At 42.3% G+C, this 288,358-nt stretch overlaps 2 protein-coding genes, 1 long non-coding RNA gene and 1 pseudogene across 12 annotated transcripts; 2 read left to right on the top strand and 2 right to left on the bottom strand.

The window, feature by feature from the left end:
* Positions 1-53,999: 53,999 nt before the first annotated feature.
* On the bottom strand, positions 54,000-163,325 carry MALT1 (MALT1 paracaspase). Of its 8 annotated transcripts, none has more exons than XM_079108674.1 (17): positions 163,149-163,325; positions 110,382-110,548; positions 100,435-100,556; positions 95,715-95,874; positions 94,960-95,138; positions 92,246-92,342; positions 91,652-91,684; positions 89,185-89,211; positions 85,974-86,006; positions 80,347-80,550; positions 72,021-72,198; positions 71,110-71,184; positions 70,212-70,339; positions 60,588-60,737; positions 58,772-58,929; positions 56,600-56,725; positions 54,000-55,536 (listed from the first exon to the last, which is right to left on the bottom strand). In XM_079108674.1, the coding sequence occupies exons 2-17, from the start codon at positions 110,470-110,472 to the stop codon at positions 55,096-55,098; spliced, it is 2,202 nt and encodes a 733-aa protein (XP_078964800.1). In that variant the 5' UTR covers positions 110,473-110,548; positions 163,149-163,325; the 3' UTR covers positions 54,000-55,095. The 8 variants fall into 8 exon arrangements, 7 of the variants coding, with proteins under 7 accessions (XP_078964800.1, XP_078964799.1, XP_078964797.1 ...); XM_079108673.1 differs by lacking the exon at positions 163,149-163,325 and adding an exon at positions 161,624-162,194; XM_079108671.1 differs by lacking the exon at positions 163,149-163,325 and adding an exon at positions 117,993-118,362.
* Positions 60,766-68,081, top strand: LOC306642867. The gene is made up of 2 exons (XR_013758710.1): positions 60,766-61,325; positions 67,648-68,081. It is a non-coding gene; the product is annotated as an uncharacterized lncRNA (long non-coding RNA).
* On the bottom strand, positions 110,568-112,179 carry LOC306642864 (small integral membrane protein 30-like; annotated as a pseudogene). Its single transcript has one exon. The product of its transcript is annotated as a small integral membrane protein 30-like (transcript).
* A 200-nt stretch (positions 163,326-163,525) lies between the features above and the next one.
* On the top strand, positions 163,526-281,959 carry ALPK2 (alpha kinase 2). 2 transcript variants are annotated; one of them, XM_079108658.1, is made up of 13 exons: positions 163,526-164,463; positions 177,227-177,354; positions 180,312-180,429; positions 199,712-201,407; positions 235,163-238,529; positions 241,535-241,682; positions 246,559-246,686; positions 246,782-246,817; positions 253,758-254,032; positions 255,634-255,722; positions 258,577-258,794; positions 263,908-263,956; positions 281,078-281,959. In XM_079108658.1, the coding sequence occupies exons 2-13, from the start codon at positions 177,246-177,248 to the stop codon at positions 281,283-281,285; spliced, it is 6,441 nt and encodes a 2,146-aa protein (XP_078964784.1). In that variant the 5' UTR covers positions 163,526-164,463; positions 177,227-177,245; the 3' UTR covers positions 281,286-281,959. The 2 variants fall into 2 exon arrangements, with proteins under 2 accessions (XP_078964784.1, XP_078964785.1); XM_079108659.1 differs by lacking the exon at positions 177,227-177,354.
* The last annotated feature ends 6,399 nt before the right edge of the window (positions 281,960-288,358 follow it).

Raw genomic sequence — 288,358 nt, 5'->3', positions numbered from 1 at the left:
CCCTGGGTTCATCCCTAGTATGTGCTCCTTCCCCCCCATGCAAAAGAACACATTCTTATATATTGACCGTGAGGAATCTCTGGTATGTATTGTTAACTCCCTCCCAAAAGCAAAAACACCCAAACAAGGTACACAACAATGTGTACACAGTGGTTCTCGACACTAGAAGCATATTAGAATCACCTGTGAATTGTGTGTGTGTGTGTGTATGTGTGTGTGTGTGTGTGTGTGTGGTTTGTGGGGGATACTGGAGATTGAACCCAGGGTCTTACAACTACTAGGCAAAAACTCTACCACTGAGTTACATCCCCAAACCTTTTATTTTGAGAGTGTCTTGTTATGTTGCCCAGGCTGACCTCAAACTTGTGATCCTCCTGTCTCAGCCTCCTGAGTCTCTGGGATTATAGGTGTGTGCCACCATGCCTGGTCATCTGGGAAATAATTTTAAAAACTGACAGCTGGGATCCTTCCCCAGAGATTATGATTTATGTTTTCTGAAAAACTCCCCCAAGTGATTTTAATGAATAGCCAAAGTTGAGAAAAACTGTTAAAAGATATACTTCTGTTATCATAAAAAAAGAAAAAATGCATTTGCTTTTATAAGCTAAGACTATCTCTAGAAGGATTCCCAAGGAAGTACTATCAATGGCTATGTTAGGCTAGGCGTTGGGCAAAACTTCATTTGTATGCTGTTTCAACCTTTGAACTTTATATCTTGGGAACATTTTTTTTTTTTTTTTTCAGGGATCAAATCCAGGACCTCCCACATACCAGGCAAGCTCTCTGCCACTGAGCTACATCTCAGCCTTTAAAAAAATTGAAACAATGTCTTGCTAAGTTGCTAAAGTTGGCCTCAAGCAGCAGCCTTATGATCCTCTTGCCTCAGCTCCTGGGTGGCTGAGATTACAGGTGTGTACCACCACACGTGGCTCTGAACATATTACCCATTCAAAAGTATGTAAGCGAAATAGAATTTTAGAACTGATCTTCCCCAATGCTACTTTGGAAAGAACAGGTGAAAAACTAGTAAGCATTATGTGATCTCCTTTCTCTTTTCTTCCATCCTCACAGTTCAAGAGAAAGAAGCAAGAGGCAGATAACTGTGAAATGGATCAAAATATTGGTTTTCAGGCAGCCCATCCTTTCTGGTTGGCCTAGAAATGGAGTTGTCATTTTGATCACAGGGAGGAAAGAAAGACAGTAATTTGTATCAACCGTTTCCTGTCCATCCATGCATCCATGCAAAACATCAATAAAACGTGTTGACTGCTTGACAGGCACAGATTCCCTGATCTTATGGAGATCAAACTGGGGAGAAAGAAATTTTAAGAAATACTACTATTAATAATAATGAGTAATTCACAATGGTGAAGGCTAAAATAGAAATGCGTATAGAAGATTTTATGGTCTTAAATACTTGGGATTCTCTGTGCCATGTAAAGGTGAAAAATTCTTGGACAGGACATTTTAACCTTACTGACATCTTGTATTCCCTTTCCTGGGATCAGTACCTAGAACTGGGTGTTGGTAGGAGGGGACATGCCAACAAGAGGCAAGAAGAACAGGCTGCAAAATCTTTCCTAACATGTTCATTAAACTTTTGCATACTGACAAGACTTCTACATTCATAAATATGAATTAAATTATGCTGGGCACAGTGGCACATGCCTGTGATCCCAGCGACTCGGGAGGCTAAAGTAGGAGGATCACAGGTTGGAGGCCAGCCTGGAAAATTTAGTGAGACCCCCAACTCAAAATAAAAAATAAAGGGACTGGGGAGATAGCTCAGTTGGTAGAGTGCTCGTCTCACAAGCATGAGACCCTGGGTTCCATTGCAAATAAAGAAAAAAGAAAAAAAGGGCCGGGGATGTGTCTTAGTAATAGAGTACCCCTGGGTTCAATCCCCAGTACCCAAATAAATCAATATAAGAAAGAATTTAAAAATATGAATTAGATTAAATTTATTACTGATTTCAACACAATGTTGTCCTCTCTCTTACTTCTTGGCAGTCCCAAATGCAGGTGCTTAATCTGCAATGCATTCTCAATGACTCCTTTTAATTCAGCAAACACTGAGAATCTTCTCAGTCAAGGCACTGTGACAGGTGCTAGGATACCAAACTAAGCAGGATGTGCTTAGGTAGCAGGCCAGAGCCAGCCATTAACCAGAACTCGGTGTGTTGATGATGACCCTCTGTGTCACCGTGCTGCCACAGCCTCCTTCTAAGAAAGCAGCAAGTTCCCTTGGCAAAGGTTGTCCAAGGTAGGAACATCGCGTTGGATGTCCTGAGGAAGAAGTGATTAACTTGGGGTAGAGGCTGGGCTGAGATCGACCAAGGTGATATAAGAATTTGAATTTGAGGAATGTGCTGTGCAGGTCATAAGGCAGAGGAAACCTGCTACAAAGAATGAGAAATATGCGTGAGAACGTGGTCATCTGCCATTCCCAGCCTCTGCCGTCCCTAGCGGTGGGGATGGCTGTGAAGAGCGTGGACGGGGTTGGCATAGGAAGATGGCAGGAGATGAAGGGGGCTGGAAGGGGTGGTTGGGGTCAGGTCCTAAGGTGCGTCTGGATTTTTTCTGCGGTACCAGGAGTCGTCGTGCTTTGTAGGCACGGGACAGGCATTGCAGACACGTCCGGGAAGGAAAAGTCAGTCAGGAGGAGGAGCTGCAGTTTCACCTCCGGGAGGTGCAAAGAGGCAAGACTGAGGCTGCACAGGCAGGCTGGGAGCTATTGCAGCAGCGGGAGAAGCAGCGGTGGGCCTGAGCCAGAGTGGGCAACGAGGGAAGAACCCAGAGAGCACGGACGGATGATTCAGAACTGGGAGGGAGAGGAGGCTACTCCAGGATGTGGAGATCTGGTGACTACAGAGATGTCGCACTAGGAACGTTGGAGAAGAGCAAGTCTGATAGAAAAAGTAACTCTTCTGGTTTTGATTGCATTGTCTGAGGTGTTGGTGAAATGACGAGAGAGTAGTACAAAGTCACATGTGTAGGGCGGTGGGAGCAGCTCAGGGGTAGAACCTGTGCTGAGCATGCATGAGGCATGAGGCCCTGGGCTCCATCACTGGTGCTTAAAAAAAAAAAAAAAAAAAAAAATTACATGTATGTATATGGACCTTGGAAGAGAACTAGAAAAATTGACTTACACATTATTTTTATTATTATACATTGGTTGATTTTTAGAGTTATGTGCTGCATCATAATGCTTTTCGTTGACAATCAACTGCATAGTTGGCGGCGGGCCATAGGATTTCATTGCTGAATTAGGTGCAGCCATTCCGGTTTGTGTAAGTACTCTATGATGTTCCCACGATGACAAAGTGGCCTAACCCAGCACTTCTCAAATATAGCCCCTCATTTAAGCAACATAGGACCACATGGTGTCATACTGATGTACCCAGGAGGTGGATGGGAATCACCCTGGAGGAGAAAGAGGAAGGGTGGCTTAAAAAAATTTCTTCCTCGGCCTCAGTGCACTGAGGGAAACCTCCCATTTCTATAGGCAGTGGTGACCCACCTTGAGTCATGAGGGAGAACAGAGTCATAGGGAGGAAGAGAAGCCAAATGCCTCCCAAATAGGCAGGCGCTAGACACCTGCCTCTCCCCAACCAGGAGAGGCTGCTTGGAAAAAGAACAAAATCAAGGAAGGGACCCTGGAAACGACCATATTTATAGGGCGGCAGAAGAGAAACCAGTGAGCAAAATCAAGCAGGTGCATGAGAGAGCAGAGGGTTTGGAATGGGAGCCAGCACGGAAGCCAGGAGAAGACAGGACTGGGTCTCGTGTAGGGAAACACCAGAGAGGATGACAGCTAAAGAGCAGTGGGGACCAGGGCTTGGGGTCTTGGGAGTCTTCGAGAAGCTTAGTCGACAGGCCTGGTAAGGTGGATCACTGAGTGGAAAGCAGGGAAATCTAGGCAGGATGCCTGGGAATTGAACTCGGGTCTCTTATGTGCCTGGCAAGTGCTCTACCACTCAGCTACAGTCTTACTAAGTTGCCCAGGCTGGTCTGGAATGTGCCACAGATTCCCAAGTAGCTGGGATTGAAAGTGGGCACCATCGCGTCTGACTGGATGCAGATATTTTAAAGAAAACATGCTTGGCCTAAAGAAAGCAAGGCGTGAGGGTAGTTTTCAGGGAAGGTAAGATTGCAGGAAGCATGCACACGTTGCAGGCAAGAGTAGGTACCAGTGGCGAGCGTGTGGTTGGAAGAGAGCTAATAAGTGAAACAACCTCAGAAGAGACAGACACGGTGTGATTGTAGGAACGATGGTATTCCCAATCTTCCCGGGTCATAGGAATTACCTAGGGTACTAGGTAACAAGGGATTCTCTGTACCTTCCCAGGAAAGTCTGATTCACAAGGTCTGGGTTTGGGGTCCTGGAATTTGTTATTTTAGCAAGTTCTCCCTGATGACTAGTAAATGACTCTCATCATTAGAAACTTGGGGACACACTGACTGGAAACCCATCGGTGACAGCCTGGTGAGAGCAGAACCCACTCCAGGCATTTCATCCACCACAGCCTTCTGCTCCACTAGCTGAGCTGTCGAAGCCCCCCGCCACTCTCTCGGTATTTCAGAGGAATCTAATACCAGGAAGCAGATTTGTAGTGGAGGCAGCCAATCCTCTGCCCGTGCCACCAGAGTCTAGGAATCACAGAAGCATTGTCATAGCCGGCAACACCTGGCACGACCTGAATGTCCATGAGCACAAGAATAATGATGAGGTTACCATTGGTTCATAAAATGGACTGCCTGGCATGAGACAGAGGGACTCCTGCCCCTGTCAGGAGGACGCCAGAAAGGGCGCTGAGCAGAAGCAGCTTGGCACTGCATGACTCTGTCACACAAAGTTCTCAGACAGCAACATTAAACTGCATTATTTAGCATGCAGACCAAGGAGGAAAGGAAGTGGTAACTCCAAAGCTCAAGATAGTGGTGAGCTGTGTTGAGGAAGAAAGTAGATTATAACATACTGTATTTAATATATTGTACATACATGGCGTGTGTGTGTGTGTGTGTGTGTGTGTGTGCATGTATGTAAGGGGCTGGGCCCTGATGCGCAGGTGACACTATATTTCCTGGCACTCACATGAGTGTTTGTTTTATAATTAGTCATAGAATGGTCCACTTGGCTTAGCCCCTTTTCTCTATGTGTGTTATGTCATTTCACTATAACATTTTTTTCTCCTGTGGTCCTGGGGATTGAACTTAGAACCTCACATGTGCACTGTACCACTGAGCCACCTCCCTGTCCTAAAATGTCATCTTTTCTCTTTTCTTTCCTTGTTTTTTTTTTTTTTTTTTGAGTGGGGGGTGCTGGGGATCAAATCCAGGCCCTCACACCAAAGTACATCCCCAGCCACAGAAACATACTTTAAAAAGCAATATTAAAAGTAACAGTTTGGGTTGCAGCCTTAGCTCAGTGGTAGAGCACTTGCCTCCCACCTGTGAGGCACTGGGTTCCATCCTCAGCACCACATACGAATGCATTAAAAAAATAAAAAAGAAAGAAAAAGTATCAATGAGGAAACTCCTCTGAAATATGGCAGGAAGGCAGGGAGGTGTGCAGAGGGCTTTGTGTTTGTGACTGTCACCCTCCGCGCAGTTACAATGGCTGTTCACACCCTGCAGAGAGGACCCCCAGCCTAGGCTGTTCCTAGGAGGCTGTTCATTCTCCCATGCACCCCATCTGAACATGCTTGTTTCTCTGCCTTCTCAGCTCGTGGCAGATTTAAAAATAAAATAGCAAGTTTGCAAGGAAATGCTCAGCTGCAGAATACCGGGCACCAGGGAGGTGACAGCAGACAACCTCAAAGCGACAATTCACAGAAAGCCAGGCATGAGGCCCTGTGGGGACAGGGCTGGCCAGCAACCTAAGAGGCCTCTCTGCATTCAGCCTTGCTGCTGGTATTGGTCCTGAACCCTGGAAATGTTTAGGTGACAATTGGTCTGCTCTAAGAAGTCAGGGATACATGTTACTTTTTGGAGAAAATTTCTCTTAAAACATTTTCAAGTTTTGGCACTTAAAGGGATAGGCTGAAAAAAAATTAATTTTTAAAAATTGTGGCATAATATATATAGCGTAAAAGTGACCATTTTAACTACTTTTAAGAGTAGAGTTCTCTGGCACGGAATATATCCCCATGCTTGTGCAACCATTACCAGTATCTGCACAGAACTTTTTCATCTTGACAAACAGAAACTGTACCTACTAAGCCACAGCTGCCCACTCTCCCTACCACCCATCCCTGGCACCCACCATCCTACTTGCTCTCTCTATGAATTTGTCTACTCGGGGTGCCTCACTGAAATATTTGTCTTTTGGTGACTGACTCATTTCACTTAGCATAATGTCCTCAAGTTTAGGTTTATCCATGTTGTAGCATGTGTCAGAATTTCCTTCCTTTTTGAGGCTGAATGATAATCCATTTTAAATATATGCCCCAGTTTGTTCATCTGTTAATGGGCACTTGAGCTGGCTCCACCTCTTGTCTGTTGTGACTAGCGCTGCTGTCTATGAACACGAACATAAGTATCTATTTGAATCCCTGGTTTAATTTCTATTGTGTATAGACCCAGAAGTAGAATTGCTGGGTCATATGGCAATTCTGTGGTTAATCTTTTTGTTTGTTTGTTTGTTTTGGTACTGGGAATTGAACCCAGGGTTACTTAACCATCCCTAGCCCTTTTTCATATTTTTTTTAGAGACGGTCTCACTGATTTGCTGACGCTGGCTTTGAACTTGCGATCCTCCTGCCTCAGCCTCTCAGGCTGCTGAGATCACAGGCCTGTGTCACTGCGTCCAGCTCTGTTTAATCTTTTGACGAACCACCCTACTGTTTCTTATAGTGGAATGTGCCATTTCACATTCCTAGCAGCAATTTCCTCACATCCTCAACAATACTTACTATTATTTTTTTGTTTTGTTTTGTTTGTTTTGAAAATAGCTGCCCTAGTGGGAAAAGCTGAAATTTTATTTACCTGAAGAAACTCATTTTCCAATTATACCCAACAAAAGAAACAAGACCTTTCCACACATGACCAAAGTGGGCATTTTCTTATCTCTGGAATTTTCTAGGAGTTCTCCTTGGAGGTGGGCACCTGCCCCCCTTCTATTCAAGGAAACTTCTGGAATCTCTTATGCTGTTCTTGGAAATGTGATGCATTTAGGTAGATGGGAAGGTGTATATAGAAAAAGTTGAGACTCCAGAAAGATGTTCAATATAGTTTGTTGATTTTACATTTTCTAACCTGTACAATGTGGTGAATCAGAGGTAATATTTCCACCTGATTTAGGTGGACTTTTCCACCACTCTTTTTTGCCCTATTATTTTCCACCTAATCTTTAAATACCAATCTTGCCTTTGCTTTCAATATGCATTCAGTCCTTGTGCACTAATTAGATATGGTTTTCTGCTCTTTACTCTAAATGGCCTATTCCTATTTCAAATGACACCATTCATAATTTCCAGTTTACTGCTTTTCTCCACTTTTGCTTTCATTACAAGTTCATAAATTAAAAGTCAACTGCCCTTGTTCCCAAGGATTAAAAAAAGTCTCCAATATGTGGGAGACCCCCTTCCAAATATGTATGTTTCATGAAAGAACAGACTTTGAACTATTGTAATCTACTTCAGGAAGAAGGGCTAGTGAGGGAAGGAAGAACTCATGGCCATAGGATCCTGAGCGCAATAGCTCAATAGCACCAGTGCAACCAGGAATTCAAGACAAAACATGAACACCCAAAGAGGGAGGTAGGAATTCAAGACAAAACATGAACACCCAAAGAGGGAGGTAGAATTTGAGCCACACAGTATGGCCAAATGATTCCCAAGTCACAGATATCAACCATTTTTAGATAACAACCAAAATGAAACACACACACACACACGTGTGTGTGTGTGTGTGTGTTGGGGAGAAACACAAAAACTTTAAAACTCTCAAAGGACATTCATGGCCTTTAATGGAAAAAGTGCTGTATGGGACAGCTAGTTGTGAATTCTGTCATCCTTTGGGACCACAGTTCAGTTTTCTGCTGATGTCTGGGTTAAGTTAATGCAACAGTCTTGCATTGCCATAAGACACAGCTGAGTATCTACTGCTGCTCTAGACAAGAAGCTGACCTGACCAAAGGTGACAAACATGTAAATCAGTAAAGGACAAAGTTGAAATGGGAGGTGTAAAAGCAAATGTTTACAAATATGAATGATATTCCAAAGCAACCAGGATGGAGTGACGTTTGCTCAAAAAGAAACCTGGGCACCAGAGGTAGAGATTACAAACACAACTAATACATAAATGTGTCTATTAGTTCAAGATGTTTTGGCAGGAGTAATTGAAAGCGAAAAGCTTTAATAAGGCTACCGATGGTTAGGCGCTATGGCACATACCAGTAATCCAGCCACTCTGGAGGTTGAGGCAGGGGGATCTTAAGTTAGAGGCCAGCCCTGGCAACTTAGTGAGACCCTGTCTCAAAAAATAAAAAGGCAATCAGAGAAACAAGTTGTATCTTATTTGTTTACAATGAATCAAAATAAATAAATTAAAAACAAAAAACAAAAAACAAAAAAACACACATGCACACAAAATAAATAAATAAAAAGGACTGGGGATGTGGCTCAGTAGTTAAGTGCCCCTGGGTTCAATTCCCAGTATAAATTAAATAAATAAATAAATGAATAAATAAAGGCTACCAATGTCTTGTTAGTATAATAAGGCTTTTGTCAAAGGGCATGCTCATCATCTAGCAAGACACCAGAAGAATATCAGAATGAAAATTGATGTAATTAACTCTCAGCTAATTCAAAAAATTTTTACCCCACCTGTGTTCTTCTTGCATCCTGTCTTTTTTGTCATTTTGCTACTGTCCTACTGTGTGAAGTGGTGGAAAAAAAAGGAATACCAGTGAGTCCATTTGAGCTTTTTACTAGTGGTTTTTGAGAAAAAAATTAATGGAAGAACTTTGAAAAGTGGTATGTGGATGATCTGTGGGTCTTCATTAGCCAGGCAATGGTGTTGAGACAAGGTATAGCAATAATAAAGTAAGAATTAAGCCATCTAGCTCAATAAATAGCTCAATAAGCAGCACACTGGGAATTTTTTTTAAAATTCCAATTTCAAAACCGTTTTTCTGCCTGGAGGTACTTGCCGCATTAGAACAGTTGCTCTGGGCAGGCCTGAAACATTTCTTGACCTTCCAGGGAACTCTAGAACTGGGCACCATGATGCTCACCTGTGATCCCAGCAACTGGGGAGGCTGGGGCAGGAGGACTGCGAATTCAAAGCCAGCCTCAGCAACTTAGTGAGGCCCTAAGCAACTTAGCAAGACCCTGTCTCCAAACAAAACATCGAAAGGTCTGAGGTGAAGCTCAGTGGCAGAGCTCTTACCTAGCATGCACAGGGCCCTGGGTTTGATTCTCAGAACTGCAGCGGGGCAGGGAATCCCTTCATTTATTATCTCTTTAATATGTCCGTAAGCTTTGCAAGAATGAGTCCACACAGATTTTCTTTTTCCTCCTTCCTTTAGACTAAAATGGGTCTGTGTATGATTACCAAAAAGACTCTAGGAGCGAGTTGAAATCTTTTGTGGGGGCTGGGTAGCTTTACCATGGAGAAATCCATGCTCGGACTGAGAAGGCCACCAAAATTGGGAACAGTTCTCCACCGGTAGTCAGCCACAGGCAGTATCAACTTCTCCCTCCTGTGTGTAAGTGCCTCCCAGCTCCCCATGCCCTCCTCCTCCCTCGCTCCTCCTGTGACAGTTGTAGACCCTAGAATAGATCGTAAACTCTTTATTTGCAGACAACACATCATGCCCAGGATAAAACCCATTCTCCACTGCTTATAGCTCAGAGCAGACTGTGAGTCAGGATATCAGATGTAAGGAAAAACCACTCAGGATTTGAAGCAATGTTACACAGAAGTACAATACCACGATTCTCTTAAATCTGGGGGAGATTTGGTGGACAGCAGAGCTATTTTGGAACAGAACTCAGCAAAAGCTCCCATGCGAAGTGAGAAGTGCAAAATGGTAGGAGTTGAGACCAAAAGATTGGAGTTGAGTTGGCACTGAGTGTTAATGGAACAAAACTGAGTTTTAATCTTGGCTCCACTGCCCACTAGTGCAGGTTTGTGCTTGTACAAACTACTTAACTTCTCTAAGTCCCAGTTACCCATTTGCAACTGAGGATGACAAAACTACCCCTTTAAAAGCCCTCGATATCAATTTGGATAATGCCCAGAGTCAGAGAATATTGGCTGTCTACCCTTTTTCCCAGCTTCTTTGTGTTAATTAGCTGTCCATCACTATACTGAAATACCTGAGATAATCAACTTTTTAAAGAGACAAAGGTTTTTGGCTCACAGTTTGGATCATAATCCACGAGCTGTAGGCCCTGTTGCTTTGGGCCTGTGGTGAGGCAGAACATCATGGTGGGAACACCAAGCAGAGAAAAACTAATCACTTGTGGCCAGAAATCTAATTTAATGAGGAAGAAGCCAGGATCCACAATTACCTTTCAGGCATGCCCAAGAGACCTAAAGACCTCCCACTAGACTGTACCTCTTAGAGGTCTCACCTCTTCCTAGTAGTAGCATCTAGGTACGAAGCCTTTTGCATAAGGGGGACATTCAAGATCCAAACTGGAGCATCCTCTGTGTTCTAGGTGGAACTGGTAGTCACAGGGCTAGTCTTTTTTCCTCTTTCTTACTTTCTGGAAGTATGTCTGAGAGCAGAGTTGGTATTTTAAAATGTAGGCTTTATAATCATTCAAATATGGGGACACCAATAGATCAGGAGGCAATTGTCATTGAAAAGATGGCAGCACAGCACACCATGAAGGAGCATAGGGGACAGCCCCAGGGCTGGTCGAAGGCAGAGAGAGGGTGGTGGCATGGGGGAACATGGGTGAGAGCCTTTAGCATGGTTTTCACAGGATGAGTGAAGCTGGGTAAGCAGGGTGGACAGGCTCAGGATGGGCTAGTTTAACAGCTGAATGGCTGAATAGTTCTGTGGGCACTGGACACAGGTCTCTGGTTGTCATGTGACCCTGTGCTGACAGGGACGGGGGGACATTGCCTGCTGCAGTAAGAGAGCCAGGCAGAGAAGTGATGGAGTGTGGGTTCTGCTTTGATTAGTTTGTCTCTGGAAGGTGGTAGTTTGCTATTTCCTAGAACTGAGTAATCCTGGGGCAGTCTGTCCAGTCAGGGAGGCCCAGATGCCAGAGCATCAGGAACACAGAAGATAAGAAGAGATACTTAATACAATAGGTGAGTGGGGAACACAGGCTCGAGATTCCTGCACTCCTGCGTTTCTTGGCCCGAACCTGTCCCCAGGGCTCAGGAGCCACTAGATCTACCAGCTGAGAAGAAGAGTCTTTAGGAAACGCCTCTCCGCCCCAGGTCCCCCTGGATTCTGCTGTCCCTCAGCCTTCCCATTCGCTGGCTCCTCTCAACTCTTCACACAGAAAGGTTTTAAACTCTTTATGATAAATATCTCAGAGAGGTGTCAGAAATGACCGGGAAGGGAGGAAAGTGAAATGCTCTCTGGGAAATGCCAATGTAGGATGGATCTTATAAAGGGAAATCTTAAGGGGAGGGGGAAGATGTGCAAGAACACTAGTGAACAGCATGACAAGACCTATTTTCAAAGGAGGGTCCTGACTCAGCTATAAAATGTCCCCAAAGTCTAATTGTGAAAAAAGACTTTGAAATAATAAACCTAGCTCCAAATTAGGAGTGCCGGCAAATGTAGTAATTTCTACCTAAGAGGCTTTGTGTCCAAACATGTCATTTGAGATCCCAGGCAGACAAAGGAGAATGCCCTTGGAAACAAGGCAGCCATTCAGTCCGCAGCCCTGGGGCATTGGATTTCCTCTCTGGGCTCAATACATTTTCAGCCACATTAGGCACCAGCTTCAAACCTGGTGGGAAGCAAATTTAAGTGTCTCTTTTAGTGGGAAACAATGAGAATGCTGTATTTCACAAAAGAAAGGAATTCTATCACTCTGGATTGGCAGACCCAGAGTCTGTATGATTAAATTTGGCTAAATGATTAAATTTGGCTATAGCTTATATTTCTTGTTTTTTTTTTTTTTTTTTTTTGTACTGGGGATTGAACCTGGGGGTGCTTTACCATTGAGCCATATCCCCAGACCTTTTTAATTTTTAATTTTTCAATTTTTGAGACAAGATCTCCCTTGATTTGCTGAGGCTGGCCTCAAATGTGTGATCCTCCCACCTCAGCCTTGTGATTGCTAGGATTAGAGGCGTGTGCCACCAGACTTGGTTTACATGTTGAGTTTTAAATATGTCTTTGGATTAGCAAAACTTATCCCAAAGGAAAGAAATGCCCCAGTCCTTCTGTTGAGCACAAACTCTTTAACAGTCTAGGAAAAATGTTTATCCTATTCATATTTATCTTTGAATTCCCAAGGATGGATAAAAGGATGAATGAATGATCCATCCCTATGTTAGAGAGGTGGCCCCAGGGTACTGACATCAGAGGAATAATAGAAGATTTAAAAAGCACGGATGACTCAAATTCACCAACCCATTCATTCATTCTTTTTTCAGTTGACAGATGTATACTGATGGCTGCCACATGCCAGGCACTTGAGACACAGAGTTAGGAAAAGAGACTTGTGGTGAGGAGTAGAAACAGGCATCTGTGCTAGGGAGTGGGACACTCTTGCCTACAGGTGGAAGAGAAAGACTTAGGAGCTACAGAAGAAAAGAGAACAGAAGGCATGGAGACAGGGCTGGGAATGGACAGGGAGCAGGGCCAAAAACTAAAAAGGAATCCAAACAGAAGACGAAGAAGCCAAGAAGGACTGAGGGGTGGATAGAAAGTCAGGCAGGAACCCAAGGCCTGTTCAGAGTCTAGACTCCAGGGGATGAGGTTAGGAAGGAGAAATGGTGTGTTTTTTTGGAGGGAGCTGGGAATGAGGATTGAATTCAGAGCCTTGTGCATGCTAGGCAAGTGGTCTACAGCTGAGCCACATCCCCCACCTGGGACATGGTACATGGTGTCTTTTTAAAAATTTTATTCTTTTTATTTTTTATTTTTTAGTATCAAGGATTGAACTCTGGGGTACTTATCCACCAAGACACATACCCAGCTCTTTTTATATTTTGTTTTGAGACAGGGTTTTATTAAGTTGCTTAGGGCCTTGCTAAGTTGCGAGACTGGCTTTGAACTTGTGATCCTCCTGCCTCAGCCTCCTGAACTGCTAGTGTTACAGAAGTGTGCTACTGCGCCCAGTGAGAAATAGTGTCTTCTAAAGCCATGGGACAATGAAGCATCTCAGTCCCACCTCTGTCTCATGGGCATGAGTGTTAGACAAGCCCAGGGCTTGCCAGAGGAGATCAGCTGGAGGGACCCAGCTCCCTCTCCTGTGAATTGGAGGTATCCAGTGGGGATCATGGTACAGTTGCCAGCAGGCCAGGAGCCTTATCAGGGTTTGCCTTGTCAAGAAGAGTGGAGAGAAACTGCATGAAGGTCCCCCTAACCAGCATATTCTTACACTAACATATATACTGAGACCCTTGTGGTAGGAAAAATCCTCCAATGTCCTGTCCCCAACTTCCCATCCTAATTCCCAGGGCCTGGAAATACCCTGATTATGTTCCATTAAGTGTCAAAAAGGGGTTTTGAAGATATCATTAAGGTCACCAATCAGTTGATTCAGAGTTAATCAAAGGGAAATTATCTGGATGGACCTAATTTAATCATAAATCCATTAAGAACAGAGAGTTTTACAGCCAGCCAATGGCAAAAGGGGAAGTCAGAGTGATTGAAATCAGGAGAAGGATGGATGCACCCTTCCTGGCCTGAACGCAGCAGGGATGGCATGTCAGACCTGAGAGCAGCCCCAAGAGTGACCCTGGGGTCGGTGGGAGGAAGTCCACCAGGGAACAGACCTCAGTCTAAATTTTGCCATTAATCTTAAAGAGCTTGGAAGTGATCTCTCTGGAGTCCAGCCAACAGCTTGGTTTCAGCCCTGTGATACCCAGAGCGGGGACGCAGCCGAGCCTACCTGGACTTCTGACCTTATCAGCAGGGACTGCTTTCAACAGCCAAGTTTGTGGCCGTTTGTTTTGCAGCAATGGAAGGCTAAGAACGTTCCATTGGGTTGGATAATACAGAGACCTAGCTGCTGCCTTCAAGAATCTTTATTGTGTGGTGACAACAGATGCAAGCTGTGGCAGAGAAAGGTCAAAGGAGTGGGGCATAGAAAATCCCTGAAAAATCACTCCCAGGGCCGGGCGGGTGGTACATGCCAGTAATCTGGAATCCTGGTGGGTTGGGAGGCTGAGGCAGGAGGATAGTGAGTTCAAAGGCAGACTCAGCAACTTAGGGAGGCCCCAAGCAACTCAGCAAGACTGTGTCTCTAAATAAAATAAAAAAAGGACTGGGGATGTGGCTCAGTGGTTAAGCGCCCCTGTGTCCAATCTCCAGTACCAGTCAACCAACAAAAAGCACTCCTGAGACGTCCTGAGGGAGGGGCAGTGGTAATGGGGATGGTGTCAGAGGTTGCTTCCGTTATAACTGCCAACATCTATGAAGTCTTGGGGCCCCAACAGTGCTCTATGGAGAGATGGGTGTGCATGTGGGAACCATTTTCCCCTCTCTGTCTTTTTTTTTTTTTTTGGTGCTGGGGATTGAACCCAGGGCCTTGTGCTTACAAGGCAAGCACTCTATCGACTGAGCTATCTCCCCAGCCCCTCTCCCTCTCTTTTAAACATCCAAATTAGTGAAAAATAAAATCAGGAAGTGACAATTTAAGGAAAAGACACAGGGCTAAAGGTCCCTTGTTTCTAAAAATGAATACGCTTTCCTCTATGATGTTTATCACAAATACCATTCACAGACTGTATCTGCTTTGCTATAAGAGGCTGCTACTGCCCAGTTATCCAAAATTCTGTTTCTGTTCAACAGTACTTTATTAATAAGTCAGCACATTCAAATAAAAGGAATATTTAGAAACCCCAGGGAGAAGCAACTGTCAGCCAGCTGAGGCAGGCCCGCTCTTGGGAGCAGATGAATTCCTCCTCTTTTTATCTCTGCAGGCTCTTCCCCAGGACCACCACCCACCACCCATGGTTGCGGATGTCAGCAAAGAAAACACACCTGCAGACTTGTCCCTTCTCTGAAGTGTGAGAGGTGGGCAGGAGGGACTGATGGAGGTTGGGCAATGGCAGATGTGAAAGGAAAGGGAACCCGTGCTCACAGAGCTGTAGCCAAGTCCCTGGAACATGCTCAGAAGGGGACTATTGCATCCTGTCAACTACCATCCTCAAAGACTCTGAGAAATGGTTGGCAAAAAAATCCATTAGCTCTGTGCTAGAGATAGAACCCAAGGGCACTTCACCACTGAGCTACATCCCCAGTTCTTTTTTATTTTGAGACAGGCTAGCCTTGAACTTGTGATCCTCCTGCCTCAGCCTCCTGAGTCTCAGGATTACAGGTGTTTTCTGCTTTGTCATATTTCTCCATGACCATTCCCTTGTCATTAAACCTACCATAAAACTACTCAGATGAAGTCTCCCCTGCCATGTAAAACTTTTAATTAAGTGTGCATGCTTTTCTCTTGTTAATCTGTCTTTTGTTACAGGGACGCTAGCCTTGAACCTAAGAGGGGTACAGGGAAAGGTATTTTTCCTCCCTTTCCCCTTCCTCAACAAGGACCCTTCTTCCAGAACTGTCTTCTTTAACTAGCATCTCTCTCCTTTTTGTTTTCAATCCTTCCCTCCTCCTCCATTAGCTCCTACTTTAAGGCTTAGAAGCATCTTTAAATTCTCCTTCAGTTGAAAAAGGAAGAAACAAACAAACAAAAACACGAAAGTACCACAGCAGTCATGCTGTGTACAAAATTACCCCTTACAGTGGAGGGCGGACAGCAGGGACACGCACACTGGTCTTCCAGGGCCAGACAGTAAATCTTTTGTGAGCCACGTATGATCTCTGCTGCATATCACTTTGTTTTTCTTTACAACCTGTAAAAAATATAAAAGCCATTTCATAGCTTGTGGACAGTATAAAAGCAGGCTGCAGACCAGATTTGTCCTCCAGGCAATAGTTTGCCGATCTCTTGTTTACGGAAACAAGCATTTGCTTCTGAGACAGTCGAACATCAGCCCTGTCCCCACACGGATGCTGCTGGGCATGGTCATGTGCTTGCTTGGCTGGTAGAATGTTAGCAACTGTGACATGAGGATAAGGCTTGGGTACTTGCTGGTCCAAGAACGATGACAGACATATGGAACAGACGTGCATACGAGCTCTGGCTTGGAACCGAGCCTGGCTGGGCCCATCTTGGAGCAGCCAAACCTCAGCCTGCCTTGATGTTGTGCAATATTAATTGTTGACTACTTAAAAGTAAACTGTAAAGTGAGCCTGTAATACCAGTGACTCGGAAGGATAAGGCAGGAGGTTTGCAGGTTTGAAGCCAGCCTGCGTAACTTAGTGAGATCCTGTCCCAAAATAAAAAATAGAAAGAACTGGAGATGTAGCTCAGCAGTAGCATCTTGACTAGCATGTATGAGTCCCTGGGCTTGATCTCCAGGATCTCAAAATATAAATAACTAAACTACCTAAGGAGAAGAATTCAGTAATTGCAGTTGTTTTGCTCAGAAAAATCTTACACAAGTGTTTCCAAAGTGTGGTCAGGGACCACCTGCAAGATGCGATCGGAATCATCTGGGGTGGTTGCTAGGTATCAGTTTTTTGGCCCTCATCTTGCAGGGAATAATTTAGACTATCCTGGAAGAAAACTTAATAATGTGCATTGTTACTAAATTCCCTGGGAAGATTGGACATTACTGGCTTTTTCCCCTTTATTCCCTGCGTGGTGCTGGATATTGATCCCAGGGTCTCTCACATGCTAGGCCAGCACTTTACCACCAGGCTGCATTCCCAGCCCCTTGTATCACTTTTCCTGAGGGTTTCTTTGGTTCAGGTGGGCAGTATATGCGTTTGCTGGGCACTTACAGGACACCAGTTGCTTTGCATATAGATACATGATCTTAATTTTAAACCTGTTAGGACTTTTTGGGTGTGTGGCACATGCCTGTAATCACAGCGTCTCAGGAGGCAGAGACAGGGGGATCTTATGTTCCAGGTCCATCTCAGCAACTTAGCCAGAACCTGTTTCAAAATAGAAAATAAAAAGGGGCTGGAGATAAAACTTGGTGTTGAAGTGTCCTGGGGTTCAATCCCTGGTACTGTAAAAAACGAACAAAAAACCTTGTTTCATCTCCACAAGGGAGGTGTGACTCTCCCCATCTTATAGCTGAGGACATTGAAGCTTAGGGGAGGTGACATCACTCACCCTGGGTCACATGAGAAGCAAGGAGCCAGCCAGATTCACCCTGTGATTCTTCTGTGCTTGCTTCCTGCTGGCATCCTTAATTTGGTTGACAGCTTTAGACTTACTCGGATTCTGTAATTATGCAAATCCACCTATGCAGTGGGTCCTTCTAGTCAGAAGCGTCTGGGGCAGCAAAAGGGAAGGCTAGAGCAGGAGAGGGGAAGCACAACTGTGCTGAAGCTGTGCCTGTGTGCAGGGCAGGGGCAGCACTGGTCAGCTCCTCAGGCCTGATGGGCTATTTTGCATTCCAGGGACCCTATAGAGAGCAGGTAGGGAGGAGGAAGGGTCCGTAGGAAAGGAGACCCTGCACAGTGGGGTCAAGTGGTCACACCTGAAATGACTCTCTCACAACAGACACGGAACCTTTGACGTTCATTTCAGGATTCTCGAGTTGTGTGCACTTCCCAGCATCCTGACCTGTCTGGAAACGAGGCGTTCTTGGCTGGTCCTGGGCCAGCTCCACCTCTACTGGCTCTGGCACTCTGGACAAAAGCTCATGGGCCTCTGAAAGCAGTTGGGCCTTTTCAGCCTCTGACACTAACCCTGAGGGTCTTAGGACTCGAAAACCCCAGTGAACCTGCAGGGCTTGAAACTTTAGGTTACACAGTGCTTGCCCCAAGCCCCAACCTCCCTTCTTCCACACACGAGTCCAACCAGGATATATAGGACAGAAACCTCAAGCCCAGTGAAACCAGAGTGGCGGCCTTTGAACTGCAGAGCTAGCTCCCCCAGCTCTGCCTCTTGTGCAGGCCCCAGGCCTGTAGCAACAACGCAAAGTTCAAATCTATGGCTACTTATAAGCGCATTTGGCAACCATTAGGTGGCCCCTGACCCCCCTGCCCTCTGACATGTGACCCCAGGCTGCCCTCCCTGCCAGAGACTGGGTGTACTTTCTGAACCAAAAGAAAAATGGATGAGGCCTTTTTGGGGGGAGAAATGAACTTAAAATACAATCTCTAGTAAATTTTTTTCTTTTAAGTAATTGGGATAATTGGCTTCGGTTTGAGATAAACAAACAACAAAGCAAATCCTTTAACCTCCTGTGCAGGGCTGTAAAAGGGCCTGCATTTGTATTTCCCCGGTGCTTTTTATGACCTAAGGGCTGGCCTCTCTTTGCCACTGGACTGGGGCCAGCACAAAGCCAGGCTAATCACAGAGCAGTTTCGGAAATGAGGGTCTTGAATGGAATTTCCTCAACACGCCCTCCACAGTCTGCAGCCTCCTCACTGAGCTTCCCCTTCTGGAAGGCTCCGGGCCCAGCTTTGGACAGGGCAGGAGAACAAAGGACTGTTTCTCTGAGTGTCCCTGGAGCCCACTGAGCCTGGCCTTGTACAAAATTCAATAAAAGCAACTCTTATGCTCCGTTCCCTGTCCTAGGGTTGTCAGAAGAAAATAAATCAAGTGCTGTATATTTATGGGGAGTTTACAATGTGTAAATCTCTGTGGGGGGAATAAAAAATTGTATGTTGTGGATAGAAGCCTTGCCCTCAAAGAGCGTAATGTTAGGTTGGAATGTTATGAGGAGTCACAGCGAGAGGGGAAAGTCAATCATGGAAATCATTACTCGTGGCAGTGAAGCAATCTCCTTTTTTTTTTTTTTTCAGTATGGGTATGGGGGAGGGAACCCAGGGTGTTTTATCACTGAGCTACATTCCCAGACTCCACCCCTACCCCTACCTCTGCCCCTGCTCCTTTGTTAAAGTTTGATGTTGCTAAGTTGTTGATGCTGGCCTTGAACTTGTGATTCTCCTGCCTCAGTCTCCTGAGTTGCTGGGGTTCCAGGCGTGTTCTATCCCTGGCTCTAGCAGTCTTTTGACAAATGAAAGCTACAGACTCTGAGTTCAGTTGATGTGAAATATGTGTACTATCAGCCAAGATTGGGGATGACAAAAGCCCTTGGTGGCAGCTTGTCTTCAAAGGGTCTGCCATCAATTCTCGCGTCCTGTGTACTCATGCTCCTCCCTCTTGGAGGTGGGGAGACGGTTTCTCCTCTCCTCTAAGTCTGGGCTGGCCTCTGACTGTCTTGACAGCTTATGATGGGAGAGATGCTTGCCTTTTTTTTTTGGTATCGCAGATTGAACTCAGGGGCACCAGACCACTGAGTCGCATCCCCAGCCCTGTTTTGTATTTTATTTAGAGACAGGGTCTCACTGAGTTGCTTAGTGCCTTGCTATTGCTGAGGCTGGCTTTGAACTCTCGATCCTCCTGTCTCAGCCTCCCCAGCTGCTGGGACTACAAGGCATGTGCCACTAGGCCCAGATCAGGCTTCACCTTTAAGAGGGTGGCAATTCTGCTTTTTAGAACCCAACTGTGAGAAATTCCGTAAAGCCACCTGGAAAGTCCCAAAGGAGGATAACGTAGGCTTCGGGACCACTGCCCCAGCTGGGCAACTGGCTGGGGCACTAACTTTCCAGCTCTGTGAGCAAACCATTTTGAGGGGATCCTCTGTTCCTCTTGATTCACCTCTGACGGTTGGAAGTAGGGATGAGTTGTCCCTGCCAAGCTGGCCCCAGTTGCAAAATGGCAAGCAAATAAGGGACAGTTGCTTCATTCCTGAGTCTGCCTTGTTCCCACAACAATTCTATGAAGAAGGTTTTCTCAGCACCACCCCCATTTTGTAGATGAGGAGGTGAGGGTGAAGAGGTTAAGTAACTGATCCAAGATCACACAGGGATAATGGAGAAGCTGCAAGGATACAGGATGTATCCTGGGGTTGGTGCATGTGCCAGATTGGCAGGAGGGGGCACATTAAGAAGTTGCGTGATATAAAACAGGAAGACGGATGGGTTGGGATAAGATTAAGGAGGGACTCACATGCTAGGATAAGAAGGTGGCACTCCATTCAGTAATGGCCATTTGAAAGCGGTGAGTGATGGGATAAAAAGATCTATAAGAGAGGTCGAATAGAGGATGGTCTGAAGGGACAAGAGGCTGTAAGCAGATGGTCCAGCAGAGACACAGAATCGGAAGGCGGGAAGTGATGGGGCCTGGGGTGGCAGCAATGGGAACAGAAAGAGATAGATGGCAAGATTAGAAACAACGAGCAAACGAACAAGGAGAACAAGGAGAACCCACTGGGAGGCGTTGGCCAGCAACTTAGAAGTTCTTGGACCTGGTTGTCCCGAGGAGGATGGGTGAAGAATTGGAAAGGCAGGAGGGAGACCCGTTTGGAGAGCTTTGTTCACTCAGAAACTTTCCCCTTTTTCTCTTTGTGGAACTGGAATAGAATCAAGGACAACAAATTTTGACTGAAGAGCTGATAAGGAGTGGCGACCTGGAAATCACGGCCTGGCCCCAGGCAGCTTGCCATCCTGAGTCCTCACCTTCCTGTACGGCAGCCACACACGCACACAGGAATGGGTGCCATGCTCTTGTGTCCAAACCAGAAAGCAAGTGAAAGGAGTGTGTGATAAATAATATCAAGATGAGTGAACCGCCCAACGTTTGGTGCTGAAATGCTGTGGTGACTGGGGAGAGACCAGTTGGCTCTGCAGCATCCGAAGGGTTAGAGTAGAATCAAAGAATGGACGTTCCACTGGAGGAAAGAAAGATCATCACAGGCACCTCACACTCTGTGAAGCGTGATTTTCAATGACCACAGAGTATTCTACCTCGTGAGTAACTATAGTTTACTGAACTGTTCCTCTAGTGTTTCTTACATTTAAGATGACAATTTTGACTCTTTTAAGTAATGCCAAAATGAAGGTCTCTGTAATAATTTTTTTTTGCATACATGTGGTCATTCTTGAAGATAGGTTCCTAGAAATGGAATTAGTGAACTGGAAGGTAAGATTTTAAAAATATTCTTGATACCCATTGCCAAATGGTATTCTAAAAAATAAAAATCACCAATTCACACTTTCTCCAGCTGTGTATAAGGGGCCCACCACACATTCAGGTTACAAAGGAGAGTCAACAGAGGCCTTATAGCTGCGTTTGCTGAATTATCTGTTTTTTATATTAAATACGTGAAGCTAGGTGAAAAGACAACCCAAAATGTTAGTGTTGCTGATCTGAGGGGCCTAATTTCCTTCCATGCACCTTTTTTTATCACTTTATTAAATGGTATGTGTATTATTCACAATTTCTTTCTTTTTTATTGGGTATTGGGAATTGAGCCCAGGGCCTGTAACCACTGAGCTACATGCCCAGTTCTTTTTAAAACTTTAAGTTTTAAACAAAACTTAAAGTTTTGAACAAAAGGAAGGCCTGAGGCTGGGGAGATAGCTCAGTCAGTAGAGTGCTTGCCTTATAAGCACAAGGCCCTGGGTTCGATCCCCAGCACCCAAAAAAAAAAAAAGAGGAAGGCCCGAGTGCCCGGATGAAGACTTCCCCAGGGAGCTGGGGAGCATGGAGGATGGGAGCTGGGATGACCTCTCTGCGGACCTGGACAGTGCCTCAGCCGCAGGTCGAAGGTGGTCTGATTCACATCCATCGCTGTTCATAGACAGTCACAAACAGAAAACCACAGCTCTCGGGAGGGAGGGAAGCCAGTTCCTCCTTGATTCCAAGCCCTGGGAGAGATCAGAATGGCAAAGGGGACAGTGTCCAGCTTTGCTGTCCTTTCCTGTGCTGGGGGAGTAGAGCTGCTGTTCTCCCTTTGGGGTGTTTGTGGTTGAAGAGAGGGAAGCAGAGATGGAGCAGGAGGGATGGTGGAATTAGGCTGTGGCCCCTGCCTCCTCAGGGCCAATGGGGAGCTGCCAGCTCTCACTGGCCAGTGCCCAGCCTCCTCTGAAGCTGGGAGATTAGGGCAATTTAATCCTTTGCTCTCTCCCTTGGCTATTTCTGTAGAGAAGGGGGCTGGGCAGGGCTCTGTGCTCGTTCCCTCAGCAACAGGCCCTGGCCTGGCTCCATTGTGAGGAGGCGCCCGCTGGGAAAAGCTGTGGGGAAGGAAGGGAGGAGATGGCTTTTCCAGGGCCTTCCCTTCTCAGAGGTGGTGGCTGTCAACACCCAGGAGCCCTGGGTTCCAGAAGGGGAGGGGGAGGCTTTGGGGGCCTGCGCCCCTCCCTGGGAGGAGAAGGCCAGAGAGGGGCCTGTGGGCATAAGTGAGCTCATTGTTTACACATGGAAAATGGCTGCGTTCTGGGGGAGGAGGCGTTAGAAAGAGGACAGGGCAGCCTTTCCATCTGATGGCGCTCAGAGAAGGCGGCCAGGCCCGACAGCCCTGATCCCAGAGCTATGGCCCTGCCCTCCCTCGCCAACATGGCTATACAGTTCTCTAAGCATTTCTGTTTGCAAAGCGTCTTAAAGGCTGGCGCCCCTAAAGTCCCCTCTCCAGTGCTGACTCTCAGGCCTTCAGCTCCAAGGGCTCTGTCTTCCACCTGGCCGTGGTCCTTTCCCCTCGCCCATCTCCCCTCCCACCTTCCTCCATCTGTGGAAAGAACAGAGATCTCCGTCCTCTTCCCTAATGAACGTTCTTGTGGCTATGAAAGGGTCAATAGGTTCGCTAAGAGGCTAGCAAACTTTGTGCTTTTGTCAACAGTCTTTTTTGATGCCTTGGTCTTTGAAGATCTGAGCTTCCAAGTCTAAAACAGTCTCTCTGTAAAGGCTGCTTTCTGACCACACCCAGTGAGAAAGATGTTAGCCTCTTCTACAAACGTGATTTAATTAAGTCCCTTAAAAAGAAAACCAATGTCTTCTGGAGGGATATAGTGCTGTTTTCAGTAATTCCCACAATGTCACTTCCTTAGGGAGTATTGGTTTAGCCTGGAAAATGTCCTGACATTCCATGTCACGTGGAGGAGACTCAGCCACCAGTTTCATGAGGTCCCCTTTTGTTGCTGAAAGCATCACCAGCATGGAGGACCAGGGCCTAGGGCCCTGCAGAACAAAGCAAGTCCATTCAGACCCACCTCCTCTGAAGCCTCCTCAGCTTCTTTCTCACACAAAGAAAGGGGATCCCGGGGCCAGCACCTCTTTGGTGGTGGTCGGCACAATTCCCTGGGACTATTCAGAGTCCACACAGCACCTGTCTTCTTGGGCTTCACTTTCTAACTGCAGAATAGGATCAGTTGTGAGGATTAAGGTAAATTATATAGGCTGGGCTGGGGGTGTAGTTCAGGGACAGAGCATGCGCTTAGCATGTGTGAGACTCTGAGTTCAGTCACTAGCAATAACAACCACGACAGCAACAACAACGACATATATGTTGAGCACTGAGCACAGTAAGCAATACGACTAGTCTTTGACCTTTTCTTTTGGGAATATGCCCATATTATCTTATGTTACCAAGACAATAAAATAGATATAAAAATATAAAAATAAAGAATCACAGTCAGTACAGAAGGATTGTCAAGCAGGCAGCATCAGTAACCTGCCCAGGGTCATTCAGCCAGGTAGAGAGTGGGGTCTGGATTTGAACTCAAGCGCTCATCAGAGCCAACCACAGCCCTTTCCAGAGCATCACCCGCTCTCCTGCATCATGACAGTGTTATAGATGCTTTGCCTACCCTGAGCCCCTGGGGGTTTGTACGATGGAGACAAGTCCATTATGTCAATGCGTCTGAAAACTGCTGGAGGCAGCCCTGGGAGTGTGGCTTTTAATGCCTATTAAGCAGGTGGAGAGAGAACAGATCAATGAGTGGTGATGTTCTCACAGCTCCCACCAGGGCTTGCAGTCCTGTCCACACTGCCTGCTTCTCAGGCACGGCTGGAGTCCTGAGGCCCTGGAGGAGAGGTGGGTTTTCCCACTGAGTGGTCTTAGGGGCAGAGGAAGCTCCCTACAACCAGTATCCTCCAGGTCGCCGTGTCTAACAGGAACGTCTGAAGCACCCCGATTCCAGGACTCCTCTTCCCGTCTTTGCCCTGTCTAGAGTCCTCTTCTCAAATGCATGTATGTACAAGAAACCAACGACAGAAAGCAACAGGGCACCCTGAAGCTGGGGCTGCGGGAGGAGGATGGGGAGGCGGGCTCCTGGGACACACGGGTGACGGGGAACCTGGGTACAGGAGGGCCATGCTCCTTCCCTCGGCATTCGGAAAATACCCCTGACTTGTTTCACAGTTTCTGTTGGGTTTTCTTGCTCCTTTCTGCTGCCTTCTGAGCAGGGATGGAGAAGAGGAAGATAGTGAAGGAGAGGTATAGTAAGGATGAGGGCCGGGGGCCAGGAGGGAAGCTGCGTCAGTCCCAGTACATGTGTGAGCAGAGGCCACATGCCACACACGGTATACCTGACACACTTCACACACACCAGGCATACCACACACGGCATCCGTACACACTGAACCCCACACCACATGCACACATATCACCACACACACATACATCACACAAAGCTACACGCCACACGGTATCTGCCCCAGCACCCGCCACGTTCCCACCCTTGGCTAGTTTAAGAGAATAACAGCGCCACCTGGTGGCAATTCACTCGCTGACCCCCTGCCCCGCCCGCTCCCCCCTGCAATAACTCAAGAACACAAACTGTTACTCTGTACTTATTTACTCTTGTTCCCCACAGTTCTAAGTCCCTCTCCTGTCTCCTGACCTTTTCTCAGAAATTGAACCAAACTGCAAATGCCCTTCTGAGAAGAGGTTTACAGTTCCCAGTGGCTCCCACCCGGGTGAAAGGGACGATCCTCAGAACGTCTTCTAAACAGAACTTCCTGTGCTCAGTCCCTCTCTGCCCATGGCACTGAGCCCATTTGGAAAGGAAGCACTGACTCCAGGAGGCACAGAACGGTGAGGAAGTCTTGATTTTAGGGATTGTCCCAGCCCCTGTTCCAACTGTACATTTTTTTTTAAGCTATAAATTACCCAGAAACCTTGCATTATATCAATACCAATTTCTGCTTTTCTGACCCAAGCTTGGTATCTCCAGTGATACCTTATCACCTTGTGATAATTAAGGGATGCCATCATTTGTATTATTGAGTTCCTCCCTGGGCCAGGTTCAGGATGTGGGAGCCGTGCCCCTCGGTGACTTCATCCTCCAGGACATGCACACACACTGCCGATTTGCTTCGCAACCAGCAACTCAGCCCAGGTCACAGGTGACCTTTGTCTCCCTACATCAGCTCAGTCACAGGGCTCCACGGGACCAGTATGTGTGTCACAAGTGGACCTCACAGCCTGGCACATTGTGAAGGCCCTTGACAGCCCCTAGTTATGCATGGAATTAATAACCATGACTGGAGAGAAACACTAAGTCTTAAGTGCTTTGAGATTTTACAAGGACTCACGACAAGGCATCGGCGTTTCCAGCTGGGAGACTTATTTATGAAGGAGTTCAAAGAGTTCTTTCCAAATGTTCATTCTTGAGTCCCCCGGAAATGCCTGGCCAGGAAAGGGAGCGCTGGCCGGCCATTAATCTGAGAACCATGGCAGTGGAGGTAGGGCAGGGCCCAAGCAGTGCCACTGAGCCTCCCCCAAATCTGAAGCCATAAAATGATGTAAACTGCCTGGCATTGCACTGTATGTCCTAGGTACAGGGAGACTTCTCATTTGTCCCAAGGCAAGGGAGGCTGAAAGCTCTGACAAATGACTCAGGACTAATCCACCAGCAGCACGCAGGCAGGAGCTGGAGGGCATACACCCTCCCTCTCCCTCCTCGCCAACACTTGAACACAGGTGAAATCAGGTTAAAATGGTGTGAAGAGGGCCTCAATTAGTGGGACTTAGGCTAGGCATGCAGAGGGGACAGTGGCAGGTTTGTGGGACTGTGGAGGAGGTGTGGTCTCTGGAGCCTGGCATTGAGGTTTTAAGGGTCAAGTCAGATCTGTGAGGCTCAGATCTTTCCAGGCTCTGCTGCCTACTGCTTCCCCTGGGTTGCTTATAAACTGAGGGCTAGGTTAGTTACTTCTTTTTCCTACTGGGTCAAAGTTCTCAGCACTGTTTGTGGGAGACCTTTCTAAGTCTCCAGAAGAAAGCAAAAAAAAAAAAAAAAAAAAAAAAGATTAAGAGAAAATTTAGCTGACTAGGTGGTAATGCCTGTAATCCCAGCTATTGGGATATTGGGAAGGCTGAGGCAGGAGGATCACAATTGCAAGGCCAACCTTTACAATCTATCAAGACTCTGTCTTGAAATTTAAAAAATAGAAGGGGATGGGGGTATAGCTCAGTGGTAAAGTGCTCCTGGGTTCAATCCCCAGTACTGGGGGCGGAGGCAGGGGAAGGAAAAACATTAAAATCTCTCACCTACACATGTGTTAGAAGCAGAGCTTGAGATGATGTTCCTTCCTACACAGTCTAGTCCCAGCCTGTTTGTTTTCTTCTTACCTGTCTTTAATACTTCTTTCAAAAAAAGTTTTATTATGAAATATTTTTAAACTTACAGAAAGATAGTACAGAAGGTTCCCACAAGCCCTTCACCCAGCTTGCGCTAGTGTTAACGTCTTACATAACCGCAGTGCAACAATCCAAACTGTGCAGTTATCACGGTACACGACTGTTTACTAAACTGCAGACTACGTGGGCTTTATTGGCTTTCCCATGAATGTCACTCTTGTGTTCCCAGGTCCTAGCAGAATCCCATGTCACATCTAGATGTCCTACTTCCATTCTCCTCTGATCTCTGACGGTTCCTCTCTTTCCTTGCCTTTCATGACCTTGAAGCTTGACGTAGTTCATTTTGAGTTGGTTTAATGTTTTCTCATGATTAGGTGGAGGTTATGTCTTTTGCAAGAGTACCAATGAAGTGATGTGGCCTTGTCAGCAGGCTGTGTCAGGGGACATGATGTTGAGTCTCCCCACTGGTGACGTTACTTTGATCACCAGACTAAGGTGGTGGCTGGCATTCTCCTCCAGCCTGACCTTGATGGTGGGTGGCAATGCCCCTTACAGTTCCAGGGTAGCTCCATCCCCAGCCAGAAGGAAGCTCATCCTTTCCTGCGGATCTCAGAACGGGAAGCAGGCTACTCAGGGCCAAGCCAGGGCCCGCATGGGTGCCTGAGTCTACTCTTATTTCCAACTTAAGAGAACTGATTATTTAAATACAGGCCCAAGTGGATGACCAGGAAATGGGAACGTTTATGACCAAAGAACCTGCTCTCTAGCCCCAGTTGGAAACAATAGTGGCAAAGTAGCTCACTGGTGGAAAGCATGGGCTTCGGAATCACCAACGTCCACAGCCCGCCTCCGACCTTAGTTCCACCTGCTGACCGTGAGCAAACTGACTGACTTCTGGAGTCTCCATTCCTGTATCTTCCTAGGGAGGTAAAAAGGGTTCAAGGAAGAGATGTGCCGATGCCCAGGATGTGCTTGTGCCTTTTTTTTTTTGCAACTATTTCTCATCACAGTGTAACTTGGAAGTCATAAAAGTCACTTAAAATGCAAGCTATTATGCTGTCTTCTAGAATAGGTCCATTTAGTTATCCTCACTTATAAACTACATGAAAATTAACCATAAAGATCCATAATCTTGGTTGGATCAATAATCAATGCTTTTTCAAAAGTGGAGCCTGCAGTAGTTTGTTACAGTACTGCAGTTACCCAGTTTGGGCTCTGCCTGACTCAGTGGCTACAACCCACTGTGGCTGGAGGCTGCCAGGCAGGGGCTACACTGATCACAGGGGTGAATCTGTATCAGAAGTGTAGTTAAAAAAAAAAAAAGATGCTAAGCTGCTAATTCATCTTTAAAGCCTGGAGCTATAACAACTGCCCTTCCCCATGAGCACCCCCACACTCTTAGAGCGAGTAATACCGTGACCTGGAACACAGGCTTTGCCTCAGACACACTGCATTTGATCCAGCTCTGTTGCTGTCTGGCCCTCTGCTCTGAACATTTCCCAGTCTGAGTTATTATGAAAACTGAACGACAGAATGCATGGTTCTTGCCTGGCATGTAAGAGAACTGCTTCTTTTATCATTGCCCACAGTGTGAAGCTGACCACATGTAGAGTTCTAGAAGGACTTAGAATCAGTCCTGGGCAGCTCTCAAACTAACGTGTCATGCACACTCTCAGGCCCTTCTGACTGGCACCTTTTCTTTGTAAATCATGAAGGCCAGGAGGACACTTTCTGTCCCAGCGCCAGTTTAGGACAAATCATGGTGTGTATGGGGGTAGCATCTTGGTTTGTGTTTCTTCAAAAGCAGAGCCTGAGGCAAGGGCTCTGCTGCAGGTGGTTTATTCAGGAGGTGGACTCTGGAAGCAGAAAGGAGGAGCAGGGGAAAGAGGCAGAGAAGGAGGAACAGTTAACAAAGGGCGTGTGCATGCTGCTGGGAAAAGCAAACCCCAGAGTGACCACCTACGGGGCATGGGAGCTGAGGGACTTCTGCACTAGGGCCCTGAGTCACTGGTCGATGGGGTGGGGGTTGGTATGACTCCCCTGGCACTATACTGTTAGAGACAGAAGAGAGAGAGCTGGTGGGACGATTGTGTGAGTGTATTTAAACTCTAACAGGAGACGTTTCCCCGCACAGCTTCTGGAAGCTCCTTCATCTAAGGGTCCTTGCGGGCCAGCACTGTGCCTGGCATTTAGTGTGCATTCAGTACATGTGCTCAATTGTTGAGGAAAAAGAGCTTCCATGCCAGGGAAGGGCAGAAAGTGCAGGGCAGTGTGCAGGCAATAGATGGTCAGCTATACCCATACTGGGCCACGTTTGCATCTTCTTCGTGAGCTGCAAGAAGGCCATGTTCTGGGAAAGCTGTGGCCTGGACCTGTGGTTCCAATCACCTGTGGGACCTAGAACAGGCTATTGGAGGCCATTTGAGCATCAGTTTATCTGCAGAATGGAGTCTGTATTACTTAACTTTCAGTGTTGTCTGTGATTAAATGAAATCATATAGGTAACATCTCTGAGCACAGTGCCCATCACAACAAATGGTGCTGGCTCAGACAGTGGTAGTTGCTTTCCTTACCTTTCCTAATTATGCCTGGAGAAGTGTGTGCACATAGTAGCTGCTCAGCAGATATGCATAAATTGTTCAATAAGTGTTGAATGATGAATATGCATGCTGTGTGTATTAGTGGCCTGTGGCTGCTGTAACAAATCATTACAAACTTCCTGGCTCAACACAACACATGTCTATTTGCATACAGTTGTAGAGAACAGAATGCTGATTTCCATTTCCCTGTACTAAAGTCAAGTTGTTGGCAGGCCCAACAACTTCAGGTTCTCTCTGAAGGCTTCCTTGCCCAGTTCATCTTCTCTAGGCATCTGTGTTCCTTGGCTTGTGGTCCCTTCCTCCGTCTTCAACGAGCATCTCTCCAGTCTCTGCTCTGCATCACATCTCGTCCCCCTTTCTGTCTGGCACTTCTCACATTCCTGTTATAAAGATCCTTGCGATGCCATTGGTCCAGCAAATAATCCAGGATAATCGCCCCATCTGGAGACTGACTTTAATCGCATTGGCAAAATGCCTTTTTTCTCCCCCAGATAACGCAACATTCACAGGTTCTGAGGATTAGCATGTGGACACATTTGGGGGCCATGATTCAACTGGGAAATCAGGACAGAGAGACTGAACGGTATCAAGGGGAGGAAATTCTCTGGAATATGAAAATCTTCCTGTGACATCAGTTACCCTAAGCCCAAGGATGGGGAATATTTCTCCCAAGGGGTTCTGAAATGTGTGCATGGGAGCTGTGTGTCTTGATGTGTTTCTTACCGTGGGGAAAGGGAGGGTCCCCCTGGGACTCTCCCCACTCCAGACTTGAGAGCCTGAAGTAGCACAAGTTTCTTTCTCCAGAAAGCAGAGGAAGCCCCTGCAAGCCCAGCTACCACCCAGCAGGCTGTGCAGGTCACTGGGGAGGTACTGTTGGCCACAGTAGCTGCGGAGAATGGAAAGTGGCCAAAGCACACTGGGTTGTTTTTGACTGTCTCTGATGAGTCTTTTCTGGCTTTGGTTTGGCAACAGGAGTCCTTTCCTCCTACCTCCCAAGAGAACCAGATTCCAGGTAAGGGTTCTCCACACAAAGAAACGTGGCTTCTGAGGGCCTTCAAACTGATGGAATCCCAGAATCACACCGATCAAAGTCGGTGGAGGGGTGTGGCGCTTGCCTAGCAGGCAGGAGGCCCCGCATTCCATCCCTGGCACTGCAAACAACAGAGGACCCTCACCCCTCAGATTTGAGAGGAGGTGGCATCCTTGTGTCCCAGGACCCCCAACGTGGTCCTAGGTACCAATCTTCTACCCTGTTGTTAGGGCTGTGGGTCTGGTCCCCGAGGAGAGGGGAGTCCTGGACCCTCCCTCACCAGAGCACAAACCACCCACCTGGAAGGTCTGGGCACCCCATATTTATTGCTGTGTGCTCCCCTACGAGCATGGCATTGAAGTCCCCAAAAGGAGACTCTTCACAGAAGCCTTCAAAGGGGGAAGTCAGCCCCTGAGTCAGCACGGAGTTTGTTAAAGTGCTGTTACCTCCTGAGCACCTTATGGGTCAATCCCCCTGGGCCTCGATGTTTTGCTGAATTTCTCTTTAAAGGGGCTTTCTGCATCTCTGCAAAGCTCTGAATAGTCACCCGTTTAGGACGAGAAGATCTTCCCTCTTTATCACCTTTATACTTTTTTTTTTTTCTTTTTGAATAAGAGGCAGTTTCTCACTAGGGTGCCCAAGCTGTGATCCTCTGCCTCTGCCTCCAGGTAGCTAGGATTACAAGGCACATGCCATTCCACCTGGCTTTAAGACTTTTCTACTTTTTTTTTTTTTAATTTGTTAGTTGTAGATGAACACAACATCTTTATTTATTTTTATGCGGTGCTGAGGGATCAAACCCAGTGCACATGCGAGGCAAGTGCTCTACCACTAAGCCACAACCCCAGTCCCAGCACAAGACTTTTCTACTTTTTACAGAGTTCTTTTGAGCCCTTGGATCATATCAGGGAGAAACTCTTTTTTTTTTTTTTTTTCGTACTGGGGATCGAACCCAGGGCTTCTTAACTACTGAGCCACATCCCCAGCCCTTTTAAAAAATATTTTATTTAAGAGACAGAGTCTCACTGGGTTGCTTTGGGCCTCACTAAGTTGCTGAGACTGACAGAACTTTCGATTCTCCTGCCTCAGCCTTCTGAGCCACTGGGATTATAGGTGTGCCACGGTGCCCAGCAGGAAGAAGCTCTTAATGAGGAGTGTACCAGTAAGGAATTTCTTCAGCTGAAAACCCCAACACACTTGATTAATGCCTGGCTAAACAGGGAGAGATTTCTTAGCCCTAGCACTCCTGACATTTGGGTCACAAAAGTCTCTGTCACAGGTTGTCCTGTATATCCTAGGATGTCTCGGGCACCCTTGCCTTCTACCTACCATCATAGTAAAACTCAACCGGGGCAATCTGACCTTTCAAGGGACAAATGAAAATGTCTAGAAATATTTTTGATTGTCACAACAGGGGATACTACAGGTACCTAGGGGCCAGAGACCAGGGAGACTGCTAAATGTTTCATTTATTTAAATTGGAACAAGGGTTTTAAAATTTTTGCTTAGTGCTAAAGTATGAATCTCATTAAAATTTTGGACATAATCCAGTGTGCTAAGAACTAGTAGTGATGCCAAAAAACGTTAACTTACCAGAAGAAGGTTTTTGTTGATGATTTACTCTAGTTAATGCATTACATCTGGTTAAAATGAGTCTGGTAAGTTGACAGAAAGCCTTAGATTACTGGAATATGGAGAAGGATTATGGGAGTAGTACTCAGAATTTTCAGTCCTTTCAATCAAGCCAGCCCACTGTTCTGAACAAGCATTAAGTTATCACTGTAAGTACTTTACCTTGGGTCTTTTGGGCCACAGCGATCCCTTCCACTTATGAGTATTGTTATCATCAACTCTAGAGAAATAACAGAGAAGTAAAGTTAAAAATTGCATTTATATGACATTTTACTAAGTCTACAAGGAAAATTAGATGATAATAAAAGATTAAACTCACTATTTCTTACTAATGTTCACTCTCAAGATTTTAAAGTGTTAAATGTTATGTTCTGATTTGTTATTTGACCCTTAAGACAACCCAAGAAAAGAAGATATAACTGATTTTGTACTAATTTATACAAGCACTAATAGATGGCATGTATTTTTCAACTTGGTATTAAAAAAAAAACACCAAAAAAACTCTACCCCCCCAAAAAAAATCCCATAATTCACAGGACAGCCCCCAACAGCAAAGAATTATCTGACCCCAACGGTCAGTCGTGCCAGATTGGAAAACCGTGGTCTAAAGAAATTGATCCAATGGGATGTGTGGTGAAAATCCCAGGCAATGACACCCCAAACCTGTAATTCATATCCTGTTCTTGCAAAACCTGGCCCTTTGTGATAAATAAAGAATTTTAATGGATGATTCCTGGGATGAGATTCCTCACTGGGCACTTCCTGGTCAGAGGCTTACAGTGCTCCTGTGGAAGAAGTGGGAGCCTTCTTGCAGGAGGGTGGGCAAAAGTTTCATCCTAAAGTGGCCAGGGAAGCACAGGAGAGGGTTAGCAGGTGCATGCCTCGCTCGCCAATAAGAGGCTGCAGAAATCCCCAAGCCACCTAATGCAGCTGTGCTCATTAATATGAACATCGACAATACGCTGAAAAACAAACAAATCCCCAAAGTCCAGATGCAAATGTAGGCACTGGAGACAGCGGGCAGGGTGGCCCCCACCTGTCCCCCAGTCCCCAGTATCTGGGACCACTTCTATCCCAAAGTGCACTCAGACATTGCCCACTCGTGCAGACAAATGAAAGCAGGCCTAGTTCCAAAAAATAAAGAGCAGATGACAAAAGGAAACAGGAACGCCTGTGAACATAAATGCCTCGGCTGCAGATCCATTGAGCCCTGGGTGTGAGAGGCTGTTCTGTGGTAAGTGCAGGTAGGTGATGCTAAATAATGGATGTGGGTTGTCACCAACTAGAACAGCTGCTCCCAGTGCTTCCCCGGGGACAATGCAGTGGGCACAGATTGAGAGAGGAGGTCAGATGGAGAGTGAAAGAACGGGGAGGTTAATTAAAGCCACACTGGGCTGAGCTGCCTGGGGCACCCGGAATACTGTTTTCAGAACAACTTCTTTTCCACCTACCACTAGATTGAAGTGTAAGAGCTCGGATGTGCTTTAAAAAACAAAACAAAACAAAAAAAAAAAACAGAAACAAAAAACAAAACAAAACAAGTAAAGGAAGATAGAAGAGCATACCATATTTCCTGTTCTACTTTTTTCTCTCTGCCCTTTGGGATTAAGAAGTAACACCACCCCCAAGGACCGTCTCTCCAGCCAGGGCTCTTGGTCAGAGTCCCTTAAAGAGCAGGACAACGCAGTGGAGGATGAAGGCGGGCCAGGCAAGGCAGGTCCGCCACAGGTCACACATCCCCAAACGCGCTAGGTACTAAAGCATTTCAAATTTAAGGTCCTTTTCAGATATTAAAACAGCTTTTTGCAGTAGGGCTAAAATAGAGGGCGCGTGGGGGAAGAGGAGGGATGGTTGGTGAATGCGCGCACGTCTGCCTCATGGGAGAATGTGCCCGTCTAAATGGATAGTGGGGCCATCTGGCTCTCCCAGAGTGACTCTAACATTCTTCAAAGTTGGTAAACTTCTCCTTCCAGCAGCTCCTGAGCCTCCCCAGGATGGGAGCTGTTCAGGTCTAGCTCATGGCTGCACTCAGCACCCAGCACAGGGTCAGTAGGAGTGTGGTCATTAGCAGTGTCACTGGAGCTGGGTCTGAATCCAGGCTCCACCTGGACCCCCTACGACGGTGAGTGAGTCTGAGAGCCCTGGGGACTTGGACTTCCTCCATTATGAAATGGGGAACATCAGCATCCCCACAGTCAAGACCTGAGTGAGCTGCCCACTTTTCTCTGTGGCAGATTCCTAGGAGACTTGCTCTACCAGAGTTGGGTGGGGATAGGAAGGAGTGGGGAGCGGCCCCTGTGCAGCTGCGTTCATGGCCTGCCAAGTCCAACACTGCGTGCAAGTTGCCTTGGTCCTTGGGGTCCCTTAGGCCTTTCTTGCACCCCTTGGCCACATCACCATATTCACTCAAGTGTGTGCTGCTGCTCCTGGGTCAGGAAAATGCAAAAATGCCTGGTGTTCTGAGTAGGCTCAGGACCTTGGGAAGATGCAGAGGGCCTGGTGCCGGAGATTGAGCCCAAACACAAGCCTGTACTGCCCTCTGCTGGGAGTCCTGGCTCACAGTCCTGGGGAGGGCGAGCAGGTGCAGGACTGGAGAGCCAGCGGTCCTGAAAGGTGCGCCTCAAATCCCTGAAGACCCCTCATACAGGTTCTTGGCCAGCTTATCCCTGCTGAGGCCTCAGTGTGTCACCCCTGGCCCGTCCGCACTCTTTATGGGTACAGACTGCCAAACAGAAAATCATTGTTCTAGGTCACCAGTTTTGTGCTCTCTCCCCCTTGGGCTGTCCCTCTGAGGCAGTTCTGGCTCTTGCTTATTCCTCCAGGGTGTGCCATGTCTCTGGTTGGCCCTGCCATTGCCACATACCTCCACTTCCTTTCCGAAATATAGTTCTTAGTACCTGCCTGTATCAGTCCCAATCATCGAAAGACCTCTGAAGAGCCCTCCCACCTCTAGGTCATTCTGGTCTGACTGATCTGCTCAGAACATCAATCTGTTTCTGCCATGCTGCAGCCTGCCATCCTTCATGGTGTCAACCGAAAGCCCATGACAAAGTTTGGCATGAAATACAAAGCACTGGAGGTCTAGTTCCTGCCTCTTCTCCACATTTAATCCCAACATTGTCATTAAACAAAAGGTGGTGGAACAACTTGGAATCCTAGAGCAAAATATATGTTTGTGCTGGGCATGGTGTCACATACCTGTAATCCCAGTGACTTGTGGGGCTGAGACAGGAGGATCGAGAGTTCAAAGCTAGCCTCAGCAATGGCAAGGTGCTAAGCAACTCAGTGAGACCCTGTCTCTAAATGAAATACAAAATAGGGCTGGGGATGTGGCTCAGTGGTTGAATGCCCCTGAGTTCAATCCCCATTACCACCACCCTAAAACAAACAAAAAACCTGTATATTTGCTAGCTGTTTGACCTTGGATGAGTGACCTCTCTTGCCTCAATACCTTTACCTATAAAATGGGAATCAATGAATTCCCAGAATTGTTAACATATGAATAATACCTGTAAAGCACTTCCAACAGTACCTGGCACATGGCAGGCACTTTATAAGTAAGTGTTGGTCATTATTATTCATTGAAAATATTGGTGATGTTTTCCTTTTGATTCCAACTTCTGTCAATCTGATTGCTGGAATATTCACAGGAGCAACTTATCCAGCAACCTCAGAGCAGCAACTTGATCTCAACTCCAGTGCCCTTCACTTCCCGTTCAACTCAGTCACCCACACTCATGACCACCTCAGCACTAGTCAGCACTATTTTACGGCTGCTCATTGCTTTTCCAGACCATCCAGCTTTTTGGACTCTCCTTTTTTTCTTGGTCTATTAGATCTTTCTAACATTTAAAAATTTCCCTACCGAGTTTATACATTGCTGATCACTTGAATTCTTACCAAGATCTTTAATTCTCCTGCACATTCACTCATTCATTATCCCAATAAACAGCACTGAGCGTCTTCTATGTGCCTGGTCCTACCTCAGGTGCAAGCACACAGAGCTTAGAGTCTAGTGCAAGAAGACAAAGAACATACATTAAAGATTGTACAATTACTGATTGAGAACATTCTAGAAAAGACATCAGCAGGGTGCTAGGAGGTTGAATAAGAGGAGGGCTTCAGGGATGATAATGGAAAAGCATTCATTGCACTTCAGCAAATTGAGGCCATTGGAAACTTTGGAAAGGATGGTTTCAGGAGAAAAGTGTTGGGATCAGAATACTTTAGAGTTAATGAGAATGAAATGAGTTAATGAAGTGAGATATAAGTAGAAGTACAAATGATTCACATTGGCTACTCTTGGCAAACCAGAGAGAAAGCAGAGGAAAATGGAAGATTCTGTAGCTTGCAGGACTGGCCTCTTGTTAAAAAATGAGTGACCAGCAACAGTGTCATATTAAACCAACCACAGGGCCCTTTGTGATGCAGAAGTGACGTGCCCATAAAGCTGGCTCTGACAGATTTGTGTGTCAGTGAAAACAATTTGTCAAAAAGAGAGACACTGATAATGTAGGAAAGAGGATGGGGGAATAACAGGAAAAATGAAGTTTGGGAAAGACAAAAGGGAGATGGGATCCAAAATATACATGAAGGGGTTAGAAGGAGAGGAGACCTGTCCTCCATTATAGCAGAAAGAAAGAATGATATGGTGGTAGGTGCAAGATGGTCAGTAATATGGCTTAGATGGTGTGTTAGTCAACTTTTTTTTTTTTTTTTGTCACTGTGACCGAAATACCTGACAAAGATAACTCAGTAAAGTTTATTTTGGTGCACAGTTTCAGAGGTTCAGTCCATGGGGGGCCAACTCCATGCTCTGGGCCCATGGTGAAACAGAACCCCATGGCAGAAAGATGTAGTGGAGGAGAGCTGCTTACCTCCTGGGGGACAGGAAGCAGAGAGAGGGGAAGGGTCCCAGGGAAGATGCAGCCTTCCAGGGCACTGCCTCAGTGACCCACCTCCTCCAGCCATGCTTAACCTGCCTACAGTTATCATCGGGTTAATCCATTCAGAATAGGGAGGACTAATTAGGCTACAGCTCTCCTAATGCGATCACATCACCTCCAAACATTTCTTCATGCACATAGGAGTTTTGGGAAGACACCTCATATCTAATCCATAACAGATGGCTTCTAGTTGTCAATGATGACTTCATATCCCCAAGGTCAGGTGAGAGGGCAGGAAGATGGGGAAGAATGAGCCATCTGAGTAAAGAGAAATGCATGTGGAAGATGGTTGGGGTTGAATTTCTGCCAGTTAAAAGGAAACCAAAAACCATCACTGGATGAGTCAGAGATGGGAGATAGGAGAGTGCATCAGGGGAGTTGTTGGTGTTTGTGATAGTAATATGAACCCAAGTAAGACAAATTTAGGTTTGACAAGAAAATAAGTCAAGAGAGATGGGCTGAATTAGAGGGATCAATGGGCTAGCAATATAGGTTTACGCAAAGGGTACTTGAGAAACTGAGTTGAAGGATAGGGTTTGTGATCAGAAAGGACACTATGGTCAATGATTCCAGAAGCATGCAATCTCCAGGGTACCTGCAGTATGTGTATGGTTGAGTTATAAGAAGAGGTCTCTGTTAATGAGGAATTCAAGGATATGAGAGAGAAGTTGGGTGGGCTGTCACCATGGAGTTGAATTTTCTGAGAATGATGAGAAGGCACAGGTTAGAGCATAAGACTTCAGGACAAGTGCTAAAGAATTCCCTATTTTTTAAAGACAGGGTGAAAGTATGCACTGTTATTTTCTCTCTATAATATTTTTCTCTACAACCATATTTTTTCTTTCTCCTTTTCCCTTCCTCCCTCTCTCTTCTTTCCTGATTTCTTTTTAGTATTGGTATTGAACCCAGAGGTGCTCTACCACTGAGCTACATCCCCAGTTCTTGCTAACTAGCCCAGGATTATAGGCGTGCACCACTATGCCCCATCTATCGACCAGATTTCTAGGTTTTGTGATTCCCTTGGTTCTCCCATTTCATCTGCGATGTCAAATACCTGCAGGACACAAGGGGGCACAGTTTTCTCTTTGGACCAGGAGGGGGCACCAGAGACCCAAACACAAGGCTCTGAATCTACAGGAAGTCTGAGAAACCAGAGGTGGATTTTATAGAGAAGCTCAGGATCCTCTCCCTTGGGGTGTTGGCAACAGTTACTACTAGCTTGGTGACTTGAACCAGCAGAAATATATTCTCTCATAGTTCTAGAGCCCATAAACCCAAAATTACTGTTAGTGGGTTGGAGTCAAGGTGATGGCAGAGTCATGCTCCTTTCAAAGACTGGGGAGGCAGTTTTCTGGATCTTTCCAGCTCTGGTGGCTGCCAGTATTCCCTGGCTGTGGGTGCATAGCCAGTTCCTGCCTCCATCTCCATGTGGCCTTCTCTGTGTCTATATCTCCTTCCTTCTATAAGGATACTTGCCATTGGATTTGGGGCTCACACTAATCCAAGATGATTTCATGCCAGATCCTTAATTACGTCTGCAAAGACTCTATTTCCAAATAAGGTCACTAGTGGGTGGCTCAATTTTTTTTTTTGATGATAGTAAGAGTTACTGGGTTCCTACTATATTCTGATGCTAAGCTTTATGTCCATTCTAAGCTCTTTAGGAAGCTGTTTAGTATTACCTTGTTTAATGTTAAATATGAACCCTATAGCAGAAAGGATGTTGATATATGAGAAACCTGAGGCCCATGGAGGTGAGGGGCTGTAGTCAGGCTTTGAACCCTCCTATTCCCAGGTGGGGCTCCCTGTCTCTTCTTGGTTGGTGGGAATGTATAGGTTTCTGAAGCCTCTGTTTGTTATAAGGGGTTGTTCCCATTGATTGAATTTTCTTTTAAAAAGGTGAAGTTTGGAAATAGTCATTTCACATGTGATAAAAAAAGGAAATATCAACCATAAACTTACCTGTAAATAGTTCAAATTCAGAAGCAAGTCTGACTGGACTAAACCAATGAAAGAATTTGGAATTGAAGTTCAGGTCCTCTGTAGGTGCATTTCTGGAACCTAGAGGAAGTGTAGAGGCCTGAATAGTCCTTTTCTGACCTTCATTTAAAGAAATGGAGAACACCACTGTGAGGAGGCAGAACCTTGGCAACTGGGGGCTTCCTGGTTCTTCCAGAGCTTGTCTGTATCCTCTGTCCCTGGATCTGGAACATATGCCTGAGTCATCCTAATGAGAACTCATTTTTGTTAAGCCCATTTGAGTGGGGTTCTCTTAACTAGCACCCCAAAGATGACTTCTTGGGCCCATTCCTATCCTCCTGGGCCTTTCACAGATTCTGGCAACCAGATTTTAAATGTAGGGGAGCTTAACCACTAAGCCACATCCACATCCATTTTTATATTTTATTTTGAGACAGAGTCTTGCTAAATTGCTGAGGCTGGCTTTGAACTTGGAATCCTCCTGCTTCTACCTGCTGAGTAGCTAGGATGACAGGTGTGTGCCACCATGCCTAACCTTCCTCTCTTTTATTTCACTGTCCCTGTTATGGTTTGGGTCCGGAATGTCCCTCAAAGGCTCATGTGTTGAAGACTTGTTCCCCAAATGCAACAATGTTCAGAGGTGGGGCTTTTAGAAAATGGTTGGATCATAAGATCTATCCTTATAATTGATTAACCCATTTGATGGATTAATCACTTGAATGGACTATTGAAAGGTGATGGAAACTGTAGGAGGTGGGCCCTAACTGGAGTAAGCAGGTCACTAGGGGCATGTTCTGGAAGGATATTTCTCGTGCCCAACCCATTCCTCTCTCTCTCTTGCTTCCTAACTACCATGTGCTGAGCAGCTTTTCTTCATCATGCCCTTCCACCATGATGTTCTGCCTCACCGAAGGCGCAAAGCAATGGAGCCAGCTGAGCACAGACTGAAACCTCTGAAACCATGAACTAAAAATAAAATTTTCATCCTCTAGGTTGTTTTTCTCAGGTATTTGTCACAGGGGTGAAAAGCTGACTAACACCCCCTACCCCTTAACACTCAGCTAATGAAGGAGAGAGCTCCTCTATAAAGCAATGGTAGCCATGAGTCATAGAGTTCCTCCAGTGCCTTTTCCTCCACCCACTCTTTGCTCTGTGTTTTCACATAGTTTTTTCCTATGCTGTATGCTGTTCTTGAAATGAGGAGGGAGGATTCATTTGGGAAATGAATTGATTCTTTAAAAACTCTAAAGCAAAACAACCTCAGTATTTTGAACTACATTCTCTTTTTAAAGGTTTACTGAGAGAGAATTCATATGCCATACACTCATGCACTTGAAGTGCACCCTTGCAAGATCTATAGATCACACAGCCATTCCTGCAACCAATTTTAGGACATTTTCAGCATCCCCAAAAGAAACCCATTAGCAGGCCTCCCTAGGCCCCACTAACCTACCTTCTATCTCCAAATTTACCTTTTCTATACCTTTCTCTGTTTCTCAGAAATAGAGCTGTAAAATAGAACTATAGTCCTTCATTATTTGTGGTAAGCAGGTTGTGTTCTGCTTATAACTTGTGTCCTAAGGTTGGGTACCATCCTTAGGACTTTAGAGTTAGATTCAAATATAAGGCTTATTATTTCCACAATTAGCCATCACAGCAGCAAAGATGTAACTATTTGAAGACTTTTTAATGAGAGTAGTTTGGCGGGATGCGGAACAGGAGGATAACCATCTAGATGATCCTTCCTTTTCCTCTTCCTTCGCTCTTAGCCCTGTCCTTCCCTCCCAACAGCCAAGGGAACAAGATACTGGGGGAAAAGAAAACTTGAAACCTCAGGGCTGTGAAGGGAAGAGAGGAGGAAAGGAGAGCAAGAGGCACGCATGGGTGTGTTTTAGGGTGGCACCACTTCTCCTTTTTCTGACTGCAGGCCTGGAGTCTCCCTGCAGCCTCGCTGACAGAAGTGTAGCCACGTGCCTCTGCAGGGAACAGGACTCAGTGAAGCACATGCATTTGAGGACATATACTATATTCTACACCTCCCCTGTACTTTAAATCACTTCTAATACCTAGTACAGTGTAAATGGTATATAAATAATTGTTACACTGTATCATTGAGGGAATAATGACAAGAAATGCCTGCATATATTCAGTACAGATGGGATGGCCCGAGACCAATGACATCCTACCCCAGAGAGCACCAGAGGGTCTGCACTGGGTGCTGGAGGCCCTGGGGCTGTGCAGCGGGGAGGCCTGCATGTCTCCTGAGTCTCATGGAGTCAGTGGCATAGTATGTGGTGTGGCAGTTTCATGGTTTGCTTTTTGTAACACTTGCTCTGGGTGTTTTTGATCTGCAGTTGGTTGAGCCCACCTGTGCTGAACGTGCCTATACAGAACTGCTGTCTATTTGGTGAGGTTCTTTTCAGCCCATGGACAGGACAGACTCAGGGCTCTCTGATCATCTGTGTGGTCTCTCAGCCTGCATCAATCCACACTGCCTGCTACGGCTCTGGCCTTCATGGCAGTGGCGCTCACATGCTGTGGACAAGGGTCCAGGACACAAAAACATAGGAAAGGGCTGTCCTGAGACTCACACCACAATATGGACCATGTCACAGGTCAGGCCTGAAACGTGGTAAGCAGCTTTCAAGCCAGGTCCGTGAGCTGATGAACAGATAACTACTGTTCATCGGTACTGTTAACTACTTCCAGTCAGAAAGGGTGTTGGTGGAGGACACTGGCAGGGTCCTGCAGGTGCCGTTCAGGGCAGGGACTCTCAGTTTGGAAGTGTTCTAGGTTCATGGACAAAGTTGGCCAATGACATGGTTGTTTTGGTCACCTTAGCCTGCTGTCATTAACTGTCCCATTCATGTAATTACCCCCCTTGCTTCTCTCTTGCTCACAGAAATGCCTGTGACTGATTTGGTGTTCTGCGCAGGTGTGCTTTCTGGAAGAGAATATCCCAGCACACTGATCCCCTGTGCTGGGACAGGCGAATTCCTACCTGACCCTCCCCAACAAATTCCCTCTGTTTTATAGGTGGGCATGCCTCTGTGCACCTTGAAATTATATTCTTCCCAAAGCCATAACTCACTCAGGTGACACCACAGTGTAAAACCAGACTTTAAGAAACTTAACAACTAGTTAGCAGCAACAATTGACTCAAATGGGAAGGTACCACCTGCCACCTTGCCTTGATAGCAGTACCTACCTGCAAGCCACATCTCGAATGACAAAGTTGATTTGAGGGTCAAGTTTGGTGCTATTTGCTACAATAGTCAAAACAGTAGCTAAAACTGCTGGTCAGTACTTACTCACATTTTTTTTTTTTTTTTTTTTTTTTTGGTGATTCTGGGGATTGAACCCAGGGGTGTTCTGCCACTGAACTAAACCTCCAAAACTGAATTTTGAGACAAAGTCTCCCTAAGTTTCCAAGGCTGGCTTCTAACTATCTTCCTGCCTCAGCCTCTCAAGTTGCTGGGATCACACCTAAGTTCCACCGTGCCTGGCTCACATGGCCTTTACTGTTGGGAGCAGTTCAAACTGAATGGATCACAGAGATCTTTCCGTAACAGGAGGCTGGAAGACTAGCCCCTCAGCTTTGTTTTGACATTTCCCATCGCCTTCCTCCTCCTCTGTAGTCTTCAGAGTCACCCAGCTGGTCATCTATGACTGTGTGAGAGGAGAATCATCAAACAAAGGTGGGGTTTGCCAAGGAGACCACCCACCAACGAGGATCTACTCAACGTCTGAAAACCACTGGAGTCCAAGGTAAGGTCAGCTGAGTAGAAAGTGGGAGGAGAAGCAAACCATTTCCTGAAGGCAGGGGAGAGAACAAAGGGTGCTGAGTTCAGGTAACATCGCAGGAATCCAAGTCTGGCAGCAAGATAAAGATAAACACATATTATCTTCTCTCCTTTATTCCTCTTCTCTTCACTCCTCCTCCTCCATGTCCTGCTCTTCCTTATTCTCCTGGGCTGCCTCTTCTCTTTCCTTCTCAGCCTTCTCATTCTCTTCCTCTTCTTTGTTTCTTCTTCTTCTCCCTCCTCCGTCACTTTCCTCTCCTCTCCACATCCATCTCCTCCTCCTCCTCCTCCTCTTCCCCTGCTTCTGTTCATCTTTCTCTACTTCTCCTTTTTCTCCTCCTCCTCCTCTTATCTCTTCTTCTCCCCACCTCCTCCTCCTCCTCCTTTTCTTCTCCACCACCTTCTTCCTCCTCCTTTGCCCACTTTCCCTCTCTGCGCCTCCTCTTCTTTCTTCTCCTTTATTTTTTCTTTTTCTTCTTCTTCCCCTCCTTCTCCACCTCCTTTTCCTCATCCTCTTCCTCTTCTCTACCTCTTCCTTCTCCTCCTCCTCCTTCTCCTTTTCCTTCTCCTCCTCCTTCCTTTTCTTCTTCATCTCCTCCTCCTCCTTTCCCCTTTCTTTTTTCTCTTCCTCCTTCATCTTCCTTTCCTCTTCCTCCATCACCTCCTCCTCCTCCATTCTATTCCTCTACCTCTTCCTTCCTCTTCCTCTCCTCTTTTTTCTTATGTTTTATCTCCTCCTTCTTCTTCCCCTTCCCCTTCTTCTCCTTTTTCCTCTTGCCTTTCACCCTCTTCTTTCTCCTCCTTCCTTCCCCCTGCTCATCTTCCTCCTCTTTCTTCTACATCTTCTCCACCTTCACCACCACCACCACCTCATTCTCGTCCCCTCCTCCCCTCCCCCTTCTTACCTCCTCCTCCTTCTCCTGTTCCATTCCACCACCTCTGCTTCCTCCTTCCCTCTGCTCCTTTTCTTCCTCCTCCTCCTTCATTTTTTCTTTTTCTTCTTCTTCCCCCCTCTTCCACCTCCTCCTCCTCCTTTTTCTTCTTTCTTCTACTTCCCTTCCTCCTCCTCCCCCTCCTCCTCCCACCTCCTCCTCTTCCTTCTTCTTCACCTTTTCTCCTCCACCTTCATCTTCCTCTCTTCCTCTTCCTCCACCACCTCCTCCATTTTCTTCTATTCATCTTCCTCTTCCCCTCCTCCTCCTTTGACTTTTTCTTCTTATGTTTGACCTCCTCCTCCTTGTTCTCCTTCCTCTCCTCTTCCTACATTCCTGCTCCTCCTCCTTCATCTCCTTCTTCTCCATTCCTTCTCCTTCTTTTTCTCCTCCTACTCCTTTTCTTCCTACTTCTCCTTCTCCCATTTTACCCTTGCCTTCTACCCTCCTCCTTTTCCTCCTTCCTCTTCCCCTCCTCCTCATTTTCCTCTTTTCTTCTACATCTTCTTCACCTTCTTCCTCTTCATCTTCACTTCTTTCTGTCCTGCTTGTCCCCCTCCTCCTCCTTCTCTTCTTCCTTCTCACTCCTCTTCCTTTTCCTTTCCTTTTCCATCGCCTCCTTCTTCTCCTTCACTTCTTCCACATCCTTCTTCTCCTTCTTTTCCTCTTCCTCCTCTTCCTCCACCTCCTTCTTCTTTTCCTCCTCCTCCTTCCCTTTCTACTCTTTCTCCTCCTTCCAGTTCTGTTTCTTCTCTCTCCTTCTCCTCCTCCCCTTCCTCTTTCTCCTTCTCCTTCACCTCCTTTTCCTCCTTCTTCTCTTCTTTCTTCTTCTCCACCTCCTCCTTCTCCTCTTCCTTCTTCCTCTTCTTCCCCTCCTCCTTTTTTATCTTCTTCTCCTTCTTTTCCTCCACCTTACACTTGCTCTTCCCCTCTTCCTACTTCCTCCTCGTTCTTCTCCTCCTCCTCCCTCTCCTCCCTCTACCTTCTTTACCTCCTCATTTTTCTTCTATTCCTCTTCCTTTCCCCCTTCTTCTCTCCTTTTGACTTTTTACTTCTTATGCTTGACCTCTCACTTTTTATCCTATTCTCCTTTCCCTCTTCCTGCATTCCTGTTCCTACTGATCCATCTCCTCCTCCTTCTTCCTCACTTCTGCCACTTCCACCTCCACCTATTCCTCCTCCCATTCCTTCTCCTTCTTCTTCCCCTTCTTCTCTTTCTCCTCCTCCTCCTCCTTTGAGTTCTTCTGTTTCTTCTCCTTCTCTTCTTTCTTATACTCCTTTGACTTCTTCTCCTCCTCTCCTCCACCTTCTCTTCCTCCTTCCCTTCTCCTCTTTCTCCTACATATCTGGCTTCTTCTTCTCCTCCTCCACCCTATTCCTCTCTTCCTCCTTCTCCTCCTCCCTTTTCCTCTTCTCCTCCTCCTTTTCCTTCTCCTCCTCCATCATCCTCCTTCTTGTTCTACTCCTCATCCTTCTTGTTTTCTTCTCCTTCCCCTTCCTCTTCCCCTCCTCCATTCCTGCTCCTCCTCCTTCTCCTTTTCTTCCTTTTCCTCTTCCTCCTTCTTCTTCTTGTTAATCTTCATCTTCTTACCTTCCTCCTCCTCATCTTTCTTCTCCATCTCATCCACTTTCCTCTTCCTCTTCCCCTCCTCCTTTCCACCTCCAACTCTTCCTCCTCCTCCTTCTTGTTATTCTCCTCTTCCCCCTCCTTCTCCTTTTCTTCTTCTTCTTCATTGTTTTATTCTTCTACATCTTCTTACCTCCTCCTACTTCCAACTCATCCTCCTCCTTCATGCTCTTTTTCTCACCTCCTCCATCTTTGACTTTCTTCTCCTCCTCCTCCTCCTCCTCCTTCTTCTTCCTCCTCCTCTTCCTTCTTTTTCTTGATCTTCTTCCTCTCCATGTCCTCCACTTTCTTTCTCTTGTTCCCCTCCTTCTCCTTTATGTCCTATTCCTCCGTCCTCTCCTTCCTTTCCTCATCTTCATCCTCCTCATCCTTTTCTTCCTCCTTGTCCTCCTTTTCCTCCCCTTTATTCTTCTTCTCCTTCACTTTCCTCTTCTTTATTTCCTCCTCCTTTCCACCTCCAACTTCTCCTCTTCCTCCTTTTATTCCTGCTCCTCTCTTTTTCCTCCTCCTCCTCTTCATCTTCCTCTACTTCCTTTTCTTCTCATCCTCTTCCGCTTGTCTTCCACTACCACCTCCTCCTTCTCCTCCTGTTCCACTCCACCACCTCCTCTTCCTCCTCCTTTGCCTACTTTCCCCTCCTGCTCCTCCTCTTCTCCCTCCTCCTTCTCTTCCTCCTTCTTTCTTCTTCTCCTCCACCTCCCCTCCTCTTCCTCCTGCTCTTCCTCTTCCTTACCTCCTCCTTCTCCTCCTTTCTTTTCTTTTCCTTCTCATTCTCCTATTCCTCCTCCTTTCTTTCCTTTCCCCCTCCACTTCCTCATCTACCTCCTCCTCTCTTTGCTCCTCCTTGTTTTCTTCATTTTCTTCTCCATCTCCTCCTTTCCTCCACATCCTCCTTCACTTCTTTCCTCTTTTCCACCTCCCTTCCTTCTCCTCCTTCTCTTTTCTGCTTCTTTTCCTTTTTCCTCTTCTTCATCTTTTGTTGTTGTTCTTCTGTTCCTTCTGTTCCTTCCTTGTCTTCTTCTCCTCCCACTTTGTCTTGCTTTCTGCCTCCTCCTCCTCTTTTCCTCCTTCTTCTGCTCCTCCTCTTTCCTCTTACTTTCCCCCTCCTCCTCCTGTTTCTCCTCCTCCTCCTTTTCCTCCCTAGTCTTCCCCTCCTCCTCTTCTCCTGTTTCTTCTTCTCCTCTTCTTCCTATTTTTTCCCTCTCCTCCTCCTTCTCCTCATTATTCTTCTTTATCTTCTTTTCCTTTCTTCTCCTTCATCTTCTTCTTCCCCTCCTCCTCCAACTTCTCCTCCACCACATCTCTTCTCCTTCCTCTTCTTTCTCCTCCTTCTTTTTATCTCCTTATCCTCCTCCATTTCCTCTTTCTCCTCCTCCTCTACCTTCTTATTCTTCCATTCCTTTCTTCCTGTTCCTCTTCTTCCTTCTTCTTCTCCTCCTTCTTTTCCTCTTCCCCTCCTTTCTTTCTGTTCCTCTTTCCCCTTTCTCTTTCCACCCCTTCTCCTCTTTTTCTTCTCTTCCTCTTCTTTCTTCTCCTCCTCTTTCTCCTTCTTTTCCTCCTCCACCTTCTACTTCTTCTTTTCTCCTCCTCCTTCTTTTTCTTTTCCATCTCCTTTTTTCCTTTGCTTCTTCTCCTTTTTTCCTTCCTCCTTCTCCTTTCCCTACTTCTTCCCCTTCTCTTCCACCTTTTTCTTCTTCTCCTACCTCTTCTTCCTCTTCTCCTTCTCCTCTTCTTTCATCTCTTTCTGTGGTGCTGGGGATGAAACCAGGATCCTACATGCTAGGCAAGTGTTCTTTTCAGCTACATCCCCAGTACAGATGTCTTTCTTGTAATACTAAAATTACCATTGTATACATGTTTGGAAGTGGTAAATTAAAGCTCATGAAAATATATAAAATTGTTTTAAAAACACATTTCCCTATTATAATAGTCTTCTCCATTGAGCAAAATATAGTAACACCAATTTTAGGACAGATCTTTTCAAAGTTCTTTGAATATGACCTGTGTTTTTACACTTACACATGGTAAATTACTATCTTCTACAATTGATGTTCCAATATTTAAAACATATTTCTCATGGAAGAATGAAATATTGACACTGTTAAAATATTATTAGGAACCCCATTGGCTCTCTTCCTGATGTGACTAGGAAACACCAAAATCAAGCACCTGACCTCATCTAATTCAAGTTACCACTTCTGTTGTCAAAGTACAATTTCTTGCAAACATCAGTTATATATCTCAGGCACAACATTTATTACTCCATCAAATAAGAGCACTTAATTCCACACCACTTTTGCACCAATTCAAGAATAATTGAACATCTTCATTATTGTACAAGCAACATTGTGGAAAAAATAATGGGCTGTGGTCTAGGTTTGAGTCATCCTGCCTCTGTACTTACCACTTAAGTTATCCTGAGTAAATTATCATCTCAGATCAGCTCAGCAATCAGTTTCTTCATCCATAATTGCAAGGCTGTTGGAGACTGCGTATAAAACGTTTGTAGGTAGCATAAAGTTATACTATCCACTCTCCTGGTGCTGAGCAGCTTACTAATGAAGGAATATTTACCCACCATTTTTACAACTGAAAATGCTATCAACTAAACATGACATCCATCATTAAAAAATGTAATGACTTCAGATTTATGAGTAGGATCAGATTTACTCATTTTGTAACAGGTATAATTATTAATAAACACCTCTATAATTATTCATGACATTAAAAAACATACAAGTTATTGTGCATTTTTAAATTTGACTGTCATAATGAAAAGGTAAAAATGTGTCCTAAAAATAAATTTATTGAACCTGAGCACACTTACATTATACATTTGTGTAATATAATACATCTATATTTTAAAATTATGCAATTGCTATGCAATGCATAAAACCTGGAAAACACAGGTAAGAAAACAAGGAAAAATAAGCCCACTAGAGACAAATACTGTTAATCTTTTAGTAAGTCACCTTTCATAGTTGTGGAGTAGATATAATAAAGTACTTTTACAACTGGTGATGTTAAATCTGCATGTTTTTTGAAAAGTGATTTTGGAGTGAATAAAATTAAAATGTAATGTATCTTAAAGATATACCATGCCAAAACTATGAATGTACTTTATAGGAAATACTTTAATGGCAAATATACTCTGTATTGGTATAGGTATGGTTTTGAGAATGTCAGATTTGAAGAATAATGTTGATCCTTCTAAAAAGTTGCCACTTTATAGAAATGATCTTTTTTAGTACTGCCAGCTCTGTAAAGTACTGTCAGCCCTCTGATATTATACCATCACTCCAATTTGATAGATAAGGAAATAGGAGCAAAGACAAGTGACAACTTCAAATCATAACATGACCAAGTGGTGGAAACTGGAGTTGCCTCAGATGACTACTTAGTAAAGCCAAACTTGTGTTTGATGCTTTAGTGTTTTTAAAGCTATCAAATAGGATGAAAGATAATATGCACATCTATAAACATTCTCATGTTCTGGGTATTTTGTTCTTTACTTACACTTTATTAATATGGGAAATATGTTGTATAACTGAAGGGGCCAAAAAAGAAAAATAGAGCTGTTGATGTAGCTTGAGTTTAGTTATGCTTGAGGCCCTGGATTCCATCCCCAGCACTGATATAAAAAAAAAAAAATGTGTTTTAATCAGTCCTGGAAAAAATTCACAATATCAAACTGGTTTTGGTCTGGGGTTGTGGCTCAGTGTTAGAGTGTGTGCCTAGCATGTGTGAGGTATGGGGTTCGATCCTTAGCACCACATAAAAATAAATAATATAAAGGTACTGTGTCCATCTGCAATTAAAAAATTTTTAAAAACCCTGTGATTACTTTTTTTATACTGGGATTGAACCCAGGGTCTTGAGCATGTTAAATATATGCTCTACCATTGAGCTGCACCCTACCCCCTCAAACTATGAATCTGAATGTTGGTGTCCATCTGAGAAACAGGATGGAGTACACAAAGGAATGTATAAATTGTATTTGGTATCAGTTGACAGATAAAAGGAATGATAGTATATAAATATCAGAGACATGTGCAAACAATAGGAAACACACGTCATCCTCATTAAACTTGTCCTTACATATGTGTCAGTTACCTAAGTTACCTAAGTTACATAAGTTCTGGCCACCCAATTGAATTCCTTGAAGTTGACAAGACTAAAAACTGTGACTGCTCATTGCTTCATATGCAAGTCACAAAGCAACTGGCTTAAGAGTTAAGTAAAACAAAAACATGACTGGCAGAGGACAAAAACTGTGCCATTTAAAGTTATAAAGCTATAAATAGATTTTAAAAATGCAAATAGGAGGGTGTAACATGAAAGGTAAAATGTCCTTTAATCTATGTAACATCTAGTTCTCTACAGCTGCAGTCTAATATGGCAGATACTAGCTACATACATAGCTAAAACAAAAATAAAAAAATGTGGTTTCTCACACTAGGTATCGTGCAGTTGTACAACTACCACAGGGTGTTGGAGGCTATCACGCTGGAGGTACAGATATGAAGCATTTCCACCATCACAGGAAGTTCACTGATGGCACGCTGTAATCACATCCAAGCACTTGCACATATGTATTTTTATTATTATGAGTTCTTTCCAAGTCCCTTACATTTTTCAAAACTTTCCTCCTGTTCTGAGGCTGTCTTCTTACTTTCTTAATGGTGATCTTAAAGTACAAAAGTTAATTTTGATGAAGTTCTAGTCAATCTAAAGCTTGAATACAAAAGCTTTACTGAAAAAGCAAACCTTTACTGAATGGTATGGATACTCTTGAGCACCAACCAGCAACATCTAGGGCTTCTGTAGCCGGCTTTGGGTAGCGTTGCCATCTTCATGTCATCTTCCAATCCATGAACGTGGATGTCTTCCCATTTTTTAATCTTTGGTTTCTTTCCACTTTTTTTTTTTTTTGGTGGTGCTGGGGATCGAACCCAGGGCCTTAGTACATGCGAGGCAAGCACTCTACCAACTGAGCTATATCCCCAGCTCCTCTTTCCACTTTTTAAATGCTTTTATCCTTCTTGGTGTTATTATAAATAGGATTTTCTTAACCTCATGTTTGGAATGCTCATTGTTGGTATAGAAACAAAATGGATTTTAGTATATTAATCGTTTCCTGCAACATGTTGAACTCAGTTTTAAAGTAAATTTCCTATGATTTTCTATATACAAGAATATGTCAACTGTCAATATATATACTGGTTATCACTTATCCAAAATACTTAGGATGAAAAGTGCTTCAGATCTCGGGTTATTTACATATACATGAGACAACTTCGGGGATGGAACTTAGGTCTAAATATGAAATTTGTTTTCATATAGCCCTTATACACAAAACCTGAGGGTGATTTTATGCAATACTTTTAGTGTGTCTGCATTTTGATTGTCATTTGTCAGTCAGGTGTGGAATTTTCTACTTGTGACATCATTCCAGTGCTCTAAGTTTTAGATTTTGGAGAATTAGGAATGCTTAACCTATAGTTTTTAACTTGAAAAACATCATGAACATGAAGAAAGAATGTTGAATTTTATCTAATGTTTTCTGCATTTATTAAGATAATCTATATGGGTTTGTCCTTTATTAATAGGGTATAGTTGGATCTTCATTATTCATTATTATGTATTTGTGAATTTACCAACTTGCTAAAATTTATAATCCCTTTTTTAGTCAAAAAAAATTTTTTTCTGCTGTGACTAAAAGAATCTGACCAGCACAATTACAGAGGAGGAAAAGTTTATTTGAGGGTTCATGGTTTCAGAAGTCTTAGTCTGTAGAAGCCTGGCTCTATTCCTAAGGCCTGAGGTGAGGCTGAACATCATGGTGGAGGGAAGCAGCTCACATCATGATCAGAAAGCAGAGAGCGAGCACTCACCAGGTACAAATATATACCCAAAGCCACACCCCAATTCTCACCTCCTCCAGTCACACCCCACCACTTCAGTTACCACTCAGTTAATCCCTATCAGGAGATTAAATCATTGATTGGGTTAAGACTCTTACAACCCAATCATTTCTCCTCTGAACCTTCTTGCAGTGTCTCACACGTGAGCTTTTGGGGGACACCTCACATCCAAACCATAGCAGTCCTCCCTGGCCTCCAAAAGCTCACAACCATCTCACAATGCAGAACACATTTTTTTTTCCATTTCCAAGAGTTCTCATAACTAACAGTTGCAAGATTGCTCAAAGTTCAAGTCCAATGTCTTCTCTGAGGCTCAAGGCAACCTCACATTGTGAGTTCCTGTACAATTAAAAGCAATTTATAGGTATCAAATATATAATGGTACAGAGTAAACATTTCCATTCATAAATTTAGGGATATAGAAAGAAGGGATAGGACCAAAGCAAGACCAAAATCCAGCTGCACAAACAAGTCCTGTAGCTCCATGTCTAGCATCTGGGGCACATGGTATCTTGAAGTTCTCTCCAAAGGGCATGTGTACCTCCACCCACGGCCTTTCTGTTGGCTTGTCTCTGCTCGATTCCTGCAGCTTTCCTAGGATGATGTTCCATGTTACTGGAATTAATCTTGGGGGTCTCCACTGCAGCTCTGGCTTCCTCCTTACATCTCCATACTTTTGACTTATCAGGGAATGCCTTCAGGGACTCCAACCCTGCTGTACTTTGCTTGGTCTTCCAGGCCTTCCTTTGAAATATTGGCAGAAGCCTCCGTGAACCCTGCGACTCCAACATCCTGCATTCCTGCAGAATCAGCATCACATGGTTGATACCAAGTTCTGCCACCATCTCGAGCAATAGCCAAGCCTCCAGGAACACTTGCTGCAGCAGCCCGAGTGTCTGAGTACATTGAAAAAACCCTCCTAGGTGCCCCTGGTGCAAGAAGGGTGTCCCATTGGTCTCAAGAGAATTTTCACCTTTACTCCGTTGAGCTTGAGATGGGTATAGTCTTGTCAGCTCCTGAGATGCCCTCAAGCCATCTTTTTTGTTGTCTCTAGGCAAAGTCTTTAGCAATTTTGTAGTGGCAGTAATGTGCTTAACAACTGCCACTTCCTTAGCCCTAGTTTTACTCAGGCCTTCGAGTGCACTTTTTCCAAATCTTTCTGCTTTGCTATTTGCAATTATCACAATAAATATCACAATAAACTTGGCTAAAAGCTGCCAGCAATATCTATGCCACCTCTTGAATGCTATTCTGCTTAGACATTTCTTCTGCCAGATTGAGAAGTGCATCACTTCCAACATTAGCCTCACAGAAAGTCTATGGACACCGGCAAAACGAAGATAGCTTCTCAGCCATAACATATCATGAATGACCTCTACTCCAAATTCCCATAGTCATCCTCTGAACCCTCTTGAGTCATGTCTTCATTGTTCCCAGTCCTACTGGCACTCTGGTCTTCTGAGCTCCCACCAGAATCGGCCATTAAACTCCACTTAAAACAACCTAAAGCATTTCCAGTTTATATTGTTAAATAACTAAAAATTCCTCCCACCAATTCCAAAAAGCTCAAAAAGCTTCTGAACCACATGGTCAGGTTAGTCACAGCAATTATCCCACTTCTTGGTACCAATTTCTGTTTTGGTTAGCTTTTTTGCTGCTGTGACTAAAAGGATCTGACCAGCACAATTGTAAAGCAGGAAAATTTTATTGGAGGGCTCATGGTTTCAAGTTCTAGTCCATAGAAGGCTGGCGCCATTCCTTGGGGAGGTGAGGCTGAACATCATGGTGGAAGGATGTGGCTCACATCATGATCAGAAAGCAGATATGAATATACATACCCAAAGCCACACCCTACGACTTCAGTTACCACTCAATCTCTATTATGGGATTAAATCCCCTGATTGGGTTAAGACTCTTACAATCATTTCTCCTCTGAACCTTCTTGCATTGTCTCACATGTGAGCTTTTCAGGAACAGCTTATATAACCCCCAAATCAACACCTGTACAACTTTCGTGGTCACTTGTAGACATGTAAAGACTAGTGAAAAATTCATCACCCAGTACATGTTCCCAGATGAAACCTAATAAGGCAATGCTCTGACTTCTTGCTTCAGTTCTCATTGAGATGACAAAAGGATGGAGAAGGTGGGAAGAAGTTCAGTGTAGTGCAAGAAGCTCTGGCTCAAGCATGACAGGATTTGAATTTCAACTCTGGCACATGTTAAGGGAACAGACTCAGGCATATCACTGAACATATCTGCATCACATTTTTACTTTTGAAAAATAAAGAAAACAGAATCTGCCTGGATGGGTTGTTTTTAATATTCAAGCTTATTATCTATATGAGGTATGTATGTCACATGTACACACACACACCTATTCTCCCAGGAGCAGGGGTTCCATCGTCACTAATTCAATGTTGTGGTAACTTATAGAGCAAAACTACTGTGAATAATGAGAACTGACTATACATTAGCTTAAGTGTTTTTTAGATGTTAAACCAACCTTGAATTTCTGGTATAAATTCCACTTGATCATGGTATATAATTTTTTTATTATGCTGTTGGATTCAGTTTGCTAGTAATTTATTAAAGATTTTTGCATCTGTTTTCATAAGGGATATTGGTCTGCAGTTTTCTTGTCTGGTTTTAGTGTCAGGGTAACACTGGCCTCACAGGATGAGTTTGGGAAATGTTCTCTCCTCTCTTTGGGAAGAGTGTGCAAACAGTGGGTGTTGATTTTAATGTTTGGGCTTGGAGTTTTCTTTGTGTGACTTTTAAAATTACTAAGTTAATCTTTTTCCTTTCATTTTAAACCTGCTTTTAAATTTCCTTTTAAACCTGCTTTTATATAGGACACAAAATGATAAACATACTATCTCTTAGGCCCATTTTAAATTACTAATTCTATATTTTCCCTTGTTATCGCTAGTTGCATCTTAATTGGGTTTTTAGGTAGAATCACAAGTGATAAGAATATTATCTCTTAAGTCTTGTTAAATTCAAGAAGAAAGCTGGGCACAGTGACACATGCCTGTAATCCCAGCAGCTCTGGAGGCTGAGGCAAGATGATCATGAGTTCAAAGCCAGCCTCAGCAACTCAGGGAGACTCTAAGAAACTTAGTGAGATCCTGTCTCAAACTAAAATATAAAAAGGGTGGGGGAGTGGCTCAGTGGTTAAGCAGCCCTGGGTTCAATCCCCAGTACCATCCCCCCAAAAAAAATTCAAGAGGAAAGTATACGTCATCAATGTTTGGAAGATCAGATAAACAAACAGCTACCAAAATTATATCTCTATTCTTAACTCTGACAACTAGCTTCAACACAGATAAATATTTTATCATTTCTCATGTGGTTTCATAAAATTATAAACAAGAAATATCAGCCTGTTCTACAGAAGGTTTATATACAAACTCTTGACACTTGCAGCAACATCCTATAATTACAAACTAAAGTTTATACATTCCTCAAAATAATATACAGATATGCATATCTACCTACCTGTCTTTCAACCTATCTACAAAAGTAACAGCTGTTTCAGAACCTGTCAGGAAGGCAGAAGTAGAGAAAACATGGGAACAGAATTCTGAAGGTCTCAGTTCTGATGTCAGCTCTATCTTACACAAGAAAGTTCAATCTGTTTCTCCCACTGATAAAACTAGGTTAAACTTAATGATCAACAGGATTCTTTTTCGTGTAAAATAAACCACTTACTCCATAATAATGCCATTTCCGTTGCTACTACTTCAGAATGATCAGAATGAAAATGTTTTTGTTATATACATGTATACATACCCACACCCATAGGTCATTCTTAACAGAACAAGTCAACCACTTTCCAGTCTTAAAAGAGAAAAAAGAGCAAGAGGAAGTCTGTGGTTAAATAATATAATTCCAACAACTCAAAGTCCTGAGCTTGCTTTGAAACAGTTGTTGGTAATTTTCTTTATATATATATATATATTTGCCTTTTCACAATGCCTCAGTTTAAAAGCACTATTTCATGTGAGGCACCCCATAAGGTCACTTTTCAGAAATTATGAGCCTGTCAGGGAAACTGAATGGCACTTCATCAGTTGTTTCTACTGGCACATTACTTCTACCAAAGTGACAGGAGTAATGGTGGGTGTGATAATTTGAAATAAATGCATTAGGAGTCCGGCTGCAATGACACCTGTCTGATGGCATAACACTGTTTGAATTACTAAGATGTGAATGGTAGACACCATGGAATGAGTCCTGAGATGAATGATAGTGCCCTGTTCCCCCCAAGGTGGGTGTGGAGCTATGGTAAGGCCCCTCAGACATAAGACACGTCTGAAAGCAAGTCTTTCTGCCCAGACTCCGGTGCATGTCTAATTTAGCGATGAGAGGCTTTCCGACATTCACTTCCTGCTTCTCCTCCACGGTGTCTTCCAATCCTGAGTACTGATATGACAAACATACTGTGAAGATTAGATGTTCCTGAAAAGGAAAAGGAATAGCATTTTATCAATGTGAAAAAACTTCAATCTTAAGATATTCCCATACACACAACAAAAAGCCATTCAGCCCTCTTTCCCAGGTTCCAATTCACAAGGCATCCTCTCCCTCTCCCTTAAATAATAAAAAAAAAACTGGTCATTAGTCAACTTACTTTTCCTTCATTTAATACTTGGGAGTTTAGCAGAATTCTAGATCTTTCTACTCTAAGTAATCAAAATCGCAGAGATCTTATATTCCTAATAAAGAGTGAAAAAGTATTTTCCAAGCAGTGAGGCTTTGCAACCTTACCCACTCCTACAATTGAAGGTGGGGAATTATCTTTTAAAAATAATCTGGCTTTACACCTACATCAAAAGCTTAAGATGTTTTTAAAATACTGTGAAATAATAATCTATGATCATGGGGGAACAACATAACTGAGTAAGACAATGGTCTAAACCTCTAAGAGAAGAGATGACTTTAAGTAGATTGGCTATGACACAGGTATATGTCTGATGTCCTCATGTAACTGTCAAGTGTTAATTCCATTCCCTGAACTTAGCCTAATACAACATCATGCAGCTATGAATAAATTCAAAACTCAACTTTTCTAAGGATATGCTTTTATTAGAACCCTGTAGAGTTAGCTTTTTTTTTTTATTAACCATGAAGAGTTAGCTTTTCATTAGCAAGTCAACTAGAAATTTAAAAAGAGAGTAAATAGAAATTCCATACTAATTTGCCATATGTTTTGTAGAAAGTCACAGAACAAGGACATGATGCTTTGAAAATGCTAAAATATTTTAAAGTAGAATATGCTCTATTTTCCTAACTTCTTAGCAGTATGGATGATAAGCACATACATTTTCACACAAAAGTCCCTCAAGTCACTACTGGGGACAGAATATAATATGAGAAAGGACACTGAGAGGACCCACTGTAGTTCAGTTATTTCTACTTCAATTTAATACCCAATAAAGCAGCATATCTATGGATTATGCCAAGAGATTTTTCAGTTTCAAACAACTTTTCATTAGTAGCTATAAGCAGGAAAAGTAGTAACCTTTAATTTTTGCAGTGAACTGAGTCTTGTATAAAGGCAATGCTTGGGAAGATCCTTTGATACTAAATAGCTGCCAGTTTCTTCAGGAGTTCCTTTATTTGCATCTTTTGGATCAATATCCAGGTCCTGTGTGTGTGGGGGGATCAGTGAATGTTAGTTATTAATGAAATCAATCAAAGTCACTACACTGTCTATTCATAGAACTTTTTTTTTTTTTTTTTTTCAGGGCTGGGGATTTGAACGCAGGGCCTTGTGCTTGTGAGGCAAGCACTCTACCAACTGAGCTATATCCCCAGCCTTGATAGAACATTTTTTAAAAAAAATATATTTTTAATTGTTGATGAACCTTTATTTATTTATATGTGGTGCTGAGAATCAAACCCAGTGCATCTCACACAGGCTAGGCAAGCGCTCTACTACTGAGCTACAACCCCAGCCTTTGAAAGAACATCTTTTTTTTTTTTTTTTTTTTTTTTTGCAGTGCTGGGGATTTGAACTCTGGGCCTTGTGCTTGCAAGGCAAGCACTCTACCAACTGAGCTATCTCCCCAGCCCTGAAAGAACATCTTGACAGATATTGCTCTCATGAATTTGGCCTGAGGAGGTAATCCCTTATCCAGGTCTAAAGAAGCAATGAAAACCACATTCTGTGATTATAACAGAATTGTAAATTCTGTACTAATATAACTAAAAAGTAAAGTTAGCTCAGAAGGGTACTTTGCTTTCAAATTACTCCTTGAAACACTTATTACACTACTCAAGTTTCTTTTTCAGTGGAGATAACCCCATTAGTAATTGGCTCCTGGATTCTTTATCTTTACTTGGGAAGGTGCAGGAGGAGTCACATGTCTAGAATATTTAAGAAGAATAAATGAATAAGCTAAAGTCAGTCCTTCCCATTTTTTTCTTTTAGAGTCAACCACTGGGGAAGGATATTTAGTGCCTTTCTGCTTTCCTAAAAGGAAGCCCAGGGCTCCATCCCGGCACACTGTGGCAAGCAGTGCTGGCTATCATTGGAGGCTGGCTGGACCTAACTGTGGGATTCTATGTTAAATCATTTGCTTTCATATGAAGCAAGGGGTTCCATGAAGTCTTTATAAATAATAAAAATGACATTTTGGATTTTGTTTCTCTTAGTCCTTGCTTACTTTTCCAATTTATCATACCTATGCAGAAAGAAGGGTATAATTTATTGGATTCTTTTGATCAAGTCAAAATAAATATCATAATAAATGTTTGGAAAGAACAGAACTAGATTTCTATTCTTCCAATACATGACTATAATTTGACAAGTAAGTTTCGTTATAATAACATATTTGAAATAATAGTTTTTAAAAGAACCCCCCCGTGTGTGTGTGTGTGTATGTATGTATAAATAAAATATTTTATTCTTCTACATTTTACATTCTATTTAGGGTATAAAAAAGAAATCCTTTCTGAGTGAACTTTAGACATTTTTAAATTAGACAAACTTAAGGTATTTTGGCAAAATAATAAATATTATGACCAATGTTACTAAACTACAAATAAGTAACACATATGTTTCCCTTATATTTACCGTCAACTTTTAAGTTTTTAAGAGTTTAGGAGGTTTTTTTTTTTTTTTGTGCTGAGTTTTGAACCCAAGTTCTCACATGTGCTAGGCAAGTGCTCTATCACTGAGCTACATCCTCAGCTCAAACATTCAGTCTTTAACATCACTGATATTTCCCCCTCCCCTCCCAGAACTGGGGTTTGAACTCAGGGGTGCTTTATCATCAAGACACATCCCAAACCCTTTTTATTTTTTGAGACAGTGTCTTGTCTCACTAAGCTGCCAAGGATGTTCTTGAACTTGTGATCATCCTAGCCTCCTGCCTAAGCCTTCTGAGTTGCTGGGATTAGAGGTAAGCACCACCATGCCCAGCTAATATCACTAATTTTATTTATTTATTTGGGGACCAGGGATTTAACTAAGGGGCACTCAACCACTGAGCCACATCCCCAGCCATTTTGTATTTTATTTAGAGACAGGGTCTCACTGAGTTTCTTAGTACTTTGCTTTTGCTGAGGCTGGCTTTGAACTTGCAATCCTCCTGTCTCAGACTCCTGCGCTGCTGGGATTACAGGTGTGTGCCTCCATGCCCAGCTTAATATCACTGATTTTAAATAAAATAAAAGAGGAGAGACTTACAAGTGGGAAATCGGTAACATATGCATCACACATTATTATCTCAGATGGTTTGTGAACTATACTTGTATAGATTATCATGACATTGGAGAACTCAGCTGCAAATCCTAATTGAATCTGAACACCGCATTGAAATTTAAGACACATGCTTTCTGGAAGTTCTGAAAAAAAAAAAAAAAAAATAGGGACAACTTATAAAGAGTGCTTGGTAAGTTTTCTGATAAAATAGTTAATATCCTATATGGGATAGACTATGAGTAGTTTTCTTTTGCTTAAAAATTTATATAACCAGTATTGTTTAAACACATAAAAAAATTTTTTTTAAAAAGCTCATTCTGCTGGCTAAATATATCAAATCTTTTACTATAGTTCTTGTTCACCTACATATATAGTTTTCTTAGTAGTACTCAAAAGTGTACACACAATTGTAGATATATTTTCACTGATGTCTTAATCTTCATTATAAAAATTTTTTTTCTGGTGCTGGGATGAAATCCAGGGTCTCATGAATGCTAGGCAATGCTCTACCAGTGATCCCTTTTCATTTTTTATTTGGAGACAGGGTCTCACTAAATTGCCTAGGCTGGCCTTGAGTTTGGGATCCTCCTCCAGTAGCTTCTGAGATTACAGGCGTGGGCCAGTGAATTGCCTTCATCCCAGTGGCCTGGGAGGCTGAGGCAGGAGGAGTGCAAGTTCAAAGCCAGCCTCAGCAATGGCAAGGTGCCAAGCAACTCAATGAGAGCCTATCTCTAAATAAAAGTACAAAATAGGGCTGGGGATGTGGCTCAGTGGTGGAGTGCCCCTGAGTTCAATCCCTGGTACCCAGGAAAAAAACAAAACAGAACAAAACAAAACAAACTACTTGTTAAATTTGTTACAAATACCTTCTACCTGACATTTTGGTCTTATTTTATAAATGGTTTTGTTTCCTGTTGATCTTTACCACTGTCATTTTGTTGTTCAGACCATTTTGCAGAAAATTTTAATTACAATGTAATTATCTTGGATGTCAAGATAATATATTTACAGTACTTTATCTTTTAATGTGCTCTAATATGTTAATTTACCAAAAATATATCTCAGAGAACAAAAATTATTGTGAAAAGAAATATGCTTTATAGGAATTCAATAACTATAATTACTTCTAAATTATTTCTAGTAAGAGTTTCACAGAACGGATATTTAGAACTCAAGATAAAAATCTAAATTCTTTATTTCAGCCAATAATTCAAACTTATTTTTTCACTAAATCACAAAAGAATTACCAAAAGTTAATTAAGCTATAGATAGGATTTTTATTTCATCTTTTCCCTTTTATAACCCTGACCACTGATCAAGTGTCATAGAGAGAATGGCAATAATATTTATGAGGCATTCATGTCTCTCGATCTCAGCAATCCTATATAGCAGAGGTTATTTTTTAACCCTCATGTTATAAATAACATGTTTACCATGTGGTAGAAGCCAGGTCAGAACCCAGATTTGACTAGATAGCTACACACTTCAATAGTTGTAACAGTATAAGAGAAGCTAAAGACTACATACTACACAAATAAAAAATTAACTCATTTAAAAAAGGAAGAATAAAACATGATCAGTTAAATTTTACCAATGGTAAAAGTAATGGGCTAAAATTTTTGATATCTTTAACATCAAATAAATCGGTACAATATCTATAAATGAAACATCTGAATTTGCCCACTAGGCCAAAGATTTTCAGTATAAAATTGGGAGGAAATACATTTAGTCAGAATAAAAAAAAACTTAATAATTTAAACTAAGTTTGTGATAGAAAGATTCCACAAGAAATCTACTATACCATGAGCCTTGGCCCACTGTAGATTGCGCACTAGAGATTCTGCAGAATGAGCTGTGCCCTGAATTGGATCTGTGAGTGCTCTCTTTTCAGACAAACTGCTTCGAATCTCTAGCGCCTGTTTGCCTTTGGTAAGGTGACATTTACCCATATCTAAAAAGTAAGAAAGAAAATATTATTTTTAAAACCAACAATTCTTTTGTTATGTTTAAGACATTTAGGCCAAGAACTTTCTCTCTTATAAAACAGGTTATATTTTCAATATAATCCACTGACTCTACAAATGTTTACTGAGCACTTATTATGTGCCAGACATAGATTAAGGTGCCAGGGATGTAGCAGTAAGCAAATACACAAAAATTCTGGACCAGTTTCAAAGAGCTGAGAGTATTTTTCTAAAAAAGAAGCCATGATAATTTTATGTCTATGTTGGCCTATACTATGACCCAGCAATTCTAAATCCTGAATTTATACTCCAAAGAAACTCTTGCAGGCACATTCTAGGAGACATGTACAAGAATGTTACAGCAGCACTATTCGTAGTAGCAAAATGTAGAAGTAACTCAAATGCCCATCAACAGGAGAGTAGATGAAAAAAAAAAACAAAAAACCTAGTATGTTTGCATAGTGGAATTTTTACATATCAGTCACAGTGAATGAACTACAGTGATATAATAATAGCAATCAATCTTAGCAATATAATATTAATTCAAAAAAATTCTAGTCAAGTCCTGAGAGAGGGTTTTTCAAGATGGCGGCCTAGAGGGTGGCTGCATTTCATGTTGCTCCAGGACTCAGGATTCAAAAGAGGAGATATTGAGAGACTTGGGACCAACTCAAAGCAGCCGGGTGAGTCTCTCCCGTTGGGGAGGCGTCCCGGATGGGACGGTGGTCCCGGAACGCAGGGAACTTTGTGAAGTAGAGCTGCCGGTGAGATGCCCCTCCCCCCACTGGAGCAGTGAACTCGGACAACTGGGAGCATCATAGAGGAGGCCGCTCAGCATAGCGCTGGGATTCGGAGCAACCACTGGGGCTCCAGTGGCTGCCCGGGGGAGGGGCAGCAGGGAGAGCTGTGTGGACTCAGAGCACCGGGGCCTGCCCTGAGGAGGAGGAGGAGGAGCGTGGCCGCTTAGATTCGGAGTGACTGTACCGGAGCTGCAGGCGGTTGCCGGAGGGGGAGCTGCACGGGGAGCTGTTTGGACTCAGACCACTTCTGAACACCGGGACCTGCCCGGAGGAGTAGGAGGAGGAGGAGGAGGAGAAGGAGCGTGGCGGGTCGTTTGGACTCGCAGTGACTGCATTAGAGCTCCAGGCGGCTGCTCAGAGGAGGAGGCGACTGGTGAGTTGTTTGGACTTAGAGCGACCGCTCCTGAACACAGGGGTGCTGCCTGGAGGAGAAGCGCGGTGGGTCACTTGGTCTCGAGTGGCCGCACCAGAGGTCCGGGCGGCTGCCCAGAGGAGGCGTGCAGCGGGTCATGTGGATTCAGAGCCACTCAGAGCGACCGCTCCTGAACACCCGGGGGGTTACTTGGAGGAGGAGGAGGAACGGGGAGGGTCACTTCGACTTGGAGTGATTGATTGCCCAGGGCTACGGGTGGTTGCTGGGAGGAGGAGGCACACAGTGAGTTGCTTGGACTCCTAGTGACCGCACCGAAATACTGGGTGGTTGTCTGGAGGAAAAGGCGTGTGGCGGGTCTCTGGGACTCAGAGCGATTGTACGGGGCCGCATAGCCAGGCGATTAGGTGCAGAGCAGGGTCCCAGGATCTAGGAGGCTTCCTGGTGGAAGAGCCCCACAGAGACATGATTAGGGGCGGAGCGAAGGTTCCAGGACTGCGGGCAGATTCTCTGAGGAGGGGCAGCCTAAGGAGATTCATCTGCAAAGGGTGAGGCTCCCAGGCACAGGAGGTGGGGCCGGGCCCCTGGGAACTTTGCAGAGGAAGGCAGCCCAGCCCAGGCAGTAGCTGTAAATTGAGGGGAACCTCTAGGAGGGAAGTGACCAGCGAGACCTCCCCACCGGGTGAGTCTTCCCTGCCGGGTGAGGTTTCCCCACAAGGATGACCATTGGTCAACAAGTGGAGGCACCTCTGCCCACTAGCAGGGAATATACCCCACCTGAAGGCCACCACTCCTAGAGAGGCAGCTTCCTTGTGGAGCACCGCACTATCAACTTCCTCCAAGACTTCAGCCTACTGAGGGCTAAGAGGGGATATATATAGAAATCTTCAGAGACATTGTAAGTCAATAGAGGAAATCTGCAATGTCTCAGTGGTCCACTGATACCTGAACAATATGAGAAAAAAAGGAAAGAAAATGCTGCAAACAAATCTAGATGTTACATCAATAAAACCCAATGACAGCATGGCAGAAGAAATGACAGAAAAGGAGTTCAGAATGTACATAATTAAAATGATCAGAGAAGCAAACGATGAGATGAAAGAGCAAATGCACACACTGAATGATGAGATGAAAGAGCAAATGCAGGCATTGAATGATCGCACCAATCGACAATTAAAAGAGCAAATACAGGAAGCAAAAGATCATTTCAATAAAGAGTTAGAGATATTGAAAAAAAACCAAACAGAAATCCTTGACATGAAGGAAACAATAAACCAAATTAAGAACTCCATAGAAAGCATATCCAATAGGATAGAACACCTGGAAGACAGAACCTCAGACATTGAAGACAAAATATTTAACCTTGAAAACAAAGTTGAACAAACAGAGAAGATGGTAAGAAATCATGAACAGAATCTACAAGAACTATGGGATATCATGAAAAGGCCAAATTTAAGAATTATTGGGATTGAGGAAGGCCTAGAGAAACAAACCAAAGGAATGAACAATCTATTCAATGAAATAATATCAGAAAATTTCCCAAATCTGAAGAACGAAATGGAAAATCAAGTTCAAGAGGCTTATAGGACTCCAAACACACAAAATTACAACAGACCCACACCAAGGCACATTATAATGAAAATACCTAACATACAAAATAAAGACAGAATTTTAAAGGCTGTGAGAGAAAAGAACCAAATTACATTCAGGGGGAAACCAATACGGATATCAGCAGATTTTTCAATCCAGACCCTAAAAGCTAGAAGGGCCTGGAACAACATTTTTCAAGCTCTGAAAGAAAATGGATGCCAACCAAGAATCTTATACCCAGCAAAACTTACCTTCAAATTTGACGATGAAATAAAATCCTTCCATGATAAACAAAAGCTAAAAGAATTTACAAAAAGAAAGCCAGCATTACAGAACATTCTCCGCAAAATATTCCATGAGGAAGAGATGAAAAACAAAGAAGCAAATCAGCAAAGGGAGAAATTATCCTAAAGGAATTGTCAAATAAAGGAGGAACCAAGTTGTGTCAAACAAATAAATAAATAAAATTTAAAATATGAACCAAATGACTGGGAAATCAAATCATATCTCAATAATAACCCTGAATGTTAATGGCCTGAATTCATCAATCAAAAGACATAGACTGGCAGATTGGATTAAAAAGAAAGATCCAACAATATGTTGCCTGCAAGAGACTCACCTCATAGAAAAAGATACCCATAGACTAAAGGTGAAAGGATGGGGAAAAACATACCATGCACATGGACTCAGCAAAAAAGCTGGAGTATCCATCCTCATTTCCGATAACGTGGACTTCAAGCCAAAGTTAGTCAGAAGGGATAAAGAAGGTCATTTCATACTGCTTAAGGGAAGCATAAATCAGCAAGATATAACAATCATAAACATCTATGCCCCAAACAGTGGCTCATCTATGTATGTCAAACAAATCCTTCTCAATTTCAGAAACCAAATAGACCATAACACAATAATACTAGGTGATTTTAACACGCCTCTCTCACCACTGGACAGATCTTCCAGACAAAAATTGAACAAAGAAACCATAAATCTCAATAACACAATCAATAATTTAGACTTAACGGACATTTAGAGAATATACCATCCAACCAAAAGCGAATACACTTTCTTCTCAGCAGCACATGGATCCTTCTCTAAAATAGACCATATATTATGCCACAAAGCTAATGTTAGCAAATACAAGAAGATAGAGACACTACCATGTATTCTATCAGATCATAATGGATTGAAGTTAGAAGTAAATGAAAGAATAAAACACAGAAACTATCCCAACATCTGGAGATTAAACAATATGCTATTATATGATAAATGGATAATAGAAGATATTAGGAAGGAAATTAAAAAATTCTTAGAGGTAAATGAGAACAAAGAAACATCATATCAAAATCTCTGGGACACTATGAAAGCAGTACTTAGAGGGAAATTTATTTCATGGAGCGCATTTAATAAAAGAAGTAAAACTCAACAAATAAATGATCTAACACTACAGCTCAAAGCCGTAGAAAAAGAAGAGCAGACCAGCACCAAAAGTAGTAGAAGACAGGAAATAGTTAAACTCAGAGCTGAAATCAATGAAATTGAAGCAAAAGAAACAATACAAAAAATTGACAAAATAAATAGTTGGTTCTTCGAAAAAATAAACAAAATTGATAAACCTTTAGCCACACTAACAAAGAGAAGATGAGAGAAAACCCAAATCACTAAAATTCGGAATGAACAAGGAAATATCACAACAGACACGATTGAAATACAAAACATAATTAGAAGCTATTTTGAAAATCTATACTCTAACAAAACAGAAAATTTCGAACACATCAACAGGTTTCTAGAGACATATGAATTGCCTAAACTGAAAGAGGAGGACATTCACAATTTAAATAGAACAATATCAAGTACTGAAATAGAAGAAGTCATCAAAAGCCTACCAACAAAGAAAAGTCCGGGACCAGATGGGTTCTCAGCCGAGTTCTACAAAACCTTTAAAGAAGAGCTCATTCCAATACTTCTCAAAGTATTCCATAAAATAGAAGAGGAGGGAACCCTCCCAAACTCATTCTATGAAGCCAATATCACACTGATACCTAAACCAGACAGAGAATCATCAAGGAAAGAAAATTTCCGACCAATATCCTTAATGAACATCGATGCAAATATTCTCAACAAAATTTTAGCAAATCTCATACAAAAACATATTAAAAAGATAGTGCACCATGATCAGGTGGGTTTCATCCCAGGGATGCAAGGTTGGTTCAACATCCGGAAATCAATAAATGTAATTCACCATATCAATAGACTTAAAGTCAAGAATCACATGATTATTTCAATAGATGCAGAAAAAGCATTTGATAAAATACAGCACCCCTTCATGCTCAAAACACTAGAAAAAATAGGGATAGTGGGAACATTCCTTAACATTGTAAAGGCCATTTATGCTAAGCCCATGACTAATATCATTCTAAATGGTGAAAAACTGAAAGCATTCCCCCTAAAAACTGGAACAAGGCAGGGATGCCCTCTTTCACCACTTCTATTCAACATCGTTCTTGAGACTCTGGCCAGAGCAATTAGACAAACCAAAGAAATTAAAGGGATACGAATTGGAAAAGAAGAACTCAAAATATCCCTGTTCGCTGATGACATGATTATATATTTAGAGAAACCTGGAAATTCCACCAGAAAACTCTTAGAACTCATAAGTGAATTCAGTAAAGTAGCAGGTTACAAGATCAATGCTCATAAATCCAATGTATTTTTATACATAAGTGATGAATCTTCAGAAAGAGAAATTAGGAAAACTACCCTATTCACAATAGCCTCGAAAAAAATAAAATACTTGGGAATCGATCTCACAAAAGAAGTGAAAGACCTCTACAATGAGAACTTTAGAACACTAAAGAAAGAAATTAAAGAACACCTTAGAAGATGGAAAGATCTTCCATGTTCTTGGATAGGAAGAATTAATATTGTCAAAAATGGCCATACTACCTAAAGTGCTATACAAATTCAATGCAATTCCAATTAAAATCCCAATGACGTACCTTACAGAAATAGAGCAAGCAATTATGAAATCCATCTGGAAGAATAAGAAACCCAGAATAGCTAAAGCAATCCTTAGCAGGAAGAGTGAAACAGGGGGTATTGCAATACCAGATCTTCAACTCTACTACAAAGCAAAGGTAACAAAAACGGCATGGTATTGGTACCAAAATAGAAAGGTAGATCAATGGTACAGAATAGAGGACATGGACACAAACCCAAATAAATACAATTTTCTCATACTAGACAAAGGGGCCAAAAATATGCAATGGAGAAAAGATAGCCTCTTCAACAAATGGTGCTGGGAGAATTGGAAATCCATATGCAACAGAATGAAACTAAACCCGTATCTCTCACCATGCACGAAACTAAACTCAAAATGGATTAAGGACCTCGGAATCAGACCAGAGACCCTGCAGATTATAGAAGAAAATGTAGGTCCAAATCTTCACCTTGTTGGTCTAGGATCAGACTTCCTTAACAGGACTCCCATAGCACAAGAAATAAAAGCTAGAATCAACTACTGGGATAGATTCAAACTAAAAAGCTTTCTCTCAGCAAAGGAAACTATCAGCAATGCGAAGAAAGAGCCTACTTAAAATCAGCATACTTCAGAGATACAGCCACATCAATGTTCATAGCTGCTCAATTCACAATAGCCAGACTGTGGAACCAACCTAGATGCCCTTCAATTGATGAGTGGATAAAGAAACTGTGGTATATATATACAATGGAATATTACTCAGCCATAAAGAATGATAAAATTATGGCATTTGCAGGCAAATGGATGAAATTGGAGAATATCATGCTAAGTGAGATAAGCCAATCTCAAAAAGCCAAAGGACGAATGATATCGCTAATAAGTGGATGATGACACATAATGGGGGGAGGGAAGGGTTAGTGTTAGAGTTAGAGTTAGGGTTGGGGAGGGGGGCAAGTATGGAGGAAGGAAGGAAGGACTGTATAGAGGGAAAAGAGGGGTGGGAGGGGCGGGGGGAAGGGAAAAAATAACAGAATGAATCAAACAACATTACTCTATGTAAATTTATGATTACACAAATGGTATGCCTTTACGCCATGTACAAACAGAGAAACAACATGTATCCCGTTTGTTTACCATAAAAAAAAAAAAAAGTCCTGAGAGAGTACATGTTGTATAATATCTTTTTATAAAGTTAAATATAACCTAAAATAAAAATGTCATGCTTTGGGGGAACATATGGAAAATCTTTTTTTTTCTTTCTTTCTTGGTAGTGGGGACTAAACCCAGGGGCACTTAACCACTGAGTCACATCCTCAGTCCTTTTTATTTTTTGAGATAGGGTCTCACTAAATTGCTGAGACTGGCCTCAAACTTGCAATCCTCCTGGCCTTATGCTCCTGAGCTGCTGGGATTACTGGCATGCACCACTATACCTAGCAGAACATATAGAAACTCAGGAAAACTGCAAGAAAGAAACTGAGATGTGGCTCGCTCAGTGGTAGAGATGTTTGCCTGATATGCATGAGGCCCTGGGTTCCATCCCCAGCACCACATAAAACAAAACCAAAAAATTCACAAAAAAAGGAAAGAAAGAAAGAAGCTAAAGGAATGATAAATGGTATTTAGAAATGGTATTTATTATTATCAAGGAAGGTGGCAGGGAAGAGAGAGGAAACACAATTAGATGTAGATTTCTGTAAAGGTCCTAGATTTGTATTGTGCATCTGTTCACAATAGATATTCTCAGAAGTATGTTTGTGGGTACTACTAATTAAATAAGCTTTTCTGTTTTGTTTTATTTCTGCAGTGTTGATCAAACCCACATGCTAGACAAATCCTCTAGCACTAAGCTACATCCCCAGCCTGTTTTATCTTGAGTTAGGGTCTTGCAAAGTTGCCCAGGCTGGCCTTGAATTTGGGATTATCCTGCCTCAGTCTCCAGAGTCAGTGGGATTATAGGCCTGTGTCACTGTGCCTGACTAAATAAGTATTTCTAGCAGGTTTTGGAGTTTAAATAGCAAGATCATTTTCAAATAACTGAAAGCTCAACTGACGAACTAGATTAGTGAGCTTTCATCTTGCCATTTCAATCAACTGAATAAGACTGCACTGAATAGTATAAAAAATTAAATTCTAGAGCTATAGCTATAGCAAACAATTTATTTCACATTTTGTTTTACTTGTACACAGCTGAAATTTGCAATTTTAATTAAGGAGACATAGTAGGTCTGAAAAAGATCAGCAAAACTTTCCTAAGTTTATAAGAAATTAAAATATACTCACAGCACATACTAAGATGCCATTTGTTGCCATGGCAGCTTGGTAAATATTCTATATGGGTGAGCATGGTCTTTTTCTTAAAAATAATTTTTAAAATAACTTTCATTTATTTTTTGCGGTGCTAAGGATTGAACCCAGTGCCTCAACTGTGCTAGGAGAGCACACTACCACTGAGTCACAACCCCAGCCTGGTGTTTTTTATTAAGTTTTAAAATAGATGAAATATTCATTCATTCATTCATGATACTAGGGAATGAACCCAAGAATATTCTGCCTTTGAGCTATATACCTAGCCTGTTTTTAAGAATTTTAAGTTTTCCAGGCTGGTCTTGAACTTGTGATCCCCCTGCTTCAGGCTTCCAAAGAGTACCACCACACCTGACTTACAAAAATAACTTAAAAATGAAATTAGACTAAAATACTTTAGGGGCTCTGAAGCATCTTAATGGACCTCAGTATAAAAATAACTGATATAATCTGAAGGTTTAATTAATTAATTAATTAATTAATTAAAGCAGAACCTTTTCTTCAATTGAGCATTTATACAGGGAAGTCTAACATGTAAAAGAGATAAAAGCAGAACTTCTCTGGAAAAAAGCAGGAGGGTGGGGAGAAAATCTAAAGCCCTGGCAGGCTACATTAAGTGACAGAGTGGTTAAGTCATGGGCTATAACTAAATCATCTACAATGATAAAAACATGAAAATAAATGTGATTGACAATTGCTAATGAAATAACTTACACTCAAACTGTCATCTCTGGAACATCCATGAAACCCATTTTCTAGGGAGTTCTAGTTTGCAGAATTGCCTTCTTTTTGGTCTGGCTCATAAAAGGGTATTTCCAAAATGCTAAAATCTATTGATGTAACAGATACTTATTCAGACCTGACATGAGCATAGACAGCATCGAACTAGAAGGTAGGGTAGGGACAAGAGGATATAGAAGATGCAGTGTTAGACCTCTAGAATCAAGCCCTTAAAGCAGGTTTCAAAAATACTAAGTTTACCAATTAAAGAATGAACTTGGCTTTTTCTATCAAGGCATCACAATTTCTGTAAGTTTCGCTCTCTAATCCCAGAAGAGACTGCTCAGTGGCCCCCTTTCCCCCTTTTCTTCCAGGCAAGTACAGTGGGCAGCATCAAGGTATGAGACATAGAAACAAAAGGTAGAGTGCAGAGGATCATTTTACCGCCCTGCCTGACGTCAGCCCCGTCAGCTAAGTGGCATTGCATAGATGGCATGCAGCTAAGATTGCATGGAAAGAAGAAAGGAATTATATAGCAGAAGCACTGATGAACATTACACTAAAAACTATTTTATAAAATAGATATCAATTCCAAACCCATATGGTACTAATAAGAATAAAATAATCACCAAACAGGGAGCCCTGAATAGGTTTATCTCCCCCTCCTTTTTCTGAGTTGTTTTCTTCCATGAAATTTTACCTTCTGCAACTTCATCCAGTAACACAGTAATTTTTTTATCTTCTAATAATCTATCTTTTAAAAATTTCATGAAGATTCCATTTGCCAATCCAGAATGCTGGATTTCAAAAGCTTCTGCTCCTTGACACCTTAAAAACACCAAGAGAAAGAAGTGAAATAAACAGGCACAGAAAGTCAAACACCACATTCTTTTTTTTTGGTTGTAGATGGACACAACACCTTTATTTTATTTATATGTGGTGCTGAGGATTGAACCCAGTGCCTCACACATGCGAGGCAAGCAAAGCACTCCACCACTGAGCTACAACCCCAGCCCCAACACCACAGTCTTAATTACACATGGAGGCTAAACAAATCAAACACACAAAAGCAGAAGGCAGAACAGTGGTTCCTGGAGACTGGCAAATGGGGGAAGTGAGAGTTGCTGGTCAAAGGGGAAAATGCTTCTGTTAGCAGAATAAATACGTATCTGAGGTGATGAATATGTTAATTTGTCTGATCAATCACTTCACTTTGTACTCCACAAATATATCAACTATAATTTGTCAATGTCCATTGAATAAGAAATTAAAGCAAGAAGTTTTTAAAGAAGCATAACGCTTGCTACCTAGGGTGTCGTACAATAATGAGCCTCATTCTCTCTCTTGCTCCCCTACAATGACATCCCTAATTAAAGAGTTATCTTTAAGCAGGAACTAAATGTACTGGGGCTTAGTAATAAAATACCAATATATTTGGTGCTGACATCAAGTTTTTAAAGCATTGCACCAAGAACATGAAGGAGGCAAATTTATGCCTAGTTATCTATGCTGCATTATCTAGGCCTCTAATTGTCAATCTAAAGAAAACATCAAAGAAAAAATGAAGGAATCTCAACATAAGCATAAAATTTTCTTACGTGGCATATCCAAACACAATATTGGCAGTGACTTTTAGTGCATCCAAGATTGGAATGGTATCATCATAATCATTTCTATTTAAAAGGAGGAAAGGAGAGGTTAGATACAAATGTGAAAAGTTAAACAGTATTTTTTAAGGAATATAAATATTATAATTAAAAATACAATACAATTTTAGTATACATTATTTAAAATTACAGGTTCCAAATTCCTTCATCTAGTCAGCAACTTATTTACCAAAAATAATTTAGGGCTTCTACACTATTAAGATCAGATAGTAACATCTTCTGTTAGCTTTAAAACTGGAGGTGCATTTGAACTCAGGCATTGGGTTTTGATTGGTAATTGCTGAGTAAGTGAAAAGCAGTAAATCTGTGAGGAACAATCAGTGGTTCTGTTCCTTAGTGATGCAGTGGCAGGTAAATGGGACCCAAACCTTTAAACATTTGCTTTAGCTTCAGTATCCCTTCAATACTTGCAGATCCAGGGCTGACTAGTGACATGCCCTAACTTTACACTCTACAGGTGTTTCTTCTTCTTCTTCTTCTTCTTTTTTTTAATTCCTGAAGGAATAACTGCAGTGATTGTCAGAGACAATCAGAGACAGGTATTCTGTCAGAGATAGATTGTCAGAGACAGGTATTCTGGAGAGTTGACTTTTCGTAGTATGATAACCATGACTTTTAGTTCTTCACTTTTGTTCTCTGGCAAACAGGAATACAGTAAAAATAATTTGATATACATAGCAAAAAAGGAATTTTCTTCTAGTTTTCTTCTTTTAGTTTCAATTTATAATCAGAAATTCACAAACTCAAATGGTTCTTGGCTTCTCACAAGTTTGCCTTAGGTTGAATTTGTCAACGTTGATATTTAACTACAAGAGTAGTTTAATAAAAATTAGAAATTTTACCTTTTCCTACACATATCCAATAAGAATACATTGAGTCCAGTTTCTTTTTCTTGCATCAATTTTAGTATATTTTGTACACACAGGCAATTTTCGGACCTATATGGATTTGGAGCATCTACAGGGACCATAAAGCTGTTCCCAAAGTTTTCATAACCATGTCCTGCATAATATAATAACCCTGGAGAGAGGGGTGGAGAGAAAAGAGATAGATGTTAACTCTAAATGTACTCTGAACATACAGGTAAGCATATTAAAAAACATGACTTTTAAGTTGATGCAACCATGTTTAAGAAATACCCAATAATAAAATTCAATTTGAACTTCTGCATTTAACACATCAAGATGTGGTGTGAACATGATTATTTCAATAGATGCAGAAAAAGCATTTGATAAAATACAGCACCCCTTCATGCTCAAAACACTAGAAAAAATAGGGATAGTGGGAACATTCCTTAATATTGCAAAGGCCATTTATGCTAAGCCCATGGCTAATATCATTCTAAATGGTGAAAAACTGAAAGCATTCCCCCTAAAAACTGGAACAAGGCAGGGATGCCCTCTTTCACCACTTCTATTCAACATCGTTCTTGAGACTCTGGCCAGAGCAATTAGACAAACCAAAGAAATTAAAGGGATACGAATTGGAAAAGAAGAACTCAAACTATCCCTGTTCGCTGATGACATGATTATATATTTAGAGGAACCTGGAAATTCCACCAGAAAACTCTTAGAACTCATAAGTGATTTCAGTAAAGTAGCAGGTTACAAGATCAATGCCCATAAATCCAACGCATTTTTATACATAAGTGATGAATCTTCAGAAAGAGAAATTAGGAAAACTACCCCATTCACAATAGCCTCGAAAAAAATAAAATACTTGGGAATCAATCTCACAAAAGAGGTGAAAGACCTCTACAATGAGAACTATACAACACTAAAGAAAGAAATTAAAGAACACCTTAGAAGATGGAAAGATCTTCCATGTTCTTGGATAGGAAGAATTAATATTGTCAAAATGGCCATACTACCTAAAGTGCTATACAAATTCAATGCAATTCCAATTAAAATCCCAATGACGTACCTTACAGAAATAGAGCAAGCAATTATGAAATCCATCTGGAAGAATAAGAAACCCAGAATAGCTAAAGCAATCCTTAGCAGGAAGAGTGAAACAGGGGGTATTGCAATACCAGATCTTCAACTCTACTACAAAGCAAAGGTAACAAAAACGGCATGGTATTGGTACCAAAATAGAAAGGTAGATCAATGGTACAGAATAGAGGACACGGACACAAACCCAAATAAATACAATTTTCTCATACTGGATAAAGGGGCCAAAAATATGCAATGGAGAAAAGATAGCCTCTTCAACAAATGGTGCTGGGAGAATTGGAAATCCATATGCAACAGAATGAAACTAAACCCATATCTCTCACCATGCACAAAACTAAACTCAAAATGGATTAAGGACCTCGGAATCAGACCAGAGACCCTGCAGATTATAGAAGAAAAAGTAGGTCCAAATCTTCACCTTGTTGGTCTAGGACCAGACTTCCTTAACAGGACTCCCATAGCACAAGAAATAAAAGCTAGAATCAACCACTGGGATAGATTCAAACTAAAAAGCTTTCTCTCAGCAAAGGAAACTATCAGCAATGCGAAGAAAGAGCCTACAGAGTGGGAGAATATCTTTGCCAATCATACTTCAGATAGAGCACTAATCTCCAGAATCTATAAAGAACTCAAAAAACTCTACTCCAAGAATTCAAACAGTCCAGTCAACAAATGGGCTAAGGAAATGAATAGACACTTCACAGAAGAAGATCTACAAGCAATCAACAAACATATGGAAAAATGTTCAACATCTCTAGTAATAAGAGAAATGCAAATCAAAACCACCCTAAGATTCCATCTCACCCCAATTAGAATGGCGATTATCAAGAATACGAGCAACAACAGGTGTTGGCGAGGATGTGGGGAGAAAGGTACACTCATACACTGCTGGTGGGGCTGCAAATTAGTGCAGCCACTATGGAAAGCAGTGTGGAGATTCCTTAGAAAACTTGGAATGGAACCACCATTTGACCCAGCTATCCCACTCCTTGGCCTATACCCAAAGGACTTAAAATCTGCATACTACAGAAATACAGCCACATCAATGTTCATAGCTGCTCAATTCACAATAGCCAGACTGTGGAACCAACCTAGATGCCCTTCAATTGATGAGTGGATAAAGAAACTGTGGTATATATATACTATGGAATATTACTCAGCCATAAAGAATGATAAAATTATGACATTTGCAGGCAAATGGATGAAATTGGAGAATATCATGCTAAGTGAGATAAGCCAATCTCAAAAAGCCAAAGGACGAATGATATCGCTAATAAGTGGAGGTTGACACATAATGGGGGGGAGGGAAGGGTTAGAGTTAGGGTTAGGGAGGGGGGCAAGTATGGAGGAAGGAACTACTGTATAGAGGGTAAAGAGGGGTGGGAGGGGTGGGGGGAAGGGAAAAAATAACAGAATGAATCAAACAACATTGCTCTATGTAAATTTATGATTATACAAATGGTATGCCTTTACGCCATGTACAAACAGAGAAACAACATGTATCCCATTTGTTTACAATAAAAAAAAAAAAAAAAAAGATGTGGTGTGAAATGCATTCTAATTCATTCAAGTAACATATTTATAATATGGAATGCAGTTTTATCTCAGGTTATATAAAGAAAGGCAGCTAGGACTATTTTCCTGGCTCATTTATCTCTTCCAAGAGGTAAGGATCTCCTTTAGTGCATGAAAGTCTTAAATTAATCTGTGTATTCCTGGCACAGGGAAGGAGCTTGGAAGTATATAAAGGATGAACAGGCAAGCAATTTCAACATCATTAGCTACTAAACAAAAGAAAATCAAAACCACAATAAGATATATCACTTCACACTTACTATGTTGGCTACAGTAAAAAGACAATAAAAAGTGTGATTAAAGATATAGAGAAATAGAGATCCATTCACTTCTGGAGGGAATATAACATGGTGTAAGAACTCTGAAAAGTTTAGCGATTCTTCCAAAAGGTAAACAAAAAATTACCATGTGACCCAGCAATTCCACTCCTAGAAAGTGAAAACAAACACCAAACCACTTGTTGATGAACAGATAGGAAAAAAGTGGTATATTCATATAATGAAATATTATTCAGCCCTAAGATAATAAAGTACTAATATAGGCTACAGTATGGATGAAACTTGAAAACATTACAAAAGATTATGATTCCATTTATATGAAATGTTCAGAACAGGCAACCCCATAAAGATAGAAAAGAGTAGGGTAAGGAGGAATTGGAGTGAATAGTAATGGGTTTCTATTTGGGTTAAATAAAGTAGAGAATTGGTGATCACCAGTGTACAACTTTTGGGATATTCTGACCCACTAAATTATACATATTTTGACCATGTATTCAAAATGTGACACTAGTTCCCATCAGTCTCTTTACTGCTTATTTTGAATCTTCATGGCTTTTATTCTTTGATTGCCCTATATTTTAACCCATCCTCAGGGAGCATCTCAAGTTCAGACTCCTGGGCAAGTTAATACTTGCTTATAGCTTTCTAACATACTGCAATCTCCCCCTGCCTTGTGAAAAGTGGTGGCAGTACTTTTTAACAATCACTGGCTTTGACTAACATTGTACAGTTGTACGCACACTTCATTTTTCTGATAGAAAATGATCACAGTGACATGTACCTTCTTACAATCTAATTAATACATAATACAATCTATAAATCATTCCTACCTATACAAATGAGAAAATTAAAAATATTAAATGATTTGCTGAAAGTCATACAACTGATAAGTGTATGGACTCCACAGACAGTGCTTTTTCCCCATTATATTAAGGAACTATAATTTTCTTGGGAGAATAGATCATGTTCTTTATTCTTTATATTACTCTCAGCAGTAGCACATTCCTTATCTGGATTGTGGATATGATAGGAATCCTGTAAGTACTTACTGAGTGCATTATATCATACTATACAAACTGATCAAGACAGAATCAGATCTGGAGCCCTTTTGTAAAGGTTCTGATTTAAGAAGTGGCGCTATTCTAACTACGGGTATTCAAAATAGCCAGCCAGAAAGGCTGGGTGCTGCCCACATCATGTCATTGAACGTGCATGGCTCTAGTAAGACTTGATTTGGGAGAAGCAGCAACTTTGAGGGAAGGTTTTGTTTCCACTCATCCAGGAGAAAGCTAAGCATGGTTCTACTGTGTCAATGCCATATGCTCAGCCCTGTAACTGCTGAAATTAGGTACTTAAACCAAAATATGTCTTCTCCTCCCCAAGATGACTCATGAAAAGTGTAAATATTTTCTATTAAAGTCTGCAACCAAATTATATTGAGGGACATTAAGTATTTTTATGTAAATTAGTTGAGATGTATTTTTAAAATCTCATCTCCAGTACTGCTTGTTAAATAAACTAACCCATTAGTCAAGGACAGAAGACAATATAGCTATCTATAAATGTCAAAGAACCTAATGTAGTCAGAAATATAATTCTTCACATTAGATGTTTAGGGTATTTTATTTCTCTGGAATATGATTTTCAGGAATAAAGTTTGCCAGAGATATTTAGTTCTGACCACAGAGAAGATACATACTTCACTAGGAAACTCTCCCACCCAAGTACATCTGCACTCCACCTAGCACAGTGCTCTGATGAGTCAACTGCCACCTCTGGGAGACTTCAAGAGCACTTGCTTTGCCAGGCCCAGTCCTAGGAGAGCACTTCAATTATGTGACCTCATACAATCCTCAGGACAAGGTAGTAATATTATCAGTCCCCCTTTACAGATGTGAAAACAGACAATAGGTTTATAAGGTAACCTGAATTCAAACCACTAGTAAGTGATAGAATCAGAACTTGAATGTAGGCCTCTTTACCACTGTGCTGTATTATACTGTCTCTATTATTTACTACTGACTTTTTAGTTAACATTATTCTCAGAAAATATAAAATATAACATGTCAGTATACCAGTTTTTCACCATTTTACTACATTATAGCTTTATAAACAAACTCCTTTTTTCCCCCCAAAGAAACCTAATGGAGGGCCCAAAGAAGAATGCTGCCTAGTCCAAATCCTCAATCTAAAAATAAAGGGTGAATTAATTTCTTTAATAATTTTCAGGAAATCATCATCATCATCGCTATAATAGTTTGAGTACTTTGAGTGTGCCAGGTATGGGAATAATTCTTGCTCTTGATTCTCCTTTAACAACCTCATTAATTCATTACTAATCATTTTCTGAGATCACTTTTGGTTTAGAAAAAGTAAACAACCTTAGTCACACTGCTAGTGAGGAGAAAAGTCAGAGCCTCAGCCTTGGTTAGCTTACTCTGAGGCTTCCTGCTTAGCCACTGACCTACCATGAACTGAATGACTGACTCCTCCTGGGTGAACACAGTTATTGCCATCTTCTGACCAGATACTTTTATTACTTCTATTACTCTTCTCCACAAAAGCACAGCTAAGCTGTAGTAAGTGATGAACATACTAAAGCATTTGGTGGATTAATAGCAGGCCAAACAGCTACTTTTTACCTTAGCTATCTATATAACTATAAATCTTTATCCTTACTTATCTTCAAGGACTTGTAATATAATTCAATTATTAGTTTTTAAAGCATTTGTAAACATAAATTTCATATGTTTTGAAGTGAATTACTTATCTTCTGTTCCTTATAACTTATATTTTATAAGCCCACAGACAACATCATAATATAACGGCATAAACATGAGTCCCTACGTTTTTCTTACCTAAAGTTGTTCATGCTGAAATTCTCATGACTCTACCTTCACCTCCTTCCCACTCCTTCTAGTACTACTAGTCATCTGGGGATATCAACCAGAGTTAAAGGCACAGTCTGAACAAAAATGAAAGGTTTGTTTATGACATGCCCTAAACCCTCAGGCCTTTAACACACTTACATTTAATGTAGATGTGTCTGATGTTTTGGATAGTCACAATACTTCAAAATAAAATGCAGCCACCCTGTTAAGACACGAATCAGTGGGATTTTAAAAAATTTTCTAGCTTCCTTAAGCTACCATTTTGCTCTAACATGTCTCTTTATTCTGTACCCCAAGATGACATTTTTATAGTGGGGTAAAATTTTGGCCTAAACTGAAATCTTTTCCCAGCTTTTTATATTTCTGATTCTCTATTTAGTAGGGACAATTAAAGGTTTTGATTAGCCAGATAAAGGGCTTAAAAAGCCATGGTGACAATATCAATAATAATGAGAATAAACACTCAAGTACATACTTATTCATAGAATTCCTTCACTTTTCAATATTTTACCAATCCAGAAATCTAAATTTACCAAAGTTTTGGAAGTCTTTTCCTGTTTAAGTCATTTAGGTACCTTAAAAACTGAGATGAATACACTCAAACAATCCACCTTGAGTCTAGGATGAAAAGTATAAGTCAATTACAAGAGGGCATCTTCGTATAATACATTCTTTGCTATTTTCATAAGAAAAATGGATGGGTGCACCCATCAGTCATCACTCCACAATGTTCATCAGCAAAGTTATATTATTAACCATAATAGCTGAAGTTGCAAATAGTAGTTACCTTGTTAACTTCAGTTGGGTCACAATGGTAATCCTCATTATTCAGAAAAGGAAACTCATTTAAATAAGATTTTTTTTCCTTTGATACTGGGGATTAAACCCAGTGTCGCTTAACCACTGAGCCACACCCCTAGCCCTTTTTCATATTTTATTTGGAAACAGGGTCTCGATGAATTGCTTAGGGCCTCGCTAAATTCTGAGGGTGGCTTTGAACTTGCAATCCTCCTGCCTCAGCCTTCTGAGCCACTGGGATTACTGGTGTATGCCACTGTGCTGGGTTAAGTAAGATTTTAAGACATTTCCCCATCTCATACAACAGTGTGCTAAATCTTGAAAGAAATGATTTTTGTTCCATTAAGAATTCTACTTTGGGGCTGGGAATATAACTCAGTTGGTAGAGGGCCTGCCTTGCAAGCACAAGGCCCTGGGTTCAATCGCCAGCACCGCAAAAAAAAAAAAAAAAAAAAAAAATTCTACTTTGAGAACCAGGAGCAATTCTGCCAACTTGCTTCATCAAATCAATCTAATTATAAATAAAAAGCAAAATCCATAAATTATTAAAGTAAAATTACTTGAAACATATAAAAGTGAAATCAATACTTTTTGTTTACTGCTTTTATGCCTAAGGACAAAACTAGAAATGTTACCTTCCTGACAGTCAAATGTTATTGTACAATGTCATGGTAAACACAATCTTCTGAAATACAGTTTGAATGAGCTCAATAGCTGACCTCCAGATGTTTGAGGTTATGTGTATTTAAAAAAATAAATTGACAAAGAAATTAATTACTACTGACAACATATTCTGTCTCTTTAAAAATTCCTTACCAGACATGCAGTGTCTTAATATTTTTAAGAATGGGAAAAACCATTAACATTTGAATCGTTTCTATATAGTTTCCCCCCACCTCTGGCCTTAGTACTGAGGACTGACCAAGGGCTCTTTACTACTGAACTGAACTATATCCCTATCCTTATTATCTGTATTTTTAAAAATTTGACACAGGGTCTTGCTATGTTGCCCATGCTGGTCTTGAAATTGTGAACCTCCTGCCTCACCCTGAGTTGCTGAGATTATAGGTGGGTACCACTGTGCTTGGATATATAGACTTTTAATTTCAAAACTGACTGGGCTGGGGGCATAGCATAATGGCAGAGCACTTGACTAGCATGTGCAAAGCCTTGGGTTCAATCCCCAGCATCACAAAAAAAGAAACAAATATATATCTTGCTCATCAACATTTCCATGTTAAATTCTAGTTCCCACTAAAAAAACATAAAATACCATGCAATAACTAGAAAAAAGAAGAAGAGAAACCTACAAGGTACATTCTGGTACAACCTTTAAAGTTTATTATTTTACACATATGAAAGTACATTTTCCTACGTGGTCACCAAGCTTTACTATACCTCCCATAATCAATAAAAATAAAATCACAAAAGACAGCTAATAAGTCTACTAAGCTAAGAACAATATTGTTTTGATGAAATAAGCAACATAAAAGTAAAGGCATTAGGCTAAGAAGTTATCAGTTATACATGGAATGAAGATCAAATTTATCTTTTTTATAAGAAAAATAAAACTCTTCAATAATGTATTTATCTTACCTTTACCTAGTTTCCAATTCTTAACTTGTACAATAAGAACAGTAGATAATCATAAAAAGAATATAAATATCTTACCATATACGCCTTTGTCTAAAAGCAGTAAAAATTCATCCACAGCATTACGCATTTCATATTCAGTAAGATCCAATAATGAAACAACTTTGAAATCTAGCTGTCTTAGTAAGTTGGTCAATTCATACACATCCACCAAAGGAGCTTTAAGCTTGGGGTGTTCCCAGTAATTCATATTTCCTATCAAAAGAGCGACTTTGTCCTTTGCTGTAAAAAAAATAAAAAGGGGGTGGGGTGGGGTGGGTTTAAAGGAGGATACACAAATTAAACCTATGGAAATGATATAATTATAATATAAATTTGCTTTAAGATTGTATTATTTCATTTCAAATAAGATTGCATCATGATCTAATTTCATTTTAGGACCATTACTTTATATAGGAAATCAACACATGGAGGAACTTAAGAGGCTACATGAACAAGCAACTGAAATCAAGCTTACAAATACTTTTGAGATCCAGGTAAAGAATATTTACTAGTTGTAAAAAAGTATAATGGTAACTAACATTAAAATATACTTTTATGGCTGGGTGTGGTGGTGTAAGCCTGTAATCCCAGTGGCTTGGGAAGCTGAGGCAGGAAAATTCCAAGTTCAAAGACAGCACAAGCAAAAACGAGGCACTAAGCAACTCAGTGAGACCCTGTCTCTAAATAAAATACAAACTAGGGCTGGGGATGTGGCTCAGTGGTCGAGAGCCCCTGAGTTCAATCCCCAGTAACCTGTCCACCCCAGCCCCCACCCCCAAAAAAAAAGAAAAAAAAAAAACTTTTATGGAATCACAACAAAAGAAAAGAATATAATATTCAACTAGACTTTCAGAGCAAATTTAAACAAGGAATATTTAGGATTGAGTTCCCATCAAATTAGGTCCTGTTTTGCTGAGAACAGAAGAAGTAAAAACAAAAGAAGTATCTAAAAAAGGGACATGAAAAATTTTCATCAGAGCAAGTAAGGGGAAATATCAAAAAGGAGAAAAGAAGGACCTTCAGCAGGACTGTCTTAGTTACTTTTTCAGTAGCTCTGTGAAGTTACTACTGTCTTCTAACTTCTTTTAAAAATACTTCCTGTCATGAGGCTACTTGAAGGATATGTAAGACTTTCTGAGCTTAGTGTACTGAGACTTTGCTAAAGAGTGGGTTCTGATGAAAACAGGCTTTTCTTTGTGAGTATGTGCACATGTGTGTGTGAGAGATACCCATACCTATGCCTTAAAAGTACCAGGTAGCTTAATCAGGTGTGTGGCTTGCCCTACGCAGTTATTAAGGCTGGTTTAAGGGACTTTACCATTACTTTTCTTTGAAGGTCTAGGGAGGGGTCAAAAGGTATGAACAAACTTATTATGTAGCCTGTCCTATGAAAATATAGCACATTCAATGACCTATAGGACATGATTGAAAAGGATAAGTGACTATGCAACTAGTTCATATATTTACTATCCTATACTTTTCACTGCTATTTGCTTAAATTTTAAATTAATATTAGAGAGTATATAATTTCTATTTACATTAAAAAAAAGCTTACTGTACAACAATTGCCTTGTTACGCTGGCAGCAGCCTTGTACAGCTTGTGTTTACTACACTGTGTTTGCACTGGGGCCACACTGAGTAACTGACCTACATGGCCTAACAAAAGCATTTCTCAGAACATATTCCTGTCATTAAATAACAGACTACATTTGGGAAAGAAGAGTAGTTTACAGAAGCCAGAGTTCAACAATTTGAGAAGTACATGTCTTAAATGTATCAACAATAATTGCCAATAACTCTTCCAAAATTTTCCCCAACAATAGTTTTGGTTTTTTTTTGGTGGTGCTGGGGATTGGAACCAGGGCCTTGTGCATGCTAAGCAAGCACGCTACCAACTGAGCTATATCCCCAGCCCCACCAGATAGTTTTTAATAAGCAGTTCCTAAGATCCCTTAGAGTATTTTCTTCAATTTAATGGTAAGGGAGTTTACGTAAGTAAATCCTACCTTGCCCCATCTACTTGTGAGGCAGTTCCTTGATGGCAGGAGAACTAGGGTGGATTTAGAACAGAGAAGCAGATGGTATGGTTGAGGTTAAGAGTTGACAAAGACCTTTTCCAGGAAACTGGTTATAGAAAGGGAAAGGAAGAGTCAAACTTTAGAGAAACAAGAAAGGAATAGTAAAATTTGAATTTGAGGAGTTAAGGGAGAAGAATAAAGAAAATCTCAAAATAGTAACTATATAATTTATGATGGGTTTTCAGATGAAAAATAAATGCAAGAAATTTTCTATGAAAACATTCACTGTAAGAGTCATCCACAACTTCTTGAACACAAACCATTTAGTAGAAAAAGAAACATGTTAGCATGTATGAGGTCCTGGGTTTCATCCCCAGAGTTGCTACTGGAAAAAACAGGATTATGAAAAAAGGAAACAAAAATGCCAGTTGATTATACAAAAGAACAATGAAACCATTTCAGAAAGACATTTTAACTACATGATCTAGACCTCTTTCGGAGTTTAATGCAGTGTTCTTCAAAAATTGGTAGAATATTATATAATTAATTTTGTATCTCGTAATTCTAATTATTATGTTACTTATTCAAAATGAGTTAATATTCCTAAGTACCTAAAAAAAGGATTGGTATATATTAAATGCTATTAATTATTTGTTAAATATAAAAATCTTTGGATATTCATAAAAAATTGAGTAATAGCATCCAGTCTGACTGGCTGAATATATAGTCCTTATTATTCTGATGCATTAAATTTTTTAATGACTCTCCTCCCATGTTCTACAAAATAAGGTCCAAGTTCCTCAGTCCAACAAACAAGGCCATTCCCATTTTAGACCATGCCTACTATCTTTCCAGCTGCAGTAACAAATGAACCTCCAAGGAACCATGTATTTTTGCCCTTGTGTGGTACACTCAGACTCACTTCTGAATCTGAGATGCTCTGTGACTTTTGCTGAGCAACATAATGCAGTGTGATACACTACCAGTTCTGAGTTCAAGCCTTAAGAATTCCTGACAGTGTCCACTTTTGGGATTTGGCCACCAAGTAAAGAAAGCAACAGATCAGTCAGCGAGGGAGAAGGGACGGAAGGAGGGAAGTCTTCTATTATTCCTCACTAAAGGATGTGAGCTGCAGTCCTGATCACTAACTGTACATAAATGAGTGGTATTAAAGGAAAACAGCCAAGAACCATCTACTGAACCCAGCTGATCTGCAAAATCATGAGAGAGAATAAAACCTGTTTTTAAGATAGTACATTTTGGAATACTGTTATTCAGCAATAGACTGCACTACCACTTTAATCTGAAAGTCCTTTCCTAGGACTCTGCCTTTCCATGGTACTGACCTGCTTGTTCCTCAATCACGTCTCATATCTCCATCTTTGCCATGCTTCTTTCTTTCTGCCCTCAGACACTGTTCTCACTTTGTCTACTTGGGATTCTCCCCCAGTTATCTGAAAATTCTCACCTGGGTTTTGCCTCTTAGGAAAGCCTTCCATGGGCTCTTCTTAGACAAATCTGATCACCATCTTCTATGAACAATTTCTAAATCTTTTAGCTATTTCTAGTTTGGCATGTATTACATATCTACTTCTATTATAGCATGCATTATGTATTGTATTATTCACTTAATATCTGCCTCCCTTATTAAGATTGCAATGCCCTCAGTTCAGGAACCAGTGCTTATTCTCCTACTTCATAAAGGGTAGCACAGATGAGACATTTGAAATTTGGTAAACTTAATGATAAAAGTTGAGCTGATCTTGCTATTCTTTCCGTTAGGACAGCTTGAGAAAGGACACCTGACATAATGGAGCTAATAGGAGCTATGGATCAGAGACTTGGGTATTGATCCTGGTTCGGCTTTTTTTCTTGGTAGTACTGGGGGTTGAACCCAAACCCCACACATGCTAAGCAAGTGCTCTTTCAATGAACTCCATCCCCAGTTCATCTACTAAACTTTTTAAGGCTGTCTTTCCCTGTGAAGTCTTTATCCCTTATTTAATTCCTCTAAATACTAACCCTCGTGTTCCCTCTGGATGTGCCCTATAAACTTTACCTCAGTGCCTGGCTTGCAGAAAGAAGATGGAGGACTAGTTCATCAGTTTTCCTTCTCTAAAAAGCTAGATTGTTTCAGAAAAGTCACAAAACTGATTTGTATCATTATAAATCTTAATTTTTTAAAGTCTTAGTTTGACTCCCTCGATCTTCTTACTTGGACATGGTAGCTTTCATTTTCTTCAGCCCCTAAATCTCTGTTATTGCCCAAGTTCTATATTTAACTTACTTTACTCTTTTCCTTAATCCTTTAAGCAGAATTACCCAGAAAGGAAAACCGTCAATTGAAAATGTCAACTTCCTGACAAATTTTTCTACATCTTTACCAATCTCTCCTTCCTTCTAAAACACTCCTCTCTCTCCCACAAAAAAAGGTTTCAACATTCTACTTAGAGCCAATTTCTCCATTTTCCACCTTGGCCCAAGTCCCTAATATCTCTAGGAATTCACTCCATAAACTGTCTTCTCTTTGATGGAAATCTGCAACCTCTCACCAGCAGTTTCAGGAGATCCCACTTCTCGAATATAAAGTCTCATATTTCTCCCACTTTTCAAGAACATTAAATATACACCTATCCAATGAATCTTGCACTGCCATTTTTTCCCAACAAACTGTGTATCTGTTTCACATGTACACTTCTGAATCCTTCTTTATCCATTAGACCACACACATTTTACTTGCATCTGAGCCACCAGTATAGCTCAGTAACTGACTCACATTATGTGGGCACTGTTGACATTTCACTGAAATTGCTTCTTCAGGAGCTAAATCCAGTGGATGAATTTTAGACCTTACCTTATCTAACTTCCATTGGAATCAAGACATTGACTGTTTTTAACCTTTTTAAGTGTTAATCTACCAACCTTCATATGGTATGAATCTCCTGAATCTTCTCCAATTTTCTTGGTTTTCTCCCTTATATTTTCTTCTCTAAGCATTCTTTAAATGCAACTGTTCATTTACATCTTGTCCTACATCTTCTTCTATACTCACTGGAGAAGATGGGAAATCAAATGCCAAAACTTACTGCAACTCCTATGGCTTTCCTAATTTCTACCCCACCAAGAAGTCATGTTAATCACTTCCTTATCTACGATCTATGTAACAGACACATGTTTCTCTTTGTTTACATATAGCCAGAAACATAGAAATCACTCCACAGAAATTGACTTGACCCCAGAAATGGAATTTGTCATCTTTTTAAAGCCTCTTCCTTTTCTAATTTCTTCTACAAATATTAAAAATAAAAACTTGGTCCCAAATGGATTACACCTGTAATCTTAGCAATAACTCTGGAGGTTGAGGCAGGAAGATTGCAAGTTCAAGGCCAGTTCTGGAAAGTTAGCGGATCCTGCCTCAAAATAAAAGTAAAAATAAAAAGGGTTGGGAATGTAGCTCAGTGGTGAGCACCCTGGGTACAATTCCCAGTACCAGGAAAAAAAAAAAAAAAAAAAAAGATTCGGTCTCAATTTTATTCAAATGTTTATAAAACCAAGTTAAAATATCTAAAATTCCTTCATGATCATCATAAAATAGAATTAAATACTGTAATTATATTTGATCATACACTTTAAACTCTACTCACCCAAAGGCTGGTCAATTGTTTGTTCTTTATTATCTATACAAAGACAAAGAAAGCAAAATAGATGTTATTATTCATGATATAAATATTCTCAGAGCTTAAGATGTGAGAAAAGTAATGAATGAAAATATCAGCAAAGTCATTAAAATGTAGAATATGGTAGAACAGAATTTAGTAGAGACTGAAAAGGGGAGGGGAGAGAGCTGAAGGGTAGATAATGGGTACCAAAATGCAGAGGAGGGGAAGCAGTTCTGTTACAGTACAAAACAGCAACTATGGTCTACAACATACATTTCAAAATAATTAGAGAAGCATGTGAAGGTTCCCTATACACTTGAGATGGACAAGCCAATTACCTCAATATGATCATTACACCTTGTATGCATGTATCAGATTACATTGTGCTCCATAAATAAGTACAAATATTACACTTCAAATAAAATATAAAGAATTTAACCCTGGGATCAAGTGCAAGCAAAACAAAACAACAGAAATAGACTTTAAAAGGAAAAAAAAAATACATCTATTTGTTAATAACTAACTGATGTTTTAAAAGTTTCAGATTTTTTAAAAATTAGCACTTTAGAGTTATGTATAATAGCTGGGTTGATCCCAAGAAATCATACATGCATGGAATTCAATTTCATATCATGATCCCCCACTTTTCCCTCCTATCCTCCCACCCCTGCCTTGTTCTCCTTCCTCTATTCCTTTCACTAAACTATTTATATTTGGTTATTTTTTACTTATACATAAAGGTGAAATTCCCTGATATATTTATATATACACATGATTTTTTAAGAATTCATTCTGCATTACCCTCCCCTTTCCCATTCCTCTATTCTGCCTCTCAAATCTTCTATACTATTGATCTTCCCTTCAAGATTTTCAGACTTTTTTTTTTTTTTTTTTTTTTTTTTTTTTTTGCAGTGCCGGGGATTGAACCCAGGGCCTTGTACTTGCAAAGCAAGCACTCTACTGACTGAGCTATCTCCCCAGCTCACGGTTTTCAGACTTTTAATAAAACTATAAGACTGGGTAAAATTGGAATCAAGGTAGGGGAATTCCTTTGATAACTGAATGACACAATTGGGGTAATAATCCTTAATATTATACTAGCAATTACAATCTGAAGATGGGAGTGGTATAAGATTAAGTAGCAGCAGTAACACTGATGCTTTGGTTAGCACTGTTATAACTGCTCTCTATATAACACATTTACTTAGACCTCACTTTACCCTATGAGGTATGTCTTATCATCGATTCCATCAAACAGATAAAAAAAAAGGTTCACTCAGTCACTTGCCCAAAGCTGTTAAGCTGGTAGTAGCAAATCCAGATTCTAACTGAGGGAGTCTCATTCTAGATCCTATACTCTCATTATTATTCTACATAGAATGAAATCCCTCTCACCCGTGAAAGTCACCAGGAAGAGAGGCAGGGAAAGATGCAATTCAATCTGTTGTATGTCCACTTAGGGTAACTATTCACACATTTAGTAACATAAATGCTACGGGAGCCTATTCCAAACACAAACTTTGCCCACATATCACACTCTCTCTCTCTCTCGTTTTGTTACAGGAATTGAACCCAGGGGTGCTGAGCCACTAAGCCACATCCCTAGCCTTTTCAATATTTTATCTAGAGATAAGAGTCTTGCTGAGTTGCTTAGGGCCTCACTAAGTTGCTGAGGTTGAGTCTGAACTCACAATCCTTCTGCCTCAGCTTCCCGAGTTGCTGGGATTACAGTCATCTGCCACCATGACCAGCCATACGTCACTCTTTTTAAACTCAAATATTTTTGTCTCTATGAATCTTGGGGAGTAAGGAAAAAGGGGGTCAGGAAAATTTTAGAAGTTTAGTAGTGGGTGTAAACAAAAGGTTTTATGAAATAAATTCACGATGTTCATGAAAGGGCAAGAAGTAACAGACAAATTTATGAAGAGGGATTCCATGAAGACCAAGTGAAAATATCTGGATAGACCTTAACTGTATTCAGTTTTGAATGTTTGAAGCAAGTCTGAGGCTTCACGTAAATTTGAGGATACCACAGCAAGGACACTGATAAATTGGTAATGGTGGCTTTCTGCTTTATCTAGTTTGCTAATATGCAATTAGCACAGTTCAAACAGCATTTACAATGATAGATCTTTATTAATGAAATAGAAAACTTCGTTAATTAAATACTTTTTTAAGGAAATAGCAAGTGGGAGCTGGGGTATAGCTCAGCAGTAGAGTGCTTGCCTAGCATGCATGAAGCCCTGGGTTTGGGCCCTCACACTGCCAAAAATAAAAAATGAAACAAAACAAAAATAAACAAATATCCCAAATGAAAAACAAACTAGTTATGTATGTTAAAATAGTGAGAAATAATGGCTTTCTGCAGACATTAGATGATGTAATTGCCTTCTTAATGTATTCCTGCATGTTTTACTTTCAAATCTATTTGTAAACTCACAAATCTATTAGCACCTTTCAGAATGCTCATAAGCTATACTAACATCCTGTCTTTCCACACTGATATGCCTTTTATCCCAGTTAAAGCCTTCCTTTAGCTTGTTCAGAAATCTGTTCTGATTAAACTCAGCACAGATTCTTAGTACAGCCTACATATTACTGCCATCTTTCAGTCTCTTAATGGTCACTGACCAGCCTACTTGCATATGTCAGCTTTCCCCATTCACACACATCTCATGTTAGGTGAAGGTGACCTTCCCAGCTACTTCAGATGTGTTCTATGTCTCTGTAATAGAGAACAAGGGCTCAAGTATGATCTGTTCAGAAATGTAGCCTGTCACTCTTTTTGCAGTGCTGTGGATCAAACCTACAGCTTTTAAACATGTGAGCTAGACCCTCTACCACTGAGCTACACTTTAGCTCCTATCATTTCTTCAAACATACTTTCCTTTTTCCAAATTAAAGATCATACATATTCTCCATTAACTCATGTTTATGATATAAGGAGTAATGAACAATGATAAAAATACATTGGTGTTTTATGCTGCCTCAAATTCTTAAGTTTTCCTAATCAAGAATATTTTTATGTTTCAATTGCATGAAACTGAACTTCATGTAAGTAATTTCAACTACATATTATTTCAACAAAGAAAAAAGTTTCTAGTATTGTTGTAACAAGAGTTATCTATGGTGTCTTCACTGTATTCAATAACTTAAAAATTTAAAATGAAAATATTTTTATGTTTGTACTACTCACCAGAATGCCCCAAATCATTTAATTCATCTGAAACAGAATAAGAAAAAATATATTATTTTAAATAATCTGCCAATTAAGCACAAACAGACTAGAGAAGTAGTTTTTGAGTTCTTAAATTATGTTATAATGTTTTATCAGTTTAGAACTTTTCAAATTAAATGAAGAAGTCATGCAAATATTGAATAGGAAACAATACTGTCATGGACATCATTTAGGACTGACTATTAAGCTATTGTAGCTTTCACTAAATGATGAAAAACTAAATAAATTCATTCACAATTTGTTCCAAGTTTTAGATATTCTGGCCAATTATGAAAAAAAAAAAAGGTCTATTTGGGACAACTATAAACTTCTTGAAATAACAATCTCAAATGATTTTTAAAAATCTTTTAATTTTAGAACATTATAAAACTTAACAGAACTACTGCAAGATAGTGTAGAAGGTTCCTGTACACACTAACCTAGTTTCCCTATTATTTATCATCTTAGGTTAGTAAGGTATATCTGTCATGACTAATGAACCATTTTATGTGCTTTTTTGTTTTAGGACTGCATTTAAGAAACAGTTGCTCAGATATTCCTTATTTCTGATGAATATTCCTTATTTCTGAACAGTTATTTATTTATTTATTTATTTTGCACTGCTGGGGATTGAACCCAGGGCCTTGTGCTTTCAAGGCAAGCACTCTACCAACTGAGCTACATCCCCCGTCTGAACTTGACAGAATGTTCCTTAACTGGGATTTATCTGATGTTTTCCTCCTGATTACTCATGATTTCTCAAAGAGTGATTATGTTTCAGGGAAGTTGAGTGGTTTCAGAATTAACCTATACCTACTGTGGGTCATTTTACCTTGGTTCAAGAACAGTTAAAATGTTCCAAGCAAATGTCCATGTCACTATTGCCACTATTTCTTACTTCAAAAATTTTATGAAGATAAAAATTAATATTAACAATAAATTGCAAATGTTATACTATTCATAAAGTGTTATGCAGGAACTTTATTATTATTTGTGGCATAGTATGAAGCAGTGCATGGAATGTGGACAATTTCCTCTGCTTTCAGTCTTACACTACACTCATTGTTGTTAGGTTAGCATGTTCTCAGCGAGGCTGTTTCACACATTTGTCATACAGTTATGTGCTTTTGGCATATTCTGCATTCCATCGTGGGGGCCTCTTCCTCTGGCCTAAGTGATTGTTTAAAATCTGTACATATGCGTTCACTGCTGCAGTTATCACACAGGAGTTTCAATGTCCCCAAAACCCCTGAGCTTCACCTATTCAACTCCACCCCTTGTCCTAATCAAAAGTTTTAACACGATGCACAAAATGAAATAGAGAACATCATGTTCTATAGGTTAAAAAAAGATAAAACACAGGATACTGTTCACAATATGTGTCAATCCACCAACTACAAAATATCTCATCTTTATAGGCTCTTTAGAAAAATTTGGATCTAACTTTTCCATCTGAAAATTTTGGAACAACTTCACCACTGGACTTTCTATGTGTTCTGAATAGAATTGTCTGAAGGAACCTAGCTTGTATTTTTTTGCCACTGAAAAAATTACATGGCAAATTGCGCAGGTATAGAAGTAGCATGGCAGGGTGATAATCACATGTACCACCCTGAAGCCAAAGGATGGTGCTCACTTTCTATTTATTTTCAGAGGTCTCCAATATTAAGATATTAAAAACAACAACAACAACATGCGATTAGTCAAAAAGTTAGAGAGATGTTTGATCAGTAAATTTTCACATGGCTCCCTCACATTGGGTTAACAGATCATGGATTAGAACCCCCTTATGTGAGAGAATTCTTATTCATTACCATGTATAAGGATAAAAACAATAGTTAAAGTATTACAAAGTGATACCATAGAGATATGAAGGACAGGAAAACCAGAAACATAAGATTTAACATTATTTTCTTTCTTTATCCAAGTAGAACCTAAGATTATATAATAGTTTGAAGAGGCAGCAAGTGAAAAAATACTTTGCTATCCACAGACCTAATTTTACAAACCAATGTGATATCACACTAAGGGAAGGGATCTAACTTTTAAACTCTTTACTCATTACAATTTAAGTACATTTGGTTAATTAAAATATATTAGAAGTTTGTGTTGAAATAGATTTTCCATTTTCTACATGTTATGGTAGCGGTGGCCATAATTAAGGATTAATCACAAATATTCACTATTCAAAACATGTTATACAGGACTTTGTTCTTATATGCAACAGAAAATCAACTTCAGATGAATAATTTTAGAATTTCAGTTTAATAGCATCTGTGGCAATTCATAAAACTTCAAAGACTGAGATACATTATTTTTCAATCAAAATCATTTCTTAGCGCTAGTATTTTTTCCATCACTGCACTTAGTAAGCCAGAACACTTCACCAGTCCCCAGAGCAACCAGCATGCAGGAGCCTTGGTCTTGAACCAAAGAATTACACTACCTTCAGTGCACTCCACTGCCTCATCTGTTCTTCCTTGTTTCAGAGAAAACAAATTTGAATATATTATAATTCATGATCTTAGGAAGGGCAGCCATCAAGCAGAGGGATAAACAGCACAGAAATATGTGGGCACACCAATACCTGCATCAACAACCTCTACCACTAACAACATAACCACAAACAGCAAGCTTCAATAGCACAAACTCTCCAATTATGCTGTTCATACTGGGGATTAATCATGTTTTCCTTTATAAGTCTGTGATGTTTACTTTTTAAAATGTTTTATTAAAAATCTTTTTCTACCAAATCAAGTGTTTTGTACCTAAAGCTTTAAAGAATATGTTTTTGCCATAATGTTTTACCGTAACATTCCAAGATAATTATGATCTAAAGGGCTTTCTTTTGGGTTCTTTTTGCTCATTGTATGTGAATCTATATTATGAATTTAGTGTGCATTCTCTCAAATTCTATATAAATATTATAACTCCTGATACTGAACACACTGTCAAACAGTATGGGGTGAAAATGTGGAATTCCTTTTGCATAAATGTTTCAGTTTATAAAGCTCATATCTTATTGAGTAATACAGCTTACCTATGATGACATCTACCTTCTTGCTATCCTGACTGTCTCGATCATTATAAACATGACACCAATAGGTTCCTTGATGTTCCAAATCCACATAAGGCACCTGTATCAATATTAGAACACATACATATTTCATCTTCAAATTGTAAATTAAAGTGGCTTGGAGAAAAGTAATTTTGTATTAAAATAATCTCTAAAACATTTCAGAAGGCTTTAGACAGTCTTAGATTATTTTCATTCACTAGTCTAAATATTAGCAAGCAAATAAAATGATTTTAATAGCAGTGAGTTTGGTGTAATACTATTTGGAATTTTACACAGAAGCTTGGGTTGATCTAACACTTCTGCAAATTTAAGAACCAATTAATTTTAAATCAAAAGGGACTTGAAATAAAAATACCAAAAACATTAAAGCACCTGAAGGCTTGGAGTAGTTTTCCTAATTTCTCTTTCAGAGCATTCATTACTTATGAATAGAAATGCATTTACACGTGTTGATTTTATATCCTGCTACTTTGCTGAATTCATTTATTAGTTCTAGAAGTTTTCTGGTGGAGTTTTTTGGATCCTCTTAGTTTAGAATCATGTTGTGGGCAAATAGTGATAGTTTGAGTTCTTCTTTTCCTATTAGTATTTCTTTAATTTCTTTGGTTTGTCTAATTGCTCTCACTAGTGTTTCAAGGACAATGTTGAATAGAAGTGGTAAAAGAGGGCATCCCTGTCTTGTTCCAATTTTTAGAGGGAATGTTTTTAGTTTTTCTCCATTTAGAATGAAGATGGCCATGGGCTTAGCATAGATAGCTTTTACAATGTTGAGGTATGTTCCTACCATCCCTCAAAGAAAATAAAATACTTAGGAATCAACTTAACAAAAGAGGTGAAAGACCTCTACAATGAGAACTACAGAACACTAAAGAAAGAAATTAAAGAAAACCTTAGAAGATGGAAAGATCTCCTATGTTCTTGGATAGGCAGAATTAATATTGTCAAAATGGCCATTATACCAAAAGTGCTATACAGATTCAATGCAATTTCAATTAAAATCCCAATGATGTACCTTGCAGAAATAGAAAAAGCAATCATGAAATTCATTTAGAATAATAAGAGACCCAGATTAGCCAAAGCAATCCTTAGTAGGAAGAGTGATGCAGGAGGTATCACAATACCAGACTTTATACTACAGAGCAACAGTAACAAAAACCAAATGGTACTGGCATCAAAACAGACAGGCAGACCAATGATACAGAATAGAAGACACAGAGACAAACCCACCTAAATACAGTTACCTCATACTAGACAAAGGTGCCAAAAATATACAATGGAGAAAAGATAGCCTCTTAACTAATGGTGCTGGGAAAACTGGAAATCCATATGCAGTAAATTGAAATTAAACCCCTATCTCTTACCTGTACAAAACTTTAAATGGATCAAGGATCTAGGAATTAGACCTGAGACCCTTCACCAAATAGAAGAAAAAGTAGGCCTGAATCTTCATCATGTTGGCTTAGAACTAGACTTCCTTAACAAGATCTCCATAGTGCAAGAAATAAAAGTAAGGATCAATAAATGGGATGGATTCAAACTAAAAAGTTTTTTCTCAGTAAACAATCAATAATATGGAAAGAGAGCCTACAGAGTGGGAGAAAATCTTTTCTACATGCACTTCAGATAGCACTAATCTCCAAAATTTGTAAAGAACTTAAAAAATTTTATACCAAAAATACAAAGAACCCAATCAATAAGGGCACAGAAACTGGGCAGACACTTCACGGAAGATATACAAGCAATCAACAAATATATGAAAAAGCATTCAAAATCTCTAGTAATTAGAGAAATGCAAATAAAAACCACTTTAAGATTTCATCTCACTCCAATTAGAATGGCTATTATCAAGAATATAAGCAATAATAGGTGTTGGCAAGGATGTGAGGAAAAAGACACACTCATACATTGCTGGTGGAGCTGCAAATTGGTGCAGCCACTATGGAAAGCAGGATGGAGATTCCTCAGAAAACTTGGAATGGACCCACCATTTGACCCAGTTATGCCACTCCTTGGTTTATACCCAAAGAATTTAAAATCAGCATACTACAGTGATGCAGCCACACCAATGTTTATAGAAGCTCAATTCATAATAGCTACATTGTGGAACCAACCCAGATGCCTTCAATAGATGAATGGATAAAGAAACTATGGTATATATACACAATGGAATATTATTCAGTCAAAAAGAAGAAAAAAATTATGGCATTTGAAGGTAAATGGATGGAGTTGGAGAATATCATGCTAAGTGAAATAAGCCAATCCCAAAAAACCAAAAGCTGAATGATTTCTTTGATAAGTGGATGATGATACATGTGCGGGGGCAGGAGGAAGTGAGGGAAGAATGGAGAAATGGTGGACTGTGTAGAGGGAAGTGAGGGATGGGGAGGGAGTGGGGGAAAGGAAAGATAATGGAATGAGACACACATCATTACATGTATGATTATACAAATGGTGTGACTCTACTTCGTGTACAATTAGAGAAATGAAAAGTTGTACCCCATTTGTGTACAATGAATCAAAATGCATTCTGCTCTCATGTATAACTAAATAGAAAAATAAAACAATAAAATTAAATTTAAAAAAAAGCACCCTGAAGAATGAGTTTTAGTGTTCACTTTTCATTTTAATTCTACCATTTATTTCACATATTAACTTTCCCCAAATCAACAACCTACCATGTATAGCTTTTTTGTCTCATGTGGTAATGGTGATTCATTTTTGAACCACTGGTAGTGAGGAATAGGGCTTCCAATAGCAACACACTGTAATACCAATGTGCTGCCTAGCATCAGTTTTTGGGACTTTGGTTCAACACAGATTTGCAACCTGGATTCAGGCAAGCTATCCGGACTTCCTTAAATTAAAGAAAAAAAATATCTAGGTTAAAAATAAAAACACATTTTTTCTGTAATTAAAAAAAAATGTCCACGTTCACTCTTCAGTTTTTTACAATCTTTAAAAACATCTACCAAACTAAGTTTCACAAAACTATAGTAATGCCAGAAATATTAAGAGATTTTCTAAGGATAAGCAAGTGCTATGGACAAATAAGTTTAGAAAATTCTGAGTTAAGCAAAGTTAACATGTAGGTAATGGGGAGAAACTAAGCTTGAGTTAGAGATGCTGTGCATGAAGGCAGAGTAATGGGTCATTAAAACTAGAGGGTGGAGGAGCTCAGCAGCAGGGATCAGACAGAGAAGATTCTGTGTTATCCTAAAAGATCTATGTGAGCACGTAAGTGTGTGCATGCATGTGTGTGCATACACACACAAGAAAGGTGATTAAACCACAAAATCTTAATGACTAGTGACAATGTATTGGACAAAGTACATCTGTGAGCTTCTGGTACTATTCTGACACTACGACGTTCTTTTAAAGTAAAGAATTATGGCAATTCATCAATCAACATTAAACTTCTTTTATCACTTACTCCGGAAGTTTTCTGTTACTTCTGTCACATCACAAACATCCAGCTGTGACCATTGGCTGAATTCAAAGGTGAGATTATTATTAACACGACAGACATAAAAGCCTGCATCTTTTACATGCACTGTGTTAAAAATAAGTTCTGATGCATTTCCATATGGAATCTGTGAAGGTATAAGAGACTATAAGTGAATGCTTCATCAAAACTGCATCTTAGAATACATAATATAATCTGTGATATAAATTTGGAACTTTGAAAATCTTTTTTCCTGCTCCAAGTTCTAAAATATTTGTTAGCTGAAAAACAAACAAAGGCATTTGGAGTTATTTAGAAATCAATAGTCTTTTACAAATTCGTTAAAAGAAGTGAGCTGTCACCCAAATATCTTCCCAAAACTCACTAACAGAAAAGTTGTTCTGTTATAAAAAGTTTGAACGTTCAGTAAGAAAGGATTTGCAACTGCAACCTATATAACATATAAACACCACCATATCATATAACATGATAAACACCACTGTGGTGTGGAGAGAACACAGAGTTAGACTTGGTTCTTACTTTCAGTTCTGATCAAATGAGCTGTGAATACAGGGACAATTATTTCACCTCAAGACCCTACTTTCTCATCTAAAAAATTCTGTAAGAGGATAATCTCCTTAAACGAACCACAACCAGCTTCTTTCGAGGGCTGGGCAGAAAAGGGTTGTGGAAGCATGTAAGTGACGGGAGGGAATGGCCATCCAAGATCTCCTGAGTTCTTCTGCCTGGGCTTCTGTCAGTGTAGAAAGGTTTCTTTCACCTTTGCTGCTCCCCAGCAATTCATCAGCTCCACCCAACTTGGGCGCATTGCCAAGGGGCTTCCTCGAGTGCCACCTCATTGTGTTATAACAGCCCCTTGCAAAGTTATTTCAACAAGACTGCAGCTCTTCCTCTCCACACCCCAACCAACTTGACTCTCAGTACACACACAAGAGCAAAAAGCATTTCACTGAAAATGGAACTACAGGGATGAGAGGCTGCACTTAGCATGGCCTGATAATCCTTCTGTCACCTTGCTAAGCATGCTTTCCTATTAGATGATTCATGTATTCTTTCAAACCTCTTGAAATCCTACTTCTTTCAGGCACTGAATGCAGAGAGAAATTCTTTCCTCCTCCTGTCACTGAATCACAAACCCACCTGTCAGTGCCCATGCCTATTTATAATTGCTCTCTTCCTTCCTATTCAGATGGAAGATGCATCTTCCTAATAAAGACAGCTTGTGCTTAAGACATGTGAAGACCCACTCAACACCTCAAGAGTTGGTGTGAAGACTATTAAACTGAAGACATCTGGGACTCAACAGAAGCAGAAAGAAGTCTTCTCAGTCATCCTTTTTCTGACCAAAAGAAAAAATTTCTAGAAAACGAGGTTGCTATAAATTCCCTCTTGGGTAACTTCTGCTCCGTAGAAGGAGACCAGAGTAAACCTACCATAAATACCCTCTTCAATTTTATGACCATGAAGAAGAGGAAGACTCAGCACCTCTCAAAGATTACCACACACTTTTCTACTCCCCTTATTCTTCTAGAAATTCTTTGTCTTTTCTGAAGAAACCTATCTGATTTTCCACAGAAGTTTCTCTGCAAGTTAAGTACAAAAGCCTCTAACTTTAACCAGTTAGCAAGTTACTTCTTTTGTAGATTCCTGCATACATATGAATAACCCCTTTCTCTTGCTATCTGCAGGTTCCCAGCACTGGAAGCAGAGGAAAGACACTCCTTTCCCAATAATCCCATCCTCTCTGACTTTGCTCCTGCAATTACCTGTTTTAGCATCTATTTCTCGCATTTACTCTATCACTCTCCAAAACACAATAAGCCAAAACCAAACCTCCCTTCACTCCACAAGCCTCCTCCAGAAGCAACTGAAAAAGCTGACCACCCTTTCTTCTTGAAATACTTTCCTTTTTATTCTTCTGAGTTTCTTTACTGGTTCATCCTTCATTACTGAACTCTCAATGTTATCTCACCAGATATCCCAATTGCCTAGGTGATTCTTTTGGATGTGCAGTATTTCAAACTTAACATGTCTAAAGTCAAATCTTTGATTTTTCTCCCTAAATCTACTTGTCTTCTCAACACCTCAGTATAAATATGTCCCAGATGCTCAAGTGGAAAACCTAGTCACCATCCTTGACCTTTCTTCCTTCTTCCTCATGTTACACATCTACCAATCAGTTGAATTTTATCCAAAATTCAAGCTGAAATACACCTGTGATCCATCTCCACTGCTTTACCCAACTCCACACAAGGGCTACTTCTTTTTGAGCACGGGCATTAGATACCTGGTCTTCTTGCTGTTCTCTGCTTCCTTCAAGTGTTTGTGTTAAAAACATAAATCCTCCCATGTTACTTACCCTGACTAAAGCCTTTTGTGGCATCTCACTTTATGCTTATTTTATTACCACATGCTTATTTTTCTCCTAGCTCTGAACTCAAAGAAATGATCACATTTGCTTACTGCCCCCCCCCCACACACACACACCTGCACAGGGACCTTAAGTGTCAAGTGTCACTGCTCTCTTGTCATGCTTAAAATGTGACCTGGCACAAAGCAGGTGCTCCACCAATACTTAAGTGGATATCTCCTAATGTGCACCCAGGAACATAAGAGTGGTCTGACTCATTAGAATTTTAAAATCCATTAGAGTTGGGCGCAGTGATGCATGCCTAGAAACCCAGTGCCTTGGAAGGCTGAGGCAGGAAGATTGCGAGTTCAGAGCCAGCCTCAGCAAAAGTGAGGTGCTAAGTAACTCAGTGAGACCCTGTCTCTAAATAAAATACAAAATAGGGCTGGGGATGCGGCTCAGTGGTTGAGTGCCCCTGAGTTTAATTCCCGGTACCAAAAAAAAAAAGTCCATTACAGGGATGGCGATGTAGCTCAGTGACAGAGTGCTTGGAGTGCTTGCTTAGTACATGCGAGGTCCTGGGTTTTATCCCAACAGATCACACAAAAAAGTCCTTTCTAAAATCCATTTCAGCTCTTCATATCTAAGATGTACTCCATAATCACTACATTTATAATTTTCTCCAATCAGGAAAAATCTTACAAATGTATGCTTAATGCAGTAGGGTTTTTCTAATACTTTTCCTGCAAAAGGTGTTTATTCAAATAAAAGCAACTTTGCAATAGGAAAAAAAATGGTAAAAATACCTTTCACTACTGTTATAGTTTGAATGTGAGGTGTCTCCCAAAAGCTCACATGTGAGACAATGCAGGAAAGTTCAGAGGAGAAATGATTGGGCTGTTAAGAGTCTTAACCCAATCGTGAATTAATCCCTGACATGGTAGGTTGTGGCTGGAGGAGGTGGGAATTGGGGCATGGCTGTGTGGTATTTATTTTTTATCTGGAGAGTGGAGATTCTCTCTTTTTCCTCTCCCTGCTTCCTGATGATGCAAGCTGCTTCCCTCTGCCACACTCTTCTACCTCAAGCCCTGAGGAATGGAGCTGGTCTTCTATGGACTAAGACCTCTGAAACTGTGAGCCCTCAGATAAACCTTTCCTCCTCCATAATTATGCTGGTCAGATCATTTAGTCACAGCAGCGAAATAGCTGACTAAGACAACTACTATCTCCCAACAGCCTAGGCTCATATTTAGTTCTTATAACTCCTGATGGTAGGAGTTCATGTGATGAATAACAGTAGTGTTCCAACATAGACCTGTCTAACTCCAAAACCTACATGCAATCTTTTTTCTACATTCCATAGTTGCTCTACTTTACCTATGTAGATGAACATTAAAAAAATGCTATAAAACCACAAATTTCTTCTGTGGTATAAGGTGATTCCAAGTAAGCAAAGATCATAATCTCATGGCTCTTTTACTTGGTTTCAGATTTGCAAATGGAGCCTAGGCATCAAGTGTGGAAGGATGTTGGATTTACTGTGACTAATAGGTTGAAAAAAACATGTACGGAGCTTTGAGGTGTAATGCAGGAGGAAAGTAGGTGAAGGAGAGGGAATGAAACAGAAAAGCCCACAAAAGTGGGTACACATGGGACGACTGGACAGAAATTCCTAGTGGCAGGGTGGCTCAAAAAACTTTCAAGAAAAGAGAATCCTAATATGTGATTTTAAATTACTTGTTGGGAGGTGCACGCATCCAATCCTTCCACAAGTGGAATAAATGACCCACTCTATGAACCTTAATTTTACTTAAGAATGGATAGGGCGAGAGGTGTAGCTCAGTGATACAGTACTTGCCCAGCATGTGCAATGCCCTGAGTTCAATTCCTAGCAAAAAAGAAACATTTATATCTTTTCATGTAACCTAGTTCTGTGGAATTCTTCAAATAATAACATTACATTAGCTTTCCACATAACCTTCAAAGTCTTTTAGCTAAGAATCATGGTTGAAATATAATCTGTTGTAAAGAATCTGGAAGATATGTTAGAAAATACCAGTGATGGTTCCTATTTACTTACATCGTTGCCCTAAGTAATCCCTATTTACCACAATTTTTACAGTGGAAAACTGACTTCATTATTTCTTACATTGTTTTGGCAAGATAATTTTGGAATTATTACCATAATAAAGATTATTGAATACTTCATTAATAATATTAACATATCTATCAGACTCTTTAGTCAAATTCCTAAAATTGCAGTTAGCACAGTAATGTTAACTAATTTTCTTTTTCTCTTCTTAAAACAAAGAAATTAAAACACTTTAAAAAAGTTACCTCTTTGTTCATTTTGAACCATTGGTATTGTACAAAAGGATGTCCAGTTGCACGGCAACAGAGTTTCACAAACTGTCCAGCCAAGACTGCCTTTGATTCTGGGTTTACAGTGATCTTTAAACCTTTAAAAAAAAGAAGGTAAATAAAGTCACAAAAGATGGGTTTTCCTTGTATATTTCTGAAACCAAAAAAAGAAATATTTTGAAAATAACCTGTATATTCATCTTTTTCACAAATGTGTTTATATTCAAATAAAAGTAACTTCCTTCTACATCAGTTTGTGTTTGTGAGTTGTAGGCTTTGTAGAATCTTGAGGAAAGAGACTTACCTGCAAAAGACTTTAATTTAATATACTTCCACATGACTGGGGGAGAATTACTTGCCACCTTTCTTCAATTCTTAGACACTCTGTTTTCCCCACATTCTAATACTTCTGAAATAAGGATGCACTTACAGCAGATAGCTGCCAGGCAGCAGTACACCGTAGTTCTCAGGGCCTGTTCACGCAAATACTGGTTCAAAATGCTCATATGGCTGGGACTTCAACTGAGTTAGGTGCACTATTAGTAAAACAAGGATTAAATTTAAATGCCTGCTGTGGTCTCAACGTGTCACCCAAAATTCATGTGTTGAAAATAGACAACAGTGTTGGGAGGTGGGCCAGTGGGAGGGGTTTAGGTCATGTGGGCCCCATCCTCATGTGCAATGCCCTGAATGGACTACTACACTATAAAAAGGGCTGAGGAATGGGTTCACTCTCTTTTGCTTTTCTGCTATGTAAAGACACAATAGCCATGCTTGCTACTCTACCTTGTGTCATGTGAGGCTGCAGCAAGAAGGCCCTCATCACATACTGGTGCCTTGATCTTAAACTTTCCAGCCTCTAGAAATGGAAAAGTAAACTTTGTTCTTTAGAAATTACCCAGTCTGGCCTGGGGAGATAGCTCAGCTGGTAGAGTGCTCGCCTTGCAAGCACAAGGCCCTGAGATCCCCAGTACTGCAAAAAAAAAAAAAAAAAAAAAAAAAAAAAAAAAAAAAAAAAAAAAAAAAAAGAAAGAAAGAAAAAAGAAATTACCCAGTCTGGCTAGTTACAGTGACACATGCCTGTAATCCCAGCAGCTCAGGAGGCTAAGGTAGGAGGATCACAAGTTTGAGGCCAGCCTAAGCAACTTACAAGGCCCTAAGCAACTTATCGAGAACTTCTCTCAAAATCAAAAAATAAAAAAAGCTGGGAATGTGGCTCAGTGATTACGCACCCCAGGGTTCAATCACTGGTTAAAAAAAAGGGAAAAGAAAGGAAATCACCCAGTCTGTGGCATTCTATTTAGTAGAACAAAACAGATTAAATAAGATATTGTAAAAGTGTCAAGAAGTGATCATTATGATTTATCACTGAAATGAAACTTATTTTAGAAGCAGAAACTCACAAAACAGTATGATATAAATTTGATACTTGTGATGTAAAAATTTCTCATCCCAGGAATGACTACTAGTATCAAAACTCAGAAAACATTTGTGAGGAGTTTTGAAGGAAATCCTGGCATCAATAACAGAACATTCCACCTCCCTTATTTTTCTCTCACTCACTCATCCTGGGTAAGGAAAGAAATAGGCCTCCTACCAAAGCATTAGGAAATGGGGTCTCCTGACAACAGTGGTGTGAGTGAGCCATCTGAGCAGAGGATTTTTCAATCCCAGACAAACATTCATATGACTGTGGCCTTGGCAGACAGTATGCACCTCATGAGAGGCCCTAATCCAGACTTCTATCCTCAAAACTTAAGTTATAAATGGTTGTTGTTTTAAGCACTGGGGTAATCTATTATGCAGCAATAGATACCTGGCATTAAAAAACAAAAAACAAAATAAACACTAAAGTTAGGAAGTTTTACATTTGCCAAGATTATAATCCATAAAACTGGGTTAACTGGTTTTCAAGAAGAAAAGATCATTAAAACTTCCTGATCCTACTTGTTTCCTTAACTATCCTGAATATGATCTCAAAACTGTTTTTTCTCTCTACAATTAATCCAAAGTAACAAAACAAGATTACGAGTAATCTGAATGTATCAAAGGTATTAAGCTTCCTATAAAAAATTATATAATAGTAAAATATATATGTGAAATCCATAACAGAAAGATATCAAATAGGAACAAAACTTGAGTAAATATTTATTGCATACCTAGCACATCTGATGGTCTGGAGAAATCCTAGACAATCTTAAGCAAAAACAGTACAACTTCTTAAAAAAAAAAAAAAATTTAAAGCTCTTGACAGGGGAGAGTCTTCAGTTTCACTAATCCTTTACATGAAGGACAAGTTAGCCTAGGATGAATGAAGTTCAGAATTTTTCTGAAATTGTGACATTGGTGGGAAAGTCATAACACTATATTTTAATGTCTCCACCTTTATCTTTATCTACCTGGGAAGTCTTACAGCACAACTTTAAAATATGATTATTCTGATTTTCCAAGTTTAGGTATGGTAAGAAGGGTAAATAGTTGTAACAATGATAAAAAGGAAAAAAAATCTGAAAAATATAGTTTTGGTTAAATTGGCTTTAACTTTGGATGGGCCCAGGTGGTCTGACACAAAACGGACTCCTCTGCCAGCTCCTGCAGGTTTTTCCTGGGGAAGGTTGCAGCCTACCGTCATCTGTCCAGTGACTCAGGATTAAACTTAGCAGTCATCCTTGAATGAGTCCTCCTACTTCCTTATTCTGCACTTGCAATCTGTTCGCAAGCCCCATCCTTTAAGCTCTGCCATGTCTCACCATCTTTTAGTGCCACAATCTTTTTTTTTTTTTTTTTTTTGAGTACCAAGGATTGAACCCAGGCTCTTAACCTCTGAGCCACATCCTCAGCCCTTTTTTCCTTTTTTATATTTTATTTAGAGACAGGGTCTCAACGAGTTGCTTATTTAGGGCCTCGCTAAATTGCTAAGGCTGACTTTGAACTTACAATCCTCCTGCCTCAGCCTCCTAAGCCACTGGGATTACAGGTATGTGCCACCATGCCTGCCTCAAGTGACTCAATCTTAATCCAAGCTACTGTCAGTCCTGGAGTGATAACAAGCCTGTTCACTTATTTCCTTGCTTCTAACCAACAGTTCAAATATCTTTTAAAACAAATTAATTCATAATCACTCCTGTAATTAAAACCCTTGAGTGCCCTCCCACTATACTTGGAATAAAATTCCACCTCCTTACCATGGCTCATAAAGCCCCACTGAACTTTTCTCATCATTCAGGTGTCTCACTAATATGTTAACAGCTTCTCTGGGAGGCAACTCTTAATTAGCTATCTTTCCACCCCAAGTTCTTACTGCCTATCTAACCTACTAAAATAAAAGCTTGATGAGAGCAAGGACCATGTTTGTCTTAGTTACTAGTTTACTCCACACCTAGAGTAGCACCTGTCATACATAGTAATACAGTGGGGTTCAACATGCAGTTGTTAAGTAAATGTGTATAATAATAAAAATTATTGTAGCAGCAATTTACTGGCTGAAATGCACCAGGCATTTTTATCATAATCCTCCAAAACAACTATAAAATGTAGAAATGAATTATATTTCTGTTGTAATAAAAAGAGGTAATTTGCAGGTTACTCAAATTATCTCTTTTTTTCCCTGTAAAAGGGCAGAACCAGGAAGTAAATCTGTACTTTTCCTATCCCAGTGATTGTCAATGTATTCTCCACAGCAATCCCATCTACTGCCCCAATAATCCTTTCTTACTGAAGAAAGTGTCAGGCAGAACAACTCTGCACTAGACACTGCTTACAAATTTACCATGGCACATATTCTCTGTCATTATATAAGAGATAAGAGACAATAACTACAGAAATTAAAAGGCTTTCTTCCTAGAGAGTCTTACAAAGCAGTGAATGACTTTACTGGAAGAGAACCACATGGCATAGATATTCTAAAGCATCTTTCCTTTGTGTGGGATACAAAACTAAATGATTTCTAAAGAACATTCCAATTCAGTTTGTAAATTGGTTCTATACCAATAATTTTAGTATAGTCTAGTCTTCGACAATAATTATAAATATATATAAAATTATCACTTATTGCTTCAAAGACTGAGAATATAAAGGCAAAATGAGATTTGGAAACTGCACCCGGTGAGCAGTAAAGCAAAGAAGTTGCAATACCTCCCATTTTAACCACACACACTTCCTTCCTCCCACGAAGCCTTGTACGACAGGGAACCATGGTCAACCCTTAACCAACACTGTGTGCAGCACCAACTAGTCAGAAGGTGCTGAACAAAGGTAAGGAAAGAATCTGGCACCGCGCTATGTAGGATGTAGCAAGGTACACAAATGAAAGTTCTATTTTAAATGGTAAATGCACAGTTTCCTGGCAAACAAGCATATTTTCAGATAATATCTGCAAAGAAGTCAAGAGAAGTTACTTGATTTCCTGTAAGCCTGGGAGAATGTGACAAGGTATGGAACTAGGGATTGTGCTTTACACACACACACATACACACACACACACACACAGATACATGATATTAAGCAATAAAACAAGGTTTAAAACATTGCTAGAATTACAAAAAAGGTAAATTAGGACAATTCTTAGTATGACAAAAGGATTCATCATAGGTTCACTTTATTTTTACAATTCACATAAATAGTAATGTAATTTACAAACACTCCTTCCAGAAACAGATCTATTGAATATATTTAAATATACTCTCAGAGGTCATGAACCAAAAAAAAAAAAAAAATTCTTTTTTCATCAGCTTCCATCTAAAAATGTTTTCTCTCAAAGTTACTCTAAAAATTTTTAAGCTATCACAGCAAACTACCTATGTGCCCTACAGCGTTCCAGAATAAACACCCCTTCTCTTCCGGTAACACATCTCTTCTTTTACACAATCAGTGCATGACCATAAGTGTCCCTCTTACATGTCAATTTGCATTTGCACCTAAGTGGCTAAATCTAGTCTCCCACATTCATCCCTTGCTCTGCTAGAGTGCCGAGGACTGAACATTCACACCCAGAAACACATTCTTTCAGACCTCACTTAACATTCCCTTTCCATCTCTACTTCTTTAATCTTATTCCCATCCATACTATCTTTGCCTTTTTTCACTTCTTGATATTTTCTTTTTCAGGAATAATTATCAATTTCCTGGATCTGTGAAACAAGCAAAGTTCCCTATAATTAAGAAATAGTATTTAGGCCCTTTTAAACTTTGTAATATGAAAAAAATTGAAATCCATGGGTCAAAGGGGCACCCAAGGTAATAATCCATTACTAAGTTTCTCAAGTAACCTACAATTTTCTAGTATTTTGAAATGGCACCAGTGCAGACCTTGTTTTAATCTTACCTTTGTCAATAACTCACTGTGACTTTGGCCAAATAATAACTTCCCTAAGTCTCATTTTCCACACAAGTATTTGCTGGTTAAGATTAAATGTTCACACTTTACTGAGGTATGAAGATAAAATGTGAAGTTAAGGTATTTTGGAAACTAAAAAATCATGCTCAGTAGTCTCTGCACTTATCCTGGAGCTCATTTGCCAATAAAAACTGATATAAAAACATAATGAGTATGCTACAAAGAATTCAAGGAAAAAAGTGATATGAAATAAAAGAAAGGGGTGGGGGCAAATGGAAAAGATGCTACGGAAATCAGGTGCTGTGTCATAGTCATCTGATAGGTATCCTCAGTGAAGCATCTTTATATGAAGAATGAAATAAACAGCAATATCACAAAATCAGTGTTGGTAAGAAACTTAGGATTCATTCCAATGAAATGCACATATAGAATGTAAATTATCTTTAAATGTCCTCACATTTCCAGTCTCTGCTCTACCAATTGCAATTAAGGAACTTACTTCCTTAGGCAATCATTTTATGATCTATATAAATATAATTGATCAAGCTTATAAATCTGTGCTCAAAATGTTTTCACTTAGAACAAAAGAAGCAAAAATATCTTGAATTGTATATAAATTTATCTACATTTTCTACAACCATACGTGCTACTATGAGATCAGAGCCTTTGAACCTTAAATACAAGAATAAAGATCTGAAATAAAAATCTCTGGTTCAAAACAATTTTAGCACATTCGATTATCTCCTTGTCCAATTCTCACAAGATGAGCAAAGAAATAAAAATAGAGAAACACTGTCAGTGCTGGAAGCCAGGGATGGATACCAGTCACACAAAATACTAAAACAATTTCTTCAAAATACAGTTCAAGCAAGACCACCCTGAGAGGAAGCTGGCCAACCATATGCTGTGGAAAAGTCCAATGAGAGAGAAAGTAGAAGAGGGGAAACTTAAGTTCTCAAGACTTCAGAAAACGTATTAGGTGCCAGAGCCTAGTGACAGCAAGAATTTTAGGATGAGTTCACACTCATCTAAGATTTCATATAAACAACCATTGAAGCTAGTTCCAAATCACAGGAATTATTCAGTTAGAGATGGAGGAACACTCACTGCTTTAGTTACTTCTGGGCTACCAAATATATAAAAGAAACTTGGGGCTGGGGAGATAGCTCAGTTGGTAGAGTGCTTGCCTCGTAAGCACAAGGCCCTGGGTTCAATCCCCAGCACCGCAAAAAAAAAACAAAAAACAAAAAACAAAACTTGGTCAGTTTCTTAAAAGACAGATCAAATACTACAGTAATCTCTTAAGGTTATCTCAGACTACTGTTTCATAACAACTGGAATGGAATATAGCAAACTAAAGTTCCTTCTGTCAGAATTAATCTATAGTTTCTCCTCCTTGCAGCTGAACTTTCAAAGGCCTGTTCTGAGGCTCATAGCATCTTTGACAGAATTCATCTTACTAACCCTAACCAGACCCCTATCAGAGACCCTGATATCAGAGGAAAATCATCTGACCTCTATCAGAGAAAAATCAGACTTTCTATGGAATAATATCCTGTGAAATGATAAAATACACAGAAAACATTAGACTATTTCTACTTTTTTTGTTTTCACTAAGATTCAAGAATATAGTACACTGAAAAGGAAAAACTAGAGATTAGATAAACTTACTTACTTTACATGTACTTATTTTTACAATTGTCCTGGCTGTGATGTTTAATTCCCCTACTACATTATGACCTTAAACAGGTAGAAATCATTATTTTACTCAGCTCTGAATTCACAATACTTGATGCTTGAGATAGCAAAGTACTGGAATACAGTAAAGGTTTACTGAATGAATGAGCAAAGTCACAAATTAAGGTGATTCTATCAGAGCTAGGATTCTTAATATAATTACAATAGTTTTTATTCTCAATAGCCTTGATATTAAAATTCTTCTAATTCTTACATTTCTTTATTCTAATATCTATAGCATAAGTTTTAGATTATCAGTGAGCTATAGATAATAAGCAAACAATAAATTACTGCTTCCTAACATTGCTGAGCTTTATTAAATCCTCAAAATATTTCCTTTTAAATAAATAAATTTCAATTAACAACCAATTCTATTGATACCATGTGGCTAATACAACAAAAATCTTCACAGAAATAGCATATAAGTAGTAATGTAAAAACTGTTTTCCTATTTCCTACAAAAGAGCCCTTTGGAATGATCTTGAAACATCTGTTTTCCAAATATCAGACCAACCTGAACAGGGCACACAAACAGGAAAATGCTAATCTTATTATTTGGAGAAAAGCAGAAAGAGCAAAAATGGATTTTTCAAAGGAAGATTACTGGTGTTTACTAGAGTAGCACTTTACTAGTTGCTGGCTTGTTAAAAATCAAAATATAAAATATTGTTTATAAAATTCAGGCAGATATTACATGTCAATAAATATATGACTCACTTACAGTGAAGCCTACTTTCTACAAGAAACTTTAATTGGGGACCATAGATTTCAAGGTCAGTGACCGCACCACAAATTTGAGATGTGTTTGGCCCTTGTCATTGTCTAGAAACAATTCAACACATCATTATTTTATACCACTCCTACTACTCTGCAAGACAGAGCACTCCACTCATAAAACTGGCAACCAATGATCAGAATGATTGCAAAAGAGAAAGAGATTCAAAAGTTTCACTGAATTCCAAGAGAAGTTTCTTAAGTTTTCAGAGGCCTTGGTGTTTTATAAAGTATGAGAACTAGTGCCCTAGCCTGGTGGATTTTGATCCTTACAACTTCTGGATACTCACTATTTGAGGCACTGGGCATATAAAAATTAATAAATACTATATTAAGAAGTTTACTGACTGGTGATGGATAAGAGTTGCACATTGGGTCATCTGCATTAGTAGCTAGTTACTCCTGGCCTGCAACACTTCATACAAAGAGGCACTGGGAAACAAAAGTCAAGCATTCAATACTGTGTATATCACAAAGGAAGCATTTACTGGTGGCCTATTTTATCATCTACTTAAGGCCTGGTAAATTGGGATGACTTGGGAGTCCATATTTCTTCTCATTTGTTCATAACTTTTTGGTTACATTCCCAGCATCTGTTGCCTCTGTTTTTCATCCAACAGGTCTAATTTTGTTTGGTGATACATGTGGTTCCTGGAAAGCTGACTCAACCCAATTCTACTACTGGCTTTAATCCAGGCAAATCAGCACATTCCATGTTTCTGGCTACAATGACAGGTTTAGGGACAGGGAAGTGTACAAAACTAATTAATGACAGTGAATCTTCCGATCTTTCTGGGAATGTGGGGACAAAGATCAATGAGATCAGGAATGGTTAGCAGACATCTTGAGCTATTGGAGCATGAGTCTTAGAAGGAAACTTATGTCAAGAGAGGAAGAACAAAGACAAAAACCAACCAGTCCCTTAGAAACAGGCTTTTCAGTCAGGACAAGCAATGTATTCCCTTTATTATATCACTTTGAGTTCAGGTTTCTGGTACATGTAAATCCATAGTTCGCTGCTATGCCTTCTGTACCTAATTCCTTATGTTAACATAACAATATATTATAACCAGGTTTGTTACATAATGAAATGGCATACATGAAAATCATGTAAAATAGAGAGCATTAATTCCTTAGTCTATGGACCTACCAAGCTTGGTTGGCCTTTTAGCTTCCAGTGGGACATGAGTGGACGCTTGGGAAGGGAGCCTGCAGTACTGTTGCCATCAGGCAACTCTGATACATGTCCCTCCTACCTGACACCATTAAAATTGACTAACTATCTATAGCTACAGAGAGGAGGAACTATTTTCTATTCCTTACGTGACTTTGGAAAAAGATGCCTCACTCAATATTGGCATACTGAGGAAAAACGATTATGGTTGATTTAATTACACTTCAAAACTATCATGTTGGCAAAAAAACTCAAAACAATAAACATGTGGCGCATGCCTGTAATCCCAGTGGCTCTGGAGGCTGTGTCAGGAGGATTGCGAGTTTAAAGCCAGCCTCAGCAACCTCAGCAACTTAGCGAGGCCCTAAGCAAATTGGCGAGACCCTGCCTCCAAATAAAATACAACAAAAGGGCTGGGGCTGTGACTCAGTGGTTAAGTGCCCCTGTACCAAAACAAAAACAAACAAAACAATAAACATCTATCCTACTTCCTTTACCATTCATATACAAAAATAATTATGTATATTCACTTTTTTTTGGCTCACTCTTACATAATCTTACCTACAAATATTTTAGAATGCATCTCCCTGGAATATAGGACACTTTTCTACAGAACTACAATATTATTGCATGAACTCCCTAATGTCACATATGTAGGCTATATTAAAAATTTTCCAATTATTTCAAAAACATCTCCTATAGCTGGCTCTTTGAACTACAGTCAACGTTCATGAATTCTTATTTGCTTTCTATGTCTTTTTGGTTTTGACACGAGAAATGAAACTCTATATATTTATATTTTCCAAAAATATTTAATGAAATTTACCTGGTCAAATGAGAGATGTTTTTCTCTAAATTTTACTCCACAAACTTCTACAGAATATTCCTAAGGGGAAAACCCACCTGGGGGGCTGAGAAGCTGAAGAACTTCAGTATGTTCCATAGCCTGTAGGAAGTCGCTCAATTCCATTACCGTACAACCTTTTTCACCCATTAGTTTTAGTAAACAGAGGCTTGGGCTTCCTTCAGGCTCCAATACCTTAAGAGAACACTGCTCCAGGTCCAGACAACTGAAAATGACAAATTTATTCAAGTCAATAACCTTTTTCCAGAATGATACATCTAAATATCTGAACCATTCCAGGTAAGGAATTAACCACAAGTTGGTGTGTGTGAGCAGCTATTTACTTTATCAATGTTAGTGTTCTTTCCTCCTCCTTTAGCATTTCCTCCTCCTCCTTCTCTTTACTCCCTTCTCCCACTCAGTTCCCATAGTTATTAAGGCAGGAGAGTGCAAGAGAAATCTTGAAGCAGGAATGTGAGAGAAATTCAGCCTGGATAGTCATCAAAATTTTTGTCTTTCATATGAAAATAAGGACTAGGAAGACCAGAAAAAAAATTGTTTTTAACTCCTTCTTTGAAGATAATGAAGCACAAGATGACCCAAAATGAAGGTGCTAAAAGGTTAAATTCTGCTGCCTTTTGAAAGGAGTATGCCTTCATTCCATTAGGCAGTTACAATATCCTAAATCATGGCACATGAACAAATATCACTAGTGCTAGTGGTGCTCTGGAGAGAAAGAGAAGCCAATGTCTCAAAAATGTCACTAGATAGAACCAGCAATGTTACAAAGTTGGCAAATGGAAAACATTTAAAATTCCCAAGTCAAAGAACATACATGGAAATAATATAAGGATTACTAAGCTTTTTTTAAATTTACAACATAATGAGTTTATATTTAATATGTACTTCTCACCATGGGGCTGTTACTTGATTAATACAAAGGTTGTTTTGCTTACATTGAATCTCTTCCAATGTCAATGTAAAGGTTTCTTTTTTTACATTAAATCTTTTCTCCATTTCAGTATTAGATACATTAAATACATTTTTTCCAAACTTTTTTTTCCCCTAGAGATAAACATTTCAATTTTGGCCATTTGATATCTATACACAATATTAACTTGGGAAGTAAGACAAATATATAATAAAAACATGGAGAAAAAGACTCCTTAAGGATTCAGGAGGCAGTGATGGTAACAGTGGAGATTTGCTTGATTCTTGGCAAGAGACTCCTCCTTCCTATTTCATGTGCTTTGAGAATTCTGAAACTATCAACTACTACTTCTGCATATTTATACCATCCCATGTCTTTGACCTTTTTCTAAGCAGCAAATACAATTTACAGGTTGCAGTTTTCAGTACATTATTTGTTATAAAGAAAACATTTTTTTTTTTTTTCTCATTTAACAAATGTCTATTTGGTCTCATGGGAAACAACCAAGAATATGAAACCATTACTGTTCATTGGGAAGTTTTCAGACTAAAGTTCAGGTTTATCCTCAATAACACAAAAGTTTTCAGGGTGAAGTTTGACCCGGGAGACCTTTGAAAGTTACATCTGTCCATTCTGTTTTTGTGCATACACACCAAGGCAAACACAAATGCCTGTTATGCTGAGAACCACACCTAACGAGAGCATTTGTATTCCATGCTTCTGCTGCTTCAACAACTGGCAGAACCAAAAGCAATGAAATGAGCACTAAAAACACTTGTGTTGGAATTGAGGTCATGATGTTGTATCTTGAAGGCTTAGAAATGGTATATATAGAAATCTATCTCGGGCTGGGGTTATGGCTTAGTGGTAGCATGCTTTCCTAGCACACGCCAGGCCCTTGGTTTGATCCTCAGCATCACATAAAAATAAAATAAAAGTACTATGTCCACCTACAACCAAATATATATATATATATATATATATATATATATATATATATATATATATATAAATAAAATCTATCTGACTTGAAATATTCCCCTTTTCGGAGCTCCGGATGCTGAGGTTAAGAGAGTACACGACACCACCGTCTGGGAAGCCATCATTATGGGAATCAGGATTACTAAGTTTTTAAATAATCAGAATGAGCTTTTTTAAAAATAAGATACTATATGCTAAATATACTTGCTTTAGGATTCAGAAGTTTGCCAGGATCTGATATATGAAATTAAGAAGTCATCTCATCAAATCTGATGCTTTAACTTCTTAACTTTGACTTTTCTTCTCCTTGAAGAATGAAGACCAAATTGAGATAGTCTATTTCTCTTCCAATACAAGAGGCAAAGAGAAAAGCAAGATTCTGGGTCTCCCTTCATTGTACTGATTTTCTGCAAGGGCACTGGCTTTCAGCTAAGGTGATGCATGCAAATACCCAACTTTTATCTTTCTTTCCTTAGTTATATTCCTTTAAGTGTGCTTCCTGAGTCCTAATTTGGAATTTTTGAATTACACTTAAAAAACTGCTTTATTACAGAAATGAATGGGCTTTGCTTTTAGAAAATCAAATGGAACATACTATAATGGCCTTTTGGGTATAAACCACAGAAATGCTTTCAGGTCCTTCTGTTTCTCCTCTTGGTACATTTACTCTCTGGAATCTTCATTTATTAATTCAATTTATTTATTAATCACCCAAAATAGATCATTTTTTTTTCTGGGTATTGAGGACAGAATAGCAAACAAAATTTCTACCCTCCTGGATTTTTCACTTTAGAGAAGGACAGATCTCTCTCTCACAGACACACCTCTCTCTCTCTCTCTCTTTTAAGTACTGAGGATTGAACCTAGGGACACTGAACCACTGAGTCACATCTCCTGTCCACCCTCCCATTTTTTTTTTTTTTTTTTTTGAGTCAGGGTCTTGTTAAGTTGCTTAGGGCCTTGCTAGCTTGCTGAGGCTCGCTTGGAACTCTCAATCCACACATGCCTCAGTCTCCTGAGCTGCTGGGATTGCAGGTGTGCACTGCCATGCCCAGCACATCTCGACATGTATCCATCTATCCAATGGTGGTAAGTGTGTGGGAGAAAACTAAGGCAAAGCAAGAGGAGAAGAAATACTGGAGCAGATGTATGGGGTAATTTCAAATATAATCAGTAAAGTCCTCATCCAGAGGATGATTTTAAGCAAACACTTGAAAGGTAGACAACAAATCATATAGTTACTTGTGGAGACCATCTCATTCTGAGCAAGCAGCAAGTACAAAGACCCTACTGTGTTCAGGGGAGAGCAAGAAAGCATGACTACAGGAGGGAGGGAGAGGGAGGGAGGTAGGGAGGGAGGGAGAGGGGGAGAGGGAGGGAGGGAGGGAGGGAGGGAGGGAGGGAGGGAGGGAGGGAGGGAGGGAGAGAGGGAGAGAGGGAGAGAGAGGGAGGGAGGGAGGGAGGGAGGGAAGGAGAGAGAGATTAACTGTAGGATATTAGGTCTAAGAGCTAACTAGTATCTAAATGGCATTTTTACGCCATTTAGATGGAAAAGCAACTGGAGGGTTTTGAGGAGAGGATGGACAAAATATGATTTAATGTTTTTTAAAGAATCTTCTATGCTGAGAACAGACCGGGAGTAGGGGCAAAGCAAAAGGAGGAAGAAGTTGAGTGGTTATTGGAATAATTCAGGTGAGAGACAGTGGTAGCTTGGCCCAGTGTGGTAGATATGGAAGTTGGATACTAGATATATACTGAGGATTTGAAGACAAAAATAACATATCTAGGAGCAGAATCAGGAATGACTGATTTTTTTGCAACTGGAAGGATGTAGCTGCCATTTATAGAGATGCAGAAAACTGGGGTGGGGAGATAGCTCAGTCGGTAAAGTGCTTGCCTTATAAGCACAAGGCCCTGGGTTTGATCCCCAGCACCAAAAAAAAAAAAAAAAAAAAAAAAAGAGAGAGATGCAGAAAACTGAGAGAAAGAGGTTTGTGGGAGGAGACATGTTAAGTTGCAGATGTTACATTTAAGATATCTAAGAGACACTCAAGAGGAGATGCCAAACAGACATCGACATACACCTGGGGATTCAAAGCAGAGATATTGGGAGCAATCAACTTAATTATATATAAAGCCATATGACTGAAGAATAACACCAGGAGACTAGGTTAAAAAACAAAACATAAAGAGATACAAAGTCTGAGCCCTAAGGTTATTATAAATTAAAAAACAAGAGATGGAGAGGAGGGAACCTTTAGCTAGAACTTTTATATATATTCTCATTCCTGTTATAAGCTGAGCGAGGGCAGGATTTCTGTTGCTAAAGAAGCACCTTCTACATAAATGCATGCAATGACTGATGGTTTTTCCTTGGGGCATGTTACGCAGTCCCATTTCTTAGCTTCTGACTGGGCATAATTCAGGAATTTTAGAGGCCCCCACCCCCCAATCTCTGCCTATCCCTGAAGCTTACAATTTACACTATGTGCAAGACACTCAGACTCAGAATCTGTGCCCATCTACACTCACAGCAGTGTCCAATATTAGATCAGTTTGGAACAGAATCATGGCTGGTTTTCATGTAGGGCTTTCCATATACATGGTCTAAGTAAGTAAACCGTAAGTAAGCAATCATTCTGAGTCATCAATAACCACCTGAAAATATTTACAATTATTCCTAATTCCTGGTGGATGGCTCTGAAAGGACTTTTCCTGTGGTTTATTTATTCATATTCTTAAGTAAATTCTCATCTAATTTGAGGAAAGGTATAGAGGCAGGAAAAAAGTAAAGAGAGAAGAAACAAAAGAGGCAACTTTCAAGATATTTGGGCTGTGACTCTAGTGACTCCAAACTCTTCACATCCTTTTGTGACTTGTTCACTCGGATCAGACTCTCTCACTACAAGTCTTGTCTAACACTAGAGAAAAATACTCTTAGAGAAAAATACTCTATGATCACAGATGCTCTTCTCCCATCAGTATGAAACCACTTTAACATAAGCTTTTATGGTCTTAAATAGACTTAAGAATCACCAGCTATTCCAGACCCTTGGTTGTCACTCTCCAGTCCCTAAGTTTCCAGTGCTAACTTCTATAATGGCAGCTTAACTCTTATGATGTCAACAGATACAACCTTAAATATTTGCCAATTCTCCAACCGTTCCCACCCCAACTAACCTTTATCATCCTGGAAAACTGGTGTAACTCACCTGTCCCATCAGACTTCCCACCCAGAACACTCAGATTCACAAATGCATGCCCTTCTGTGCTTGTTACCTCTTGCTAGGCAATTACCCTCCTCTCTATACTACTCCACAGAAAAGTGGCCTCAAAGCTTTCACCAAACTCCCAAAGCTAACAGCATTTTGCAGCCTCTAGTGACTGAAGGCTTGGGAGGAAAATGTAACACCCAGCATCAGGTATTCACTCCTTTGAGATTCCAGCAGCCACACTTTTTACTGGCAAAGCCTTACTGACTTTCTTCCTTCACCACCAAGTGGTAGTCCTCTCTAAGAAGCCCAGATTCTTTCCTAACTAGATTCCTGATTAACACCATATTAAAATGGAGATCTGCCTCCAAAGACAGTTGGTGTGTGTGTATGTAGTGGGGCGAGTACTGGGGATTGAACTCTTAGCTCTACCACTTAGCTACATCCCCAGTCCTTTTTTTTCTGAAATTTTTTTTTTTTTTTTAACTTTGAGACAGGGTCTTCACCAAGTTGCTGAGGCTGGCCTGGATTTGTGATCTTACTGTCTCAGCCTCCTAAGTCACTGGGATTACAGGCAGATGTCACCACTCCCAAGATGACAATTTTTTACATTATGATAAGTCAAGAAATTCAGAAATTTGTGTACCTAAACTAACAGTATTCTTAATTTTCTCTGTACAGCTAAAAGCCTAGTGTTTTTTTTCTTAGAATAGAAAGAACTTACACCCTATGTCTGCTTGACTTTCCCAGCTTACCCTCCTTACCTCATTTCTGCATGGGAAATAATCCCAACTCATCATTACCTTCTGCCACAATCTCAACTTTGTAACTCAGGGGTGTTGGGAGGGTTAAAATAGATAATACGTGAAAACACTTCTTTGGTTATACTCTGTGCTCAAATAAAAAAAAAAAAACATTTTTATTATTATATTCAACATAGCAATTAATGTTACTGTGAATGTCACAAAATTCTAGCCCATTACTAGATAAACCCTTATGAAGAGGAATAAAATATTTAACTTTTTATCTTCTGGAATTTTTAGGTACTAGCAGGCACTCAATAGTTTCAATGATTGCCTCTTCTTAATTTAACAAGCACTTATTGTCTAAGACAAGTTCTATGCATAACAGTATTAGGCATTGACTTTTGTTCTTAAGGAGTTTTAAAGATGTGAACAAATAATGATAGTACAATATGAAGTGTGGTCACTTGAGAAGTTTAAAAAACTGCTAAGGGATTCAAAAGCAGGCCAAAGTAATAACAATGACATAGAGTGGTGGTTGTCTTAAGTATAGTTTTAGAAGCCCTGTTGCAGTTCCTGGACCCTTTCAGGAGGTTCACAGGTTAAAATGTTTTTTCATAATACTACGATTTTATTTAACTTTTTCATTCATTCTCTCAGAAGTTTCCAGGGTTGTTACCTGTCAATTTCAACAGACTGAATGCAGAGAAATATATAAAAGAATCCAATTTTTTTTTACTAAATCAAGACATTAGAGATTTTCAAAATGTGAATCAATGCTATTTTGCTAATTACTTTTTAAAATTTGTTTTGGACAAGTTTGCTTTTCTACAAAAGTGTTAACAATGTGCTGGGTTCTTTTTAAATAAATTAACGTCTTGGAAATTTCAAATGTGGTAAATCCCAGTATATATATGTATGTAATACATATAACCTGCATAAAGGCTCTCTGGGTCATATACATACATATAGATATACTTTGGGGGGGGGGGGGTTGCTGGGGTCCCAACCCAGGGTTTCACTCATTCTAGGATAACTGTACTAGAATAATTGTAAAGAGTCTTGAGACTCAAAACTTCAAGAATCGCTAACAGCGTGGACCCTTTCCTTATCAGGATTTTATTTTATTTTTTTAAATTTCTCTTTAGATGTTGATGGATGTTTCTTTTATTCATGTATTTATATGTGGTGCTGAGAATCGAACCCAGGGCCTCACACATGCTATAGGCAAGTGCTCTACCACTGAGCCACAACCCCAGCCCGTATCAGGATTTTCTTAATCGAGTTATGTTCATGGCGAAGTCAAGAAAAAAACCTGGTAACTCGGTTTGACGGAGGAAGATAGTGAGTTTAGATTCAATCTTTCCTTTTCTGTGCATAAAAACCTTCAGGAATCCCTGCACCCCAGTCCTTGGCTTCACTCCCTCTTCACCTGCACACCTGCCTCCCGACCTTCCTTAGCCTCTCAGGGGCAGGTCCACATCCCTTTCCTCTGCATTTAAGTTCTCTGGAATCAAGCCCAGACAGAATTTCATTCTCTCAATATCCTCCGGGGTCACTATCTTCCACTTATCGCTTTTAGCTCCAGGAACAGAGGGCAGGAAAAGGGTGCAGCGATCGCGGGGCCACTTCGGCCTCTCGCCCTCCACGTCCGGGACCCCACCTCGCACTCCTCGCATTCCCAGGACTTAGCCGGCTTCGGGCTCTCGGAGGGCGGCGGTAGCCCTCGCCACCTGCGCCCTCTCCTCACCCGGCGACGCGCTCCGGCCCTCCGCCCCAGCCCACCCGCCCGCCCGGGCTCACCTGAGCCGGAGGCGCCCCCGACTGCCGGCCAGCTCGGCCAGCCGCCTCCAGCCCCGGCCCTCGGGCGCGCGGTCCAGGGTCTGGCCGAGCCTCCGCAGCAGCGGCTCCCCCAGGCGGAGGAGGGTCGCGCCGGCCAGGGAGGCTAGCGACTGCCCCGAGGGCGCGGCCGGAGGCGGCGGCAGGGCCGGGGGCGGCGAGGCCTGCGGTGGCTCCCCCCTCAGCGACATGGCCGGCGCGAGCCGCGTCGGGCCTCGGCTCCGGCGCCCTTCCGCTCGCCCCTCGCTCGCCTCGGAGCCCGGAGACAGCGGCGGAAGAACTCGGGCCGCGCTGCGCAGCCCTCGCAGGAGGAAGCTCGGCTCCCCGCCCCGCGAGACAGGTTCTCCCCGGCTCCCGCCGGGCGGGCCGAGGGGCGGGGCCTCCGCTGCGCGCGTGCGTGCGGCCGCGCCTCCCCCGCCCTCCCCCGCCGCCTCCCGGCCCGCGCGGCGCGCGCTGCGAACCCGCGGAGCAGGAGGGCACGGGTGGCTGCCGTTGCAGGAGGAAGCGGTGCAGGAACTGCGCCCCGGCAGCTCCTCCTGGGCGAGGAAGCCTGCGACGCTGGGGCTTCCCGATGCCGTGGGAGGAGGCTTGCCTCATGCTGGGGATGGGAGCGCGCGGCTCAGGGTCTCCGGCCCCCACGCGCCTGTTCCCGAGCCGCGCTCGCCAGACTTGGGGATTTGGGTGTGCCGGGCTACGCCACCAGCTCCCACGTTGGGCAGCCTCAGCGGACGCTTCCTCCTTTTTAGGGTTCCATGTGTATGGCGTTGCCAAAGGGTAGCAGTAGTGCTGGAGCTTCATATTCTTGACAGGAATTGACCGAAATCTCTGTCTAGACGTTAAAAGATTTTTTTTTATTTTAAATACCAAAGAGTCGGGCCGAGGGTATAGTTGTAGAGATTAGTGATAGAGCACCTGCCTAACGTGCACAGGGCCCGGTTCCGTCCCTAGCACTGCAAACAAAACAGACTGAGCTGTGGTGTATTTTGGCTAATCAGATCTGGGAAATTGTTTTCTCCTGGTCTGACTGCCATCCACATTCTTTGTAATCAGAGCAGGTAACCTTATAGAGGATGCATTTTCTGGAATGATCCACAGTAGATAAACTGATAGAGGAACTACACCAGAGCTTTCTCCCAATCTTAACTATATTCAAGGCCACTATCGCACTGGAAAGTAGAGGTTAGTTTGGGACAAAAGCAAGCAATTTTATGAAGTCCGACCAGCTAGGTAGCCCTCAGAAACAAGGCTGAAATTCAGGCCCAGCTTCTGGGGCCATTAACTTTTTTCATCAGTCCAGACAGCAGGATTTTCTGCAGCAATAATTTGGATGCCCAGATTTTCATACCTGTTGGTATGAAACATACAGGCTCCACCACATTCTAGCAGTCACTAAACTTTTTCACTCCTGTATAAGTTCAGAATTCAGAATGCACTATAATGGTTAAGAGCATGACTTTTGGATCCGGAAATATTTGCTGGGTCCAGGATTTATGATATTGAATAAGTTAATTTCTGTGCTTCCTCTGTTAAATGGGACTGAAATATAGTTTATATAAGGTTTCTGCCAGAGTGAAAGGATTCGATGTGCATAAAGCACTTAACTTAGTGATTGACACAGAGTACTCAGTAAATGTAAACTCTTACCCTTACCAATACAAATGCTGTTTCACATTCTGCTTGACTTGGCAAATCTTTTCCACTTAGTGTTTTCCTGTTTTGTTTTCCATCACTGGACAAATATTTTCTCAGAGTCATTACCTGCATGTTCCTATTAGGGAAGTTAAGTCTTCTAGTCTTTATTGGAAGTCTTCTAGTCTTTATTATTTATTTATTTATTTGCGGGGAGGGGGCCACTATTGGGGATTAGAACTCAGGAGCACTTAATCACTGAGTCACATCCCAAGCCCTATTTTGTATTTTATTTAGAGACAGGGTCTCACCGAGTTGCTTAGCTGAGGCTGGCTTTAAATTCGTGATCCTCCTGTCTTAGCCTTCTGAGCCATTGGGATTACAGGTGTGTGCCACTGCACCAGTAGGAATCCTACCTTCTAATTTAAATTCTGTAGACTTTTTTTCTAAACCTACCTTGTGCAGAGTGTTACTTAAACAGCATATGTGAATATGGACTAAAATGGGTAGCTGTGTTATATTTATTTACCCTCAATCTGATCTATCCTTCTCAATCTGATCCAGTACAGCTCAGCTGGGCACTACATTGACCCTCATTCCCACTTCCCTACTTCCTGAGTATTACTTTGGGGGGGGGGGTTGCTGGGGAATTGAACCCAGGGCCTTGTGCGTGCTAGGCAAGAACTCTACCAACTGAGCCCCCTCCCCTACTTCCTAAGTGAGGGAATCCCTCATTTAACCCTATTCCCAACCCTGTTTTGTACCCAGCCACTTTACTACCTATCCAGTTACCCTACCCACCTACCCTCCATCCTATACTCTGGATTGACATTACATTTTATGACTGGTCTTTTCTGCTCTCAATCACATATTTCTGCTGTATAATTTTCTTTCTTTTTTTGGGGGGGTGAAACTCAACCATGAGCCACATCCCCAACCCTATTTTGTATTTTATTTAGAAACAGGGTCTCACTGAGTTGCTTAGCACCTTGCTTTTGCTGAGGCTAGATTTGAACTCATGATCCTCCTGCCTCAGCATCCTCAGTGACTGGGAGTATAGGCATGCACCACCCTGCTTGCCATATTTTCATTTATGTTCTGGGGCATAATGGCAGAATAGAAAGAACATGATCTTTAATTTGAATCTTGATGCTGCTACTTATTAGTGATATGATCTTAGACAAGTTACTTAAACTCTAAGCTTCAATTTTTATGTCTGTAAAAAGCAGAAGATAGTAGTACCTGAGAGTAGGTGTCGGGAGTAGTGCAGTATATATAGTCATATTTGCTTGTAGTTGGGGATGTGTTCTGAAAAATGCATTGTTAGGTGATTTCATCGTATTTTGAACATCAGAATGTACTTAAACTGAGCTGGATGTGACATGACTAGGCAACATGATCTTGAGGGACAATATTTGTACATGGGCCCCCTCATTGACCAACATTTTGTTATGTGGCATATGCCTATATTAGTACTCTCAAAATTGCACATTAATTCTGAGAACAATATAATCAGTAATTCAACTTCCTTTTCCTGTCAATTATATTATATAAAGACAGGAGAAAAGTTGAAAGCACAGATCTGATTTTTAAGTGTCCCTTAAACGTTCATGCATCCTTACGGAATATATCCTTGGTAGTTCTTTCTCATTAGTTTAAACTGATATAGATCTTTATGAATCCAGACATATGCAGGAAGCTCATGGTTTCATTCTGTGGAACTTTACTGATGTAATCTTCAAAACACTCAACAGATGTGGAAGTTGACTCATAGATTTTTTTTTTCCCCTTTACACAATGTAACTATAGATGGTCTCTAATTAAAAATGGCAGAATGATACACATTATTTCATAACTGGACAGGTTTTTAAAAGACCCAGTACAGAATACCTGTAGGTCCTTGAATTTGTTACAATGGAGAAAAGAAAATAGGCGTTACGTGATGAAATGGTATTCATTGTCTCCCACCTCTTATTCCATGCCTGAAACCCTTGGTGACCCCTCTGACTCAGCTCCTGTATTGGGGCCACTTGGGCGGCCCTCAGACAAGACTTGCCTTGTCACATCCCCTGTAGCCTGTTCTTGTTGACATTTCTGACAGGATTAGGGGAATTTTCTCAATTCAATTTCAACTTTGGAATTGCCAAGAGTCACGCTAGTATTCCACACCCTACTTTCAGGATGAATCACCCAGACCTAAATACTTGATGTTGGACATGGTGAAGACTACACTTACTTGTCTAAATGTATTCTTTCATTAAATTATTAACAGATATGTGCTGAGTGTGCCTACTTTGTGTCAGGCTACATACCAAATAATGTTAAAGGATGGTGTTTAAAAAGAAAGTTAAAGTTATGATTCCCAACAAGTCCACTATGTACATGTTAGAAGTTTTGTTTAATTCATCAATTAATTGAGTTACAACCACTTTGGAGGAGAATCCAAAGACTTGCTATATGTGTAATCTTGTCAAAAATGCCAAAGTGTATTTGATTTGTAGAAACAAAACTGGCTTCTTTCTCATTGTAGAAGAGAGATTAATTGGACTGCCACCTTGCAATTATTTATAAACAAGAATTATGTGTACTACTCACAGTTTTTTACAAGTTGGCTTCTATTTCTCCAAGTTGTAAAACAGCCTAGTCAAAGACAATGCAAGGAAAAGATAAGCAGGGAGATGTGCTGGGCAAGATGTCCAGTTCATTTCAGTCTCCAGCAGTGTTTCTTTTGAGTTCTTTGAGTATAGTGTTGACAAAATCCAAGCACAAGAATGGTGAATACTCTGCTGAGCAAAGGAAGTGTAAAAATACTGAGAAGGGCTTTTCCATCCATGTGAAAAATGAAAAGAGATGCTTGGAGAAAAGGGCAGAAAGAAGAGCAACGTAATGGCCATAAAACATCATGGCAGGTTGGTGACCTGCAGTTGGTTCAGGAAAGCTGGAGACACACATGAGAAAGGAACAAAGACTAAGACCCAGAAGGCAGTGAAGATCAGATTGGGTCAGGCCAAAGGACCAGGTTTTTACCTTATAGGTCTGTGCCTTTCAGAGGATCATTTGAGCCTCTGGTGATACAAGATACTTTTGAATAGCACATGGATGTTTTTACTTCATAGTTATATACTTATTTAACACAGAAAAGAAAAAACAATCTGCCAAAGTTGCCATTTCTCTAATAGTATCGATTAGGACAATGCCAACTTTAAAATGTGATTTCACTGAAAGGAAAAAGAATCTATTAAATTTCCAAGAGTGCAGTGATATGTGACTATGTTAAGACTTCTAAAACAGGTAAATATTTAAAGTTTGAGAGATTCTGCTTTAAATAAGTGATGTGGAGTAATGGAAAAATTTTAAAACTCACTTGGGCAGTACTGTAGGGAGGGGCAAGACTGGAGATTCAAGAAGTACTACAATTTAGTACAAATGAGAAATAATGGCCTCTTCCAAGGTCTTGATTCTGTACGTGAAGAACGGAGACAGAGTGAAGAAATGTTTGGGGTTACTTTTTGCCAGTCTAGGGTATTGGTAGGCTGCATGAATCACTATGCTTTAAAGAATGTTGTTTAAACTTTCATAGCTTATTTTAATCATCAGGAAATGAAACAAGAATCTCTAGTATGTGGAATATTGTAAAAGTACAATAGAGAGGACAAAGGTAGTACAAGGTCCTGTCCTGTTGTTTTCCATTTTATTTATTAACTTCCTTCTTCTCATGCTGGAGATTGAACCCAGGGCCTCACACATGCTAGACAAGTTCTCTACCACGGTGCTACACTCCAGCCCCAGCCCTGTTATTAAATAAAGAAACTGGAAAGGTGGAGATGATGAATTATTCCCAAGAGGAGAACTGTGAATATACGTATACAATGTGATAATAAGATTGAATACAGTAAGATTTAAATAACTGATTATCCAATGACCAGCAAAGCCTTCTTATAGGCAGAGTTTAGAGCTGGATCTTGAAGGCAGGGATGGAAAGTTCCAAGTAGGGGAATCAAGGCCAGAGGGACTAGAGATGGACTTCAGCATTCAAGGGTTGGAATACACATTGTCTTAGAGAGAGAAGTGGCTAGTGAAGGGAAGTGAAAGTTGTAAGGACTGTGGCTGACAGCAGGCTTTGGACTCCAAAAGGACTAAGTAGGGTTTGCAGGACCAGGCCTACAACAGAACAGTGGAGTCAGGAGCAGCTACTTCTCTGACTCTAGGGCACATTCCCCAGGATTCTTCAGGTTTCACTGCCTTTAGTACATGAAATTAGCTGTTACTTTACTGGTAGTCCTTCAGTATGCTCAGGGAATTGGTTCCAGGCCACTCTTCCCCACAGCTACTAAAATCCTCAGGTGCTCAAGTCCCTTATATAAAATGGGGTGGTATTGGCATAAATCCTATGAACATCCTCCGGTGTACTTTAAATAATCTCTAGATTAATTTATAATACCATATGTAAATGCTGTGTAAATATTTGTTACACTGTATCCTTTAGGGACACATGACAAGAAAAAAGTTGTACATGTCCAGTACAGGTGTATTTTTTTCCCTGAATATTTTTAATCCTTGATTGGTGGAATCAGTGAATGTGGAACCATGCATAAGGAGAGCTGACTGTCCAAAATTTCTCCAAACTTATCTGTTTACTGGGCCTAGTTTTACAAGGCGCATCCCAGAACTAGTGTTCTAGGGTTATCCCCAAGAGAGTGCTGCCTAGAACCAGCCAGATCTGAAGACCTGTAGCTGCTACGTCTCCTCTCGATCCAGTGTCCAGAGCACTGAAGTGCCACTGCTCCTTCTGTCCCACTTGTTGGCCACAGTGGATGACCTGGAACACTGTCCTTTTCCTCATATCTAGTAATGATTGTCCAAATTCAAATGCTTTTTTTCAAAAATGATAAAACAACAAGACAAAGAAAAAAAAGAGAGATTAACTTATTTGAGAATGGCAAGTCTTGAGGCCTTTACTTACTATTCCTTAGACCTGTTGTCAATATTTTCTTTCTCAAAGTTTACTGTGGGATTTCTGTATTTACCCATGTTGTGCATGTATGGACTTGTAACTTGTATACTTTGAAGTCTGGGATTAAAGAACCACAGGGAGCCTGCATATATTTCCATCTGTCATCATCCTTCCCTGTCTCCACATACAGAATCCCAGTTGACTTTCGCATGGAGATGGAAACCTATAAATTCAGAGAAACAGTCCAATCTGCAGACAGGGTGACAAAACATTCCAAAATTGACATTTCAGAATAGACACCTTTTTGGGGAGGAAGGGCATATTATTTTACAGTAAAGTATCCTTGCAGTTAATTTTCAGTTAACACATTTTTGTACCAGGAAAAGAATAATTTAGCAATGCTTTAAAAAATGGAAGACATTCTCAGGCGTGACACTCCTCGCCCAGGATATTACCATCTTATCTTTTCTGTTTAAAAAAACTTATCTGAGCATGAATATGTTATGAATAATATTAGGCATTATGATAGAAGTGACATTATAGTAGGAAAAATACTGAATCAGATTGAATTTATTGTCTACAATGAAAATGTCAGTCACTTGGATACTTAAATTACTGTGAGAGATACATTTCAACTGCAGGTTGGAATTATAATTGAGGTGTTATTTCTAATGAAAGTTTGACACTGTTGGGATTTTAAACAGGGTAATAACCACAATAATCCATAGAACAGGTGTTTGAATTTGTGACAGTAACAAATGCAGCAGGTTACAATGCAAATGGAATCTCTGAAGAAATTCATTCAGCCATGAATTCGTTCTTTAGTACCAACTACCAATCAATATACTCTCTTGAGTTTTAAGAGGGATGCTGCCCATACCAATGTTCCTCAGACTTGGCTACACTTTAGAATCAGATGAAGGAGCAGGGCAGGGTGGCACACACCTATAATTCTAGTGGCATGGGAAGCGGAGGGTCACAAGTTCAAAACCAGCCTCAGAAACTTAGTGAGGCCCTAAGCAATTTAGTAAGACCCTATTGCAAAATAAAAAATAAAGGAAAAAAAGTGGGCTGGGGATGTGGCTTAGTGGTTAAGCACCTCTGGGTTTAATCCCTGGTACCACCCCCTCCAAAAAAAAAAAAAAAAAAAAATCACATGATCACATGATGAGAGTATGTTAGTTCCTCAAAAAATTTAAAGTAGAATTGGCATACAATCCAACAATTCCATTGCTGAGTTTATGCCCAAAAGAATAGAAAGTAGGGACTTGGATCCTGCTTAGGATAAACAAATCCCTCAGGTTTACATTCAGAGTAGCACATTCGTAAAAGCCAAAAGAAGAAAAGAATTCAAATGTCCATCTACAGATGAATGGATAAACAAAAGGTGGTGCATACACGCTACTGGAATATTATTTAGCCTTAATGAAGAATGACATCCTGATACATGCTACATCATGAATGAACCTAGGAGAATTTGGGCTAAGTGAAATAAGCCAGATACAAAAAGGCAAATATTGTATGATTTCACTTATATGAAGTATGTGGAATAGTTACATTCATAGAGATAGGAAAATAGAATGGTGCTTTCTAGGGAATGGGGGAGGAGGAATGGAGACTTATTGTTTATTGGTTTCAGAATTTCTGTTTGGGATGATGAAGAAGTTCTGGGAATGGGTAGTAGGGACTGTTGCACAAAATCACGAATGTGCTTAATGCTACTGACTTGTACACAAAAATCATTAAAATGGTAAGTTTTATGTTATACTGTTTAACACACACACACACACAGAATCATCTGAAGAACCCTGGAACAATACTCCATACCTAGGCCTCAATTCCTAGGGATTCCAACTTTTCTTGGTCTGGGATGAGGTGTTTGTAAAAGCTTTTTAGGTGTCTAAGGTGCAGGCTGGTCTAATAAGGGATGCATAATCTCCAGAGCAGTGGTACTCAGTCTTCACTTGGGAAGTTTAAAGTATACCAGTGTCTGGATTTTATACCCCAGATCCTTAATTGGCTTAAGGGTGCTGCTTGAGCATTGAAATCTTTTTTTCTTAATTCCTCAGCCGACTCTAATTTTGTCAAGGTCAAGAACCATTGCTCTTGAGAGCCCCCAGGATCTCTGCCTTTGAATCCACCTTTGGAGAGTAAGTATTAAATATGTCAGTGATGAATTCCAGATCAGGAATGAGCTTCTGGTGAGAGTCAAGGGGACAAATTCTCTACATCCTCTTGATTTTTCCTCTTTCCCTTCATGGACTCAGAATGTTAAAAATTGAGAGGCAAAGGAGAGCAGTAGAGGGTACAGGAGAAAGAGTGATCAAGCTGTCAGACTATCAAGGGAGAAAGACTGTTCTAGACATCTAGACATCTGACTTTCACCAGCTTCCAGTGTGGGCAGTGCACTCATGCTCCCAACCCAGTCCTTAATCCTCATTTGAATTTCCCTTCCTACCCAGGAAGTGTGTTCAGCCAGGGCTCAAAACCTCTGGGAAGTTGATCTATCCCAGACAGGAGACTGCTGCGGTTTGTAGCCCAAAGTTCCTATGTTGGAAACAATCCTCAACACAAGAGTGTTAAGAGACAAGACTTTTAAGAGGGATTAGATCATGAGGGTTCCACCCTCTTGAATTGATTAATGCTGCTTATTATGGGACCAGGTTAGTTGTATTGGGATTGGGTTCCTGAAGAAGATGGGTTCGGACCACTTGCCTTCTCTCTTATGTACACTCTCACTTGTGATGCCTTCTGCCACATCATGATGCATCAAGAAGGCCCTCACCAGATGCAACCCTTCTATCTTAGACTTTCCAGCCTCTAGATTTCTACTGCAAAGCAAATAAATTGCAATTGTTTATACATTGTCCAGACTCTGGTATTCTTCTATAGCAGTACAAAACAGGCTAAAACAGACCATAGAGCTGGTGTGTGAAAAATGAGCCAGTTTGCGTTGAAAGAATCATTGAGGTAGGTGGTAGACACATGGCATCTTCTCTTCCTTAGTAGTTGTATTTCTATTCTCCTGCATGGATGCCAGCTCAGGGTGCTTATTGGGTGCATTTCATTCCTGCTATTTTTTGAGGAAAGCTCTCCTCTAGCCCCAGATCCTTGGAACCAATGCCAACTAGGCAAAGGGTAGGGTATAGACTTAAATCCACAACTGAAAGGCAAAGTGGGATCAAGGTAACCCTAAAAGAGAGAAAGTATGACAAATGAAAATGAGGCCAGCCCTGATCTGGGCTACAAGGTAAAGTAGTGGTTTCTCATTATCCTATTCCATCAAGGTAGAAGCCCAAGGTAGCAGTCTGTTTTCTTTTACTATAACAGAATACCCAAGACTGGATAATTTATAAAGGAAGGAAGTTTATTTTCCCTCATGATTCTGAAGGCTGGAACATTCAAAGCATGGCAGCAGTACTTCTGGTGAGGATCTCATGCTGCTTACACTCAGAGCAGAAAGAAAAAGGGCAAGTGGGTATGTGCCACATGGGGAAAACATGAGGGGCAGGCTCACTTTCTTAACCCACTCTCAGGAGAATGAACCAACTTCCTTGAGAAAGCATCAGTCCTTTTTAATCACTCAGTCACTTCTCAAAGGCCTTACCTCCTAAAAACCACTATAATGGCAATCAAATTTCAAGTTTTGGAGGGGATAGGCCATATGCAAACCATAACATCCATTATAAGGATTTTTGCTAATGATTCACCCATTGGTAAAGAGAGCATATTTTCATGCAATGTTCCCGCAGAATATGACCTTCTTCTATGGAACCCATGTTCTCTAGGAACCTAGGATAGAGCTGAACAGATAAATTATACAAGATGAGATGCTTGACACAAGTACTGTCCACCATCTGCATCTGTGAGTTCTGCTCCCACAGATTCAAACCACTGTGGGTTGAAAATATTTTTTTCAATGGTTTTTCTAAACATATACAGGTTTTTTCTTTGTCATCGTTCCCTAAACAATACACCATAACAGCTATTTATATAGCATTTACATTTTATTAGGTATTATAAGCAATCAAGACATGATTTAAAGCATATGAGAGGGTGTGCTTAATTGTGCCATTGTTTAAAAATTTTTTTAAATGAGTTTTTATTGAAGGAATAGTAGACACTCTCAGGGTCTCTCAAGGAAGAGAGGGACCCATGTGCCTCTCTTGCACTCCAGTTTTATTGGGGATCCCAGAGAAGTTTTCAGAGAATCTGGTCCAGGTACACCTTTTTGTTTTTTTGTGGTGTTGGGGATTGAACCCAAGACCTTGTGCTTGTGAGGCAAGCACTCTACCAACTGAACTATATTCCTAGCCCACTGTGCCATTTTTATATAAGGAAATTGAACACCCATGGATTTTGTTATCCACAGGGGACACTGGAGCTAGTCCCCCACAGATAACAAAGGATGACTGTGCATATTTAGTCACCTGTTTAACTGTAATCAGGGAATGTTGGCTCTAAGGGACATCTTAGCCACGAACATGTGCTCTGGCACCTAGAGAGGGTTTTCTCTGTCTCTTCTTTAACCTCTACCATAGCAGTTCTCAAACTACGATCTTGGGTCAACAGCATCAGCATTTTTGGGGAAATTTTAGAAGTGCAAGATTCTCAGGCTCCGACTCAGACTGTTTGAATCAGAATGTTCGAGGACAGATCCAACAGCCCTGCAGTCATTCTAAGCTTACTAATGTTTGAGAACTGCTCCCCCAACACTTCAGCTTCAAAAATACCTTGGGGCAATAACTTCTCTTAGATCACTTTCAGTCACAGAGAGGATTACTTCCTGTTTTATGTCTAAATTTATCTCCCTAAAGCTTTGATGAGTAGAGCACACAGTCTTCAAAAGTGTAGACACTTTTTTCTCACATTGCTTTGTAGGTATCAGCAGAAAAGGAACCACACCTAAGGAGGAGATGAAGGCAGAGCTGGAACTGGGGAAACAGGGCTGATTGTTGCACTTCCCTCCAACCATTGTTTGACAACAGGATACTCCAAGATCCACTTCAAAGAGCAGCATGGCATAGCATGGCATGGGGCTTGGGTACTTAAGATTGATAACACGAGTCAATGGACTTGGGAAGAACTAGAGGTGATGAGAGTCTCATATAATGACCAACATTACTTAAGAAATTGTTTGAATAAAGCAAGACAGAATAGAGAGGGGCATAGCCCATTGGGTACTGAGCACAGAGGAGGAAATATGGCCCCAGATGACTGACTAGGATTTAGAATGTGATGTTTATTTCAGAGAACTCAGGGGAAAATTTCATTTAGCATCCTATTACTTGTATCTTCTGTTATGGTTTAAACCTTAAATATCTCCCCAAACTCATGTGTTAAAAGCTTGGTCCCCAGTGTAGCAGTGTGCAGAGGTGGGGCCTTTGGGGAGGTGATTTGATCAAGATGGCTCTGACCTCATGAATGGATTAATCTATTGCTGGATTCACATCCTGATGGACTATTTAGGAGCTGGGACCTGGTTGGAGGAGGGGTCATTGGGGGTATGCTCTTGAAGGGTTTATTTTGTCTCCAGCCCTTTCTGCGCTCGCGCTCTCTCTCTCTCTCTCTCTCTCTCTCTCTCTCTGTGCTTCCTGGCCATCATGCAATGAACATCTTTGCTCTGCCACATGTTCCTTGCCATGATGTTCTGTCTTGCACAGGCCCAGAAGCAAAGCCAAGTGATCAAGGACCGAAACCTCTGAAGCTGTGAGCCAAAACCTTTCCTCCTTACCAGTTGATTATCTCAGATATTTTGCCATAGGGACAGAAAGCTGACTAACAAGGCCTCCTTAACTTGGCATATCCCCAAGGTCATGGATGCACTAGCCTATTTTAAAGCTCACACATCTTTACCACCTATAACAGTACTCTTGGAAGGACTGCTACCTTCTTCCCATGAGAAGCATTTCCCTGTGAGCTCACTTCACTTCCTGTCATCAAGCCAATGTGTAGCTGGGTGTGGTGGTGCATGCCTGGAGTCCCATCTGCTCTAGAGACTGAAGCAGGAGGGTCCTTTGAGGTCAGGAATTGGAGGCCAGCCTGGGTAACACAGCAAGACCCCATCTCAAAGCAAACAAACATCACCAAGACAATGCCTGAAACTCTTTGCACATGGTTTAATCCCATGTTTTTGGAGGGGGGCATTGTTTGTTTGTTGTTTTGGTGGTGCTTGGGGATCAAACCAGGACTGAGTGCATGCTAGGCAAGTGCTCTACCAATGAGCTATATTCCCCAGTCCAAAATTTGCATTTCATGTGGAACTTTTGCTAAAGAGTTTTGTCATTATAAGTAATTACCTCCCTAACTTGCATAATATAATCAATATACCTTCCTTTTTCTGGGTACCACGTTATTACTCACTTTGTGGATTACTTGTGCATTTAGATTTCCTTATCTTTATGACAGATCCCATGAAGTATTATTGCAGTTTGACAGCTTCTAGCTCATTGGTCCTCTCCAACACCAGTTTGACTGATGGTCACTCAGTTTCATCTTCAATGAATACAATCCAGTTCTGGTGACTTAAAACTTGAGTTTTCAATGTCTCTTATTTAACTGAATGCTTCAAAGCTATTTGCTTCAAAAGACACTTGAGAGAAAACTATTTCTTAGAATAGGGAGCAAAGACTAAAGTAAAGAAAGTGTGCCTGGGTTGAGCCCCTCATTCCTGAATGCACATTTGCTCTGTTAATCTACACCAAAGGCAGCAACATGGACTATATGCTTGGGTTGTAAACTTTTGGTTTCACCCTGTTATGTTTCCTCCCTTTGTGGTTAGCCACTTGGGAGGGGATTTCCAGAGATGCAGGTTCTACAGATAGTTTCCCAAAATATTTTGCATTGTTTTGGGTAAGAGAGTGGGTTGCCTACCGTGTGACACCTAGGTCTTGGAAAGCTGTTATGATTTATAAAGTGTAGTCACATGATCATAATTTATCCCACTGGTGAGGGAGGACACCTCTGTCAAGACTTGTTCTTTCAAAGACTTGTTTCTTTTTTTAAGAAAACTTAAAAATTGTTCTTTTTTTAAAAAATTGTGGTCAAATATATACAACATAAAATTGGCCACTTAAGCATTTCTAAGTGTATGATTCAGTGATATTAAGTTCACAATGTTGTATAACATACCACCTGTCCATTCCTAAAACTTTTGCATCATCCCACACAGAAACTCTGATCACGTTAAACAATAACTCCCTACTGTCCCTCTACCCAGTCCCTGGTAACTTCGATTGTACTTTGTGTCTCTATGAATCTGACTACTCAGAAGGCCTTATAAGTGAAATCACCCATTTGTCTTTTGTATCTGGCTTATTCTTTCAGCACAAAGATTTCTAGATTCATCCATGTTGTAGCATGTATCAGAATGTCATTCTTTTTAAAGACTGAATAGTATTCCATCGTGTGTGTGTGTGTGTGTGTGTGTATAATCACACCAAAACAAAAATTCCAAGTATATAAAATAATTTTTAATCCATTCATCTATTGATGGGCATTTGAGCCATTTCCATCTTTTGGCTTTTGTGAGTATGCTGTATTGCATACAAGGATCTTTTGGGTATGTATGTAGCACTGGAATTATTGGATTGTATGGTAATTCTGTTTAACTCTTAGAGGAACTGCAGAAAGACAATTTTTGAAGTACATATGTTTTCTTCACTGACTGCAAGTTGACTTTCCAGGCCCCAAATGTGATATGAAAGAATGTTTCAGAATATGTTGTTACCATTTAGAATCAAGGAGTTTGGGCCTGTCAACTGCTCTAGAAGCTGGTTTGGTGGTCCTGACAAAGGGCATGGTGGAGGCAGTTCAGTCTAGGGTATCTTATCTGGACCCCATGGTATTTCTATACAGAAAAGATCTAGGTCTTTTCCCAGGAGGACCCTGATTTTTAGGACAAATCCAAAAGTAAGCCTGCATCCTGAATGAAACAAACTGGAGCTTCTCCAGAACTGGACTAAATCCTAGCATTGATCTATGTAAGACTAACACTTTATCTTCCTAAACTGCCTAATTACATTCGTCCAAGTTCTGACAAGTTTCATTGCTACATTATACTTTACGCCATTGCTACTGCTGCAAACTGGTCTGAATTACCTTCATTTCCCTTGTGAACTCCTTTAGTAGTGTATCTTGCTGGTCTTTGGCATGTACTTTTGTGCTTCAAAGTGTAGCAAAGATAATTCTTTTGAAATCCTGATCTGATCATATCATCAACAGAATTTTGTGGGGGGAACCAAACAAGATAACTGTAAAATTCACATGGAAAAGTAAACAGGAAGTTTTTGAAAAACAAAAGTAAGGAGAAGGGACTAACCCCTCAACAATCAAAATAGATGATAAAAGCCATAAGTACTAAAATGTTTTCTATCAGTACGTTCACAGATTGATGGAACAGAATACAGAGCAAAAATGAGACCCAAAACAGATTTAATGAATTTAAATTATAATAAAGATGCCATTTTGAATAAGTGGGGATTTTCTTGGGGATGGTACTGGAGATTTAATGCAGGGGCAATTTACCACTGAAGGACATCCCCAGCACTTTTAACTTTTTATTTTGAGACAGGGTCTCACTAAGTTGCTTGGGGCTTGCTAAATTGCTGAGGCTAGCTTTGAACTTAGGATCCTCCTGTCTCAGTCTCCTGAGTTGCTGGGATTACAGGCATGCATCACTGTGCCCAGTTAGTAGGGAAACTTTGATTTTGCACAATTAGGTGTTGAGATGATTAGAAAAAAAACTGTTTCCTTAATTCATGTATCACACCAAAACAAAAAGTATATGAAGTGTGTGTGTGCGTGCATATGTGTTGCTGGGAATCCAACTCATGATCTTGCACATGCTAGGCAAGTATGCTACCACTCAGGTAGCCCCCAGTCCCTCTAAATACATGAAATACATGCAAGATTTTATAAAGATAGAAAGAGCCCGCACCTGTGTAAATACAAATACAAGGCTCTTCCCAAACTGCCCTCAACCCCTCATAAAAGCTGCAAAGAATTTTAGTCTCTTATCTTATCTGTAAAGGCTAGGTGACTGACCCCAAAGTAAACCTTGCTGGCACAAAAGCAAACTTAAAGATAATGACGACCCTTCTCTCGGAGGTCAGGGTGACCCACAACTTAAAATGACATGCTTTGTATACAATTTTATATGTTAGCCAATCAAAAAGAGCACTGTAAAACTGCTTGCCTTTCATTATAAAAACCCTGCTAAACAAGGGCTCGGGGCCTCTTAGCATCACCGGTTACTGAGTGCGCGGAGGACCAGGCTCGAGCTTGCTAATAAATGACTCTTTGTTGCTTGCATTGATCGTGGTCTCTGGTGGTCTTTGTGGGGTCTCAAGCCACTGGGCACAAAATATGGGGGCTCGCCCGGGATACCCCAAGCCCACCCAGGCACCTGATCATAGAGTCATAAGTGACATAATTGGCCGGTGAGTAAGGCATTGCCGCATTTCTGTCTGGATTGCATGCGGGTTCTGGTTCTGGGCTGGTAAAGTCCTGGCAGATGCGCTATAAGACCCCAGCAGGGTCTCGAGAGATGTCCCCTCAACCCATCTGGGCAACTCTTTGTCGCGTCTGGGCAACTTTTGTGTTGCATCTGGGCAACCTTTGTTTTGTATCTGGGCGACTATTTGTCACATCTGGGCAGCCTTTGTGCTGCATCTGGGCAACTTTTGTGTTGCATCTGGGCGATTCTGTGTCGCAATCGGAAATTTTTGTTTTTGTCGACAAAATACCAACTGGCCAACTTTGATTTAGAGCGCTATATGTCTGTCTGTTTGTGTATTGTACCTTACAGTCTTTACTCTTGTCTCATATTAAATTCTTTATTGTGTTAGTCCGATCTTAGGCTTAGGGATACTATTGCAGGGTACTTTACAGTCCTTTTCCTTGTTCCTAAGAGATTTGTTTACTCCAATCCCCCTAGGCAGAGAGCTCAGCAGCTCCATTCCTCAAAAGTAGTGGGAAATAATGTTTTGTGATTTTCTGCATTCAAACCTAACCTGATTTCTCAACCAGAAAAAAAAAAAGGGTTAAAAAGTTCTGGGCAAGACTTAAAGTCAAGAATCACATGATTATTTCAATAGATGCAGAAAAAGCATTTGATAAAATACAGCACCCCTTCATGCTCAAAACACTAGAAAAAATAGGGATAGTGGGAACATTCCTTAACATTGTAAAGGCCATTTATGCTAAGCCCATGGCTAGTATCATTCTAAATGGTGAAAAACTGAAAGCATTCCCCCTAAAAACTGGAACAAGGCAGGGATGCCCTCTTTCACCACTTCTATTCAACATCGTTCTTGAGACTCTGGCCAGAGCAATTAGACAAACCAAAGAAATTAAAGGGATACGAATTGGGAAAGAAGAACTCAAACTATCCCTGTTCGCTGATGACATGATTATATATTTAGAGGAACCTGGAAATTCCACCAGAAAACTCTTAGAACGCATAAGTGAATTCAGTAAAGTAGCAGGTTACAAGATCAATGCCCATAAATCCAACGCATTTTTATACATAAGTGATGAATCTTCAGAAAGAGAAATTAGGAAAACTACCCTATTCACAATAGCCTCGAAAAAAATAAAATACTTGGGAATCAATCTCACAAAAGAGGTGAAAGACCTCTACAATGAGAACTATAGAACACTAAAGAAAGAAATTAAAGAACACCTTAGAAGATGGAAAGATCTTCCATGTTCTTGGATAGGAAGAATTAATATTGTCAAAATGGCCATACTACCTAAAGTGCTATACAAATTCAATGCAATTCCAATTAAAATCCCAATGACATACCTTACAGAAATAGAGGAAGCAATTATGAAATTCATCTGGAAGAATAAGAAACCCAGAATAGCTAAAGCAATCCTTAGCAGGAAGAGTGAAACAGGGGGTATTGCAATACCAGATCTTCAACTCTACTACAAAGCAATAGTAACAAAAACGGCATGGTATTGGTACCAAAATAGAAAGGTAGATCAATGGTACAGAATAGAGGACACGGACACAAACCCAAATAAATACAATTTTCTCATACTAGACAAAGGGGCCAAAAATATGCAATGGAGAAAAGATAGCCTCTTCAACAAATGGTGCTGGGAGAATTGGAAATCCATATGCAACAGAATGAAACTAAACCCGTATCTCTCACCATGCACGAAACTAAACTCAAAATGGATTAAGGACCTCGGAATCAGACCAGAGACCCTGCAGATTATAGAAGAAAAAGTAGGTCCAAATCTTCACCTTGTTGGTCTAGGATCAGACTTCCTTAACAGGACTCCCATAGCACAAGAAATAAAAGCTAGAATCAACTACTGGGATAGATTCAAACTAAAAAGCTTTCTCTCAGCAAAGGAAACTATCAACAATGCGAAGAAAGAGCCTACAGAGTGGGAGAATATCTTTGCCAATCATACTTCAGATAGAGCACTAATCTCCAGAATCTATAAAGAACTCAAAAAACTCTACTCCAAGAATTCAAATAATCCAGTCGACAAATGGGCTAAGGAAATGAATAGACACTTCACAGAAGAAGATCTACAAGCAATCAACAAACATATGGAAAAATGCTCAACATCTCTAGTAATAAGAGAAATGCAAATCAAAACCACCCTAAGATTCCATCTCGCCCCAATTAGAATGGTGATTATCAAGAATACGAGCAACAACAGGTGTTGGCGAGGATGTGGGGAGAAAGGTACACTCATACATTGCTGGTGGGGCTGCAAATTAGTGCAGCCACTCTGGAAAGCAGTGTGGAGATTCCTTAGAAAACTTGGAATGGACCCTCCATTTGACCCAGCTATCCCACTCCTTGGCCTATACCCAAAGGACTTAAAATCAGCATACTACAGAGATACAGCCACATCAATGTTCATAGCTGCTCAATTCACAATAGCCAGACTGTGGAACCAACCTAGATGTCCTTCAATTGATGAGTGGATAAAGAAACTGTGGTATATATATACAATGGAATATTACTCAGCCATAAAGAATGATAAAATTATGGCATTTGCAGGCAAATGGATGAAATTGGAGAATATCATGCTAAGTGAGATAAGCCAATCTCAAAAAGCCAAAGGACGAATGATATCGCTAATAAGTGGAGGATGACACATAATGGGGGGGAGGGAAGGGTTAGTGTTAGGGTTAGAGTTAGAGTTAGGGAGGGGGGCAAGTATGGAGGAAGGAAGTACTGTATTAGAGGGTAAAGAGGGGTGGGGGGAAGGGAAAAAATAACAGAATGAATCAAACAACATTACTCTATGTAAATTTATGATTACACAAATGGTATGCCTTTACGCCATGTACAAACAGAGAAACAACATGTATCCCATTTGTTTACAATAAAAAAAAAAAAAAAAGTTCTGGGCAATTCCTCCCTCCCCGCTGCCTGGCCTTGCTGAAGCCTGCATTGGAATGTAAACTGTAGCAGTCTCAGCAGGAGAGGGGGGAGTAACCTGAGAGGGAAAAAAAAAAAAAAAAAAAAAAAGCTGTCCATTTTAAACTCCTGGGCTGCTACACAGAACTAACTCATTTTCTAGGATTCTTGTTTTGTTTGTTTTTCTTTAATGCTGTATTTTTGAGCTCATAATTTTGATCCTACATACCTAGGTTAATGATTTTTTTGATCAGTTCTATTTTTATCCAACTCTAGAGTTATTTTTAAACATCTGTTACATTGCAATGGGGATGAACATTACAAGGCCTTTGCTTTTGTGTTATGTGTATCTGTTATTGTTTAAGGTTGTATTGTCTATGAATGTACCTGACAAAATTGACATAAATAATGAGCATGCATAAAATTAAAATTTTAAAAATGGATCCAAATACTTTTATTCACGTGATTTAAAAGGGTTCAATTTAAATTGGGTAAGCTAATAAAAGTGAAATGTCTTTAGAAATAATTCGCAAGTCTCTAGGTGGTCAAACTAATGAAGTGTTGATGTTAAACAATGTCTAATATCAATTGTTTCTAGGACTTTTCTTCAACAGGAAAGAGATAGCAAATACTGTTCAGGACACTTGTCTGATATCTTGGTTTTTGCAGAATAAGTGAATTAAATTTAACATGTACTACTCAAATGTGTTTGTAGAGACATCTGATTAATTTGCAAAGTTAAAATGCTAATTGTTAAATAACATTAAGTACTGTTAAGTCCTTAAATTCCATGGAGTAACATACTTAAACATTATTGGTGTTTTCATAGGTTGGTAAATTAAAAAGTGTTTAAAATTGCTTTGTGTTATTACTAAAAACAAGGTTATTAAGAGTTATGTCCTAACAGGTAAAACCCCAACCCGGAGGGTAAGCGTTCCATCTGCTCCCTTACCACTTCCCCCTGCTCCCCCTCCAGTTCTGCAAAGCTCCAAGGAGCTCTTAGATTTGGATTTAGAGTTACCATCTTCCCTCTCACTGTGTTTCAGTTAGAGTACTATAAACAACAAAGTATTTTATCTTATTAAAATGGAGTAATTTATCTAAATTCAGAAATTTCATGAGAGTTGTTTCAGAATGTGAACAAAAAGGTGTCGACAGAAAGGAAAGAGAAAATAAAAGGTTCTGGGTATGGAAATATATTTAGTAAAAGGGAAAAGGAAATGTTTCTGGGTAAAAAAGTGTTTATGTGATGAAATACATGAAGGTCTAAGTAAGTGCTAAGAAAGTCTGTGTGTAAGTAAAAGGCAGGTTTCAACAAGTTTGCATGTAACTAAGTTGGTTGTATGTATGTGAGACAGCTAAAGCTATTTAAAGTTTTTCCTAAGGTGAAATACTAATGTTCTGATATAAACCAATGTTTAATCTATATGGTAAAATGACATGGTAAAATGACAAGGATTTCTTAGAAACACTAATATACTCTTAACTTTGTGTCTATTAAGTTTTATTCTTTAGAACAATTAGTCTTAAAAATTGGGATGTATACAATTATGGTTAAACAACTGTTAGAGTATTGTACTATGTTACAGAGTCTACATTTTTCTTTAAAAACTAAATTTGATAAGATAAAAGTGTCAAGGTAATTGTGAAATGGTCACCAGTTGTATATTAAATGTGTTCATATTTTCCAGGTATACAAGTTTTTAAAGCAGGGAGTTTATCAAGTGCTGCTATTCTCCAGAATAAACTTGTCTGTAATGGTAATCTTAAACTTAAGGAGTACATTTTATTGGGGATTTATTTTTATCATTTAATATTCTATTATGGGATCTATTATCAATAAGATATAAGTAAAATTGGCTACTTATTACGCTGAGATAAAAATTTAAATGTAAATGTATTTCTAAGAGGTAGTGACAGCCTGATTTGTTTAAAGGTTCATATAGTAGAAGGTGAAAGCATTTCGCTACACAAAAGAAAACTTAAAAGCTCTCAGCCTTTCTTTGATTGATTCCTGTTTTGGATATAATGTTAGACTGTGTTAACTAATGTTCATATAGACTCAGAAATCAATATATGTAAACTTCTTAAAATGACATTTAATAAAAAGTGTAATGCGCAATAGCAAAAATGGGACAACAATGACTGAGATTGGGGTCTCTGACCACATGACTGTAGCATGCCTGGTGCCTGGAAGTGTTCCTGTGTAGGAGCACAAGATGCCTAACTGCTGTAGCGGTACCCTCCCTGGGGAGGCTCTGTACAGGAGTCCTATTAGCTCTTACGTTGACCTCAGGCACACAGCTCTTGGGCAGAAAAAAAATTGTTTTGCTAGATAATCAGTGTTTCATCAGCTCCCTTCTCTGGTTCCTGCCCACCTGACAGTAACTTTGGACAGTGGACTTCTTTGATAGCTACACAGAGTTCCTAACATTGCACTTTGCAGTTGTGGAAAAAGTTACGTAGATGTTTTAGTCTCTGTAATTCTCCTGAAAACAAAGAATAATGCTTACATAGTCTTTAACCTAATAACAAGACATGTATAAAGATTGCTAACATAACTCTTTAGATCTGCATCTCCATCAGAGAACAGAGCTCCATCTGATCTCAGCTTAATCTTCAAAATATGTGTTTATAAACCTTTATTTTCCAATACTCCTTTGTCCCTCACTGAACTTGAAAATTTGGTCATGCTGGTCATGGCAAAAGGGGCAAAAATTAGCTTCAGGATTAGAACATTTTACTTAAGATTTGTGAAGAGCCCTGCCTTACCTGAGATAAGGCTCTGCCTCACCCTGCTGCATTTTAGAATGGCTCCAAAGTAAGCCAGACATTAACTCATTTAAAGTTGTGCTCAAAAGTTTGAAGTTTGTTGTAAAAATTACTGTGCTCTCAAACAGGGTATATAATGTAGAACTCAGCCAAAATTCAAGATAGCTATTATACAAGCTGAATATATAGTTTTACTCTTGCTAATTTCATTTTGTAAAACTGTTACCTGTTAATGTTTTGCAGAAGTAGCTGCTTCAAGAACACACAACCTAGGTAACTTGTGATAATAAGCCATCACCTACAGAACAGATAGTGGTAACTTCCAGTACTAATGCAGACTCCAGTTAGATAAAAGGGTAAATAACTGTAAAGTTATGGACATTAAAGTTAAAGCGCAGTACTCTTACTTTATGACTGGTGAGATTGGCTTGCTGGATGATTAAGATCACACTTTGAAATTGGAATTAAATACAGAGGCCAAGAGAAAAAACAAAACAAAACAAAACAAAAAAAACCAGTATCTTGCCCTCAAAGTCAGCCTGAACCCAGGGAATAAGAGGACTTCTCTAAGGAGTGCTGCAACTCTGGGTCACACAACCTCCTGATCAAGGAGATTGTTGAGACTAGAGAATAAAAAATCACTCAGTGCATCTGCTGCAGAGGAGGATCATGGAAAAAGGGAGACATCCCTTGATGCTTCCAAAGGAAGCCACCTCATCAAGAGACCCTGCCTAACCAATGGCACTGGTGGAGCTAAGAAGCTGCTCTTAAGTTCTCTACGAGTGACCCCTGTGGGAACTCAGCTGACTCTTTAACAAGACAGGAAGCAGGTCAATTTGACCAGATTGATCTTAGACACCCAGCAAAACAGTTAAAACCAAAATACAGCCATTCTTGGGCATTTAAAAGAAATAATAGTTAAATGTAACTTAAGATGTACACTTGTATTAGCCCACTAGAATAAAGAATGGAAGCTACAAATGAAAGAAAGATTCTTCAGCAAATGTGCCTGATAACTATCAAGAGAAACTGCCAGAGTCAGAAGTTTTTGCTCAGTTTAAGACCTTCCTAAGCTACACAGGTAGACTTAATCTATGTTTGCTAGTATGATTACCTAGCCCTAAGTAACAGAAATATAGAGATTTCTACTAAACACAGGTTATACCAATAAAGGGATATTTTACAAAAATCAGATGACATTAAGTAGCTTAACTAATATTTTCTGGGGACATCTATGACATTAAGAGTTAAATGTTGTGTTTACATTCCTGATAACCTGGACAATGTTAAAGTCCCCAAATAAAGGCCTTGTCCTCTCCAGCCTTTGCTAGGCCTAGTTATGGGAACAATTTCTCAGTTCTTCCACCTCCTGGTGAGAGATTGACTTCTGTCATTTTCATGATACTCAGTGGCATGTTTCAGATGCTGCAACATTTACTTTGTACTAATCTCCTTTCAGTACTCATGTCTTTTTGTTCTTCTCTCATAGAAGCACCCACCCCCAGATGACTTTACAACCTGCTCTTCCCCAGCCAGACTTCTACCTTGGACTCCTCGATTGACCTGATTTTTAAAAAAGGAAACTCCAAACTGCTTGCCCACGCTGCCCTCTTTCAGCTTTGAAGCAGCCAGAACAATCGGCACCCCTTTCCCTACAGCAGCAAGGAGTTCCTATAGTAAAAGGGGGAGATGAAGCCAGAATTAAGAACAGGTAGTTAGTGTAGAAATAGGGGATCAGGTCAAATCGAGGAAATGAAGGCCATGAAACCCATCTGCCTCTGGAAGTTGGAGACTGCCCCTGGGAGAATAAAATGTTAAGGATCTCGTAAGCTCATTGGTTACCAAATTTACATGCCTTTAAAGACTGTAAGCAAGGAGGTCTATGTGCAGCCCTGGGAGAAGAATGTTGTTTTTATATAGATCACTCTGGGATAATCAAGGATAATATGGCAAAAGTCAGAGAAGGACTAACAAACAGAAAGAAAGAACAGGAAGCTAGTCAGAGCTGGTTTGAATCCTGGTTCAATTTTTCCCCTTGGTGAACTACTCTGGTGTCCACTATAGTGGGACCCCTAATATTGTTGCTACTAGCTTTAACTATAGGACCTTGTATAATCAATAAGTTAATTGCTTTTGTTAAAGATAGAATAAATACAATACAGCTAATGGTGCTAAGGGCCCAATATCAGCCTGTGAAGCAGCAAGGGTTAAAACTATAGAGATCCAAGATTGGCTCTCTAAATGTTCTTGGAAAGGGGGGAATGTAAAGATAGAAAGAGCCCGCACCTGTGTAAATACAAATACGAGGCTCTTCCCAAACTGCCCTCAACCCCTCATAAAAGCTGCAAAGAATTTTAGTCTCTTATCTTATCTGTAAAGGCCAGGTGACTGACCCCAAAGCAAACCTTGCTGGCACAAAAGCAAACTTAAAGATAATGACGACCCTTCTCTCGGAGGTCAGGGTGACCCACAACTTAAAATGACATGCTTTGTATACAATTTTATATGTTAGCCAATCAAAAAGAGCACTGTAAAACTGCTTGCCTTTCATTATAAAAACCCTGCTAAACAAGGGCTCGGGGCCTCTTAGCGTCACCGGTTACTGAGTGCATGGAGGACCAGGCTCAAGCTTGCTAATAAATGACTCTTTGTTGCTTGCATTGATCGTGGTCTCTGGTGGTCTTTGTGGGGTCTCGAGCCACTGCGCACAACAATTTAAGTAATATTTTTAAAAAAATGAAACTAAGAAAAACAAGAAAAGATATTCTGAGTACAAAGGGTTTTTGAAAATGGGAAGTCTCAAAAGCCTTCAAAGAAATGATTGACAAATTATTCTACTTAAAAATTAAGTTTTAAAAATGTTAGAATTGGGGAATGGGAAGAATTCCACAACATTGCATGGTCAGAGTGATACTACCATTTACTGGTGACGAATTCTGCTCCCTCTAATGTTGAAGTTTGAACACTAGAGAAACACGCCAAGGCAAGCATAGTAAGCAGGTTTTATTTAAAGGTACTAGTATAGACTTCTCCCTCCCGAGAGGGAGAAGGGGGCCATGGCTGATGTACTAAAGTCCCAAGAAGTGAGCACACCCCACATCTTTTATAGGTTAAGGTCTCTTTTGTTCTCCAGTTCTCTCCCCCCTTATCTCTCCTTCCTGCCTACGTGACTAGGCCTGGTTTTGCAGGTGAGATGCATGAAATGAGAAGCGGATGGGGCAGGGGGAGGGCCAAGGTGATTCAGGCAGGTAAGGGCCCAGGGGGCATTAATTAGCAGCTCCTTGCCTACAGTCCTTGATAAGGGCAGGTAAATTTGGTAATCAATGGGCTCCAGAGATCTTTGACATTCCATTCTCCCAGGGGCAGTCTCCAACTTCCAGAGGCAGATGGCTTTCATGGCCTTCGTTTCCTCTATTTGACCCGATCCCCTATTTCTACACTAACTGCCTGTCCCCAGTTCTGGCTTCAAGAGCTGAGGGACTGATGATGAAACTGGGGCAAAGGACAGATAGTTGATCACCAAGGAAAGGAAATGAGTAGATGGCACCTCAGGTTGCTAACAGCTTCTAGGGGAAGAGGGGGATCGCACTTTCCAACACAAGCAATCACCCCCTGGATGACTCTCTTCCTGCCTTTTGGTCACTTTTAGGCTTGTGAAGAAACCTAAAATTTAGTAAGGGGCAAGATACCCCAACTCTCTCAGGCACCAGCTCCGGGCTCCCTCTTCTCTGGAGGAATCTCTTTCTCTCTCTCTGATCTATCCCTTAAAAGCTTGTTTTCTTACCTTGGTGTTTCTTGGGCGTTTAGTCCTTCAACACCGGGGAAAGAGGACCCGATCCTGATTTTCAAGGTCAGTATCAATGAGATGGGGAGAAAATTTATTGTAAAGAAGAGGCCTAGGAGATGATGTTTCCAAAATTCAGTCTTTCCTGCTGGGGCTGGGCCTGGCCTGCTGAGGCTCCTCAGAATAACTACAATTGATTTTGCCTTCCCCTTTAACGAGTGCCATTTCAGGAATTCGTTTTTTTGAGAGTGAATGAGGAATGCACTGCTATGAGGAGAATATATGTTTAAGATCCTGCCATTCATTCACTTAAGGGCCATGATTTGAGCCAGCGCCAGTCGGACACTATTAATTGCTGAAGAAAGAAAAAGTAAACAAGCACATCTCATAAGGCTTACAGACTGGGGAGAGAGGTAAAAAGAAAATGAAATCAATACTGTTAATTGTTTCAAAACTTTATGGAGAAAAAAAAAAAACTTTATGGAAGAAAGGGTTAGGTTTCTATGCTAATGGTAAAAAGGGCAAGCTATCTTTGTTATTTTGTTTTACTATGTGGGGAAAAGCTAAAATGGGGAAATCCATAGTGCTTATTGTAAGGTTCCATATGCAGTCCGATCCACACCAAAGATGGCCCCTGAGCGGCTTCTTCTTCCCATAAGTCTCGGCTTCCTGCCACCTATTTTCCCGCCAGCAGCAAGCCGGACCAATCAGAAACCCACACGTCACTTTCTCCCTTAACCCGGAAGCCCCAAGAGTATATATGTAAGCCTCATCTTGTAATAAAGCGGACTTCTCCGGTGACTTGCCAACCGTCTCCATCTTTCATTGGTGCCGAAACCCGGGACGGAGTTAGCCTTCAACGGCACTCCGTTCCTCTGTTGGCAGGCCACCCTCGTCCTCTTGCTCCGGTGCTGGCTCTCGACACTCAACACCGGCTTTGAAAATTCGTAAGTTTCCCCTTGGAAGAGCACACCTTACCTCAGCTATACGCGGGAGTACTAGCCGTGACCGTCCGGTAGCCTCCCGACGCTGAGTTAAGGGGGGACAACCTCCCACCACGACCTTCATGGTCACAGTGGACCCCTGTGCCCTTCCGTCAGAACACAAAAGAGGCCAATAGAAGACACTTTATGAGGAGTGAGGAGCTTAATCTACCCCCGGGGAACCCCAGTCACCTTTCCTTTCCAACTGCCTAAATCCAGTACTGGTAACCTCGTGGCCATCCGGGTTCCTTACCCCTTTGGGAATAGCGATCGAGGTGACGATCTCCATCGCGCTTTCCCTTCCGTTCCGTCTCCGGAACCTCCGGATCCTTCTCAAGGCATTGGGGACGCCCTTTACCTTGTAGATTGATCCCCCTCCGGGTCTCTCTCGAGGCATTGGGGACGCCCTTTACCTCGCAGACTGCTCCCTCCTCACCCGAGGTCTTCCGCTCCCTACACCTTTTTTCCCTCTAACCATGGGGACCTCCCCATCTTCCCCGGTGGCAGACACGCCCCTCCAGTGTCTCCTCAAAAATTTAGGACCTCTTTCCCTTAAGCCTGACATCAAACCCAAATTATTGACAAAATTCTGCACTCAGGATTGGCCCCATAACCCTCTAGATAACCAGAACAAATGGCCTCCTGAAGGCTCTTTAGATCCAAATCTTTTAAGGGACCTTTTCAACTATTGCCAGCGCCTGAACAAGTGGAAGGAGATCCCTTACTATCCCAAAACCCCTCACTTTGCGCTACTTGCTCTCCCTCCCAGGCTCTTCTGGCATGTAAGATTGCTTCCCCATTGTCCTCCCCTCCCCCATCCTCCTCTCTTGATTCTTTTGACCCCGCCGATAGGGCCCCTCCTCTCAACCCTATACTCCCGGAGCCACCTTCCTCCCCTCTCCCCCCCCCCCCCCCCCCGCCGCCTTGGCTCCCGCGCCCATAGCTCCTACACCCACCGCTCCACCTATTTCCTTCAGCCCGCCGCTCACGTGCTCCCATGGACCCCCTCCGGCCCCTCCCACTTTTATGGCTCCATTAAGGGAGGTAGCTGGAGCTGAAGGTATTGTCCGTGTCCACGTCCCCTTCTCCCTGGCTGATTTATCTCAGATGGAGCGCAAACTGGGCTCCTATTCCTCCGATCCTACCACTTACATAAAGGAACCTGACTTATCCTGACCAATCTAGTTAAAACCCTTTCAGCTGCAGGAAAAAGAAAAACCCACCAGGAAGTCAACAATAAGAATTCCAATGGATTTTACAAGCCTACAGATTAACTTTTAAAGATTTATGCTCCTCGCCAACACCCTCCTGACCGAGGAACAGCGACGAGTTTGGGATGCAGCTCAAACTCATGCGAATGAAACACATCGCACAGACCCTACTTTCCCACTAGGGCCTGAAGCGGTCCCAGAAATCGATCCACAATGGGACTACAATACAAATCAAGGCATACAAGCCCGAGATCGGTTTGCCTCGTGTCTCGTTGTGGGCCTAAAGAAGGCAGCCCGCAAAGTAGTCAATTTTCAGAAGGTCCAGGAAATTATCCAAAAAAAGGATGAAACCCCCACTGAGTTTCTAGAGAGGCTTACTCAGGCCCTCAGGCAATATACCACACTGGACCCGGACACAGATGAGGGCCGTCATATCCTTATGACCAGTTTCCTAGCTCAGTCCTACCCCGACATTAAGGCCAAATTAAAAAAAATTGGAACATGGACCAGTAACTCCTCAAAGTGAGATTCTGTCGCTGGCCTTTAAGGTTTTCCATGGAAAAAGAATGCCTAAGGCATAAGGCCAGGCAAACTGATTTACGAATGGTTGCTCAAATGATCAGGGGGACTCCTCATCCTGTTCCCCATTCACAGAAATTCCCGATCCCTACAAGGGCCCCTCCTGGAGCTTGCTTTAAATGTGGAAAAGAGGGTCATTGGTCACGCTCCTGTCCTCAACCACGGCCCCCCAATAAACCCTGTCCCAAATGTAAACAAACAGGACATTGGGGCTCCGATTGCCCCTTCTCCCGAAGGGGTGAAGGGCCAATCGCTAGAATGCCCCCCTCTTGTCCTCCGATAGTGGGATTGGCTGAAGAGGACTGACGGAGCCCTGGGCCACACCCGACCCTCAATATCACCACTCGCGAGCCTAGGGTAACCCTTGTAGTGGATGGCCGGTCTGTCACCTTTTTATTAGATACAGGAGCAACCTTCTCACTTTTGACAGAGTTCCATGGTGCCACCACTCCTGGTTCCACTCCTATTGTCGGGGTAGGAGGGAAACGCATATATCCACTCAGAACTCCCCCACTTCTGTGTCGCCTTAAGAATTCCTCTTCACATTTTATCCACTCCTTTTTAGTCATGCTTCAATGCCCAATTCCCTTGTTGGGACGGGACATTCTTTCCCAATTCAAGGCGTCTATTTCCTTCCCACTTTTCGATGCCTCTACTTCCTTTTTTATGGCCCTACTGCAGGATCCTACCTCCTCACATCCACGTATCTCCCACCCTGTTAACCCCTCAGTTTGGGACACGGACAATCCCTCCATAGCTCAGTGCCCCCCAGTCTCCATCCAATTACGGGACCCTACCAAATTTATTCATCAGCCTCAGTATCCCTTAACCACCTCTACCCTTCTCGGACTTTCTCCCATTATTTCTGACCTTCTTCACAAAGGATATCTACGTCCCACTCAGTCCCCCTATAACACCCCCATTCTGGGTACCGTTTGGTACAGGACCTCCGCTCCATAAATGCTGCTGTCATACCCATCCACCCTCTTGTTCCCAATCCCTACACTCTACTCTCTCTCATCCCAGCTTCTTCCACTCATTCAGTTCTGGACTTGAAGGATGCCTTCTTTTCCGTACCTCTAGACCTTTCCTCACAGGACCTTTTTGCCTTCACATGGACTGACCCCCACACACGACACTCCGAACAGCTCACTTGGACGGTTCTTCCTCAGGGTTTTAGGGACAGCCCACATCTATTTGGACAGACCCTCTCCCATGACCTCAAAAATTTCTACCCCACTTGTCCTCTTTCCACACTTTTGCAGTATGTTGATGATCTCCTTCTCTGTAGCCCCTCTTGGGATATCTCTCAACGGGACACGGCTGCCTTGCTTAACTTTTTGGCCCAACATGGATACAAAGTGACACCTTCTAAAGCTCAAATCTCAGCCTCCCAAGTCACTTACCTAGGGTTCTTACTCACACCACAACATAAATCCATTACAACTGACAGGAAACAAGCCCTTTCGTCCTGGCCCGTACCTAAAACCAAGGCTGAAATTCTCTCTTTTTTGGGCTTAGCAGGGTATTTCCGTGCTTGGATCCCTAACTTTTCTCTTTTAGCCAAACCCCTTTACGATCTCTCTAAAGGAGACCCAAATGAACCACTCCCCTCCTCCCCTAAAACGCCTTTTAATAACCTACGTCTCAAACTCCTATCCGCCCCTGCATTACACTTACCAGATTTAACAAGGTCCTTTCTTCTCTATGTTCATGAAAATCAGGGACAGGCCCTAGGGGTACTGGGACAAATGCAGGGCCCCACATTTGCCCCAGTAGCCTATTTATCAAAACAACTTGACCCCACAGTAAGGGGATGGGCCCCTTGTCTCAGGGTCCTTGCAGCTGCCCAAAAACTACAGCAGGAAACTTTTAAACTTACTTTTGGAGCCCCCTTAACTATATGCTCTCCACACCATCTAAAGGATCTCCTAGCTTACAAGTCCCTGCATACTTTACCCCCCTCACGAGTTTTAGCCCTAATTACTTCCTTTTTAGAAAACCCTTCTATATCCTTCCATCCTGTTCTCCTCTCAACCCAGCCACTCTTCTTCCTGTTCACCCTACCCCAGAGCCTCCACTTCACAACTGTCTAGAAACATTACAATCCTTAACTCATTCTCCCTCTACCATTGTCGAGGGCCCCTTACCCCATGCGGATCACAATTGGTTCACGGATGGATCCTCATATAGAAGTCCAACAGCCCCCAAAGCTGGTTATGCCATAGTCTCCCTAACAGCCACTATAGAAGCCCAACCTCTCCCTCCGGGTACCACCAATCAGCAAGCTGAACTTATCGCAGCAACCCGAGCATGCATTCTGGCCGAAGGGAAAACCCTAAACTTATACACCGACTCTAAATATGTGTTCCACACACTCCTCTCCCATTCGGCAATATGGAAAGAGAGAGGATTTATGACAACTCGTGGGAACACCATTACCAATTCTGACCTAATTCACAAGCTATTACAAGCGTCCCAACTACCCACACGGCTCGGAATTATCCACTGTAAAGCCCATAAGAAGGACAACTCTCCTTCTACACAAGGAAACCGATTAGCTGATGCTGCTGCCAAGAACGCAGCATTTAGCAAGTCATCTGAGACCCCACCCCCCATTCTTCACTTGTCCTCTCCCAGTCCAATCCCGGACAAGAAACTTCTCTTTCAAATGCTGCATGACCTGTTTCACTCCAGTCCTCAAAGCCTGTCTCGTTTCTTACAATCCTTCTTTCCTCTCACATCCCAAGATAGAGAAATGCTAAAACAACTTTCTCAAACTTGTGTTATATGCCAAAGAACCAACCCTAACACCACTACAGTTCCTTACCCATATCCCTCACATCAAGCCCGCGGTTCCATTCCGGCGGCAGACTGGCAAGTTGATTTTACACACATGCCTCCTGTTCGCCGACACCGGTACCTCCTAGTTTTCCTAGATACCTTTAGTGGCTGGATTGAGGCATTTCCTACTACCAACAAAAGGGCCTCCACTGTCGCCAATCACCTCCTTACCTCCATCATCCCACGCTTTGGGATGCCTACCTCCCTTCAATTGGACAACGGACCGGAATTCACAGCTCAAGTAATCCAATCTCTCTCTCAATCTCTAGCCTTACCCTGGCATCTACACTGCCCATATCGTCCCCAGGCCTCAGGTAAGGTTGAGAGAGCAAATCGATCCATAAAGGAGACTCTCACCAAACTTTCCCTAGAACTCCACTTAGACTGGATTCGCCTCCTCCCTCTGGCACTCTTTAAACTACGCTTACTTCCAAAGAAACCTACCAATTTGTCCCCTTTTGAGGTGATGTATGGAAGATCTCCTGTACCCCCCGGAATCGTTCCTACCTCCCTAAACATCCCAAATACCCTCAGCCTTCCTCTCCTTTCTCACCTTAGAGCTGAACTTTGGAAACATCAAGACTGGTTACTTCCCCGTCCTCTTGGAACCTCCCCTTCTCCCTCCTTGAACCCAGGGGATCTTGCCTATTATACTCCACCAACCACACCTGAACCCTTATCTCCTAAATGGCTGGGACCATACCCAGTAATCCTTAGTACCCCCACCGCAGCTAAACTCATCCTACCTAATAACGAGACCACTCCTTGGATCCATATTTCCAGGTTAAAACCCTGCCCGGCTGACCAAGGAGACTCACCCCCTACTCCTCTGGATCCTGACCCTATAAATACGGGCAAGCCGAACATCTACACCAGTTCCGTGGATCCCTCTAATCCTTTGAAACTCCGTCTCTCGCGCCTCTCACCCATTCAGGAGGAATGATAACTTCCTACCTTTCTGCTTTTTTCCCCTTCTTTTCCCTGACCCTAGCTGGATTTGGTCCACCTGTCAACAAACTGGAACTCATTAAAACCCTATATGGACAACCCTGTGCAACTTGCAAAGGGGCCTCAACCCCGGGAGCAGTGACCACCACAGGGAAAAATTATGTAGTTGCCTCCCTCTATTAGGTCCACTTATTGGAGTTCTTTGCATCATTTTCTTCCTCCCCTGTCTCATAAGGTTCGTTAGAGACCAAGTACAAAAAATTTCTAACCAAGCCTTTAACCAGCTTCTCCTCAGGAACTATCAACTGCTACCCAATGGGAACAACGCCTGGTGACGTCCTGCTATGATGGACTTCCCCCAACTTCTTCCAAGGCTAATATCCTTTCTACGGACCTTGGACACTGATGCATGGCTCCTCCACCCGACTAATGACTACAATGAATTCCTAGACCAAATTGAGGACTTATGGCTCCAAGGGAGTTTTATGGGCTTTACAGGGGACGAAGTACTCTGATCTGACATGGCTTATTATGCAATATAATAGCCAATGCTTTGTTCTCCCCTCACAACCAACCCCCCCCTGCCCCGGGCCCCTTGACGATGCCCCTGATCAGCAGGAAGCAGCTAGATTGAAAATCAACGTCCCGAATTCCCATAAACCAAAGAGGGGGGAATGTAAGTTTCCATATGCAGTCCGATCCACACCAAAGATGGCCCCTGAGCGGCTTCTTCTTCCCATAAGTCTCGGCTTCCTGCCACCTATTTTCCCGCCAGCGGCAAGCCGGACCAATCAGAAACCCACACGTCACTTTCTCCCTTAACCCGGAAGCCCCAAGAGTATATATGTAAGCCTCATCTTGTAATAAAGCGGACTTCTCCGGTGACTTGCCAACCGTCTCCATCTTTTACTTATAGGCTTAATTTTTTTTTTTTTAATTTGTAATGAAAGGGCTATCCAAATAAGGGATAATAAAGCATCTGGTACTGTAAGGCCCCCAAAAAGGAAACCCCAACTCTGTCCCATGGATGGACGGCAACCCCAATCAACCGCAGGAAGCGTCACTTGATGCAAACCGCAAGAGGTGTTTCTTCCAACGCGCTGGGACCCAACTCGAGGAGTCGAGTCCCTAGCAGAAAATCTTGTAGGTTTATAAAGGTAGAATCCACACATCGGGAGGGGTTGCACATGAAAGGGAAAAGGGGGACAAAGCTGCCGGGAAATTTCAAAGGGGGTCTGGGTTTGCTGATAACATACAACATGTTTCACAATGTTTTACAACAGGGCGTAGATTCTGGTCAATAGTTTCTGGTAATCCTACTGTTTGAGCACTATCTAGCTATCTGGCTCAATTTACTCTTTTACTCTCTATTTGGGGCTGTTTCTTGGAACAGCTTTAGGGGCTTTGTTCCCATTACTGGGAGGGTGACCTTAGGGAGTTGAGACAATGGGAGGGAGACCTTAGGGAGTTGAGATAACTGGGAGGGTGACCGCAGACAGCTTAAAAAAATGTCCATTCTTTCAGTACAAGCAGTGATTTCAATAGCAATATAAATGCATCTCTCACCATCCAGAAATAATTTCTTCTAATGGTGTGATTTTCAGAATTACTCTCTGCTCTCCACTACCACCAGATTTTTGGGTTTGTCTGAATCTGTCAGCTGGTCCAAATGAAGAAGTTGAATTAGTTAATTGTGACAGGACCTAGAAATTGTTCTCGTTCTTCCAGAAAAGAAATTTCCTCTACTCCCTTAGATTGGAAATGGAGATGATGTGGGAGCCGCAGGGAGGGAATTGTAAGGAATCCCACGGAAACCACACCCGACACGGGAAATCACATAAGGAGTTTATTAAGCAAACAGAGTGTCTCCCTGCAGGGTAAGAGAGAAAATGAGAGGAAAATAAAGGAAAAGAGAAAGGGCGTGCGCAAGAAAGAGTGGAAAAGCGAGGAGGAGGAGAGAAAGCAAATGGGGGGCGGGGAGAGAAAAGCAAGAGAAAAGATGGCAGGGTAGCTACCGTGAAGCAGTTGAATTCTGCCAGGCTAACAGGGGACCAATAACAGAAGCATACTTGCAAGCTGACTGATGAACCAATAGCTAGCTAGCTAGGATGTTCACAGACTGACAGTAGTTGGGAGGCTGGGAAATGGCTGCAACGGAAAGGGTGGGGAGCAGCTTTGTACATTACAGGAATGAAGATCCAAGCTGCATCTTGGCTAAGGCTGGGTAGATGTAGCTAGATGAGGAATATCCACATAAATGCCCATCATAGGCATGATACTGAAGTCAGAACCGGGGAAGTAGAAATAGGGGATCAGGTCAGCTCGAGGAATCGAAGGCTGTGAAAGCCATCTGCCTCTGGAAGTTGGAGACTGCCCTGGGAGAATGGAATGTCTAGGACCTGCAGAGCCCATTGATTACCAAATTTACTTGCCCTTGTCAGGGACCACAGGCAAGGAGATGCTAATTGATGGACCCTGGGCCCTTGCCTGTCTGAATCACCTTGGCCCTCCCCCTGCCCATTGCTTCTCACTTTATGCAAAACCAGGCCTAATCACTTAGGCAGGAAGGAAAGAGATAAGGGGGAAAGAACGGGAGAATAAAACCTACAAAAAGGACAAGATTTGCTCAATTCGATGGATTCCACCTTTGGGACCCCTTCTTCCACCCGGGAGAAATCTGCTTTTACTTTCGTTTAATAAAGCTTCTTACTTTCTACTCTAGCTTGCCTCAGCGTGCTTCTCTGGCGTTATCCTTCAACACCTGAGGAAGCAGGACTCGTCACCAGTAAACGGCGGAATCAATACTGTGCTAATCTGGGCTGGAAACCCAAAGAAATGAAGACAGGCCTATCGTAGACTTAACAAATAGAGCTGAGAAAATTATACGTACTAAGTGATGTCCCTAAGTAGTCAGAGGAAACTCTAAGTAGTTGGTTGAGGCTGCCTTGTCTCCTCCTCTTAGCCAAGGGAGGAGGTGAGCTCTGCCTTGCACTGTCTTCCCACTTAATAGTCTGAAAAGCTCCCACCACCAAGAATCCAGGGAACTCAGTGGGAGATAGATGAGTTCAGAGAAGTGGGATACAGGAGTGCTGGACTCGGAGCTGGAAGGGCACCCCTTACGCTGAGCAGTGGAAGGAGTGTGGTGCAGAGATTAATGTGGGAGCTTGGGCGCAGGGAAGGGTGGGCCTGGCTGGAATACACAGTGCTAGAAGGGAGGAGCAGAGTTCAGTGGAAGCAGAGTTCAGGAGTATCGAGGGCTACTCCTTGTAACATGGCTCGTCACACGTTTCCTGTCGATTCTGTTTCTCTGGAGAACGCTGGCTACTACATTGTTTTCAAATGGTTTCTGGGTCAACTTCATCATAGGACAATGGAAGACTCAAGAATTTAAGCCTGAAATGTCTTGGCTTTATGTCAAAAGTCAGGGAAGATTTAAAAGCAAGGGAGAGATGTGAAAAATAACAGAGTTCTAGACCGCTGGCCTGATGGCTGTCTGCAGAGCAGCTGGTAGTGGCTGCAGCCCTGGCAAGTGGTGTTGATGGTGCTGGACCTGGAGGGAGGAGGATGGGAGGCTACTGCTGTGGCCCCCTCACTGTCAGGTGCAGGGTGTTAGACGGGGAAAAAGTGGACTCATAACTGAATGCTCCATAAAGCAAATGAACACGGAGAAGTGCCGGTGTAGCACGCATGGATGTTAACTGCTTACATAATCGGTCACATGCAGCCACCTTGGCAGGTTGGGATGATAGCTTTCACTGTGGAATGAAGTTCTATTTGTTTATCAGGAAGACTGGTCTGTACAGCATAAGAGAAAGGGCTGTGGAACAGAGAAGGGCCATGTTCTCACTGTGCAGTCCTGGCCTTGTCTCCCAAAGACGGGAGTTCACTGTGCTGGCGAAGCAGCCCAGAACTCAGCCACCTGAGGACTTTATACCAAAAAGAAAATTTGACCAACCTGGACACAGCCTGGACAATACTTTGGAGTTCCCAAAAGGCAGCGAGGGCAACTGGGGTGAACTGTGCCTCAGAAAGCTACGACTTGGAGCGATTGTCCTGTGTGAAATTTTGTTCCAGGCAAGGAACTTAGACTTAGACTTTTCCTGCTGATTTATCAATCAGGTAGAATTGATGGATCTCAACTGAACATATGACTATAACAATAAATTGTAGGAACAAGGAATATAAAATTTTTTCAGAAACTCTGATTTAAGATCAGGTAAGCTTCACCATGTCTGTTGAGATGACTGTTCTGAATGTAGAATCTTGGTGCTAGGTTCTCCAAGGCCGCTGAACCTGCAGTAAAAGAGTCCAGGAGTACCATTCCCTGCCCCGTGCAGCAATCCTGGAGCATGCTGCTTTCCTGCCACCTTTGCCTTGGTTGGGGGGACAGTTGCACACACTCTTGTTACATAAGGGAGCAGCAAAAACGACTGTTGAACCAGCAAGAGTGACAGGAGGTGGCTAGTGATAATTCCCATCTTAGACTTTTGGCCCTGGGGCATCTGTCATGAGGAATATCATGTTCAGGAGGATTTATTCATGTGGTGCCTGCTTCTCAGGCTCATGGGACTAAACACTAATGAAGTCTGATTAATGATTAATGAGGTAACCATTTGGAGACACAGTTTTACCATGCAGGTCTGAAGCCTTTTTTTTTAACAAGATTCAATAAAATGTCCATGCTGCCCTAAACCGTCTATAGATTTAATGAAATCCCTATCAAAATACCAGTGGCATTCTTCACAGAACTAGAAAAAACAGTCCTAAAATTTGTATGGAACCATAACATGACTCAAGAAAATGCCCTATTTTGGGGCAAGATAAGCAAGGAATCCATTAATTGTTTTATTCTATATTTTAAATGCTTTATTGAGGTGTAAATTCCATAAAATAAAATTCTTCTATGGTTAGCATATGATTCATCAGTCCTTAGCATGTGTATGAAGTTGTATAATCATTGCTACAATCTAGTTTGAGGACATTTCCATCTCACCCAAATTGTCCTTCATGCCCATTTGCACTAATTCCCAATCCCACTTCCAGTCCAAGTACTACTAATCTGTTTCCTGTTTCTATAAATTTGCTTTTTTGGGGACTTTCATTTAAATGGAATAATTCAATATGCTGGATGTCTGGTTTCTTTGAGTTAGCAAAGTATATTTGAGGTTTATCCAATTTGTGGCAAGTTCCGACATCCTTTGCTTTTTATTGTTGAATGATTCCATTGTACTAAGGTCCTGGGGTTGGTTTTATCCAGTCTCAAGTTGACAGATATTTGGGTAGTGTTTCATTTTTGGCATAGAAGTCTTTGTTTAGACACTTGCTTTCGTTTCTCATCGGCAGACTCTTAGGAGCAGAATTGCTGGTTTGAATGCTAAGGTTATGCTTTATCTTTTAAGGAATGATCAAACTGTTTTCCAAAGTAGCTGTGCCATTTTACATTCTCACTGGCAATGGATGAGGGTCCCAGTTTCTTCACATCCTCATTATCTTTGGTATTGTCTTTTTACTTCAACACTCACAGTGGGAATATAGTATAATCTCACTGTGTTTTAATTTGCATTTCCCTAATGGTTAATGATTGAGCATGCTTTTATGTGCTTTATTAGCCTCTCCTATATTTTCTTCAGCAAAACATCTACTCAAATCTTTTGCCCATTTAAAAAATTGGTTTATTGTCTTTATTTTGTTGAGTTTTAGGAGTTTATAAAACATACATTCTAGATAGAAATTCCTTTTGAGATATATGATTTGCAAATATCTTCTTCCAGTCTGTGGCATGAAATAATCATATTCAAAGCACATAAGTTCTTAATTTTGAGAAAATGCAATTTCTCAGTTTTTACTTTTTTGAATCATGCTTTTAGCATCATATATGAGAGTTTGTTTGCCTAACCTAAGGTCACTATTTTCTCTTGTATTTTCTTATTGAAGATTACCATAGTTGTAGCACTTATGTTTAGGTCCACGATCCATTCTGAGTGAATTTTTGTGTATGGTCTGTTTCCATTTTCTTTTTGTATCTGGATATCCCCTTTTCCCAGTGTCACTTATTAAAAAGACAATCCTTTCTCTTGTTGAATTGTCTTGGTGTATATGTGTCTATATAGATAATTCTTCAATATGATAGTGTGCCAATATCACACTATCTTAATTACTTTGGCTTTGTAGTAAGTTTTAAAATAAGGTAGTGTAAGTTTTGGTTATTCTAATTCTATATCATTTCTATGTATTTTGGGATAACTCATTAATAGTTAAAAAACCCTGCTATGTTTTGCTAGAGATTGCACTGAATATACAGATCAATTTGGGGAGAATTTTCACCTTGACAATATTTCAATACATAAACAAAGAATGCTTCTCCATTTCTTTAATCTTTAGTTTTTCTTTTCAATTATTTTATACTTTTCAGTATACAAGTTTCCTTTTGTTAAGTTTATCACTAAGTGTATTATTCTTGTTGAAGCTATTATGAATGGAATTATTTTCTTAATTTCCTTTTTGGATAGCTGTTAGTATATAGAAGTACAATTGATTTTTGTTTTGGTTTATATCAAAATGTGACTTTGCTAACCTTATTAGAGGTTTGTATGTCTATTTCTTGGGATTTACTACATATAGGGACACGTCATCTGTGAATAAAGACATCTTACCCCTTCCGTTCCAATCTGGATGCTTCAATGTTTTTTCCTTATTAGACTGAAAAGAACCTCCTGTACAATGTTGAACAGATGTAGAAATAATGGACATCCTTGCTTTGTTCTTGATTATTAGGGGAAAGGATAATTTGTTCTTTCACCATTAAGTAGACTAATAATAACTGTCTTTTGTTGTTATTTTTGGTAGATGCCTCAATCAGGTTGAGAAAATTCCCTTTTATTCCTACTTTGTTGAAATTAAAAAAAAAAAATTAAGATGGCATCTAAGTTGTCCAGGCTGACCTCAAACTTGTGATCCTCCTGCCTCAGTCTCCTGAATAGCTAGGATAACAGGTGTATGTCAGTATCTGGTTATTGAGTTTTTAATCATGATTGGCTCTTGTGTTTTGTCATGCATTTTCTGCCTCTGTTGAGTTGATGATGTGGTTTTGTATTCTATTCCATTAACAGAGCATTATATTAATTGAATTTTAGATGTTAAACCACCCCTGCATTCTTAGGATCAATCCTAGTTAGTCATGGTGTATAATCTTTATGATATATTTCTGGATTTAATTTGGTAAATTTCATTAGGGATATTTGCATTTATGTTTCTGAAAGCTATTGTGTTTCTGTTTTTTGGGGGGGTACTGGGGATTGAACTCATGGGCACTCAATCACTGAGCCACATCCCCAGTCGTTTTTAAAATTCTATTTAGAGACAGGGTCTCACTGAGTTGCTTAGCACCTTGCTTTTGTTGAGGCTGGCTTTGAACTCTCAATCCTCCTGCCTCAGCCTCCCAAGCTGCTGGGATTACAGGCATGCACCACCATGTCCAGCCAAGCTATTGTTTTATTTTAGTTTTATTTTCTTGCAAAATTTTTGTCTTGCTTTGGTGGCAAGGTAATACTGAGAAACAGTTTCTATTGACTGCTTCCCCCATGCCCCCTCTGTAAGAATATACTTTTCTGTTTCTTTGCATGTATCATAATTTTTTTGTTGCAAACTTGTCATTTTAGATTGTGGTAACTCTGAATTACTTTCTCCCTGCCAAAGGTTGTTGTTACTGTTTGGTTTATTTGTTTGCTGGTTTAGTAATTTGCCTGGGCTAAATTGATAAGATTTCTTCCAAAGCGTGTGAAAATGGATTGCTCCGCTCAGTTTTTATATATATTTAAATCTCTTTTATTGTTTGTTTGTTTTTGTTCTTTAAGATTGTATCTCATTGTACTCCCAGGTTGGACTCAAATTCCTGGACTCAACTGATCCTCCTGTCTCAGCCTCCCATGTGCTGGGACACATCATGCCTGGCACAATCCTTACTTTTTAAAAAAGCTTGACTTCCTGGGAGTGGCCCCCTTATATGAATAACTCAGTGGTCAGCTAAGGATTGGACAGAGGTGGTGCACAAAAACCTTGAGCCATTAAAGCTTCTATCTTCTGCCAGTGAGTTAGTGTGTGGATAGGGGAGTACATTCAAATATCTACCCTGATGTTTACTTTCTGCTGAGTCTTATCATATCTCCTCTGGGCGTGCTAAGAATGTGTAGATTGCTGTGATCTCTAAGGTGCATGTACGCAGCCTCAATCTGTCAGATGTTTCTCTCAACCTCAATCTCATCTTTGGCTAGTTCTGCTGTTGGTCTTATCCATTTATGGCTGCCAAGATCACATCCATGAATAACACTGCTGGGTGTAAGCGGTGTTTAATGCCCCATGTACAGTGAGCCTTCTTCAGTTATGTTGATTAAAATGCCCATGCTCAGAGCCTGACTGTAGAACATCTCTGACATCAGAGCAAGGAAGGGGAATGAGAGCAGTTCCAGGCAAGAGTATCATAGAGATTCATTGTTATTACCCAATGTCAAAAACCTTTTCAACTGCAAGTGCTTCTGTTGAATTCCAGAGCACTAAAACAGTGGTTTGTCTATATTGTCCATTTTTTTTATTGGCTTTTGGGAAGAATGTTTTCCGAAATTCTATTTTTTAATGGGGGAAAAATCCAGAGTTATCAATCCAAAGTCCTTACTATTATGCCTGTATTAATCTCGTAGTTGCAAAAAATCGAAGACCCCATAAAAGCAGGGAAAATTGAGAATCTTAGATATCCAGGTTGAGAAAAAAGGCACAAACTGATCCAATAGGTTAGCACAAACCAAATAACATAAAAAAGTGGGGAAAAGACTTGACTTGAAGCCAACTTTACTCTTTATATCTTATAGCAGTATGAAATCATGGTAAGTATATAGAGAGACATGTACTTTAGAAGAAAAGGAAAAAAAAAAAACCACAAGAAAAAAAGAGCTACATTTTAAAACACTCTTTTTGTAGAAAAACAACCACAAAATTTACTATCTTAATCATTTAAAAATGTACAGATGAGCAGTGTTCAGTATTGTTCACATTGTTGTGAAAGAGACAACTTTCTCCAAAAGTTTTGGAGAAAACTTTTTCATCTTATAAATCATCTGAAAGTCTATACCCACGAACAACAATTCTTTTTCCCCTTCCTCTGAAATGATTTTTATTAAATAAAATTTCATAACTTCATATATGAAAACTCTACAAACAAAAGGGAGAACCTCCAGTTGGAAGATAAAACCTATTTGCAATAAATTTTATATGAAATACTCTTATATGGGTGTGTTTGTCAGTTTTCATCACTACAATGAAATACCTGACACAAGCTACTTATGAAGAAAAGAGGGTCATTAAACTTGCAGTTTTGAAGGTTTAAGTCTAGACGGCTAGTGCAGGCTTTGTGTTGAGGGCTTCTCCTTGGTTGCTCACCTCATATTGAATAGCAGTGGCTGGAATGTGTGCGGAGCAAAATTATATCTTGAGTCACAAAGCAGAAAGAGCCAGAGGAACCAGGCTTGATGCTTTCCCAACAACCCTCTTGCAAGAACCCCAGAGGCCACAAGAGAACTCGCTCTAAGAGCATGCTCCCAATGACCTCCTACAAGGCCCACCTCTAAAAGGTCCCACTACCTCCCAATAGCACCATCCCAGGGACTAAGCTTCCAAACATGAACCTTTGTGGGGGTACACAATTAAATGATATCCAAACCATGGCAATGAGTGAAGGGAAAACACCTAGTAAAGTTGACCAAAAAATTTTAAAAGACAACCCTTAAAAGAAAAAGGGTCAAAGAACTTTTAACCTCAATAGTAACCAAAGAAATGCACATTAAAATGAGATACCAACTTTGCATCTCAGATTAGCAAAACCATTTTACTTTATTTATTTATCTATTTATTTTTGTAGTGCTGAGGATTGAACCCAGGGCCTGGCATGTACTTGGCATTCTACCACTGAGTAACACTTTCAGCAAGGTGAAAACATTTAAAGGATAGTGATTGGTGCCAAAAGTTACTTTCTTGGTGATGTGGGCCATCTTATACCTGGTAGTAGAAACATAAAACTACTAGAGTTTTGCTTGGTAATATGTTTCAGAACCTTAAAAACATTAGGAACTTTGACCTACTAATGTCACTTTTTTTTTTAAAGACTGCTTTTTCTATTTTTCAGTTGTAGATAGAAACAATATCTCTATTTTATTCATTTTTATGTGGTGCTGAGGACTGAACCCAGTGCTTCACACATGCTAGGCAAGTGTTCTACCACTAAGCCACAAACTCAGCCGCTAATGTCACTTTTACTATCCTATTCTTAGACAAAAGCAATGCACCTAAAGAGTTTTATACAAGAATGTTTATCACATCATTATTTATAAAAGCAAAACATACACAAGCAATCCAAATACTTAATAGTAGAATATTTGGTGAAATAAAGTATAATGTGTTTATATGACAGACTAAAGTGCAGATTTTCCTGAAGAATAAAGTGCAGATTTTCCTGAAAATTCTTAGTGACCTCCTCATGTCAAGTAATAAAAAGAACAGAAAAGATAATTGTACTTAATAATGGTTTGAATTGTGTCTCTATGTATACGTATAAGCATATACAAGGGGAAAATAAAGAGTAGAAGGAAATGTACCAAAATGTTAACAGTGGTTATCTCTGGGTGGTGAGGGATTTGAAATTTTTAAAATGAAAATATTTAAAATTTTCAGTAATGAACATATATTGTTTTTATAATCAGAAGTCTTAAAAAGTAAGTCATTGTAAAATATTTAGTATATGTAACATACTATCCAATTAGTTAATTTTGCTTAGCATTTGTGAAATGGTGCTTAGGGTTCAACACACACATTTATGAAATTTAAAATCTCACTCCTGAGAGTTATAATTATTGTTATTATTATTATTTTTTTTTTTTGTAGACTGTGTAATGAATGCTTTTTTGGTGTCAATTTTTTTTTTTTTTTTTTTTTTTTGCGGTGCTGGGGATTGAACCCAGGGCCTTGCGCACTCTACCAACTGCCCTGGTGTCAATTTTAGGACTAAATCATGGCAGAATATTCTCTTGGAATTATGTGGCTTTTTTTTTTTTTTTTTCCAGGTACTTAGAGTCTTACATTTAGGTAAATTGAATTTTAACCTGCTTTTGATATTTTGATATAGATAACTAAAATTCAGTACTTTAGGAACATGATAGAATGAACACTTCTGTGTCCTATGAACCTAACTACCATTAATAATTTTGATACTCTGGGGATAATAAATTGCAAGTTCCAAACATGTTTGGAAAAGTTCCTCTTCGAAATACCAATTCTGATAAAATTTTATTTTTTAATAATATTTTGCAAATATTTTAAAACTTCATCTTCTCTTTAAGAATTTTATAGGAATCTATTAACTGGGATGAAAAATGCCACAAGAGGACAGAGTATTACCAATATTTTTTTTGCCATGGTACTTGAGGGGGAAAACTGCCTGTTTACTGGACCCACCTGAGTGCCTGGCCACCATTTTAAACAGGTGAAGGGAATGAAGGTTGCAGATGCATGCTTCAGGCCACGCCCACCGAGGAGAAGCCCTGGACCCTGGAGAGAGGTGAACAGTTGGGAGGGAATGCTCTCGGTGCTGGGGGGACCCTGCCCCAAACGTTGGTTGCTCCATGCAGCAGGAGTGACCTGCTTAGTTCCAGCTGGCAGGTCTTCTCACCTGACATGTGATTGGTACTAAGCCTCAGCCAAGAATGTGCCCAGCTGGGAAGGGCATGACATCACTTGTGCCATTCTACACCAGCACTTAGGACCTTCTGTGCCAGCCAGATGAAAATGAGCAGATGACCCCTCACGTACCATCCTGACTCAAGCTATAGGAGTGAAGAGCAGCCTGAGAACTGAATAAATTCGCTCTAAGTGTTCAGATTAGTCAGGAACTGACTACATCTCTGTCCCCAGCAAGCCTAGGGCAGCTGTGACCTCAGAAGCTCCCATTCATTTGTGAACCCAAGAGCATAACAGTGGGAATTTTGGGAAGTCCAAAAGGACTTTCAGAGAGGGAATTAAAAAAAAAAAAATCTAATGTAAAAATATATTTCCAACACTATTCTTTAGAAGCAAAATCCCCCTACAAATAGTTTTTTTTTTTTTTTTTTTTTTGTCCCTTCTTGATAGGTTTAGAAAAATAGATTACTGAAACATGTTTTGTTTTGTTTTGTTTTTTTATACTCCATACTGCTTGACTGGGAATGATACTAAAGTTTTTATGCTTTTACATTTAATCACAAACTCATGTATTTTTTGGTGCAATAGAGGTGCACCACCTTAGGACTTCGTTTTTCTCTTCAACAACTTACTCCTTCCATCTCCCCTTTAATAATCACAGAAAATTCAGAGCAAGTGTCCTGATCTAATTGAGCTTAATTCCAAGGTCTCTGATTTTCTTCTATTCCTACTCCCCAAAACCTAAGATTAAAACAAAAATTCCCTGGATGCAGGCTAATGAGATGAAGAATGAAACAAATGTGGTCAAATCAACCTGTCAGTTATTCTATCAATCATCCATCTATCTTCCTCTGCCTTTTCATTTATTTTTTTGGGAGACAAATTCTAGAGATTGAAGGAGTCAGACTTTCAACATGTTTGTGAGAAGAAAAATTAAGTTTCACAGTGAAATATATTCTACTGTCATGTATAACTAAAAAGAATAAATAAAAAAAAATTTAAAAGTTTCAGTGCATTTCAATGTTTAGATTTAAGTTCTCTCGAGCAACTCATCTTTCATAACCATATCACATTCCTCTATTGCTTTGGGACACGTGTTCACTTTCACCTTTATCCTCTCCTGCTGTGTGTGTATGTGACAATGTTTGTTTATTCTTTACTTTTACTTCTCCTGCTCTCTTCATTCAACTAAAGTAATTCAACTAAAGAAATGCCCACCTTCAGGTTATCTCCCTTTGTCCAGAAAAGCCCCTGTGAAGCCCCCAGCTTTACATAAAACCAACAAATACCCGCAGTCACTGACCTGTGGTAACTCCTGCATCCTGTTGCATTTCAAAGGTGTGTTCTCAGAAGACAGGTGTTATTTTAGTCTCTCCATGTTCAACATCTTTCTTCCCATATGAAGATAATATTCAAAAATAAAACATATCGACTCTATAGAACACTTACTCATGTTTAATCATTTTAGATAATTTTTTGGTCTGCGTTCCATCAAAGTGTAGCAACTGCAAAACAACTTTGCTTTTGAGGATTATAGTGCTCATACCAGAGTTAAAATTTATAGTTATGTCCCTTTCAAAGTCACCCACTTGGAGCTGCTAATTTTAGCTGTCTCTGGGTCTCATAAGAGGTTTCTTTCTAAGCTGTCAGTTTCCAGGTGTCACGCATTAAAATACTTTTGTCGTGACACAAAACAGCTACAGAAGGATACCTCTGCATTGTCTTTGTTTTTTCCCTGGATTTGGACAAAATTCAACCAAAGAAATGCCCACATGACACATCAACTTTGCCAACAGGAACAGTTCTGGCAATTTGAAGAAATAGAGCTGATGGTATTTCTTCTGTGACTTTCTTCTGATCTTTGTCTATTCTTTTATTTCTTACTAGAGTAGTCAAAATAGGAAGAGGGTGTGGATGTGGAGGGGAGGGAGGGCAGGGGCGAACGGGTCCTGCCTTGCTTCTGTGGCTTCGGCTCAGAGAACTTCCGAGGACGACTGTAGGGCCATTTCTAAACGAACAACACATGACTCTTCTTTTCACCTCCTCTCCACCCTCCCCTCAGGTTTCCTATGTACTTCAAACGCCTGCTCCCTGTAGTACAAAACCCTGTTGTGTGTGACTCCAGCCTTCTGGAGCCTTTTGCTTTCCTACGAGAGGAGCCATTAAACTCCTGCCTGGACTGTGCAAGGAGCTGCTGGTGTTCCCAGCAGCAGTCAGTGACAGTGACAGCTCATCTGGGTTTCATCAGCTCACTGGGGCAGCGTTTCACCAGGCCCCTTTGCCAGGGCCTCCCCGGCGTCAACAAGTGTCGCACCTACTGCAGCAACAGCCCTCAAGTTTCATCACAGTGATGCTCAAAAATATTCTCCAGCTTCGGCAATGACCTAGTTCATTCAAGGGCAGGGAAAAATGCTCTTCCAGAACCTGCCCGGGCACGGAGTTTTCCTCTTAGGAAGACAGGACACCCAATTGTGCTTTGATCTGTTTTTGGAAAAGACCCTGAATTTGAATCCCTGTCCGGAAACTGGGCCACCCAATCAATGTCTCTGACACAGCCTGGGGAGCCCACCACTGAGCCAGCCCTCCAATAACATCTCTTGGACAAACAGTACTGAAAAGTAAGTAAGGAGACTTTGGTTTTTACCGAAGGGATAGCTGTGCTTTAAGTACATACTCGTTTACATTTTCTACAACAAAGAGCAAAGCAGACGGCTTCCTTAAGAAATAAAACAAGAGGAAAAAAGGGGTGTCTGCATGGGACACTGGGGCATACTATGGATTTAATGTGGCCAAATTCTCTTGGTCTGGTAGTTTAAGTCCACTCTGACCTTTTTTTGAAAATTAGGATAATTTTAAAATGTTTTATTTTGGTTTGACAATAATTAAAGTAGTTTCTTTCAAATTGTGTCTGTCTTAACACCTAGAAAAAACAGAATGATTCAAAAGAAGTAGTCTACAGGAGCTTTGCAAAGTAACACGAAGACACTTACCTGGGAAACTCTGACCCCAAACACTTCTGCCTGATATAAATGGGTATTTTAGTCAAAAGTTATTCCTCTTCCCTTGGATTATCTGAATGACTGAAAATTTGCCCTTTCTGGGACACAGCAGTATTTTTTCTGATAACAGGTAATGCAAGTTACTGAAAAGTTCTCGGGTATTTCAAAATGGCTCAGGGGTTCATACAAACATGCATCCAGTCATTATGTAGATTTTTTAAAAAATGTAAGGCAAAAAGTCAGTTAAAAAAAATTCCTGCTGATAAAAAGGCACCACTGTCATGTTACATTTTAATCAACACATCTAAACTTTAGAGCCACTGATTAAGGGTGTCAGTTACAGACATCTGACAATCATTTAAAAATAGATAAAAGCAAGAACAGCATTTAGAGTAGCTTCTGCTCGAATTATTTCCTTTCCTCAACCTTCTCCTCGTGCAAAAGTAGCCTTCATTTTTGAAGAACAATTAATCAGGAATGGAAGTTAGTCTTACTGCTCTGAAGGCAAATGGTTTGATTCAGAACAGTGTGCCTCTAGGGGTAAAGACCGAGCTCGTCTGCTCTGAGCCTTCTCAGTTGGAACCCAGGATGTTGCGAGCTACCTTCTGAATCAGCAACTCTACAAATCCTGTACTAAAAAGGTGCTGATGGCCAATACACATGTTCAGATCTTGAAAACCAGGATTGAAACCAACTAAATACGTTTCGGCTCCCAAATTACATTGGTCCTTGAAAATTTATATGAAAACTTTGATCAAAATTTGGTGATACTTTTTAGGTAGGGCAGAATTCCTGTTTTATCACCTGACCCCCCCCCCCCCAAAAAAAAAAAGAAAAAGAAACATTAGTTTTGAATAGCCCATGCACACTTAGTGTAGCTTTCAGCCTATGCAGGGGGAGGGACACTGTGAGTAACCTCATCAGGATGGAGCTGGGAATGAAGGAAGTCCAGGTCTTGGAGTCAGATTTGAAATCAACTTCTGAGTCTAGCAGTTTTTCCAAATGTCTGAACCCCAGTTTTTTCATCTGTAAAATGAAGAAAACAATATTCACTTTACCAGAACTGATGTGTGATTAGATGAGTAAATATACCTAACAGATCTTCCACATCTTAGTTTCTCAACAAAAGTTAGTTTATCACCTTTGTTCATTCAAAGCTTCTTTCTTTTTTTGCTAAGACTTCAGGATATGATCATAATATTAACTACATAAAGTGATAGAAACTATGCCACAGAGATATTTGTAGAGTGATTAAACAAACAACATGGAAAATTAGATTCTGAGGAAAGTTCTGTATTTGGAAACTGTGACAGGAATTAAAAAAAAAAAAGAATTATATTTCAGAATGTGTCTAAATAAGCAAAAAATTTTTACTGAAAATCATTGCCATATGTTTACTATATAAAAAGAGAGATAGAGATTTATAAATGTCATCTAAGTTTACTTTTAACTATTAGCAATAGCATATTTAAATATGAGTGTTTGGGAATGGTTAGGTATGAAAAATTGGGTCAATCTATATATAAGATGATGTCCGTGATTATTATGGAAACTGAAAACTGAGGCCCAAGTCCAGACTTTCCTTGAAATGATAGGTGAGACTTGCATTGATTAGACCTAGGTAGGTGCTGTGGAGTAGAGTGGGTGGAAGTGGAGATGAGGACTCTCCATAGATGACTGTCAGTATGTGGGGGGCTGAGCAGAAACAATACCCAGATGAGCCATCTCAGGAGCAGTGCTAAGGACCGTCCTGCAGGCTGGAATCGTCAGGTCCTTGCTGAAAGTTCAGAGTGAGCAAGGTGCTCCCTTGTTCTGGGAGAGAATCACCAGCAGGACTTGTGAGAGAGCTCCAGAGAACTTTATAGATGTCGTCATGTTGTCCCTTGCTTTTACCATCTTGGTAAACAGTATCACTCCACAGTTTTCCCCAGACACATCAGGGGCCATGGCTGCTATTGACACATCCGGGGTTGCACCATTCACCGTGATCTTTACTTGATCCTCATCCAGCTCTTAGATAACCAGGTTCATTTGTTCCTCAGTTCTTCTTCCTTTGAGTTGTTCTCAAACTTTCAAGGACATCCATTTTAGGTGAATATTGTTAAAATACCAGTTGCTGGGCTCCCACCCCCCCCCAGTCTGATTCTGAGGGCTCCGGAATTTGCACCCCCCCCCCATGATGCTGATGGTGTGATGCACTGCTTCAGATATTTCTTAGGCCTGCAGTTTCTGAAGAAAACTGTTTGTGCTTCTTATTTTCAATCACTGAACTTGCGTTTCTTCTCAGAGATGCCAAGGTCACTGACATAATGTGCTACTGCTGTGGAGAACACAAAAGAAAAATCAATCAGGTATCCTGTAGGCAAACACTTTACAGTGTTGCTGTGTGTGAGGGATGCTAGGTGTGGGCACCATACACCCAGGTAAGCAGTCCATTACTTGAAGGGGGCTGTTTTTTCCAACCGAAGATATCAGGGAAGTCTTCAAAGGAAGTGAGCATTTGAACTTGGGCATTTGAGAAAGGGTGGGATTTGAACAGATGGAGTTGGGAGGAGGTCCTTTAATGTGAAGGAAACAAGAAAATCTAAACAAAAGCATGAAGGGCAGAAAGATAATGAGAGTGGAGATCGGAAATTAGTCTGGTGGGTCCAGGCTTTTCACAGTTGTCAGCAGTCTCTTGGGGAAGCATTGTTTGATTCAGCCATTGAATCTTAAATCTGTTACTTATCTGTAACGTGTCATAACGTGGTGTCCAACACCAAGATCTGAAATGGAGAGCCAATGGTAGGAATTTTAGGATCATGGACGGAGGAGGAGAGATTGTGGACACTTCACTAATGCCTTACAGACATAACAGAAAAATCAGCTCAAATTAACTTAACACGGGGAATTACTACTTACTCCAGGAAAAGTCCAGAATTTGGTTCTGTTTGCCTGCGTTTTTGGGGTCTCAGCTTTTCTCCGTTTTGGTTTCAACCTCAAACCAGCTTTCGCACAGTCTCAGGACAGCTGTCTGTCAACAGAGCTACCCCGCCTTCCGCTCTCTTTCTTTTTCCTGTAGGGACTAAGGAAAGTCCTAAGCTTTGCACTGATTGGATCACAGCCTGAACCACTTTCTGGAGAGCGCCACGTGATGATTGGCTCAGATTTTGGTTAGCAAACCAATCAGTGGGCAAGGGTACTGATCAGTTTAGACCAATCAGAATCCACAGAGCAGGAAGGGCGTGGTCTGGCCTGCTCTAGTCACCAGGAGGCCGAGTGATGGGAGACCCGTGGCACTATCAGGAGGACCTGTGAAATGGCGACTTTAGGAGTTTTGGAATTTTTTTTGAGAAAGGTCTCCGAAATCATACAGTCACTTCCCTTAGTCATAAGGTTAACCATGGGCAGTGGACATGCTTTAAGGATTTGGGATGAACCTGCTTTCAAGTTCAGCTCAGACAAATTAAAAATATTCTTCCACAAAATAGGCTTACCTGTTCATGGGACGAGCCTTGGCTACAGTACTATACCCCAGAGGCCCTTTATATTGGCTATGATGCTCCTTATCCCCAAGGCACACTTTATTTTACTAAAAAATATTAGAGAATGATTTTCAGAACAATTTTCAGAAAATAAGGCAAGCAGAGGCATTAAATCAAAATTTTCTTCTAAGATGCCCTAACTGGCTGAGTTGAAGGATGAAGGTAAAAGATGTGCAGAGGTGACTGCCACCGACCACTACCCTGTCTCCAAACAGCTGATGCGCTTATTGAGTCAGGATAGTGAGGAGTGGTTAGTTCAGCATAATAAATTCAGGCTCAATTTGTTATACCCAGAGTGGATCTTACTCTTGTGTGCAGGGCAGGGAGTGAGACAGAAGAGAACCTGAGATTTCCTACGTTCTCTCCTATACTTCCTGGTTCCTGAAATTCCATCATTTCATCTCTTGGACTCCTTTAAAACAAATGCTCTACAGAATTGCCCTGGGGTTTCTGTCATAGGGGGAAAGAGTTGGAGGACTCTGGGAGTCTGAGCAAATGAGAAGGATGAGAGGAGGAACCAGGAGAATGTCTTTACAGTGTCTTTTTGATGGTCCTGTTGGCACATTACTAGATTGCACACTACAATCAGCCTACAATATTCAACTGCAAACCACAGTGACATTAACCAATAAGTTCATGAAAGTTGGTCTCATTATACCACCATGACCTGTGCGTTTTAAACCTCAGAAGCTTTCCTCTCATCCCTGTCTTTACCCTAGGAGGTCAAGGATGACATAAGCAGGGTACTATCCTTTGAATATGATACATTGCGAATCATAATCAAGAAACCTAGATTCTGCCACTAATAAACTATGTGACCTTGGAAAAATCACTTTACCTGCCTGAGTTTCAGATGTGTTTTCAAACTGAAAAATCAGGGAAGGTACTAAGCTTTTGCATAGATTTCATTTAACATTTAGCATTTTCTTTTAGCCTTCCCTCAAAAATTGGAAATTGACACAAGTTTTAAATAGGAGAAGAGAATCAGTGGGAAGACTATTCTACTGTTGTGCCCAGTGGCTCGAGACCCCACAAAGACCACCAGAGACCACGATCAATGCAAGCAACAAAGAGTCATTTATTAGCAAGCTTGAGCCTGGTCCTCCGCGCACTCGGTAACCGGTGACGCTAAGAGGCCCCGAGCCCTTGTTTAGCAGGGTTTTTATAATGAAAGGCAAGCAGTTTTACAGTGCTCTTTTTGATTGGCTAACATATAAAATTGTATACAAAGCATGTTATTTTAAGTTCTGGGTCACCCTGACCTCCGAGAGGAGGGTCGTTATTATCTTTAAGTTTGCTTTTGGGTCAGCCACCTGGCCTTTACAGATAAGAGATGAAAATTCTTTGCAGCTTTTATGAGGGGTTGAGGGCAGTTTGGGAAGAGCCTCATATTTGTATTTACACAGGTACGGGCTCTTTCTATCTTTACACTACCTCAAATTTTATAAAAAGAAAGTTTTAAAAAAATCCAGAGAAAGCAGCAGCTACAGCTCATCCTTTACCATGGCTATGTGAGAGTCTGTGCCCAGACACTCTTGGGCATGCAGAGATGTTCACTATAAATAAAAATTCAATTTCAATTTTATTAGCTAACATATGTAAAGTCACTGTCCTTAAGTTATATTCCCATTTCCCCCCAAGAACTCAGGGCTTCTTCCAGGGGCAATCAGATCACAAGTTTCTTGTATAATTCTAAAGTCATTATAGGTATAAATAAGCATATTAGGATATTCTTTCTTTCTTTCTTTCTTTCTTTCTTTCTTTCTTTCTTTCTTTCTTTCTTTCTTTCTTTCTTTCTTTCTTTCTTTCTTTCTTTTTTGCGGTGCTGGGGATCGATCCAGGGTCTGTGCTTGTAAGGATATTCTTTTTAAAAAAATATTTTAGTTGTAGATGGACACAATGCCTTTATTTTATTTATTTATTTTTATGTGATTCATCTCGCAGGGCTGGGGACCGGAACATGGGTCCGTCCACATGCTGGGCGAGCGCTCTACAGGATGAGCTATTTGCCCACTAATTTATTTATTTTTATGTGATGCTGAGGATCAAACCAGTGACTCACACGGGCCAGGCAAGCACTCTACCATTGAACCACACTCCCAGCATTTTTGTCTTTTTTCTTTGCTTTGCTTTTTCTTTTCTTTCTTTTTTTTTTTTTTTTTTTTTTTTTTGGTGTGTTGGGGATTGAACCCAAGGGTGCTTTCCAACTAAGATACATTCCCAGTTGTTTTTATTTTTTGAGATGGGTTCTCATTAAGTTGCTGAGGCTGACCTTGAATTTGCTATCCTCCTGTCTCAGCCTCCCAAATCACTCACTGGGTTTATCGTCATGTATTACTGTGCCTGGCAGGATATTCTTTTCTAACACAAGTGATAGCATACTCTTCATGCCTCTACTTTATTTCACTTAACAATATTTCTTGGAAATTATTCCATGTCTGTGCATACAGAACTGCCTGTTCTTTTTAGATGCCTATTTTTTTAAAAAGTATTTCATTGTTTAGATATAGAGTAACCAGATTCTTATGAATGGGTATTTAATATGCTTCCAATCTTTTGCTATTACAAGTAATGCTGCAATGAATATAGTAGGTGCTCATTAAGTGCTTGTCTCCTTCTGTGTCTAATATAAAAATTAACTTGAGGCATATTTTACATATATAATTCAACCCTTTCTAACCACTCACTTCAACAACATTTTAGTAAATTTACCAAATGCATGACAATTTCCATAGATAACATTTAGAACAGTTTTGTCCCCTGAAAAAGATGCTTATCCTTCATGTGAATTTGTTAATTATTATTACTGCTCACACCTCCAGCAATCACTAACTTACTTTCTGTCTCTGTTGCTTCTTTTGGTCATTTTGTATAATCAGAATCATACAACATGTGGTCACCTGTGTCTGGTTCCCTTTACTCAGTATAATAAAAAGTGTTACCAAGGTTCATCCATGTCATATCATGTACATTTCCTTTGGTCCTTTTTATCCATCAATTGTCCAGCTATGCGACAGTTTGTCTATTCACTCACCAGTAGAGATTTGGGATGTTTCAAATTTGGGGCTATTCTGAATAATCTTGCAAACAATATTTTTGTACAAGTTTTGGTGCAAAAATCTGCTTTCATTTCTCTTGGCAAGATACCTAGGTGTGGAATTGTTGGGTCAGTGGGAAATTTATGTTTACGTTCTTAAGAAACATCTGGATTGGTTTTCAAAATGCCTTTACTATTTTTTACATCTCCACTATCAATATATGAGGGTTCTTGTTCTCCACATTTGGTACTGATTATAGCCATCCTAGTGGATATGCAGTGGTATATCATTGTGGTTTTAATCTGTATTTTCATAATAACTCATGATGTCGAGCTTCTTTTCATGTGCCTATTTTCTTGCCTCTATTTCTCATATACAACCCTAAAATCATGACTAAGAAAGAAGTCAGAAGACTTGGGCTTCTAGCTCAGCTCTGCCCTTGCAGGCCCTAAGAAATTAGGCTTGTTATATCTTCCCTTTACTTAAGCTTCCAGATCATTATCTGTGAGGTGGGAAAGAATAGCCACCTAGGAGTTTTGCTGTGAGGATTCAATGTGGTCACATCTATGTGGTGCCCAGCCACCGAGCTGACACACGGAGGCACCAAAATGTGTTAATTGTCTCTTCCTGCGTGGTCTTTCCACCCCTGCCCCAAATGTCAAGAACACATCTTTGGGGAGGGTACTTCCTCTAACTGACGTGGGACTGAGTATTAAGTGACCGTGGGTGTGGTGTCCAAATCTTCAGTAATTCAGAAGGCAAATTTAGGAGCACCATAGCACTGGATTAGGCTGGGTAATCAGAACTAATCCCTCCTGTCCCCAGTGGGAAGGCACTCTGATGACTGGCTTTCCTGCCAGCTCCCTAAGAGCTACTTCCCCATGCTCTGAGTGTGGGCCGGGCTTCTTTCCTGAGCCCTTCAGCTGACAGCAGGCTTCCTGCTGACAGCAGCCATGCCACTGGCTTTTTGTGTGGGGAAGATTAGCCAAAATAAAACCTGGCCTCATTCGAGTGTTTTCAATGTTCCAAGAATTCCCCTAGCTTCTCACTCGCTCTCCACCAATTTGAGAAAAAGGCCTTATTTTTGGAACTTTTGTCAGTGCTAAACCCAAAGCCACTGATAACAGATAACATTTATACTATGCTTACTACGCTATTCAAAAGAGCCTTATGCAGACTGACTCCATTTTCATAGTAGCCAAATCAAGTAGATACTGCTCTTATCTTAGTTTCATAGATGAAGAAACTGAGGCAGAAAGAAGATAAGCTAGTGAGTGACAGAGCGAAGACTTGAACTGAGGAAGCCTGTGCAGGAATCTGTGCTCTTCAGCACTACACTATACTGCCAGCTGCAGGGACCTGCCTGTTGTGGAGGATCCCGTAAAATGCATATGTGAATATTCTTCCACCTGACAATTCTATTTCTTCGTATCTACTCTAGAAAACTACATGCCCAAAGAACATGTACCAGGATGTTCATTGAGACACATACGTAAATCCGGAAACCTCCAGCCAAGCTAGGCATCCTAATCAGTACAAAAGCAGAGAAAGTCTGGTACTGCCATTCTGTGGGATACCAGTATCACCTAATGGTTTTAAAGAAAGGACAGAGGGCTTTAGGGAAGTGATTGATATTATAATTTCAGGATATTATAAGATTCCTGAAACTTAAAAATAAGCCAACTGCGAGGAAAGTATATACAATTTAATGCCATAGGAAGAACAGCATTTATTCTTTCTCTGTGTGTGTGTGTGCCCATGTATCTCTCTCTCTCTCTCTCTCTCTCTCTCTCTGTCTCTGTAATGAATGAAAAGTAGAAAATACTGAAATACAGGAAGTGTGCTCTGGGGAGACATATATATTCTTAAGAACACAACTGTATCATTTCAGATTCTGTTTAAGTAAAGGCATTTAACATTTTTAACAAGTAATCAACTTTCCCTGAACTACACAACTGAAAGGAAGGAAGAAAGAAAGAGAGAAAGGGAGGAAGGAAGACAAATCCTGTGTTTCTTTCCAGTTAACAGGCCATTCCTCTGAGGTCGTCTGTGAAGCCCACCGCGGCTCCCTCCGCTAACACTAACAATTCCATGTTGATTTGTCATCTCTCGCAGAGAATGATAAATATGTCCTCATGCATGAACTGTGGCCTGACTTAACTGTCCTCTTTCTTTCCAGAGAACAGGCAGTGCCCCTGACTGAGATGCGTGTTAACTAACCTGCCTGTATGAGTCACAGGGTGTGTGTGTGTGTGTGTCAGTGTTTTCACATGAGGATGCCACGGTCAGGAAGTAGTCACCTCGGGAGGAGCCACAGCCAACGCACTGGGTCCTCACTGTGGGCCCAGCTCTCAATGGCGTGGCATCTTTCTTTCCTTCCCATTCACAGCAATGGTCCCAGGAATAGGAGAGGGAGGAGTCATGCCCTGAAATTACTTTTACAGATAACGATTACTCCTGGAGATATGCTCACCCACTAATTGGTACATCACTTAAAAAACAAATCATTGCGGTAACCCACAGCAGAAAAGGAAACACATGAAACGAGCCAAGCCTTTCCTTAGAGCTTCCAGATTACCAGTATGAAAAGCAATTATGTAACAGATCCTTACACTGTAATTGACATACATTATTCTAAACCTTAGAACAACATCTCCTTTTACAGATGAGGAAATAGGCTCAATACCTTGCCCAGGTAAATGGACGTAGACTTGTCCCTGCCAGCCTGGATTTGGTCCTCAGGTCTCTGATGCCTCCTGGTCAGGAGAGCTTTCCAGCCATGGAGTCCCCCAAATTGCTGATAAGTTACCCTGGAAAGTGGAGAGACAGGGTAGATAACCTCTTGCCCAATAATCATTCCCAAAAAAGTTGCAGATTGTCCAATAAAAGGAACTAAGTACTGATACATGCTATGACATGGGTAAACCTTGAAAACATTATGCTAAGTGAAAGGTTCTATTTTTACAAAATGTCCAGAAGAAGCAAATCCATACAGATAGGAAGTAGTCTAGTGGTTATCTAGACCAGTGTGTGTATTGGTACTGGGCATGGAAATGGGTGGGTGGTTAAAGCTAAATAATATTGTATTGATCTTTTGCAGGTAATGAGAATATTCTAAAGTGATTGTTCTTAGAGTTGCATGAAAGTCACTGAGTTGCACGTTTTATTTATTTATTTTTATTTTTATTTTTATTTTTACAGACTGCATTTTGATTCATTGTACACAAATGGGGTACAACTCTTCAATTCTATGGTTGTACATGATGTAGATTCACACCATTCATGTAATCATACATGGAGTTGGACATTTTAAATGAGTGAATTGTATGGTATATGAATTGTCTCATTAAACCTGTCTTTAATTTAATTTTATTTATTATTTTTTATTTTGTACTAGGGGATATAACCCAGGACCTCACATATGCTCAGCAAGTGTTCTACCACTGAGCTACACTCCCAGCCTAAACCTGTCTTTATAAAGGGAGATGTTAAGAAAGACAGTGTTGTTATGAGTTAAGTCACAGGAGTTGGTCTTTCTGACTTGAAACCACAATTTTATACATTTGCAGACCCCTGTTCCGTCCTTGTACTGTGCTGAGGGAAGTAGATGAGTATATGAATACAATTTGCAGCACTGGTTATAGAGTACCATGAAAAACAAAAATCTGGGGCCTGGGCAGGTAGCTCAGTGGTAAGGTGCTTATCTAGCATGGATGAAACCCTGGGTTTGATCGCCAGCACTGCTCACTAAAAAAAAAAAAAAAATTGGACTTAGATTTTATTTTTTCTGACATGTTTACAGTTAGCTCTAAAATAATTTGCTATGTGATAAGCAATGGCAACTTTTTAATCTCAGATGAAATCTACAGTTTTGGCTTTCATTGCCAGTTTGAACGTCTAACATGGGTGAGTAAATGCACTGCTGTGGACAGAGAAGCTGTTTCTGCCTTTGTTCAAGGGTGGGGACAATGTGTTCCCAGTTGCTTTTCTTGGTTTGCTGTGCACTGATGGCCTTGCTCTCATTCGGGAATATTCACTTATTTATTGTAATAACTTGAAAATCCTTCCTTCCTTCTTTCTTTCTGTCTTTCTTCAGTGCTGGGGATAGAATCTAGGGCCTTGAGCATGCTGGACAAGGGCTCCACCACTGAACTATATCCCTAGGGTGCATTGAGTTTTCTTGAAACATTTTAATTCTGGTGCATGGGTGTTTCATGCAGAGGAGTTTGGGAATTCTTTTTGTTTTCAGGTGTTCACTTTTTTCTTAACAGAACATTTGGAGATGAAGGGAACACTGAAGTTCAGAAGCAGCAGGTAGTGGACCTGAGCTGGTCCTAGCAGAATGTTCCAGCGTTTGTGAGCATCTCCTAAGCAGGGTTGGCCTAGGGGCCTAAAGCCTATGTTTTTGGCCAGGGATCAGCCAGAGAAGGGCCCTTCTTTTAATACTCTGCTGTCACCCGTCTAAAAATCCACTTGAACAAGAAAGCCTCATTGTCATCTTGAATCCTGCTACTGAGGCGAAGTCCCCAAACATCCTTTGCCTCCCATTCGGGCTTCTTCCCCTTGCTCCTGCTCATGGGAGGAGGACTTTCAGTTGTTAGCAAAACCTTGAACTGTTGTCAGGGAGCTTGTCTCTGACAACCACCTCTCAGGGTAGCAGACAACCTGGAAAATTGGGAGGAGAGAGGGAAGAATGGGGCAACACTAATTCCACGTGGAAGGGGTTTCCCTTTCTGCATTACAACTGTGGCCCATTAGATAGGCTTCCCCCACACAGGCTCGGCTCGGACTTCTGCCTTAGTGTCTCCAATACCTCTGGGCTCACTGTTTGCTGTTTCTAACTGTCTCTTCCTTGTTCATCTTCACCACATTTCACCGCAATGTGGTTCTTACCTTTTCTGAGCTCCTTGGTGTGTGAGGACTACTCACCAAGCTGAGAGGAAGTGGGATCCTACTGTTTGGATGGAGCTAAATATGATTTCCAGACTTGAGGCTCCGCACGAGATAGCTTTGGTTGAGTGGTGCTGATGTGTGTCTGTGGTTGAGTGGGAAGAAGGGGTTCTCTGGATTCAGACCGACCTGCCTTCTTAGGTCTGCCTCTTATCTGACAAGTTTTGCCCTGCACAGCTCCATCTGCCCCTTGGTCACTAAAGGTGTCAGCCTGCACAGCCCTGTAGGCAGCCTCAGGATGGCAGCTGGTGGGGCTGTGAGATATTCAGCAGGTTGATGAACTTCTCTGAGCCTCATGTTTTCATCCAAAATTTGTAGGAGTCATTAATAACCACTTTTAGGTAGTTTAAGAGAGGTTGACTAGCCAAGCACTTAAGGTTCCTTTTTATCAGTGAATGCATGTTGGCTCAAAAATGCAAGCCCAGTACATGTCCTCCCCTAGGGAACCTGTCTTGTGCTCAGAAGGAGCAGTGGCTTCCCAATTTCAAAATATCTCCCATCTGGAGATTGATCTGAATTTATTCTACTCTTCTTTTGGGAGACAAATACGCATATACACTTTTTGGGAATCCAGTAGAAAAAGACTTTCAAGAGAGGCTGCTCTGGCAGCCCTGGGATTGGCCTAGGACTATAGGACCAGTGGCTATCAACCAGGGTTGCCTCTGCTCCATACCAGTCTCACATATGGAGAGCTAGGGAGTGCTACTGGTGTCTAGCAGAGAGAGACTGCGGATGCTGCGCAGGATGGCCCTACAGCAGTGTGCAGGTGGCGCCCAGGCTGACAGAGCCTGCCTGAGTACTTTCTGGAGTTTCTGGGGAAGCTGTGGAGATCCCAGAGATATGGTGATGTTGGGCATGTCTGTTTTTCAGATTCACGTGGCATGAAAGGATGACAGACGCGGGAGGGCCCCAGAGGCGCGCACTGTGTTTTTTATCTACGCTCCTATCCCAGAAGGTTCCTGAGAAGGCAGACCTTGTGCTTCGCTGCATGATATCTGGTAATCATCCCTAGGCCAGTTACTCACCCTCTAACTTCTTCCTGCAGATCAGGGTTTTAGGCCCACAATGGCATTATGAAATCATTTGGGAAAATTGATGGGAAGCTTATCCTGAGCAACTAAATCCTCATGAGGTTTTTCAAGTGACTTCCTAGATATTGGTTAGTGATCTTCTGACTTCATGTTGTGTTTCTTGGTTAAGTAGCTCTCACACTGGCTACTTTTTCAGATAATTCCCTCTTCACTTCCCGTGGTACACAGGAATGGCATGTATAACTTCAGAATATCTATCCAACTCTTCGGTAACCTTTTAACCGATCTCCCCGAATCGGTTAAATTTGTCCCCAACTGCTCGTTTTCCTCAGGCATGCTAATAGTGAAAAGGTTAAAACCCAAGACACAGAGTGTCCAGCAGAGGAAAAGCCAAGGAAGGAATTGCCCCTGGACTAGAAAATAAATCACTCAGAGTCTATCAGGTATTGGTGCCCCCTGTGGCAAAAGGACCAATCATTAATACTGTCTTCTACCCTTGAAAACATGAAGACACCAGTGGTGTTTCCTGTGGGCAGACAGAAACCTCTTGTCCCCTTGATCCTTCTTCCTAAGCCCAGAGAGAAGAGCCAGCTTTGGAAATGGCCACATGTGGTCTGGAGGATGGAGGGCCAGACTACACGCTTGGTCTCAGCAAGCCCAGCCCTCGCTTTCTCCCCACTCACTGGTCGTCACTAAGACAGACAGAGCGATACAAGTTGACTTTGAGTCTCTAGGGAGAGCCCCATGTGTTAGACCCTAAACTTGGCTGCCAGTTCCTGCACACCTTAGCCAAATAATTCTGAAACATTCAGGAGGTGACTATCAATATGTGACTTACAGGGAGTTTCAAAAAACAAGGGGAGGAAGAACTGGGGGTGTAATTCAATGACAGAGTACTTGCCCAGCACGCACAAGATTCTGGTCCCATCCCCAGGACCTCAAAAGGGAAAAACACCAAACAGAGGGCGGATTTTCAGGCGATGTTTCCAGCAAGAGGAGAGAGAGAAAAGAGAACCACCCACAAGGTACAAGATACCACTTCCCTATGCAAGTCTCATTTCTGGCTTATGGTTCAGATCTATACTGCACCAAGGAAAAAACCAGTCAGCCATGAAGAAACTGGGGGAATCAAGCAGCCCTGATCAATCTGAATGAACAGCTGGGGTCCAGGAGGTTGGAATGCCTCACCCTGGCCCACCTCATGCTTATTTTATATACTTCCTTCAAAAAAGTCATGGGTCTAGGGGTATAGCTCAGTTGGTAGAGTGTTTGCCTCAAAAGCACAAGTTCCTGGGTTCAATTCCCAGCACCGGGAAAAAAAAAAAATCATACACACGTACATATAATAAGAGCCATGAAACACTAACTAAAAAGGAACCTAATAAAACTGGCTGGGAGACACAGGCTGCTAAGAACAGGCAAAAACAAATTATGATCAGAAACCTCATTGATGGTTTTTCAGGGAATCTCATTTTGAGTGGTTGAGTCATTTGCCTCTAAGAGGCTCAGGCAAACAGCAGCTGGAGAAGGATATGTCCTTGCATGTGGTTTTCCATGCTCCTAGCCTCAGGACAGCTACTCAGGCACTGACTTGAAGGAAAAACCAAGGAAGAAAAGCCCACAGTTGCTAAAAAGTATATTCATGGCATCAGCACAGACAGAAGGAGGAAGAGGGACGCTGAGCTTTCTCAGGTCCTGGCCATAGTACAGGTCTCGCTGTTACCTTCCCCACCTCTTTTACTTTCCCCTTTTTATGACCTTAGAAGAACAGAGAGTTCTTACCTTAGTGATCTCTTGGATTTCTTGCCAAAAGTCATACCATAAATAAGGCAAAATACAAGAACGTTTCCAGGATGGATTAGAATAGTATGTTATTTCCAAAAGCTGGACTTTTCTTTCCTGTACATATGGCACATTTTGATAACTTCTCAGGGACCTGGAGGCTAGTGAGAAAGTCCTCTGGGACACACTAGAAACTCTCCTGACCTGTAACAGGAGGGAAAAAAATCCCAAGGGCTGAGTGAAATTCTTGGGGGTTTTCCCAGCTTTTTCACCCACTAATATCATATCTGGTTAATGATCACAGAGAAGGATGAACCCCTTCTGAGGGAGAAAGCATGGGTCCATTCCTGGGATGACAACAGATGCTTAGTGCCAACGTGGGAAATCTGAACTCCTCCTCATGAAGAAAATGGTTCTTGTGTTCTAATCTGCTTTGTTTTTCCTTTTGTACCATAAAACACACTTGACTTTGAGCACTGTTGAAATATAGTTTTCAAAATGGTAAAGGGATTTCTATGAAATTAACATTTCAGAGGTTTTATTCAACTCATTAATTAATAAAGAAACCAAAAAGTATTAAGGTCTGAGAAGCTAAGTATGTATAGGCAATTTAATAACATTAGGGCAAAGTTTCTGGATTAGGCGTAACTTGTTTAACATCCTCTAGGGCAGAAAACAACCTATGGGCTTATCTTTTCTGTTAGAAATTATTTGCATCTTATTGGATAAAAACCTATAAATTAATATATAATTTCAGTCAGTAGTAACCACTGAGTAATATAAAGAACATTCCCAAGATCACTTCTGGATAAACCTTTGCCCCATATGACTTAAAAAAGATACCATCCATATATTTGCCTACTGGATGTTTTTTTCCTAAGAGTTCCTAGAGATTAGGGTTGGCAGTTTCCATTTTGTATCCCTGCCCCGCAGTATAGCATCATCATCTTAGGCACGTAACATGACCAATAGTGTTTACTGAATCACACATTTATGTCAGTGGGAGAAAGCTTTTCAGTTCCCCAACTGAACTAATCCTTTATACTCATCCCTACTGATTGCTGCTCATTCTCATTCATAACTTTATGACCTTTCTCTAAACATACTTAAAATAATAAGAATGTTCTTAATTTTGTTGTCAGGTCAGCCCAAACCAGAGGTCACATGGTATAAGAATGGCCAAACCATAGATGAGTGTGACATCATTTCCAGTTATGAGTTCTTCGAGCATCAGTATATCCATGTGTTACATCTCTCTTGGTAAGTGGCTTTGGCCCTTTGGACTATTTACTAACATTCTCTATTCTGTCATGGGCTGGATACTATGAGGTAAGGCCAAAAGATTGGCTCATGTTTGCTTCTGACATTCTAATTTTGGATGCTACTGGCAGATATCAGCAGAGGCATTTGTTGATAACTGTAGGCATCGCTCCATATCTGCAGGTTCCGTATCTGCAGATTCAACCAATCACATCTTTGCTGAGTGAGGTCACCAATTACACTTCTCTAGTTTGCTGCCATTGATAGAGTTAAGCTTAATCTAGAATTTTATTCAGTGACCTAGCCATTTTCATTCACAAGATGAGCTTTTCACTTAATCTTATCTTTGGGGAAAGTTAAGAAAGCAAGATAGGACCTCAGCACTGTCATCCAACCTACCATGTTTAAGAAGAAAGGAGAAGGGACTGACCTGTTCCCCAGCAGACTGATGATGAAATTAAGAAACAGCTTTTCTGGTTTTATTTTAGGAACTAGTGGTTGTCCAGTGTAGTGGTTCCTAAGTCTTTTTTGTTCCCTCAGGAGCTATTTATTTGAAATGAGGAAGCTCAATATGTAGAGAAAATGAGAATTGCTTTGGTTAGAATTGGGTAGGGAGTCTGTGTTCTTGGTCTCCAAAGTTACTGAACTGATTACAGTGCCCTTAAGGGGCTCCAAGGAGCTGGAGGGCACTTCAGAGCATGGGCTGAAAATGTCAGGCAGGATAAGCTTGTGCTCATGGCCTTGAGTCTGAGGATAAGAAAATAAGATAGATTTGAATTCTGCCATTTTCTTGCTGCATGATCTTGGCCTGTTATTTAACATCTGGGTTTCTTCATCTACAGATGAAGAAAAAAGGGTGACAGAAAGAATTAAGTGATTCGAGGCTTATAAAAGTCTTTTTAAATGTAGTATTTGTTCAATAAACACCACCTTTCTTACCCCCCACGCATCCTTTTGTTTAAAGCAAGGTCAGAGATCATACGCCATGGTTGCATGGTGGATGCGACGGAACTATCCAGACATGCAAGGCTCCATTTATTCATCTGCTCTATAACTCTTTAGATAACATTTCATTAGGCACCATATGCCAAGTGTTTTGCCTAATGCTGGTGATGGAGGTGAGTAACACAAACACTGTCCACATCCTCACAAAACTTGCAGCATGGAAGGTAGGTGGTACACACAGAGGCCATCCTTTCCCTCTCTGTGCCATTATACCAAGTTGGCTCTTGAGCTTTAAGCACGGCTTGAACCCTCCTGCCTCTTCACCCCAATCTTGCCAGTGCCTGCCCCTCCTCATCTTCACCCCATTCATCTTAGAATCTACCTCTAAGGTTCACAGGAAGTTCCATTTACTCATGGATCTTTCCAGACTCATTCTCTTCTCCTTCGATCTTATTGTACAAGCCTCCCTGTGGGTGCTATTTATTGCACACATCAGGATAGGTGGATAGGTGGGTAGCCTGTGGGCCTCAGAGGGGTCAGGAGTCCTTCCCACTTACACAGATGGATCTCCTAGAGCCTGATACAATGCCTTGAACATAAACATTTGTTAAAAGAATAGATGAGAATATACATGAATATATGTGTGCACTTGTTGTTAGTTTATATGGATCAGTGTTGGCAAACTATTTTCATAAAGGGCCAGACAATAAATGTTTTAGACTTTGTATGCCAGATGCAAAAATAGGCCACACTTATTCAACTCTACCACTTAGTGCAAGAGCAGCCATAGATAATATGTGTTTAAAAAATAGCATAGCTATTTTCAAGTCAAACTTTATTAAAAAAAAAAAAAAAAAACCTGGAGGGCCAAATTTGAGAATATATATGTTAAACTTCTGTGTCTGTTTCCTTTCCTTCCTTTTTTCCACTCTAAGTACTTACTACATATTTCTTGGTTGATTAATTTTATTTTCACACTAAAGCAAAATGTAGTACTCACATTTTAGCTAGGAGAGACACTTGATGTGTGTTCTTTTAAGAATTGAGACTTGGTATTATGTTTTTGTTGTTTATGCAGGGTTAGGGTATTAAGGGATGGAGAAGGCCATGATGAAGTCCCAAAGACAGGTGGCCAGGCTAGAGTGAGAGAGAAAAACACAGGAAGAAGAAACTGAGGAAGGGAGACTGCACCGTGGAAGGGGAAAGGATTCACAATTCAGGTCCAGCAGGGAAGCAGTTTTTGTAAAAAAAAAAAAAAAATCAGAGATTTAATGCAATAGAATCTACTGTTTCAAGTCCTAGACGAGACATTTTGGAATGAAGCCAAACTACTGGGAGAAGTATTTGGTCTTAATACAAGAAATGATGATAGGGCCATGTGACCACAGATATGGTCACATTGTACTGCTTAGTAGTCCTTTTTCTAGGTACTAGTAACCTTTGAAAGTTCTGACTTTTTTCACCAGTAGTTGTGAACTAGAGTTGCCCATTGGTGTCCTGGGGAGTTTTTAATTCCATTAATGTTTGGGTTTCACCAAACATCATCAAACATCAACTGATTAAACCTGAACTCCAGGTGGTTCCAGTGTATTGACCAAGATGAAAATTGTTTTGCATCTTTAACATTCATCTGAAAAGTCAATTGACTTATACCAGTATATTAAATGCTAGTTAGGACAATAAACAGAATTTTGTGCACATGCCTTTCCAGGCCAAGAAATTAGTTGTTAGTTGTAATATTACTCTCAAATTTTCCTAACAGTATCAATGTACCATAAACCACTAGATTAGCTCATAATCCAAAGAAAATCACATTTTAAAAATCTACTTGAGCTTGGACTTTGGGTCATTAAATCTAAGCTCTTAGATATTTGAAAACTTCTGTTTCTTTGTTTTTCAAGAGCTTTTTTGGGGGATTAACAAATCTAATTTACAGTTCTACTTTGAGATCAAGAGTTCTGTGGCTGTATTTATCAACCTTCGGCATTTTCTTCTTTCCTGACCTGGTGGGGCCCCTTCCATCTCATCCTTGCCTTCTCCTCCTCCCATCTTTCTGGAAGAGACGCCTTAGTGTGGTTATTGTAACTTTTATGTGGCCATAGGTCAAGGGTGCTTGGCAGGAAGGAGAAATAGCCAAGACAACACTTAAAGGGAGAGGAACTTAGATCATAACATTAGAATCTGTACTGTAGCTTGAAAAGGAGATTTGCTTTTTTTTAAAAAAGATGTGGGATTTGGGAGAAAAATGCAAATAGATGTTTTCAACCCCATTGTGAAAGCAGGTGGCACTGCTATGTGTACAAATGGGAAATTGTGGTCTCTTATGAACACAATTTAAAGACAGGTAGCAAAACAACAGATAAAAATCTGTCCAGGAACCCACACCTAGAAAGAGAGGCTCCTTTCTACAACAAGGAGGCCCCTTTTGAAGGTCACAGTCACATTCGTTGTGCTGAAAGAGAGCACAGATTACAAGTGGGGTGAGAGCACCAAAGCTCAGCCAGTACCTGGGCCAGTGGGACAAAGCAGCCCCTTTGGCATGCTGTAAACATGGTATTGCCTGGGCTGGTGCAGGCCCTGCTGAGTGCTAGGTGGGGACAATGGCCAGGAGAATGGCAGTCCCCACAAGCCAATCTGCTCTTGGAGTGTACAGGGTTGAATAGTATTTCCACAAGTCCAAATCCACCTGGAACCACAGAATGCAACTTATTTGGAAGTAGGATCTTTGCAGGTGTCATTAGTTAAACTGAATTCATACTGGAGTAGGGTGACCTCCAATCCAATTGACTTGTGTCCTTGGAGAAAGAGAAAATAGAGACACAGAGATACACACAAAGGGAAAGTGAGGGGAGACAGGCAGAGATTGGGGTGGTGGAGCTGCAAGCCAAGAAATGTGAAGGATTGCGAGCAACCACCAGGAGCTAGGAAGGGGCAAGGGAAGATCCTTCCTTAGAACTTTCAGAGGGAGCGTGGCATTGATGACACTTTGACGTTGAACTTTTAGCCTCCAGATCTGTGAATAAAATAAAGCTCTGTTGTTATAGGCCACCCAATTTCTGGTAGTTTGTTATGGCGGCCCCGGAAACGAATACACATGTCTGAGCAGTTGAGTAAGAAAAAGTGCTGCCCTTTGCCGACCTTGACATAAAGGTTGGTGGCATCATCTGGCAGTGTAGAGCTGGCTCCAAACACTCCAGATGAGCTCATCCAGGCCATCTGGAGGTCTGCAGGTCAAGGGGCAAATATTTTCCAACTCTGTTCCAAAAATCGAGTATTGAGTTTGTCAGCTTTAGCTCATTATAACAGAGTCTCTGAGATAATGAACTTAGAGAGAGTGTTTATTTTGGCTCACAGTTTTGGAGGTTGGGTCCATGATTGGTTGGCACCTTTGCTTCTGGGCCTGTAGTTGATCCATCACAGTGGGAGTGCGCGGTGGAGCAATGTATTCATCTACCGGCCAGAAAGCAAGAGGGAGTGAGGGAGGGGCTGGCTGCCACGGTTCCCTTCGAGGGAATGCCTTCAAGACAGAGACCTCTCATAGAGCTCCACTTCTCAAAGGCTCCATCATGTCCCAATAGTGGCCATGGGCTGGGAACCAAACTTTTCACACACGGACTTTTGGGGAACCCTATACAAACCACAGCAGGCATTGATTATTAAAGTTTTCAAAGGAGAAATACAAAAGATTTCCTGAGTCATTTATGTTTTTGTCCCCAGGGAATACTTGGCAGTATCTGGAAACAGTTTTGGTAGTCACAGCTGGAGAGGGTAGGGGTGCTACTGGCATTGAGTAGGTTGAGGCCAAGGATGCTGCCAAATTTTGGACAATGCACAGAGCAGCTCCCACAGTAAAGAATTATCCAATCTAAAATGCCAATAGCACCAAAGTTGAAGAACTAACAAAAAACCACAAAACTGCGGGCCTTAAGTGATCAATGGATTATTTCTCCTGACTATGGATTGACTGGGTGGTTCTCTGCTGGTTTTGCTTGGCTCACTATGCTCATTCATGTCACTGTGTTGATCTGAAGATTGGTTGAACTGGAAAGTCCAAAATGGCTTTAATGTCAAGTCTGGCAGTCAATGCTGTTGTTCACTAGGCTACTGCAGTTCTCCCCATGGGTTCTCCTCCTCCAGGAGCAGGGAACTGACTTCCTTACATGGCGGTCTTGGGCAGTGTTCCTGCAGGGCCTGAACCCACCCCAACACCAATCCTCCTACAGTCTTTTGGCTGAAGTAAGCCACAGGGCCAATCCAGATTAAAGAGGTAGGAAAATAGACTTCAGCTCTTGAAGAGTGGAATGGCAGAGTCACATTGCAGCAAGGTATAATCTACTACCTTTTCTATCACTGGAACACCTAGTTAGTCTTTTAAATCACCTATCTGTAAATGTCTTTGTCCTGTTTAAATAAAACAAAACACACAAGACCCCTGCTCTCTGTGGCTAACCCTTGCCTGTAGAATAATTTTCTTCATTTTAATCCATTTGTTGATTAAATGAGCGTTAAGAGAACTTAATATGTTCTAGTCACAGTGCCATATAAGGGAATTCAAAGTCTCCTATGATCTCACAGTGCAATGGAGAAAACAAATGTAAAAAGAGTGGAGCACTGTCACCCAGACACAAGGGTTTAAGCTGGTTTTGTTATACGCGGTGATATTTACGACCATATTTGGATGATTTTTAGAAAGCGAAATCTGTGGTTGTGGTAACACGCTTGTCCTGCTCAGTTATTCTTCACATCTGAGTGAGCAGACAGACCCCAGAAGCCTCAGGACGTGGTGTTACATTCCTGAAGGTGATCTGGTTTGAGTTGGTTGTAAGTGCTTGTTGTCTGTGTGAAAGGCTTTTTCTAGCCCCTCAGAAATCTATTAGCCTCCTTCTATCCATGGTCACTCAAGGAAATGTAAACCCTTTGCCAGACATTGGAACAGCATGAACGGTTAGCTGACTGAGACTGGGTGGGTGAGGATCAGTGATTTACTTAAAGATGTCCCTACTCTGGGAAGAAAGGTCTCAAAAGAAACATCCTGCTAATGGTAGAATTGTCACCATCAACGTCCCTTACAAAGGACAGGATATTATTTCCCCCATTGAGTGAAGAATTTGAAGTCAAATTGTGTGAATTTAAGTCCTAGATCTGCAAGATGCATCTTCCCTTGCAAGTTACTTAACCTCTCTGTGCCTGAGTTCCTCATGTGTAAAATAGTGTCTGCTTTATTGGATTGTTGTGGAGATTAAATCAACTCAGGCAAAAATACTTAAAAATACTTAATAAATGAATATTATTTCATGTGCTTTAAACATGTACCCTACACAGAACTATGATTTTGGAATGAATTAAAATAGGACAGGACAGATTGGAGATAAGAGAGTTAGCTTAGATTGGCAGAATTTTTCCTCTCTGCTATTTTCTTCTTAGAGATAAAATGTAATTAACATTCTTGATCAAGGAATCATTGGGTAGAAATAAAGATGACTAAATCTCGCCATGTCTTGGCTAAGAGAGCAATGTCTTTCATCCAAGTCTGGAAGGCATTTTGTGAACTTCGTGTTCTGTGAGCTTAAGTAGGTGTAACAAGTCTTAAGGATGACTAGTAGAACTTTCCAGCACCTGGGAGACCTTTGTGTTCCTGGCATAGGGCTGAGGGGGCTCCCACGGCATTCTTCCTGAATGAACGAAGCAGGCGTGCATCATGGTCATTGCTCACGCCAGGCCCAGAGCCTTGCTTGAATGATTCTGAGAGTCTGACGAGAAACTCCCATTTAGTCCCTGGGGTAATAGGTCTGTTCTGGGAATCTGCTGTCCATCATCATGTTCCAACTGTGACTTTAGAAGGTAAGTGTCTCAGAGGAGAATGGTCATTGGCCAGACCATGGGGCACTTGCTCACCTTTTCCTGGAGTCAGAAATTTGGTGACTGTTCCCATGATGGTGTTGACCCTTTGGAGACAGTCTGGGGACAGATAACGGATTGATCCAAGAGCCCCTCCCAAGGCCTTGAGACAACCAGAGGAAGGTACACTGATCACTAGAGATGGTACACATGCTGCATGACTCTTGAAATGTTACTTCAGTGACCCATTTTGAAAGTTGAGAGTCATCCTCTCCTTAGGGAAGTTCTTGGTTCTGTTTCATAATCCGAGTCACAGTCAGATGCTTCTGAAAACTGAAAAGATGTTTGACTTGTCCTGTCTGCCCTTTGCTGTAGCTCTAGCACCTAGCACAGCACCTGTCTCCTACTCTACATTTGGTAGAGATTTCTGGAATGAGTTACACAGTACATCTGGTGGTTTTTCTTTGCTCCTCAGAGCCTGGGGGAAGGAGGTATTCCATGCACAACCACCTACACCTGGGCACATGTTTTGACTTACTTGGGCTTCCTGGTGGGCCTACCAGTTCAAAGGCATTGTGAAGACAATGATTTTAAAAGGCCTCCTGCAGCACCAGCTCTTGTTATCATTTGAACTGTAGGACATAGAGCTTCTGGTCATTCTGTGCTGCCCTTTTCTGTCCTTGTTACCCAGAAATCTCTGGGCTGCTACTCCAGCATGTGGAGGTTCTTCTTCCAGTTAGAGTGACTTCCTATCCTCCCTAACCAGCCTTTCCTGATGTGGGGCTGCATCCCCCAGGCACCATGCATCTTTCCCCTTCGTCTGCCAATTGCCATTTCACCCACACTTGCCCTGTGGGCACCATAGATGGTGGGGAGGCAGAAGCATAATGAGATGGTTGGTTAAGAAGATAAGATGGTTGGCATTGAGGCCCTGACAACAGAATAGCAGGCAAAGAAAAGCAATTATATGGCAGTGAGTTTCCTGCAGACTTCAGGTCTCTGGGCCTTGTGTGTGCTTGGTGAGCCAGCTTTTGAGAGAGAAAAGATGTTTTGCTCTGTTTTGGCTCATTCCCCTGCCTGTGCCCAGAAATTCACTGTTTATTTTTTTTAAAGCAAAACAAAATTTAAAAAAATTACTTGTTCTAATTAGTTATCCATGACAGCAGAATGCACTTCAACTCATTGTACACGAATGGAGCACAATTTTTCATTTCTCTGGTTGTACATGATGCAGAGTCACACCATTTGTGCAATCATACATGTCCATAGGGTAATAACATCCATCTCATTCCACCATCTTTCCCACCCCCATACCCCAACCCTGCCCTCACTCCTCTTTGCCTAATCCAAAATTCCTCCATTCTTCCCTTGCCCTCCGCACCCCCGCCCATTATGGATCAGCATCCATTTATCAGAGGAAACATTTGGCCTTTGGCAAAACCAACTTTTGAGAGTCACAGCGTTGCATGGGTCAGGGAGCATCTTAACAGGCAATGATTAGGGAACTCAGCCCAAATTGAGCAGCGAGTCAAGTGACAGCCAGTATTTTTCTGACAATTTAATAAAGAGACTTTTGCCCTTTGTAGGCCTGTTGGCATCCCAGAGCTAGAAGTGACTCTAAGACCTTGCAGCTTGAGTTTGGACTGTCAGCATCAGCATCTGCTAGGAGCTTGTTGGAAAGTCAGAAACCCATCTCCAACTCCAGAACTAGCCAACTGAACATTGTACTTTACTGAGATCCCTGAGGGCAGACGTGAATGATGAATGAATGAGAAACTCTGCTCTAAGGGTTATCCCACTCCTGGCCATATGTGACACCTGGGGAGCTCAAGAAAATGCCATACTTAGATTCCCCCCCTTGATAAATCCTGTTTAGTTGATCAAATTCATTTGGTCTAGTCCACTCTTTGGACCTTATAGGTTACACAAGGTCAGACGAATAATGGGACCCACCCAAAGTAACGTGGCTGATTAGGAACAAAGCTAGACTTGGAACCCAAGAATTCCATTACATGGTTTACAGCTCACCACTGCCATCCTCCAAATGAAATCTGCTAACGAACATGCTGGTCTGTAAATCAAAAGCACTGATCATAAGGACTTCCTTTTAAAGTGAGGATTAGTTGAAGGCCTATTATATGCCAGAGACCATTCTAGACCCTGTGCATACAGCAGTGAACTTGAGAGTCCCTCACCTGCTCAGAAAGAGATAATATGAGAAGTCAAACTTTTAACAAGCCAGCAGCTATGTAATGTGTCAGGTGACAAAGAATAAAGGAGGGTGAGGGAGGGGAAGAGGTCTACTCTTTGTTTTTTTAAGTGCTGGGGATTGAACCCAGGGCCTTAGGTGCTTTCAAGGCAAGCACTCTACCAACTGAGCTATCTCCCCAGCCCGGAAGGAAGCCTCGCTGAAGGACTCTTATGAACAAAAGGGGAAGGACAGGGTGGGAGAGTGAAGAAGTCCTTACCTGGAGGGAGAATGATGTCAGAGGGAGAAACAAAGGTAGAAGTCAGAGGTGGGAACCCACCAGGCCACTGGGACTGAGCTCATTATGACAAGGGGAAATGGGAGGATCGATGAATTCTGATCATGCGTGACTTGGAGGTTACTTTGAATGAGATGGGCTATGCTGGAGGGTTTCTAAACAAAGAATTGACATTTTATGATTTAGTTTTAAAAGGCTGAATCTGGTTGTCATGCCATGAATATTTACAGAGGAGTTAGGGGACAGCTGGGGCCCCCCACAAGTAGCCATCCCAGGAATTCAAATAGTGGTTCCCACCAGGAGGGTCCTGGAAAAGGTGGCAAGAAGCTGCCAGGTTCTGGCAATATCTGATAGGAGTTGCTGTTGGACTGGTTGCAGGAGGGGAATAAAAGGTGGATTCAGGTTTGCTGTTTTGTCTGAGCAGTTGGTGGAATGGAATGGTAGGGTTTCTGAGACCAGAGCAGCTTTGGGTCAGATCAGGCAGAGGTTGGTTTGGAGTGTGCTGGAACTTTTGATGAACTAGCAGTAATAGTTCTTCAGAATTCTATGCCATCTGGCTGTTCTAAAGCACACTGGGCCTTCCAGCAAGTGACACTTGTGAAATGGGGCCCTGTGACCACCTGCTGTGGTCTAATGGTGCATTCTCTTCCTGGTCCTTAAATAGAACTGATTTACAATTTAATTTAGGGTTTTAAAATATTGTCACATGCCTTGGAGGTTTTTGGGACATTATGCTAGCTAGGCTAGTGATCTGTTAGGTGTTGAAAGTGGGTTATTTCTAGTTGCTTTAAGTTCTCTTTCAATAAGAGGGGTCAGTTCTCTGTTAACTAAGACTGGTGGTGGTAGTTATGCCCCAAGACTTTTGTCCTTTCTAAATTCACTTTGCTCATTTCCTGTGCAAAGTATCTGTGGTGGGTCTGCAATGCTCCCACGGGCTCAGAAAGTTGTCAAAAACTAAGGGCTTTTGTGCTCAAGGAAAACCAAGGATCCATTCCCCACGCAGCCCCAGGAAAAGTTCTGATTCCTTGAGCTCAGTCTTTATGGCACAAGATCTAACATTCATTTAACTCAGTGCTTCTTAGCTCTGAGAATCATTGGGAAACTTAAAAAATACAGATGGCAGTTTCACCCAAGATGCTGGGCAGTAGGTCCAGAGAGGACCTATTTATTGCCTTTCCTCAGGCAGGCACAGCCTCCCTCATAAACTGCATCCAGCTCCAGAGTGATACCTTTGCTAAACTTTATGGACCTTACACTGATACTCCATCACTCAAAGCACAGTTTGCATCAGGGTTCACTCTTATGTTGTCCATTCTGTGGGTTTGAACGTGTGTCATGACATGTCTACCATGACAATAATGGGCAGATTAGTTTCACGGCCCTGAAACTCCTCTGGCGTTGGTATTTTTAAAAAGCACTCCAAAAGTTTGTAACATTCGGCTAGGGTTGAGAATTTCTGATTTCATGCTCACTGTGTGCCAGTCCCTTTTTTAAGATCTTTATAGGAATTAACTCTATCAATCCTTGTGTCGTCCCCACTGTGTAGATACAGCTATGGTCCAGAGCAGTTAAGTAGCTTGTCCAGGGTCACACAGTGTATGGGCTGGCATGCAATCCCAGGTTTGCTTGCTGCTAAGTCTGTCTCTTAACCACAACGCCTTACTGACTTTGTGATCTGCTCAGAATTGCACTTGGGCAGAGGAAACGGAAGTCTGTCTTGCCGTTTTCTCCCTCAGCCTTTCTCCATGCCTTTGGCTCAGAAGCTTCTTCCAACGCACGACTCCGGTCCTCAGGGCCCTCTCCCCCTCCAGCTCTTCCTTCACTGCCGCACTAGCTCGTTGCTTTGCTGACTCCCACACCTGACCTGCTCATTCCAGCTCTGCCCGCAATGCCCTCCCTTCTTTCCCATCGGCCAAAGTTTAATCCCTACCCACTGAGTTCAAGTTCCATGTGCTGGCTCTGTTCCCTGGAGATCCAGGCCACCCTGACCTCTCCCTTTCTAACCACCACAAGTGATTGCTGCCTCAACTAAGCCTTTTGGAGTTCAATGACACTAGGGTTTGTAAATCGTGCAGAGCTCCCTGTTAAGCACCTGAAAACCTTCCCTCTCAGCAATGTTGACAGCTCGCCCAGGGAAGGACCAAACCTTGCACCAATTTCAGTCCCAGGGGATGTGCCGGGCACATAGAGCTGGACATACGGGAGAGTGCCGTGTTCCTGCTCAATCAGGGCCAGAGGCCATGTCAGACGTGGAGAGCAAGAGTGTTCCCTCCTCACTTGGCTCTGCGGCATAGAACACAGTGAGGACCTTGTAGAATCACCTTTCGTTCTTCCCTGAATAGTTATTTGATCTGCTTCCCAGTGAACTGGAGCCTGAGGTCCAAACCCCTCAATATAGGTTGGAAAACCCTTCCCTGTCCTGGCTCGGTCACTTTTCCTGATTCATCTGGATCACCCTCAGTTTGCTGGCCCCAGCCTGTACCTGTTGTTTTGGTGTATTAAGAGCATCCCTTTTCACTGTTTCAAGTGTCCTGTTTAAACAGTAAGTAGCTCTACCTGTCTGCCTATTTCCCCCTCATATTCCAAATAATAACTTGTTGCTTCTTGTGAGGGTCTGCAGATTTTCTGTCTCCTCAAACCTGTAGGCTGCTCCTTCTGTCTAAAATGACCAGCTTCCTCCCCAACACTGGGCACAAGTCATCTTCCCTGCCCCAATCATGCCATGTTTCCTAGGCCTGCTTCAGCTGCCAAGTTCCTCAGGAAACCGTCCCTCACTCTCTTGCCCTCTGCCCTGAGTCCCTTTAATTGGCATGATTTTCAATGGCACTCACACACACTGTCCTATATTATAACTATTTGTATTTTCATTTCCCTTATTAGATGGGAAGCTCCTGAGGGAAGAATCTAGGAACTAAGCATCTTTATCTTCTATACAGTGCTTAATACAATGTCTTATACATGGTAGATATTTTAGACCATTTTTAAAGCTGGAAAACTTAAGCCACATCTCCGGCTTCAGGTTCAACATCTGTATCTGTATCTGTTAGGGTCTAATCAGGAAGACCAAACAAGCAAATAACTCACCACACTTTCAAGCGTTTAGTGCATGGTTGTATAGTAGTCAAGCAAAGAACAGTGAGGTCAACCTGAGGAGGGTATCAGCAGAAAACCACCACTTTCTGGGATATAGAGACCAAGGAAGGAAAAGACTAACTGTTCTGGATCACAGACCATGAGCCAGAAGCTAGATCCCTGGTGGGCTGTTCTGTGGGACTTGGAGCCACCACAGAGGTGCAGTCACATGTGGGAATGCTACCTGAAGCCGACTTCTCCCTTCTTTCTACCCTCTGATCTCCTGTCTCTCCTTCTTCAAACACAATAAGAAGCTGGAGGTCATGAGAGCCCAGGAGTGGCAGCCTCAAGGGATCAGCACTAGTGGTAGAGAGCAGAATAGTGAAGGACCAAAGTGGGTGAGAGAAAAACAGGTTCAGGCACAGCTCAGAGGTCCCTTTTAGGTGGGTTCGACCCACCTGTTGGATAAATTACTGGATAAATTGGTGAATGTATGAGGAATTTCCTCATTCATTTAGAAAGATATCTAACTACTTGTAGAAAATATGACCAAGAAATTCTGTGTCTTTCTAGTATTATAATTCCTCTATGTCTATGACAAACAGAACTTTGGGGCTTGGGGAAAAAAAACAAAGTCTTGGGCTGATGTAACTCAGTGGTATAGCATGGAGGATTCTTTGGTATAGCATGGAGGATGTCCAGGACAAACCAAAACAAAGCAAAATGGATAAATAGTGATAAAAACCCCATCAAAGTCTTTCCTATTTCACAGTTATTCTGAATAATTCAATTAAGATCTCCGACCAAAACAAACAAAAGATCACTGACAACATCTAAGTTAGGCAGGTAATAAAATATAGTAACATTGCCTAAGAGAATATTATGACCTTAATGTGGTGCTATGACCAAGGAGAAGACACAGGTGTTATTGTGTATTACTCAACTAAGACCACTTTCCCCTCCCTGTGGCATGGGTGTGCAAGGCTCATACATTTGACAGCCAGGTGGGAAGCTTCAGTCACCTGCCCACCACCAGAGTCCTGGCTACAGGGGTGAAGCCCCTGCAGATGTGTCCCTCTCAGATCTTGTTTTCTTTCACAGGAAAGTGGGATGCATAATAAAATGGAACACTGGTGGCTGTATAAAACCTAAAGTCCAGAGGGAATTCCAAATCTTACCTCTTGCCCCTAGTTTCAGCTATTTCCATCAACTTCAGGTCAAGTGGCCGTTTGAATTTCAGCGATTTTAGTATTGGTGGTAGTATTATTCGGGAGTGGGAAGATGGATGGCCTCAGGGTAGCAGCAGCTGTGGCCAGGATAATCCCCAGTTCAAGTGAGAAAGCCTGTCCTGATTTTATTTTTATTTGTGCCAGTGGGTCACCCACCTTAATGGCCAATGGGATGTGTAAATAATGCAGGAAAACACAGCACCCTTAGGGTATGGTGACAATAACCCCTAAAAGCAGAGATTAAAAAGCTATCAGTTTTGATGAGCACATTGTGCTGATAATCAGAGAAAATAAATTGCTGCTCTGTGTTTTCCTTTTGCACTCATTACATCTATTTCCCAGCCCCCTGTTTTCATATTTTCACTTGACAAGTTTACTAGACTTGCGGATTCTTGTCACTCTTAGTGCATACATTTTTATCTCTTGTTCCCAAGGCTTAATTGGTTGGGTCCTGAGGAACTTCGAGGATTAGCTCTTCCAGAATCAATGGAAGTAGCCTCCTCTGCCCCCAGTGAATCACAAAGGCCCTTGCATTAAGCTCTGAATCAGAATCTTCTAGAGGTGGAGCCCAGACATATGTCTCCTTTCCCCTTTGCAAATAATGAAAACCAGAGATTAAGTCCTCTGCCCAAGAGGGCCTATCAACGGTCATACCAAATGAAACAGCCAATCCTCCAAGGGATGGTCCCTCTTCCAGGTTCTAACACTAGGTGTTATGCCATAAGAGGACCCTGCATTACAGCTTCCCTTGGGAAAGCTTATTCAGTGGTTCTCAAAGTGTGTCCCATGGACCTCTGGTGGTTCCTAAAAATCTTTGTGAGCATCCACGAGGTCAAAACTATGAATCATGAAACACTCAAGCAGTATTTGCATTATTTGCCTTTTTCGCTGTATTGGCACATGCACTGATGATAGAAAAGCAATGGAGGGAAAGTCTCAGATGGCACTAGCCATCATAGGTTCCTTCACCATTGGAGGGCTATGGTTAAAAATGGCAAAAAGTTTTACTTAATAACGTCCTTGATGCATGAGTAAAAATGGCTATTAAATCTTGAAAACTCAGCAAAAGCCCTTTCAATGCCCATGCGATCAAGTGGGTAACATGCAGAGGTACCTCTGCTGGACTCAGCTGGTGAGGCAGAGCACCCGTGTTTCTGCTTAAGTTGCAAGCTGAACTAGCCACTTTTCTCATGGATAACAAGTCTTTCCTTGAAAGAACAAAGGACAGATAGTGATTATTCCACTGTGAATATTTGGCAGATGATCCCCAAATGAACAAAGTGAGCCTGACACTTCAAAAACAAACAAACAAAAAAACAAGAACAAAAAACCAAAGTATTACTCAGTCCCTTCTCTAAATAGCGATTTGTAGTTTCTTCAAATATTCTTTCTGCCTCTTTTTCTATTTCCTCTCCTTCAAACATTCTTGTAACAACGGTCCACTTCATGCTTTGAAGATAGAGGACCCTTGCTGCTCTGCCGCTGTGACTTATTTTTAAAATGGATGTGTTTCTTTCTCTTCTCTCCTACCCTCTCCCTAATCGCAGAGGAAACAGGGTTACCTTTCTTCCTTATTCCAGGCAGAGTTTTCTGTCCCTGAGCACACACCCACCACAGGAACAAAGTAAGTCACACTGCAGACCAATGGGATGGTGCCAGAAGATCTAAGAAATGACTGTCTCCCAAATTAACAAGTGAATTTCACCTCTGGACAGGGAACACCTGGAATGTAGCCTTTGAATCACCTCTTCAAAAACCCTCTGTTCCCTCCATGACAGAATCACAGACTGGGACAGGAGTCCCAGCAAATCTATAAATTTCTTTTTCCTTTTCCTTTTTCAAAACCTTGTCTTTATTAGTGGATTGGCATGAAGACAGGGACAGAGCTTTTGGTAATATTCTCATTAAGTATATCTATGTGAGACCAGATTTTCTTCATATTCTTCAAACAATGTATTTCATCACACTGAATGCATGAAAAGATAAAAAAAGAAGATACAGTCAACTTCAATTAAAAAAATATATATATATAAAACATTTTAAACAAAGCTCCTTTAATAAAATTTAACTTTGTTCTGGAAAAATGTTTTTCATAAGATTATTTTTATGCATGTGTGTAATGTACTTATTTTTATTTTAATCGAATTAATAAGCAATTAATTCTTTGTTTTAATTATATTTGATTGATAAAATATTGATAGATAAAAACCAAATAAACAAAGATTCTTTAGAGTCCTCACTTATTTTGAAGGGTACAAAAGAGACATAATACTAAAATGCTTTCAGAACTTCTAGTTTAGACTGATTCTGGGGGTTCAACTCGGAAGAAGCCCCATCCACTTACAGTAACGTGGACCTCTTTTTCTTACTAGGAAATGATTAATTTAGAAAGCACCTAGAGAATTCGAGGAAAGCTTTCCGAACACAGTGGAGAAATGCTACTGTTTCTTTAGCTGAAAGAAAAGATAGGCAAAGAGGGAACTCGATTGTTCAGGGAATTTCCTCCAGGATGGTTTTGCATTCCTGTGAAATCACTGTGGGACACACAGGTCTCTCTGCCAGCATCTCACAAGGATTCTACACTCCCCACCCCCACCCCCGCCTCCCTGATAGTCTTAGCCACTCCCTCTGAAGTCCCTTCTGCCAGCTTCCTTCTCCTTCCAGTGAGGTCTGTACAGTTTAGCACAAAAGTGACCCACAACGCCCTCTGATAATTTCCCACACATCTCCTTGGCTTTTCCTCAGCTCTTAACAGGGCAGGGCACCAGCACATCCCCTAAGCATGTGGGTCAGATGATCAAGGTGAAGACTTGAGACAGACTCTTCCTTCGTACGGTGATGTCTATATCCCACCAGTTCCTTCTCTGAACATGGTTTCCTAACAGCAGACACCAAGCCAGGTGTTCTTATCCCAACTTTACCACTTTCTAGCTTTGTCATTTTGGGGAAATTGCTTCACTCCTTTGAGACTTTGTTTTGCCCAGAGGCTGTAGCTAGACACTGTGTTATGGTTTGGGTATGAGGTGTCCGCCAAAAGCTCCTGCTTGAGACAATGCAAGAAGGTTCAGAGGTGGAATGATTAAATGGAAAGTCCTAACTTAATCAGTGGATTAATCCACTGATATGGATTAATTTGTGGTGACTGTAGGTGGGTGGGGTGTGGTTGGAGGAGGTAGGTCACTGCGGATGTGTCTTTGGGATTTACGTTTTGTCCCTGGTGAGCAGAGCTCTTTCTCTCTCTGCTTTCTGTTGCCAAGTCCTGAGCTGCTCCCTGACCCCTGGCCCCATGCTCTTTGGCCATGAGGTGCTGCTTTAACTCAGGCCCAGAGCTATGGAGTTGGCCATCATATGCCCTGAGACCTTTGAAACCATAAGACAAAATAAACCTTTCCTCCTCTACAGTGTTCTCGACAGGTCTTTTAATCATGGTGACAAAAAAGCTGACTAAAACACGCTGTTTAACATAGAAGGCACTCAGCAGATGCTGGGTTCCTTGCCTGATTTTCTCCTCCCCTTTTGTAGGATAATTAGAGATTATTATCAAGGACATGTCAACTACAAAGTATAACTCAAAGGCCTTCATTTACCAGTGAGAAGTTAATTATGCTTAATCCAGTTACTTTTCCTCTTTACTTAGTATACTTAGGATGGATTAAAAATACTATATCAACTAAAACACGTGGGTCATAAAATTATTGATAACTAAATCATGATACCCTCCTGTTTATTAGTCATTAAGTTGAATATACTTAACCTAATTATTTTCTCAAATTCTTTTTGTTTTCTCTCCATAAGTCTTGGGGGTCATCTCTCTTCTTCTTTCTTAATTGGCCCTTTGAGCTTCTCAGTCTTTATTTTCTTCTTTCCTTTTCTTTCCACCCAAGTCGTGGGGGCTCAGGGGTAGGTGGTTTCTGTGGCAGAGAGCACATGGTCTAAATGGGTCAGGAAATCTGAATGTTTGGGATTTTCCTGTGTCCATGGTGTTATTTTATGCTCCCTATAAGTTCTTAATTGAGAGCTAAAACTCCAAGAAGTAACTGACAAAGTTTCTGAAGGGAGTGGTGTTTGTAATGTGAAACTGCAGCAAAAGTTGTTTTTCTTCAGCTAAACATTTGACTTTTACCAGGAGACTGAAGTCCAGTCAAGGAGGATGAGGATGAGGATAGCTCTGGGCACGGCCGAGGATGGTTCCAGATCTTCAGAATCATGTTCTCAGTTCCCACCCAGGGAGTCAGACCTAAGAATTCCCTGCAGAGTTCTCTGATGTTTCTTCTGCATGAGTCTGGAAGAGCCAGAGTCTGGTCCTGGCATTTCCACATTTTTGGAGAATGTATTTGGTGTGAGATTTTGGCTTTTTGAAGGTCCTTCACCCTGATTTTCCTATTCCAACCTGAAAAAGTTTGCAAAACAGACAGGAGCAGTAACTTTTTTCTCCAGAAATTTGTCTTAAGTTTCAGAATGCCTGAGCCAAGGCACAGTCAGATACCAACTCTGGGACATGGCCAAGCCTGACCCATAGTGGCATCTAGGGAGCCAGGTTACCAACTAAACAAGACATTATTGACATTGAAACTAATCTCTGATTTCTCAAAATGAGGCCCATATGAGCAGGCACCCAAGGAATTAAGGCTTATGTGCACATATGGGTCTGAGAAGGCCAAGGGCTCCCTCCAGTGAGGAAGAGAAAGGACGTGGTGGACAGAGTTACAGTTTCTGTGTCTGACATTAACCCTCCTGAGTTACACATTTGAGACTCTTTTACACAGGGAACCGTCAATGAAGATTAAGCATTGCTCTAAGTCCAAGTGGGACCTATAGCTCCTGCCTTCTGAAAATGCTTGTTGACTTTCGAGCTAGGTGACGCATAGAGGGAAATCGGCCATGTCACAATGACGTCAAATGCCAGAGACACAAGAGTGCAACTTGCACAGACATAACAAGATTTAATGGGCCTGCAGAGCCTGGGAAAGGATCCTAGCAGGAAATGAGGCTGTGATGCACACCAGGATCCCACTCACTGTGATACTCATCAATAGAGAGGAGCCACAGGAGGGAGCACTGTTCCTCCTGGAACAGGGAGAGCAAGATCAGTCTGCTTCAGGATTCTTTTCTTCCCTGTTGGGTCAAAGTCGAGCACTTGACTTGATTTATGTTAGTTAGGATGACATTTGGATATGGGTTTCCAGCCAGTGGGTACCATGGCTGTGATTTAGATCTTTTAGTCACGTTAAAATAAGGAGGAAATGGCCTTGCCCTTCATATACAATCCTGTTTACAGCCTCCTGGCAAGAAGCATGCCTTCTTAGTGTGGTTTTAAAAGGAGCCACTGTAGACTTTGTTCCGATGCAGGAGGTAGAATACTTTAGTTACTTGTGTACAATGTCTCACTCCAGAAAAAAATATTGCTCTTTCAAATTCCTACAACATAAAACTGACTTAAAAGGGGAGAAGAAACTAAATAAAACATTTCCTCCATTTATCCTAGCAATTATTGACATTTTCAATTCGGGGTGCAATTGTGGAAAGCTGTAGAGGAAATGCTGAACTTCCCAGAATTTCAGAACCAGGGGAAGTTGACCCCAATCCCTTTTTCCAGGGATACCACAGATCCCTCTGAGCATGCAGTAAAATGACAGCTATTTCCTCATGCACTGTGATGTGTAAAATGTGACGTACGCCTCCTAACTTACCTGTATGTTCTCTTGATCCTAGCTGTACCAAAAGCGATGCTGCTGTTTATCAAATCTCAGCTAAAAACTGTCTGGGGATGATCTGCTGCTCTGCTACCATTGAGGTCGAGGGTCCAGCAGAGAACCCACGACTCCCTCCTGACCTGGGAGATGACAGGGACGCAGAGTGGAAACCTGACAAACGAGAGAGGAATGAAGAGGGAAGCACAGATGGAACTGCTGAGACCGAACACCCTTGCAAGGAAGAAGGAAGCCTCCCTGCAGGGGCTCCCACACCAGCTGGTTCCTCCTCCCTCAAAGCCAACCACTTACATTCACCCCAGTTATTGGCCAATAATGACATTAGTGCATCCAGCTCTGGAAATGCTCTGGATGTTAAAGGAACAAGGCAAACTGCAGAGGCTGATGATCCAAATAGCACAGGAGAAATTTTCCTTAATTCAAATAATACTGAAAAACAAGATGCCTCTTGCCACAGAACAGAGAGTTCCACAGTCTCACGGCCAGTGCATGGAGGTCTAAATAGTGATGGCCCTAATGATGAAATCTTACCCTCCACTCCTCAAAATCCCAAAGCACAGAAATACATTAGTTTCAGTCTTCCGCTCTCAGAGGCAACTGCGTACATTTACTCAGGTGACAGTGCTCCTGTCAACAAGCAATCCAGTCCCCAGGTTTCCAGCGGAGACTCTGACAGTGACTATGAACTTTGCCCAGAGATAACCCTAACCTGCATGGAGGAGTTTTCAGATGATGACCTGGAGTATCTGGAATGTTCCGATGTTATGACGGATTACACTAATGCAGTTTGGCAAAGGAGCCTGCAGGGGACTGAGCATGTTTTTTTATTAGAAAGCGATGACGAAGAGACGGAATTCAGTGAGTGCAGCCTGGGTGGGCGTGAAATGGGTTGTGGGCCTCGGGTGTCGGGTGACACGGGGCCTATGGATGCCACCACTGGCTTCTGTGGTTATCACTCACAACTCCAAGAAGTGGGGGTCAAGAGCAGCGGAGCCTCCAGGCATAGTCCCTCATCCCTGCTCGCAGGGATGACTCTTACTTTGGGACCTCACCAGGATGGGACAGCTCTAGTGAGTGAACAGGGGAGATGTCCACTCCCTACAGCGTCTGAGGCTGCTGAAAATGATTATCCAGGAATTCAAGGAGAAACCAGAGACAGCCACCAAGCAGGAGAGGAATTTGCCAGTGACAATCTGCTAACCATGGATGAAGCGGTGACAGAGACAGAGGTGAAGCCCTCATCTGGGGGGTTGGAAAAGTCAGGGATGAAACAGAGTTTGGAGATTGCAACTGAAGAAAGAGGAGAGGAGAGGGACTTAGGCAGCAGGAAGGGCATCCAGAGACCTGCCAGGGTGCGGCGACCAGGGGCCAGGGGTAAAGTCAAGAAACTGACCCCCAAAGAAAGTGCAGCAGGAGGCACCCTTGCTCCCTCTCCAAAGGAACCTGCTCGGCGCCCACCAGGCTGGAGCCATGACGGAGAGATTCCCTGTGCCAAAGCAACAGCTCCTGGTGGGAATTCCCATTTCCACACGGGAGAATGTGCAATTTCACCGGAGGCAGAGCAAGACATGGAAACCCTTCCACTTCCAGCAGACTCTGTCCCCAAGAAAGAGGCTACAAACTTCAAAGGAGAAGGGATGCCCGTGAATAACCTATTTACAACGAGCCAGGTTCCAGACCAGAGTGATCATCCTCAGGTAAGACCCCTCTTTTTAAAAACTACAAGGTAAATAGAGATTAGTGTGTGTGTGTGTGTGAGTGTGTGTGTGTGTGTGCGTGCGCGCGCGCTCTTGCGCTTTTATTTGAGTTACAGTCACGATTGCTGTACCATAATGTAAATCAAAATAAGTCTCCCACTACCATCAGGGTACTTGTGAATGACAGCTGCTGCTGCTAGGAAGGAAATCTGGTTTTGAAAAAGGCCCAGATAAACCCTAAGCCATCCTAATTATAGCAAAAGACTGATAGAAGTGAGAGGCACTAATGGGATTCTGGACAGCTGGAAAAAGAAATCTGATATTTTGTCTACTGCATGTGTTTTACTAGGCAATGTTCACTATTCAGAATGTTTCTCAAGCAATGATTTTGAGAGTAGGCTTTAAAGGGGGAAAACCACGTCTTTTGTGGGGGGTATACTTTGAAAATGGTAGGTTTTGATTTTAATCAGAATTCAAAGTACAAGTGTAAGGATTTCAGTGTGTCTGATAGACTTACAGGACTTACTTTGCGAGATGCTGGAGAAAGGAGACAAAGTTGATTTTGCCATGCTGGTGGGATGTTTTTGATCAGATTTTTGTATTATTTTGCTTTTCTTAGTCCACAAAGTATAAAAGTGGCCAAGAAAATACTGCCAGGAGGAACATTCATTCTCCCCTAATACTTATTTAGGATGATTTTAATATTGATTTTGAAGAGATGGAATTACATTCATAAGAATAATTAACGTACAAAGGATGCTGTGCTTGATACACCACTTGTATTTTACATATTAATGAGTTCCAAATGGACTGATGCTATACTGTGGCCAAAATTTGGGTTTTGTAAATGAATACCTTTAAAAAGTCCCTTATGGCTATTCTCCATGTTCCCTCTTCTCCCAGACTTAATGTGGGAATCGGGTATCATTTTTGTAGAATACAAAACAAAATATTCCCTGATGCAAAGTATTGAACTCTCTGTGAAACAACAAAAATCAATACACTGCTTTCTCAAGATCCTGTATGAAAACAGCCAGTCTACAGATCTTCAGATCTGAGGTAGCTTGAACTGAGCAAGTTGTTCTTTCTGTCTGCTGGTCAAATGGTCAAATTAGCCAGATAAAAAGTCACATTTCTACCCTGCTTTTTGTTTTTGTTTTGTTTTTTGTTTTCCATGAAAGCCCAGCTTGATCCTATTTAGTTCTCTAAGTGTGCCATTTAGCAGCTCACACAGCAGTGACCAGGATTCATGCCAAGATTAGTTTATAGAGGTGGCTGGTCAAATACTCATACAAAATAAAGCAGCAATGTTAACTTTTTCATGTCAATAAACACCACATTTCTTTTTCTGTTCATAAAAATTCCATTTCTTGCTCAGTTAAGTGTCTTTTTGGAGTTGCTTTTCCATTTACAGTGTGTTTCAATGGACAAATCAGTTTTATTGGTACAGTTTGGGGAAGAGATAAGGCGGTCCAAATGGGGCAGGCAGAGGGAAAAGGCTATTGACAAAGGCAATTTTAGACTCATTGCCACAGGAGGCAATTTTTCCCCTCCTCCAACTGCGGAAGATTTTTAAGAGCAGCAGGAAAGAATCTCTGTTATTATTCTCAGTTTGTGCCCGAAACTGAAATCTGGGGTGAAGAGCCCCTTCACCTAGCAGGTTTGTTTCTGGGCAATACAGCTAAATAAAATGAGCCAGGTCTGGGACAGAATGACTGTTGTGTGTAGTCTATGGAAGTTCTTATGCAACTCTTGCTCACACACACACACACACACACACGCATGACTTCACATCCACCCCACCTTAACCTGTGTTTTGTGGTGGGAGTAAAGGCAATTATCTCCAAACTGAGAACATTACTATTCAGAACACCAAGAAAAGAGTTTGCATTTTCTACCGGGAATGGGACTGAGTCTCACCTTGCAGTGGTCAGTATAGGCTGACTTCTCACTCAAGGGACATCCTGAAACTTGAATGGAAGCTGGACATTCAAGAGCAGTCCTGCACAGCCTTAAAGTTAAAAAGGGATCTTTGTGCCTGGGGCATTATTTTCCTTGGACTGAAGCAGGAAAATTTTGCCACAGGACTGGCATATTTGAAAATTGCAGAGTCCTTTCCTGATGCAAAAAAGTGACTATTTACTTGCAGGAGATGTCTGTATTTTTTACACACTACAAAATGTGGCTAAAGTGATGGAACATGGCTAATTATCATTTCAATGGGACACAGAAATGTGGGGTCAACTGGGAATTAAATAAATTCTTTTTAGAATACTGTTGAGGAAAAAAAATTGTGAATCTTTCTGTACTAAATCCAAAGACATTTTATATACTTATTCTCAGACATTTGAGGCTGTGGGCACATAAACAATTTAAAATGATTAAAAACCTGTTTAGGGGTAATATTAATAAATCTGCCCACTCTTGAGTCTTGCCTGATTCACTTACCTTGAGCTGTCTTTCTGTAGAAAATGACCAGCAGTTTATGTTTTTGTATCTTATCTTCATCTGCATGTTTCTTTTAGCATTCTGAGGAAAATTCCATGTCTCTAATTTTCTGTTTTATGATCAAGGCTATCTTGCAGAATATCTCCTACCTAAATAGTGTCTCCAGGTGTTTTTACGCTTCTCTCTCTCTCTCTCTCTCTCTCTCTCTCTCTCTCTCTCTCTCTCACAACACAAGGCCATCTTGCTATGATTAGTCTTGAAATAGTACTCACCCAAGCTAGGATTGGAAAGCCCCCAGTTTTTCTACATTTATGGAAGATTCTAAAGTTAATCCTAGTTTGGGAGTGGAAAACAGAGAGGGTACCCCAGGCTAACTTGAATCCTCTTCAAGGGTCACACCGCCAACTTTTCACCTTGGTTTTGAGCTCACTTTCCTGATTCAACTCAGAGGCAAGGCCTGCCAATCTGCCCATCTTAAGTTTCCTTTTCCAGTCACCCTGGGGTAAGATCATTCTCACTCTTAAATCAGAAGTGCTGTGTCTGTCTTTCTGCAAAGCTTCCCAGCTTCACCCCAGGGAGACTTGCCTTTCTGTTTGGGGTCAGGAGATGGCAAATGTACAGTATGGAAGTGCATTCTCAGGTTCTGGTAGTTAAGAATCTTTCTGACCAGGAATCAGCACTAAGTATAGAAGGTGAACCCCATATGGGAAGTATTTGTTCGGTGTAGTTTGCCACCAATAAATCCCAACCATACTGGAATAGTGACTGCTACATAATAGCTACTCAATCATTGAAGCCATATACTACAAGATTAAATGCCTAGTTATTGCAACTCTAATCTTCATTGATCTGAATCACCACACAACCTTTATCTTCCTGAACACATTCTTTGGTTGCTCTCACATACAAATGCTGCTGCCAACCCCTTACTAATAGGATGCACTTCCCTAGGCTCTTTTAGCCCTGGAAAAGGATTGGTTTGTTCTAAACCATCCATACTTTGCACTTCCCTTCTGGTGATTCACTTGACTTTAGTAGTGCTTTGTAATCTCACAAATTGCTAATTGGATCCAGGAAGTTCTTGCCACATGCACCCAGCACTCAAGTCCTTCCACCATTTTGATTTTGGCTATCTCTGGGAAGCAAAGTAAGCATACATGCTGGTTTGCTCACTGGAAATTGAAGCATTTTCTTAGACATGCAGTGCATTGTCTATCTTCTTGTCTGGAATACCTGTCCGCCTAATTTTAGCTCAGCCCTCCTGGTGCTTCAAGGCCCAAGCCCTTGAAGTTGCTTTCCTCATCCCTAACTATGATTTCTTCTTTTGGAGAAACCCATGGCATTCTTGTTTTCATTCTTCATCTAGTAGTCTTCCACCTCTTATCTACAGTTTTGCTTCCTGTGGTTTCAGAAATAGACAATTCATAAATTTTGAGTTTTGCAACATTGTGAGCAATGTTATGAAATCTTGTGCCATCCAGTTTTGTTGTATGTGACTCATGAATCATCCCTTTGTCCAGAGTATCCACACTGTATGTGCTACCCACCCATTAGTCACTTGTAGCCATTTCAGTTGTCAGTTTGTCATAGTATTACAATGCTTATGTTCAAGTAACCATTATTTTTCTTAAAGTACAATAGTGATTCTGGAAATTTAGATATGCTAAAGAGAAGTTATAAAGTTTTCCTTTAAGTGAAAATGTAAAAGTTCTCAACTTAAGGAAAGGAAAAAAAAAAACAAAAAACACATGCCGAGGTAGCTTAAATCTGTGGTAAGAATGAATCTTCTATCTGTTAAATTGTGAATTAGAAAGACATTTATGCTAGTTTTGCTATTGCACATCAAGTTACAAAAGTTATAGCTATAGCACATGATAAATACTTAGTTATGATGGAAAAGGTATTAAATGATAAGGTTTAGTACTATTCATGGCTTCAGGTATCCACTGGAAGTCCTGGAATGTGTCCCCCCTGAACAAGGGCAGGGGACTACTGTTTAGGATAATGGCTTGAGACCTGAGTTTATGACTTACCTTCTTAACACATGTCCTTTTTCATCATATTAAAGACTTCTGGAAAGCTGGCTGCAAATGGTTTTAAACCTGTTTTTAATTGAAATTTTTATTGAGATAATTGTATATTCATGTGTAGTTGTAAGAAATAATTCTGAGATGGCTGTACACTTTGCCCAGTTTCCTCCGATGATAACATTTTACAAAACCATAGTATAATGTTATAAACTAGAAATGGACATTGATACAACCTACCGATCTTACTCAGATTCCTTCAGTTTTACTTGTATTGTGTGTGTGTGTGTGTGTGTGTATTAATCAATCAATTATTGGGGCTGAGGGTTTAGCTCAGAGGTCAAGTGTGTGCTTAGCATGTACAGGCCTTGGTTCAATCCTCAGCGCGCGCACACACACACACACACACACAAAATCGATAATATTTATCCCACGCATAGATCCCTATATGTACCACCAGAGGTGAGATATACCTCCAATACCATAAAGATCTCTTGTGTTACCCTTAATAACCACGCACACTTCCCTCCTCCCCACCCGCTTCTCTGGCAGCCACGAATCTGTCCTTCAATTCTAAAACTTTATCATTTCAAAAATATTATATACATAGAATCAGAAAGTACATAAACTTTGGGGACCCATTTTTTTTTTCACTCAGCACACTGCCCAGAGATTATCCAGGTTTTGTGTGTCACGAGTTCATTCCCTTTATTGCTGATGTGTGTCCTGTGGCTCATCTGATCATTCACTGACTGAAAAACAGTGGGGCTAATTCCAGTGCTTGGTGTTTTGAATCAAACATGTGTGCAGATTTTGTATGAACATAGGTCTTTGTTTCTCTGGGACCAATACTCAGGATTGCACCCACTGTGTCAGATGGTGGCAGCATGTTCAGTTTTAGAGAAACTGCTCATCTGTTTTCCAGGGTGACTGTGGCCCTTTACACTCAAACCAGCAAGGGTTGATGGTCCAATTTCTTCCCATACTTTCTGGCATTTGGTATTATCATTATTTTTTTCCCTGTAGCCATTCTGATATGTGTGCTATAATATCTTCATGTGATTTAATTTGCATTTCCCTAACTGCTAGTGATGTTCAGCATTATTTTAAAATGTGCTTCTTTGTCAGCGATACAGACCTGGTGAAATGTTTGTTGCATCCATTTTGTAATTGAACTGTTTGTTCTTTATGGTTGAGGTTTGAGAGGTCTCTATATATTCTAGATACTCGTTCCTTTGTTGGTTTACAACTATTTCCTCCAGATCTGCAACATGTTTTTTCATCCTCTTTACATGAGCTGTCTCAGAGCTCATGATTGGACCTTTTGATAAGGTCCAATTTATCAGTTTTCCCTTTTATGACTTGTGCTTCGGTGTTACTAATAGTGTGTGACTGGCCCTAGATCCTGAAATACTCTGTTTTTCCTTTAAGTTTCCAAACTTTATGTTCTACATTGAGTTCTATGATTCATTTTGAGCTGGTTTTTGTAGAAGGCATGAGGCTTAGATTGAGATTCTGCTTTTGCCTATCAATATTCAATTCTTCCAATATTATTTATTGGTAAGGCTTTTTACCTATTTTTTAAAAAGAACACTTAGCATATCTCCACTCACCCAGTTAGTGCTCAATAAATATGCCAAAGTCTCATCCCCTCTTTTAGGTCAGATAAAAGCTATTGACCACTTTCCTGCCAGAGAGTTTTCCCAGTGGCTAAGACAACAGCAGACTCAGGGTCAAGTCCAACTGAACTCGAAATCAAAGAAACCAAGGGAATTTTCATTTTTAAGGGACCATTGGTGTTATTAGGAATGAAGGGACAAATCTAGGTGTGCTATCAGTCCTAGATTGCTCAAATTCTAAGCATTGAAGAATTTAAACAGAAAGCCAGGGGTAAAAGAAACATAGACATTCTTTGAAGTCCAAGGCCAGCAGTTCTTACTGAATGATACGTTCTTGTCTTAAGGGTAATCATGGCTCTTAAGGTGGCCAACTGCCACCCTTGGCCACTGGTCCACACCTGTTTTAAGAAACAACAGAGGATTTACCTCTTCTAGGCTAATCAGATTTGACCTAATGGGGGTAAACCTAGGTGCTCGTAGGCAAGATAAGAATAAGGACATAGCAGCATGAGAACTGTGTTGCCATCCAGCAACAGGAAGGGAGCATAGCAGGTCTCTAGCAAATATTTTGGGGGTGTAGGAAAATAAAAGCAGATAATCAAAACCTTCTTGCAATACAGCTTTCATAACTGGAACAGAATAATCTGAGTGTTCACACAACAAAATATGTGGCACCCTCCTCCAAACAGCAACTTGTGTAAACGATGAATGCTCCAGAGAGGCCCGGTAGCCAGAGCTCACTGATGATGGGAAGGGCAGAGGTTATGCTGGCTCATCTCTCAGCGCATGACAGTGGAGCCTCTTGTCAGCACCACTCCAAAGCTGACAGAGGAACTCACACAAACATTTGTTTTGTGTTTAATCACAAAGCCTGCTGCACCACTTCTGCCAAATGCCAGTAACCATCCTGGGTGGATGAGATGCTTTAGTGTCCAGGCTCACTGTGGCCACTATACTCAATCCATGATAAGTAATAAAAAACAAAAGTCATTAATATTTGTAGACTAGAAACTTGCTCTGTGATCTGGACCATCTGGTTAGAAATACAGACTCTGCAGCCTTGCTCCAGTCCTACTGAATCTGCGTCTTAACCAAATTCCTAGGAGATTTCTATGTACACTGAGGTTCCAGAAACCATGGTCTACTGAGTATAAAATCTTTCTTAGATTAGAAAAGACCCCAAGACAGTAGTCTCATCCCTCACTTTACATGGAATCACCTGGGATCTGCCTGAACATGCCACCCCACCTCCCTCCCCTGCCACTGCAATGCAGGGATTCCAGTGTGATTAGGTCTGCAGTATGGCTTGGGCATCAAGAATTTTAAAAGCTGCCAGGTGATTCTTTATCCCTTTAAGGTGGAGGGCCCTTTGGAACCATACTTGGTAACTTCTAAGCACAGAGATGCCCAGCCCTGTCCAGGAGGTCCTGATTCTGATATAGAAGTTCTGGGGTAGGGCTAGGGCATGTATGCCCTTTAGGAAAGCTCTGTGACTCCATGTAACTTGAAGCACAACCTGGGCAGAGTCCTGGAGCCCAGGAGTTGAATACAAAGGTTGTCCTGGGGGCTCTGGGTTCTACCCATGCGGAGTAGGACTGCAGAGATGTAAAGGCTGAGCTTTCTTGGGGATTCTGGAGTCCTTCCCCTGACTTTCCACAATGTTAGCCAAGGAACAAAGCATCCAATTAGTCAACACCTAAAACTTTTCTAACAGTGGCAATGGTTAAGGTGTTCCTGCCCTATATGTGTTCCTAAAAGATCTCACATTCTGTAAAATCTCACACTTAACGAACTAGGGCTTCTAGGGAAAATCCAAGTCCCTGCAGGTCATTTAGGAAATAAACCATTTTAAAACCATATAAAACAAAACATACTAAGGAACTCACTTGGGCTGCCCAGGGAAGTAGCTTGGAGTGGTTAGCAAGGCAGATATTCAAAATACACAACAGAGCAAAAATGCTGGCAGCCCACTAGTCAGAACAAGCTGGAAGTGCTGAGACCTTGAAAGCATAAATGGTTCTCTGAGTCGTCCTAACTGCTGTTGAGGTGGGCCTGGGAGCCAGTGCATCCTGCCCTTGGACACCCAAACCCGGAGTGAGCTGCTTAGACAAAAGATCCCTGGGGCAGGCTTTTTTTTGGATTTTGCTAACGTTTACACCTTGAAAGTGACCCTGCTGTAGAGACAAAAGCTGAGTTGAAAGCTTTGTCCTTTCCTGCTCAAGATCATGGAATGTCTTCCGGCTCTTGAGGCTCTCTCTGCCCAGGAAATGTTTGTTGCTCAGACCAAGGCAGTGACGTGAGGACATGGACCTCACGTTTCTGTAGACCCATCTCACCATGCCACTTCGCATGTGTGGTATCCATGAGCGCCGCTTGTTACAGAGACCCTGTGGCAGAAAGGGGATTGCTCTGAGGACCCGCTGTGGCCTTCTGCCCAGGTGGTCCAGGTTTGCTTTGAGTTCTCAGGGCAGTTTCTCAAAGTCAAGGCCTGGATTATTGGCACTGGACTCACCGAAGGAGGTGCAGACCTCTAAATGCACCCCAGATTTTCTGAATTTACATTTTTCATAAGCTATCTGGGCGGTGAAGCTCGGAAACCATGGGTTTAATCACACGGACCAGGAAAGACAACTACGACTGGAGGAGTTTGTGTGCAGAATCACAGTGTGGAATCGAGGAAGGTTAGCATAACCCTAAGAGGAAACAAACAAACAAAAATCCCTCATGATTTGGATTTTTCTCTGCTTTCTAGTTGGCTTGCTATAAACGCAGCTTGTTCTTCACCTGTCCACACTACTGAAATAAACACAGGCCCTGATTTATTGTAACTAATCCAAAACAGGTGTGCCGTTTGCAGCTGAGTTTTATTTTGAGGAGTAGTGCAGTGACAGGGATTTGGGTGGAAGCAGGGGAAGCTGGTGGGAGGAGGGTCACTTGGCCGCAAGGGTGGGTTTTTGTCCCTGTAGCAGGTCTCTTACCACAGCCTTTGGTTGGAGCTGGGTGCCAGAGACATGCTTTATTGGTTTTATTGGTCTTTTTTTTTTTTTTTTTCCTTCTTTCTTTCTCATGAGTGATGATGATCTTGCATCTCTGAACTAAGACAGGAAAACATTAAACTAACCAACTACTTATTCAGATAAATGATAAAACTGGGGTAATCAAAACCAGTGTGGCAGGAGCCCCCAATACATGAATAGATAAACTGAATAGAGAGTAGAGAATCAAATCCAGTACTGGAATTGGTTTATGGCAAAGATAACCTTTTCATTTTTAGAGAAAAACCAACATCTTCATGCTGACACAATTAGCTACCACATAGAGAAAATATCCCAATAGACCCCATAAAACTTCAGATGAATCTCTGGGTTAAACATAAAAAACAAAATTATAAACTCTGATTGAAATATTACTATTTTTATGATCTTGAACTCTAGAGATAAGGTCTTCTTGGAACGCAAATAATTTTTTTAAGTGAAGAAAACATTAGATAATTTTGATTATAGCTAATTAAAATTTTCTATATATAAAGGAATATCATAGGGGGCTGGAGTTGTGGCTCAGTGATAGAGCACTTGCCTGGCATGTGTAAGTCTCTGGGTTCCATACTCAGCACCACATGTAAATAAATAAAATAAAAATCCATCGACAGCTAAAAAAATTTTTTTTAAAAAATCATAAATAAAATTAAAAGAAAGTCACATAATGAGAGAAATATGTTATAGTAACAAATGTAACAAAGATTAATTTCCAAAGTATTTTATAAACAGATTGATAATAAAAAGTCTTGCAAAAATTTTTAAAAGGTAAATAAATATGAAATTCACAGAGGAGACAAATGGTGAATAAACACAGAAGATGCTCCAGATCATGAGTAATTAGAAAAATGCAAATTTAAAAAATGTAACACCTTTCACCCCTCAGAAAAAAAAGTAAAAGGGTGATAATATCAAGTTGAACTTTTGGGGAAATGGGTACATGGCCAGCAGAAGTGTAGTTTAGCAATATCTTTTAAAACTAAGACGGGTATTACCCATGACAAAATAGTTTCGTTTCTCAATATCGTTTTCTTTTTTGTACTGGGAATTAAACCCAGGGGTGCTTACCATTGGGCACATCCACAGCCCTTTTTTAATATTTTATTTAGGGACAGGGTCTCACTAAGTTGCTTAGGGCCTCACTAAATTGCTGAGGCTGGCTTTGAACTTGTGTTCCTTCCGCTTCAGGATTACAGGTATGTGCCACTGTGTCTGCTGTTCTCAATATCTATTTTTAAGAAAAGTTTGCACATGGGTCTGTAGAGACATGTACCATAATGTATGCTATGAAATGATTAATGCAACATTTATGGAGAAATAGCTAAACAGTATAACCTGTTCAAATAACTGACACCTCAAACTAACGTAGAATGAGAAAGGCCCGTTGCAAAACATTACATGCCACATTCACTATTTGTGCCTCTGAAGTCAATCCATAATAGCATATTAGTATTTTTTAAAAAGTTTTTTAGATGTAGATGGACACAATATCTTTATTTATTCATTTTTTTTTTATGTGGTGCTGAGGATTGAACCCAGTGCCTCACATGGGTGAGGCAAGTGCTGTACCACAACCCCAGCCCCCTAAAATTATTTTTTAAGTCAGGGAGAGTATATATGAAAATGATAAAATGATCAACTCTGGGGAGGAAAGCAGGAATCTAGTATTTGGAGAGGTAATTGATAATGTTTTAATATTTTTAAAGGAGATTGTATTCATTTGTTGAAAATGAAAAACATAAACCTGGAGCTAGAAAACCCTCCATTTTAGTCCTGGTTCACTGTGAACAAGCTGTATACACTTGTGTAATTTCCTTTCTTCCTTTTGGCCCTTTTCCTCAAAGGAAGAGGTTAAACACAAAGATCTCTAAGTTTCCAAGGCCCACGAATCCTGAATTTTGTATCAGCTGCCAAAGTGAATATCAAAAAAAAGTGAAAGAAAAATATGGTTTTCAAGACAAGGAAAGACTTTCTAAGCATTAAAAGGGGAAAAAACGGACAAATTTGATGATGTAAAAATTTGCATAATCCCCACTGTAAGCAGAATTGAAAAACAGATGAAGGCCAGGACAGTGCTTGTGGTGTACAGGCAACGGAAATGATGTAAGAAAAGGCAGGTCCCCTCACCAAAGTGTGCAAAGGAACTCAAAGGCCCTTCATGAAAGGATTTGTAAACACACCATAAACTTACAACTCACATCCTCCTTCCTTTCGTCCTTTCTCAATTTTCCGAGATTGTGTTGAAAGTGGTAATAGCTCGACTGATAAGACTGAGGGAATAGATTTTCTCCTACACATTTGCTGATGGAAATGCAAATTGCTATGACCTTTCTAGATGGCAAATCGGCACTATTTACTAATATCGTCACAATGTAAATTTCAGCCCAGTTGTTAACCCAGTAAGATTATCAGAGATATAAAGAGTTTCATCTGGATAATGATATTCTTACTAGCATGATTTATAATGAGACAGGAATAACATGGAAAAATGGTTGAATAAATTATGGTACAAAATTCCTTGGAACACTATGCAGCTATTAAAAAATCATGCTTTTGAAATATTTAAGGATATGTGAAACTTCATGTAAACAAATTACAAAGAATATATATAACGTGTGTGTGTGTGTGTGTGTGTATATATGTACCTTTATTTATTCATTTATTTTTTATGTGGTGCTGAGGATTGAACCCAGTGCCTCACATGGGTGAGGCAAATGCTGTACCACAACCCCAGCCCCCTAAAATTATTTTTTAAGTCAGGGAGAGTATACATGAAAATGATAAATAAACATATATATATATAACATATATAATATATATAACATATATATAATCTCTTCCTTTAAGTAAGTTCCATGGTCTCATGACAGAAAGATTAAAGATATTTGCCTATGGTCACACCATCTTGTCATTGGCAGACCCTAAGTCAAATTCCTGCTCATGTTTATCAGTTTAATGCCTTTACACCTCTTTGTGATTCTAGAATAAATAAGTCCATCTTGAAGTCATTACTTTTTTTCTTATTTAGGACAACTGATAATATATTTAGAGTATTAAAAAAGAAAATAGCTTCTACTTTCCTCTTGTAGCTATTTTACAGTCTTCACTTTATTTTACTGAAAAAGATAGTTTATATAGTACAACACTATAACTTTTCAAATCCTTTAAGAGATACCCAAAGCCAGCAAGAGAATGCTTTTCTTTGATATCTGAGAGGATGGCATGGACATGAATGCAGAGTATAAAGTTAGATGCTGGATAAAGGCTCCCTGAATCCCAAGGGCTCTAAATGTGAGTTAATAGTACATAAAGCAGAACCAATAAATGTGGGTAAAATTTCCTTTATTATCATTTTTCTAGAACCATATTCTATGAGGCTATAGTATATAAGGTATCTAATCCCCACAGGTGGAAAACAGCTCAATCATGGTAAGTAAGGTATTGTGGACTGAAGGTTTGTGTCCCCTGAAAACCCATGTTGAAGCTCTGACCTCTGAGGTGATAGCATTAGAAGGAAGTGCCTTTGGGAGGTGATGTTGGGTAGATGAGGTTATGAGCGTGGGGCCCCCAGAATGCATTTATTTAGTTCACTTATAAGAAGAAGCACTGAGAGCTTGCTTCCTCTTTCTTGCTCAGCCATGTGAGGACATGGTGAGAAGGTGGACTTCTGAAAGCCAGGAAGAAGATCCTCACTAAGAACTGATTCATCTAGCATCTTGATCTTGAATTGCTCAGTTTCCAGAACGATGAGAAATCTGTGTCTTTTGCTTAGTTAAGCCTCTTTGTCTGTGGCACTTTTTTGAGCACAGACTGAACCAAAACACGAGGTCACACTCAGAATCCTAAGTAATTATATTCAGAATCCCAAGTCATTTGGGATTTAGTACATAAAAGTAGTAAACTATGAAAAGGTCCCCTTGTAGTCTCAAATGGCTTTCCTATCTACTTACTGTGAACCAGAGGTTAGTATGTTCAATGGAAGACTCTAGGTTCTGATAAATGATGTTGCTGATATTATTGTGCTCATAGCATGACACTTTGATGACATTTTAGTGAGGCACTTTTCTGAAATAGAATTGCTGTTTACCAAAACCAAGCAGTAAGTCACAAATCCAGTCAGTCCGTTGTGTAGTCAGAAAGTCCAAGATGAAACCATTCTGGGAAGGCCATTTTCAGATCACCATCTCAACTTCTGTACCTGGTCAGAAGTTTGCACTGATGGTGGGAGAAACGAGAGTTGTTATCATCTACCAAGAAATAATCATTCATTGAGAGTTTGTCCCCAGTGCTATATTAGAGTGCTATATTTGGTAGTTCCTGTAATTCATATGACACAATTGTAATAGGGCTCTAAGAGGTGAATTAACAGCCCAGGGCACATATTTTAAGTAGCAAAACTGGGATTCAAATTCCATAGGAATTCAGATCATCGCAGAATGAATGGACGTTGGTAGAGATTATGACACCACTGAATTTTGACATAGTAGAGTCAGAATCATTCAGACAAAGGAATCCCATTGACTGGCTCCAACATCTGGACTATTTTTGAAGTTACCTTATTGTTTCTGAGGCAGATGTTAATAATGACCTATCCCATAGCAACGTGGTTCACCTGAGAGTTTCCAGCACCTGACAACTGTCCAATGCCTGAGGACTTTCTTCATACCCTGGATGTTGCTTGGCCACACTGGACAGTGCATCTAGAGTTCAGGGAAATTATTAACCAGTGTGTGTTTGGGGAGGTGTTGGGGATGGAGCACTTGGTAAATAAAATCTCAGTCTCTCCTGCTCATGAAATGATTCTCATGCAAGTGCCACACAATGTAGAGAGTTCCCCATGTGATCAGACCCCTGTTGTCCTCATAAGCAGCACATTCATTCATGCAGAAACTTGCTATTTTCTCTTTCAAGTTCTTGTATGGGGTTGCTTTTTTGGTGGAAACTCAAGACAACTTCCTAAGGCTTTCCATGAAGGTTAAATCTCCCAGGCCCTAGAACACTGAGGGTAGTTCCTATATAGATTTGACCTTGAAGGATTCTGGCCCACTCCTGAAGGACCAGGGTTCAAATGTGGCTAATTTCATAGCACTTTCAAGACCTTATCTCCTGTATGACCCTCCTGTCCTGATTCATGCCCTCCTCTGTAGTCCTGTTACTCTTTATTTAACTGAACTTAGAGCCTTTGCTGTAAACTACCCTGGATTAGATTGACAGTATACTTGTTTGTCCCCTGCTAAACTATAAATTCTTTGTGGGTCAGCTCTTAGCTTTATTGAGCACACCGAGTACCTGACAGTGAGAAGAACTCAATAAATGTTGAGTTGAAAATCATCATGGAATCAGTAGGTTCACATTGTAAAAGGGATTTAAACTCAGCAGGTGTAACATCAATTTTGGAAACATCATAAACAACAACAACCAATGAAATAAATATCTGACCTGTATTAATTTATTTAAAACTATGAAAAGGAATGAATATGGAAAATAGTTTATAAAAGTTTTAGTGACCATTCTAGGGCATAGGTCCACAAGAATTAGGATCTGGAATGCTAGCATATAACTAGCTCAAAACTCAGATTGAATAAATCCCCCAATTCTAGAAAAGCAAAAATGCTAAATTCCTTTTCCTTGTGGAATAAAGGCTGCAAAGTGTGGATAAGAGACATCCCAGAAGATTTTCCATGCCAACTTAACTGTATGCTAGGCAGAATAATGCCCCCCAAAGACGTCCTTATCCGATAAGGACGAACTGTGCATATGTTACCACACTGGGCAAAAGAAATGAGATTAAGTTATTGACCTTGAGAGGGGGAGAGTATTTTGAATTATGCAGGTGGGTCTATGTAATCACAAGGGTCCTTATAACTGAAAGAGGAAGATAGGAAGCTTTGAAGGACTACTCTGCAGACTTTGAAGATGGAGGATGGGATCATGTGCCAAGGAATGCTGACCTTCTCTAGATAAGCTGGAAAAAGAAAGGGATTCTTTCCCCAAAATCTCCAGAAGGAACACAGCTCTGCTCACACCTTGATTTTAACCCAGGGAGATCAAGTTGAACTTCTGACCTTCAGAACTGTAAGGTAATAAATTCATGCACTTTTAAATGACCAAGTTTGTGGTAATTTGTTGCAGCAGCCATCAAGAAACTGATACAGACAGAATACGTAGTTTGAAAACAAAGTGGACCAAAGCAGGATATCCTTCCTCAGCTCATTCCTTTAGCCATTGGACAAAGAGCCTGTTTGTAATAGACTTTGCAAATTTCAGAGGTCTTTGGCTTGGAAAATCTGAGGTGGAAGGGAAAACAACAAGAAAAATGGCAATCTACCTGAAATAGGCCAGCTTAAAGTAAGTTTAACATTTTGGGACCCAGGAAGCCTCAGAGAGTAAGGCCAGAGTTAAGGTCTCCAGTCAGTCACTGTTGTCTAGGCCACTATTTAAACTGTTCCATGTCTACAGAGTCACTGTTGTCTCGAGGAGCTCAAGGCCTGAACATGCCTATTGTGGATTTCAAGAGAAAAGTCTTCAGGCAAGGCCACACCTGGAATCCGACCCTGGGGGAAATGAAAGGAGGGGGAGATGGTACATAGGAGGCAGTGACTGGAGAAGGGGACATCTGAGCAGCCTTCCACACAGGATTCCCAACCTCCACACTACCGACATCCTGGGAGGGAGTTCTTCATTATGGGCAGCTGTTACTGTGCATGGTAGGATGTTTGGCACCATTCCTGACCCGTAGAGATCTTTTCCCTCACCCCCCCTAGTGGTGACTATCAAAAATGTCTCCAAACAATGCCAAATGTCCCCTGGAATGGAAAGAAGTGAAATCAACCTTCATTGATTAGCTCTGACTAATTGGGAAAGAAAACAGCCTTTTCATTAAAATCAACTTTGTCCAATAGAAATTAATACAAGTTACATATGAATTTTTTTTGTAAGTACATCTACAAATTGTGCAACCATCACCATAATTTCATTCCAGAACATTTTCATCATTTCCAAAGGAGCCAATACTCATTAGCAGGTACTCCTGCTATTAGCAGTCACCCCCAGCCCATGCAAACCCTGATCTTTCTGTCTTCTGTGGACCTGCTTCTCCTGCACATTCATATAGATGGAAGCATACAGTATGTGACTTTTGTGTATCTGATTTCTTTCACTCAGCACCATGTTACCAAGGGTCATCCATGGAGGAGCATTAAACAATACTTGATTTCTTTTTATGGATGAATAATACTACAATGTATTGATAGAACACATGTATTTTTAGCCATGCATAAGTTGATGGACATTTGGGTTGTTTCCACTTTGTGGCTCTTACGTGTGGACTTACATTTGAAGTTTTCTTGGGTAAATACCTAGGAATGAATTTCTAGTTAACATTTCTGCCACCTTTGGAGGAACCATCCATCATATTGGATTTCAAAGTTTCTGTACCATTTTGCATTCCTGACAACAGTGTATGAGGGCGCATATATAACTTTACACATATAAACTTTAATAGTGTATTGGATTAACTCAATGTAACCAAAATATTATTTCAATATGTAAGCAATATATGATTATTAATAAGATACTTACATTGTTTGTTATAATGTCATCAAAGTCTGGTGCATGTTTTACTCTTGTGGCATATCTCAGTTTAGGTGCTAACTACTCATTGGGAATATTTGGTCTGTATTTAGGGTTCATAAAATTAACAGTGAAAGAGTAGATTCATATGCCCAAATTGTTCCAAACCTATTTAAAGATTTCTCTAACAGAATTGCACATGTATTTCAAAGTTTACATGTGCATTGATTAAAATTAAATAAAATTTAAAGTTCAGTTCCTTTGTTAGGTACTTTTAAGATGCTTGCTAACTTCACCTGGTTCGGTGCTCCTGGATTGACTAGGCCAGCTCTAAGTCATTTTGGTTTTCATTCTGATTTTTTAAAAAGTCTGCTGTTAGCCACAACCTTGGTTTTCTTTTCTCTTCTGCAGCTCATCCAGTGATGAGCTGAAATTCCCTTTCTCTTTTTAAAAGTAGGCTTTATTTTTTAGAATGGTTTTTAGTTCACAGCAAAACTGAACAGAAAGAACAGAAAGTTCCCCTACACCTCCTGCCCCTACATAGGCACAGCACCCCCATTGTCACAATTGATGACCCAACATGACATCACCATCACACAAAGTCCAGAGTTGACATCAGGGCTCATCTTGGTGCTGTGTATGCTATGGGTTTCGACAAATGTATTATGGCACACATGTACCATTAGAATATGTAATTCTGCTCTAAGGGGCTATTTTGCATCTACCACAGATTCCCAGTCAGGATCTACTAGTTTGGAACAAGTAGCAAAGAGCAGAACTTGTCACCTGGGAGCCCCTGTGGCCTCTCAGCTCCTGTAGACCTTGTTTCTAATGACCAGCTCTGGCTAAGGCAGCCCCTGCTGCCAGGGCTTAGGTGTCCCATTTGGCATCCTGGCAGCCCTGCTGCTTGTTGGACAGGCTCCACTGTGTCTCTTGTATCACTTTAAAAACAACATGCCACCCTGCCCCCAGGGTTATCTATCAGGTTACCCGCAAGCTACAGGACAAAAGAGGACACATTCCTGTCATCTTTGAGGTCACAGGCTATTGGACCCGGGAAATCAGATATGGAATAGCAGTGGAGTGCTCTGGTCGGGAGGGATGTGCATTTTGCCATGGGTTTTCATCACGCCAAGTCCAAGGGCTCATGCTCACGGGTGAAGAAACAGCAGCACCCTCTTCTGAAGGGCAGAGATCTACAGCCCAGCCCCTCAGGCTTCTGATCTGGGGATCAGATGGATAGGGCCTGTCTTCCTGGGAGCTTGTCACAGTGCAGATTTTGACTTAGCAGGACTGAGGAGGAGCCTGAGATCCTTTTCTAACAAACTCCAGGGGTTTCCAGTACTACACTGAGTAACAGGGGCTTGGGGCTTTCCCCGGTGTTCAGCGTGCCCGTCCTCTCCCACCTTCCCCCAACACTCCATTGCCCAATCGCTGATCAGAGCTGACACGTTGAGTGGAAGTGTGCGCCAGGGACTGTGCTAAGCCTTCTGCTTGGGTTAACTCATTTCATTATCTCAACCACCCTGTGAGATAAACCCTGCTCTTATCCAGGCTCTGCAATGGGAAGTGCTGACGCTTAGCCTTGAGCAGAGTCCGACCGACTCAAGGCCCTTGTCTCTGGCCACAATGTGGAACAGCTTTCCTGATGCCATTTTAGGTCCGAGTTCCATAACTTTCTTTGGAACTAAAATAAACTCATCGATAAGTGCAGTTGCCTCTGGTGAAGGGGATGGAGTAACTGGGTGACTGGGGTAGGAGGGACATGTATTTGTACTGTGTGCATATATTATTCATTTGAATAAATTAATGAACAGTTTTGAAAGACAGTTTGTCAAAAAGAATTAGCTATAGCCTTCATAGTTAAGACTGTATACCAATAGCTGGGCCTTTCTCAGGCCTCCATTCAGAATGAGTCACTGTGGGGGTGGGGGAAAGGGGGTCCTTTGGGCCCTGACAGTGCACCTTGCATCCTCGGCAAATATGCACAACAAGGCTGGCCTGTATCTTCCCACCAGACAATAAATGCTACAATCGCTACTTAGTTACCCAGGACTTTTCTGCAGTAGGTAGACTCTATAGTAGCAGTTTTCTAAGTGGATAATAATGGTGAAATGGTTCTATTCAAAAGTAAACGTGAGAATTCCTTCTTTCAGACAGCTTGGCAGGAGTCTGAATTGCACAGTGCTTATCTTTTGTGATAATCCACATTAACAAAGAGGAGAAGATTGTATTAACCAAAAAGTGTTTGAAATTAGCCATTGTGGGCACCCAGATGTGATTCTCAAACTTCAGTGCCATCTTACTAACCGAAGCTAATTGCTGTGATCATGAAAATGTGAATTATAACATGTTTTCTAAACCAATGCAAGTTAACTACTTCCAAATTCATTTAGCAGTGAATGTAATTGTTGAAAAAATTTATAAAAAGAAGTTCTGGCCTAACCAGTTTTTACTGAACAGATGAGCTTCCGATTTAATGAGTCATAGTTAAGAATGCCCATATTAGAGTATTAATTGGCTTAGGGGAAGGCAAGGGCCAGTGTGACTGGAACAAGGTGTACATGGTTGAAACTAGGAAGCTGGTAGGACCTTATCACAGGCCTATGGAGTGGGGAGAAATGCCACCAAATGCCAAACAAATAACGTATTCCTGCTATATTTGAAACAGCTTTGACATCTCTACCCAGCCCCAAAAGGAACCACTAGTCCAAAGGTCTTCATTTGCTTCACACATATGGTGAAGCACACATAACCACACAGTTCTGTTCCCATGTCCACTCTTGCCATTCACAGAAATCGTATAGGCACATGTGCACAGTAAGGCAGACAGAAGTCACTGGAATAAAGCCCAGCCCTGCTCTCAGGTGTAAGGATCACTATGGCTCTGCCTGAGGGCCATTTCGAGTCACACGCTGCAGGCTGCAGAAAACACACAGGGTATTTTTGTAGATCCTCTCCCCTTGTTCCACAGGGTGTAGCAACACTATCCTTGTGCTACTTGTCCACTGAGGTCACTGCTGGGAGGTGGCCATGACCCTGACCCAGGTGACCTCAGGTCTTCTGGCTACCTCCTTTTCTATGCTGCACCAGGGGCCTGATGTCCCATCTTGTAGGACACCATGCAGCTGTGCCCTCCGTGGGGTCCTGTTGCCACCCCAGCAACAAGCCTCCAGGAAGCTGGAAGGAAAGGCATCCCAGCTTTGTCCTTCTCCTTCATCCGCAGGCCAGTAATCTCTTTCTCATCAGGGAAAGTCAGACTCCCTTTGTCTCTGGTCGAAATGCTCCTTCCATGTCCTCTGATCACCCAACAAGTCCTTAACACACACCAAATGTTATGCCCCTTTCTGTGCCAGGGATGCAACGATGAGCAATGCCAAATCCCAGCCCTGAGGGTACTGGCCTTCTGGTGTGGAGGAAGGCCACCATGAGTACCCAGGATGCCCTGTAGCCCCAGCTACTGATGAGCGATGGAAAGGCAGGCAAAGCAGGAGCTGGAAAACGAGGGACGCTACTTTAGGAAGAAGAGCAGCCTCCGAATCTTCTAACTGCTCTGAAAAGCCTCTAAGTCCCTCTGAAATTGACCAGGAGCTGGACACTTTGGAGCGCAGCTGGCTCCCCTCCAAAACCTCCCCTGGCTGCGAGGTATCACCTTCTGTTTAAATGGTGACAGAACAAGGAGAGTCAAGGGGAAAAGCAACCATGGTGTAACACCCTTCAACAACAAGGGGATGGAAAGACAGGTGTGCAGGGTCAGGCCTGCAGCAGGGCCTCGCTGTCTCCCATTCCGCCAGTTCAGATTTCTTCATGGTGGTTCCACAGGAGCCGTCTTGCTGCCTGTGAGTCCTCAAGAGGACTGGCACTGGGCAGCACAAAGATTGATGAAAAGCAGGAATGTTCGGAGCTACTGAATATACTAATCCCCTTTCTGAACCTGGCCTTTACCGCTGTTCTGTGCTTTATTCTTCACCTGACCCAGGAACTCAGGAGACTGGCTTGAAAAGACCGAGCAGATTTGAATCTAGGGAAAGTCAAAGTTCAGAGCAACAGGTGCAGCCTCAAACCTAAGCAGGCAACCCCTCAGCTGCTCCCTGGTGCCCCAATTTCTTCTCTCAGTTACCTTCATCTAGACGGGCAGGGGCTGGAGAAAATTGAGAAGCAGAACAGAGAAGATGACATCTGGCTCCCATCTGACATTTGGCTCTCTCTGTGACGTCCTCTTGCCTAGATTTTGTTCAGATCTTCTTGGACCTCTGGTTTTCTGTGATACTTTAAGTACCCATCCTCTTGGTATGGCATGTACTAAGATTGCACGTACAGACCCTGCCACATGCAGGCTGAGCTGGTTCCAGCAATTCAGTCTGGCCACATCCTTCAAGACTTCGAGCTTCTGAGAATAGGGAGCTCAGAAGAGCCTGTGGATCTGTGACTGATCTGAAGGACCAATTGAGACTGTAGAGACGCTCTTCCTGGGGATCTCAGGCAGGATCCTCAAGAAAAGAAGAGGCTAGGGACATATGGCAGTCTATTAGGGAGAAAGCATTGCATATCTGGTGGTCAGTGCCCACTCAGAGATGTCACTGTCCAGGGATCATGGCAGGAGAAGCAAAGTTTAGAATATGGCTTGAGGTGACAGAGTGTGAAATAAACTCTGAACCCCACCACGTTCCACAGCAATGGGGTGCCTAGAGTCTTCCCTAGACCCCTGCAAGCTGAGACTCAGGAGAGCAGATTTTCTCCTGTTAGGTTCTGAAGGTTCTGAACTCACTTGGCACCTCCCAGCAACACTGGCAACTTCCTTCACCTTCCCCAGATCTACCTGGAACTTTGATACAAATGTTTAAGTTGTATAGGGGCTCCTGTACAGCCCCGAAGATGACCAGTAAGCTAGCATGTATACTACGCACTTACTTTGTGCATCAAGTACTGTGGTAGGCAGTCCCGGTACCTCAAAGAGCTGTTTACAATGAACCTATCTGAGGGAACTCTGGAGAGTGGTCCTTGATGCACTCCTAGCCCTCCTAGGTCTGACCAGTCACCAAATCCTGTCATTCTAATTCTACTAGGAATTAGAATTCCCTGCTCTATATTAGATTCCTGTGGCTGCCATAACATTACCACAAACCGGGGTCTTCAAATAAAACAAAGGTATTGTCTCATCGTCCTGAAGATCAGAAGCCTGGAGTCAAGGTGTGGGCAGGGACTGCTGCTCTGAAGGAGAAGCCATTCCATGCCTCCCTCTTAGTTTCTGGTGGTTGCTGACAGTCCTTGACGTGCCTTGGCTAGTAGCTGCATTTCTCCCATCTCTGCCACCAACATCACATGGCCTTCTCCCCTCTGTGCCTCTAGGTTCATATTTCCTTCCCTCTTCTTACAAAGATACCATTGAATCAGGGCCCACTCTCATCTAGGATGATCTCATCCTAACGGGATTGTACCTGCAAAACCCCATTTCCAAATAAGGTCACATTCACAGATACCAGGGGTTGTGACTTGAACATGTCTTTTGAAAGGACACAGTTCAACCCACTCTCTGTCTCTTGAGCTACCATTGTAGCCCAGTCTTCATCAGGTTACCTGGACCATTGCAATAGTGTCCCTTCTAGATCATGATTTCCCTCATGACTTTCTCTCCTCATAGAACATCTGCTGACCCTAAGTCTTGACCTCTTCCCTGTACAGAATGTAAGTTCCTAGAAGACAGAGACTTCAGCTGGTAATGTTCTTTTCTCAGAAACTAGGATCCTGGGACACAGAGGGCTTTCAACAAGTACCTGTTGAATAAAGGAATGGAGTAATGGTTAAATGTAAGTGTATGGACAGCATTTTCTGTTACCCTTCTCTTCTCCCTGAATTAGAATGATTTCTCCCAAGTCATGGTATTTCTATCTCTACGTCAAACTTTACTCTGTAATAGAGTCATTTGTTTGCCCAGCTGGGATATTACTCTGTGCGTTACCCGGAAACAGATGCTGGGGTTGGTTCATCTTTGAAGGCCCAGAACAAACACCGTGCCTATCAATATTTGTTGCACTGAACTAAATCTAGTTTAAGAGGCAAGATAGAAACATGAAAAGCCATATTCCCCCACCCCCTCCAATTTACTGCCGCCACCGCACTTGCAGACTTGGAGAGGGGGTGAGAGGTGGGGCAGGAGGTAAACTTGCAAATTCTGTAAGTTCCCCTTTCTGCTTATGCTTGAAAAATTATCTTTCTGAGTCAGCACAGGTATTTTGATACTGTCTTGAGATTTGGGACATTTTTTTTTTAAACCAATGGTTTAAAAACAAGTGCTTTCACATTTACCATTAAACTGGTGGGGTCGAGTGGGAGAATAACCATCATGAGAACCACTTACCCCTTCATCCTTAGAGTTCTGGCTCAGGGTCTGAATCTTACAACAAGCATAAGGAAACCCCCCGCCCCCGTCACTGCCTCTCCATACCAGATGGGGAACATCCAACTCGGTCATGGACTGGTCTTAATAAAAACATTCTAAAGTGGCTGGCACTGATTACAGTGTCTGGAGGGCTGTGTTAGTGACAAGATGGTGACAAGCGGCAGACTCCAGCTAGTCTGAATTCTACTCAAGACAGGCTTTGTTTACATACAAGCCAGGCACCCCGTAATTGCTTTGCTGTTAGAATATCATTCTAGACCTTTCTATTCTCGATTCCATACCACCCAATCAAGTAAGAAAGCTTCACTACAGAGTGTTCCCACCAAAATGGAGCTGGGATTGGGGGGTTTCAGGGTATGGTAGGCAGGCTGGGAAAAGAAAAGTAGTGGGTCAAATCGTGTCTCAAAATTGATGTCCACCTCAAACCTTAAAATGTGATCTCATTTAATAATAAAGTCTCAGGTTACAGTTAGTTAAGATGAGGTTATAATGATCTGCAGTGGGCCCAAAAGTCAGTGAGTGATGTCCTTATAAGAAAAGGAGAGGACCCACAAAGAGACATGGAGGGAAAATGGCCACATAAAGATGGGGCAGAGTTTGGAGTGACAGGTCAGGGAGTAGCCAACCCTGCTGGGAGCCTTCAGAAGCTGGAAGGGGCATAAGATCCTCCCCTAGCACTTTCAGAGGGAGAAAGGCCCTGAGGACACCTTCATTTTACACTGATAGCCTCCAAAATGGAGAGAATAAATACATAATGTTTCAAGTCAACCCATGTTTGCGGTCGGTAGTTACTGAATGAAGTCCTAGAGAACACAAACGGTTGACAACGGTACATAAACGATAGAGGGAATTAGCAGAAAAATAATAATTTTCCATTTCTGCCTTTAGGACCCTCTTTCAAAGCGTCTCTAGACACTGAGGTAACTGCAGGGGGGAGATGGAAAGGGTGATGGGGGTGTACAGGGGTGGGGTGGTATGGGATAGAGTTGACCGTGGGATTGTTTGGGGAGGGATGAAGTTGGAGTTATACTGAAGAGAAAACAGATGAAAAGAAAGAGTTTTTTTTTTTTTTTTTGCTTCTGTTTAAGCAGGGCAACAGTCTTTAAAATTGAACTTTGTTGAGAGGGGAGTATTCTAGATTTCTTCTTTTTTTTTTTTTAATCTCTGCGTGATCATATAAGAAGAGTGAGAGAATGTGGACAAGTGGGCTCCCTCTGCCTCCTTGGAGATGTAGGGAGGAGGCAGCTGACAGAGTCAGGGCCTGAGGGGTACTTGGTCCGGCTTCATTTACCTGACGGCACAATAGTGTTAGAGACAGCTAAGGGGAACTGTGGTTCAGGGGTAGTTCGTGTTAGGCCACAGGAGCTCACCACCCCCCGGCCTACCCATGTGGGACAAGAGAAGCAGAACTATAAGTATATAAGTATTCCCTAAGGATGCCCAGGGATTGGATCAAAAGCAGGTTTAATCAGAGAGAAAATTGTGTTATTCTCTGCTCATTCACCAAACCTCTGCATGTGATGGACTGGTGAGGCTTGAAGGAGAACAAGATCAACTCCAAAGACAAAGAAACTGCATTTACTCACACCTCTGAGAAATAATGCAAGTGAGTGTTCAAGGCCTCACATGCAAATAGCAGCTCAGTACCTTTTGGCCTTCTGAGCTCAAGCCACCACACTGAATCCCAGACATTTCCATCTTCCTCTGTTCGGAGCATTTCCCTACCAATGTCAGTTTCCCAGAATCTTCTTTGTGAATCACTTTTCTTTCCATCTGCAAGGGGAAACTTTCTTTTGATGGATCCTTCCAAAGGGATTCCTGAGTTTTTAGTTTCCTCTCCTCCATGGTTGTCTCCACTTCTCATCCTTTGCCTTGAAAGAAGTAAAGGTGTCTTAAACTGAACCCTGGAGTTGCACATTGTAGTTTTACAACTCTGTGCCCAGGTAAATAGGACATTGCCACCTCTGTGCCCGGTGCCCTGCTAGCCTTGGTGCAGTTGTGCTCGTGTCCTCTGGGCGGGATATGTTGGAAACCTCAATGGGTCATGGGGCTTCAGAAAATAAGAAAGATGTTTCTCTACTCAAAAGAGAACATATGGCTTTGGCTTAGACCAACAAAAACCAGGACAACCAGACGCCAAGCTATTTGTAAGGAACAGTTCTATAGAAATGATATATTAACCAAAGCACGGGACCCTGGCATCTTTTCCAGGTAGGAAAACAACGTTTCAACAGAGAGAAAGAGCGAGAGAAATGCCGGATTAAAGAGGCCACACCTTCCTGCATCTGTTGTTGGAGGGATGATGGGCCAACCTCAGTTTGGATGGCTACTCACTTACTTGACATAATTTTGGAGCACCTACTATGTGTTTTGCCCCAAGTTGAACAAGACTAATCCTGTCTTCCCTCTTGTGGTTCTCAATAGCCAGGGAATTTTGTCTCTTGCTGCAGGTAGCTACCTTTGAATTCAATCAGGTAAAATTACTGCCTGCTGGGTCCCCTGCCCTCCTACAACCTACTGTCCACAGGGTGTTTCCTGTTGATAAAAACACCAAACCTAAGGACCCATAGCTTTCCTCTAATCCTTCTGTAGGAGATCTGTGGGATATACCAGGCCCCACACCTGTGTGCTCTCCTCATCCTTTGGTAATGAACATCTGCGCAGGCAACCTGCCTGATATTTATGTTTACATTCAGATTTTCCAAGTACCGAATGCCATCATTACTGTATGCTTTGAAGCCCACGCTGAATAGGCAAAGCACTCGTGTAGTAACCGTGACAAATATTTCCTGTTTCTAATGTTTACAAGAACTTGCTTTGTACAAGATATTATTGTCGCCATGGTACAGTAATTGATACTACCTTGGTTTTGATTTTGCTCACAAATTCTAGAAACTATAAAGAGAGATATTGATTTGGTAACATTCTCCTAGAACCTGAGTACGATTTAATTTTTCCCCTTATTATCCAGACTGAAATCTGCAGTGAAGTTTCAGTCTGTGGGAAGTAAACAATACCTCTCCAGTTCCCCCCACGTTCACAGCTGACAGCGGGGTTCATTCTGAGGTTCAACGGGCCCTGAGGAGGGGATCTGTGGGCCTACGAGGGTCTGGAGTCCCCTGAAACTATGTGCAACATTGTGCATGTTAAAGGAAAACTTCTGAGAAGAAGCCATACCTTTCCTCAGCTCTTCAAAGTGATCCACACCTCACAAAGGGTTAGCAAAGTTGGGGGCGCATGGCCACTGGTCTTCCATTCTGTGGCTGTGATGGTTTCCATTGGCCCAGACCAGGTCTGTGAGCCCCTTAGTGCTGCAGGATCCCCATGCCTACAGCATTGACTACCAACCATGAGGCTCTTAATGTGTATGGCCAGGAGCAGTGAAGAGATGAGGCAGGTGAAGAGCCAGGAATCCAGAGGGCGCACGCCTGGCAGTCCTCCCTCTCCAGCCTGGGCGGGGCTGGGGTCTCTCCCTGGGGCCTGACCCTGGGGTCCCCATTGGCTCATTCTTGGATCAGACACAGCCTGCAGTGTCCTTTGCCTGAACAATTCTCACAGTAACTAGGCAAGATTATATCATGAAACCTTCCGAATCAAAGGAAAATCTGGTTCCAAATGAAGGGTGAGGCTTAAGCCCCATTTCAGCGTTTGTGTTGTTTACATGACAGCAGGTTACGGAACACCAAGCTGTGGAGGGCCACAAGGTCCTCTCCAGTCCTCTTAATTTACTGTGGAGGAAACAGACTTAGAGATCTCATGACTTCTCCAAAGCCACTTTCCACGTAGCAGCAGATCCAGGACCAAAACTAGGTTTTCCAAGTCTCGATCCTTTTTCCGTCGCCTTAGTCCATTTTTACCTCTGCACCCAAGTCCTGGTCTCAAGACAGTGTAACACCAAACAAAACGAATCCATCACAACAAAAAAACACCTTCGACTCTTCAGAAAGGCCCAGTGGAATTCACAGCCCTGGGTTTTCCTCTCTTCGCAAGTCTCCCAGTTGCACTTTGTGGGAATAAGAACTCTCTCTTTCACCTCCCCATGCAGGAAAACCTAGATGTGTGCAGGAAAGGAAGGGAGTGACTTTTCTGATCCATTGTGCTTGAGAGTCTGCCACTAACTGGTCCTCTCCTGTGTTGGAATCCGTGGTGTATGTCTCTCCAACGATTCAAAGCCCCAAGAAGTCCTCCATGTTAATGCCATTGACAAACATGAACTGAATCAGGTGTGTAAACCACAGCGCCCACCTCGTGTTGAGGGCTCCCAGGGCTGAGTGCTCAGAGCATTAGCTCTTTCGAGACTCAGGCCATGCGAGATGCACCGTGAACACAGGAAGCTCCTGGCTCTGATGCTGGGGCCCTTCCCTTCACACCACATTACCAGGCAAAGACCCCACTGCACATGCAGAGCCCCTTCACCCTCGGGAGGGTGGAGTTCTGGAAACCATATTCTCGCCTAACACTTCAACAGGGTATTTCCCAAACTCTAAGACTTTCCCTGGAAATCAAGACAGGATTATAACAACCAGTTGATTGGAGATTTCTTGTCTCCCAGAAGGGAATGGAATAAAGGCACGCTGTTCAAACGACAGGAGTGTTGGGAGTCCGCGTGAGCACGGGGGACTTCGGGTGACTAGCAAATCAGACGCAGTGCTCCACTTCATGATGTGTTATTTTAACAAAGCGAAGTTTCTTTCTGTGCAACCAGGCAACTCCTAAAAATAAACTCAAGTTCTTGAAATATTCCAGTTTGCCTTTAAGCTCTCTCTGGCTGGGGACCGGGCTGTCTATTTTTAGTTTTGCAACCCCAGGTGGTATGGATTTGATCTATCGAATGACGGATGACCAAGTGACGCTGTGCTTGCCCTGAAGGCTCAGCAGATACTTAGGAAAGGTTATCTGTGGGCGAGGCCACAGCAGCCCAGGATGACTGGGGACAGAGGAAGTTATCATTTAAAGATTCCTGGAACCATAGGAGGAAATGGATGATGTGAAGACAGCTGTGAAAAACTGTGCTTTTTGGACTTCATCCAGAAAAGGAGGAAAGAACATTAAAAGAACCCTAAGAAAAGGGAGTTGAAGGAAAAAATCCTCCTATAGTAGGGCAGGTTGGCATCAGAAGCATTGCCCAGCCGAAGCTAAGCTCCAAGTGGCTTCACCACCCTGGCCCTGGGTGGCTGTATTTGGCCTTTAGGACCAAGGCCTCTCTCCTTTGGTGATCCATCTTCTCATATTTCGCCATTTCCCCCGCCCTGACTCTACTTCAAGTTCACCTTGCCTCAGGCCCTTTTGATCCCTTGGCATCTTCACTGAGCCCTTGAGCTCCCTTCCCAGGAGCCACGCCCCTTGCTCGTTGTGACACTGTCCCCCACATAATTCCTACCATGGGCTGCTCAGTGGGCCCGGAGGGTGGCCTCACATGCTGCTTTCCTCACTCCTTAGTGATGAGTTTGTTTTATCCATTAGGAGGATATTAGCTCTGGTTCACAAAATAACTAAGTCATAGTGGCCTAAATCATGGGGCCTAAATTGTTCACAAGGAGTCTAGGGGAGGAGATCTTGTGTCAGTTTAGCGCCTGATGATGCCCACGAACCCCCAATTTCCTTCTCTCTGCCCTGCCAGTAAGTGCGATTGCGTTTCCTTCTTGTGCTGGTTCCCCCAGGACTGGAGTAAGATGAAGCATCAGGCATCGCATTTTGACTAAAGGAAAAAGGAGGCGTTAGACAAGGCACCTATAATATCCGCATCTGTTATGGTTTTGAAGTTTCTTCCCAAAGTTCCAAAGTTCATGTGTCACAAACTTAATCCCTAAATTCATTTGTTAGTGACATCGGGGGTGGAGCCACTGGGAGGTATGTGAGGTCATGAGGATGGGATCCCCTGATGGCATCAGTGACTTTATAAGGGAGGAAGACAGACCTGTGCCATCACATCTTGCATGAGATGCCCTCTGCCATGTCATGATGCAGCAATAAGGCCATCACCAGATGCCAAGCAGATGCTGTAGTCATGCTCTTAGACTTCCTAGCCTCCAGAACTGTGAGCCAAATAACCTTCTTTCTTTATAAGTTACTTGGTCTCAGATATTTCATTATAGCAACAGAAAACAGTTTACATTATCTCCCCTTGTAGTCATACATTGTTTTTTTCACTCAATGAAGTGATTTGATTCCTTCTATGCACTAAACTTTTGGACACTGTGAAGTGAATAACAAGAGTCCCTGCCTTTAGAACCTTTGGGAAAGCAGACAAATCAACAGATGGTCATGTTATGTGCAAGGAGGAGCATTGGAGTCTTACACTCAAAGTGCCTTGGAGCTCATAAGTTCTGGACTTAGGTTTGGGGGAGTTCCTGGTCTTTGGTGGGGTGGGGCTTGTTCTAACTTCTCTGATTCGAAAAGCTGGGTTTGGGGTTGAGAGTGTAGTATATTGGTAGAGCATTTGCTTAGCTTATGCAAGGCTTTGGGTTTGATCCCCAAAATTACAAAAGAAGACAGGAAAGTGTGGGGAGTAGGGAGGAAAGGTCTTTGTAGCCAGACAGAAGTGGCTCTGTTGTTGCCCGTGGGCCCCCAGGGAGATTTCCAGTCCCTGGACATCGCTGACTTCCCTTGGCATTCTCAGCTCTGACTCCATCCTGCATATGTGTTCCATGGTAAAAGAACTCCATTTTTCTCTTTGAAAGTGTTGGAAGGACACTGCAGGAGGAAGAGGATTCCTGTAATTTCAGTGTTGGTGACACTGAAGAGACGGGTGTGTGGTCATCCCTGGAGTCTGCTCAGGCTCCAAGCCCAGAATGTGGTCCATCCGTAACTTGTAGCCTCAGCTTAGTGACCACCTTTCTGCAACCTTCTTTATCTGGAAGTTAGTGCCTGGCATGACCCTGACAGTCTCCTGCCTGTTCCGACACCTGGACTCCTTCCACAAGCCCCCAGGTGGTCCACACATGGCCACCAGAGGCCTGCCACACATGGAATTCTTGTTCCCTCTGCAAAATTCCACCCCATCACACATGGTCTGAGGACCCAGCCTCTGCCCCCTCAGTGCTCAGACTCCTCTGAATGCCATGTCACTGAATGGAGCCACTTGGTCCCTGCCTTCATTTGGAAGGGTCCTCTGTTGATTGCCCAGCAACTCCAGACAAGCTCTGGTCTGGATAAACCAGTGAACTTCTCTGCTATCTGTTGACCTAGCCATACCTTCTCCAACTAGGACTAAACCCGTTCAAGTCTGTCCTCTGTGACTTTCCCTCATGGAAGGGTACCAGAGAGTGTCCTTATATTTTATAGTGTCTTCCATCACGGTTACCACTTATTTACATTTAACTCTCCTTATTACACCTACTGTGTTTCTACCTCCTGATTGGAGCCAGGCTATTCACCTTCTCAGTAAAGAGGCATGCGGCATCTTTATTTCAGATTTATTTTTCAGAACAAATGAGAAAGCCCTCGTAAAGCCTGCAGCTCAGGGTTGTACTCATCGGGACTGCTCAATTTCCTCTTTGCCTTAGCTGCTACTTCCTTTTCACAGAGAACAAGGAAACCAATGTCAGTGGGTGCCTTCCGGGCACCAGGCAGTATACCAGGGACTTGACAGGATGGTGCTGACGTGCATGTGGTTAGCCTTAGACGAGGAGACAAAGGGTCAGGGAGGTTAGAGAGAGATCACCTGGGGTTGTGCATGCTGTAGTGGACTAAGCTGGGCTACAAATCCAGGTTGCCAGTTCTCCCAGGCCACACACCACACATGACAGTAAACTTTCTCCTAGAGCCCCAAACACTCCTTTTTACCTCAGTGAGAACAATTTTCCTATATAACAAGCCCTCCTGAGCCCCACTGAGTCTCACCACTCTCTTCGCAGTAAGAGCAGCTGAGCAGCAGGCATGCCATTTGCTAGAGCTCCATCGTGGTTAGACTGAGAGCCCTACTCCTGTGAGAAAGGTCTGACTCACTGGAAAGGTGTGAGCCTGAGGTTTCTCTCTGCCTCTGAGCTGGCTTCTGACTGAGATGAGGAGTCTGCTCTCAGAACTGGTACCGTAAGCCTTGGGGAGTAGGAACTGGGCTACTGAAGGTTCCATTGTGAAAGCACCTCATCGGTTAAAGTCAGATTTATGGGATTTCACATCAACTGTTGGACTCACCTTATGGTTTGTTGCTTGAACCTACCTCCCAAAGGTCAGCCATCTTTGGTGTCCCAAGGACTTAGAACAGTGCCTGGCATCTGACAGATCCTCACGACATGTGGAATGCATGAATTTACACTGCCAAGCACTCATCCTGTGTCTGAACGTGTGGGCCTTCACTAGGGTATTTTTAAGGATGTTCACCTTAAAAGCAAGAGTAGGAAAGAGAGAATAAACCACAATAGGAATATGACTTTTCTAAATCAAGGCATGATGTTATGATAATGTAGTGTTGTGACCAAATTCATCCTAATCAGAACTTAATTGCCCTGTGTTTCTCTCTTCTATGAATCAGCCTATTTCTCTGTTGATATACTAATCATCAATAATGAGTAAGTAAGAATAAAGGTACAATCCCAGAAAGTAGTCTTTTAAGTGGAGCCTTTGAAAACAAGTTGCCTGGTGCCTGATGGAGAATTCTCTACCTGGCAGTGACTCTATGAATTTCTATTGGTACTGATGATACTGTGACCATAGCAAGACCCTAAAATAAAGGACTGACATAGGTGGGGCAGATTCAGGCAGAATAAAAAGGCCTGAGAGGAGCGGTAGGGTATTTGACTGGCTGGTCTCTGTCCACATCTCAATCCCAGAAAGCTCCCCACCCTTCTCTGCTTAATGATTTGATATGTCTGTGCTATAGCTCATTATACAAAATCTAAACCAAAATAGCAAATGAAAAGAACACTCTCTCTACATGTTATAGGTGATCAGGTATGGAGAGGACCACGTTGAGGACAAAGGTTGCTTATTCCTACTTTGCAAGTACTATTTCATATGTCATTGAACTCTTTGATACTTTATAAAGGTCTTGTTTCTTACTTCCCCAAAATTATCTTTCTTGTTTTTCCTTCTCCGTGTTAATAAGAGGAGGAAGAAGAAAGAATTTAGAAAGAAAATAAATGTGATTTTTTTCTTTTCAGAAACACCAGAATTTGAGCCAGGGGTGCTTCTGGTTAGAAGTCTCCTTTAAAATAGGACTGTTCCAAAGTTAGGAGAAGATGAAAGTTGAAACTCTTTCAAACATAGAGGTTTAATGGGTGACCTGGTGCATGCTTCGTTCATTTATTCCTTTTTTCAAAAAAATACTGACTAAGCACCTACTGTGCACTAGTCCCTGAAATGAACCTTGGATACTACATAAAATGGAACCCTTGTGGAGTGCATAATGAATTTCTTCTTGTTCTGTTAGCAATTTTATGCCAACAAAATCTGGAGTTAAATTAATCTCATCGTAGCTTAAGAAGAGAATAGGATGAGCGACGGGCAGGTGGCAAGCAGCATGGGGAGAGAGAGGTGCCATTAGGCTGACGTGCTGCTTCCTGCTGGCAGTAGGTGCAGGGATTGCTGGCCATGCAGGAAGACCCCTTGTGTGGGAGCTATGGAAATAAGCCTCAAGACTCTGGGGCTCCCTGCACACCTGAGTCTCTCAGTTCTGCCTGGTCGGAATCTGGGAGGGTGGCTGGCCTCTTCCGCTCTCTCCTCTCTAAGGCCGGTCTTTTGTTCTCTGTACATTTGAATGGGGCTCCCCAAAGCAGGAGACCTGGGGGGCAAAGATGGAGTTGCTGTGTGCCAAGAATTAGCATTATTTCCCTTCTCCATGGCTGAACATACTTTTCTTTTGTTTTGAAATAATCAACGGGCTGAATGTTTCAAATGACAAGGATATAGTCAGTTTGCTGCTTCCTCAAACAGTATTCCAAATCTACAACATTCAGACCGTGCCATGATGGTCCTCAGATTGTGAGAGTTCTTTTTCCGTCCACCTTCCCTCCTCCTTTCCCTTTCCCTTTCTCAACAACCTAGGCAGTCCTGAATCACCTACTTGTGGAGGCTGGTTTACCAAAGGCCACAGGGCCTCTGTTCCAAAGTCTGGGAGGTACATCAGGATTTTTATAACCTTCTCTGTGGCAAAAGCTGATTGGCAGTGCTGATAGCCAATCACAACTCCATTACTTCTTTAGAGGTGAGCGCAAAGGACAGGACTCTCTGTTCTTTAGTAACATTATTAACTAGAAAACTGTCATATTTGGGGGACAAAGATTGCTCATTGCTACTTTGCAAGTACTGTGTATTTCCTTTGTAATGGTTATGTGAAATTCATCTTTCTAGAAAGCTGCACACAGTTCATGTTGTGACTTATTAGAGTAAAATTGTTAGCATTCAATTTATTTCCATCTCTTCCTCAGAGAAAGAGAAAAATAATTCAGTAAATGATGATTATCGGGTAGCTTTTTGTTTATAATGGTGATTTGGGCAAGGGTCCTGTGGAACATAGAATTGCTTAGATTTGTATTTTGCCAGGGAGTCTCTAAGAGCTAGAGTGAGTTTGGGGATTAATGTTCAGATTTCAGTTACTCCTGCTCCTGGTGTCCATTATTACAGTCATCGAGGATTGACACTCAGGACTGCAGTTATGTCCTGCTGTGGCCTTTCCCAGGAACAATTCTATTAATGCCACTTTTCATCTTCCCAGGGGCAAAATCAGGAAACGGCCAGGGAGAGAAGCTCTCTCAGCCAGACACCAGCTTTCCCAGAGCCTACTGGGAAGGAGTCTTCATTCACCGGGACCACAACGGATTCCTTCTCCAACTTATGGGGGATCAACAAGGAAAATGCATCTTTGGCCCAATACCTAGAAGGAGGTCATGCTCAGGGCCCACGGCAGGAGGAAGAACCAGGCAGAGAGGGCCACACACCTGGCAGTTCTGGGGCAGATGAAGAACATGAGCAGAATACCCAGGAAGCTAATGCTGGAAAGATGTCCCTGGCTGCACCCTTAGCACCTCTCCCCTGGGATGCCAGTGCCGACAGCAAGGAGCCCAAGGAGCTGCAGTCTCTCTCTGCTGCTTCCCCTGGCTCCACAGACACCAGCCTCACCTTGGAAAATGTGTGCAAGGAGTCAAGGGGCAAAGAAGCAGCATGTGTGACAGAGTGTTTTGGATTCAGTGACCAAGGAATGTGTTATGATACCATGGATTCACCTGTTGGGGCACCAGCTGATAAATATTTGCCTCAAGAAATCTGCTGCATGGACTATGAGCTGACAGAAGGTCAAAGCAAAGTACATAATTTATGTCCTTCTGATGACAAGACACTGGCAGTTCTTTTACAAACACGAGGTTCTGAGCCTCCACAGTCTACATGTGAATACAGCAAGGACAAAAACACAGCTGTGTCCCCTCTTTCCATCAGTACTGTCACCTGGAACATGTCACAGGAGGCCAATGAAGGTGCTGCAGGGGGACATCAGGCTGAGGTAGAGAATTCCTCCTGCATCTTGTCCTCCACAGCACAAGCTGGCCAGAAGAGCCCGATCCCCCTCAGCTTGGGAGGGTGTGGGGAGACACACTGCCTTTCTTCTGAGGATAACACTTTACTGCACTTTAAAGAAGGAGGTGACCAGAGCCCCACTGTCCCAGTCACCATTGATCCACCAGTCAATCATGGTTCAATCCTGAGGCTCTGGCAGGAGACATCAAAGGCATTGACTGCTAATGTTGAGGGTCCTCAGATGGCCAGGGAGATTGGGGACAAATCAATTATTGCTGTTGTCACTGAAGTCCACCCAGCCGAGTGCCAAGTTGCTTCAATTTCCGAGAACAGCATTGCAGATGGTGTCAAGGAGGGGTCACCTGAAGCACCAGATGAGAATGTTTTTAAATTTCCTTCCAACGGACAGTTGGGGCATCTTTTTGGTGGTTCCACAACTGAATGTACAAAAGATTCACCTTGCCTGGCCCTCAGTGTTCCAGAAGTTCCTGGTCATGTTCCCCCAGCCCCTGAGGGAGAGGGTTCCTGTAACATTTTCCATCTTCAGGTTGATAATCACTCTAGACCTATGAGTCAGTCCATGGACAGAGCAGACATTAGGAGCCTTGAAGAAGATTTCCAAGAAAAAGGAAGTGAAACAAAGCGGAGAATCCAGCTGGAGAGCCCATCCTGTCAGGGTTTTCTTTCAGCAGATGATTTCCAAGAGAGTTTGCCCCCTACACCTGCTGCACAAGAGGAGGCCAGCCTGGGGCTCTGGGAACACTCTCCAGCGAAGTCCAGGGAAGAAAGAAGGTGCAGCTCAGACCTGGGGAGCAGTGTCTCCGTGATGGTGGAAGCAGGTAGTCCGGCTCTGAGCACTATTCCAACTGTTCCTGAAACACTGCAGGAGCCGTCTGCGCTAGGAAACTGGGGAACAGGAGCCAAGTTGAGGATTATAACCCTAGAGGCTTCTGTTTCTGAAGTTTGGCCACCAAGACAAGGGACAGACCCTGAGAACAGGGAGGCAGAAGCTGGTTCCCTAGCCCCTGACAAGGCCTGGACTTTATCTGAAGCTGCTGTCTCTGAGGCAGGCCTGCTGGGGATAGCAGCATGGGCTCAGGGTCCTCAGGCTGAGACAGCCCCAGCTCTGGTCAACAGGAGGAAAACCTGTGAAGGTGAAGCACCAGTCGGCAGGGGACACGGGAGAACTCCTCCTTCCTGGGACTTGAGCCCACCGAGACTTCTGGAGTCGTCTGTGGACCCTATTGACGAAAAGGAACTCCGCGTCGCAGAGTCACTACCAGAAGCTTCAGAGACTGGCTGGATGAAAGATGCTAACCATGTGAGTAAAGACCAGGAGGAAGACCAGCTCAAGGTGGATCCCCCTGCCTTCTTTAAACAGTTTCTGTTCTCCCCTAACATCCTAGAGTCCTCTGTAGATCCTATTGATGACAGGGCAGGTGTGGTGGAGCACTCCAGGGCAGAGCAACCAGAACCTTCTGAATCCCCACTAGGGGTCATCAGAGAGGGGACTACATCAGCTGATGGAAACTTGGGCCAGAGAGTGGATGTCCAACCTACCATTCTGCAAGTTCCATATCCCCAAGACAGTGGGGAAACCATTCCAAGCAAAAACAGAATCAACCAAGACCAAGCAGACAGGGAGAGAGAAGAAGTCAAACCAAGTCAATACAACCAGGCAGAAGTGCAAGACCAACCTGCCACCTGGCCAGGTGAAGAAGGTGGTCAAAGAATTCCCATTGCATGCAGGGTAAGCCCAGTGCAAGAGGGAAGTGGCAGAACCTCAGGGGAGGCAGAACAAGGGCAAAAGGACACAGCCAAATTTATTTTCTCAACTTCACCTCTTTCTGGTTATCTTTCAATGACTCATGCACCTGTTGAGGTTGATGCTTACAACTCCACAGTTTATGAAGGACCTAGGATTGATGATGTTGAACCCAGAAACCATCAGTATGTATTTTCTGACTCAAAGGAAAGGGGAACTTTGGAGCATAAGGGTGGGAAACGCGTGCCCTCCTCCAGTGATCTTGCTCCGTCGCCTTGCGCTTCATCTCCTGAAGGAACCATCTCTCACTCTTCACTAAGCCATAGGATTGAGGAACTGAAAATAGAAGAGCCTCAAATTGGGGAAACCAAGCCCCCGAGCTCTTCTGGCTCCCCACAAATGACTCTGGCTTTCATTTCCGGAGAATGTGAGTCAGAGACCACTTCTGAGTTCCTGCAGGACCTGTGGCCGAAGGGTTCCACCCTGGGCAGAGAGAAGACAGGGGTGAAGAAGCCCAGTCGTGTGGCTGCCCAGACTGGCAAATTACCAGGGGCCCATCCAGCAGTGGCCACATTGGAGGAGGCCAGGAAGCAGCAGGAAACCTCAGGCAGTGGACATTTAGCTGAGGGAGTGAAAAAGAAAATTCTGTCCAGGGTGGCAGCCCTGAGGCTGAGACTGGAAGAGAAGGAAAATGTCAGAAAGAGCTCGAGTCTCCTTAAAAAGATCCCTAAGCTCGAAAAATCCTTATCATGCCCAGATGAGAAAAAAGACCTGAAAAAGGTAGCTTGCAAAAGAGAAGGAAAAGGTGAGGCTCCGTGGCTGTCATCATTGTTGAAGTTTGGGTTTGTAAAATGAGGTGTGAAGTTCCTAAGTTCCCTTGAGCCCTTAGCAATTCAGATCAGCATCCACCAGGTGGCCGGTGATACTGTGGGGTGGCCAAGTGGCTTGGGACGCAGGCCTGTGGGTCTCAAACTTGAGGATCAGGCATCAGGATCACTGGAGGACTTGTTACAACCCAGATTTCCTGGTCCCACTCCAGAGTTCTGATCCAGCATTCGTGGGGAGGTGGGCTTGAGAATTTGCCCTTCTACCAAGTCCCCAGGAGATGGGGGCAGGGTGTCACCTGAGAAGGGCTGGGAAAGGGAGTGTGATTACGATCCTTTCTATTTAATTAGCCTTTAAAAATATTTAAAAAGATAAACAATGTAGCTAATTAGTGTAATTAAAAAGAACACAGCAGGATATATAGAAAGAAATATTCCAATACAATTTGGGATTCTCCTCTTTAACCATTGATGTTCATTAAAAATGGCTTAACTTAACCTTGGTTTTCTTCCAAATTCGAGTATAAAATTTCTTTCCAACTTTCCCTCCCATTCTGTGAACTTAACCTCCTCTGACAGCTGAGTTCCAGATTTCAAGCCACTTGAGCCTTAAAAGCCCTTGTAATTGCAGTTACAGAATCACTTCAGCCCCAAATTCCATTCCAGAGCCAGAAACTGTCCCCCTTTTTTTCAGTGCTTCTCCTGACTTCAGTGCAGAAGTCAGGAGGGAAAATAGTGCAGACAGCGAGAGCACAAGTACACCAGAGCAGAGCTCTGGCCCCGGGGACTTGGAGGAGAAATTCTGTCCTCACTCCACCTGGGTCCTCTGACCCCGAGGCCGGAGCTTCTCCTTCCCAGGCCTCATCAGACAGGGTTCTGAAAGGATGGTAGACGAAACTGCCTTCTGAAGAGAGGGGTCTCCAACAGGTTACTAGTCCATGTTTTTAAACATATGGAAAGGAGCCATACTTTAAAAAAAAATCTCAGAAGTGGTTTCAGCCCAGAGAGAAACAATTTAATTGGGATTCTTGTCCACAATTATTCAAGTTGCCTGTGGAAGCAGGGGCGATGGCGAGAGCCACTGCTGTGGAAGAGGTTGAGCCCAGCACTGCTGCCCCAAGCACCGAGGGCTGCCGACAGGGCAGCCCAGGTTCAGGGCCCCCCACCAGTGACCTGGTGGTCAGGAGTTGGAAGTGTGTGTGTGGAGTGGGGTGGGGAGGGACTTGGATGATTCTGATAGAAAGAAAGCAAAGGCCGAGGAATCTTTTCATGGCATCCTCAGCCAGTGGAAGCCTCGTCCACCAGAGGACTTCTGTGCGGTCTTCTCTCAACACTTGATAAACGAGCATCATCCTGGGTCTCCTCTGCACTCATTTGGCTTCATGGCTACTTTTCTCTCACACAAACAGATCCTTCCTGAGGCCCCAAGCTCCTTGCAGAGCCAGTTTCTGATCTTCCAGAACCCATCATTCAGTTCTGCACCCATTTAAGGCCCTTCTCTCCACCCTCCAACTTCCTTGGTCTTCAGTACTTACAACAGCCTTCAGAACATGTAGGTGTCAGGCTGGGGTTGTGGCCCAGGGGCAGAGCGCTCACCTAGGATGCGTGAGGCCCTGGGTTCAATCCTCAGCACCACATAAAAATAAAATAAAGGTACCGTGTTCACCTACAACTAAAACAAAATATTAAAAATATTAAAAACAAAACGTGTAGGTGTCCCCAGATGGCCCAGGAAGACTGCCACCACACTGAAGGGCCTTCAAGGATGTGGTCCAGGGACAGGTGGGTTGGTCAAAACCTGTGTCTAGCATCTGAGGCTGTGCACTGGAACAGTCTCAGTTTGGGCAGGAGCTGTAGAGCCCAATGGACCAAATTGAGGTTTGCCATTAGTAAGGGCGTGATTTTCTCTCCTGATGATGGCGCACTTGGCTCCAGTAATGTTGTTAGTAGTCTTAGCTACTCTCTGGTTGAGGGATTTGTTACCCAACCATTACTACTTCCTGGGCACATAGTTAGATTTGAAATATGCATTCTCCTAGCCAAGGGTCTGCAGGGGCCCAGGAAAAATGGGAAGCCCCTTTAACACATCACTATGTCACTGAAGTGGAATTTGAGGCAACAAGAGTAAATGATGCCTCCAGAGGGGTACTTTTGGCTTGCCTTTGGATTATATAATGTTTGTTACCGAAGCTACAGAGTTATGGAACTTGGATTTTAATAAACATCACATGTTCCATCATCTCGCAGAGCTGACTCTGCCTCATCCAGTTCTAGTGTCTATGCTGCCCCCCAGTGGCTTCCCTCACTAATTACACATTTGCTGGTCTGGCTCTGTGCTCACCACCAATAAAAATAAAAGGTGATATTTAAAGGTCTCATGCCAGCCCCTGAAATCGTTTCCTTTTGGTTCCTGTTTCATTCAGCCAGACACCTCCTTTGAGCATGAGAGTGATGTCAACATTACTCCAGTCCACTCCATCTTTCGCAAAGACAACTGTGATGGGGGGAGGGGGGAAGAAAAATGAGAAATTTTTCAACAAATAATTTATTGTTGAATTGTCTTTTACATTTGGAGACTTAACTGCAGTTATCTGAATAGTCTAGATTTTATTCTACTCCCTAATCTTCAGTTCTAATTTTTGCCTGGATCACCTGGTAATTATTTAAAAGCATCTTTATTTGACCCAGGTCCTATAGATGAGGTTGCTTCCACCCTTTTATTTAAAAAAAAAATCTCAAGTTCTATCTCACAGAGGACCCTACAGACTTCACCCAAGGAGTTTTAAGTAATGAATATAGAAGTTTCCCGTCAGAGCGATAGTCTCACTTCCTACGGTTTATGTTCAATCAAGCCACACCACCTGTCCCTCATTTTCCTCATTCATAAATTGGGGGTGTTCTTCCTGTCTCCCAGAATTGTGAGAATTAATTAAATGCAATGGGAAAGTCTTCTGCACACACTGATCTGCACTTCTCTTGTTTCTAGCTCCAGTATTACTGAAAAAGATCCAAGCGGAGATGTTTCCTGACCACCCTGGAAATGTAAAATTAAGCTGCCAGTTTGCAGAGGTTCATGAAGATTCTACCATCTGGTGGACAAAAGATTCAAAGTCAATAGCTCAAGTCCAGAGAAGGTAGGATATTTGATCGGGGTGCTTTTCACAGTTGTTACATGCTTATTTCTGAGTGTAGTTGTAAAAGAAAACCATAAACTACAGGAAGTGAAAAGGAAACAGAAATAGAGATCCCGTGGCCATAACTCCAAGAAGAGTAGGAATGGCGTACAGGTGCCTGATCAGGGGACGTGGCAGACCGCGTTCTTTTGGGCTCTGCCACCCTTGAACTCTGTGTTCTTAGGAAGTCAAGGGATCTTTCATTATAGTTATAAAATCAGGAAATATGTTAATATTCTAGACTGAGGCTCTGTGGTCTTACGGCTAAAGAGCTCTTTTCTGTATGGCTGTGAATTTTGCTAATGGGTGTTTCTGTTTCATAAATTCCCATTAATCTGACAAAAGTGAATCAAAACAAAAATTTCCATGAATTTATAGAAAAGTAACAGCTACCAAGGATGACAGGCAACCAGGTGGGAAGACCAGTTTTATTTCTGGGTCCCTAGGATCGTGCAGGAGAGGAGACTGAGGAAGAGGTGAGTGAGGGTCCTTGCCACGAACACCTGGTGTTCTTGGCAGTTGATGCTTGTTCAGTGGAACCCAGGAACTCAGGCTCCCTTGGGTGCCTTCTAGACACAACTCACCTGGCTCCATGAAACCAGCATAACTCAACAACCTGCAGAAGCCGGTTTCTGCTCCAGGAGGCCCCAGGTCAGCCCTTGAGTCACCGGAGGGGTTCACATCCCTTTCATCTGGTCATGTGTAGATTGAAAAAGTGAGAAAATCAAATTTGTCTTCTTGGAACACATGTCTGGGAATTCTTTCCCAAACACAATTAATGGAAGACCACAGCTGTGGTTTCCATTTACATCTCCCCAGAAAATCTAATTAGTTTGTGATTGATATAATAATCACTTGGCCTAAAATGTCACCACGACCCTGCCTATCTTATGTATGGCTTAAAAAGATTATTATAATGGAGAAAAAGTAGCTTGATTTTTAAATCAAGAAGGTCCCTAGAGCTTTATTTTAAAAGTGCTAATTATTCATTTAAACTTTTTTTTCTGAAACTGTCAACCAAGAACAATTAACTAGCATTTTCAGTGTTTATTAATTAGCCAGGCTTGCTTGGTGCTTGAATTTTCCAGTTTCCTTTTCCATTTGAGGAATATTTACAAAAGCCTCACCTCCCTCTAGGAAACATATGTCTTTAATAAGCATTTAAGGCCTTTAAATTCTTAGCAGTATTTGCTTCTTTTCATGTTGGCAATAGCTTAGTTGAACCCGCTTGTGTTATACTAACACTTGAGAATGTTTGGAAATCATAATTCGTTTGTGTACTGAGAGATCATTTACATTATTTCAGGTGGGTTTTCAACTATTAGATAATCTCTCTCACCTCTTCTTTCCATTGAGTATTTTCTTTTACAAGTCCCTCCATGAAATATCTCATTGCCTTATTATGTTATTCAGCTTTCCATCACTATGACAAAACTCCTGAGATGATTACATTATGAAGAAAAAAGGTTTATGTTGGCTCACAGGTCTTGAGGTTCCAGTCCAATATTGGGCAGACTTGTTGCTTTTGGCTTCTGGTGGGGATGATGGGTGGCAATGTCAGGGAACATGTGGTGAAGCAAACTGCTCACCTTGTGACTAGGAAGCAAAAGAAAAGAAGGAGCTTGGTCTCACAAATCCCCGAGGGGTCACATCCCCAATGACTGAAGAACTTCCCATGAGGCCCCACCTCCTGAAGTTCCACAAAACCTCCTGATAGCAACACCCTGAGGACCAAGTCTTTAAAACATGCTATCATTCTCTTGCCTTTGTCCAAGATTTGGTACTTTCCTTAACAGGCTAAAGTTTTAAAATTAAGTTAGAACACTCTCTTTTAGCCAGGAAAAGACTAGTACGTGTGGAGGAAACCAAGAAGAAAGTAGTGGCGTGCTCTGCCAGTGCATGTAGCACCGAGATGTCTTGGCTGTGCAGAGGTTGCAGCTGGCACCCTGTGGTGCCACTTGCCCTTGCTACCTTCCCAGTAACCGGGAACCCGCTCTCCATGGTGGGGAGAGAGGCCCTCAGGAGTGCCCTGGGCGTCTGAAAGTAGATGATGAGCTGGTAGCTTTTGGAGGCCTGTTCTCATTGGACAGCCAGAGAAGGGCAAGCCAAGGGCTTCTCGACCCAGCCTGCATGGCGTGCAGTGGGTGCTTCTTGGGACTGGTGGTGGATGACAGGCTGTCCCACACAAGTCCCCAGGTTAGTTCCCTCCCCTCCAGCCATTTCCACGATTGCAGCCTTGGCCTGGGCGCCTTTTGCATTTGTCTTCGCAGCGAGTGAGCACTCCTGTCCAACCTTGTCTGCATTTGGCCATGTTTTCTCCTAAAGGTAGAGGACGGATTCCTTATGGGGAGCAGGCTAGGAGACCGAGCTGTACCTTCCCGGCTCACAAGTGCAAGGCCACTTGCTGTGTTCCACAGTTACGTTGCCGTTTGCTGTCTGTCCATCTCCTCCCAGACCAGAAGACCCTCACCGGCAAGGACTGTGCTCTCCCCACCATCGAATCCCCCATGCTGAGCACACGCGGTCCTCCGGGGGCACAAGGGGGTGGTTCCTTGATGAGGAAAGCCCGGCCACTCCCCACAGCAGTGGCTTCCGGGCAGGAGTCCTGCTCCTCAAAGCACACCTAGCAGGCACTCCCCAGTCCCAACCCGCCTCAGGATTGGAGGCCCAGCCCCCTGACGCCTCAGTCATTCCTCCCAGAAGGAAGCCTCGGTGGCAGGGACGGGCCGAGAACTGCTAGGCGAGAAGGAGGACGCTCACGGGCCATTCTTCTGGTTCAGCCCCAGCCTTTCGGGGATCTAGAACTGTCCCTCTCAAGGACAAGAAGTGCTGTGCTGTCTGTAGCCCTGGAGAAGGACTTAGGTCATCCTCTGTGACTTACTCGACATTTTTCTGTCCTGCCAGGAAATCTTCCCCTTAGAACTGGACTTGCTCACCTCATTTTTTTAAAAAAAATTATTTTCCTTTTTTATCAGTGCATTACAATTATACATAACAGTGGGATTGTTGTTACATATTCATACATGCACAATGTAACGGTGTATCTGGTTAGTTTCGTTCCCCTGTGCCTCCCCTGCCCCCACCTCCCTGTCCCCTTCCTCTACTCTACTGGTCTCCCTTCTATTTTCATGAGATCCCCCCAACATACCTGTTTTTCCTTTTTCCTTTCCAGTTTCCACATATGAAGGAAAACATACAACCCTTGATTTTCTGAGCCTGGTTTATCTCGATTAGCACAATGTTCTCCAGTTCCATTCACTTACCAGTAAAGGACATAATTTCATTCATTCTTCTTTATGGCTGAATAAGGCTTTAATATATATATATATATATATATATGACTCTCTTTATCCATTTATCTGTTGATGGACACCCAGGCTGATTCTATAGTTTTGTTATTGTGAATTGTGCTGCTATAAACATGGGGATGCATGTATCATTGTATAATGACTTTAATTCTTTAGGATAAATACCCAGAAGTGGTATAGCTGGGTCATATGGTTTAATGTTCAGTTTTAACCATATATTCAGGATAGGTTGAGAGTCTCCATCAATGGAAGAAGTTTTATGATTTAGTGGACCTTCTTTTAAGTCACATGTACATTCCAGAAGAGAGGTGTAAATCTGGAACTTGAAATCTATTGCAAAATCCACTAATAATGAACACCTTGTTGAGCATACAACTGAGGCAAACCTAAGTAGATTTTGTTCTTAGTCTATAAAATGAACCCAAACTGGAATGTACACCGTACATACACACATGAGCATAATCTTGGTGTTTAAACAAAATTCAGCATCTAGAACACAACTAGAACAATACTTGAATATCATTTTCTTTTGCTGCAAAGGAAATTTTTTTGTTGTTGTTTGAGACTTGAATAAAGATGGTGGCCCTTATCATCTTTCAAATTCTCCCAGACTTGAGGGCAGAAATCGTAACTCACTTTGGGAGGTAGCTTAACAAGGCCAAGGTCCTTGGCTTGAATTTCTCAATGTCTCGGTGTCCTCATCCATGAGCTGAGATAACCATCTTCCCTCTGAGGTTGTTCTGAGCAGGGACCTCAAGTGCTTTAGCACAATGCTGACACCTACCAAGTGCTCAGTATGTATTAGCTGTCATATTGTCATCACCAATGCCCGCCATCGCTCTGTTTTGTACTCAAGAGAGCAATATCTGGAACTTATGATATTAGACGGGAGGGTGGTATTCACTGGAGGAGGACATTTTTAAAAAGGATCCTCCCAAATCCAGGCATAGTGGCACACACCTATGGTCCCAGGTGCTAAGGAGGTTTAGATGGAAGGATTACTTAAGGATTCCAAGACCAGCCTGGGAAACACAGTGAGATCCTTTCTTTTAAAAGATCACCAAAAAGGAAGGGGGCGGGGCGCCTCAGTTATACATTTTTGTATAAAACAAATGACCCCTTTGTTTTTGCCTCTAGTATGTCTGTGTTTAGGTCAGGTATAGAGTCACCAGATTTTCTTGAAGCACAGGAGACCTGGGTTAATAATGTAATTGAGGTGAATTCTGAGGAGATATGTTATTGACCACTCCCAGAATCCAGAGTTCCAACTCTTGGCTCTGTCAATGGCAGTTGAACCTCTGCCATGTTTCTGTGGACTCGTCTTGCCCGTTAGAGTCAAGGTGTTCCACCAAGGGTCCTGGTCATCCACGGATAAACAAATGCACAGACAGCCCATCGGGTCTTGTCCTTCAGCTGGTCCACTGGCTAAAAACAGGAGGGCAGGAAACATTACCTTCTTTCTTTAGGGTACTAGGAGGACAGGACATTAGAATGACGAGGTGTGTGAATGTTAATGTCCCCCCTTACAGCGCAGGGGACAACTCGGCTGTTTCCTTGGCCATCGTTCAAGCCAGTCAGAAGGACCAGGGACTCTACTGCTGCTGCATCAAGAACAGCTATGGGAAAGTGACTGCTGAGTTCAACCTCACCGCGGAAGGTAACCTTGACTTCTCAGTCTCCGGTGGAAGCCCTGGCCCCACCCACTTCCGAATGGACACCTGTACTGAAGCCACTCTCTTCTTTGTCTTCTAGTTCTCAAACAGCTTTCGAGTCACCGGGAGAGTAAAGGTAAGCCCACGTGAGTTGGTCTGTTAGGGGAAATGGGCTCCCATGACAGCTCCTGGTGTGTAGAGCACTGTCCCCGTGGACCCTTCCAACCCAGGGGGGAGCTCGGGGATGGCGGGAGAAATGAGGGCCAATTCAGGAGCCATTTCCACGAGATTGTCAGGGCCTTCCCCCCGCTGCTTGTTCCACTGGGCTGCAAACACCCTCCTGCATTTCGTTGCAGAGAGATTAGCCTGTTGCCGTGCAGATGCTGGGAACACGGGGTGGGGTGCTTGGATCTGACCTTCTCCAGTCTGCATTACACTGTCACTCAGCCCAGCTGCGTGGGGTTTTCCAACCTGTGACACTTACACAGCATGTTTTGTTCCTTCAATTCCCTTTTTAGATTGACTCGCTGAGCAGAGAGAGCCCAGTGCTGGAGTAGAACCTTGTTTGTTTGCATCTCAATGAAAATGAAAGAGGGGTTTTTGTGCTTCCTGTCAGGTACCACCACTGCCTAAAAGCTGCTGCTCCTGGCGCTTGTGCTGCCAGACGGCCATCCCTTGAGTTTCTCACAGTTTGGTGGAACCCACGTTCATCATGTATTCCTTCTAGGGGAAAATCACTCGCCTGCCTGTGTCCACCCACGCCCACCCCAGCTGGTCTGTAGTTTTCCAGTTTCCATGGTACAGATGCCCTCAGCATGACCAATTTTAAACTACCGATGTGATCACAAATTGTGAAGCTGGTAGAGACCCACAATTAGCTCTTGGGAGCCAGAGCAAGGCGGCTCTGCAGACCCCGGAGGCCCCCCTCACCGCCAGGTTACTAACTCTTAGCGCAGCTTAGGGCCCTCGTTCAACTTTAGGGAAGAATGGGTAAAACTCTGATGATAAAATTGGGTTGGCATCTTAAAGTTGTATTGCTTTTACTGAGTTTCAAAGCAACCAAACCACCTGAGATCTCTGTGAAAGTAGGACAACAGAAGGGATCAAGGTGCACTAAGATCCAGTATGCCAAAAGCAAGAAACTGGATCACGGCTGGGAATGGTTTAGCAAATACAACAGTATTTATCCAAAACAATAAACTCAAATGCAAGCTCTTCACATCCCCCTTCAAATGCCATAATCGCTGTCTTCAGTGTGTAGTGTACTTGTGCTATAATTTAAAATCCTTCCCTCATTTCTGCTTCACATCCCCAAAAGTCAAAATATGCAAAGAATCAATTCCCTTCCTTCTCCTGCTCCAGAAACCAATTTTGACAAGGGCTTCGCTGTTTCAGGCAGCTTCTTAACACTGATGGGCGTTCACATCGACGCTTGCTATGACTTTCTTAATTTTGGTTTGCATGAACTCATGTCACAAGGCTTTACCAGTCAAGAGTGAGATCCCAGCGGAGAGAAGAGACAGATCACTAGATGGGAATGGTGTTGCCGTTAGAGCCTGTTGACGCCAACCACAGAGTTTGAGTCTGGACCTTGAGGACATCCCTGTCCCCAGCTTCTGCCCTTCTGGGACTGGACATCCCATTTTCACTGACTTGAGGCTGGGGAGGCCATACCTGGCCTCACCTGACCCTGTGCCTTTAGTTGGATCCGCTGAAAATGGCTTTTCATCACCTTTTTTTTTTTTTTTTTTTTTAAATTTAGAGGCATCTCTCACTAAATATTCACTGAATTCTCTATAGGAGGAACAAATAAGATTTTGTAAGTCAGTCTCTAATTAAAAAACTAATAAAGCTAAGCTCTCGGGAAAGCCTGAAATGAATGATGGACCATATTAAACACAAGTCGCCCAACTTAATGATGTCGTTACATTTTATGCACGTATCCATGGGTCGCTTTTCTCCAGCTCACAGCAGTCTTTGGCACAGGGGCTACAGGTAGCTGCATGGTTTCCCTGTGTGTTTAGGATTTGGATATTGCAAATTGTGGGTGTAGCAGAGAACCCCAGGGAGTTTTTGATCTCCTGACACTCACAGGCACCTGTTTGACTGATTGATTCCCTGAGTCTTTCCTGGTTCTCTCACACGACCGTCCCCTCAGGTACTTGAGGCAGCTGGGCAGGTGAGGCCTGGCAGTGGAGAGTTCCGCACAGTCTGGGACTTGAACTGCCACTCTGGTCTTTTCTGAGACTCCCCTCAGGTGCTCGGTGTTCCTATTACCTCAGTCGCTCCTCCCAGAGAAGAAACTGGTCCCAGTAAGGCATGCTTCCTGCCGCAGAGGAGTGCCGAGCTCTGAGATGACCCCCTCAGTACGGTGACATTTCAGGCATTGCTACTGCAGACATCTTTGGACGGGAGAGCCTTTCACAGTTTCTACCAAGTTGCAGGTGCAAACCTGCTTCTTCTGCGAAGGGAGTCACATTCCAGCTAAAACTCCAGCTCTTTCCCCACAGGGCTTTCCATTTCCAGAGACAGACATTTCTGTTAGAATTGACAGGATTATTAATTATACCACATATTATACTGTAGCAAAATTTATTTTCCTCCTATTTCTAAATATATTGTCTGGAACAACTTTTGTTTTTAATTAAATTTAATGTGCTGGTTTTTTTTTTTTTTTTTTTTTTTTGTTCCAGGGATTGAACTCAGGGGCACTCAACCACTGAGCCACATCCCCAGCCCTATTTTGTATTTTATTTAGCGACAGGGTCTCACTGAGTTGCTTAGTGCCTCGCTATTGCTGAGGCTGGCTTTGAACTCACGCTCCTCCTGCTTCAACCTCCTGAACTGCTAAGATTACAGGGGCGCGCACCACCACACCCGGTTAAATTTAATGTATTTTTAAAATTTGTTTTAATGGAAGGAGGTTTGTAGTACTGGTATCAGATCCAGTGACTCCTGCGTGCTAGGCCAGGACTCTGCCACTGAGCTACATTCCCAGCCCAGATTTGATTAATTTGAAAGCATAAACCTAAACTTTTCTTTTATTGAAATCTTTTATTTTTATAGACTGCATTTTGATTCATTGTACACAAATGGGGTACAACTTTTCATTTCTATGGTTGTAAACAATGTAGATTCACACCATTCATGTAATCATACATACACATAAGGTAATACTGTTTCATTCTACTATCTTTCTGTCCTCCACCCCCTTCTACCCCATTTTCCTCCAAAACCATCCAAAGTTCCTTCATTCTTCTCTTCCCTGCACCACGTCCCCCTCATTATATATTGTCATGCACTTATCAGAGAAAACATTTGGTCTTTGGTTTTGGGGGCCTGGCCTATTTCACTTAGCATGAAATCTTCCAACTTCATCCATTTACCAGCAAATGCCATAATTTTATTCTTCTTTATGGTTGAGTAATATTCCATTGTATATATATACCACAGTTTTTTTATCCATTCGTCAATTGAAGGGCATCTGGGTTGGTTCCACAATCTAGCTATTGTGAATTGAGCTGCTATGAACATTGATGTGGCTGTATCACTGTAGTATGCTGATTTTAAATCCTTTGGGTATAAACCGAGGAGTGGGGTAGTTGGGTCAAATGGTGGGTCCATTCCAAGTTTTCCAAGGAATCTACATACTGTTTTCCAGAGTGGCTGCACCAATTTGCCACTCCACCAGCAATGCATGGGTGTGCCTTTTTCCCTACATCCACGCCAACACTTATTATTGCTTCTGTTCTTGATAATAGCCATTCTAATTTGGGTGAGATGAAATCTTAGGGTGGTTTTAATCTGTATTTCTCTGATTACTAGGAATGATGAGCACTTTTTCATATATTTGTTGATCACCTGTATATCTTCTTCTGTGCAGTGTCTGCCCATTTCCTTAGCCCATTGATTGATTGGGTTCTTTGTATTTTGGGTGTAAAGATTTTTAAGTTCTTTATAAACTTTGGAGATGGATGCTCTATCTGAAGTGTGTGTGGAAAAGATTTTCTCCCACTCTGTAGGCTCTCTTTTCACATTATTGATTGTTTCCTGTGCTGAGAAAAAACTTTTTAGTTTGAATCTATTCCATTTATTGATTCTTGCTTTTATTTCTTGTGTTATGGAGGTCTTGTTAAGAAGTCTGGTCCTAAGCCAATGTGATGGAGATCCGGGTCTACTTTTTCTCCTATTTGGTGAAGAGTCTCGGGTCTAATTCCTAGATCCTTGATCCATTTTGAGTTGAGTTTTGTACAGGGTGAGAGATAGGGATTTAATTTCATTTACTGCATATGGATTTCCAGTTTTCCCACACCATTTGTTGAAAAGCTACCTTTTCTCCATTGTAAGTTTTTGGCACCTTTGTCTAGTATGAGATAACTGTACTTATGTGGGTATGTCTCCATGTCTTCTGTCCATTGATCTACCTGTCTATTTTGGTGCCAGTCCCATGCCATTTTTGTTATTATTGCTCTATCGTAGAGTTTAAGGCCTGATATCGTGATACCTCCTACATCACTCTTCCTGCCCAGGATTGCTTTGGCTATTCTGGGTCTTTTGTTCTTCCAGATGAATTTCATGATTGCTTTTACTGTTTCTATGAAAAATGTCATAGGGATTTTAATTGGAATTGTGTTAAATCTGTATAGGGCCTTTAGCAGTATGGACATTTTGATAATATTAATTCTGCCTATTCAGGAGCATGGGAGATCTTTCCATCTTCTAAGGTCTTCTTCAATTTCTTTCTTCAATGTTTTGTAGTTTTCATTGTAGAGATCTTTCACCTCTTTGGTTAGATTGATTCCCAAGTATTTTACTTTTTACCTTTGAAAGTACTTGAATTTTAGAAATTTGGGGATTTTGAAGGGAAAAAGAATGTGGCAAATATGGCTTATGTTTCCCATATTCTGTAAGTGGTATTTGAAGCAAATGGTTAAAATAAAATTAATCATGTAACTAGAATTGAGAAGGTTTGGTTTGTATAAAAAACAATCCCTATCCATTTTCATCTATTTTTAAAATTTTACTGGTAAAAAAATAAAACTGCACTCTTAGGTATGAATTAAAATTTTTCTTCTGGTTCTGTCACTTAGGATGCAACCCGTGTTACAACTGTCACCTAAGAACTTCCCTGAGAGAACATCCCATTGGAATCCTGGACAGGTTACTCCGGAATTATAGGGGAAGAAAAATATTTTTTCTTCAACTCTCCTGAGGTCTTAGTAGGAACAGGCCCCTGTAACAAAAGACAGATCGAAAGAGGAAAACAAGCAGAACTTTACTATCATGTATGTTTCATGTTTACGTTGGAGACACCCAGGAAATGAGTAATTCTCTGAAAGGTGATTTTGAATTCTAGTTTATATAGTATCTTCAACAAGAAACAGTAAATTGTTAGAGGACTGGCAAGACAGAGGGAAGGACTTTTGAGTTCCTAGAAGTGGTTTCTTGCAGAAGGCAAGTAAATGGTCCATAAAGGTTATCAAGTGAGGCTTATTAATGCAGATTGCCTGAGCCATCACCAGACCCTTAAGGGTCCAAGCTGTCCACAGTGGATAATCTTTTCTTTTTTTTTTTTTTTTTTTTTTTTTTTGTGGTGCTGGGGATTGAACCCAGGGCCCTGTGCTTGTAAGGCAAGCACTTTACCAACTGAGCTATCTTCCCAGCCTATGGTTAATCTTTATTCTTCCTGGTAGAGGGGGTAGGTGGGATACCCTTTGTCTTTGTAAATGTATGCTTGGATTTGGGCAAATCAGAGGAAGTTCGAGGGCTTTCCTATGTCTGCTTTTTAATTGTCTGAAGTTCCAGTCCTTTCTCTGAAGAGGTGCATTTGGGGGTGGCACCTTCTGGTCCCCCAGTCTCCAGTTGGCCTTTCTGAAGACCCTCTTCCTTCTGGAAGCCTTCAGCAATTCACCTGATTTTCCATTTGAAAATTCCGCACCTCCCTCTTTCTTTCTGATAATAACTAGGCCTAGACATTAACCAATATTCTTTAAGCACAGGCTCGATCTCCTTCCAGTTTAATAGCAAGTATTAGTCACAGGCTGCTCTTGAAACATATGATTTGAAAATATTTTGTAAAGAAGAGAAACAAAGTGGGATTTTCACGTGATACATGACTACTTTTATCTTTTAAATGTTCAGGAAGGTGTCAGCTCTGAGGAGCAGGTGTTTTTAAAAATCTGAACAATATAGTTTTATTTAAGCCATCTTATTTCCCCTTTCAGCAAGTCAGAAGTCTGATTTGGTCATCTGTTGTTTAAAATGGAGCATCCTGATTGAATCCATTGTCATCTGACACATGTATAGAATCGATTCTGAGAAAACAGCTGCTTGCAAACTCAGAAAACGGTTCTACTTTTCTTGTTACAAATTAATCCAAAATAAGTCTACTCTTTTCAATATTTCTTCAAAGACAAAATTCTTTTCATATTTTTTGGCTATATGTGTCTCACGTACTTTCTTTCAATTGAGGCAGTATCAACTTGAAGGGGGCAAAACGATCTTATTCTTTTTGTGTATAAAGTACAGATATACACATGGTGCGTGCGTGTGTGTGTGTGTGTGTGTGTGTGTGTGTGTGTGTAGTTTGTAGTGTTAAGATCTCACAGGAGAATACTTAGAAAAAATGCCCCACAAAGGCACCAATCGTAATGAAAAGTTGATACAGTGCTACTGGATCTGGTCATTTGTCCTGCCTCCCTCCTCTACACATGCACTTGACCCTTGACCCACCTTGTTGATTTGCCTTTAATTATCTGCATGGTTCTGCTTTTATTTTCCAGATCTGCCTACAGTTCTTTTCGTGGTCTCCCCAGTTTCTCTCCGACTGATCTCCCCTGGCATGTGTCCCACTGGGGTTTTGGACTTATCCTCCTATGTCCTCCTTCAGTGATGCTTCCTCTTCCCACAACCCACCCGTCTCTGTCCTTAGCTATGTCTCTGTTAGGGGCTGAGTGTGGTTCCTCCCTCTTGGTTCAACAGGTCAACCGTGTCCTTGTCCTTACATGGAGACACGAGTTCTCCAATTGTCAGGACTGGGGAATAGTCGGTCCAACCAAAACTGTGCTGTGTTTTAGGATGCGAAGAGATTGAATTCAGCCAGCTCATCTTCAAAGAGGACTTCCTCAATGACAGCTACTTTGGGGGTCGCCTGCGTGGCCAGATTGCCACCGAGGCGCTGCACTTTGGGGAAGGGGTCCACCGCAAAGCCTTCCGCAGCACGGTGATGCAGGGCCTCACGCCCGTCTTCCAGCCTGGCCACGCCTGCGTGCTCAAGGTGCACAACGCCGTGGCCCATGGGACCAGAAACAATGACGAGCTCATCCAAAGGAACTACAAACTCGCCGCCCAGGTGGGTCTGGCAATGATTGGAGTGTCTCTCAAAGGCATTTCTCTTTTTGGGGGGTGTAGTTCAAAGCTGACTGCTGTGGGTTGTTTAGTTTGGGGTGTGGATCAAGGCTGAATGCGGGAGGTCATTTAGTCTTGGAGTATAGATCAAAGCTGAGTGTGGGGGTGGGGGAGTCACTGAGTTCTTCAAAGTAATTTCTTGGTCTCACACCAGCCAATTGTGACTTAGCCAATGCCTGGAGACCCCTCCCCAGTTCTGACTTGAAATGTGGTCATTTCTGTCCCTAGGAGACCAAGTAGATTTAAATCTACTTGGACATGGGATGATATGGAAGGTAGAGGTTGGAGGCAACACTAGATTCCAGGATTCCCAAGGATCCCAGGGACAGATAAAACCAGCATTAAACTCTTGAATGTTTTATTTTGTTTTATGGAGGGGACAGCAGGGTAGTGTATTCCAAAGGGTCAGCATTTGTCTGTTTCCTGCTTTCCTGAGTTTGGTTTCATGTCAGCCTGTAAACTATAAAGAGAGGTTGGCCGAAGTCTCCAGCCAGATTCCCATCTCTCTCTGTTACTGAGTTGCAGAACTTGAGGCCAGAGGGGAGAGGAGGGCAGGGGAGGCCAGCGGAGAGCAAGGGAGGCCAGGAGGGGTCAGGGGAGCAGGCGCATGGACTTTTCCCCTCCCTCTCCCTCCCCCTCTTGACTCCTGTGGTTCACTCTCCACACCAGGACTGGCTAAGCTGTGAGGAGGGTTGTGTCTAACTCTTTCACAAACCAAGTGCCCTTCTAACATTTTTACCCATAAACTAGTGGACTGAGCTTAGATGACTCCCCCAGGTACTGCCAGCGTGATGATGTTTGTGAGACCATGGGCTTACGAGGGCAGCCACTCTGCTCCAAGTGTGGGGCTGCTCCCGTCAGGTTCCTTTCTCCTCTGAATCTACACCTCTTTTTCTTTTCTTTCACTGAGACTTTTATCTTGACTACGGCCCAGTCATAGAAAATCCCCCAGCACACCGACTCACACTCAGAAAGGCCCCACAGAGGAGGAAGCAGGTCACTCTTCAATTTTCCTGAGCCAGAAATCTTGTCAAGGTGTCCTTATTTACTATGCAAATTACAACTTAGAAAGGAATCGCAGTGGAAGATCTCACAGGATAACCAGAAGCCCCAACCCCAGTGTTTTCTGACATCATGCCAAGCAGGCAGCCCCATGAGTTTAGGGGTGAACTTCAGCCATGCTGGTCTTAGAAGTGTAATACTTTGGATACCTGGAGACCCCTTGGCCTTGGCCTGGGTAGTCCCTTCCTGTCTCAGAGCTCCTCTATACATGGCCAACTCTAGATTATAATTGCTGCTTCAAAGACTGAGGACGTAGCTCAGTGGAAGGGTGTTTGCCTTGTGCTGGGTTTGACTCCCAGCATGACAAAAAAACCCAGTAAATAAATAAATCTGTTGCTGTTGTTGTGACCCCATGCAGAAGATGGGTTCAGGAATCCATCCGTGTGACCTATATTGGGAAAACTGCCGGAATGATGTTACTGGGCGATAGTCTGTCTGAATCCTTCTAATCACTTGGATTTCCCAATTTTTGGGGTGATGTAGGAATGCTATGTTCAGAATACTGCCAGACACTATGCCAAGATCTATGCTGCTGAAGCCCAGCCCCTGGAAGGCTTTGGAGAAGTGCCGGAGTAAGTGTGTTTATCCTGCCTTGGGTTGCCACCCTGACTTGCTGGGGACTTGCAGGCAAGAGGGGTGAGGGTGAGAAGTATGTCAGGTGATAAGGTTGGCCCCTGTCTGTAATCCCATGGGGATTGCATGCCTGCCGTCCTGTTTGGACTCCAGAGACACAGAGAGATGCCTGATAAATAATTCTTTAAAAAAATATATGTGTGGATGGATGAATGACTGGCTAGATGAATTCATTCAATAATGTATCTACCACATTAAATAAAAAAGAAAGCTCTCTATTCTCAAGGATATAACATTGTCTAAACAGTAAGCAAACACAGGACACTGTCCCAATATAATTAGTCCTCTGATGAAAATAAGATATGGTGATGTGACAGGGAAGAGTGCACTGGGTGATCAGGTCACCGGGAACACAGTAGCCACTTCCTGGAATCCCGCAGAGATAAATTACACTGATTGCTTTTATCCACTCATTGCTGCAATATCTATTGGCCTCAGCAAATTTGGGGGAATCTGAAACTTGTGCTTACTGGCCTGCATGTCTGCTGATTACTTTTGCATGCTAAGTAGAAGGAGGAAGCTGCAGGAAATCCAGGCAGAGCTGCCATTTACACCACAGTAAGCCTGGGAGGGGAAAGAGGAGGGAACTTTTCTACAGTGCCCCTGTTAGCTCACAAACTGGGAAAAATACTTTCCCTTAGGTGGCGTGTTGAGCAGACCCAGTAGAGTCTCTAATGCTTTCTGCTCTTCTCTAAAAAACACTTAACATACTTATTTAGTACACAAGAAGTATTTGTCAGCAAAAAAAAAAAAAAAAAATTAATGTAATGCAAAGAAAAAACACAATTGCTTTTGAAAGCACATGAAAGAGAATACAAAAAGAAAAAGGAATGGAGGCAGACCTCAAGGGACCAGCGATGCTTTAATAAGCAGCGGAGGGGCACATTTTCAAGGGGAAAATGGGGGCGGGCTGCAACAAGGAACTGGGTTTTAAGCAGGGCCAGGTCGTGGGAGGGGTTTTGGTGGCAGGCTCATTTAGGGCAGGGCAGGAGGGCGGGTAGGGGGACATTTAGGGACGTTCCCTAGCGCCTTTTCTCCATATCCTTCAGCTTTTCTGTTAAACAGCCGGGCAGGGCCTGTGCCTGTAGCAGGTAGGAGCTTAATGGGCTTCATCAGCAATCAGCATTGCAGCAAACAAACCAAGGCCCCGAAGAGACAGGGGACGTTTTTCTGTGAAAAACTGCTTTCCCTTTCTTACAGTGGGCGGGTTTGTGACCACATGAATGATGATTAATATAGGGAAGGGTAAGTGTCCTCAGAAGGGCATCTGGGTGAGATTCCACGGTCATGCACTTTTATCAAAGGACTTTAGAGCAGGAACACAGACAGACAGACAGACACACACACACACACACACACACACACACACACACACTCCCCAGCCATTCACACACAGAGCCGACCAAGTATATTCTAGCTTTCTCTGGAATCTCCCATGCTTAACCACATTTGCAGCTTAGAGCGAGGCTCTGGAACCTTGGAATGACCCCCGTGTTTAATTCCAGACAATGGAGTGGGCCTGGGGAGGTTCTCTTTTATGGAGCACAGTGGAAACGTGAAGAAAAAACACTCCACGCTGGAGAAGCCTGTTTCTGAATTCATGAATATCAATGGCGTCACATTGTCTATGCACATGGGTCCACTGGGCAGAGACCAGGCTAATAAAGAACCTGAGTAATGCCTAACCTTTGTTTCTGTCCCCATCCCCTCACCCTGCCAGGGCTGCATGCTTAATAAGAACCCAGACAAACCGTGGACCTTTTTGCTTGGAACAGGGTCACTGGCCAGAGGGGGTCCTCAGAGCATCCCCTGCAGAATTGACAGGCACAGCAGAGGAAGCCTGGGCGGCCAGGCTGATTGCAGTGGGGGTGGGGGAGCGCAGGGCAACTGCCCCAAATGTGCCCACTTCATCTGGCTGTGGGTCCTTCTATCCTCACCTGAAATGTTTTTAGCAAGACACATAGAGCTTTCATCCTAAAATCAGAAGGATTTCTTTCCTTTCCCTGGAATATTCTTGCCTTAGATTTCCTTATGGTTCTCCGCTCATTTCCCATAGGTCTCTTCTCAAATGCTCTTTACTCATCTACAAGGACTTCTCTGACCCCCTTAAATAAAATGTCACCCTTCCCCACCCCTGTGTCTCCTCGCTGCTGCTTCATATTCCCACCTAACATTCAGCTGTGTGCTTTTACTTGCTTATTGTCTTTCTCTCTCATTTACTGTAAGATCCACAAGAGCAGAGTCTCCGTTTTTGTTACTGCTGCTTGTAGAAGTGTCTGGAAGCGTGTCTGACACAGAGGCTCCTGAATGAATATTTGTAGACTGAACGGAAGGAAAGAAGGATGAGCAGATGAATGGCTGGAGGGAGGTGGGATGGGTGGAGAGGTGGGTGGATGGATAGATTGATTATAGTCATTGACTAATACAATATTAAGATATGGCTATTACGAAGACATTCATTTCTACATGAGCAATTAAAATTAATCCTAAGGAGAAATTTCTAATCAAGTCTAGAAATAAAAACAGAAATGCATCTTCTTACTCATTAAATAATAATTGGAGAACTTTTTAGTCTAAATCTAATGGATAGGGTTGCAGGGTATAGCTCAGTGGTTGAGCCTTTGCCTAGTATGGGCAAGACCCAGGTTCCATTCCCAGTACCAAAAAAAAAGTCTAATGGAGCCCAGGGGTTGATTTCGCAGCTCCCACTGCTCCTGGTGGGGACAGAATGGCCCAGCAGTTTTTCTTCCCATCTGAAAACTTGATGTGTGCCCATGTTCTGCTTCCTTCCAGGATCATTCCTATTTTTCTCATCCATCGGCCTGAGAACAACATCCCTTATGCAACAGTGGAAGAGGAGCTGATTGGAGAGTTTGTGAAGTATTCCATCAGAGATGGAAAGGAAATAAACTTCTTGAGAAGAGAATCTGAGGCTGGTCAGAAATGTTGTACCTTCCAGCACTGGGTATACCAGAAAACGAGCGGCTGCCTCCTGGTCACGGACATGCAGGGTGAGGACAGTAGCTTGCCCGGCTGCAGGGATGCTGGTCTACGATGCTTTAAGGGGGAGGAGTGAGGGAAGTAGGGAAGGGGAGGGGAAAGAGGGTCTGCTGCGTTCCTGAGGCACCTTTACCCAAAGAAGGTATTCCTAACAACTCATCAGAAACAAGGTTTGGCAGAAGAGCCAGAAATGGCCAGCGGAATGGATTTATAAAGTTCTATTTAATATTCATGCAATAATGCTTTCCCACTCCAAAAGAGATTGGCTTTATTGGTAGGTGCAAACTCAGAAGTACACATGAACATCCAGATGCATGAAAAGATAAATTGAGATGTACTATTCCATTCTTCATAAGTGAAAGGGCCTTTACAATGCTTCAAATCTTACGCTCCCCTGGTGAATTTACAGCAGGTTTTCAATGTATACACAAATTTTTAGGAGTCCCATTTTTTATATGAAGAAGTGTCGTCATAATTAGGGTTCACCAGGAGCAGACCAAGTCGAATACTGTCATCCCTTGGTAATTCAGGGGACTGGTTCCAGGACCCCTGTGGATTCCCAGGTCTTTGGATGCTTAAGCCCCTTACTTAAGATGACCTAGTGTTTGCACATAACCTACGCACATCCTCCTGCATATTTAAAATCATCTCTAGAGTATGGTACATAATACAATGTAAATTGTTTAGGGAATAATGAGAACTCAAAAAACTTTGTACATATTCAATACAGGTTCAGTTTTGGAGGAATCGTTTCTGTTCACACTGGGTTGACTCTGAGGATGAGGAAGCTACAGATGCAGAGGAAGGATGAGAAGGCCACTGTATTTGAGCACAAATAGCCATTTGGGAAGAGGTGTCCCAGGAAACAACTATAGGGGAGTGAAGACGCGAGACTAAAGAGGGGCAGGCAGCTGACAGGGCATGTGGACAGGTAGCCAGTTACTGCGGTGGGTAACTGGGGCCCGCTCCGCCAGGAGCCTGCACAGACCGCACTTCCTAAACCACCCGCCCCCATGTTTATCCTCCAGCTCCCACTAGTACCAGCTGAAGGCCGCCCCTGGTGGGGACCTTAATTCCCTGCACTGCCACCTGCCACTTGGGTAAGCCAAGCTGGGCAGAGCAAGCAGAGATAGTTCTTGGGCGAAGAAATGCTGGAGTTGGCACTTCCCCAGGAGCCCGGGAGCCGTGGTGTTCAGAAGTGGCTAGGGTGAGAGTAGGACTGCCTCTGGTGTCCTTCCTGGCTCTGCCACTTCCCAGCTGTCAGCCTTTTGGCAAATGATTCACCTCTCTGCGTTTCAGTACTTTCCAGCTGAGGGGGTTGTGAGGATTAAATGAGGTAGTGAAATGTTTATTGCAGCCTGGCCACATAACAAAATATTCCCTATTTTTGAAGTTCTTATTTTGAAATAATTAAAGACTCACAAGAATTTGCAAATACATACAGATCCCCATGTACCTTTCACCCAGCTTTGCCTCATGACAGCATCTAACATGACTATAGCACCTTGTCAGAACCAGGAGACTCCCTTTGGCACAGTCTAATTAACTGGACTACAGACTTGGATTTCCCTGATTTCCACATGCACTCATTTTTCCTGTTATTTTCATTTAATCTTCATAATAACTCTGCAAAGAAGATACTATGATCTCCATTTTGCAGATGAGAAAACTGGGGATGGGAGACAGTGATTGAATTGCTGCCGCTCAGCTAGTAAGTGAAGTCCAAAACTCCAACCCACATTTTCTGAGTCTGAATCCCAAGCTTTCCCACAACCCGACAAGCGAACAAATTTGCAAGAGCTTTGCTTCCCGACCTTTCCAAGTGTCCCCTGGGGTTAGAAGGCAGCATCGTGTGCACTGCCCTCCATCCTCCTAAGCCCACTCAGAGACTCCTTGCAGGCCCGCTGGGTCCTGCAACATTCCTGTCTTGCAGATGCTCAGATGTACAAATTTATGGTAAGCCATACCCATTTGTCTTTGAAGAGCTTTGACTGCCACACACTCACACCAGAACCCTTGTCTGAACAGTTATTTATTCTAGTCAGACTCTGATGGTATCAGTTGTTGCCCCCCCATTTCTTCTCCTTCAGAGTTTATTTTGTAATAAATAGAGGTTGTCTACTGAAAAACAATGCCCCAGAGCTTCATGCACAGCTTGTTTTGCTTGTAGGCACTAGTAAACAACTATAGTGGAATATTACATCTCTGTAAATGACGTGTGTGGTTAAATGTGCTGGTGTGCTATTTCATAATGGTGTCTACTTACCCTGCTGGGGAAAATGTTTTTATTGTCACTACCACTGTGGCATGAAATAACCCATCCATTCTCTAAGCGATGTCTCCACTTATTATAATTTGACTGGGACATTGGAATTAGGATTAAAGCAAACCCAACTCAATCATCCGCTTCTTGAACTCTTAAAAGTTATTCCCTCCCTTGGTGCATTGACTTGTTTATAGGGTTGTGCTGGGACCTGCAGGTTTGTGGGGTAAAAGGTGAGTGTGGTTTGGAACCGACACCTGGTTCACTGGTGAGATCATTAGACTTAGAAGTAAGGAGCTGTCACTGAAAAGACCCAAGAACTCAAATTCTGGAGAATAGACTCCTGGTGCTGCCAACTTTCTTCCTTCCATTAGAAACAACCTGTAGGTCACTATTATCCACAGCTCAGTTTAATAGCTGCCTGCTGGAATTTAATTCATCGTTCTCTAGTGATTGTTAATAACCTTGGTTGAAGTGCTGACAAATTATTATACCAGAGAGAAGTTTCTTTTTAAAAATTATATTTTATTTTTCTAAACTGAAAATGACAGCTGGCAATTATGAGAAGCAAGGGAGAGCAGTTCTCCAAGTTTAAGGACCTTTTGCCAAATGACTTTAAAAATTAGACTTTTGTGCAACTTAGAGCTGTGATTTTTAAGTACAACTTTCCATGAAACAAGATGACCAAAGAGGGCTTTTGCATTTTGGTGTCTTAAAAAAAAACAAAACAAAACATAGTCCCCATAATAAAATGCATGTTGAGCATTTTTACATATGTGTAAATTGTTAGCAGCTTTCAGAGAATGAGATGAATTGGTTAACAACTATGAAAGAGGCTTTTAAAAGGCTCGCTGGCACCCCCAAAGTGCCATGTCTAATTTAGCTCACAGGTGCACTGCAGAAAAGCCAGGCTCATTGCTTCTGTCTGACTAACCAGTCTGAATAGCAACATGTCCTATGGTTTGACATGATCCAAGCAGACCCTGCTGGTCAGAGCGTTAACCCTTCAACTGTCCTTTCCTGGGCCTCTGGAATGGGGAATCATAGAACTAGATTGTCATCAGATATGACCCTCAGGGTTGACTTTGCAGGTAACACTGGTTCCTTATTGCATAGCCCGGACTAGTTTCTAGGCTGCCTGGCCTTCTTGTGGTCAGATCATCTGCTGGTGGTGGGGAGACTGGTCCTTACAGCCTGACCCATATAGAACCAGAGTCAGAGGTGAGAGACGAGGGGAGAAGACACCAGCCTGCCATCCAGCATGTCAGATACTGGTGGGGTGGCATTTTGGATGCTATGCCCTGTGATCTTTACTAGATCATATAGATGAGGTCCCCTGAGTTGGGGCAGAAGCCACCCTGGGAAGACAGGAAAAGAATGGGTACCTGGTTTAGGGGAAAATATGCTAGAAAGGCCCAGGGCTTAGGGCTTTCACACTCTGAGCATCAGAGAGGTGCCCTTCCTTCCTGCTAGAACAGGGAGAGGTAGCGGGAGGTGGGGCAGAGTGAGCAAGGGTGGCGCTTTAATCGGCTTTACTGTGACAAAGAAACCTGATAGAACAACTTAAGGAGGAAAAGTCTATTTTGACTCACAGTTTCAGAGTTTCAGTCAGGATCCACTTACTCCACAGCTCTGGGCCCGAGGTGAGGCAGAACGTCATAGCAGAAGGGCATGGCGAAGGAAGGAAACTCGGGACATGGCAACCCGGAAGCAGAGAGAGAGAGAACTCGGCTCATCGGGACAAAATATGAACCCCAAAGACATGCCCTCTATGACCTACATCCTTCAGTCACACCCTACGAATTACCACCCAGTTAATCTATATCGGTGGATTAATCCACTAATTAGGTTACATATCTCATAATCTAATTATTTCACTTGTGAAAATTCTTACATTGTTTCACACATAAGCTTTTGGAAGACACCTCACATCTAAACCATAACAGGTGACTTTTGGAAGATACCTCACATCTAAACCATAACAGGTGACTCTTCTGCTGCAGAAGTTAGGGCTCTTGCCCTCCTCATGCTGGAAGGCCGTAGATTGTCCATCCTCCTTCCTTCTCTGGTTTCCTAGATACTTTTCCACCTGCCCCTGTTGTGTGCTTGGGATTCTACCAAGAACACCTATGGCTTTCTGCCAAGCTGGTAGCTCAGGTAGCTATTTTGTTGTTTTGGGTTTTGCACCCCTCCCCACCAACCAACCATGGTTCAATGGATAGAGGTTAGGGCAAGTGCCAAAAGGACAGACCTCGGATCCCAAATGTTAGCATGCCCAGGTCACTATTTTAAATACTATAACTCTGGGCCTGAAGCCAATCCAGACAATCTTTAGCTCTGGACGGGAAATCATGTACTTGCAAATGGGAACATGGTTTGACTTTAAACTGAACAGATGTCACCTTGAACTGTCTCACTGTTGACATTGACCACCATAGCCCATGATCACTCCTCCTTCCCTTGTGTAAGGGTTTCCACTTTCAATGAGGAGTCAGGGACCAGAACCAAGTCCAAGCCAGAGCATTTCTGGGGAGAGAGCTCATGGGAAAGAGGCAGGCCTCAGATGCATCACAGAACAGCTGAGGCTCCTCCTTCCCAGGGGCGAGATGAGCCACTCGAGACTTGACTCACAGGCTATGATGCATTAGGGGTCTGCCTTCCTCATTTCATCCCCTGAGGTGGGGTGCATGTCGAAAGGCTGTCTGTTCTGGGCCTCTGGGGATGGAAACCAGGAAGAACAAATGCATTTCTGCAGGAAGGATGGTGATGATGGGGTTGTCTCTATCCCTTCCCTGAGTGGACGACTGATCCCTTTCTGAGGATCCCGAGTAACACCAACTGTCCTTTCTCTCTTCCCATAGGTGTAGGAATGAAGTTAACTGACGTTGGCATAGCAACACTGGCTAAAGGGTGAGTAGGAAAAAAAATGGAGTGCATGTCATTAACCCAAGGCCTCTAAACACCTTCCGGGCAAACACCGTGAGGCTGATGTGGGCAGAGCAGATTTCTTGTCCTCACTTTGGGTTGACAAATGTTCTTGGGATGAATTCAATTCACTTCCCTCGCTTATATAAAATATTTATGGACTTTGTTCTCGCAGGGAAACACATTTGTTTCCTAACTTTGAAACAAACAAGAACTTTTGCAAACACATTTCCAGATTTAACACAGGGATGTCAAGCCAGCATTTTGAGGATGTCTTTTAACTATGAATATTCCATTTTTATACATTTAATATCTTCACTTTTAAAAGCTCCTTAAAAGTATATATATATATATATATATATATATATATATATATAGCCAGGCATGGTGGTGCACGCCTGTAATCCCAGCGACTTGGGAGGCTGAGACAGGAGGATTGTGAGTTCAATGGCTAGGTGCTAAGCAACTCTTTGAGACCCTGTCTCTAAATAAAATACAAAATAGATCTGGGGATGTGGTTCAGTGATCAAGCAGCCCTGAGTTCATCCCCAGGACCAAAAAAAAAAAGATGATATGTATATATTTTCGTGCTGGGGATTGAACCCAGGGTTTTGTGCATGCAAGGCAAGCACTCTACCATCTGAGCTGTATCCCGAGCCAATTTATATATTTTTAATAAATTTTTTCCCTGAAACTACTGTAGGCACTCACAGATACCAGAATGATTACTGCAGGAGCCAATGACTGCCAAAGAACTGTTGTTGATTGTGGTTTTGTTTCCCTAATTTTTTTATTAATTTATTTTCTTGTTTATTGATACATTATAATCATACATAATAGTGAAATTCATCATCATGTATTTGTACGTGCATACAAAATAACAATGTAATTTAATCAATTTCATTTCCCAGTGCCTCTCCTTTCCTTCCTCCCCAACCTGCCAATCCTGGTCCTTTTCCTCTACTCTAGTGATTTCTCTTTGTTTTTCATGAGATTCCTTCACTTACCCCCACCCTTTTTCTCTAGCTTCCACATGTAAGAGAAAACATATGACCTTTGATCTTTTGAGTTTGGCTTTTTTCACCTGACATAATGCTTTCAAGTTCCATCCCTTTTCCTGCAAATGACATAATTTCTTTCTTCTTTATGGCTGAGTAGAACTCCATTGAGTATATATACTGCATTTTTTTAATCCATATGTTATATTATCCATTAATCTATTGACAGATACCTAGGCTGGTTCTATAATTTGACTATTGTGAATTGTGTTGCTATAAACCTGGATATGCATGTATTGCTGTACTGTACTGACTTTAATTCTTTGGAACAAATACCAAGGATGGCTATAGCTAGGTTATTTGGTGGCTCCATTCCTAGTCTTTTGTGGAACTTCATATTGATTTCCATAGCAGTTGTGCTAATTTGCAGTCCCACCAACAGTGTAAACCTGTTCTTTTTTCTGCACATCTCCTCCAGCGTTGTTATTGTGTGTGTTTTTGATGGCTGCCATTCTAACTGAAGTGAGATGAAATTTCAGTGTAGTTTTGATTTTCATTTCTCTAATGGCTAGATATTGAACATTGTTTTCATATATTTGTTGGCTGCTTGTATTTCTTCTTTTGAGAAGTGTCTGTTTAGTTCTTTTGGCCGTTTAATTCAGTATAGAGTGCTGCTTTGCTCAGTTGCTTGCTCAGATGATGCTACGACTTTCCAACAGGACATCATTTTAAGCAAACTGTCCCTTCTCTCTGCTTTACTTTGACCCCCACTGAGGACCAAGCTGGTTGTTGGTGGTTCTTGATGAGAATGAAATTCTATTGGAGCTGCCATTGCCTTTACCCCTGACTGCTCTTCCCAGGTACTAAGACCATCTGCAAGAAGGAGAAGAGGAAAATGGCTTTTGGAGGGGATGATTTGTTTTAAACATGCAGGTTTATTATTGATTAGGTACGGTGAGGCCAATGGATCAGGACCCAGCTGCGGACGAAGCTGGTTTGTTATTTATAGTTCCCAGGAGAAGGGGGAACACTACCCCATGGAGGGCCACATGTGGAAGCACAGGGACAGAGAGGAGGCAGAGGAAGTAAGGGGGAAACATGGGCAAGAACCTTAATTTTTTTTTTTCCAGTAAGGATTGGGCAAAGCTGGGTAAACAAGCTGGGATTGCTGCTTTGGAATTTTCAGTGAGCTCTGGGACACAGGGGTTGTCCCTCATATTCTGGTACCTGCCTTGGGGTGATAAGGGGAGGTGGGTGGCGCCCTGGGTGTGACAGCCTGATGGAGGAGGGGTGGGCATGCGCTCTGGATGGGTTGGTTTGCCCGTGGAGGGGCCCTGGAAAGGAGTCACTTACTATCTTCGGGAAGTGGCTAGCCCTGACAGGGGCCGTCCTTCTGGAGCCAGTAAGCATTAGAAATACAAAACAACAAAATGGGTGACGAACACACGTTGACCATAGTTGGGCATGACTTATGGACAGGAGCTTTCTGCATATTTCAGACCATCAATGTCAGCATTGTTCTAACAGCTATGCAAATTCTCAGCTTTAATGAAGGATGGAGAAAAGTAGAGGGATTCAAAGACATGGAAAGGGACCATTCTTTTTTAACCTCCAGATCAGTAGGTCTGGTTCATGAAATTCTCACTGGGTGCACAGAGCTTCTGGTTTGGTCTCAGAACCAAGATGCAGCTTGGTTATTTTCCTTATGAAAACCTGCTCAGTAAAGTTTTACGTTAGAATTGTGCCCTACAACCCCTCCACCCTGCCCCCACCAGAGCTGGCCAGAGCCCTGACTGCATACCCTCCAGGGAGTTTGATCATGGCCTTGGGCTTGTGAAGGGAGCAAGTCAGAAAGGGTTATGATGCAGAGTAGGGAGAGCAGGGGCTTTAGAGAGACCTGGGTCTGGCTACCTCCCTCCATTTCTCCTGGGTAGCCTAGCTCTTGGCATGGGAGGTGTTCACTTAGCCTACTAGATGAAGTGAAATCCCAGTGTCCCCAGGACAGTCATTGTGTCTGATGTCCCTGCTTCCCATCCACTTTAGCATTTGTCCTGAAAGCGTACCCATTTTGAAGATAAATTCATTGGGGATCCTATTTATGAAAGCCACTGGGTCCAAGGGGAATTTCCAAAAGGAGCTTTTCTTTAAATTTTCATGTTCTCTGCAGGACATGGGCTAATTTCCTCATCAGCTATACCTGGTTTGAACCCTGGCTTCCCATCATTCCATCTGTGTGGAATGTGACATTACCTTCTTGAAGTCCCTTGTCTGCAGAATGGGGACACTCAGGCTTCCCCTTAAGATGCCCCAGCTAATCTACATCTAGACCCTGAAGCTCAGGGTAATCTAGATAAATACAAGTTTTCTTTCCCCTCTAATTCTTCGGCCTGACACCAGTGCAGGCAAATGAATACCATTATTTATAACAACTTTCTACCAAAACAAAGCAGAAAACTGTCCCCACATTCCCCAGACTAGGATGAACTTAAGAGTGTGATGATTTAAGACATCTTTCAAAAGCACATCAACAGTTTCCAGGAACCCAGACCATTCGAGAGCTTCAAGTGGCACATTTTTTCCCTTCCTAATTTAAAAAGAAATCCAAGCCTTTGGTTTTGTTCTCAGCTTTAATGCGACTTATCTGGCCTGGGACTCTGCCCAAAACCCATTAGAAGAAGGATGGCTGGAACCCAGGGAGAAAGGCTGCCTGTAAAGTGTTACTTACTTACAGCTTTCCCACCCATGGAGAGTTCCCAGGGACCAGCTGAGCGTTTGAGAGCTTTGAAAGGGATATTAGATCATCTTGTCTGTTTTTAAAAATCTTTTTAAATGTTTAAAGAAAAGTCACATTTTTTTTAATGTCACAGATTTCTTTCTCCCCACAAAACTATCTTAGAAGCCTGGTTTTAAAAACGGGTAAAGGCAAAGTATTTCTCCAGGATTGTTTGAGAGGTCTCTTGACAGGTTCCTCAGAACCAGCCCCCACTCCCAGTGAAATCGGGTGGCCACGCCCACCTCCAGCATTTGGCAGGTGAAGAGGGGTGGGTGGGGCCTGTGCCCCTTACCAGAGAGGTAAGTAAGGAACACCTGAAGTGAAGGGACAAATTCCCAATGCTGGGAGGCAAGATTTGATTGAAGCAATTCTCAAATTTTGGTGAAAGCCAAATCTACAAAATGGTCTGAAAACAATATCTACAGACATGGAAAGGATTCAAGTTCAAAGGCACTTTGAAGATAGGAGAGAAATGTCCCTCCCGGTGGCATGCCATTGAACAGGGGGAAGAAAGAGAGGAGAGTGGCTGGCTGCAGAGGGCTTCCAGAGAGTGCAGGAGAGGAAATGGATGAGTAAGGACCCGGCTAGCACGTTCTAGCGAGCTTAGCTCAGTTTAGAAAGGGGGAGATGTGAGTTCTATGGAGTTCTGTGGAAGGTTAGTGCCTGGCCTCTGCTGCGGGGAATGAACCCAGCACAAGTATCAGAGCTCTGTGTTATTCAAAGAAAATATTCCCTATGTCTCAATCTGCACCATATCTCTAGCTGACACCCCAATAAATGCAGGCTGCCTTGTTCTCTTGTTTAATGAAGTTCAAGGTTGTGATGCTGATTTGGGAGTAAATCAGTTACTTATAATCTCAAAAAGAAAATAGGGAACTGCCATTAACTTACTAATTTTAATTCAACTTTACTTGGTAGTACGATCCTTAAAACGGAAACATGTTGTATTTCTCCTGGGAGTGGGCGATAGTGTTCATGTCTGGAGGCGAATCACCTAGATCTAACAATCTTCATCTTTGGCAGTGTTGAGTACAAAAGTTTCAGGTAACAAAGTGTGACTGTTTTGACATCCAGCAATCTATTTTCCACTTAGACTTGTGATACTAACTGGACCTTTGAACATGCTGCTGATTTGAAATGGCTCAGCCACCTACAGTTTCTTTAAGGGAGACCAGCCTGGTATCTTGAAAACCTAACTTAACCAAGCCCAAACCATTCTAAAGAAATGAGTGCCGGAGAGGAGACCCACACAGGTCAGAGGGGACTTTGCAAAAACCCACCCCTCTTCCAGCCTGCTTGAGTTCTGGGGAAAAGGAGGGATTGTGACTCAGCCACCAGAGGGCAGCAGAGCCAATACTTTGCCCTCTGTAGTCTCCAAACAAAAGAATACAAATACAAAAACAAAACAAAACAACCTCCCCCCACCTCAGTTTCATGTTTGCTGGGTGGAGTAAAACAAAGAAAACTACTCTGGGCAGATTTCTTCCCCATCAGTAAGCACTGACCAAAACAAGATGGCTATGAATAGCCACCAAGGACTCTTTTCTGTGTGGCCACCCATCAGTGCTTGGGACTTTCTAGCCTTGGAAGAAAAACTGGATGAGGCTTAAGGATGCATGGTAAGCGTCAGGCATCCCTGACATGGAATCCACATTCAGAAGACCCTGGACAGAATCATGAAAGGCTTTTCCCTGTGGAACAGCACAGGTGCGGTGACAGAGGCCTACATATCAAGGCAGACACGCCTGGGGAATAGTTGTGCTGGAAAGGTAGGTTCTGCTGGCTTCTGCCTGCCCAGTTCTGGTCCTTCAAGCCAAGGAAGGAAGGAAGTTTCCAGTGGGCATTTATCTTCACCAAGCCAGAGTTCCACCCTCAGGGCCAGGAGCAGCCCACTGTGACCCTTTGAGTGGCAGTTGGGAAATGGAGGGGATGAAGGCCACCCAGCTGCTTCATCCAGTCCAAGTCACAGACACCAGCATATATGGAGAGAAAGGGCCTCGACTGACTTGGAGAGGGAAAGAAATGGAGTCTCATCTTCAAGGCCACACCCTTAGAAAGGCTCTGTGAGAGAGGGTGACGCTGGGCAGACTATTTAAAGCAGTACACGAAGGTGCCAGGTGCCAGGAAGGGGGCAAAAGGGCTTTAGAACAATTTCCCCTGCTCTCCTGAATGTGTCTCCCAGCAGGGCCGTGTCACTGTGGGACACCAGGTGTTTCAGCTGCCTCACGAATGCCAGGCCTCTGGGGACCAGTCTCACAGGCCTAATGCATTGGAGACCGGCACTTCGGCACCCTAGATATCTACTGTCCTAGACTGCCACCATCATCACCTGCCCTGGAGGGTGGCCTGCATCCATTTGATCTGACAAGATCATACTCTTGTGGCACTTGTGGGCCCATGGGCTGATTTATCTGGCCAGTTGTTGTCATCAAGGAAGTCTGGAGGCCGTGAGGGAACAAAGGTCATTTCACCATTTTGGCAAGGCCCGGTATGTGATTGGAGTCTCTCAGGTCCCACAGAGCTGCGAGGACACACGCCTCCCCGAGGTGGAGGTAGCATGGCCGTCTCCTGGCCCCTGCCCTGAAGCCTTCCACAGGACAGTCTGTTGAAGTGACTGGAGTGGGTACCCGTGGGGTTCCTATCACTCCTGACCCTACTGCCTTGTTATCCCCCTGCCCAGTCCATTCCCAGGTCCTAAGAGACTCACGGATGGCTTCTTGTCATTTGCTATATGGTTTCAGAGACAAATCTGAACAGAAAGAGAGGGAAGCCTGAGGGCTAGAGATAGCCCCTTGCAAACAGGCTGGGAGACAGTAGAGGGAGACGAGAGGAGGGCACAGGGGGCGCTGAGCAGACAGGACAGAGTAAAGACTGGAGATGTCAAAAAAAAAAAAAAAAGGGGACCCATATCATTGCCTGGGGGGAGGTGGAAGCCAAGTGCAGTGGGGGCAGGGGGAAGCCAGGGAACAGGGATCAAAGAGGAAGGTGCTTCCAGGAGGGCATGGACTCAGCGGATCTGTCACCAGAGGAAAGGGCTGGAAAGGAGGTGGTGTGTGGGTGTGAGGGAGTCAGACACCTGCCGGAAGCACAAGGCAGGAGCCTCTGGAGAGGAAAGAAGGGGAATGATGGAGCCTGTTCTGGAGGAGTGGGCACCCTTCCTGAGGACTTTGGAACTTGTCAGTTAGGAAGGCCTGGCATTAGCGCTGTCCAGCCAGCCACACCCTGGATATGTGGCCTTGCTCCACCCTCGCCCTGCCCAGGGCATCTTCTGAGGGGGGAAGTCTCCAGCAGCCGGTACCTATGGGACCGCACACTCCTCCCGGGCCCTCCGCCTGTGGCCCTAGAGGCTCCCTGCTGCAGGTGGAATGAGGGTGGACAGGAACCAGCACCCCGGACTTGGGTGGATGAATCTCAGGCTGCTTATTTGAGGGGAGTCCTTCCATTGTCCCCTCCTTGGCTCTTTGTCCTCAGTTCCAGTTTCAGCTTCAGACAGGGAGTGGACTTTATGCTTCTTGCGTATTCACAGGGACAGGACACATGGCACCTCAAGAATGGCTCTCGGTGGATGATTGCTTCCCCTCCCCAGGGCCTCTCTCTGCTCTCTTCCTCAGGGCTGTCATCACAGAGATGGTTTGGGGTGCCTTCAGAAGCAGCAAGAACAGGAGCTCTGCTAGTGTGCAGGGATTCTGGATAATCTTGCCAGTGGGTGGGGTGCTCTTTCTTTCCTCCTTTCTCTCATGTTTCTGCAGAAGGAAGAAACTTACAGTGTTCTGCTTTTTTTCCAGCTGGGTGGCTGAGGGAAGAAAGGACCAGGGATGGTTTCCATGGAGGCAGCCCAGGCTGTTGTTTAGACCGAGGCCGAGGGAGGAGCCACAGGGCTGAGAGTGGATGATCAGGGCAGAGAGTGGGCAGGAGCTGGTGACAGGGGCCCTGTAAGCCCAGGGTTTATACTAAGGGAGATGGAACATTCCAGCACTTGCGTGACCTTGATCCAGTTTACACTCTGGGTAACCATGGGAGAACACACTGTCTGGATGAGGCAGGAAGCAAGGACCAACCACTAAGAGGCTACCTGAATAGGCCAGGGAGAGATGGTGGGGCTGGAACTGGGTGCCTGTTTTAGTCAACTTTTTCATCATAGTTATTAAAATACCTGACAAGAACAACACAGAGGAAAAAAGTTTATTTTGGCTCATGGTTTCAGAAGTTCCTTCGAGTGGGGTGTGGAGGCACACACCTGTAATTCCAGCAACTCAGGAGGCTGAGGCAGGAGGATCGCAAGTTCAAAGCCAATCTCAGCAACTTATTGAGGACCTAAGCAACTTAGCAAAATAAAAAATAAAAAGGGATAGGGATGTAGTTCAGTGGTTAAAGCCCTCTAGTTTCAATCACTGGTACCCCTCCCCCCCAAAAAAAAATGTTCAGTCCATGATCAGCTGACTCTACAGTTCTGGGCCCAAGGTAAGACAGAGCATCATGGTGGAAGGTTGTGGTGTAGGAAAGCAGCTCAGGACATGGAAACAGAGAGAACAGAGAGAACAGTCAGGAAACAGAGAGAACTGCAGTCACTAGACACAAAATATAAACCTAAAAGGCACACCCCCCCCACAGACCTGCTGCCCTCAACCACACCCTTTCTGCCTACCATTACTATCCAGCTAATCCATATCAGTGGATTAATCCACCAATTAGGTTAAGGTGCCCATAACTGAATCATTTCACTTGTGAAAATTCTTGCACTGTGTCACACATGAGCTTCTGGGGAAGCCTCTTATCTAAACTGTAACAGTTCCAATGGAGATTGTGGAGATTAGTTGTTAAAGGTCACCCGTCCAAAGAGAAGGTCACCCTGTAGACACCCTCATAACACAACTTTTCTAGAAAACACTGATGTGGTTACATGACAATGCATTTCTCACAGACTTTACATCACAGAATGTTGTTTTTCAAAGCATCTTGTGGGACTCTTTCTTCTTGGAACATATTTTTAGGAACAGCCAATTCACAGAAAAAAAAAAAATGGCTCTGAAATAGGAGCTGGTTCACAAGGGTCCTCCGAACTCAGCCCTCCTCAGAACTCTTGCTCACAGTGTGCCTGTGAACTGATGGTGCTGAGCCAGATGAACCCTGAGCCATCGTCTGCTGTGGTACCTTCTCAGAATCCACGAGGAAGTGTGAAAACTCGTACCTTCTGGGGTCCTACAGCATTTTATCACAGAATACGTCGTTACCAGTTGATGTGTCTGTCTGCCTGGAGGATCTCAGTGTCTGGTAAAGAGCCATGGAGCTCAATGATCTCCTCTCGTTTTCCTAAAGTGTCTGACATATAACTGGTGCCCACTGAATGAAGGAGTGAATCAGTATTGATGAAGAAATGAAAGGTATGGAATTTAATGGAATTTCAGGAATTACTAGATGTTTCCAGAATGGGAACCCTCTCACATTATAGGTGACAATCTATCCTGCAAATGCACAAATCCAACCTTGGCTTTATTCTAAACACATGTACACAATGTTAGACACACACGCACGCACACACACACACACACGCACACACACACACACAAATGTTAGTTAACTTTCTGTTACTATAACAAAATACCCGAGATACTCTACTTAAGCAGAGGAAAAGCTCATTTTGGCTCAGTTTTGGAGATTTCAGTCCATGGTTGGTTGGTCTCATTGCCTTTGGGTCTGTCGTAAGTCAGAACATTATGGTGGAAGTATGTGGCACATCATAACAGCATAACAGCTGGGGAACAAAGAGAGATAGGAAGGGATGAGGTCCCAATACTTACTTCAAGGGCTGTCCACAGTGACCTAATATATCTTTCCAGTAGGCCCCACCTCATAAAAGTTCTACTACTTAGCACCATGGACTAGGGACCAAGCCCTTAACATGGTACTTTGGGGGACATTCTAGACCCAAAGTATAGTATATGTGTACACATATGCCAAGGAAGGGTTTTGCTTAAATTCCTAACCTGCAACCTCAAATGGAATTCCTTGACCTTATAGCCACTTCCTATATATTAAAATTCCTATATATTAAAATTATATTAAAATTCCTATATATTAAAATTCAGAAAGAATATTGAACTAAAACTGTTATAAACAACTTCCAGCTTGCTTCTGAAAGGGTTATTAGCTTATGGGGGTGCCTTCTATATGGATTTTTCTTGCCTCATTTAGTTTTCTTGCTGTGAGCCTTTATGAAGTCATTCCAGAATGTTGCTTTCTTCCCCGTGGCCAGAATGGAACAGCTTTGCAGCTGGCTCCCACCCATTCCTCTCTCTGGGTGTGTGTGAAGGTGATCCCTTGCATAGGGAAGCTGGGAGCAAACCAGCTGAGGGAAGGCTGGCCACACCGCTCAGTGGTGCTGTTTGTGAGTCTGCAAATTTGAGCCATCCCTTATCAGGGTAAGAGGAGAGAAGAATCGTTTTCCAGCAAGAAATCACCTTTCACAGCTTCTAACACAAAGCAAATGTCAGCTCTTGGTTGAGTGAGTGCAGGACTGTGGAAACAGCTCCCTACCTTCCTAGTTCCCCCTCAAGTGGAACGTCAATGTGACTTTATTATGTTGTCTGGTGCAGCCTGCAAGTTATACCTGTGTTCTGGTTTAAATATAGAGACCTTTCCAAGGTCAAATGAGAATGCTATAAGATCACTCAATACTTGGAGTAGTTTTTGTCCTTGTGACTCAGAGTAAGGTCCTGGGTCACTCTGAGCTTGTTAGAAATGCAGAAATTCAAAATGCACCTCAGACCTACTGGATCCAGACCAGCATTTTAACAAGATCCCTGGGCAATTTGCATGCACCACTCCCATCCAGGAATATATTTATGGTTCCACTTCTGGGATTCTGAGAGGATGGCTAGTTAAACAAACAAACAAAAAAGATGGGTTAGAAAATCATGCTACAGAGGTTAAAGATAGTTAAATTGAGTCCCATTCAGCAGAGCTGAGGTTTCTAAAAATGGAAATATATGCAAAAAAGTCTCAAAAACCACACTCTTGAATCCATTGTGTTAGCTTCTTAGGGTTGCCATAACAATTCAGCACAGTGTAGAGGCTTAACATATTAGGAATTTATCATCTCATAATTCTGGAGAGTGGAAGTTTGAAGGCAAGGTGTTGGCAGGGCTGGTTCCTTCCGGGGGGCTGAGGGAGAGCTGTCCCTTGCCTTTTCCCCAGCTTCTGCTGAGTGCCCCAGTCCTTGGTGTTCCTGGCTTGCGGGTGCATCGCCCCAATCTCTGCCTCACACATCACGTGACCTACTCATGTGCCTCTGCCTCTTCTCTTCTTGTACAGATACCAGTCTTACTGGATTAAGGGCCCTCCCTATTCTGGGATGACCTCATTCTGAGACATTACATCCGCAACAACCTTATTTCTAGATGAGAGCACACTCTGAGCTTCTGGGAAGGATGTGATTTGGGGGGATGCTATTCAACCCCAAACATCTACCCAGCCATGCATTTCTGCAGTGATGGACATGCTGCAGAGCTGTCATGACTGTCCAGACTTGTGGTCACCTTCAATCTCAAGGGCAGCAGATGGCATGCGTAGCATGCAAAGTGGGTCACAGGCTGGAGGGCTGTGTTTCCCATTGCTTGTGTAGATGAGGGCCTGCACTTGAACTCATGTCCTTTGAATAAGTCTAGGGTTAACTGGTCTAGAAACATAAGGACATCACCCTGTTTTTCTCCAAGGCAAGGGCAATGACCATGGTAATGGCTGCTGGTTTGAGAGAACAATAGGTCAAAGCACAGGTCCAACATCTTGGCTGAGGCAGAGATGAAGTTAAGGAGAAGGAGTCTTAATTCTGAGATGCTGGGAAGCAAAAATCAAAAACCAAAATAAAAATGTCCAAAGGTCTGCATCTGTAAAAGTGCAGGAGAGAAGTTTGCTCTTACCTGAGAGGCCAATATTAGATGGGGAGTACTCTGGTTTGGATATGATTTGAGTGTGTCCCCCAAAGGGTCACCTGTTGGAAAATTGGTCCCTAGTGTGGTGGTGTTGAGGTGGTGGAATCTTTAAGAGACAGGGTCTGGGGGAAGGTGATTAGGTTGTGGGGGCATGGCCCTAAAAGGGATTAATACTGCTTTCATGGAATAAGTTAGTTCTCATAAGAGTGGGTTATATATAAAGGCCACCCCAAATACTTGGCCCCTTCAAAACCTAACCATTTCTCTTTCAACTTCTCTATACTATAATATAATGCAGCTAGGGGATCCTTATCAGGATGCTTATGCCATGTTTGAATCCTCTGGCCACCAGAATCATCAACCAAATCAATCTCTTTTCTTTAAAATGTATTCAGCCTCAGGTATTTTGTTATAGCAACAGAAAACAGACTAATACAGAGAAAGAAATAAATGTACTGAAATGTGATATAGAAACCCATGCTGGGCAAGATTAAGTATCTAGAACTAAGCTGGGATCCATTTATTTGTTTCTTGAATATTAATAGAAAAAGCTTGCCCTAGACAGGAATCTTGAGCATAACAGAGTGTCCTGGGAAAGATCACAGTCTGTGGAGAGGAGAAGTGGGAAGCATCAGTAATTCCATGAAAACTCTAGGAAGAGCATGGATAAGGTTGGAGGAATTCCTTCTTGTGGCATGGAGTCCCACAGGGCTCCAGAGTGATTATATTCCACCTGGGACTCAAAGGGAGCTGGAGGCTGGGAGAGGGCCTACTAGACTGTGCAGGGATGCCTTGGCCCTGGGCCTCACTGAGCCCATACACAAACATCTACAGTCAATTCAGCTAAGTCTTTGCTGCCTGCCATTGGCATTCTCTGAGGATATAAGGCAAAAGGTTAAGTAGAGGAAAAAGAAGGACCTGGATTCCTGGAAGAGATCTGGGCTTCCCTGGGCTACCCAGAAGTCATGCTCCTTTGAGAAAACTTTGCTCTTTCCATTCCAGAGCCAGGAACCATTAGATAAGGGCTCACTTGTTACTCAGCATTACCACTTAGTCACAAGGCAATGCTTAAGGAGGAAGTCATGACCTTTCTGGGATAAGCATAAAGTAGTTTTTCTCTTTTGCAGAGATGAGATGTCTAAAGTTTTAAAAGCCTCAAGCAGTCCTGACATGAATGACCAGGACTTATTTCTGATGTGCTTGAACCAGGATGCTGCCCCTGTCCATAACATTCCCAGTTTGTCTGAGATGCTTTGGATGGTGTGAGGCAGTGAGGCCTCTGCAGCATCAGAGGGGAAGAGGCTACCGCAGTGTCTGACAAGCAGGCACAGCTGGCCTCATGTGTCTCCAGGGCGTGCTCAGGAAGAGCAGAAAGGCTGGCATTTTGACCTTTTCTGGGGTCTCCTGCAGAGAAAGATTGAGATGTAAAAATGACATGCTTAGCAGGAGAATTTTCCCTACCCTGCTAGATTCAACTCCTGTCTTTGACTTCTTCTTTTCTTCCCCCAACAAATGAACTTGACTTATAGAGGCCAAGACATTTTTCAGAAAGAAATGGACTATGGTCTCCCCAGGGCAGAGCACACCCTAGCAGGGTAGAGGAGGAGGCAGCTGGATTTGTAGCAAACATGTCAGGATGGAGCTGTAGCTCCAGAAAGGAAAGAGCTTTCACACCTAAAGAGCATAAACTCAGCTTGGATGGTTGGGAGAGGAGCCTGGTCCCACTGCCCACACATTCCAGGTGTGCTGACGTGGATGGTTTCTACCAGCCAATGAAGGAGGCCCAACTTCCTCATACCAGCTACAGCATCCACATCATGCCAGTGCTGTGGACTTCTTTTTACCAATTTGTATTTGGTTCTATTAGTTAGAAATGGCCTGAACTCTCCCCCTGCAGGGCTAGCCTTGTGGGTGTGCAGTTCATGTGCTAGCCTGAGGCCTCACATTCGGAAGGGTTCTGTGTGTGGTTTAATGCTCTCTTGTTTTTCTCTTGGAATTTTTCATAATTTTTGAACAGGAAACTCATCTTTTCATTTTGCCCTGGGCTCACAAATTATGTCAATGACTCTCTATGCTGGGAACACCCTGTTTCTCTCCCTTCCTTGGAAAATCCCTCATTCTCTGGCCTCAAGTTCAATATCCCTTCACAGGAAGACCTCAGCAGCTGCACCAATCATAACAGTGAAGGTTATAATAAGAACATGACCAATATCAACCCAATCTTTGCTGTGTCATGTACTTAGGTGGGTGGGTTTTTTCCTTATTTTTTTTTTTTTGGTGCATTACAATTATACATAATAGTGGGATTTGTTGTTACATATTTGTATATGCACACAGTAGAACAACATAATTTGGTCAATATTGTTCCTCAGTATTTCCCCCTTCCCTCTCTTTCCCCTCCCTTTGGTTATTTCCTCTACTCTACTGATTTTTCTTTTTTTCTTTCATGAGATCCCCAACCATTTTTGTCTCTAGCTTCCACACATGAGAGAAAACATACAACCTTTGACTTTCTGAGTTTGGCTTATTAAGTTTATTCCATTCATTTTCCTGCAAATGACACCATTTCATTCTATAGGACTGAATAAAACTCCATTGAGTATATACATTTCTTTATCTGTTCCACCACCTAGGCTGGTCCTATCATCTGGCTATGTGAATTGTGCTGCTATAAACATGGGTGTGCATGTATCACCAGCTTGATGACTTTAATTCTTCAGGGTGACCACAAGGAGTAGTATAGACGGGTCATATGGTGGTTCCATTCTTAGTCTTTTGAGAAGCCTCTCTGTTGACTTCGATACTGGCTGTACTGATTTACCATCGCACCAACAGTGTAAAAGTGTTCCTTTTTCTCCCCTGCCCTGCCAGCATTTATTATTGTTCAAATTCTTGATGGCTGTCGTTCTGACTGGAGTGAGATGACGTCTCAGTGTAGGTTTGACTTTCATTTCCTGAGTTATAATGATGTTGGACATTTTTTCATATATTTGTTGGCCATTTGTAAATGTCTTCTTTTGAGACCTGTCTGTTGAGTTCCCGTTTATTAATTGGTTATTTGCCTTTTTGGTGTTAAGTTTTTGGTTATTTGCCTTTTTGGTGTTAAGTTTTTTGAGTTCTTTTTTTTCTCCATATTAATTATTGGTCAGAAGAGTAGCTGGCAAAGATGTCTCTCCCATTCTGTAGGTTCCCTCTTCACATTCCTAATTGTTTCCTCTGCTGCACAGATGCCTTTTCACTTGCTGTCATTGCATTTGTTCCTCCCTGGCATTGTTACCTGAGCTCTGGGTCCTATTGCTGGGTGGTTTGTGTGGATTCTCTGCTTCATTCTCTCAGCAACCCTATGGCTAGGTGTCATCACTCTTTCCATTTGGGAGATGAGAAAACCGATAGCAGATCAGAGAGGCTTAATGTCTTACTAAACCAACAGTAAGTACTTCCCCTGCATCACATGTCACCATAATGATGTGACATCTGTCTTCTTCCCTAGACAACAAGTGACTGGGGTCAATGGCTTGCTTGTCCTCTGTACCTGTCCCCTCTAGCATGGTACTTGGCTGGGTACTGTAGAGAAGGGGTGGGCAGAAAGTAGCTGTCCCTTCCTCACATATGTCTCTATTTTTAAGGGCACACCACAGACACAGGACAATGTGAGAACATTGAAAAAACTCTTTGAACAACCACCCAAATTAGAAGCACCCCTGGTTTTGCTTCTGACCATCCTTTGCGTATTGAGTTTCCCTGGATTGGGTGTTGGGGGCAGAGCAGTGAGGAGAGGGTGCTGGACTCTGTTCAGCCCTGGTGGGTTTGCAGTGTGGGGAGGGACAGAGATTAAGTGACTCCTCCGCTGACGACGTCAGATTGTGTGTGTAGCATGCTGTGAGGTTGAGATGAGCCTGCCACTGGGGGTGTGACTTGGTGTCGAGGTCAGGAAGGCTTGCTAGAGGAAGTGAAATGCATGGAGGACCGAAGACGGGAAGGACGAGGAAGGGAGGCAGGCCCATCCCTTCAGAGGGAAGGATCGAGGCAGAGACTCTTGGAAGACACCAGCTTGGTCACTTCCAGGGCTGAGAGGAGGTCAGGGTGGGGGGAGGTGGCCAGCCAGTGGCACTGCAGGCAGGGTTGGAACTTTGTCTTCATGGTAACAGAAATGGAATTTTAGGCACGGGAGTGGCTGGACTCACATTTTGTAGAGGTCACTCTGGTGGCAGCGTGCAGAATGCATCAGTGGGCAGAGGCCATGTGAATGCAAGATGGACCGTTAGGTATGAACGTGTTCTTCTAAGTGTTTGTTTACAATGCTGCCCGGTGAAGACAGATTCCTCTGGCATTCAAGGGAGCTCATCTGTGCTGAGGAGGAGGACCGCTCCAGGGAGGTGCCAGTCGTGGGCAAGTGTATGGCTGGTGTGCACATTTGCTCTGGTTCGGCCATGTTTTTCTCTCAGGGGGTGTTCCTGGAATCGGTGCCTGTGGAATATGGGAATTTTCTGATGGCCGGCAGAGAGACCCAAAGGGTCACTTTTCCAGCTACAAAACAAGTAGCTATATTCTGCTACCCTTAGAAATTCTGCCAAGAGCCCAGGAGATCTAAGCTTTCAACCAGCTTTCCTGATGGATCTTGTTAATCTGCCGGTGGACAGGGAGACTTGGGGAAATGGGAACTTGTTCATTCAAGGAGCACGCTAGTCTGCCATGTCTGAGATGGAAAAATGCAGTCACGGTTTAGCGTAGTATAGGCCCTGACCAAAAGTAGCAGCCCAGAGACGACTGCTGGGCAAGAAAGGGGTCAGCATCGTTCCTCCTGGAGCCTGCCGGAGACGAAGGCCCAGTTCTTCTCCTCCTGGGGACAGGTGGGACGCATGGTGACAGCTCTGCTGCAGAAGGGAGACTGAGCATCTCATCTCTTCTCTTCTCATCTCTTGGTTCAGGTGCTTTGCTTTCTTGGGTCAGTCCCACCTCTCAGTCTAAATTCCTTTAATTACAAGCTGAAGGGTCCAAACTAAATAGTTCCTCCCACAGTTCTAGAATTCTTTTCTCAGAACATCTGGATGGGATGGGTGGCTTTCGGGTCACTAAGGAATCTAATTTTCACCAAAATGGTCCAGCGCTGGTCATTACGACTGAGTGACATGCTGGCACGTTGCCACCTTGAGCACCTGGCCTGCTGGGATTATTCGTGATTTTGACTCTTCCTGTGTAGACCAGTGAATCTTTGTCTTTATTGAATCCCACAATCTTTGTTTTTATCTCTCATTAATACTGTGTCAACCACATGGCCATCCTTGCCTGAAACAGGAATAAGCATATTTTTCATGCATCAATGTCCCCTTTCAAAATTTTCTTTCTGAACTGGTGAAGTGTCCTGCTTTAAAATCCATTTCCTTCCCCCCCACCGCCAAACTTACAGGTACAAAGGATTTAAAGGCAACTGTTCCATGACCTTCATCGATCAGTTTAAAGCACTGCACCAGTGTAACAAGTATTGTAAAATGCTGGGGCTGAAATCCCTTCAAAACAACACCCAGAAACCCAAGAAGCCAAGCGTCGGGAAAAGCAAAGTTCAGATATCAGTGAAGAAGCCAGAGCCTGGGACGCCCGCAGAAAAGAAAACCTAGGACCCCTCAGTAGCTCGGGCCTCCAGCTAGCAGCACACGGGCTTATGAGTGAAACTCACACACACAGGAGACTGTAACACACAGCTTGCAGAGTGTGTGGCTGTCCTTACTCCCACCGGACTCTGCCCCAAGATGTTTCTACACCTGTCACCTGCTGTCTGCTGAAGTGATCGTGGAACAGATTTGTGACTAGACTTGTGGAGAGACTGCATCAGTTGTCAGCGTCAAAGACAGTCCACTCTTTGTGCACACAGCGGTGGTACAGACTTGGCATCATGTATCTCTTTGTCTATTTGCACATGGTTTTGTTGTCAAAGACTTGGTGCTGAGCAGGGTCTGTTCATAGCCCCATTGCTTCCCGTCCCTGCCCTAACTTGGGCTTTCCAGACATGTCCAGCTGCGATGGGAACAGAATCATGAATGTCAAGTTGCTGTACCAGTGTCCATGATGCTGTTGCTGCAGGAGGTGGCTTCTAGAGCTCGAGGCCACTTCCCATCATGTTTCACACAGCCAGGGACAGTTTTCTGTTTCATTCAGTTCATGTTTTAAACAGAAAATGTAAGTTGCATATGTCGTCATAGACACTCGTTCTTTGGAATTTGTGCCGTATTTCACATTCCCCCAGGACTTGTAATTTAGCAATTTCCTAATAGATTTGCTGGAGCACAAAATATTTGTGTCTGTGTTTTCCTGTGTTCTTACATTGCAGCTTAGGTTCCGTCACCTTCTACTCTGCTCCCTATATGTGGTCTCCCTAAACCCAGGGCTGACCCACGGCATGTTGCAGGGGAAGGCAGGTGCTGATCCTGGCCTGAGCCCACAGAGATCCTGCTTCCTGACCGCACGTGAGTCTCCTTCCCTGTGTATCCCTATATCACATTCTGGAAAAAGCAAAAAACTGGAGGGGACCGTGTGTGCAGCCCTCGTACAGGGGCAGTTGGCTTCACTAGAAGACTCCTGGCTTCTTTAGCTTTAAAATACTCTTCTCCTGAAGCATGGAATTTTAATAAAAAAAAGGGACCATAGATGAGATTTTTTTGTTTCACAATGGAATTTGAAGAAGAAACACTTGTCAGTAATAAGTGTCTGCTTTGCCTGTGAAGATCGTACAGATACGTTTAACAGTAGAGTTCTAGAAAGTTCCGTAACAGTAAAAAAAAAACAGGATACATTTTGAGTATCTATCTATCTACTCATTTATCTATCTGCCTATCATCTAGCTATCGTCTATCTATATAGGTACAACCAGCGCCTTCTTGTACAGACCAGGCAGACTTTCTTTAGTAATAATTTGTAGTTACATAAAAAATCAAAAGTCTTTTTTTTTTTTTTTTTTTTTTAAAGTATGGGGACATATAAAAATGAAGAGTCAGTCACCCTGGCACCCTCCTCTTCCCAGCTGGCTCCGAGTCCTGACTTGGAGAGGACAGATGGAGGGAAAGGATTTTCTGCTCCCAGGTTTTGTGCATTTGCAGTCAGCGCACAGTGTGCCTCTCCTGGATCTGGATGTCCCTGCTCCTTTCACAGATGCATAGTTTTTTCCCCAAAGTGCCTGTATTGTTGACCATAATCTGCTTTCATTTGTTTACCGACATTTGGAGGCCCAGAGACAGAAGGGGCTCCGCAGTGGGATCTGTCCCAGCCAGGGCTCTGAGGGATGGCCTTGTGTAGCCGGGTGACCATCTGTCTGCCACCAAACCCTTATATCCTGAAACAAAGTGCTGTTTCCTTACACAGTCAATTAATAGGCTGTGCATGGAGTGGGCTTTCCTACACCAATGATGGGGTTCTGGGGTCTCATAAATGTCTACCCTGACTATGGTGGTTTGGGCTCAGGTTGCAACCCATGTAGTTTCAGTGGATGCTCCCACTGGTCTCCACAAGTGTGCAGTGTTGGAAGGACTCTAAAGACAGTGAATCCTCAGCCCAGCCCCCAGCAAGGAGGGCCCAGTGGATCCAGCTGGGGATTTCGTACCATCTGATGCCTGCAGGGTGGTCACATATGTATGTGTCTCAGTTTCCTAATGGGCTCGACAATGCAGCTCTGTGATGGGAGATCACAAAAACAAATGAAAGATTCATGAACATGGGCCTGTGGTTTCAATGGTAGGTTTGTCACTAATGAGAATGGCAGGCAAACAATGACTTCTTGCCAGTGGGCATCATGTTCTGGAGAGGCCTAGCATCGGATGTGTGGACGGCTGGCTCATATTAATATTTTATGTTATGTCATTGTCCCAGCTCCTCCCAGGCATGCTTCTGTCAAGTCTCGTGATAGCAAAGGGTTTCAATGGAGTTGTATTAAAAAGAAGGCCAAAAGAAGCAACAATTCTTTTCTAATTACAAAGCGCTCTCTTCTAAATATACATCCTGCTTTGTGTGCATTGGGCTTGTGCTCAACTGGAGGCAGATGGGAGGGGCTTGCCACCAGCCCGGCTCCCGCTTGTTTTCTCTGGGTACGTTCTGCTCCGCTGGACCATGCATGCCAAAAGGAACAGAGCAGCATTTCTCTGTCATTTAGAGCTGCAGATGCCACTTGGGCTTAAGTAGCTTAAAAAAAAAATCAAAGAGGCACAAAACCCTCTTTTGTCTCCCAGTGCATGATCTAGTTTCCACCCCTTTGCCAAAATCCAGGCAATTCTGAAATCACTGAGAGTCTCCTTGTTCTAATGCAGTTTTTAAAAGCTGAAAACTAAGACAGAAGCCAATTTCATCCATAGGATTGTGTGGACCCAGCCTTCAATTTTATGATGTGATAAGCAAATATTTATAGGCACTAATTGTGTCAACTGATAAAAAAAAATTTAATTCTGCTTTTCATGAGAGGTCCAAATGGTCTTGAATAGGTAAATCATCTCAGAGACATTTTTTTTTTTTTCATATCATCAAAAAAAGCCAGTTTTTTTTTTTTTTTTTTTGGTACCAGGTATTGAATCTAGGGGCACTTAGCTCTGAGCCACATGCCCAACCTTTTTAGAGACAGAGTCTTGCTGAGTTGCTTAGGGCCTCTAAATTGCCAAGGCTCACCTTGAACTCACAATCCTCCTGCCTCAGCCTCCCAAGCTTCTGGGATCACAGGTGTGCACCACTGTGCCTGGCAGTCTTTTGGCTTTCTGTTTCAGGGCCCAGAAGTATCAGAAGCAATTCTGCTGTGGAGATTCCTCCTCCACTGTCCCTCTGCATCCCATTATCTCTCCTCTGTCAATATCTGTGTGGAATGACAGTTGGTGGCTTTTTGCTTTGCTGCTGTGTGTCATCTCCAGGATTTTCTACTGTAGAAACAAAGTGCCTGAACTCTTGGGGCAATTGAGGTTTCATAGTTGTGCTACATGTCTTTCAAAAACTTACTTTGAAGCATCAAGCCCCTTGCTGCCTGAAAACCGTCCAGGAATGGCTGGTTTCAGGTATGTGCAGCTGTGAGCAGTAGGCCTTCAACTTCCCCTTCCTATGTCACCTTCCATCTTTCTGAAAGTGATGAATTTTGAATAGAGCATCAGTGGAGGTAAGGGACCAGCAGAGAAGAAGGAAAGGAAGTCCAAATGGGGGATTCTTAGGAGATCCCTCAGGAAGGAATTCTCAGAAGCACACAAGGACACAAGGTGTTCCACCAGGAAGGAAGGAAAGGCATGTTAGAGCTTGCTTTAGGCAGCCTTTGCTGGCTGGCCAGGGATCTCGGCTTGTTTATATGGGCTTCAAGGGTGTTGGGGCCTTAGCTGTGGACATGGGCTGAACTCTAGAACCTAGAGACTACAGTGCCTGCCTAGTGGGGGAGGAGCAGAGATTGGGGTACCATACCACCTGAGGCATCTCTGAGCCAACAAGCAGGAGAAGGCACTGGGGAGCCAGCAAGGCACCATGTCTAGAGGGGGCTCAGAAGCAAGTCATGGGGAGCTGGAGTAACCCCATGCCATGGACTGAATGTCTGAGTTTCCCCAAGCTCATGTGCTGACATCCTAACCCCCAAGGTCATGGTGTAAGGAGGTGCCTTTGGGAGATGATTAGGACCTAAGGGTGTGTTGTGGGGTGCAACTTAAGAACAGACAGATCACCACTGAGAAGTCCAAATTGGAGAGTCTTTATCAGCCAGCTGTCTGATACTGTCTCACATGACGCCTCAAATGGCTATTGGGAGAACAGCTCCGAGATTAGGGTTGCAGGGGTTTTTATACCATAAGTAAAGCATGTCGGTACATTAATCCTAAGTGGCTGTTGCTATGATTCAAAACTACAAACTAACATCATGAGATCTAAAATCATAAGCAGAAGGGGAAGTAAGTCAAAATGACCTCAGTTGGGTAGAAGTTAAAGAATGGTTACTAACATCTAGACAATTGTTTTCTGACAGGGTACATTGTCCAAGAAAAATAGGAACTAAAAGGAGAACAATTTTACATTGTATAAGAATTGCCATTTTGTGTTGCCAAACATACTATGCTAAGCAACTGTAGGTGGGTACAGAGGTGGGTGTTCCCATGGGAGAAGCATTTCCTATGTGACATGGAATCTTAGGGTAAAATGGAGTCTGTTCGGTCATTGCCCATGTAGCCTGGCCCATAACAGATGGAGCCCTCGTGCATGGGATTGGGTCTCATAAGAGAGGCTCCAGAGAGACCCCTTGTCTTTCCCATCACATGAGCTTAATGAGAAGACACCGTCTATGAATCAGGAAGTAGGACTCTGAACTTGCTGCCGCCTCCATCTCAGACTTCCAGCCACAGACCTGGGAGAAATAAATTCCTGTTGTTTATAAGCCACGTAGTCCATGATGTTTTGTTAAGGAGCCTGAATGGACTAAGACACCCAGAGACAGAGGGAAAAAGAAGAGCAACGTGGAAAGCAAACTAGGCCGGTCCATTCCAGCATCCGGAAACTTCCTTTTTGAGGCAGCTTCCTACATTGACTGAGGGTGCAGTGGGGGCTGGCTAGTGGTGGGAAAGCCCTGGCAGTTCTGATCAGGCAGATGGATTTCAAGAGTAGGACCCACTGGTCGCAAGTAGCCCCAGACATTTCTCCAATTCAACAGACCACAGAAAAATTGTCCCTCAGTAATCAGTTCACTTGGCGCCTCCCTGGTTTCCCAGGAGGAGGTCTTGTTTCATCATGGTTCATGTCTGAATTTATATGTCTTGCTAATGGTACCTCAGGATATGGTCTTGAAGAGCAATACAACCTTTACTGTTGTTTCCATGTCTGTGTTACAAGAAACCAATAAATCAAACCAATCCCTCACTGCATCAGACTCAGGATTTAAATTAAATGTGGTCCTGGGTCCATAAATCATCTTCTCCCCCTCCCTCCCAGGAACGGAATTGAGATGAGGAAGAAACAGTCTTCTTGCCCCTCACCCTCACGGAAAGATACAGATAAACCCACTTACCCCTGCCTTCCTGCTCTTTGCCTTCGCCACTCCACCTGCTAGAATCCAAATTCCCCATATACTCATTTTATGTGGCAGAGGGAGTCCCCAAAGCCTGATGGAGCAAAAGCCTCTGCCATCAAATCTGTTTTAAATATCCTGGAGGAAGCAGAGGGCTGCCTGCCTAGAAAGATCCTCCCAGTGGGTGAGAATCTTGAGATTCCACTTGCCCTTCTCTCTGAGGATTCTGGGCATTATCTTTGATTTTTAGGTCAGTAGCTTCTGGAGAACAAGTTTTAAAAGGCAAATAGGATAGTTTCCTTTGAATTACTGGACTAATCCCCTTAGTTTTTGCCTTTTATTTGGTATTTTTCTAGAAGTGCCTTTCCTGGGCTCTCTCTTTACCTTCTTGATCTCTCCTCAGATTCCTCACAGAACCTCTCCCACCTTAACTCACTAAGCCAGAGCTTCCTCAATCTTGGATGGGCATAGGAATATCAGGGGCTTCAGGAAATACTCATGTGAGGTCACACCCTGGGGCTTCTGACTGAAGTAGCCTGGGGATAACTTGAGCATTGGGGTTTTGAACTGAATTTTCCTTACTTTGGTGCTAGATCTGATGTAGCAGCAACCAGGGGACTGGCCCAGGTGGGGTCCTTACTTATGTTCGAGTTGCGTGTAGCTATGGACAAAGCACACAGGAGTACTGTCCTCATTGCCACCAGCCTTTCCCTGAGATATGATGGCATAAGTGGCCAGTGTCACACACCCAAGGGCATCTCTGAATGCTTATCCTTGACCAGGTCACTAAAGAAGCACTCTACGCCGTGAATCCTGGGAGAGGAAAACAAGTGTGTGTTTTTAAGAAGCCTATCCTCAAGCTGACTTTCCTTTTCAGATTCAAAGGGTGAAGCAGAGTACAGTTCTCTCTTCCCAGGAGGAGAGCAGTGTGGCCCAGGCTGAGCCTGTGAAGAGGGGTCTTACTGTTGAACTTCTCTTTGATTTCAGAGGCCCCAACTGAGACTCTCTTGCTAAGAGTAATCAGCTATTGCAGAGCAGGGCAGTGAGATCTAGGCAGAGGGTGGGGTTTCTAGGAGGAGGAGGATAGGGCTAGGCAGGGCTATCCTTTTTGTTTACTTTTTGGTTTTTCTTTAAGTGTTTCCTTTTTGAAAGATGAGTGTGTGTGGCCAGAGGAGCAGGTTAGATGGACACCTAGAAGGAGCCCTCATTGCTGCGGACACTGTGCATCTGCTACCTAGTCTTAGGCTCTCCGTCTCCAGATTTATTTTTTGCTAGGAGGAAAAAAAAGATCCATTTTGCCAGGTTCCGTGGCACAGGCCTATAATACCAGCAGCTCAAGAGCCTAAGGCAGGAGGATCGCAAGTTCAAAGCCTCAGGCCCTAAGTAACTTAGCGAGATCATGCGCCGTGAGTTCAATCCCTGGTATCCAGAGGGAAAAAGATCCATTTAATCAAAATCACTTGCTACTTGGTGCGCACCTTTACCTCAGCTGTATACGTTTAAGAGCAATTTCTTCAAACCATTCAAAGCAGAATATCTTGGCTGCTTTTCCTGCCGAGGTGGTCCATCCTGGCACCAGCATGGGTACTGTCTAGTGTGCTTTTAGCACGTCCACGCCTGGGTCCCTCATAGGGTCTCACGTCATTGCTTCTGGGCGTGGCCAGGGCGTAGCCTGGCGCTGGCTTTCTAGACACA

This window comes from Sciurus vulgaris (assembly GCF_902686455.1).
Source record: "Sciurus vulgaris genome assembly, chromosome: 13".
Taxonomy (NCBI): Eukaryota; Metazoa; Chordata; class Mammalia; order Rodentia; family Sciuridae; genus Sciurus; species Sciurus vulgaris.
This window is presented reverse-complemented; position numbering and strand designations above follow the sequence as displayed.

Coding starts and splice junctions, on each gene's coding strand:
- MALT1 (XM_079108671.1), bottom strand. CDS start 118,219: ATGTCGCTGAGGGGGGAGCCACCGCAGGCCTCGCCGCCCCCGGCCCTG. Junction 110,549..117,992: donor CGGGGGCGCCTCCGGCTCAG/GTGAGCCCGGGC, acceptor TGTCATTTTCAG/TTGTCTGGACCTGGAGCAGT. Junction 70,340..71,109: donor ATTGTGTTTGGATATGCCAC/GTAAGAAAATTT, acceptor GGTGTTTTTAAG/GTGTCAAGGAGCAGAAGCTT.
- ALPK2 (XM_079108658.1), top strand. CDS start 177,246: ATGACAGACGCGGGAGGGCCCCAGAGGCGCGCACTGTGTTTTTTATCT. Junction 238,530..241,534: donor TTGCAAAAGAGAAGGAAAAG/GTGAGGCTCCGT, acceptor TCTTGTTTCTAG/CTCCAGTATTACTGAAAAAG. Junction 254,033..255,633: donor ACTACAAACTCGCCGCCCAG/GTGGGTCTGGCA, acceptor GGGGTGATGTAG/GAATGCTATGTTCAGAATAC.